Source organism: Bos indicus, chromosome 15 (assembly GCF_029378745.1).
Source record: "Bos indicus isolate NIAB-ARS_2022 breed Sahiwal x Tharparkar chromosome 15, NIAB-ARS_B.indTharparkar_mat_pri_1.0, whole genome shotgun sequence".
NCBI lineage: Eukaryota > Metazoa > Chordata > Mammalia > Artiodactyla > Bovidae > Bos > Bos indicus.
Genome location: NC_091774.1, coordinates 54,512,676 through 54,762,691, shown reverse-complemented (window position 1 = coordinate 54,762,691; position 250,016 = coordinate 54,512,676). Strand labels below are relative to the sequence as shown.

The 250,016-nt window shown below is 42.2% G+C and overlaps 4 protein-coding genes, 1 long non-coding RNA gene, 2 other non-coding genes and 1 pseudogene across 16 annotated transcripts; 3 read left to right on the top strand and 5 right to left on the bottom strand.

Annotated features, from left to right (window-relative positions):
• Positions 1–23,526: 23,526 nt before the first annotated feature.
• NEU3 (neuraminidase 3) lies at positions 23,527–41,037 on the bottom strand. Of its 4 annotated transcripts, none has more exons than XM_070803898.1 (4): positions 40,598–41,037; positions 37,075–37,211; positions 35,936–36,147; positions 23,527–28,856 (listed from the first exon to the last, which is right to left on the bottom strand). In XM_070803898.1, the coding sequence occupies exons 1-4, from the start codon at positions 40,990–40,992 to the stop codon at positions 27,777–27,779; spliced, it is 1,824 nt and encodes a 607-aa protein (XP_070659999.1). In that variant the 5' UTR covers positions 40,993–41,037; the 3' UTR covers positions 23,527–27,776. The 4 variants fall into 4 exon arrangements, with proteins under 4 accessions (XP_070659999.1, XP_070660000.1, XP_019830850.1 ...); XM_070803899.1 differs by lacking the exon at positions 40,598–41,037 and adding an exon at positions 39,039–40,573; XM_019975291.2 differs by lacking the exon at positions 37,075–37,211 and having other exon boundaries at positions 40,598–40,765.
• Positions 41,038–47,196: 6,159 nt separating this feature from the next.
• Positions 47,197–71,048, bottom strand: SPCS2 (signal peptidase complex subunit 2). Of its 2 annotated transcripts, none has more exons than XM_070803901.1 (5): positions 70,830–71,048; positions 56,534–56,617; positions 55,774–55,933; positions 53,549–53,684; positions 47,197–47,980 (listed from the first exon to the last, which is right to left on the bottom strand). In XM_070803901.1, exons 1-5 carry the CDS (start codon positions 71,031–71,033, stop codon positions 47,794–47,796), a joined length of 771 nt encoding a protein of 256 aa, XP_070660002.1. In that variant the 5' UTR covers positions 71,034–71,048; the 3' UTR covers positions 47,197–47,793. The 2 variants fall into 2 exon arrangements, with proteins under 2 accessions (XP_070660002.1, XP_070660003.1); XM_070803902.1 differs by lacking the exon at positions 47,197–47,980 and adding an exon at positions 47,987–52,791.
• Positions 71,049–71,149: 101 nt separating this feature from the next.
• On the top strand, positions 71,150–138,828 carry XRRA1 (X-ray radiation resistance associated 1). 6 transcript variants are annotated; one of them, XM_019975732.2, is made up of 19 exons: positions 71,150–71,305; positions 78,227–78,294; positions 80,514–80,611; positions 87,258–87,439; positions 90,464–90,535; positions 91,809–91,881; positions 95,325–95,422; positions 101,302–101,435; positions 111,524–111,652; positions 112,432–112,649; positions 120,228–120,268; positions 123,258–123,383; positions 132,047–132,140; positions 132,916–133,031; positions 135,732–136,073; positions 136,625–136,823; positions 137,546–137,661; positions 137,860–137,965; positions 138,357–138,828. In XM_019975732.2, the coding sequence occupies exons 3-19, from the start codon at positions 80,518–80,520 to the stop codon at positions 138,608–138,610; spliced, it is 2,394 nt and encodes a 797-aa protein (XP_019831291.2). In that variant the 5' UTR covers positions 71,150–71,305; positions 78,227–78,294; positions 80,514–80,517; the 3' UTR covers positions 138,611–138,828. The 6 variants fall into 6 exon arrangements, with proteins under 6 accessions (XP_019831291.2, XP_019831290.2, XP_019831292.1 ...); XM_019975731.2 differs by having other exon boundaries at positions 87,255–87,439; XM_019975733.2 differs by lacking the exon at positions 80,514–80,611 and having other exon boundaries at positions 71,153–71,305; positions 87,255–87,439.
• Positions 138,829–143,048: 4,220 nt separating this feature from the next.
• Positions 143,049–230,610, bottom strand: RNF169 (ring finger protein 169). The gene is made up of 6 exons (XM_070803897.1): positions 230,075–230,610; positions 196,981–197,054; positions 171,250–171,396; positions 165,542–165,660; positions 148,245–148,344; positions 143,049–147,792 (listed from the first exon to the last, which is right to left on the bottom strand). The coding sequence occupies exons 1-6, from the start codon at positions 230,574–230,576 to the stop codon at positions 146,608–146,610; spliced, it is 2,127 nt and encodes a 708-aa protein (XP_070659998.1). The 5' UTR covers positions 230,577–230,610; the 3' UTR covers positions 143,049–146,607.
• On the top strand, positions 147,264–181,920 carry LOC139187341 (uncharacterized). The gene is made up of 2 exons (XR_011570893.1): positions 147,264–147,344; positions 181,724–181,920. It is a non-coding gene; the product is annotated as an uncharacterized lncRNA (long non-coding RNA).
• LOC139176210 (small nucleolar RNA SNORA57) lies at positions 180,778–180,914 on the bottom strand. The gene has a single exon (XR_011560663.1). It is a non-coding gene; the product is annotated as a small nucleolar RNA SNORA57 (small nucleolar RNA).
• LOC109569026 (glyoxalase domain-containing protein 4 pseudogene) lies at positions 188,347–192,541 on the bottom strand (annotated as a pseudogene).
• On the top strand, positions 226,430–226,536 carry LOC139176185 (U6 spliceosomal RNA). The gene has a single exon (XR_011560641.1). It is a non-coding gene; the product is annotated as a U6 spliceosomal RNA (small nuclear RNA).
• Positions 230,611–250,016: the final 19,406 nt, after the last annotated feature.

Sequence of the window (250,016 nt, the reverse complement as noted above, 5' to 3'; positions counted from 1 at the left end):
AACTTTTGTTTGTTCAATTAGCATTTATGAAGAAAACACTATAAGCTAGGCATAGGAAACAGAGAGACGAGCGACGAACTAGACAGAATTCTAATCCTCATGCAGCCTGTATTCAGGTGAGAACACAGACAACAAGAAACAAATACTTATAGTTTACATAGAGTTATTAATGAAATAAACAATCCCCCAAATACATAAATAAATAAAACATCAGATACAGGAGTGGCAGACCCAGCTACTAAGGGTGACTTTAAGTAAGTCACTTTCCCATTATGGGCCTCATTTCTTTCTCTAGAAGAATAACAACCCTGGGCTGGGGGAAGGGAAGAGCACAGGGGGATTTTCTTGCTGCACTGACTGCTCTGAGAGTGAGAGAACTTGAGTCACAGGAGGGCACCACACCCATGATCCAGGTGAGAAGAGCAGACTCGCCCTTGGGTCACAGGGGGAAGGGGGGAATGGATGGGGGAAGGGAGGAGGGACAGGAGCGAGAACCCTCAGTCAGTATCACCAAGCACTTGCTCTGGGCTCTGCACTGTGTCAGGGGATTTAGGTCTTGTTTCTAAGTCTCACAACAAAGCAGCTATGCGGGCATCTCTGTCCCCATTTTATAAAAGAGAAAAGTTTTGAGAGAGATATGACTTTATACAGTAGCAGAAAGAGGATTCAAGTTCAGTTTTCTCTGACTCCAAGTCTGATACTGATTCAGGTATTAGAAAGATTTTAATGGGATACAAAGAAATATAATCTTGAGCCGTATAATAGTGAGCCTTTGCATTCTTTGGAAATGGAAGGGAAGAGATATGTGAGGGCTGAGAGGTGAGGAGAATCTTCCTGGAGCTGGTGGGTTGTCAGCTAGGCCTTTTAATTGTAAGTAGGTTTGAGGCAAAGAAGAAGAGAGAAACAGAGAACATGGGGCACTGGACTGAGACCTACTCACTGGCTCAAGGGAGGGGCACCTAAGTTAGGTGGCTGGGGAGTGATGAGGCTGGAAATGGGGACTAGCCCAATAGAGAGTCCGGGTGCCTCACTGTGGATTATGGTCTTGGTTTCTGGGCATTCAGGAGCTGTAGGACGTGTGGAAGGGACACAGCACAGGAGTATAGAATTGAAGTCATGGGACCTAAGTGGTCATGGTTGCGGCACTTACTAGTCATGTGACTCTGGACAGTTTACTTCATTTCTCTGAAGCTCCAACACCTTGTCTATCACATACCTGACTTAAGAGTTGTGTTGTTCATTGTATCCTCAAGCACTTGGTCCAGGATCCATCAAGTAGTGAGTGTCCAATAGTTGTTCACTAAGATTAAAAACTGCCTATCCCAAAGACCTAAATGTAAGAGCTAAAAGTATAAAACTCTTAGAACAAAACATAAAGGAAAACTCCACGACACTGGATTTGGCAATGATTGTTTGAATACGGCAACAGAAGAAAAAATTGGGCTATATCAAAATGAAAATCTTTTCTTCATCAGAGGGTACTATCCAAAGAAGTAAAAAGACAACCCCCCAAATAAGAGAAAAATATTTGCAAAGCTCAACTGTAACAACAACAATAAAAACTTCAAACAATCCAATTTAAAAATGGATTTTTTCTAATTAAAAAAATTTAAAATCCAATTTAAATTAAAAAAATTTTTTAATTTAAAAATTTTTGAAAATTTAAAAAAGACTTGACAGACATTGCTCCAAAGAAGATATACAATTGGCCTAAAGCCCATGAAACAATGCTCAATGTCACTAATTATTGTGTGTGTGTGCACATGTGTGCGCACACTCAGGGAAATACAAATTAAAGAAATACTAGTTCACCCATCAGAAAGCTATTATCAAAACAAACAAACAAAAACAAGTGTTGGCAAAGGTCTGGGAAAACTGGAACCCTTGTGCATTGCTGGTAGATCATGAATGAACCTAGGCTAGCCCAGGGCCTGGCCCCTAACGAGTGCTCGGTAGAGGACAATGGTATGGAGATGGGGGAAATACTATACTTCATATAGTACAACACTGAAGTTCTATTCTTAGATGATGAAAACAGTTCTGTGATGATCTTCACACTTGCACTTTTCTTGTAAGTGAACAGGGTACCTCTGAGGTCTACTCTGCCCTCAGATCTTAGGACACAGGATGGATGGGCCTGCCTCAAGCATACACTCCTACCTCCCTTCTCCCTACCTCCCAAGCTTCCAGATGCCCTAATTGGCCTCCAGAGGGGAACCGAATCTCATAGAAGGGCACTAATTAATTCCTAGAAATCCAGGTCCCCACATCCTCCTCTCACTCCACCCTAACTCCCCTGTTACTTGTTCCAGACAGGAAAGGAACTCTGCAGACTCCCCGAGGAAGGAGAGGCCTTGGGAGGGCGTCATGTGTGTGCTCTGTGCTGACTGTTGTAATGAGGCCCCAGGAGACCCGCTGCACCAAGGCAGACCTGGAACTTGGAAAATGACTGCTGAGTACCTTCCCTGCACCTGTTCTGGCTGACACCCATCCCCATCTTTGCCCACATCATAGGCACTTGTGTTCTCACCTGGCTTCCCCGTGGGCAGTTAATTTTGGTGTCTCTGCTCAAATTGCTCTAGCTGTCCCATGGTTCCAGGGTTCTGGAGGCATGGTCTGTGCCACTACACTGCCGAAGTCTTGCCCTCACAGAGGCATTTCCATCACACACTTCTGCTCATCTTCTAAGCCCTGGGGCAAACAGTCCTCTGTAAATCTTAGCCAAATGTCAGACAGGCCACCTCACCCTCCCTGGGACACCCATGGTTTGTGGCTCCTGGCAGAGCTCTTAGGACTGTGGGCCTGGAAGCAGAGCTGGTCACTTGCATCTCACTCCTCCTGGCCAGACGCCAGGTCCACAGACAAGTAGAAGCTGAGGCAAGGAGGCCTCTGTCTCAGTTCTGCTCTGCCAACTCCTTTACTCCAAAGTGATGCTCTGCATTCCATTCATAGAAGTTTTTTTTTAACAGATTCTATAGTGAAATAACGGAAAAGGCAATAGCACCCCACTCCAGTACTCCTGCTTGGAAAATGCCATGGACGGAGGAGCCTGTTAGGCTGCAATCCATGGGGTCGCTAAGAGTCGGACACGACTGAGCGACTTCACTTTCACTTTTCACTTTCATGCATTGGAGAAGGAAATGGCAGCCCACTCCAGTGTTCTTGCCTGGAGAATCCCAGGGATGGGGGAGCCTGGTGGGCTGCCATCTATGGGGTCGCACAGAGTCGGACACGACTGCAGTGACTTAGCATAGCATAGCATAGTGAAATAGAAAATAATACATAAAAATTTCCTGACCTCAGGACTCCTCTGAGCCTCCACTGTGTTCATGACCTTTGTGAATTTCTAAGATTACAATTCACATGTACCCAGTCCAATTGGGGGAAAGATCATTTTAGAGCTTTATCTTATACCATATGCCCAAATAAACCCTAAGGGAGTTAAAGAAGGAAATGTGAAAACTATAAAAACTAAAGGGAAATTAGTTCCAGACCATGGATTCCCCAAACCTGGGACTGAGACTAATTAATTCACAGTGTTCTGTCATTAAATAATGAATAGAATGAACACAGGGTTTATGATATCACTGACAAGCTATGCACGTACCTTGATTCTGCATCTTGAGTAGGCTGCTTCAGCTGTTAGATTGACACGCTTCCATTTTGACCATGTTCCTCCTATGAAATTACATCCAGGAAACTAGTAACCTGACACTTGGAAAAGCTCCCTAATAGTGCCATCTAATTTGACATCACTTTCAGCCTGCATAAAATAGCCTTTTGTCCAAAGCAGTGACTTACCTGTGGTCCTTTTTCTGGACTCTGTGCTCCTGCAGGGCAGGCTATGTCCATCCCTCTTCACTGAGTACAAGCCCTACTCAGCAGACGCTCCTCTCTGTCTCTGCAAAACTTCTGTGCAAGTCCCCGGCTCATCACCTCATGTCACAGCGTGGAATGTGGTATGCTGGGCGGGCTCCTGGATGGGGACCTGGGGCCTTGAATTCCTAACATTCTGGGGCAACTGGGCAAATCCTACCCCACCCTGTACCTCAGTCAGGTAAAGTTCAGAGAACTGCAAACCCTGACAGAACCAAACCAGCCATGAGGGTGTAAGCTCAACCAGTAGAAGCATCTGCCTCTCCGAGTCCATCCTGCTAGGCTCTCTTACCCTGAGAGGTGGGATAAGCTGGTTGCCCCTCCTGCCTATGCCTCTGGAGTGTCTTGTCCCTTCCACAGTCTGACTCTAGCCCATGCCCTCACCCCGGACAGCAGGTGCAGGAGGAGCCCCAACCCTGGCTCTGCACTGACTTGCTAGGCAGACACCGTCCCCTCTGGACTTCGGTTTCTCCAACTGTAAAATGAGGGATTATAGGAGATCACCTCTGGGCCCCCGTGGCTCAGACATTCTCTGGTTATCAGCAGCAAGAGAAAGAACAGGCAGCATCATTCCCACCTGAGACTGTGGGGGCTCCACAGAGCAGGCACCCCAGGCAGTTTGGATCTCCAGAAGCTTCTAGAAGGGCTGGAGAAGGGGCCTGGGCACAACACTGACCCCACCCAGTGCTGCCTTCAGGGCCCAGGGTCTCTGGACGGCCAGTTTAGGAAGGTCCAGGCCTGGTGTTAGAGTTAATGAGAGGGTAGGGGGAAGGCCTTGGAGAGCAGCTTGAGTAAAGGCATGGAAAAGGGGAGTGAGGCGTGCAGCTTGGGAGGGCAGACCGCTAGGGAACAGGAGGACAAGGCAGGGCCCGCTCACACCGGGTCTTCTGTGCCAAGCCGAGGAGCTCAAATGAGCACAGCCAGGAACGGAGGGAGGGTTCACCACAGGGAGGGGCAGACGTGGCCAGACATATGCTTTAGGATGGTCACTCTGACTGGAGTGTGGGGAGGGGGTAGCAGAGGCTGGGAAACCAGTGAAGAAGCCACTGCACTGGTCTTGGAGGAAAAGACGGGCATCAGGATGAAAGCAGTGGCCCTAATGGAGTGGGGGATGGATGGATGTGGGGCACACTTAGAAGGGGGGCTGATGAAATGGCTCTGACTGGCTCTGGGCTTGGGGCCCCAAAGGCCACCCAAAGCATGAACAGAAATCTTCCAGGTGGGGAATCTGAAACCTGAAGACGTCAAAGCACTGGCCCAGGTCAGGAGGAGCAGGAGGGTGGGGACACCGGTCAGAACCCAGGTGCCTGGCAGCCAGCCCCAGCCCCTCTCCCACAGCGACACAAATTACAGAGGTGAAACTAGACTCTGCAGTCTCCTCGGGCCTCAGACACCAAGCCAGGCCCAGGCATGTGGAGCATCAGGGGCCAGAGCAGCTTCTTCATATTTGGCAGCATTTCAGCAGTTTTTTTTTTTTTTTTTTTTTGCCTTCCTACAACAGGGAGTCTTCCAGTGCTAATACTTAAAGGCTGCCTATAGTCCAACTCAACCCCCTCAGTCTTTTACAAGGAGAAAGCACATAGCTCAGAGGCAAAGAGAACCACCTAAAGCCACACAGTAAGGTAGTAGCCCAGATCTTCCCAAATCCCAGAATACCTCTCGCATACCCTGGTAATAAAACCCAGAAGCCTGAAACCCTGGGCCTGGAGAAGAAAGAATCTGACCCAAGATCATCAGAAGTGGATGGCAGAAGCAAGACCTTGGGCCTGGGTCAGACCCCTGGGGCCAGGGCAGCAGCCAACTAGCTGCTTCCCCTGCTGTGTGCCGCCTCCATGGCTGCAGACCTGTGAGGAAGTCTGTGCCCTGACTCCATCCCCAGCCGTCACGGTGCCCCCATCTGTCTTGCCGGGGGCCGGAGTGGGGACGTCTCCAGGCTGCCTTCAATTATGAGGCAATAAATATGAGACGTGCTTGGCGAGGAGGGGCTGCTGGGGCTGCCAGTCCCGCCCCCGCCGCTCTCTCGCCAGCCTCTGCACCGAGGAAGATTGGATTTTGTGTCGCTCATTTTTTATCTCCAGTCATGTCGGATGGGGAGATAGAGGGCGTGGGCAGTGGATAATTTTATCCTTCCCCCACAGTCGGGTGCAGCACTGAGATGGGTGTGTGGTGGCCTTGGATATCCTGCTGTCCTCCCAGGGGGAGATCCCCCATCCCAAGCCGTCAGCCCTGGGCTATTCTCTTTGCTGAGGCAAAATGACGTGCCTAGAAGAAAGAGCCCTGGGTAGGAAGACAAGGGGCCTAGGTTTAAGCCTTGGCCTTGCTGCTGAACCATTCTGGGACCTTGGGCAAGTCTCTGCAGATATTCTGTTTGTTCCTTCTCTACACCAAGCCCTGTGCTGGCAGACAGGGGCCACAAAGAAACATCAGAGCTGCTCCCTACCCTCAAGGAGCTTGTAGTTGAACTCCAAATAAACAGACATCCATGGAGGGGTGGCAGACACTGGCAATGGTGTGAAGGGTGAGGATCTTCCAGAAAGGAGTGAGGGGAGGGGGAGAAAGAAAATGTTCAGGCAGAGGCAGAGGTACCTGCTTGAATGAAACCCAGCAGAACACAGTGATGCTTAGAGACCCGTGAGAGTGGGTGAAGCAAAAGGTAGGTGGGACAGGGGAGAGAAGAGTTTTAAGTAGGCAAGATCAGATTTGCATTTTAGAAAAATCTCCCCAACAACTGTGAAAAGCAGATTTCAGGGGGTGGTGATGGAGAATGAAGGCAGAGAGTTCAGTGAGGAGACTGATGCAATGGTCCAGGAGAGAGAAGATGATGTCCTAGATTAGAGCAATAACAGAGAAGCTCAAAATAATAATTATCATCGTTATGATGAATACTGCCATTCATTGTTACCATGGGACAAGCACAGTGCTAGGTATCTACATCATTGTTTCTAATCCTCACAACTCTCCAAAGTAGGCTATTATTCCCATTTTGTAGATAAGGAAATTAAACCTTGGGTAAATTAAGAGAGAGTTGCCTGAAGTCACATAGCCAATAAGTAACAAAGACAGGATTTTGACCCAGGTCCGCCCAACCCTAAAGGCCATGCTCTTTCCACTGTGTTCTACTTCCTATAAAGGAAGGCACAGCTTCCAGAGAGGCTAACAGGGCATAGAATCCATTTGACTTTTTGATTGTTTAGATGTGGGAAACTAAGGACAGAGAGATTTGAGAAAGATGTGCAGGTTTCTGGCCAAGGAAGCTAGGTGGATAGAGGGAGCATGAGAGGAGCTGGTTTGGGCACAGTGGATGGGGTTTCAGTTCAGTTCAGTTCAGTTCAGTTGCTCAGTCGTGTCCGACTCTTTGTGACCCCATGGACTGCAGCACACCAGGCCTCCCTGTCTATCACCAACCCCTGGAGTTTACCCAAACTCATGTCCATTGAGTCAGTGATGCCATTCAACCATCTCATTCTCTGTAATCCCCTTCTCCTCCTGCCTTCAATCTTTCCCAGCATCAGGGTCTTTTCCAGTGAGTCAGTTCTTCACATCAGGTGGCCAAAGTACTAGAGTTTCAGCTTCAGCATCAGTCCTTCCAATGAATATTCAGGACTGATTTCCTTTAGGACTGACTGGTTTGATATCCTTTCAGTGCAAGGGACTCTCAAGAGTCTTCTCCAACACTGCAGTTCAAAAGCATCAGTTCTTTGCTATTCAGCTTTCTTCATAGTCCAACTCTCACATCCATACATGACTACTGGAAAAACCATAGCCTTGACTAGATGGACCTTTGTTGGTCAAGTAATGTCTCTGCTTTTTAATATGCTGTCTAGGTTGGTCATAACTTTTCTTCCAAGGAGTAAGCGTCTTTTAATTTCATGGCTGCAGTCACCATCTGCAGTGATTTTGGAGCCCAGAAATATTAAGTCAGCCACTGTTTCCCTGTCTTTTTACCATGAAGTGATGGGACCGGATGCCATGATGTTAGTTTTCTGAATATTGAGCTTTAAGCTAACTTTTTCACTTTCCTCTTTCACTTTCATCAAGAGGCTCTTTAGTTCTGCTTCTTTTTCTGCCATAAGGGATGGGGTTTGGTGGTTGGATTAGAGGTCAGTTGGATATCTGGATGTGGAGTCAAGTTTTACCCAGGGGACAGAGATTTGGGAATTGTTGACAAACAGATGGTCAGTTGTTTGAGTAGGCTAGGTCATTATAGGGAATTGTATAGCAAATGGAAGATTGAGACAGGAACTTTGGAGAATTCCAACCCCTAGAGGATGAGCAGCAGGAGGACATATAGGGAATCAAAGTGGTGCAATATGAGGTCAGCCCAGGAGCAACAGAATTACTTCAGGAAGGCAAAGAGTAAGTGACTCCTGATGTTGCCAGCTAGTTAGTCAGGTGAAAGCTAAAACTGGGTTTAGGGAGCCACAGAGAGCAGACATTTTGAACCTTGCAAAGTAGTCCTCATGGGCACAGTGTTACCAAATGATAGGAGGGGCCTGTGCACACCCTACCGTTGGCCCTGAGAGCATTTCGTGACCCCTGGTACACTAGTGCATCCTAACCAACCTCCCCCAGAAATCCTGAGTCAGATGAGGAAAGGAGCATTGTTAGGAAGGGAGATATGTGAACAGAAGAAAAAAGGAGATTGAAGGAGCGAGAGAGAAAGGTTGAGAAATGCATGAAAACTGTTAGAGAAGTATGATGAGAACCCACCAAGAAGAAAAGGAGACTCTTGATCCCACTTTCTAATAAAATTGTAGTTATCAAGGAAGAAGCCATAGCCCACCATAGCTGAATGTTAAATGAGTAAAGAAGAGAACTATGTGTAGCAAGGAAACTAGAATCGTACAAGTGTTAGTTGTTGCCGTTAAAGACATTTGGGCTGTTGCTTTACACTTGAGTGACATGTTGACTGGGTATAATGTTATAGTGCATGTGGACAGAAAAGCAAAACTCCAGCTGGATAGAAAAGATTTTGACTCAAGGGTCATCATCAACTGGGTTGTACCAAAGTATTCAGCATTTGCCTTTGCTCTTCTAATTTTGATGAAACATTTGTTGGAGAACTATTACAACTGTAACATGTTTTGCCATTTATGTAGCTGATTTCATGTTTGACTGATAGGGTTTTTCAAGCTGTTGATGGGGATAGTTTTTTTTTTTTTTCCTCTGGAAAGGTAGGGGTAAAATCTCCATATGCTTAGGGCAGTTTGATGGAGTGGGAGAGGTGGAAGCTAGTGTGAAGAGGGATGAGGAAGTATAGACAGACAGCAAGTGGAGAACTCTTTCAAGAAAATGGGTTGTGCCACTGTAATGAAGAAAGAAATAGGAGTAGCTACAGAGTAACATGGAATGGAGGATATTTTTGAGACAGGAAAGTCACAAACATATTGAGTGCTATGGAGTCAGGGGAGGAGTGATTTATGGAATCAGTTCTTAGAGGAAGTGGACAGAAAATGGGCTCCAGGATCTTGAACCAGAGGACGGACAGCTCTGTGGTTATACAGCACAGTGGTTAAACTCGGGGTCTACAGGGAGATGGTCTGGTTTTGAAGCATGCATCATCAGGATGGCTTGACTTTTTTCAAGTTATTTAACTGAAGGCAGAAGTGTCAGTTCCTTGTTTCTAAAATGGGGATACTAACAATTCCTGTCTGATAAAGTTACTATGAAGATCAAATGAGTTGCGACATGCCAAGTGCTTAGAACAATGCCTGGTGCATATTAAGAGCTTCATAAAAGATAGCTGTTAGTGGTCAACACAAATAGCTATTAGCTAACTCATCTTGTAAGATAGAAGTGGGGAGAGATGGGTGTGGCCTGTGGAAACTCCGCTTGGAAGGAAGCAAAGATGACAGAGCTCACAGCAGCAGCTCTGCTCTTGGGCTAAGGATCTGGAGTTAGACAGACTGGGTGTACCTCATCATACCAGCCAAACCTTGGTGTTTTCAGCTGGATAGGGCTCCATCTCAAGAGGGATTGTGATGAATTCATAAGCACAGGGCCAGGCACTTGGAGGTGTCCAGAGAATGGTAACAACTTATATTGATCACCTTCCACCTTCCCAGGGCATAGACCTGGACAGGAGGTCTGCTGAGAGGGAGATCAGAGTTGGGGTTGGAGCTTTATGTGCGAGGTTTGCTGGGGTGCAGGATGATGAGTGCTGGGTGCTGCAGAGGGTCTGGATCGAACAATCACCCCATCTCAGGTCCAGCCTGACCAGGAGAGAAAGAGAGGCCAAGAAGAGCTTCAGGGGCCAGGGGGTCTGAGGCTAGAGGTCTACAGGAAAGTGAAAGCAAAAGGAAGGGGCCAGGAGAAAGGTCTGTGGTGTGACAGGAGGATTTCTGAGTGTCATTCAGTCAAACTTCTGAGCACTTTCAGTACACCAGGTGCAAGGTGCAATACTTTACACACCTGAGTGCATCAGACCCCCAGTCCTCATCCATTGGAAGCCTGTCGGCCCAGGCACCCATCCCTCCTGCAGATCTAGGAGGGCCACATGACCTCAGATCACGTGCAGACCATGAACAGTTCTGCAGTCATTGGCAAGGTTGGACAGGACAGACGAGCAGGGACAGTCAGATCCCCTCTGTCATGCACATGAATTGCGAAGGGTAGGGAGAATCCAGTGCTAAGTAAAGATAGCAATGGAGCCCAGCGGGAGGGAACATGGAGTTTACTTGTAGCCTTGAGAGGTCACGTGGAAACAAAGGTCATGGGAGAGCAGGGCCTCTGAGGAAGGAGAAGCTGTGGGCAGAGAGGAGAGGCGTGGACTTAGCCTTAGGAGTAGTGGAGGTAGCAGATAGCAGCAGAGACCCATGGGAAGGGAGGTGGGAGAGGCACGGTCCCCTAGTAGCTCTGTCCCTCTCAAGGTCTGGGTCTGATTCCAGGCCCCAGGGCTTCCTTCTTCTCCAACTCCCCTTTTTCTGAATAAGTTCAAGCATTTTTCTGTTCTTTGCAGCTAAAGAAATCCAAACAAAGTATCAATATATCCCCATTTTCCAGATGGGAAGACTAAAGTTGAGGTGGGAAATGACTTTTGAAAGTCCATTATTGGTTGGCTAGGTGGCAGAGCTGGAATTAGGATCCAGGCAACTTCCTTCTCCAGAGCCCACTCCTCCTCCTTTCTTAGCCCCTAGGAAGCCGGGACCCATTCTTTTCATCCCTAGCTCTTATCCTCAGACCCTGTTGCTCCTTAAAGTCCAGAGTCCTGCTGAGCAGAGTCCGATGCCAGCAAGAGGCCTTCCTGGCTGAGAGGGACGGTTGCACTCAGGACTGATTGGCTTCCCAGTCTGCCTTCCCCTCAGGGCCTCTTCTTAGGCTCCCTCAACTCTTGAGGCCTCCCCATCCCACTGGGGACCTTGGTATTCATGCAGAGACCACCTGCAGTGACTGGGCATCAAACTTTAGGGCTTGCAGCATACAGGTGGGGGGATAAGGGCCAGATCTGAGCAGTGGGATGAGAATAAGTTCCCCCAGAGTGGGTGCCAAGTCTATATAGGGCCCAGGAATCTCCTTAGAGCTTCACAATTTCCTAGCAAAGTCAACACCATTGTCCCCCTTTTACAGCTAGAGAAACTGAGGCTCAGAGATACGAAGTCCTTCTCAAGACTACATAACCAGCAAGAGACCAAGCTGGGATTTGCTCTCTGGCCTCCTGAGTCCAGGTCCAGGCACCTCCTGCATAGCTGCCTGTTTTCCCCAGAAATCAGCTTCACCCAGAAAAGAGCTCTCCCCTTGCTCTGCTCTGGAACGGCTATGGCTCTGGGTCTCAGTTGAATGGGGAGGGGGCCACTGGATTTCTGAGGTCCTCCCCGCCTGCTCTTTCAGTGGGCTACAGGCTCCACAGCCAGGCATCATCCAGGCCACTCCCCCTCCTCCCTAATAATTAATCTCCAGCCAACAGTCCCAGCTGCAGTGCTTTCATCATCCAATTACCGGAGTTGCTGGCACAATAAATCTTGGTCACACAAATGCAGGCAAATCTGCAGCTATTTTCATGGCCATTACTGTGCATAGGACATTGGGACTCAGGTCATTTGCCTTTCTGACGCAGAGAGCTGCTCCCCACCCCCCCGCCATCTTTCCTGTCAGCTTTCATTTCTCATTGGTGGCTGCCCCTCCTCCTCCCCATCCCCTTCTAACCATCATTCCCCTAAGCATGCAGCCTTCCTTCCCCTCTCCTATCCACAGTCAGTGGGGCCAAGATTAGAAGACTGAGGGCATCCATCCTAGCTGGCAGTGATGAAAGGAACACAGAGCTGAATTCCAGGAAGGACTCAAAGGACTCCCTCCCAGTTCTTCTTGGCCACAGACAGGCATGTAAGGAGACCACAATTCCCAGGCTCCACACAAAGAACACACAGGTTACAACAGGGGAGGGGGATCCATGGACTGTTCAGATGACCTCAGATCACATAAGGGTGACACCATCCATAGAAGAGGTCACGCGTGGGGCCTCTGACAGAGTCAAAGGCAAACTCAACCATCATCTATGAATGATGTTTATATGTTGTCTTAGCAACAGAGGGGGCAGAGGGGAAAGAACGCTGTTCCAAGAAAACCATGCCCATCATCTCTCAACTGATGACAGTTGTGCAGGCCCACCAGTCTCAAACAGGAGTGAAGCAGATCTTTTGCTCATGTACACCCAAAACTCCCTCCTCTGGAAAGCCACCGCCCTTCTCAGGGCATCTGTTTTTCCTTGGGGAAACAGAGTTAAAGAGTGATGCCCCAGGACAGGTTTGAGACTGGCCGAGACTGCTGCTGGGTCACCACCACCAGGCAGTGCTGTTTAAGATTCCAGGTTGTCTGTGCTCAGTGGGGAGTTGGGGGAGATTGCCACCTGCTGGTCGGTGTTGGCAATGCCATGGAGCAACAGTCAAAATTCTGGTCTGGGAGTCCCAGGAGTAGATCCAGGCTTGACTTTAACTGTATGACCTTGGGCAAGTCACTGCTACCCTTTGACTCTCACTTGTTCTCATCTAAAATGTGGCATAATGATGCCAGCCTTGCAAGGCCATGGTGAGCATCAAACTAAACTGCGCTAATGTACCTCTTGGGCAGGCCACTCAGTAAAGGTTTGATATACCAGGATCTTGTCCTAACCAGACTCAGAGCAAGGGTCAGCCCCAGGAGACAGAATAGGAATTGAGTGCCCCATATTCAGATGCAAGGCAAGTGTATCCCAGGCCCAGGTCAACCCTTCTCAGGCATGGCAAGGAGGAGAGCCAGCTCTTGGCCCCAACATCCACCAGAGGAGCCAGGCATGGATTCCCCAGCCCAGAGCTCTCAGGCAGCCATGCTCAGGCCAGTCTCAGACACCCAAACCCAGGATTTCCCAGGACCACCTGTACTAATTAGAAACAGTTGCACCTTCTGAGCAGTGGCAGCCTGACAGGTCCACGGACCGGATTGCAGGCCCCATTTGCTTCTCAGAGAGGCACTTTTGTATGATACACCAAAAGCAGCAAGGCTGCCCAGAGACAGCATTTACCTGGGCTCCTGACCCTAAAACCCATCTGCCCCTAGCTGACAGGACCAGCCTCAGCTTCCCAGCAGGTATTGTAAGTATGTCTGCAGCTGCAGACCCTTTGTCAGGCCCCATCTGGCTCAGAGAGGTCTGACGAGGCTTCTGCCCTCCATCTCCAACTCCTGAAGCACTGCGCTACTCACTGGCCTGGGAAGCAAATACGGAACCCTACTCCAAGCCCTATCGTACCCTCCTGAGAGTTTGTCTTGCCGCTCACACTGTTCACTGAACCCAGGGTAGGTAAGGCGCGACCAGGGAAGCTGGAAAAAGACTCGAGGAGCTGTGGGGACTACAGACATCTTTATTCTCTCTGGGCAGCAGCAGAAGCTGCAGGGAGTCTTCAAAAACTACTGATATACTCAGACAGACAAGAGTGGTCCATGGCCAAGTGGGTGTGCAGGCCCAGTGCTACCAAGGTCAGCAATATCGTTGTTTACAGACAAAAGGTATGAGGCCGTGAGAGAGTGGGGCAAGAGAGCCTGACTGACGCTGTGTTGTCAGTTAATTTCCCCACAATCCACCCCCCTCAGGGTCTTCTGTCCCACTGTTCACAAAGGCTCAGCCCTCTGCGGCTTTTTTCTGGCACACATCGCCGCCGCTTGCATCCACATTCCACAACAGTGGAGGCTACAACAACAAACCACTAGAGCGCAGGCTACACACCCAGTACAGAGCAAAACCCAGTGCCAGGTACTGGACAGGCTGGCCCACCACTCCTGCAGCTAGTCTCCAGTAAGGCATGCATGTCATAGACTTCTCACATCCTGTGGTTCCACACAGAGCAGAACGGGAACTCATGAAGGACCACAGGGAGTGTACAAATGCACCTTTCAACACTGAAGCAGCTCCCTGTGGTCCTGGCCAGGTGACATGCACACGAGGGGACTATGTGCTTGTTACCCAGGGTACAACCTGAAAGTCCTGTTGCAGCCCCTGCCCCCATGGGGCTAGGAGAATTACCCACCGCATGTGGGGTGCCTTTATCTTCCATAGCCAAGTCCAGTACACCATCTGTCCTTGTGCAATCTCCGTTGGGACTGACAACAGGATATTACCATGGGTTCCATAGCCAGGCTTTAGAAGAATATCTGTTGTTGCCACCTCCAGTTGTATCGGCGCAGCAGCACGATGCAGAAGAGCCTCCACAGGGGCGACTCCACCCTTGCATGATTTTTCATTGAGAACCCGTAAACGCCCCCCATAGGCGTCAGGCCCACTCCTTCTAGGAGTTGGGATCAATAGAGGGCTGTAAGCCTTGTTTTAACAAACCATTATATCATTCAGTCATACCCGCTGCCTCTGGGTGATCATCAGTCAGTCAGTTCAGTTCAATCACTCAGTCGTGTCTGACTCTTTGCGACCCCATGGACTGCAGCACGCCAGGTTTCCCTGTCCATCACCAACTCCTGGAGCTTGCTCAAACTCATGTCCATCAAGTTGGTGATGCTATCCAACCATTTCATCCTCTGTCATCCCTTTCTCTTCCTGCTTTCAATCTTTCCCAGCATCAGTTCTTTTCCAGTGAGTCAGTTCTTCATATCAGGTGGCCAAAGTATTGCAGCTTTAGCTTCAGCATCAGTCCTTCCAATGAATATTCAGGACTGATTTCCCTTAGGATTGACTGGTTTGATCTCCTTTCAGTGCAAGGAACTCTCAAGAGTCTTCTCCAACACAGCAGCTCAAAAACATCAATTCTTCAGTCCTTAGCTTTCTTTATAGTCCAAATCTCACATCCGTACAGGACTACTGGGAAAACCATAGCTTTGACTAGATGGACCTCTGCCTGTGGGTGATACGGGACATGAAATGCCCATTGAATTCCCAGTCTCTGTACCCAGTCCCGGACTTCCCTTCTGGTGAAATGGGTGCCCTGGCCGCTCTCTATAATCAGAGGATGGCCATACATGGCTCTCAGGCAGTCACGCGCCTTAAGTGTACCGTGTTGGTGCCTGTACAGCAGCCTTGCATGGCCAAACAGAAAGCCTGTAGCTGTATCTGCAGCTGTTAAAGTGGAGCTGGCATTCTCTGATAATGGCAGAGGCCCTACAAAGTCCACTTGCCATTGAGTCAAAGGAACTTTCCCCCTCACCACCTGTCCAATCGTGGCTGCCAGCCTGTGGGGGTGAAGAGCTTCCCGGGCACATATGGGACAATCATGGCAGGCACCTGCTATTTCTTTCCAAGAAATAGGAAGATCCTACCCTTTGGCAATTGCTCACATGGTTTTTGTCCCTGCATGATGTAGGCATCAGTGTAGCCAAGCCGTCACCTCATTAGGTTACACTTTTTAAAATCTGAGGATACAACCTTTACAGTACACTGTCTACATCACAGGACACAGCCTTTATAGTATACTGTCTATATAATAGGACACAGCTTTTTACATCTACAAAAGAATCAGAGATTATTAGCACATCATCAATATAATGAAACAGTTTCACTGATGCAGGGCAGTTCCATGCTTCTAAATCTCTTGCAACCAGCCCATGAGATTGTTGGGCTATGCAGATATCCTTGGGGAAGGACCTGGAATGTCCACTGACACCCTTCCCAAGTAAACGCAAACTGGTCTTGACACTCAGCAGCTATAGCTATTGGAGAAAAAAGCATTAGCTAAGTCCACCACATAGTGATAAGTGCCCAGTGCTGTAGTTAACTGGTCCATCAAGTCGTGGATCGATGGCACAGTGGTATGCATAGGCGGTACCACTTTATTCAGTTCCCTGTAGTCCACAGTCATCCACCAAGAGCCATCAGGCTTCCCTACAAGCCACACAGGGAGTTGAATGGGCTCTGTGCAGGACGTATAACGTCCACTTTTGCCAGCTCAGCAACGGTGGCACCTATTTCTTTGTGGCCACCTGATAGACATTACTGTCTCACAGCCACTGCCCTCCAGGGTTTCAGCAACACCTATGGGGGATGCTTTGCATATCCCCTCATGACTGCCTTCACAACACGCACTTGGAGATGGAATTCTCCCACAGATATTCGCAACACAAGACCTTTCAAGACATCTATCCCCAAAATATATTCCGGAACTGGGGACATGTACACAGTGTACACTTGCACAGGAAGTCACCCAATTTCCAACGGCAAGGACACAGCCTTTACTTCAATGTTTTGGCCACCATAGCCCTCAACATATGCACTGTGGCCATTAAACTATTCTGGTTTGCCATGTACCAGGCTGCATTCAGCACCAATGTCAACCATTACTCTTTGTACACTGGTCAGTGACCAGTGAATTGCAAGTTCCACATGGGGTCTTTGGTCCCCACTTGGGCTCTCTGGGTGGGTACCTTGGCTTGAGCCCTATTCAGAACAGAACAGGGCATCAGTAGAGACATCTCCAGTTGGCATAAAGTCCTCTATCTGAACCGCCCGTACCTCATGCTGTGGGCGCTTTTCACATTTAGTAAACTGCTGCTCCAGTCTCAATTGCTTCCACAGCTCTAGGAGTACACCATTAGGTTGCTTATCAATTCTATTTCTGTCAAGTCCTGCTGCTAGTGAATCAGCCCATATTTGCACCCGTGTCACCCAGGTGGGGCCTTTGCCAGCTCGGCTGCCCTTCGGGGTTTTCACAATCCTAACCCCGTTAGCCTGCCACCGCCCCTTTGTGTTTCTCAAGCTAGCCAGATGGGTCACCCCACATAGGGTGTAAGTATAGCAGGCAGGGACCCAAAAGAGGTGGGCGAAGCATTGGTTAAACCAGCGTCTCACATACAGCTGGCAAAATGCTCATCATCTGGGCTCTGGGCATTTAGGCTAAACATTGCCTGTCTCATGCCCCATTCTCTCACCGCTTGGGTTAACTAGGCATAAGTATGCTATTTACTCACGATATCCAGGAACTCTCCCGCTTTCATCCACACTGTGTAGATGGCAGCACTGATCCATTTCATCAGACTGTGTGTTAGATGAGGTACACCCTGCATGAGTTGCCTGACATTCTGTAATCTCATAGTCTGAGACATCATAGTCCCCAAGGTCATGCAGCTCTTGTTCTAGCACCAGTACCTGTTGCTCTAGTTCCTCTGCATATCTCTGCAGTTTGCACACTCGTGCAGCATCACAGAGTGCCAAACACAGCCAATAAAATCCACTCCATAGTGTCAGCGGTACTGTGCACTGCTTTATCCAGCAAGCAAAACTTTTCGCTTGTAACGCCTTTACAATGCTCTGTGCACTCGCGCAGCGTCACAGAAAGCATTCTCCATGTTCACCTTCAAGGCAGTCAACAAAATCCACCCCATGGTGTCAGTGGCCATGCATGCTGCTTTATCCTGCAAGCGAGAGCTTGCCACTTGTAAGGCTTTTTCAATACTCTTTGTGCACTCACACAGCATCAGGAAGAGCATTCTCCATGTTCGCCTTCAAAGCAGTCAATAAAATCCACCTCACAATGTTAGCAGCAGTACACATATGCTGGTTTACCTGGCAAGGGAGAGCTCACCGCCTAAATGTCTTTTCAATATTATCTGGTGACCCATTCACCGCCTCCCAGTCTTCCATCGGGGCCCATGCTGAGAGGACCATGGCCACCAGGTACCACAATGCTCTGTGGTGGCCACTGGCTTCCTCCTTCCATTGGAGCCTCAGGCTCCCCTACTTGCTGGGTGAAGATATCTTTATTCTCTCCAGGCAGCAGCAGCAGCTGCAGGGAGTCTTCAAAAACTACTGATATACTAAGACAGACAAGAGTGGTCCATGGCCAAGTGGGTGTGCAGGCCCAGTGCTGCCAAGGTCAGCAATATCGTTGTTTACAGAACATAAGGTATGAGGCCGTGAGAGAGTGGGGCAAGAGAGCCTGACTGACGCTGTGTTGTCAGTTAATTTCTCCACAGAGTTGTAAGAAAGTATTACTCTTCTGCATAAGAGAATCTTCACATAAGGGATGGAAAGCGATTGAAACCCAAGATTCAGCTTCCCTTTTAAGTCTTCTCACTGATTCCTGCTGCCACCACTCTGCTGGCCTTTGGAAGACTGGCTTTCCACTTTCAAGGCTTCAGGTCAAATGTCTTAAACCAACAATTCTTCAGTGTCAACAACCCAGTGAAGGTGAGGATGCACTGTTAGATCAGGCTTTAGGGAAATAACAGCACAGAACATGGCATGAACCTGGCTTGCTGGAATGGCAAAGAAGGTGTTCCTCAGCTATAGCCCGAGAGCCACTTAATGGCACCTCCCTGAATCCAGGGTTCACTTTAATTTGAGCTACCAGGGATCATCCTCTGGATCACTTGGATGCCATGAAATCTCAACCAGAGGCATGAGGTCAGGAAAGGCATGAGTGTCTTATCCTGCCTAAGCTCCCTCTTTGAGTTCCCAATTTTGGAGAATCTCTATTTCTCTAAGTAATTGAAACTGGAATGGTCATTAATTCACTCATTCAATGAGTATTTATTGAGTACCTACTATGCTGGGGATAGAATCATATAAGGAACAAATGAGCATGGTACCTTCCACTCAAAGTTCATATCTGTCCATAGGACTCGGCCTTTACATGAAGTCAATGGCCTAGAACCACCACTCAGCTTCAGTAATAGGAATGTGAGCTTTTAAGCCAGGCACATACAGTAGCAGATGGGTGCTGCTGCTTCCTGACCATTTTCTGTCTTGACCCCAAAGAAATCTGGATCTGAGGCCCCTGAGGAAAGGGAGTTACAGAGAGTGGTAACAGGAAACACTAAGGAGGATCTTTGCCTTATGGCCAAAATCAGTGGGACCAGCAAGGGCAGAACATGACAGTTCAGACCAATAGAGTTGGACTGCTGTCTGACTGATGGGTATTACATGAACAGTAGCACTCAGTTCAGTTCAGTCCAGTGAAGTCACTCACTTGTGTCCAACTCTTTGCGACCCCATGGACTGCAGCACACCAGGCTTCCCTATCACCAACACCCAGAGCTTGTTCAAACTCATGTCCATTGAGTTGGTGATGCCATCCAACCATCTCATCCTCTGTCCTCCCCTTCTCCTCCTGCGTTCAATCTTTCCTAGCATCAGGATCTTTTCCAATGAATCAGATCTTTGCATCAAGTGGCCAAAGTATTGGAGTTTCAGCTTCAGCATCAGTCCTTCCAATGAATATTCAGGACTGATTTCCTTTAGGATTGACTGGTTGGATCTCCTTGCAGTCCAAGGAAATCTCAAGAGTCTTCTCCAACACCACAGTTCAAAAACACCAATTCTTCAACACTCAATTTTCTTTATAGTCCAAATCTCAAATCCATACATGACTACTGGAAAAACCATAGCTTTGACTAGATGGACCTTTGTTGGCAAAGTAATGTCTCTGCTTTTTAATATGCTGTCTAGGTTGGACATAGCTTTTCTTCTAAAGAGCAAGCGTCTTTTATCTCATGGCTACAGTCACCATCTGTGGTGATTTTGGAGCCCCCAAAATTAGTCTGTCACTGTTTCCATTGTTTCCCCATCTATTTACCATGAAGTGATAGGACTGGATGCCATGATCTTCGTTTTCTGGATGTTGAGTTTTATGCCAACTTTTTCACTCTTCTCTTTCACTTTCATCAAGAGGCTCTTCAGTTCTTTGCTTTCTGCCATAAGGGTGGTGTCATCTGCGTATCTGAGGTTATTGATACATCTCCTGGCAATCTTGATTCCAGTTTGTGCTTCACCCAGACTGGCATTTTGCATGATATACTCTGCATATAAGTTAAATAAGCAGGGTGACAATATATAGCCTTGACATACTCCTTTCCCAATTTGGAACCAGTCTGTTATTCCATGTCCAGTTCTAACTGTTGCTTCTTGACCTGCATACAGATTTCTCAGGAGGCAGGTCAGGTGGCCTGGTATTCCCATCTCTTGAACTTTCCACAGTTTGTTGTGGTCCACGCAGTCAAAGGCTTTGGTGTAATCAATAAAGCAGATGTTTTTCTGGAACTCTCTTGCTTTTTCTATGATCCAACAGATGTTGGCAATCTGATCTCTGGTTCCTCTGCCTTTTCTAAATCCAGCTTGAACATATGGAAGTTCATGGTTCACGTACTGTTGAAGCCTGGCTTGGAGAATTTTGAGCATTACTTTGCTAGCGTGTGAGATGAGTGCAATCGTGCAGTGACACTGACAGTCTCAGTTCCCCTCACCCATGGAGCTGGTGAGAGTATGAGTATGAGATAGATTATAGATGAAGAGGTAAGTACTATAACGCAGTGCTACTCAGGTTAAGAAATTATACTTACGCTAACTGCCCAGGTTATTCAATGTTTACAAGGCTCCGTTTCCCTGCCTGTGGGTAGGAGACAATGTCTTGCCTCCCTGGTTGTTGTGAGGATGAGAGACCATGTATGGAGGTCCAACCACATTGTGCAATGAGCTCACACCTGGCACTGTACAGCCCCAGGGACTGGCCCACAGCAGGGAAAGGCAGAGGCAGTATTGCTATCTCCAACCTGTGGCTCAATCAGAGACCTGCCCATAGGCCCCTGACCTCACTTGGCACTAAGTCAGCTTCACCTGCTATCAAGTTCTATGTTTAGTCATCAAGGGAACATATGCTCTCATTTCTGATTCTATTCCTAGTTGATGACAACAAAATCTATGTTTAGGATGACTCTGGGTCTTGGAAGGCAGCTGCTGTGAAAGTTGAGTGTACTGGAAAGTAATTTCCAGCTAGACCCAGGCTCCCAAGGAGAGAAACAAATGCACTTCTCCTGGTTGAAACAGAAGACCTTTGGTTTGAGAGGCCACTCTAGACATCTTGTTACTACAGGGATCACCACCACCAGGCTCTCACTAGCTGCTTAATGCTTACCATGTTCCAGGGACTTAAGAGGCACCATCTCTGCCTCACATTAACCTACAAGGTTAGCATCACCCACTGTTCTGCCTCTTATTTGCCATATGACAGCAATATAGGCTTAGAATCAGGTCTGACTTCATCACTTACAGGCGTGAGACACTGGACTGTATCATGTAATTGTTGAATTAAATGAAAATGTATGTGTAACTAAAAACACATAGTAGGTACTTTGTGTTACTCCCCTCACATCTTTCCTCTACTGTGCTATGCCTAATCCTAGGGTGGGCACAGAGACCAGCAATGACTCAGACCAAGTCCCTTCCTACTTGAGGTTGAGATTTCCCTCTTCTCTATACAGACTGGGACATTCTTAAGTAAGGGAGAAAAAGTCTAAGGCAGTCAGAAGGTTGGGCAAAATTACGAGGCCTGTGGTTTGCGAAGCATGTGATGGTGATGAAGCAAGTTGGCCATCCAGCCTTAGAGTCCCTCCTCAGTGGGCCCTGACTTCCTCCCCTCCCTTCCATCCATCACCCTCATTTTCAGCATTCTACTGTCCAGTGTTGCCAATGAAGAACAATGGAAAAAGGATTTTCTTTTATTTACAGGAAATGGCACCATTTCCCAAACCCTTCTGAGGATTCACTACCTCATCAGATTCGCACAACTCTCAAGTGAGTGGCAGGGCTGGGAGGATGTTCCTGTTGTAGCTGAATAAAAGTGTCCCAGAGAGGGCCTGTGGCCGACACCAAAACACCCATCAAGTCAGTGTCAACTCAAAGACCCTGAACTCCAGACTCCTCCTAGTCCAGTCTTTTCTCCACTTATTCCAAAGTCTGAGTAAGGTACCCTTTCAGTAATACTGTTGATCAAACTTTGGCAGACTATATTGAAAGTTAATTTCTCATGGCTTATAGTTCTGCTCCAGGGAGTGACTAACAGATTGTGGTACTAATTAATCAAATTTTCTGTGAGTATGGGTAGGCAGTCTTTAGGTTGCAAGCTGTATACATCTAACCCTAACTAGCTTAAAAAATAAAATAAAAATCAAACAACTTTTGGGGGTTATAGGTTCCTGTAACAGGAAGGACCCTAGTGGATATCATCAGGACTATTGCTGTCTGGCTCCGATTCTTTTAGTCTTCTGCCACACTGTCCACTGGCCAAGAAGGGGAAGGTGGCTGTCTATTTCCAAGCCTCCAACCTCCCAGTTCAGTGCTTCCAGTAGAAAGAGCTTATCCGAAATGGTATTTGTTTTCCTTTGGATCTGCTATTTATTACTAAATCCCTAGGCAGGTAGGGAGAAAAAAATCTTATAGTTACTAAAATCTAGAGAGGTTTGAAAGTTAGAATTCCCAAAAGGCGAAGTAACAATATGGAACAAAATTAAAACCATGGCATCAGCTCTCTTGTGCTGTTTTGGTGTAAGGATATGTTTTATACTGTTTGGATTTATGCTTTATCTACTATTTGAAATATCCAAAAAGGATCAGCTATACTAAATTTGTAACTGGCATTTATGTTTAAGCCAGTTTAATCAAATTTGCCATTGTTTAAATATTCAAGAGGTTTTCAATGTTTTACTGAATAAGAGTTTAATAAATTGAGCACTAAAGTTTATACAGTAGTGCTCTCTCAAGCCCAGAGGTCCTTCAGACATTAAGCAATCTAACAGAACACACAAAAATAAAACAGATCACCAGATTTTTCAAATGATTATATAAACAATTTTTGTAATTCAGTTTTAAGAAGTAAATTAGAAGTTCTCTGAACTTCATTTATTCTTTCATCTTTATATGACTATATGATGAAAGGCCCATTTAAAAGTTTTCCAACCACCAATTTAAGAAAGCAGATTGACATACAGAAATATCTGGTGAAATTCAGCCAGTGCAATGACCATTTCAATGGAACAGTCAAGTAAAAATCATAAGTTAAAGCTGTCACCCCACTTCACTAAATATTTGTGGCCTCTCCAGCAGCAATTTGAGAATAACCTCAAGGTTACTTTCAAAATAGAAAAAGATGTGTAATTACAGCAATGGCGCTGGTGTCAGACAGGGCTGATTTGGTACACCCCAGTTTCTACACTTAATAGCTGGCATGTAATACACAACCAAACAGTTATATTAATCTCTGCCCTGCTTTCCTCAGTAGGTAACTATATTCAAAGGACAATGTGTTAAAGTGCAAAGGATTATTATTAGTAAGGATTTCTGAAAGTAAAAGTTCTTACAGAATGCAAGAAAGTGCCTCAAAACCCAGTTTTTGAGAGAAGTTGGCTACAAACTAGATAGATGTATTAGGATGATAATCACCTTAATACAACAAAAGTCAAAAACAGTAGCCCTCAGAATTAAGCTCTTTATTCGTCTTTCTTGTTTCAAAGAGTCACGGCAGTTCTTAAACAGTAGAGAGAGCATTCCTGGCACGTGGTAACACAGAGCAAGGCACACTGGAAAACACTGAGCCCCAGCATCTCCCTGGAGGAGTGGGAGTTAGAGAAAATCCAATTAGGGACAAAGGGGAAATGCCAGTGAAATACGAACCCCAAGTCAAGGCTTGGCTTTAGACTTGGGCTGGGATGCTGTGACATCCAGGTAGGAACATGCTCAAGCCAGAGAGCAGCTCATTCCAAGGAAGGGCTGTGACTGGCCTGGGTGTAGCCCCAACAGAGATTCATTTAGGGTACGTGTTCAGCAGGCTGAGCACATCAGCCACAGAGGGACACAACATGCTCCTCCTGTGGGGAAACGTGCCCTGGCCTCTCAATTGGCTCCAGAAGTCCAAGAGTCTTTGACTCCTTTGTTCACTCAGCACAACTTTACTGCTGCCTATTCTGTGCCAGGCCCTGTGCTGGGTGCAGAGGACAAAGCGAGGAATCAGACACAGTCCTTACCATCAGGGAATTCAGAATATGCTAGCAATATATCACAAAAATAAGTCATGATTCAAGGTAAAAAGGATGCAGAAAGGAAGCAGACAAACTTGGTCCTCAAGGCGTTCACAGCCTGGCGGAGGCCTATGGGCAGCCTGTGCCAAGGACCAAAGAGAGGCCCATGCCGTGTGCTCCGGCAGCACAGGAAGGATGACATGATAGCTGCTGGATGATACAGTGGGGAAAACTCACAGCTTCTTAGAGAAGACTGAACAGCCTCAGTTGGCCAACATGGAAGGAATGGATCCTACTGCCTTGGGCGGGGGGCTGTGCAGCTGTGGGCCGACTTCCATGCATCCCTCGGGCTACCCAACAGGGAGGGGGTAAGGCTGTTTATCTGTGGATGTGGCTGCATGACAACCTGTGGATATATGAGGGGAGACTGGTGACCAGGAGAAACAGGTCCAAATAACAAGGGCCTAAGGTAAAGGTTAGGGCTTCCCTTGTAGCTGAGACAGTCAACAATCTGCTTGCAAGGCAGGAGACCTGGGTTAGATCCCTGGGTTGGAAAGATCCCCTGGAGAAGGGAATGGCAACCCACTCCAGTATTCCTGCCTGGAGAATTCCACAGACAGAGGAGTCTTGTAGGTTATAGTCTCTGGGGTCACAAAGAGTCGAATGTGACCGAGCGACTAACACACACACACAGAAGGTAAAGGTTAGGAGCCTAGACTGAATAAAGCAGGAGGCAGGGAGCGTGAGCAGGACCGGCAGGCCGAGCAAGTGGGAGGCTAGTCTGGGTGTACACCAGCAGACAGAGGGGCCTACTGCGCCTTCCTGCAGTTCCGGTGGTGGGTCATCTGTGCTCGATGGGTCAATCCCGAGGGGCCAAGGATGGGGGAGAGCCTCTCAGGCCAAAGATCACAGCCTAGCCAGTCCTCTCTTCATGGCACCTAGTCTGCTTTTCTCTTTTCTTCACAGCTGCCTTCACCTGCTCTATCTTTCCCATTCTCCCAACCCAACTGTGGCTGAAATCGGTTCAGTTAGGAGACAGTATCATGGTATAGGTCCCAGGGCCCTCAAGACCTTGGGTAACTGACACTACAGCTGTTTTGGATGCTCACCTGGCACAGAGACAAGCTTCAAGTTACAGGGTTGGGTTAAAACTTGTCTGCAGCTCCACCTGTGCAGGCTTCTTTCCCTCCCACACATTTTGTGGAACAGCTCTGGCCTGTTGTCATTTCTTCTTCACAGCAGCCACCACCTACACCATCTCTCCAGCCTGGGCTTCCTGTGTGTACCCCTTTCTCCCCCTTCCTAAAGGTGTCAGTACTCCTCCCTGCTGTGCTTTTCCTTCACAACTGCCATCACCCCTCTGTTCTGTTCTCTAATCCTCATTGTGGATTACCCCTGTGCCCAACCCTCTTTTCCTGATATTACTGAAATATGCTCAGACCTCCTTCACCTATTGAAGAATTTCATTGCTAGTCACCGAGGAGATGCAAACCTGAAGCCAAGGGGAAGGAGAAAGGGGAGGGCACTTTAAAGATGGATGAGACTTCCCAAGAGGACTGGGCATCTGGGGTCCACCCTGGCATGTGGCTGAGCTCCGTTCCTTGACTCCCTTCTTGGATGGTCCCAAAGAACCTTGTATTCTCATTTTCTCCATCCTTTAACTCTGGTTTTAGAACCTAGCCATCTTCTCTACTCCTGTCAATTTGGGGTATGGTGCTCAGGAAAGCTTTGCTGAACAAGGAGTTTCTACAGTCAGGAGGGGCTGCCCTTTCAATCCTCCCCTCCCCAGTTCCTCCCTGTACCACCGACGCTGCCCACTCTGAAATCGCAGCCCCTGCCACTTGCCAAAGTGACCGAGGTCTTCTCTGACAGCAGCTTCATATAGAGAAGAAGAGAGGAGTGTTCATTATTTCAACCAACAACTGAAGGTCCTACATGCCAGGCTAAATGTAAACACCCTTTAGTAGGCAATGAGGAGCCACAAGCAATTTTCAAGCAGGGATTGGCAATTAGAAAGTACCTCACATTATGCACAGGTACTCAATTATGGAAACATTTAGATAAATGTATAAATGAGTGAGTGAATGATCATAACTGTGTATTAACTTCAGCAAATGTATGAGAGGTTAAGGGGATTTTTAAAAGCCCCTCTAAGCCCTGGGCTTAACCCATATGCTAAAGTAGGTGAAGTTAATCTCTACTTTCATCCTATAGGACTCTTTGTCATCTGACTGGTACAACTGCATCCCCCAACTTTCTAGGCTGTGTTCCACGACAACGACTTACTCTCCAGGGTCATTACTCAGCACCAAACATATTTACCTGCTGCCTGTTTAAGGCATTATCCTCCAAAAATAGGGACAAAAAAGGTAGCTCTCACAATAAGAGTATCTGTCACAGTAAAAGGCTTATGGAGGAAATGATCTAAAATAAGAGCAACCATCTGCTATCATCTGAGAACCAGCAATGTCAAAGTTTATCCCAAATCTATTAGATAAAGAAGCATCTCTACACTTCACTAATAGTAGAGATGGTCCAAATTTCAGTAGGTCTGAACAAATATGCTTGATTCAGAGGTTTTTGAGTCCAGAGACCTTCTGAATGGTGACGACTGTCTCCATTAAAGAAGGCTGAGTGAAGACAACATTCTGAGAAAAACAAACAGCAGCTTGGACAAGTTCTGGGGCAGATGACTCCAGGCACAATTAAGATACAATTAAAATAATACCATCAGCGGCTACTATCACTCCCACTTAGAGCCCAATATCTATAAACTATCCCCCAGCTACATTTATTTTCTTCAATTTTATCCCTCTTCTAGCCCCCTAAACTGTGAACTCCTTGAGAGCAGCAATAGCAGAAAGTTTTGTCCGATGCTTTGAAGTCCTAACCCATGTTCATTTCTCATCAATAACTATCCTAATAAATGAACTTCAAGTTCATCTCTCATAGGAGTCATGCCAGCAGAAACATTAAGTACCATTATTGAAGATCACTGACATTGAGCATCTCATTTTCTCCTTCAGAGGTAATGCTTTCTGGACAAGGAAGGAAAGGTGGAGCAGAGCTGTAAAGCTGGAGAAGGTAAGTGACCTATAATTCTGCTGCTTGGCCCGATTCCTCTAGAACAGTGAGTCTGTAGAGCTTCGTGCATAATCAGAAGGATGTAAGTGCTTTTGTTATTAAAAACAAAACAGGCCACCTACATCTTCCTTTGTGCTATGACACCTGCTTGTAACCTTATACTTGGATGAGTGGCAAGTCATTTGAAAAGCGGAGCCTGCCTTTGAGATAAGAGTCCTACATACAGCCAGGACTTGCTGATCAGGGAGCATGCAGGCACACTGCCTTTCCTAGGGATGGGAAGAAGAGAAATCAGAGATCCGACCCTCTCCTTTTACAGATGGAGACCTGAGGCCCAGAGAGTACAGGTGACATGTCCAAGGTCCCAAAGCAAGCCAGTGGAAGAGCCAAGATGACATCATAGTCTCTCAGCTCACCGTTCAGTGCTCTTTTGAATGCAGTAGCTATGGCAAGATGTTCATTTTGTTCTCTGGAGAATGAGAAGTGAAAACAGGTAGGGAGCAGAATATTAGGTGTTTTGTTTCTCTGCAGACTTCAGTAACCTCTGTTATCCTGGCCTCCACTGTCCTGGCTGTGACTGCCTTCTACGGTAGCCTTCTATGCAAAGTTGGGTCCTAAGCGAATTACTTTTTACTTGGCTCAGAGTTCATACCAGGGGTGGAGCAGTCCCCTTGCACATGGCTCAGGATCTCTCGGTCTGTAAACAGGCGGAAGGCAATCTGCTCACACTCCTGCTTGGTCCCACATTCAAACAAACACCCAAACAAGCCCTCATTCTCCAGAGCAGCCAAATCAGAGTACCCACAGGGCCCGCAGTGCAAGATCCAGGGGCGGGACCAGCAGGCAGCCTCCAAGGGGCTCTGGTTGAGGTAGATGCCTAGGTCGACCCTCCGTTTCTTATTGGTTGGGTGTGAGTACAAGAGCCATGATTCTGACAGGGTTCCAGCTTCCGGCTCTGGTCTCACTGAGCTGCACAGCAGAGGACTCTGCTGAATGGCAGGTGCATCTTCGCCAGCAAGATTCTGGCATCCACCTGGGATCTCCAGGGGACAGAAACTCACCACACTGCCTTGACAGCCATGAGGGGGCTCACAGAGCTGATGGCTCAGGACTGGTTTCTGAAAGCATTCACCATGGTCAATGCTGAGGGCCTCTGCCCGGTGCCTGTTTGGTGTCCGGGCACTGCAATACAGCACAGGGTGGCCGGCCTTCCCGATCACCTCTGCCACTTCACATTCCACTGTCACCATGGGCTTGATAAGCCTGCCATGGTGCCATGTGGCTCCTAGGTCATCGCTATAGATCATCAGGGAATGAGGCCTAGCTCTATATGGCAGCCGAAAGCAAAAGAACCAGAACGGGATGTAGTAGGCATATGCAGGGATGATGAGCCTCCCCGACTGCAGCTGGATGCCATGACCTGGCCCCACAGCAAAAGTGGCCCAGTGTGTCACCTCTGGGCCAATGACCTCCTCAGTCAGGTCCCTCACATCACTCCATGAATGGCCAGCATCCTGGCTGCATATGAAGCAGAGGCGTGCAGCGTTCCTGCCTGACATAATCTGTTGACGCTCGGTGACATGGCCTTGCACACAGATGAAGAACAGGTACACGTAGCCACTCTTCCGCTCCCACACAGGACAGGGGTTCATGGTCCGGTGTCCAGGTAACGTGGCTTTCATCAGGGACTTCAGGGGTTCCCACTAGATGAGGGGAAGGGAGAAAGCAGGAGTGAAAGACTCATAGGGAGACATGAGGCTCATTAAAAGCATGAGTACTTCTCAGTTCAGTTCAAAAGCATTAGTACTTCTCAGTTCAGTTCAAAAGCATTAGTACTTCTCAGTTCAGTTCAAAAGCATTAGTACTTCTCAGTTCAGTTCAAAAGCATTAGTACTTCTCAGTTTAGTTCAAAAGCATTAGTACTTCTCAGTTCAGTTCAGTTCAGTCACTCAGTCGTATCCAACTCTTTGCAATCCCACGGACTGTAGCATGCCAGGCTTCCCTGTCCATTACCAACTCACAGACCTTGCTCAAACTCGTCTATCGAGTCAGTGATGCCATCCAACCATCTCATCCTCTGTTGCCCCCTCCTCTTATCTTCCATCTTTTCCAGCATCAGGGTCTTTTCCAGTGAGTCAGATCTTCATATCAGGTGGCCAAAGTATTGAGTTTCAGCTTCAACATCAGTCCTTCCAATGAATATTCAGGACTGATTTCCTTTAGAATTGACTAGTTTGATCTCCTCGCAGTCCAAGAGACTCTCAAGAGTCTTCTCCAACACCACAGTTCAAAAGCATCAATTCTTCACTGCTCAGCCTTCTTTATGGTCCAGCTCTCACATCCATACAGTAACTACTAGAAAAACCATACGTCAGCAAAGTAATGTCTCTGCTTTTTAATAGGCTGTCTTGGTTTGTCATAGCTTTTCTTCTAAGCTCCTCTATGCACGGAGCAAACACCTCTTAATTTCAATGCTTCAGTCACCATCTGTAGTGATTCCAAGAAAATAAAGTCTGTCACTGTTTCCATTGTTTCCCATCTATTTGCCATGAAGTGATGGGAGGACCAGATGCCATGATCTTAGTTTTTTGAATGCTGAGCTTGAAGCCAGCTTTTTCACTCTCCTCTCTCATTTTCATCAAGAGGCTCTTTAGTTCCTCTTCACTTTCTGCCATAAGGGTGGTATCATCTGTGTATCTGAAACTGATATTTCTCCCGGCAATCCTGATTCCAACTTGTGCTTCATCCAGCCTGACACTTCGCATGATGTACTCTGCATATAAGTTAAATAAGCAGGGTGACAATATACAGCCGTGACGTACTCCTTTCTCAATCTGAAACCAGTCTGTACTTCCATGTCTGGTTCTAACTGTTGCTTCCTGACCCATAGGAGGCAGGTAAGGTGGTCTGTATTCCCATCTCTTGAAGAATTTTCCACAGCTTGTTGTGATGTACACAAAGGCTTTGGCGTAATCAATAAAGCAGAAGTGGATGTTTTTCTGGCATTCTCTTGATTTTCTGATGATCCAACGGATGTTGGCAATTTGATCTCTGGTTCCTCTGCCCTTTCTAGATCCAGCTTAAACATCTGGAAGTTCATGGTTCACATACTATTGATGCCTGGCTTGGAGAATTTTGAGCAGTACTTTGCTAGTGTGTGAGATGAGTGCAATTTGCGGTAGTTTGAACATTCCTTAGCATTGCCTTTCTTTCGGATTGGAATGAAAACTGACCATTTCCAGTCCTGTGGCCACTGCTGAGTTTTCCAAATTTGCTGGCATATTGAGTGCAGCACTCTCACAGCATCCTCTTTTAGGATTTGAAATACCTTAGCTGGAATTCCATCACCCCCACCAGCTTTGTAGTGATGCTTCGTAAGGCCCACTTGATTTCACATTCCAAGTTGTCTAGCTCTAGGTGAGTTATCACACCATTGTGGTTATCTGGGTCATGAAGATCTTTTTTGTATAGTTCTTCTGTGTATTCTTGCCACCTCTTCTTAACATCTTCTGCTTCTGTTAGGTCCATACCATTTCTGTCCTTTACTGTGCCCATCTTTGCATGAAATGTTCCCTTGGTATCTCGAATTTTCTTGAAGAGATCTGTAGTCTTTCCCATTCTATTGTTTTCCTCTATTTCTTTGCACTGATCGCTGAGGAAGGCTTTCTTATCTTTCCTTGCTATTCTTTGGACCTCTGCATTCAGATGGGTATATCTTTCCTCTTCTCCTTTGCCTTTCGCTTCTCCTTTCTCAGCTATTTGTAAGGCCTCCTCAGACAACCATTTGCCTTTTTGCATTTCTTTTTCTTGGGGATGGTGGTGATCACTGCCTCCTGTATGATGTCACAAACTCCATCCATAGTTCTTCAGGCACTTTATCAGATCTAATCCCTTGAATCTATTTGTCACTTCCACTGTATAATCATAAGGGATTTGATTTAGGTCATACCTGAATGATATAGTGACTTTCCCTACTTTCCTTAAGTCTAAATTTGGCAATAAGGAGTTCATGATCTATGCCACAGTCAGTCCTATTCTTGTTTTTGCTGACTGTATAGAGCTTCTCCATCTTTGGCTGCAAAGAATATAATCAATCTGATTTCAGCATTGACCATCTGGTGATGTCCATGTGTAGAGTCATCTCTTATGTTGTTGGCAGAGGGTGTTTGTTATGACCAGTGTGTTCTCTTGGCAAAACTCTGTTAGTCTTTGCCCTGCTTCATCTTGTACTCCAAGGCCAAACTTGCCTGTTACTCCAGATATCTCTTGATTGTATCTTTACTTTTGCATTCCAGTCCCCTATGATGGAAAGGACATCTTTTTTGGGTGTTAGTTCTAGAAAGTCTTGTAGGTCTTCATAGAACCATTCAACTTCAGCTTCTTCGGCATTAGTGGTGAGGGCAAAGACTTGGATTATTGTGATACTGAATGGTTTGCCTTGGAAACAAACAGAGATCATTCTGTCATTTTTGAGACTGCACCCAAGTAATGCATTTTGGACTCTTTTGTGACTCTGAGGGCTACTCCATTTCCTCGAAGGGATTCTTGCCCACACTGGTAGATATAATGGTCATCTGAATTAAATTTGCCCATTCCAGTCCATTTTAGTTCACTGATTCCTAAAATGTCGACACTCATTCTTGCTACCTCCTGTTTGACCACTTCCAATTTACCTTGATTCATGGACCTAACATTCCAGGTTCCTATGCAATACTGTTCTTTACAGCATCAGACTTTATTTCCATCACCAGTCATGTCCACAACTGGGCATTGCTTTTGCTTCGGCTCAGCCTCTTCATTCTTTCTGGAGTTATTTCTCTACTCTTCTCCAATAGCATATTGGGCAGCTACTGACCTGGGGAGTTCGTCTTTCAGTGTCATATCTTTTTGCCTTTTCATATTGTTCATAGGGTTCTCAAGGCAAGAATACTGAAGTGGTTTGCCATTTCCTTCTCCAGTGGACCACGTTTTGTCAGAACTCTCCACCGTGACCCATCCGTCTTGGGTGGCCCTACATGGCATGGCTCATAGTTTCATTGAGTTAGACAAGGCTGTGGTCCATGTGATCAGTTTGATTAGTTTTCTGTGACTGTGGTTTTCATTCTGTCTGCCCTCTGATGGATACGGATTGTCTGTTTAGTCAAAGCTATGGTTTTTCCAATAGTTATATATGGATGTCAGAGTTGGACCATAAAGAAGGCTGAGCACTGAGGAATTGATGCTTTTGAACTGTGGTGCTGGATAAAACACTTGAGAGTCCCTTGGGTAGCAAGGAGATCAAACCAGTCAATCCTAAAGGAAATCAATCCTAAATATTCATTGGAAGGACTGATGCTGAAGCTCCAATACTTTGCCCACCTGATGCGAACAGCCAACTCACTGGAAAAGACCCTGATGCTGAGAAAGACTGAAGGCTGGAGGAGAAGGGGGTGACAGAGGATGAGATGAATGGATGGCATCATCAACTCAATGGACATGAGTTTGAGCAAACTCTAGGAGATAGTGAAGGACAGGGAAGCCTGGCATGCAGCAGTCCATGGGTCACAAAGAGTTGTACACGACTGAGTGACTGAACAACAACAACCACATAACTCAGCAATTCAACTTCTAGGTCTGTACAAAAACTAATAGAAAAAACAGTCTTGAAGAGACATTTACATGCACCTCCTTATTCCACAGCAGCATTATTCACAATAACCAAAAGGTGGGAGCAACTCAAGTGTCCACTAGCCGATGAGTGGACAAAAGGGGTGAATGGCTAAACAAACTGGATAAATGAAATAATAAATTAACATACAATAGATTATTATTCAGCCTTTAAAAAGAAATCCTGACATATTCTACAATATGGATGAACCTTGAGGATATTATCCTGTGAAATAAGCCAATCACAGAAAGACAAAATATTGCTTGATTCCACTTACATGAAATGTCTAAAGTAAACAAACTCACAAAGTACAGTATTAATCTCTAGGGGATTGGGGAGGGGGGAAATTAGTTGTTGTTCAGTGAGTATACAGTTACAATTATGCACTAATGAATAAATTCTAGAGACAAATAATGTAATACAGTTAACAACACCGCAATGTATACTTAAAATGGTTATGACAGAGGGATTTCCCTGGTGGTCCAGTGGCCAAGACTCCTAGCTCCCAAAGCAGGGGTCCTGGGTTTGATCCCTGGTCAGGGAACTAGATCCCATATACCACAACTAGTAGTTCGCATGTTGCAACTAAAGATGCCAGCTGCCACAACTAAGACCCTGTACAGCCAAATGAAAAATGATTATGATGGAAAGTATTACGTTAGGTGCATATTACCATAATTTAAAATGTTTTTAAAAGAACAAAAAAATCCGAAAAGTTTTTGAAGGGTTTAGCTGACCATCTATTTAACATTTAAGCAGCTATCAAAAAATAAATGCTACTTTTTTTACTGTAGGCTGCATTAAAAGGATACCAGATGGGATAGCCACTTCACTGCTGAGCTGGTCAATCTATCCTTGGGGTCATAAGTTCAGTTATGAGTACCATACTTTGCAAAAATACACTGATCTTCCACACCAGGTCCCAAGGACTGTAATCAGTTTTCAAAGGACAAAAAATCAAATCAAGACTGTGGCCTAAGGAGCTGCTAAAAGATAGAAGACCTGGAGGGTGTGGATACTGCTTTCAGATACATCAAAGAGCACTTCTCCACAAAAAGGGACTTTATAATGTACAGATGGACTTCCCCATAAGGCATAACAACAACAGGCAATTACAGACAAGTACAGAGGATCTCATTTCAAAAAATAAGTTAACAGTTGCCACATGATTAAGTTTCTAATTTGAGGAGTTGTGTAAGTAGATCCTTAATAGAAGATGACTAATGTTGAGTTCCTACTATGGAACTGGTATTATTAATTATATTTCACAGACAATGAAACAGAAGAGTCAAGTATTCACGATCACAGTCAATAAATGATAGGTCTTGCCTGACTCCAAAGCCATGCTCTTAACCACTAAGCTATTAGTAGCAACCAATGGAATACAGAAGATTTCTATATTGGGAAAGAAGCTGGGCTGATAATTCTTCCTATTTTAAGATTCTACAATTAAGTAAATGAGAGAATGAATGTGAATAAAATAAAGTGAAGAGAGAATGAGTTACAGTGGACACGTTTGTGACTGGATGTGACTACTGGATAGTGAGGTTATGTAACAGGTATGGTCTGATAAAAAAAACGTAACTGCCCAACTGTCTGTGGCAAAAAGCAGAGCAACAGAAACCACAGGTACTGCCTGTCCTGGAGGAAACAAAAGAGCTAGAACTTCAAGTTGGGCTGAAAGGCACCAGTGATATAAGCAGAGGTTCAACCCTGGGAGGCCATAAGAAAGACACATGATAAGGTATAAGAGCAGGGGATGGAAAGTCCCTCAAGTAAAAAACTTCCCCAAGAGGAAATGTGAGTAAGGCATTAAAAGCAGCCAGGGCTTGCTTGTAAGGTCCACCTTCAGCAGAACAGCATTTGCACTATAACAGCAAAGCAAAGCATCCCTAACGACATGAAGTTTTAAAGGTGAGACTTCTGAGAGCAGAAAAAGCAGTGCAGGTTAAGCAGATTAAAATAACTCATAAAAAATGTATGTATGTATGATTATGTGTGTATTTTTCAAATTCACTGTCTCACTTGATCCTCACTTCAGCCATCTCTGAGAGATAAAAGTCAACAATAACAAAATTGGGTTCTAAACTAACCCTGTAGTTCACAGCCCCAAGGGCAGTAACTATTCTCTCCCCCATTAAAAACACAGTAAAAATGTGCTACCTACGGACAAGGGCACTGACCCCAGTTCTCCATTTATTAAGTATGTGCCTAAGGCAAGTCACTTTCCTTCTTATAAAATGGGGATAATAATATGTACCTCACATAAAGCACAGAGAAGGCAATGGCACCCCACTCCAGTACTCTTGCCTGGAAAATCCCATGGATGGAGGAGCCTGGCGGGCTACAGTCCATGGGGTTGCTAAGAGTCAGACACGACTGAGCAACTTCACTTTCACTTTTCACTTTCATGCATTGGAGAAGGAAATGGCAACCCACTCCAGTGTTCTTGCCTGGAGAATCCCAGGGACGGAGGAGCCTGGTGGGCTGCTGTCTATGGGGTCGCACAGTCAGACACGACTGAAGCGACTTAGCAGCAGCAGCAGCAGCAGCACATAAAGCATGAAGGAAGACAAGCAAAGGGAAGAGGGGGGAGAATACAGATGTTGTTTTCCTCCCCCGTGTCTTTCGCTAGCTGTGGTCCTGAACAAGCTACCTACCTGTTGGAGCACCAGGATGCCTCATCAGCAAAACTGGACTAACAATGCTTACTGCTTTCAGTGACTTATGAGAATAAAAGAGAATGTGAATGAAAAGCACACCACATGTTGGTTGAACTGAATACACAAATCATGGAGGCCTCTATTCAGAGACTGGGTTTGAAGCTTGTTTTTACTGCTTTTTTATAGCTGTTTGACCCTGAGCAAATAGCAATCACTCTGAGCCTCAGTATCCTCATCTGTAAAATGTGACTGACAACAGTTCCTATGTCACAGAGTGGCTGTGAATTTCAATGTGCCTCTGGCAAACAGTAAGTATTCAATAAGGGAAAGCATTGCTTTTACTGCTTTTTTTCCCCCCTCCTCAGCTGAGACACAAGGCTTTTCCTGCACTGATGAAAAGGGCACACACTGTGACATGCTGTGAGCAATGCAGAAAATGAGACCCAGGCTCAGATCTGGGATAAGGAGTCACCTGTACTGATTGCCCAGTCCTTAATCCTCGCCTCAGCACCAGGTGGAGAGCATCCTCATCCTTGCTCGAGGAGCGCTTCTCTGCAAAGGCCAGGAAGGTGTGGGCAGGGGGCACGTAGATCAGGGCTGGGATCCGGTAGGTGACCCCTCTCTTGTCCTCCTGCTGGAACAGAGGGCTGCTGAAGGAGCATGATGTCACTTCTTCCATGACCTCTGCAAGGATAGGAGGGAGCTCAGTGTGTGTCCACATCCAAAGGCTCGCTGGGACACAAGTTCTGCTCTATCATTTCACTTCTGGAGGTCACTGGGAGGCAAAGATGTACCCAAACATTTATTTTTTATATACAAAAGTAACATCATGATCTCAATAGCACAAAGCAAGCAATATGCATTCTCATATAACAAGTCTATATTCCAGGCTCTGTGGGAATCCTGTGTAGCCTGTGTCAAGTGTCTCTCCAGAGAGATTCTGTATGTGCTTCTGCCAAGCATTCAGAGGTATTACCAGCCCGGATGGTTCCTAATAGTCAATTTCCTGGCTTGGAGTTTTTAGGCAATTCAGGCAATATAAATATAAACCCAAATCCATACGAGAGAATGCCTCTGGTTCAGAATTCTCCGGGCAAACTTTTCCCTTCTCTTGGAGCCTAGAATAAGAAGCAATCTTCTTTGTCATCTCTGTCAGTAGTAAGATTTCTTTTTCCTACTCCACTCAATCAGAGGATATAGATTTTCAAGGTATCTGGCTTCATGCAGGGATCTCAGTTCCAACCAGAGTCTAACACAGGTGGGCCTATGGTTTCATTCACTGCAATAGCAGGTATATTAAAGCCCAAGCTTTGAGGTAAAAGAGACCAGCAAACATCTAGGGCAGCTGAGGTCACGTAAAGGGGCTAACTTCTCCAGTTTTCAGTTTACTCTTGGTTTTTAGGCCCCTGGGGATTTCTCTTACTTTCTTGGAAATTCAACTATAAAAGGCTTTGTTATACTTATCCATCATTTACTTTACAGGTTAGCTGGCTTGCTATAATGCTTAAAATGGAAATCTCTAGGTACATTTCTCAGGTATTCAACTTCTCAGAGGCCCACAAAGGGAAGCCAGACAGATAGAATCAAGCTTAGAATGATTTTTCCTCTCACCATTTGTTGTCCAAGCCTTGTCTTCCAAATCATTTGTAAAAATAATCAGGCTGTAAGAATGAGACCCACAAGGCCTTCTTCGTTTATTTAATAAATATTTCTGAGTGCCCACTGGAATTAAAGCCATCAGGTAGGTGCTGAGGAGACAGAAAGGGATCAGAGGTCCCTGCCCACATCCAGGTGAGGGGACAGACATATATACATTGACAATTACAATATCATGTAGTAATTTCTACTTTAAGAGGTCAACACGAGAGCGTGCAGGAAAACAGAAAAAAGGCAACTGTCCAGATCAAGGCAGCAGTGGAGTTTTGAAAAGCTAATAAGTCAAGTGATCCCCTGTTTCATATCCTTATGCTCTGGGCCTGAGGCATTCAGATACCTTACTTCCTCACCTTCTTCAGCTCTATTCAGACATCGTCCAATCAGTGAGGCCTTCCCTGACAACTCCCTTGTCCCTCTCTATCCCCCTTCCCTGCTCTGTTCTCCATGCCACCTACCATCACCCATATGTTATACTTATTTAATATGCCCTACAGAATAGAAGTTCCATAAAGGGCATGTACATGTCTGTTTTATTCACTGCTATACCTCTAAACCTAAAACCCTGCCTGGTAATTCACAGGCTTGACAAATGTTCGTTGAATGTTTGAATGAATGGGTGAGTTGGATCTTAAAGGCTGAACAGTGGGTTAACCAACTGAAGGGTAAAAAGGAGAAGAGGAGAGGGAATGGATATGAAAAGCCTAAAGATCGCAGAAGCACACTATGAGCTGTGGGGATTCAGAGTAATCCAGTATGACTACAGTGAAGCGCAAAAGCTGTGAACGAAGATGGCACTGAAGGGGTCGGGCGAGGGCAAATCCTGGGAGGCTTCGATACCTTATTAAGCTGTTTATCCCATGGGTAGGGAGCCACTCAACAGGTTTTGGCAGATGAATGCCAAGATCAAGTACATATTTCAGACCACTCTTTCAGGTAGCCTTCTGGACAATGAACTGAAGGGGAAAGTTGCACTGCTTTGGGCTACAGGTTCCTAGTGTCAGTCAAGACAAGTTTGTCTTTCACAGCATATGAGTGATTTATTTAGCATGTGAATTCACTCAGCATGTGAATAATTCATTTCACTGGTTTCTAACCTCAAGTGAGAAGAATCACAGCTCACTATCCAAAAGGATGGGGAGGTGGCCTCCTAAGTCCAGAAGAAAAACTTCCCCTCACTCCAATTCTGGGTTCTCAACTGTCTTCCTCACACCATACTTGAGCACACCTCTCTCTTAATTCAGGCTCTCCTGCCAGACAGACAGGCTGTGTAATGGTTTAGAAAATAAGGTTTGGGCCAAGCCAGGACTACATGAACTTGGGCATGTAATTTAACTGCTGGACCCTAGTTTATAAAATTCAGTAGAATGGCTGAAAGAATTGAGGTAAAAAGTGTAAATGGCTGTTACAGGGCCCATGACACAGTAATGAGCTCAATATATGACAGCTGTTATTTTTGGACTGTCAATCACTACATATTCTAGTGTTACTCCTCAAAACCTGTGGAGGAGGAGGATGAAGACAACCACCATAATTACAACTACCCTTCTTTAAAGTATTTAAACCCCTCTGCCCCTCTGGGAGAGGTCATATTTTAAATTCTTGTAAGGATATGAGTTAATATCAACACTATTAATCATCAGCCTGAGATAATATCAACACTATTAATCATCAGCCAACACAAGACTATTGGTCAACATCAAAACAGAATGTGTCTGGGTGACAAGAATAAAGCACAGAAAAAGCATAGGAATGGGCAGGGAGGACCAGGAAAAAACGAAAGGGACAGGGAGTGGGTAGGGACAGGGAGTGGACAGAACTCGTAAGGAGAAGCACAAGTTCTTACTATGTGACCTTGCACTAGTCACTTAACCCAGGTCTTGGATTCCTTGCTTATAAAATGTGGATGAAATAATACTTACCTAAGATGACTGAAGAACCACTCAAAAGTGCTTCATAAACTTTAAGGCACTATGTAAGTAAAAGTATAAATTCAGAAGTCTTCACAATTTATGGTTTTGCTATCACTGTAACAATTAGAGTCCCTATCACTGCTTACTAACTATGCTGATCATGTTGATGGCAATGGTAACACACGTGGTGGCTGTGGCATCAATACCCAAACTATTTCACACAAACCATGTGCCAGGAGCTAGGGACAGAGAAAAATCAGATACAGTTCTTTTGCTTTTCAACTGTGCTTTGAACTGTGTGTTGGAGAAGACTCTTGAGAGTCCCTTGGACTGCAAGGAGATCTAACCAGTCAATCCTAAAGGAAATCAGTCCTGAATATTCATTGGAAGGACTAATGCTGAAGCGGAAATTCCAATACTTTGGCCACCTGATGCGAAGAACTGACTCATTGGAAAAGACCCTGATGCTGGAAAAGATTGAAAGCGGGAGGAGAAGGGGACGACACAGGATGAGATGGTTGGATGGCGCCACCGACTTGATGGACATGAGTTTGACCAAACTCCGGGGGTTGGTGATGGACAGGAAAGCCTTGCCTGCAGTCCATGGGGTCGCAAAGAGTGGGACACGACTGAACGACTGAACTGACTGGAGTTGTTCATTTCAGCAGAAAACTCAACATTATTAACTACTGCTCCACATAATCACCTTTCAATCAAGATTTCCCTGCTCTCTTATTGAGAAGTATAGTGTAACATGGACTTTAAGACTGACTCGGCTTTGACACTTACTAGCAAATCCAGTTTACCACTGAGCCTCAGTTTCTTCCTGCAAGGGAGATAATGCCACCTATTTCTCAAGCCTGAAGAATAACATAATTCCACAGACTCCAATTAATCTAGTGCAGCAAGCAGCCTCCAGTGAGCCCCAAGGGAGACTTCCCCATTTTATTCACGCCTAACAACTAATACTTAAGGAGCACTCATCATATGTTAGGTCTTTGAAGATCCCATGGTCCAAACTCCTCTCATGGTACACAATAGGATTCTCAGATCCACAGAGGGGAATAAACTCCTCTAAGGCCACTCAATGAGTCAGTAACAAAACCTGGACCAAGGCCCAGGACTCATATAAGTTTTAGTTCTGGGCTCTATGAAGCCTGTAGACCCTCTCCAGTAAGAAGTGTTTTCCCAGTCTCAGTTCCCTTCCATCGCAAAACAAGTTAGGCTTCAGTCGAAGGAAAACAAAAACAGAGCTAGCCAAGAATACCTTCTGGCTGTGTCTGAGAGATTAGCCCACTGGGGTGTCTCTGACCCAATAGACTGGATTTCCTAAATCCAAAGAGTGCTGCCGAACCTGTCAGCACAGTCACTTCGCCTCACGTTTTGGGAGGCCCTTTTCACTTTCATGCATTGGAGGAGGAAATGGCAACCCACTCCAGTGTTCTTGCCTGGAGAATCCCAGCGACGGCGGGGCCTGGTGGGCTGCCGTCTATGGGGTCGCACAGAGTCGGACACGACTGAAGCGACTTAGCAGCAGCAGCAGCAGCCAGTCTTCCAGCCACACTCACCTGCAGGGAACCCCGGCTCCTCCATCTCTCTCGGGCTGATCTGGGCGCTGGGTCAAGCACTCACGTCTCCGACACTGAAGCCCTGGAGAATGATCAAGCCCGGGAGACGAGGGCAGGAGAGAAACTGCGGACGGGGACACAAACCACGAAAAGTGAAGAAACACGGCGACAGAGACCTCGAGAGGCTGGCGGCGGGGCTGACAGATTGGGGAAGCCGAAAACAGCCGGTAGGAAAGGAAGTCCAGGAAGCTCAGAAGACGCAACCCGCCGGCGGTTGGGACCCGCAGTTGGCTGCGGCCTGGAGTCAGCCCCGCCCCCTCGGGGGGGGGCGGTGCAGCCGAGGCCCCGCCCCCTTCTTCCCCCGCCCAGTCCCTTAGCGGTCCAATCTGGTTCATTCCTCCTCTTTCAGGCCCCCAGTTCCGGCCCAGCGGTGGCTTGGAACTTGCCCCTCCCTCTCTTAGCACCCGACCCCACCCGCTCCAACTCAGGCCGAAGTTCAGTCTCCAACTGCCACACAGCTCCCTGGCTGCGACCCTCACCCTTCCACTCCGCCCACCTCCGTCTTCAGTCCGTTTTCCCCACGCCCTCCCCTATTGGTTGCCGGTCTGTTGATAGGCATCACCCTAAAACTTCCCTAGACAACTTGAGAGTCGAGCGAGAAAGTTCCGGATCTCAAAGGGGACGCCACTAAAATGTCCAGCGGTCCAGAGCATTGGGCAACCGACCCTTAGGAAAATAAAAATTTATATGTGTTATATACATGTGTGTGTGTGTGTGTGTGTGTGTGTGTGTGTGCGTGTACATATATTTTCAGTAACTGATAGTAGATTACAACCGCTGAACAAGTTAAAAGCCCACGTGTCCTTGTAGATGTGCACAATTGAATAAATAGGGAAGAAAGGACAGCTCTTCCTTTAGTTAAGAGTCTAATTAATGTAGACCATGCACAAACTGTTTGAACGCAGTATGGTTTATGCTGAATACCTGCTTACTTTCTGAGAGTCTGGAATTTTCAAACATGCCAGGCAGAGTGCCCAGGTAATCTGACCCCAATAAAAACTGTGGGTTCCAAGTTTCTAATGGGTAGGTTCTCTAGACAGAGACTAGGCTCGCATGCTGCTTTTGTGATGCTGGGTAAAGTGTGCTTAGTGTGATCCTTCATGAGAGGGAGTGGGCATAAGAAAGCCTATGCAAGGATTTTTTCAGACTCAGCCTGCAGTCTTATGATCCTGTGTGTGTCCTTACTACATTGCTGAAATCAGTGTTAGCCCTGAGTACACCTCTATGCCTGGTCCTCTGAGTACTTCTGATGCTGAGCAGGCCCCTATATGGCTTCTAGGCATGAAAGTCTTTTTGACCCCCATTTCTTATAAATAAGACTCCAGCCTCCATGGCCTGAGTTCCAAACAGCAGAACTATTATTAATTAAAGGTGGAACAGCCAGGAAACCACCTGAAGCAAGAATAAAGGGACCAAAGAAACTCATCAAGATTAGGAGATTGGACCGCTTAAGACCCTGATAAAGAAAGCTGAGCACAGAAGAATTGGTGCTTTTGAACTGTGGTGTTGGAGAAGACTCTTGAGAGTCCCTTGGACTGCAAGGAGATCCAACCAGTCCATCCTAAAGAAATCAGTCCTGGGTGTTCACTCGAAGGACTGATGTTGAAGCTGAAACTCCAATACTTTGGCCACCTGATGCGAAGAGCTGCCTCACTGGAAAACACCCTGATGCTGTGAAAAGATTGAGGGCAGGAGGAGAAGGGGACGACAGAGGATGAGATGGTTGGATGGCATCACTGACTCAATGGAAATGGGTTTGGGTGGACTCCAGTTGGTGATGAACAGGGAGGCCTGGCGTGCTGTGGTTCATGGGGTCGCAGAGTCGGACACGACTGAGCTGAAATGAACTGAAGACCCTGAAAGTGAAAAAGTGCAGTCCCTGGTTTGGTTTTTTGCCCTCCCCGCCCACTGCACATCACTGTGGATTTCTGCCAGTTTCTCGGCACTTGACCATTCTGCACCCAGGGCTCCCTGTCCCCATGGGGTGAAGTAGGATGGTGACTTAGATGTTTATATTCAACAGAGCTATAAAAAGGTAATCCTTCTCCTCCTCAAAGATCCCCCAGCATACACAAAGTCTTTCCTTAAAGCAGGAGAGGGAGTGAGAGGGAATGGATCATGAATTTATTTTTGCTTCAGTGGTTATCTGCCTGGACTCAACAAACTCCTAATACTGAATATTTTGGGTCCACTTGCTGCTGCTGCTGCTAGTCACTTCAGTCATGTCTGACTCTGTGTAACCCCACAGACAGCAGCCCACCAGGCTCTCCCGTCCCTGGGATTCTCCAGGCAAGAACACTGGAGTGGGTTTCCATTTCCTTCTCCAATGCATGAGTGAAAAGTGAAAGTAAAGTCTCTCAGTCGTGTCCGACCCTCAGCAACCCCATGGACCGCAGCCTTCCAGGCTCCTCCATCCACGGGATTCTCCAGGCAGGAGTACCGGAGTGGGGTGCCATTGCCTTCTCCATTGGGTCCACTTAAAAAGCTTTATATCCTTATTTCTGACACCACTTATTTCAGCTTTGGGGAAACCATTACTCATCAGTCAGCCATACTGCCTTCAACTGGGGCCACAGACTTGCTTGCCTCATTGTCAAAACATCCTTTCATTCTCCTGCTCTGAGAATTGAGCTACAACCAGTCAGACAGTGTGTTTCAATCTCACCTCTTGTTGCTTAGCCTCAAAACATTCATTAACATGTAGGACAACTAGAGGCCCTTACTCCCCTCCTCACATGGCAGCAGTTGCTACCAGGCCCCCAGTTATCCTCTCATATCACCTGGCCCTTGACCTTCCTCTTCTGGAAAGACTTGTCTGTCAGGATCCCATCCTTGTTACCAAACTATCAAGAGTAGCCCATGAAGGGTTTCAAATTTTATCCTCCTTGCAAACAAGTTAACCTACTTTTTTCATGAAGACTGGCAGATGACATGAGACTTCTGGATCAAAGAACTTTATTACTTATGATGCAGCAAACAGCAATGGACAGGTTTGTGCTAGTTCCCCATTCCCCTTCCCCAACAAAACTGACACAGGTAGGCCTAGATGGGTGCCCACATGCGCAGTAGGTTGTGTCATAAGAAAAGAACCCTGAGCTTGGGGGGAGTCCACACTTTTAGTGAACAGTAAGCAAACCGGCTCCAGGAAAGAGATATTACTTCCTCTCCCTAGGCTGCTCACTACCAAGAGAATACTGAGATTTGGCCCAGAAGAAGTGGCCAGGGTCTTTGCATTTACATGAAGAACTTGCAGGGATGGGCTCACGGCTTGTGGCAGATTGCCTCTCCCAACACTCATTCCCCAGTGGGTCACCTTTGACAGCATTATACACAAAATCCAGGGCACTAAGCCTGGATACTGAGTACTATTCGATATTAATCAACTGTTTCCCAGAGCAGTTTGTCAGTCACAAGGACATCTCCCTCAAAGAGCCAAAGCTCCCTTACAGCAGCCAAGATCCACTGCAAAAAATTTGGAGAGTTTTACTGTTGTCTCCGAATGGATCTAAGGGTGGCATGATAAGCAGCAGGAGGGAGCTGGCTGCAAGACAATCCAACACCTGCCATCCCTCCTCACCCAAGCAAACCAAGGTTTCTAACAATTCACCTGGTTTTTGTTCACAGAAATAGGGAATTTCCCTCCTTTCACTCTTGTGTAGATGTGTGTCTCTGTAACTGCTGTCTGAAAAGAAGAGAAATCTGCTGCCCACCGGGGAAGAATGTTAGTGTTCATGGTTACAATGGGGCAAATCTGAAGCTGATTGCCAGATTAGTCAGAAATCCTCCTGCTCAGAGAAAAGTGAGCACCAACACACACCTTCTGAGCAACTGTCTTTAAACCTACTTCCCAGTACTAGGAGCCTACAACCACCTCCCCAATCTTCATTAGCAGGCAATAGTATATTCAAAACATTCTGAGAAGGGGGTCACAGAGAACACCAGACTGTCATAAAAGTTCTATGGTATATAACAAAAGGCTAATTCTTCAAGTATCTGTGGATAGCAGAGGAGTCACCTGAGCAAATGTGCTTTCAGGCTGGATTGTTAAGTAATAACATTAGAGGCTGTCTGTGGGGACAGGGCACATTTTATAAAAAAATATTGTGATATTATTAACAGAGCTTCCCTGGTAGCTCAGCTGGCAAAGCCACCTGCAATGCAGGAGACCCAGGTTCAATTCCTGGGTCAGGAAGATCTGCTGGAAACGGGATAGGCTACCCACTCCAGTATTCCTGGGCTTCCCTGGTGGCTTAGCTGGTAAAGAATTCACCTGCAATGTGGGAGACCTGGGTTTGTTCCCTGGGTTGGGAAGATTCCCTGGAAAAGGGAACTGCTACCCACTCCAGTATTCTGGCCTGGAAAATTCCATGGACTGTATAGTCTATGGGGTAGCGAAGAGTCGGACAAGACTGAGTGACTTTCACTTTTCATTATTAGTAGAAGCTTCCCCAGATATTATAACTTTCATCAGGGAAATAAGGTTTGGGTCAAGGGTAGCCAGGGGTGGTGATAAGAGAGTTGGTGTTAGAAAGCTCTAAATTGAGTAGGAACTTGGACCCAGAGAAAAATACAACTGTGGGTAGTCCAAGGAACTTTCACATTTTCTTTCATTTCCTAAGGCTGTTCTGAAGCAAAAAGACTGTTCCTAATAATATATGAAACACCAATTGTCAAATACATGTTAGCAGGTCAAATTTGCAAATAATGAAAAACACAGCTCTCTCCCCACTCTTCTTAGCAGTCTCATCCTAGAATACCACAACTGGATAGATGAGGGGAAGGGGTGCATGCAGGATGCATGGCTAGGCTGCTAACTCATTTCTTTATTTATTAAACCAATACTGTCTCAACTGGTTACGGAGTCAGGGGAACACCTTAAGACATCCACACAGCCTAAGAAATCTCAAAGCAGGGTTTAAGGGCAGATTTAAAGGATAACAGCATTCACATTCTTTGAAATAAAAAAAATGTTTTATATATAGGCATCTCTAGGCAATAAGGAACCTTCATAATCTCAAAGGATACACTGTCTGAAAGCTCTTTTGAAGGGTTCTTTTAGTCCTAGAGAAGAAATGAGATTTTCCCAAGGTCATAAATTAAAATACAGCTGAAAACCCAGGTCTCTTGCCTATCACTCAAGGATATCTCTTTTTCTCCTCTTCTCCCAAACTGACTTCCCCCTTGGGATAGTGAAAAACCAGAAGAAAACAAACATACCAATAAAGAAACATCACAGTTAAAACCATTTCTACCATGGAATATTATGCAACTATTAAAAATGCATTTGACCTATGTATACTGACAAGGAAAGTACCTAAGAAATATCAAGTTTAAAAAAACACAATGTAATTCAATTCTCGTTAAAAAAAAAAAAAGAAAATACATGTTCATATATGTAAAGAAAATGGTACAGCTGTATGAAAGAATTCCAAGGAATCATCATGGAGAGGGTTATTCCCTAACAGTAACTCCTTCATTATAAAAATATGATTATCTGATTACACTTTTGAAAGCTTCAAGTGGCTGACAGAACAGAATTACCATTTGGGCGGTGGGGAGAAGAAACTAGGAGAGAATTACAAGGCCTACCCAAGGTTCATGGAAATACAGAATCCAAGGCTTCAACTTCCTATCTAGTGATACCCACAATCTTCTACTGAAGTGAAGTGAAGTCGCTCAGTCGTGTCCGACTCTTTGTGACCCCATGGACTATAGCCTACTGGGCTCCTCTGTCCATGGGATTTTCCAGGCAAGAGTACTGGAGTGGGTGCCATTTAACTTCTCCAGAGGATGTTCCCGACCCAGGAATCGAAGCAGGGTCTCCCACAATGTAGGCAGACGCTTTACCTTCTGAGCCACAATCTTCTACTGTGTGAGCTAAATAGGGCAACATTCCCAAGTCAAAGAGGAAGATGTGATAACTGGGGTTTCTTACAAACTGATTATAGTATTAGGTATTAGGCTCAGCTGGAACTGTACTTACAAGGTGAGAAGTACAATATTCCTATAGGTCACAGGATCTGGGCAACTCCCAGTTCTTCTCTGACCCTAGTGGGAAAATACTACAAACGATGCTGCTCACAACTCTGGAGCCAGACACAACAGTTTAAATCCCAGATCTACTGTTAGCTGTGTGGACACAAATTAACCAATTTTTGTGTCTCAGTTTCCTCTCCTATAAAATGGGGATAATAAAAATACCTACTTTCTTAGGGCAGCTGGGCACACTAGTGAGTTAATACACATATAGAACTTGGAATACTACCTGGCACAAAGTAAGTACTGAGTGGCATTACTGTCATCACTGGAAAGTGAGCAGTTCCTCACCTCCAGGTTCTCAGGGGCCTCTGACTGAACAGAAACAAAGGAAACCTATGTAGTACCACTGTCAACAGGTACTGCTCTGTTCCTTCCATCAAGACCATGACTCCATTTTTCAGATCTTCTTTCCTTTTATTGAAAAAAATTTTAGAAAATGGCAGTTAATAAAGGGCACAAACAAATCAACAGGGATATACTAGTGGAAAACATAGACAACATAAAACTAAAAATGCCACTGGCTTCTTTAATTGGTTAAAAGCACAAAATGTAACAGGCAGAAAGTCTCTCTTAAACAAATTAAAAAGCTATGTTTTTCCCCCCAATTCTCCCCAAGTCAGATATATACACACCCACAAAAATGGTGTGTGAAGGGAAACTGTCATACACAAGAAGTTGTATTCTGAATTAAGGGAAACAGCTGTTGAAACAGGAATTAACATAAAAAGGTCAGCAACAGGTTAACAATTTTAAAAACTGAGTCTTCAAATGCTGCATGGCACAAAGCTATACTATATAAAGTACTGCTAGGTATGAAGGAGGAAGTCTGTACGGCTTTTAGCAAAAATGCTTTTCCAGAAAAGCAAATCAAAACAATGCAATCAGCAGACCAAAGAGGCTATAGCTAGATATCAGAGCTACAACTTCTCATATCTGAGCTAGAAGTTTCTATTTATCCAGAATGGGCTAAAATTTCAAGACAAAACAGGGACATTTTTAACATTTCTTACTTTATCCATATTAAGTTCTCTGTTTCTTTCTCCCTCACCCCTTAATTCGGCAAGATCCAGCCAAAAGATGGCTGCTTTTAGAAGCAGCTACTTTATTTTTCTTTCTGTGGCAAGACTGTCGTGGAGTCTAGATATCTCAGGCTCATATGCGTCCATGACCAGAGTCCCGCTGTGGTCAAAAAACTTAGCAATGGACTTGGTGAACTCAGCTTCCCGTTGCTGCTTCGTTCTTCCACTGATGAAGGTCAGTTTCAGAGTGTATTTATCATCGAACCTAAGCAAAGATGACAAACCAAAAACCAAACACAGACATTCAGCCAGTAACAACAGAGCACCAAGAGTTTTTGAAGAATAGCACTGAGCAGGCTACTGGTGATGTAGGGAACATACAGCATTATCCTTTCCAAAAAAAAAAAATTAGGGGACGTTCAGGATAAAAAATCTGATTTGTAGGTGCTGCTATGTCCCCCCTGATTTAAGGACTATGTGCCTTCTTTACCTTGTCATAGACTGCTAAATCACATGGACTATCTTCTCTCACTTCTGCCCTTTACTTTGCTGTTATGGTAGAAGGGTATTGTCAGCAGACACTACTCTCCAGTCTTACCTGATTAGGTCCCATTTCTTAATACTATACTTGGGCATAAACTTTTCTGGGAAAACCTTCCCAAATTGAGTTAGATGTCTTGCCTTTGTCATACATACACTATCCATCAGTCAACCCAAATACTGAGTGCCCATCATCTGCTAGGTCTGACAGGCTCCTGTGCTGTCAATGAAATTATCTATTGAAATGATAATCACGTATGTGTGTTCTTTTCTAGTTTCAGGGATTTTTGAGGGGAAAGATTTTGTCTTGTTTTCTATTCTTAGCTTGGCACTTGCTAGGTAATCAAATCATGATGAATAAAGAAGAACCCTTGCTTTCACAGATGTTCCCCAATTCCAGGCTGCTGGGTCCTTGCTTCCTGTAATCAACCTAGCTTCAGGTTCTGCCTTGATCCCAGGCCAGCAGTATCTTTTACTCCATGAATTCCAGAGATCCCTTTTAGCTACTCCTTAAAGTATCTTGAAGGCCTTTACTATCTCCATTCATTCAAGAGGGTTTATGACATCAACCCCTGGCAGGCCAATGTTCCTCCCCCGCCATCCCTACCTGTTTCTGTCTCCATTTAATTAGGGCATATTCAGTGGATTGTCAGGTTGATATCACCTTTAGAGGAAGCAGATGCTTGAGCCTCAGATTTCTTCGTGCATATTTAAAAGAGGGAAAGTCCCGCCCACTTTATAGGATCACTGTTTTAACAGTGCCTATCATTAACCAGTGCTCAAAAAAAAAAAAATTATAGCTCGATAAATTGTCTAGCCAGTTACTTTCAACCTGGATAGATAGGAGAAAAGGTCCTTGAATACTTTCAACACCTCAAAAAATTTTTTCAAGCTCTGCTCAACTGCTTCTAACTGATATCACAGTAATTTTTGGACTTTTGAGCCCAGTTCCATGGCTCTGATGGCAGGACACAATCTAATTTATTTTAAAAAATAGTTCCTCATTAATTCAACAAATATTTATTCAGGACCAACCAGTATTCAGGTTGATATCACAGTAATTTTTGGACTTTTGAGCCCAGTTCCATGGCTCTGATGGCAGGACACAATCTAATTTATTTTAAAAAATAGTTCCTCATTAATTCAACAAATATTTATTCAGGACCAACCAGTATTCAGGACTAGGCAGTATTAGATACTAAGGATATACATCAATGAATACAACAGACAAATCCCTGTCTTTTGAGACTTTTAGTGTGTGTGAGGGAACAAACAATAAAATAAAAATTATAATGTTCTTTTAAATATGGAAAGTCGTCACTAGGCAGATGTTTGAGCATAGCCTAAAAGAAGGTGAGAGAACAAGCTATCTGGAAAAAGTATATTCCAGGCAGAATACAGTAAATGCAAAGGCCCTGAGGCAAGCACATGCCCAGAATGTCTGAACGACAGAAAGGAGGCCAACACAAACAAAACAGAGAGGGAGACGATGACAGCCACAGGCTATGGTGTGTCTGCAAATGTGTGGAGGGTGCAGCTATGTAAGTATGGACTTCTAAGCTATGCTTAGGATTTCAGCTTTTCTCTGTGTGAGAGGATTTTGAGCTGAGGATTGAGTTGATCTGCCTTATGTTTTAAAAAGATCATTCTGCCCACTATATTGGAAATAGACTATGGGCAGGGAGAACAGCTGCAGAGGTCCATTAGGACATAATTACAGTAACCTAATTGAGAGATGATGGCCAAGGTGGAGATATTAAGTGGTCAGAATGAATATAATTAGAAAGTAGAGCTGACAGAATTCGCTGACAACCTATTCAAAGGACCGAGAGACAGAGGAGACAAAATGATTTCAGAGTCCTGACCTGAGTAACTAGAAGGATGGAGTTGCCCTTTACTGAGATGAGGAAAAGCAGGTTTAGATGAGGCATAGCAAGCAGAGTTAGGTTTTGGATATGTTCATTCTGAGATACTTATTAGGATCCAATGTCAAATAGAAAGCTGGGACATAACTGGAGTTTGGAGAAGAGGTCTAGGATGAAAACACAGATTTAGAAATCTTCATTATTACAAATGGTATTTCAAGTCCTGGAAGTCTGGCTAGGATTACACCTAGTGAGTGAATACAGACAGAAAAGAGATACTAGGAATAGGCACTAGTGGCATTTCACATTTAGAGAAAGGGGATAAGAAATCACAGAGGACACTGAAGAACAGACACAAAAAGATAAGAATTATAAGATTATGGTATCCTAGAAGTCTAGTTTTTTAAAAAAGTGTAACAAGGAGAGAATTATTCGCTGTGTCAAATGTGACAGGTCATATAGGATGAGGAAAGAGAACTGAAAAAAAGCAAATCCAAGAGATAATGGGAGAAGACAACAAAAGGAATAGAGAAATGAGAAGACCATGTGAGGAGGATAAGGGAGAAGAAAAACAACTTTTTCAGTTGGGACAAATTACAACTTATTTGTATGCCAGGAAAAAATGACCCAGCAGAGAGGGAAACACCAAGTAATCAAGAAGGGATAGAATCAAGTGGATGAATGGAGAGGAGGCTTCAGATAGGAACTGAGGAAGAAGGCAGAGTGTAATGAGCGCTGCAAGTGGATAAAGATGGGAGACTCCCGGCTGCTGCTCTCTCCCCAGAAACAAAGGAAGCTGAGAGTGAAGTCGGGGAGGAGAGCAAGAGGTTTGAGAACAGAGAAGGCAGGAAAGACCCTCAAGGACAGTGAGAGAGTAACTGGAATATAGAAATGCCACGGAAGCTAAAAGCTAGGTAAGGAGCAAGTGAGACAATGGAGAGAAGAAGGCCAGGGAAAAGATGGTGGGCTCCAAGGATTATGGATGCCACTGGGGCTGAAGAACTGTTGGGGCAAGAGAACAAGGAGGAGACAAACTAGAAAAATATAAAGCAGTGGTTAGAGAGTGAGATATTTAAAAAATGAAATTAGTTATCAATAATACCAAGATCTAGCGTATGTCTCAAAGGAAGTAAGTATTTAAGACACTGCAGAAAACAAGATACTCAGAGGAGAGAAAGTAAAACTAAGAGGCCAGCATCCTGGAACAATCATTTACGGGGATACTGAAATCACTGATTAAACCTTCTGAAAGGAGCTATGTTAAACAGAGTGCCAATGAACCAGGAGCCATCTTCAAGCAAAGAGAAGTGAGTCTGTATTTAACTACAAGGAGAATGAACAAGGTGGCATATTTCCTCTCCAAAGGCACCAACAATGTGGCAGTTGGTAAAAGTCAGCAGTGAATGTGAAAAAAAAAATCAGAACCCTCATATACTGCTAGCAGGACTATAAAATGGTGCAGCTGTTTTGGAAAAGAGTCCGGCAGTTCCTCGAGCAAAGAGTTACCATACGACACAGCACTTCTTCTCGTAGGTATATGAGAAATTAAAATGTTTGTCCACACAAAAACTTATACATAAATGTCTACAGCACCATTATTCTTAACAGCCATAAGGTGGAAACAACTCAAATGGCCCTCAACTAGTAAGTGGATTAAGGAAAATGTAGTATATCCGTGCAATGGAATATTATTTGGCACAAAAAGGAATAAAATATTGATAACATGTTTGAACCTTGAAAATATTATGCTAAGTGAAAGAAGCCAGTTACAAAAGATAACATATTGTGTGATTCCATCTGTATGAAATATCCAAAAGAGGGACATATACAGAGACAGAGAGCAGATTAGTGGTTACTTAAGGTTTAGGAGAATGAGGGGACAGGGAAAGGACTGTTATATATAGGGTACAGAGTTTCTTTTGGCAAGAATAAAAATGTTTTAAAGTTGACTGTGGTGATGATTGCAAACATTTTTAAAAACATAAGAAACCACTGAACTACTTTATGGTGTGGAAACTGTATTTCAATAAGGCTGTTAAAAAAATATTTAAGTCAGAATGTATATAATGAAATTAGGATGTTGCTTGGGTCTAGAATTCTGCAATTCTGCTTTAGTGCTCTGATACAGAGTATAGATTTATGACAGCTGAGACCAAAATGGCAGCTATGAGTCCTGCCAGGAGATAAGAACTCTGGTGCAACATTAGAATGAAGCCCAGCTCCTCCTCACAGGCACCTCCACAGGCTGGTAATGAGAGACTGTATGGCACTGATGCTACACTTACCTTCATATATGTAAGTAACTGGAGAGCCTACTACGTGCTAGGAACACTACCATGTGTTTTCAGGATGGTGACTGAGAGCATGAGTTCAGGCATGGGCTAAATTCACTTTTGGGCTCTATAACCATGGAAAAATTAATTAAACCCTTTGAGCCTGTGTTCTTATCTTTAAAATGGGTTATTCTAAGGTTTAAATGAGACAATGCGGTTGGCACAATACTCAGTACGTAGTAAATGCTCAATAGATACTTGCTTTCATAATGTTTGGTGTACAGCTGAACCATAAGGGGGCAGTGTTAAGGTTGCTGACCCTCTGCAGTTGAAAATCCACATATAACTTACAGTTACTCCTCTATATAGATGGTTCCTCTGTATCCACAGTTACAAATCTGTGGATTCAACCAATAATAGATCATGCAGTACTTCAGTATTCACTACTGAAAGGAAAAAACTCCATATATAAGTGGACCCATGCAGTTCAAATTCCTGTTGTTCAAAAGTCAACTATGTATACCAGTTGGCAACCTCACAACAACTCTACGAGTCATTTTTACCCTACTAAGGCTCAACTAGCTTACCCAATATACCAAAAGTCACACAGCTAGAGGTGAGCTGGAATTTGAACCCAGTTCTGGATACTCAGAAGACCTGAGGTGTCAGCTGCACAAAGTTACACCTATCATTAGTCAGAAACAGACTGAATTGTGCTTCTCTGAGTTGCTCAGTGCATTGCTTCAGAGATTTCTGATTGCACAGACTGCAGTCAGGATCACAGAAGACATAGAAGCTAAGGTGGTTCTTCAAAAACAACTGACTTCACACCTCTGGCCTTTATAGTTTTATATATAGTTTACAGTTCTGCTCTCTAATTGGCTCCATTTATTGGCCACAAGGAAACAGAATTGTTCTTCATTCTTCCACCAAAGTTACTTTCTCTCACAATTTATCCTCAGAGCACTTCTGTGATAATACAATCTCAGAAGTGCAACCGGAAAAATCTTCTAGTTCATTCATAATCCTTTCTTCACTTTATATGACTAGCACTCTGATCTCCAAAGAGTAGACATATAATAGTCTGTTGATAATGACTAAACACCCAGACAAAACCCAACCTCAGGATTTAGGAATCTGTGAGGATAGTCATACCTTTTGAGACTGGACGAGAGTTGCCAGATATCATCAGGATCCATGCCTGTAGGATCTTTCCTGTGGGCCACGAGAAAAATGCTCTTCTCCTTATACGAAGTATATATGGTCAGGATCCCCATCATCACAAAATAGGTGCAGATAAAGTTAAGGGGAAAATACACAACATACACACAAAAGAGAAATAACACAAACTGACAAGCAAGGGCTACAAAAACTTCCATAATAGTTCTAAAGAACACAGTTTTGTCTTGCTGTAAAAACACTGAAATTTTAATTACTTCGTATTCATCATTATGTTTACTGCAAGAGAAGCAAGGATCTCTCTGGTTAGTTCTGCAAAGAACATTTCAGGAAGAAAGGAAAAAGGTAGAGGGCATAAACCAGCTCTCTCTCTCCTGTTCAAGGACAACATATCTAAGAAGATCCTCTATTACCCGGTTTGTCAAGACTTGTGTTCATTTCTCCATACAATAAAAAACAAATAACCAAAGCGGACTTGACCACATAACCAATTTCAAGGGTGATTAAAAGAAAGAGAAACTAACTTTAAAGTGGTTTACTAAAGAGTCTCATGCTCTACTAAGTAAGCTAGCTGGGCAATCACAACAGTTTAGCTTACTGTAAGAACAATTACTTCGTACATACATTAGGCTTATTATTAAACTCAAGTTTTTGACAGTACTAGCTACCATATTTGGGTTCCTGTGTGCCAGAAACTGGCATAAGAACTCTGTGTACATATGTCATTTAAACAGTGCAAAATGAATGAGCTTTGGAGTAAAGGAGTCCTAAATTTGAATTCTAGTTTTTAACCAACGTAACCTCGACAAATTACTCCTTACTCCAAGGCTTAACACTGTTGCCCCTAAAATGGCAATTAAACAGACTTTTTAGAATTGTCATTAGATTTAGTGATGCTATATATACATTTTGGAGTCACTGCAGATGGTGACTGCAGCCATGAAATTAAAAGACGTTTACTCCTTGGAAGGAAAGTTATGACCAACCTAGATAGCATATTCAAAAGCAGAGACATTACTTTGCCAACAAAGGTTCATCTAGTCAAGGCTATGGTTTTTCCTGTGGTCATGTATGGATGTGAGAGTTGGACTGTGAAGAAGGCTGAGCGCCGAAGAATTGATGCTTTTGAACTGTGGTGTTCGAGAAGACTCTTGAGAGTCCCCTGACTGCAAGGAGATTCAACCAGTCCATTCTGAAGGAGATCAGCCCTGGGATTTCTTTGGAAGGAACGAAGCTGAAACTCCAGTACTTTGGCCACCTCATGTGAAGAGTTGACTCATTGGAAAAGACTCTGATGCTGGGAGGGATTGGGGGCAAGAGGAGAAGGGGACGACAGAGGATAAGATGGCTGGATGGCATCACTGACTCGATGGACATGAGTCTGAGTGAACTCCAGGAGTTGGTAATGGACAGGGAGGTCTGGCATGCTGCGATTCATGGGGTCGCAAAGAGTCGGACACGACTGAGAGACTGATCTGATCTGATATATACATTTTAGAGTATAGCACACAGAAGACATTTATAATGGTACTCATTACTATTATGTATAAAAATGGTATGATTATAAAAATGGCAAGATCCTGTTTTGTTTTAAACAAGTATAACCAAACAAAAGAAATTCCATCAAGGCAGTTTCTTGGGAGGCCATATAATTATAATAAGGTTGCTGTCATTGTTCAAACCTCTTTGGAACTCCTTTGGGAACTGTCTCTAGAACCCATGGCATATTCTTTTGAACTGCCTTAATTGTGAAAAAGTTCATAATAGGTTGGTTTGTGTGATGCTGAAAAGAGTCAAGGTGCAAATTCTGGGACTATGATTTGAGACCAGTTTGTACAAAGAGGATGAGATGGCTGGATGGCATCACCAACTCAAGTGACATTAGTCTGAACAAACTCCAGGAGATAGTGAAGGTCAGGGAAGCCTGGCTGTGTATTTTGCTACTAGGTGCTCACACTTAGATTATAACCTCTACATTAGTAACTGACAGAATTAAAAATAAATAACCATATTGCATCTAAAATATCAATAATTATAACAAATTTAGAGATGCTCACATTTCATAATGTTAAATCCTAACATCAGCAGGCCCCAAAGTGAAAGTCCGTTTTTTTTTTTTTGTAGGAAGCAGAGAAGAATATCAGTAGAGACTTAAAAAAAAAAACTGTCAGTAGAAAACAAACCTGAGCTTAAAGGATATGATATAACACACAAGGCCAGAACAGGTTTGGACTCTGGGAAGGGATGCATATAATCCCAAATCAAAGCCACGATGGCGAAGAAACAGGAGATGGTACAGATGATGAGGCGACCATCAATTAGACCAAAATTCTCCACATACTTGTACTTTTCCAGAAGTACCTAGTGAGAAGAACAAGGAACCAAGCTAGTAGGATTACTTCCCTCCTTGTACCTGCTTTTCTTCTTAATTTCCATGATGAAAGTTATGATAATCATTTAAATAACCAAGTAGTTCTCTGCAATCAGGATTTTGCCACTCAGAGCAAAAAAAAAAAAAAAGACTAAATGTGTTTACAAAAATCACAGAGAAAAAGCTCATCAACTTGACACATTTTTTTAAATCCTTATCTTCTTCTTTAGACTGAAGCTAAAATTTTCTTTTCCCTTTTAAAAGAGAGATAATCAATCATGCATGCCTGTCGTATATTCCCTCAACCCTCTTGCCTCTAGGCAATTAATCTCAAAAACAACAGATTACTAGTTTTCTGGAATTCAAAAATTAAAGAACTTGAAGAGAAATCTGAGGTAAGTAATAATTATATTTTAACACATGCTCCCCTATACATACAGCAAAGTTCAGAAAATGCTTTCTGTCTCAATTCCTAATACTGAAAACTAGTCATTCCAACGCACAGAAAGAAAAAATCCTGCAAGAGATGTGCCATCAGTTGTACATGAACTAAAAGACACTCCCCCTCACCTCTGCCCCCAAGAAAGTACCTTTTTGGCAGAATCATCCAAAGAATTTTTCACAGCTGATCCATCCCATTTGTCAATTTTTACAGGCTTATCGTCAATCTTCCACTGTAAAACAAATTGACAAGTTGTGCGTTAAAAGACATGGCATCTTACTAAAAGTAAAGTGAACTACTTCCTTAAGAGCATCCTCAACTATACATAACATTTATTCTCTCTCCTGATGTTGGACAGCTAAACAACAAAACACTTGAAAATGAATCTGAAGGAAACTAGGTCACTAGAATCAGCTGGTAATCATATGATGTTTCCAGTCTCCACGCTGAAAAGTCAAATCTACAAGGGTAGAACACTGACACGGGTTGTAGAGACTGTAGTGGGAACTCAAATATCCCATCCCCATTTTACCCAAATATGGGAATAGAAAGGAATTGCATTTGTTCATCCTACCACTCTGCGACTACAAAACTCAGACAATATCCATCCAGACACTAACAAAAGAATGGTCTTCTTTAATACATTTTTGTCTCCCGACATTTTACATTTTACCTGCACGTCTTAAGTAAGAAAAGAGCAGATTCAGTGTAGTCTTTTGGAAAGAACATTTTGAATTAAAAACTGAGTCCTATCACCAGTGAGGTATGTGACTTTGGACAAAGCCTGCTTCAATTTCCCTCATCTGTATAGGTTTATGCTGCTGCTGCTGCTGCTGCTAAGTCGCTTCAGCCGTGTCCAACTCTGTGCGACCCCACAGACGGCAGCCCACCAGGCTCCTCTGTCCCTGGGATTCTCCAGGCAAGAACACTGGAGTGGGTTGCCATTTCCTTCTCCAATGCATGAAAGTGAAAGTGAAGTCGCTCAGTCGTGTCCGACTCTCAGCGACCCCATGGACTGCAGCCTATTAGGCTCCTCCGTACATGGGATTTTCCAGGCAAGAGTACTGGACTGGGGTGCCATTGCCTTCTCCGGTATAGGTTTATAAAGGTTCCCAAATACTGTGCTAATTAAAGGCAAATGATTCTCTCACACACACTGCTGGTAGAAGTTCAAAAAGGTGTAACACCTACAGAAGATAACTTAGCATCTTGGATTCAACTTCCCACTTGTGGGAATTTTTCCTTATATGCATAGACATTAAATAATATACAAGGTTATTCACTGCAGCACATTTGCAACTGTAAAAATATAACTCAAATGCTCACTTACACCGGACTGGTTAAACAAACTATGGTACACCCAGATATCCCGAAAAGGCTAAGGGACGTGGGTGGGAATGAGACTTTTCAATGTGTACCTCTTTCACTGTTAATCATGTGAAGAGATTCTGTAAATTTTTTTTTTTTCTCAAATGCAAGTGATTATGTGAATGTAGGTTAAGTGAAACAGGGTACAGAAATGATCTGATAAACCTGCCTTTTTTATAGATTATATGCCCAACTCAATTTTTTCAGATCAAGTGAACAAATATATGTAATAAAAATTACAAACCAGCAGACAATCCAAAATTCATTTGGCTTTAGTATAGATTTTACTGAAGGTCAGAGAAGAAACCTTAATATTATTTAACTCTCTGATTGAGCACAAGTTCAGAGATACTGCGGACAAGAAATAAAGAGATGGAATAAATATCTGTAAAACGTGAGATTTTAAAGGAACACAGAAATATAATTCATCAAACTTAATTTTGTAATTCTACATGCTATTTCACAGAAAAGAAAAACTACTGTGAAGTCTGTTGGGAGAAAATGCATGAGCTAAAAAAACAGTCATACTTCAAGTGATTAAAACTCAAATCAAGGCTTCTCCCCTTTGTGTCTCATAAAAACAAGAATTTTCTTTGAGAAATTACTACCGGCAGCATGCTGTAATAAGATTCTAACAGCCTGCCAGCCTACAAATCAAACATGACACCTAATTTTAAAAACACAAATCGAACCAAGAAGAAATTAACAGGCTATCTAGCTAAATAGCTTGCTTATACTTACTTTAGTAAATCCCATTTTGGTAACAGCAAGCAAAAGAAGGAAACCTGTACAGCCAGAATCCATGACAGAATTTGAATTATTTATGAATGAAAGTCATTAAATCTTTTTCGGCTCATTCCAAAAAAATGATATTCTCATAGAAACTCAGCCACACGTCACTACTTGCAATGCATTACAGAGAAGAAACTTGCCTCTACAATTCAGAGGATAATTTCTTGGCAATTTGGGGGGATAAAATGCATTAGAAGCCATCACAATCTGTTCTAATATAGCCTCAGTTCTAATTCCACTGGTACCTAGAAGGATCTTCAGTAAGTGGAACAAGAACATTTCCAGTCAATTACATGACCAAGAAAATTTATAACTGATTTTTGAAGAGATGGGAGCATCATTTATTCGGTGTACATGAAAAACCTTAGACTATGTCAAAGCAAACAGCATCTCTGCTGTAGCACAGAGACACATCTGGAAAAGAGGCAGGAGGGTGGACATTTTCCATCATTCTCAAAAACTGTCCATCAACTAAAATGTATGATATTCGTCATGTACTCTTCACCGCTATTCAAGGTATTTTAGAAACCATTTTCTTTCCCTCACTTCTCTTCCTCAACCCTAAGAATGAATTATCTTCCTTTGTAGTTAATAAATAATACAAAGCAAAGGTTGGCTTCTTTTATGTTGAACCTCCCAGGATGAATCACAAGAAAATTCTGTGTAGAAAAGAAACATAGATCTTAGATTGCCATCCTTAGAAAAACCTGTGTAAAAGGATGGTTCTTGGCTGGCATGTGGGAGGTTGGCTGGTAAATGGATTCCTACACTGATATTAAAACTTTCCCCAAGTGATAAAGAGTAGCTCACTATGCCTAAACTGCTTGTATAAACAACATGGTTTATGCTAAATACCTGTTTTTCTTCTAGGAGTCTGGAATTTTGGCACAGACCAGGGAGAGGGTGCCTATTTAATTAGCCCTTAATAAAAAACTTGGGCACTGAGTCTCTAGTGAGATCCCCTGGCAGACAACACTTCACACACATCATATCACATTGTTGCTAAAGGAATTAAGCAAAACCCATGGAAATTTAGTGGGAGAGGACTCTCGACTCCTGCACTTGATTTCCTCTGGACTTCCTCCTACTCACCTCTGCCCTTTGCTGGTTTTGCTTTGTATTCATTTGCTGTGATAAATCTTACCCAAAAGTATGGCCCTGCGGGTACTTCTAGTGAATAACAGAGCAGGGCGATCCCAGGGAGCTCTGATACACAGGCAGTATTGCCAACTGAGATATAGCAGATGTGGTAACCTGGCACACAATTCCTCTTCCCCTCATTCCCTATGTATTAGAGATACATGCATATTGGGCACAATCAACAATCAGTGTTGACTAAGCTAATATTTGTACCAAGGTCATATACGCACATGGTTTAAAGAGTTCTGTAAGTTATTAAAATTAAAAAAAAGAAAAAGAATTAGTAGTCCTGCTTTCCCTCCCTTGAGACACTCGTGACATTGTCCACTTCCTATTCCCCAGACACTAATTTCAATTCCTTAGGCTGATTTTTGGGGTACCCAGCTCCATATCTTAGGGAAAAGTTTATATTATTATTTTCAGTGTTCAGCATTAAGTCTTCTGACTTTTTCACCCACCATGAAAGATGAGATTTAACCAATTCATCCCCTACCACTTTCACATTTACTTTTCCTGCTCCTCCTCACCATCTCTTGAATACAGTTATAGTAGACCAATATTGATTTGTTATTACTTAATACCTTAATTTTTTGCTAGATCATTATTTGGAGTTTACAATATGATCATAAATGCTGTTCACAGATTAAGTCATGTAACAGATTAGGATTCCTTTTCTGCATAGCTTTTTGCTTTCCTTGGAGCTACTACTGTTATCATGGCTGTTTTTAATCAGACAGTGTATTTCTTACCAATATATTCTCAAATTCTTCCCCAGTTCTTAAATCTCCTCTCAATATTTGCAGTCATATTGAGCATTTTGTGAATTTCATCTTCCTAGAATCTGGAAGCCTTCTGACCTGCTTCAATCTAGGTGGATTTCTTTCTAGGCCCACTGTGTAACTGTCATCCTGGAGTCTCCCTTTACCACCTCTCTGAGGGTTCCCTTAACCTCCTCTTGGGCTGATCCCCCTTTTCTTAGATACCATGTGTTACTCTTTGCTTGGTTTGCTATTCCAGCCTCCGTCCATTATCCCCATCCCTCTCCTGCTATCCAAATTGATATACTGAAATCCTAAACCAGAATGTGATGGTTTTAGGAGGTGGTACCTTTGAGAAGTAATTAGGTCATGAGGGGCTTCACGAAAGGGATTAATGCCTCGAGAAAAAGACCTGAGAGTTTGCTTCTATTGTTTTCCACTATGTGAGGATACAAGAAGGTTGTCTGCAAGTAGTTAAGAAGGCTGTCACCAGATGCAACCATGCTGGCACTGGATCTCAGACTTCCCAGCCTCAAACTGTGAGAAATAAATTTATGGTATTTTTATTAGAGCAGCCCAAACTGACTAGCATCCTCTTTTTACAGATAACATTAACGGTCTAAGAAATTTGCCCAAGGTGAAAGCCAGAAAGTAGTAAAGCTGGGACCTAATCAAGTTCTCATGATTTCAAAACCTGTACTCTTTCACTACTTTACACTGCTTCCCACAAAATACAAGGAATTATTAGCCATGAAAACCAAAAGGAAACAGATCTCTGAAGTGACAGCCACATAAAGTATCTTGATTTTTATCTAATAAATTATAGTTAATAAACTAAAAAAAAGCTTAAAAAGATTTTAATCTTAATATGCCAACAAAACCTATAGGATACAAAATATTTGGAATTTTCCATTTTCCTCCATTGGAAACCAACTGCTATTTGGCTGAAAATATGGTTCAAAAAGCCCTATCTTAAAGAAATCACTTCCCTGCCACTATCAACACAAAACACTTTATCAAGCCAGCATATCTGATACCAAACCTTGATGATGAACCAAACACAAAATTTAGGCATTTGATGGCTTTTAGAGAACATCACAAAGATTCAACTTCAGTTATGATTCTCAATTGCAAATTTGAATTAAAAAATTTTAGTACAGTGAAAACAGAAGTAAAGTTATGCAGTGATAAAGATCTCAGTGGGTTTCTTCATAAAGTTCCTCAGCCTGACAACTGGGCAGTAAGACTCAAAGGATTCCTCAATTCACACTGAAGAGATGAGGATACCAGAGGTAAATTGTGTCAACAGAAGGGGCCTGCTCTGATTTTAAAGGAACTCGAAGAAATAGTATTAACTTCTTATTAATATTGGATTGAAGAAATATTAATAAACCTTTTTTCTCCCTTCTTTGGCCTCTCTCAGATTAGATGGTGGCTGCAGGCTGCAAAGACGGTAGTAGTAGGAGATGTGGCGCATGACAGAGGCAGCACATCCTAGATGACCTTATTCACTAGGTTAAGGGACTTGATTCTGAAACAAGCAATGGAGAATATTTTAAGCAGGTGAACAAGACACCAATTTGTGTTTTTTAAAAAAGTCATTTTTAGAGGCAACTTAGCAAAAGGTCTGGAGGGGAGTAACACTGGAGATAGACTCATCAGACGGGGCCTGATTTAGATGCAGGGCTTGAATTAGATCAGCAGCAGGGGGATGAAAAGGGAATATTTATGAGGTACAACTGTCAGGACTTACTATCAGACTAGGTACAAAAAATGTGAAAGAGAAAAGACAGAGGTGACCACTCGACTAGAATTTGGGCTTAGATAACTAAGCGGTCATGTTGTTTTCCAAGAGAAGGAACTGAGCAGGAAAGATGAGAAACACCCATTTGCACATGCTGAGTTTGAGATGTTTAAGCTCTACAGTTAATAGTGATTTCAGAATTTTCTAAACCAAAATAAGATTATGAAAACTTATGGCAGACTCAGAAGCTGAGATATTATTTGAGTTGAAAACAACACACCCCTACCTCCCACATGTACACATTTGCAAAATGATCACAAAGCAGTAAGCTCAAAATATGAAAAAAAAAGTTCAATTTGGGCAGCAAATGATGTTTGTCTTGAGGAAGCTTCAGTTCAGTTCAGTCGCTCAGTCATGTCCGACTCTTTGAAACCCCATGAATTACATCACGCCAGGCCTCCCTGTCCATCAGCAACTCCCGGAGTTCACTTAAACTCATGTCCATTGAGTCGGTGATGCCATCGAGCCATCTCATCCTCTGTCATCCCCTTCTCCTCCTGCCCCCAATCCCTCCCAGCATCAGGGTCTTTTCCAATGAGTCAAATCTTCACATGAGGTGGACAAAGTAATGGAGTTTCAGCTTCAGCATCATTCCTTCCAAAGAAATCCCAGGGCTGATCTCCTTTAGGATGGACTGGTTGGTTCTCCTTGCAGTCCAAGGGACTCTCAAGAGTCTTCTCCAACACCACAGTTCAAAAGCATCAATTCTTCGGTGCTCAGCCTTCTTCACAGTCCAACGCTCACATCCATACATGACCACTGGAAAAACCATAGCCTTAACTAGATGGACCTTTGTGGGCAAAGTAATGTCTCTGCTTTTCAGTATGCTGTCTAGGTTGGTCATAACTTTTCTTCCAAGGAATAAGCGTCTTTTACTTTCATGGCTGCAATCACCATCTGCAGTGATTTTGGAGCCCAGAAAAATAAAGTCTGACACTGTTTCCGCATCTATTTGCCATGAAGTGATGGGACCAGATGCCATGATCTTCGTTTTCTGAATGTTGAGCTTTAAGCCAACTTTTTCACTCTCCAATTTCATTTTCAAGAGGCTTTTTAGTTCCTCTTTACTTTCTGCCATAAGGGGGGTGTCATCTGCATATCTAAGATTATTGATATTTCTCCTGGCAATCTTGATTCCAGCTTGTGCTTCTTCCAGCCCAGCGTTTCTCATGATGTACTCTGCATAGAAGTTAAATAAACAGGGTGACAATATACAGCCTTGATGTACTCCTTTTCCTATCTGGAACCAGTCTGTTGTTCCATGTCCAGTTCTAACTGTTGCTTCCTGACCTGCATATAGGTTTCTCAAGAGGCAGGTCAGGTGGTCTGGTATGCCCATCTCTTTCAGAATTTCCCACACTTTATTGTGATCCACACAATCAAAGGCTTTGGCATAGTCAATAAAGATGTTTTTCTGGAACTCTCTTGTTTTTTCGATGATCCAGCGGATGTTAGCAATTTGATCTCTGGTTCCTCTGCCTTTTCTAGATCCAGCTTGAACACCTGGAAGTTCACACGTACTGCTGAAGCCTCTTGCTGCTGCTGCTGCTGCTGCTAAGTTGCTTCAGTCGTGTCCGACTCTTTGCGACCCCATAGACGGCAGCCCATCAGGCTCCCCCATCCCTGGGATTCTCCAGGCAAGAACACTGGAGTGGGTTGCCATTTCCTTCTCCAATGCATGAAAGTGAAAAGTGAAAGTGAAGTCACTCAGTCGTGTCTGACTCTTAGTGACTCCATGGACTGTAGCCTACCAGGCTCCTCCATCCTTGGGATTTCCCAGGCAAGACTGCTGGAGTAGGGTGCCATTGCCTTCTCCAGCTGAAGCCCCTTACTATCATCTAATTTAGAGTACAATTCAGAAATACCAAGATATCTCAAAAACATATATTATAGCTCCTGGTAACATAATCTTCAATTTCCATCTCTCTTTTTTTTCTTTTTTAATAAAAATGGCCAAGAAATACTCCAAAGAAAATTACTTCTTAATAGTGGCTTATTACTATCTATCGTTATCACTGGAGTTAAGTTGCAGGTTAGAAATTACCACGTTAATTACGAGCATGAACATTACTGGCAACACCAGAGTAAGTGGAAGTAAGTAAGTGGAGCTAAGTAAGCAGAGGTAAGTAGACTGGCTCCAGCTATGGCAAGCAGGCACTGAGACATATAAATCTGGGGCTCAGAGCAGAGGTCTATATTGAAAACATAAATGTGGAAGTTATTAACTTACAGACAGTATTTAAGCCAGGACACTGTGTATCTCCCTGGGATGTGTACACAGACAGGGCCAGGGGCTTGCCAGTACTTACAGGTCAGGAAGAAAAAACTAACAACAATAAAGACAGATAAGTGGAGGAGGAAAACCAGGGCAAGTGGCATTCTAAAAGCCACACAAAGAAAATATTTCAAGAAAGAAGTGATCAATGAGTCATATACTCAAGATCAGGTAATAAGAAAAACCACTATTGAGATCTGACAAGATGGAAGTCAGAATAGAGAAACGGTGCAGGCAACAGCTAAAACAGGGAGCTGGGCTGTCAGAGGTTATTAACATCTATGATACCACTGTGTTATACAGTGATGAGTAAGTAGTTAAAAAAAAATAACTTGATGCTTTAAAGATCACTCCATAAACGCTGTAAAATGAATGAGTTTTAAAAACAGATCTAATTCATGTATCAGAAAACTCATCATATAAAAATGTGCAATGGTTTTCATTCTATTCACGACATTATGCAACCATCAACATCTAATTCCAAAACACTGTCATCATCCCCAAAAGAAACCCCATACCCATAAACAGTTATTCCAATTACCATGACCCCACTCCCAGCCTTGGCAACCACTACTTTCTGCTTGCATGAATCTGCCTATTCCAGACATTTATCATCTACGGAATCATATAATATGTGGCCTTTTGTGATTAGCTTTTCTCACTTAGTATATTTTCAAGGTTCATCTGTATTGTGTCCTGTGTCAGTGTCTCATTCCTTTTTATGGCCAGGTAATACTTCACGGCATGGATATACCACACTTTTATGGCTTGCTTCCACCTTCTAGCTATTGTGAATAATGCTGCTATGATCAAGTTTTTGTGTAGACACATTTTCAATTCTCTTGAGTTCATAACTATAGTGGGACATGCTGAGCTATAACTTTTTCATCATTTTACATTTCCATCAGAAATGCAGGAGGCTCCCAATCTCTCCATATCCTCACCAAAAATGGTTATTTTTCTTTTTTTATTATAGCCATCCTAGTGGCTTCTCATTGCAGTTTTGATTTGCATTCTTTAGTAACTAATGGTGTTGAGATCTTTTCATGTGCTTACTATTTGTATTAATGTATCTTCTTTGAAGAAACATCAATTCACATCCTTTATTCTTTTCAAAATTGGTTTGTCTTTTTTATCATCAAGTTATAAGACACTTTATATAGTCTAGATCCTAGACCCTTATCAGATATACGACTTGCAAACATCTTCTCTCATGCTGTGGACTGTCTTTCCACTTTCTTGATAATGTCCTTTGATATGAAAAACTTTTTTAATGAATCAAAAATAATGAGTTTTGACATGTTTTTAAAGTTTGGTTTGCAAAATGCAATTAAAAGTCAGCATCTTATTTCTTTAAACACAAACACAGGCATCACAGTAGTGCCATAAAACTGTTCACTGTCAGAGCTTGGTTAGGGTACAGGCATACTACCCTGTTCAAGTTTGGCAAGCAAAGATCCCACTGAAGAGAGCAGAAGAGTATATATGACCTAAGGATGCATGGCTGGTGGGTGACAAAGCCATGGTTTCAGCCTAGGTCTTCCAACTTCAAATCAGATGCTCTTTCCACTACTACATTAGCTAGAACATGGTCTGCTCCAGTACGAAAGGCAATGTGCTAAGTAAGGTAAGAGTACTGGATTAAGAGCTGGACAGCCAGATTCTGGAACTGTAACTGATTGTGTGGTCTTGGATAAAGTGCTTCATCTTTCCCTCTCCAACTGTATCAATGTCTGTATCTATGTCTCTAAAATGAGGAGGTTGGAAGAGATGAACTTCAAGGTCTCTTCAATACAAACACGTTAGAGAAATCACTACTGATTAAGCAGAATAGTTGAAAACCAAACAAGAAAAAAAAAATCTTAAGATGTCTGAATCAGTAGGGATTTAAAAAGTCATCTAAGACAGACGTTCTCAACCTGGATGTAACTGTTAAAATGTAAAAGAAAAAAATAAATGAATAGCTATGTGTGAAACCATGCAGCTGTCCAGGCCCCACCCCCAGAGAACCTGATTCGGTTCTGGGATGAGGTCCAGAAGTTTGTATTTTTAACTAAAACCCAAGAGGGTCTGACTAAAACCCCAAGAGGGTCTGATGCAAATAGTATTCATAACACGTTACAAAAAATATTATCTAAGAAGTGAAGTCCAGAGAAACTAGCTAGTTAGTGGCAGCTATTTGTTTCGTTCAATGTTTACTATGTACCAGAAACCACTTTTTAAGGTAAAAACTATTAGTATCCCCACTTTACAGATGAGAAAACTGAGATACAAAGAGATTTATTATTTTGCCCAAGAACACACTTCTGATAAGTGGCAGAGCAAGAATTCAAAGCCAGCCAGCCAGCCTGGCACCAGAACCTATATTCTCAACTACAAAGGTATAAAAACTCTGCTCTAAGATCAGGTTGACAGTTCAGCCAGGAGACAGAGATCCACACACGAAGTTAAAAGGGCTGGGTACAGCTTCTAAAAAGCATATTTTAATACCACACATCAATTTTAATAGCCAAAAAATCCAGCAAGGAGACAGAAATCTGGCTATGAGATTAAAATTTGGATACAGTTCTGAAAAGAATGCTTTAATAGTATAGTAGTGTCAGTCACTCAGTCAAGTCCAACTCTTTGTGACCCTGTGGACTGCAGCCCGCCAGGCTCCTCTGTGCATGGGATTTTCCAGTCAATACTGGAGTGTGTTGCCATTTCCTCCTCCAGGGGATCTTCCTGACCCAGGGATCAAACCCGGGTCTCCCACAGTGCAGCCAGATTCTTTACTGTCTGAGCTACCATGGAAGCCCTGGTGCTTTAATACCACATGTCAATTTTAACAGCCAAAGCAGATTAAGTACACAAAATTTTTTTTTATAGCCTGCTACATAGACCAAAATACTTGGATGCATTTTGGGGAAATAAGTTATCATAATAATCTAAGTTATTCTGTGATGGAAGCTGGAAGGTTATATTTGCATATCTATTTTTAAGATCAGGAAGCTAGAATTGCTTTGTTCTCCAAGTCAGTTTCAAAGGAGCAGAAACTCACATCTGTTTAGGGAAAACCAGAAGCACATTTGCATCTCTTTATTACATTTCTCTGGCAAATAAAACCACAGCTGCAAGAAAATAAAAACCCTCCAAAAAAAAAAAATCGAATTAAAGAAATGTAAAGTAACAGCCCCTCATTTTCTCCATGTTCTCTTCCACAGTACCTGCTTTTCAGACAGTTAGAAGCACCATTCTCTAAAGCCGTTTCTGAAGACTGGGGTGGCAGATATGAAGTTTTCTCTTTGCTAAATTCAATGCTTCAAGTACTTACTCTATGCTGATCACCACAAAGAACCTCTCATAGGAAACTGACATACTAATTGGGGGCAGGATACAAAACAATATGTCATAGTAAGTGACAGCTAAATTCCCATGTGCAATAAACGCCAAAGACTTCAGAGGAAGAACAACTCAATGTAAGGCTGAAATCAAGTTTTCCAAGTAAAAACACCTGAACAGCTCCTGATTTATTTTCTCTCTCCTCGGCCCCTCACTTCTTGCTTAATTCTGCCAACGTTCTCTTTTGTGAAGCCTTTCATCTATCTCTGCTAGCAAGTTAGGGTTCTCCTCACCTTGTCATTCTGTTTTTATAACCCTTCACAAAGACCATATACCAATTTATTATATGACAATATTCACAGTAAGCCACAATTACATATGGGCATCCACATTGTTTATATAAGGAAATTTAAGTTCAGTAATACCACATAACTTATCCAACACCATATAGTTTTCAACATGCTGCACTAGAATTCAAACATGTCTTTCTTTTTGTATTAAACCCCATACAGCAGTATGGTATGAGGCCTATAGGAAGACTTTTAAATTCTACCACTCCCAACTATCTGAATGATTCTTCTAAAACCACTTAATATATTAGATTCAAAAACCTTCAGCAGGCTCCCTACTCCTACTTCAGGCAATCCATGCCCTTCTCTATCTGATTCCAGTCGGTCAACAGAGTACCTGAGAAACAACAGCCGCCAACCACACACCTTTGTTCAAGGACATTTTTACCTGGTATGCCATCTGTCTCTCAAAGTAAGGTCCCAGCTCCACCAGGGCTCCCACCCCTTTTCAAATGGATCTCAGGGATCATTCTTTAACTTCGTAAGAAGTGCACAAGTGAATGCCAAATTCTTTTATGTTCAGTATTTTGGACTTATACTCTGCTATACAGAGTATTTTTTGACAGCAGGATTTTTTATTTTTTTCCTCTGCCATTATATGCCTGAATTAGATACTCTTAAGTTACAGAGGTCATTCATGCGTATCATCTCATTTGATTCTCCCCCAAACTCTAATATTTCAGGTGAAGAAAGGAAAACAGTGTCATTAAATGACTTGCTAATCTTCATATGTTACTTTTCGGTAATCACTGCCTTAGCAGACTGTCCATGCTTAATATCTGCTTGAGGTGGAGAAAAAAGCAAGAGCACTCAGTGGAACAGAATGAACACAGGCCATGAGGTGCTCACCCAACAAGAAAACAAAATTACCAGTGACTATCAATCCCCAATACTTTCATATAGCTTTTCATATTTCCCATCCCAACTGCTGGACAGAACAGGACAGAACATGTTCCTATCTCTTAAAGGCTGAGAGTGTGTGTATGTATGTGTGCTCAGTCACGTCTGACTCTTCATGACCCCATGGATTGTAACCTGCCAATGGGATTTAGCAGGAAACCCCATCCAGCTATGGGATTTCCCAGGCAAAGAATACTGGAATAGTATTTCCTACTCCAGGGGACCTTCCCAACCCAGGAACCTGAGCCTCTTGTGTCTCCCTGCACTGGCAAGAGGATTCTTTACCACTGTGCCACCTGGGAAGCCCTAAAAGGGTGCTATACTTAGTCGCTAACTCGTGTCCAACTTTCGCGACCCCATGGACTGTAGCCCGCCAGGCTCCTCTGTCCATGCGATTCTCCAGGCAAGAATACTGGAGGGGGTTGCCATGCCCTCCTCCAGGGGATCCTCCCAACCCAGGGATCAAACCCAGGTCTCCCGCATTGCAGACAGGTTCTTTAGCATTGCAGGCAGATTCTTTACCGTCTGAGCCACCCAGGGAAGCCCATGTAATTCAAAACCAATGACACCCAAAAAGAGAAGCAAAAAGATTTGGATAGGAACCCCTCAATATGATCACCTCCTCATTTCTTAAGCACTCAGCAGGTGTTAAACACACAGAAGTCTGAAAGCTGTTTTCAATTAAAAGTTAACAATCCTATGTTAAAAACCCCAAGTTTATCATTTCTCATCAAACTGACCCAGGACCCTACAATGAGAGAACTGGAAGAAACCTTAGGATACATTCATTTTACAGATAAGGAAATAAGACACAGGGAGAACAAGCACATTTCAAGGTCACACAACTAGAGGCAGAAGCAGTACTAGGACCCAGATCTCCACGCAATTGTTTCTTTCAAAATGCTATGTAAAGGGCAAGAAAGCCCAACTCAGGAGAATTTTCCTTTTTAAGTCCCTGTTCCTAGGTCCGCATTTTAAAAAGGAAAAAAAAAAAAAAAAAACAAAAAACTGGATGGAGAGAGGGGAAAAGAGGTCAGCGTGAACAGGTAGCAAGCTTATGCATCCTACTCATCCAGGACACATTCACCTGGCCTGGTAGCAGACGAGGAGGGGGAGGAGGTGCGGGGGGTGGGGGTGGGGGAGCGGTGTAGAAAGAGAAAGGAAAAAAAAAAAAAAAGATAAATCTTAAAGACTTCCAGTTAGGCCGTAGGAGAAGTCGGTACTCGAAGTTCAGTATTCGGGTATCGGGATAAAAAGCCTAGAAACTTCAGGAAACAAAAACCCAAGAGCACTCTGGAATCGGTAACAGCATGCAAGTGTGGCGGTCGTGGCGGGTAGTTTGGAGACTACTAACTTCGAAGAGTTGCTTTCATTCAGTCGAGATTCAATCTTCCCTGTCCGTGAAATAAACAGATTAAACAGTGGCCCCCCAGCACCACCGAGGAAAAGCGATGGCCGCTCTGAAACGTGGGAATAATCAAACTATCTTAAGAAGCTGTAGTGCCCAGAATTTAGGAGGAACACCTCCCAGAAAGAAAAAGTCCTCAAGAGGAGAGAGCCCAGGTTTGAGGTATGTAGGGAGCTGGCTACAAGCGCAAGTTAAGCTTCCCACGGTGGACCAACGAAAACTCCCTCTGAGAAGCCGCAGAAGAAAAGGGGGGCGAGATAGGAAGAAGGATTCGCCGCCTCCCTGGCGCTCCCCAGGCTTCGACTGTCCCCAAGAGTCGACTTCTCACCTTGTCCAGTAAACCGCTACGGCTACTGCCTGTCCCACAGCCGGAGCCACCGCCAGCCCCACTACTGCCTCCGCCACCACCGGCTCTCCCGCCCTGAGAAGCTGCCGCCGCCATCTTGCTTGTCTCTGCGTTTCCCTCCCCTCTTAAACTTGTCCGAAGCCGATTGGCTGAAACTGACGGCGTGACGTACTGCGCGGAGTCCATCGGGATCCGTAGTTGGGGCTGGCTGACGGGAGGTTGCTAGCGGAAGTGGCCGCGAGGCTTGCCGGGACTTGTAGTAATTAGAAGCTCCATCCATCGGTTGCCGCCTTCTCGGCCGGCCGCCGCGTCGCGGTTACTAAGGGGTGGAGAAGGTAGTGGCAGGCCCCACGGTGGAGCGGCTCCGAGATTCCCGGGAGGCTCGGAGGCGCGCATCCCGCCCGACCGGGGCGTCGCCCCCGCGGACATCTCGGAGGCGGAAGCGACGCCGGAGGCAGGTGCGGCTGGAAACTTAGTTTGCGTTGAGGGGTTAGAGTCTCCGCCGCTCCACATGTAGTGTTTCTCAAGGATGGGGTAGTAGCTCGTCCTTATCCTTTTTTAGCCTTGTTACTGCACTTGTTTTCTGGTGACTGTCATCTTATTTTCGTGATACAGAGAACTCACAGTCACTGAGTGCCTGTTGCCTACCAGGCGCTGTCTTCAGTCTTAAGTGCCTATATATCCATCCTCATTTAGTCCCCTGACGGAACAGATAGATGAGGAAACTAAGGAAATTAACCAAAGCCAGATAGCATGTATCAGAACCTAGTTTAGCAGCCAGGTGTTTGCGTCATCAAACCCGTGCCATGCTCCCTTTGTTACCACCTGGGGTCCTTGAACTCTTTAATCAATAGAAATTGATAAGAGGCCAGGCAAGGAATTCGGGCAAGATTTTATTAGGACTCCACTTGCAGCAGGCTTCCCTGATAGCTCAGTGGGTAAAGAATCCGCCTGCGTTGCAGGAGACCCCTGTTCGATTCCTGGGTCGGGAATATCCCCTGGAGAAGGGAAAGGCTACCCGCTCCAGTATTCTGGCCTGGAGAATTCCACGGACTGTGTAGTCCATGGGGTCGCAAAGAGTCAGACAGGACTGAGCGACTTTCACTTTCCTCTTGCAGCAGCAGAGAGCAAAGCAAGAAACAGTGTGGGGGGTAGGGTGGGGGTGGTGAGTGAGCTGGTCCCTTAAATGGGGTGAGGGTAGGGAGCCAAATGGGTGAGGTGGGGGAGTGGCTTACTGTGGTCTGCCCACACCCTTTGTGGTGCTGTGTGCAGGGATCATGCACAGTATCCTACTCTTGATCCTGGCACCTCAGAAGAGACAGTTGGATTTTGGCCTTTTTATGTGTTATTGTTCATAATTTGCCCCACCTGTGCATGCATGCAGTTATTTTTAGTCCCTTCTAGTTTATTTGTGTTAATATTTTGCTGTACAAACAGGTGTTTGTCCAGGTACTAGCACTCTAGTAAAGGGTCCCAGGTCCCAGCCTATATCACCTTTGCCTCTCTGCCTTTACAGTTTTAGGATGTAATAATAGTCTATATTTTTATTAAATTTTTTACACAATATTTATTGAGCACCAACCTTACTTGCAGCTGTACTAAGAGATACTAGGGGATCAGAAAAGACATGTTCCCTGAGTTACCATGTAACAGAACCCAATACACTATGAGCTACTACATTGTATCATTTTTTATTTTTTTTAATCCCTAAAAATTCCTGGTGGTTGTTTGGTTGCTAAGTCGTGATCGACTCTTGCGACCCCATGGACTGTAGCCTGCCAGGCTCCTCTGTCCATGGAATTCTCCAGGCAAGAATACTGGAGTAGGTTGCCATTTCCTTCTCAAGGGGATCTTCCTAACCTAAGGATTGAACCCAGGACTCCTGCTTTTTAGGCAGATTCTTACCAACTGAGCTCTAGGGAAGCCCTTGAAATTCCTCATGTAAATGTCCAAATCATTGAACAAATTAAGTACTTACTATGGAAACATTCCCACTCCAGTACTTTTGCCTGGAAAATCCCATGGATGGAGGAGCCTGGTGGGCTGCAGTCCATGGGGTCGCTAGAGTCGGACACGACTGAGCGACTTCACTTTCACTTTTCACTTTATGCATTGGAGAAGGAAATGGCAACCCACTCCAGTGTTCTTGCCTGGAGAATCCCAGGGACGGTCTATGGGGTCGCACAGAGTTGGACACGACTGAAGCGACTTAGCAGCAGTAGCAGCAGCATGGAAACATTACATGCAGTTTCTTCATCTTTGTGAAGCAATCCAGTCAGATGCCTCTGTAGCTTCATGTTTATCTTTTAATAACTTGTGTTTCAAGACCCAGCTCTAATGTCAACCTGCTCTGTGAAACCTTTCCTGATCCTCCTCCTTTCTTTGCAGACAGAATGGAGAACTCCATAGCATTGTGTTCATGGTTCTGTTTGGTTCAGTAAGCACTCAGTTGAGCCTCTTCAGTGGTCCAGACCTTGTATGAGGTGTGGGTGATAAAGATGTGGTTAGGACCCAGGCCTGGCTGTGAGAGGCTCCCAGTCTGAGGCTGGGGTGTGAGGAGTGGGAAACAGATAGGTAAGCAGGCCATTGTAATACAGTGTGGCACAGTGCCTCCATTAAGAGGTGGGGTAAGATGGTAGCACAGATAAAGGTCAACCAAAGGAGGAGGGTATACAGGGAAGCTTTTTGTATGAGTCAGGCAAAGAAGAGGGGCAAAAGTGTGATAGCCCAGAGGGATGGAAAAAAGCAAATGTATGCAGATGAAAGTGAAAGAGGAGAGTGAAAAAGTTGGCTTAACACTCAACATTCAGAAAATGAAGATCATGGCATCTGGTCCCATCACTTCATGGCAAATAGATGGGGAAACAGTGGAAACAGTGGCTGATTTTATTTTTTGGGGCTCCAAAATCACTGCAGATGGTGACTGCAACCATGAAATTAAAAGACACTTACTCCTTGAAGAAAAGTTATGACCAACCTAGATAGCATATTCAAAAGCAGAGACATTACTTTGCCAACAAAGGTCCATCTAGTCAAGGCTATGGTTTTTTCCTGTGGTCATGTATGGATGTGAGCGTTGGACTGTGAAGAAGGCTGAGCACCGAAGAATTGATGCTTTTGAACTGTGGTGTTGGAGAAGACTCTTGAGAGTCCCTTGGACTGCAAGGAGATCCAACCAGTCTATTCTGAAGGCGATCAGCCCTGGGTGTTCTTTGGAAGGAATGATGCTAAAGCTGAAACTCCAGTACTTTGGCCACCTCATGCAAAGATTTGACTCATTGAAAAAGACTCTGATGCTGGGAGGGATTGAGGGTAGGAGGAGAAGGGGATGACAGAGGATGAGATGGCTGGATGGCATCACTGACTCGATGGACATGAGTCTGAGTGAACTCCGGGAGTTGGTGATGGACAGGGAGGCCTGGCGTGCTGCGATTCATGGGGTCGCAAAGAGACATGACTGAGTGACTGAACTGAACTGAACTGAATGTAGATGAGAAGCATTTGTCTGTGTGTGTGTGTGTATTTTGGAGTTGAGAGACACTACCATCAGATTGAGATTAGCTGCTTCACATTTGAGACAGAGACCAGAGGTGGCTGAAACTAGGTCGGCAGCCTCTAAGTCTGGAACTTGGTCTTTGTTTTTTCCATCACACAGGTAAATGCCGTACTTTTCTTAGGGATTACTTCCTAGACAGTGTAACCTGGGGGTTATGTGCTCTTCCTAACATGTTAGTCATAAATCTACACCTTCTCACCTGGTATTCCTCATAGGAAACTGTAGTTTCCAGGATACTTAGTGAATATCTTTTCCCAGATTGTGTCTTTAAGTTTTGTCTTTGCTGCTTTTGTCATGCATAAGTTTATTTTGTGTAAATGGTGGTATAAATGATCCTTTCCTTTCTGATTTGTGATTTTCACTTCCTATTTAAGCTCTCTACCCCCAGGGAAAACAAACCAATCTGATCACATGGACCACAGCTTTGTGTAACTCAATTAAACTATGAGCCATGCCTTGTAGGGCCACCAAGACGGACAGGTCATGGTGGAGAGTTCTGACAAAACGTGATCCACTGGAGAAGGGAATGGCAAACCACTTCAGTATTATTGCTTTGAGAATCCCATGAACAGTGTGAAAAGGCAAAAAGATATAGCACTGAAAGATGAACTCCACAGGTAGGTAGGTGCCCAATATGTTACTGGAGATCAATGGAGAAATAACTCCACAAAGGATAAAGAGATGGAGTCAAAGCGAAAATAACACCCAGTTGTGGATGTGACTGGCAATGGAATTAAAGTCCGATGCTGTAAAGAACAATATTGCCTCGGAACCTGGAATGTTAGGTCCATGAATCAAGGCAAATTGGAAGTGGTCAAACAGGAGATGGCAAGAGTGAGCATTGACATTTTAGGAATCAGCGAACTAAAATGGACTGGAATGGGTGAATTTAACTCAGATGACCATTATATCTACTACTGTGGGCAAGAATCCTTTACAAGAAATGTAGTAGCCATCATAGTCAACAAAAGAGTCCGACATGTGGTACTTGGATACCATCTCAAAAATGACAGAATGATCTCTGTTCGTTTCCAAGGCAAACCATTCAGTATCACAGTGTTCCAAGCCTATGCCCTGACGAGTAATGCTGAAGAAGCTGAAGTTAAATGGTTCTTATGAAGACCTACAAGACCTAGAACTAACACCCCCAAAAGATGTCCTTTTCACTATAGGGGACTGGAATGCAAAAGTAGGAAGTCAAGAAATATCTGGAGTAACAGGCAGATTTGGCCTTGGAGTACAGAATGAAGCAGGGCGAAGGCTAACAGAGTTTTGCCAAGAGAATGCACTCATCATAGCAAACACCCTCTTCCAACAACACAAGAGATGACTCTACACATGAACATCACCAGATGGTCAATACTGAAATTAGATTGATTATATTCTTTGCAACCAAAGATGGAGATGCTCTATACAGTCAGCAAAAACAAGACTGGAAGCTGCTGTGGCTCAGATCATGAACTCCTTATTGCCAAATTCAGACTTAAATTGAAGAAAGGAGGGAAAACCACTAGACCATTCCGGTATGACCTAAATCAAATCCCTTATGATTATACAGTGGAAATGACAAATAGATTCAAGGGATTAGATCTGATAGAGTGCCTGAAGAATTATGGATTTGATCTGATAGAGTGCCTGAAGAATTATGGACAGAAGTTCGTGACATTGTACAGAAGGCAATGATCAAGACCATCTCCAAGAAAAAGAAATGCAAAAAGGCAAAATGGTTGTCTGAGGAGGCCTTACAAATAGCTGAGAAAGGAGAAGTGAAAGGTGAAGGAGAAAAGGAAAGATATACCCATCTGAATGCAGAGTTCCAAGAATAGCAAGAAGAGATAAGAAAGCCTTCCTCAGCGATCAATGCAAAGAAATAGAGGAATATAATAGAATGCGAAACGCTACAGATCTCTTCAAGGAAATTAGAGATACCAAGGAATATTTCATGGAAAGACGGGCACAATAAAGGACAGAAATGGTATGGACCTAACAGAAGCAGAAGATATTAAGAAGAGGTGGCAAGAATACACAGAAGAACTGTACAAAAAAGATGTTTCATGACCCAGGTAACCACGATGGTGTCCTCACTCACCTAGAACCAGAAATCCTGGAATGCAAAGTCAAGTGGGTCTTAGGAAGCATCACTACGAACAAAGTTAGTGGAGGTGATGGAATTCCAGCTGAGGTATTTCAAATCCTAAAAGATGATGCTGTGAAAGTGCTGCACTCAATATGCCAGCAAACTTGGAAAACTGAGCAGTACCACAGGACTAGAAGAGCTCAGGTTTCATTCCAATCCCAAAGAAAGGCAATGCCAAAGAATGCTCAAACTACCACACAATTGCACTCATCTCACACGCTAGTAAAGTAATGCTAAAAATTCTCCAAGCCAGGCTTCAACAGTACGTGAACCATGAACTTCCATATGTTCAAGCTGGATCTAGAAAAGGCAGAGGAACCAGAGATCAAATTGCCAAAATCCATTGGATCATCAAAAAAGCAAGAGTTCCCATAAAACATCTACTTCTGCTTTATTGACTATGCCAAAGTCTTTGACTGTGTGGATCACAACAAATTGTGGAAAATTCTTCAAGAGATGGGAATACCAGACCACCTTACCTGCCTCCTGAGAAATGTGTATGCAAGTCAGGAAGCAACAATTAGAACTGGACATGGAACAACAGACTGGTTCCAAATAGGAAAAGGAGTACGTCAAAGCTGTATATTGTCACTGCTTATTTAACTTATATGCAGAGTACATCATGAGAAATGCTGGACTGGATGAAGCATGAGCTGGAATCAAGATTGCTGGGAGAAATATCAATAATAACCTCAGATATGCAGATGACATCACCTGTATTTATGGCAGAAAGTGAAGAAGAACTAAAGAGCCTCTTGATGAAAGTGAAAGAGGAATTGGCTTAAAACAACATTCAGAAAACGAAGATCATGGCATCTAGTCCCATCACTTCATGGCAAATAGATGGAGAAACAATGGAAACAGTGAGAGATTTTATTTTGGGGGGCTCCAAAATCACTGCAAATGGTGACTGCAGCCATGAAATTAAAAGATACTTGCTCCTTGGAAGAAACGTTATGACCAACCTAGACAGCATATTAAAAAACAGAGACATCACTTTGCCAACAAAGGTCTGTCTAGTCAAAGCTATGGTTTTTCCAGTAGTCATGTATGGATGTGAGAGTTGGACTATAAAGAAAGCTGAGCACTGAAGAATTGATGCTTTTGAACTGTGGTGTTGGAGCAGACTCTTGAGAGTCCCTTGGACTGCAAGGAGATCCAACCAGTCCATTCTGAAGATCAGCCCTGGGATTTCTTTGGAAGGACTGATGTTGAAGCTGAAACTCGAATACTTTGGCCACATGATGTGAAGAACTGACTCATTTATAAAGACCCTGATGCTGGGAAAGACTGAAGGCAGGAGGGGTAGGGGACGACAGGATGAGATGGTTGCTTGGCATCACCAACTCAATGGACATAAGTTGGAGTAAGCTCCGGGGGTTGGTAACGGACAGGGAAGTGTGGCGTGCTGCCATCCGTGGGATTGCAAAGAGTCGGACATGACTGAGCAACCAAACTGAACTGAGCCCCACCTCATTGTCATAAAATTATTTTCTTCTTACACCTTCCTGTCTATGTCTCTGTTTTCTTTTCTGTCTATTTCTGGAATCTTGAGTCCTGTGGCATTTTTCTAGGCCCCAGGTGAGACACATTTTGGAACAAAGTGTCACAGAAGGATATAATTAATGAGAAAGTTAAAGAGATCTAAATGACAGACTAAAAAGAAGTGCAATGTCTATTTTATAGGTGAAGAAACCGGAGAAGAAACAGAATAAAAAAGAAGTCAAGAGGTCTCTTCCAAGATCAAAGATCAAGTAAGTACTATGCAGAACCAAAGTCATCATATTCTGTAAGTTATTGAAATTTTCTCCAACAGTCATCTCTGACCTTTCCCAGGTAACTGTGTACTCATTCACTCATTCATTTACCCATCTAGCAGATTGTGGTTAGTCCCAAGAGGGATTTCCTGAAAGACAGATTGAATCCATGACTGTGTTTCCCCATCCAGTCATCCATTCATCCCTTCATCTTCCTGACACATTTTTAATGAGTCTAGGCTCTATGCTAGGCTCTGGGATAATATAGGTAAATAGGTATTATAGGCCCCATAGCAGGTAGAAAGTTGGTAAGGGGATAAAAATTATAACAAAGTGATAAATATTATACCAGGAGAAGTAGGGGGTATCGCAGAAATACATGGAAAGGATCTCCAACCTTTTTCAGGGTGGCAGGGGTCAGGAAATTCACAGTGCCCTGTGTTGAACCAGAGGAGATAACAAGATCACTCATTCATTCCATGCTGCTGCTGCTGCTGAGTCACTTCAGTCGTGTCCAACTCTGTGCGACCCCAGAGACGGCAGCCCACCAGGCTCCCCGTCCCTGGGATTCTCCAGGCAAGAACACTGGAGTGGGTTGCCATTTGCTTCTTCGATGCATGGAAGTGAAAAGTGAAAGTGAAGTTGCTCAGTCATGTCCGACTCCTAGCGACCCTATGGACTGCAGCCTACCAGTCTCCTCCGTCCATGGGATTTTCCAGGCAAGAGTACTAGAGTGGGTTGCCATTGCCTTCTCCCATTCATTCTATAGGCGGAGTCTATTATGTGCCAGGTGTTAGATGCTGGGAGTGAAGAGATGAGCATCATAGATGCTGTCCTTCCTCAGAGCCTAATTAGGGAGATTACAAATATGTATTAAAAAAACTCTGGGCCTTGGGAGGACCACTGTATCCTTCATTTGACTCACACTTGTTTACTGAGTGTTTCCTGTGAGCTTTCCAAAAGTAGAAGAGAGACAGTGAATTGGACCTGTTTTGAGACTTTCAGGTTCAGAGACCATTGAAAGAGTCCCTTTATGACTGTTAGTAATCTCACGAGGTAGAAGGGGTTCCAACCACAAAAGATGTACAGAAGAAACACGCCAGAGTTTAGCTAAAGCAGCAGTTATTTACCTTTGGAAGTTTCAGTGAAGGTTTTATGGAAGGGATGGCATCTGGATTGAGTCTAGAAAGAAGCTTTTTTTTTTTCTCTATTACCTCATTTAATTCTTAGAACAGTTCTCTGAGGCACAGGTTTAATCCTCATTTGTATTTGAGAAATCTGAGGCACAAAGAGGTAAAGTGATTTGCCCAGGGTCACTCCGCTCAGTGGTAGAAACTAGCCTCAAACTTAAGTCCCTGTCTGTAAAATTGTTGCCTCTTCCTGTTTCACCCATCTCCTTGTCATATGTTTCTCTTCTGGGAAACATTTTCTGAGGACACCTGATCCCAGCTCTCTACTCTGCTCCTCCCATGGACTGAATCTTCCCAGACCCTCCATCTTAGGGTCCTACCTTCTTGCCAGGGTCTCCTTTCCCCTGGCCAGGGGCTTAAAGGTTCCTAAACCTCTGCTACCCCAAATTGTCTAAAGCTATCCCAAAGCAGGTTTAGGAATTACTGCTGCTACTGCTGCTAAGTCGCTTCAGTCGTGTCTGACTCTGTGTGACCCCATAGATGGCAGGCCCCCAGGCTCCGCCATCCCTGGGATTCTCCAGGCAAGAATACTGGAGTGGGTTGCCATTTCCTTCTCCAGTGCATTAAAGTGAAAAGTGAAAGTGAAGTCGCTCAGTCATGTCCGACTCTTAGCGACCCCACGGACTGCACCCTACCAGGCTCCTGCGTCCATGGGATTCTCCAGGCAAGAGTACTGGAGTGGGTTGCCATTGCCTTCTTCTAGGAATTACTGGATCCCTTTAATGAAAAATCTCAGTCTCTAAGAGCTCAGGGTTTAAAGAATTTAGATGTTCGATTAGAAGTTTCTTTTCCTAAAGGAAGTGGCATTGGAGCCTAATCTTAAAGCATGAGATCAGCGAGATGAACAAGATGGAAGAGCTGTTTTGGGCCAAAGGAACACTAAGAACAAAGGCATGGACCTGTAGGGCCTCAGAGAAAGGGTGTGTGTTGGGGGTGGTCCTGGTGTGCTCATAGGCTGTGCTGGGGTGAGAGCAGCCCTGCCCCTCCTCACTCCTTACTTCCTTGTTTTCCGTGCTTGGCTCTCAGGGTCATGGCCTCTGCAGAACTCTATAAGCTGGATGATGGGAAGCCTCACCTGAGCAACTGCTTTCCAGCTAAAAACCTGCTTCGGACACCAGAGGAAGGTCAGGTGACTTCTCAAATCAGAACCTTTGCCTCACACTCAGCACCTGCTTCAGAATGTCTCTAACACCCATGTCTTCCTCTTCAACCCATTCACTAATGTTTCCTGCCCCATCCTATCACTTCCCTTCTAATCCATCTTCCCCCCAGCAGCCTCAGGGAGTCTAATTTTTTTTATCCTATTTATGTGTGTATTTGGGCTTACCAGGTAGCTCAAATGGTAAAGAATCTGCCTGCAATGCGGGAGACCTGGCTTTGATCCCTGGGTTGGGAAGATCCCCTGGAGAAGGGCATGGTAACCCACTCCAGTATTCTTGCCTGGAGAATTCCATGGACAGAGGAGCCTGGCGGGCTACAGTCCATGGGCTTGCAAAGAGTCTGACATGACTGAGTAACTAACACTTTCACTTTTGTGTATCTGTTTAAAATGTCTTATTTTTATACAATTTTTCAAGATTACTTTTCGTTTACAGTTATTACAAGATGTTGGCTATATTCCCCATGTACAGTACATCCTTGAGCCTAACTTATGCCCAGGAGTTTGTACCTCCCACCCCTACATGGCCCCTCCATCCCTCTTCTGCGCTTGGAACCACTAGTTTGTTCTCTGTGTCTGTGAGTCTGCTTCTTCAATTTTTTTATTCACTAGTTTGTTGTATTCTTTAGATTCTACCTATAAGCAATATCTTATATGGGCAGTTTTTCTCTTTCTCTGTCTGACGTATTTCAGTTAGTATAATGCCCTCAAGGTCCATCCATGTTGTTGCAAATGGCAAAATTTCTTTTTAATGGTTAAGTAGTACCCCATTGTATATACGTCCCACAGATTTTATCTGTTCATCTGTTGATGGACGCTTAGGTCGTTTCCTTGTCTTGGCTGCTGCAAATAATGCTGCTTTGAACACTGGGGTATGTTTTTGAATTAGTAACTTTGGTTTTTAAAAATTATTTGTTTATTTTTGGCTGTGCAGGGTCTTTGCTGCTGCTCGGACTTTTCTCTAGTTGCAGGGCGTAGCGGCTGCTCTTTGTTGTAGTGTGTGAGCTTCTCATTGCAGCAGCTTCTCCTGTTATGGAGCGTGAGTTCTAGGGCATGTGGGCTTCAGTAGCTGCAGTGCATGGGCTCAGTAGCTGTGGTTCCCAGGCTCTAGAACACAGACTCAGTAGTTACTGTGCACGGGCTTAGGTGCTCCATGGTGTGTGTGATCCTCCCAGACCAGGGATCGAACTGGTGTCTCCTGCACTAGGAGGTAGATTCTTTACCACTGAGCTACTAAGGACGCCCAGCGACTTTGTCTTTTTTGGATATATACCCAGGAGAGGAATTTCTGGATCATATGGTCATGCTATTTTTAATTTTTTGAGGAACCTCCATAATGTTTTCCGCTGTGGCTGCACCAATTTCCATGCCCACTAACAGTGTACAAAGGTTCTCAGGGAACCTTCTCATGTACACCACAGTGTTCTCATCTGTTCAGTGAATTCTCACTGCTGTTCCTTTACCTTTCTACTCTACCCCAGGCCTTGATTTATGCCCTGTTTCATAGTGTTCTATTTTGACATAGCTTTAAAAAAAATTGTTAATTTTTTTAATTGAAGGATAATTGCTTTACAGAATTTTGTTGTTTTCTGTCAAACCTCAACGTGAATCAGCCATAGGTATACATATCCCCTCCCTTTTGAACCTCCCTCCCATTTCCCTCCCCATCCCACCCCTCTAGGTTGGTACAGAGTCCTTGTTTGAGTTTCCTGAGACATACAGCAAATTCTCCTTGGCTATCTATTTTACATATGGTCATGTAAGTTTCCGTGTTACTCTCTCCATACATCTCACCCTCTCCTCCCCTCTCCCCATGTCCATGAGTCTATTCTCTATTCACATAGTTTTTTACCATTTGCCTGGAATGTTCCAGCCCTTATTCCAGTTGTCCAGACTCCTCGCATCCCACAGGCTCAGCTTGTCTCCCACACCTTCCAGTAAGCCGTGTCCAGCTACTCCAGCCGTCAGTGCCCATCCTCTCTTGTGAGCCATCTTCCTTTTTGTGTTTCTTGTTTGATGTATAGTCATATTCTGCCTAGCTCCTAAATAAAGTGGCTTAAACTTGACTCTGCTAAATAGTTTTTCAAGCATTTATCTAATTAAAGACTCCCCTGGGGCAGGGACCCCTCCTAATGCTGAGCAGAGTCCGGCACATGGAACACTGCTGAGAAGTGTGGTTTCACTGGATTGGATTTATTGCTCTGAAAGTGTAGAGCAAGGGAAAAGTACCCCTAGCTTACCCTGGATCAGTGGCTTGCTGGTCACTCTGTACATGGAATAGTGGAAGAACCTACTCCTTCAGCTTGTCCTCCCCACTTCTCTTGAGTGATTTTACTTTTCACATAGGACCTTCTGTGGCCACCTAGTTGTTTAAAACCCTCCTGTGGAGCTGTCAGTAAGAACTCATGATTTCATGCCCACACTCCCTCGCACACACATAGATGGACAGAGAAATAAATACAGCTGTATATATCTTCATGTGTTAGTATACATATGTATATTTCCTGGCCCACGGAGGGCAATAATAACTCAGTTGCAAAGGGATGCTTGGCACCTCAGTGTTGGTTTCTAAATACCATTCTCGAATACAAGAAGCCAGGGCTTCTCAGGCAAAAAGTTGTTTCTAGGGCTGAGTCAGGAAAAAATACACTTTGAGCCAGAAAATAAAGCAGTGCTCAGAAAAATGATGCGGGCAATTTGAAAGGACATAGGTGTCAACCTGAGGGAATGCCCAGAGGGGAAAGCTGGAACAGTATGAGCAGCAAAATAAATAAAGGTAATATTGGGTTGTAATCTGTAGAATAAGTTTTAATATATAGTCATGATCTCATACAATATAATTAAACTCTGATTACATAAATAAGTGGGGGAGAAGAGCAGCTCTTCCTTACAATAGAATTCTGGTTAATAAATGTAGAGGAATGAAGGAAACAGAAAATCACTATCAAAACATCACAATAATAATTTTTACAGGCAAGAAGCTCTACAGTGTTCTTTAGAGAAATAGAACCAGTAGAATATGTGTGTGTATGTCTCTCTGTATGTATATCCTGCATGTTTTGTTTTCATATACATACATGTGTGTATATATGTGGACTAACACACACAGATAAATTATATATTTCAAGGAATTGGTTTATGAAATGTGGAGGCTGGCAAGTCTGAAATCTGTAGGACAGGCAGGCTGAAAACTCAGGTTTTCATGCTCATGCTGCAGTCTTAAGGCAAAATTTCTTCTTCCTTTGGGAAGCCTGTTTTTTGGCTTTTAAGGTCTCTTAAGTGAATGGGTGAGGCCCACACATTATCCATGGATTGTTTCAGGTACTTAAAGTCAACTGGTTGTCAGAAACACCTAGATTAGTATTTGATTAACCAACTGCTTACCATAGCCCAGCCAAGTTGACACATGAAATTAACCATCATAGATGCTAGAATTCATGGGTTAAAGTATGATGAAAAACAGGTTATTTATATAGTCTTGAGCTGTCTTTACTAATTTCAAAGAGACTTCTTAGTAGAGTAACTAAGCTGACACCACCTTGGCTGAGTGATCAAAATTAACATCACCAGTAATAAGACATAATTGGCATCATGTATGCTCTGATATGTTGTGCTGAGGAGGGCACAGCACCACTTCTTGCCAAACTGCAAGGCCTTTAGTCTATATTATGGGGGGGGGGGAATCAAACAAACTCAAATTGAGACACATCTTATAAAGCAATTGACTATTGATTAGTGCTCTTCAAAAGTGTCAGGATCACACAAGAAAAATAGACTGCAGAACTGTCACGGATTAGGGGAGACGAAGGTGATGTGACAGCTAAATGAAATGTGAGATCTTGGATAGGACCCTGGAACAGAAAGAGAACATTAGTGAGAAAACTGATGAAAGTCAAATAAAGGCTGTAGATTAATTACTAATATTATGCCATTGTTAATTTCTTGGCTTCAGCCATTGTATTATGATTATATACGATGTTAACATTAGGGAAACTGGGTGAAGGCTGTACAGGAACTCTGTGTTATTTTTACAGCTTTTCTGGAAGTCTAAAATTATCTCAAAATAAAAATTTACAGGTGGGTGGAAACCTTCCTATGGACAGATACTCTTCCTACTAAAAGCCTACCGCATTAAAACCTAAACTCCTTATTCTGGTCCTCCAGACCTTTCAGATCTGACTCTGCTGACCTCTTCAGCCTCATCTCTTTTCCTTCATGTCCATCTCCCGACACATTCCTTCCTGGGTGTGCTGGCAGTTTTGGCACCAGCTCAGGCTGGAGTGTTCAAGAGTTTGGACTGCTGGGATAGGACAAAGGTGCATGTGCTAGATGAGGGCAGCCCTGGGAAATGAGTGCCCGGGCTGTCGGGCCCCGGGTGGAAATAGGAACTGGCTCACATCAGGCATAGGGCAGAAGCAGCATCCAAGAGCCAGGATTAGCAGCAGTACTCAGGTGAGCCAAGGCAAGCACCTGAGGCTGGGGAGTGGGCTATGTGGCAGGGAAATGGTGGTTAAAGGCACCAAGCTGGTCCCCACAGCTCTGTGCTGTTCTTTGCAATCCCAATCTTTCATGCCTCTGAGTACTTTTTGTGCCCTTTTCTCTGCCCAGGCTACTTGGTTTTTCCCTCTTCACCTGGTCAGCTTTCAACATACAAGACCCAGCTCATCCCCTAGGCTGGTAGCTCCCCACTCTGGGCCTCACAGCACTCTTTATATTTATTGAGCACCTTTGAATCCTCAGTCATATTCTTCTCCATAGCCCCAACTCCTGCCACAAAGTCAGTGCTCAGAAAATGTCTGAATGGATGATTGTGGGTGGGGGCTGTGGCTCAGGGTTCATTCAGCCACACTCAGTGCGGTAAGCTCTGTGTAGGCCTTGGGAACATTGAGATGAATGAATCAGATCCTGTATTCTCATGGAGCTTCCATTCTAGAGGGCAAGACAGGCAATAAACAAGTGAACAATGATAGATATTGAACAATGAAGAGTGAACAATGACCAGTAACTGCCCATAGGAAGGTTTCCCCCCACCTGTAAATTTTCATTTGGGGATTATTTTAGACTTCCAGAAAAGCTGTAAAAATAAAACAGAGTTCCTGTACAGCTTTCATGCAGTTTTCCTAATATTAAATGAATAAATTACTGATGAAGGAGAGAACAGAGTCTAGAATGTTGTCACGATTTTTATTGGATAGGCTTAGTAGTGAACCTCATATTCTCTTTCAGTTCAGTTCAGTTCAGTCACTCAGTCGTGTCCAACTCTTTGCAACCCCATGAATCACAGCACGCCAGGCCTCCCTGTCCATCACCAACTCCCGGAGTTCACTCAGACTCACGTCCATCGAGTCAGTGATGCCATCCAGCCATCTCATCCTCTGTCATCCCCTTCTCCTCCTGCCCCCAATCCCTCCCAGCATCAGAGTCTTTTCCAATGAGTCAACTCTTCACATGAGGTGGCCAAAGGACTGGAGTTTCAGCTTTAGCATCATTCCTTCCAAAGAAACCCCAGGGCTGATCTCCTTCAGAATGGACTGGTTGGATCTCCTTGCAGTCCAAGGGACTCTCAAGAGTCTTCTCCAACACCACAGTTCAAAAGCATCAATTCTTTGGCGCTCAGCCTTCTTCACAGTCCAACGCTCACATCCATACATGACCACAGGAAAAACCATAGCCTTGACTAGATGGACCTTTGTTGGCAAAGTAATGTCTCTGCTTTTGAATATGCTATCTAGGTTGGTCATAACTTTTCTTCCAAGGAGTAAGTGTCTTTTAATTTCATGGCTTCAGTCACCATCTGCAGTGATTTTGGAGCCCAAAAAAATAAAGTCTGCCACTGTTTCCACTGTTTCCCCATCTATTTGCCATGAAGTGATGGGACCAGATGCCATGATCTTCGTTTTCTGAATGTTGAGTGTTAAGCCAACTTTTTCACTCTCCTCTTTCACCTTCATCAAGAGGCTTTTTAGTTCCTCTTCACTTTATTTGTGTACAATTTCTAGTTCTTTCTACAGTGGACATGTATTATTGAGTCTTTTAAAAATGGCAGCTGTCCTTTGATTTTTTTTTATCCTGAGCTCCTAACAAGACCTTTGCCTTGTAACGATAGAATTCAGGGTAAGGTCCAGGAAGATGGAACCCATTGAGCTGGTGTCACACAATGGACTCTACCCAAGAGATAACAAATGGTACAGTAACCAGCTGGCCCAGGAAAAAAGGATCTGCTTAACTCAGGATAGTCAGGGAAGGCTTCACAGAATAGGAAATATTTTATCTGCAATCATGAAGGAACCATTAAGAGTTCAAAGGCAAAAATGTGGAGGAAAGAACTGGGCAAGTCATTCTACACTTTTGAGTCTTTGCCTTTTTGTCTGTAAAACGGGGGCAGTAGCATGTTTCATTGGGTTTGGAGGCCAATTAAATAAGACAGGTATATAGATGTTCCCCTGCCCCCCACAACCCCAGTTGTAGCACAGTATCTGGTGCATATTAGGTAATGAGGAGCTAATTTTCATTTTTGCATTAAAGATAAACATTCTGGAAGGGCACTAGTTTTGGCTTTTAAGGAGTTCACTCCTGTTCTCATCTTTTCACTGTTCTCATCTTTTCAGCAGGCCGAGGACACTGGCTAGTGGCTCGGAAAGGTGGCCTCAAGAAGAAGCCCAAGAATGTGGCTGAGACAACAGCTGAAGGTCAGGAAGGCCAGAAGATTTCCTTTGAGGTTGGAGGGAAGAAAGGGTCTCGACAGGAAAACCAAGCGGACACTCCTGGACACATGCTGGACCTGGCTTTTCTGGTGAGAGTGAATGCATTCTGGAAGGGCTGGCAGCACCAGCTGACGACTGTCTTGGTGAGGGGGTGGCAAGGACTTGCCCTGCTTCCCTCTGGTACATTTACCTCCCATCCATCCCAAACTATTCGAATGGGCTTGGCAAATGGAGTGCCCCCAAGATGCTGAAGGGACCCAGAGCTTTCTTTATATGTAAAGCTTTCTTTACATCCACTTTGTGAGATAGGTGTTATCATCCCCATTATATTGTTGCCCTTGTACAAATGAGAAAACTGAGGCCCCAAGAATTAATGTGCCTTGGCCGAAGTTCCTCAGCTAGTAATTAGGACTCTAGTTTACCCTGGATTAGAACTACTCAGAATTAAAACTCTGGTCTATTGACTGTAAAGCCTATACCTTTACAAATATTTTATCAGGTAAAAAGTCTTCATTGAGCCAGGGAGACAAAGCAGTAAGTCAGGGTAAACAGTAAATTTAAAAATCCTATTCCAGCACCCTGCTGGCTCAGTTGGTAAAGAAGCTGCCTGCAATACAGTAGACCTGGGTTCGATCCCTGAGTCAGGAAGATCTCCTGGAGAAAGAAATGGCAACCCACTCCAGTATTCTTGCCTGGGAAATCCCATGGACAGAGGAGCCTGGTGGGCTACAGTCCATAGGGTCACAAGAGTTGGATGCAACTTAGCAACTAAACCACCATCACTATTCCAGCACATAGTAGGGTGTAAAGCCTTCTACTCTGCTCTGGGGAGACTCTAGGAGCAGGGGAACTAGGGAGCCTCACACACCACTGCCTTTGTCCTTGGGGTTTAGTGTCTGGCTGAAAGCCAAGGATGCCAACTAGATATACCTAGTGTCTGGGTCAGGCTTTACAAAGAGGACTGGGATGGTAGTTTTTATTTACTCTGTGCAATGCCTCAGTGGCTTTACACAGAAAGACCTACTTTGTAAACCAGTATTAATGTGCGGTCCAATGCTCATAGCTTCCCAAGAAGAACTCCCTGGCAGCTTACTTAGTTCCCAGACTCTGCTTATGGTTCCTGCACAGATCAAATGTTGAAAGAGAACTTAAAGGAGGCATCTCACCTCAAGGTGGGTAGCATAGGCTTTTTGCAGAATACTGTGGAGTTTCTTTGATTATTAGGTCCACTTCTCATTAGGGATGAGGAAGATTGAAGCAGCAGTACTGAGAAGGGGCAGAACCACTTCCCATAGTGCTCTTCTTTTCCCCTTTATTTTCAGCATTTCAACATATCCACACTGAGATCACTTGTTACAATTCTGAGATGACTGCTGAAACTCTGGTCATCACATTTATTTATTTTTTTATTTTTTTGGTCATCACATTTAAAGCATAACATCCAGAGGTAGAAAAGGGAACGTCACTGTCTTATATTGATTTTTAAATATAAGCAGCTTCCCAGAACTGACCTCCTACCCCAGCAGCCTGCGTCTCATTGGCCAAAAATACATCACAAGTCCCAGCAGTCACTGGTTAGGGGACCATGACCACCATGCTTGGATTAGACAAAGTCAAGACTTAGCCTGTAGAGCTGGGGTTGAAGGATACATCTAGTTAGAGAAATGTGAATGATACTGGGTTCTTTCACAGTGAGAAGTAGAGAATGGCTCTAGAGAAATGAGCTAACAATGTCTGGTATAGTGGTTTCTTTCCACCCTTTTCTGTCTTCTCATCCTCTGTGTGTGTCAGATACAGCAGTTTTTGTAAAATTGCCATCAGCCCTCTGCCAAAAACCTCTTGACAGCTTTCCATTGACTGTGGGCTAAAATCCACAATCCTTTGCAGAGCCACCATGAATCCGCATGATCTAATAAGCACGTCCATAACCTTACCTACCTGTTTTTCATCCTCTCAGAAACACCTTGCTTTCATTTGCCTGAATGGCATTCACAAACCCTGCCACCCACTTTCATGGGACCAGCTCGTACTTAGCACTTAAGGTATCGGCTGAAATATTCCTCAAATAGGTACTTCCTCACTTCTACACTAAGATAAGGATCTCCCATTACTGTCTCCCATGGCTTCTTGAATTTCTCCTTTAAAATACTTACTGTATTTGTAAATACTTGCTTGCTCATTGGCTTCCATGCAGTTTTAAGCTTTATGAAGGCATGAAATACTTCTGCTTTTCTTTGTTGTCTTAAGTTCCCAGTTCCATGCCTAACCATAAAAGGCACCATAACTAAATGATTAACTGAAAGAAGGAATGAGGTTTGGTTAAATAGAAATAGCAACTTCAAAGTTGAGACTTTTTGTCTACCTTTTAATTGTCAAGGACAATATATGGTAGTCCTAAGAGCACAGTGTTTAGTGATTACAGATTTGGGTTCAAATCATAGATCCATCACTTATTGGCTGTGGAACCTTAGGGAAGTCATTTCCTCTCTCTCAGCCTTATTTTTCTCATTTATGAAGAGATATATTCCCTTATGTCGAAGAGTTTAGTTAAGATTAGGAGAAAGTAATTTTTTTTTTTTTTGGCCACACTGAGTGGCCTATAGGCTCTTTAGTTCCACAGCCAGGGATCAAACCCGCACCCTTTGCATTGGAAATACAGAGTCTTAATCACTGGACCACAAGGGAAGTCCCCGGAGAAAGTTCCTTGATATATTTAGCATGACACATGGCCCAAAGTAGTATATAAATATTTGGCGAATAAATGAATAGATGAGCAAACATAAAAGTTATGACAAGTGTTTTGGTAGTGCCCCAGAAATAAAGATTTTATTCTAAGAATCAGTTAGAGGAAGTGGAGCTCTAAAAAGACAGAGAAGGAATAGAGAGGAATGCAGCCTCCTAAGAGCCCCATAAAGTCCATGTTTCCACCCCCATCTTACATATGAGAAACAGAGGTGGGAGAGCCGACGTGGCAGCTTGATTCTGAGCAGCTCCAAAGCCTGTTCTTCCACTGTACCAGGCTGCCCTCCTCACCAGGGAGTCATTTGTTGTCTTGGCCAATTATATGAGCTTTGCTGGGGCCCTGAGTGCTGATTCTTTGCATTGTGTTGCAGCTGAAGCACCACTGTGTGAAGGATCCATCAGACCTCTGCAGCATTAACGTGAGCGGCCTGAAGTTCTCCAAGGTACGACTAGCCACCAGAGATGTGATTGTGGTGAGCTACACCTGAGGTGGCTCCTGTCTGATTGACCATCATAACTTCCAGAGTCTCTGGGAACTGGGAATCTGGGCATAGGAAGGAGGAGAGTCACACAGGGACTCACTGGGTGGAAACAACATTCACAGACACTGTCTTTTGCTATAGATTTGGTATTGCCATTATCCCATGTGAGGTGAGTTAAAGGAAATAAATAACCTTATGGAAGCGGTTTGAATGTGCATAGAATCTTATTGGGGTATGATTCATTGTGTGCAGAGAGTTCCCATCAGAAGAGCCTACAGGAGAAATTTCTCTCAGGTTTCAGTGCCAGGAATGGTATTGGTTCTCCCAAGATACTGATGACTGTTTTTTTTTTTTTTTTTTTTGACCATGGCATGCTGGATCTTTCCTGAGCACCTATCGAACCCGTGCCCCCTGCATTGGGAGGGTGGATTTTAATTACTTGACCTCCAGGGAAGTCTTGGTTTGTTCTTAGCTCACAGACTCTGTGACTTATATAATGAGTCATGTTTCTTTCCTTGCACTGGCTAATGGGTAGCTTGGAGCTAGATTTGTGGCCTGCCATCCCCAGTATATATATTATAGCACGTATTTTTGATCTGTAGGCCTTCCATATCATATAAAGAGAGATTGCTTGTAGAATGCCACACAGAAGTTAAAATGTATGAATGTAAGTAAATCTCAAAAGATCTGTGTATCTCAACACAAGTGAATCTCAAACATGTGGTGTTGAGTGAAGAAGGCAGATTGCAGAATGGTATCTACAGTATGATGGTACTTAATATAAAATTTTAAAACATATAAATAAAAACTATATATGGCTTGTGGATACACATTCATGTAATGCAAGTATTAAAGAGATGTGGGATAATCACCAATTCAGGATAGCTGTTTTTTATGAGAGGGAGGGTAGGGATATGTTGCAGGGATATCAATTCTCTATAGTGTTTTATTTCTTTAAAGAAATTTGAAGCAGAGACAGCATAATATTCAGATTTATTAAAGCTGAATAGTGGTTACACGGGCCTTCAGAGTAACACTTACAATACTTTGCTGACTAGAATTATTTCATGATAGGAAAATAAAAGAAGCAGAAAAGCCCTTCCTGTCTTTAGCAAGTAAATGCTCTTGTTCTTAACCCTTGAAGTCTTTGCTCCTTCTGACAGCAGCCCTGGAGCTTCAGCAAGGCCTCCAGGCAGGGAACTAATCTTATGTTCTTTGAAATGCCCTTTCACAGGCTAAGGAAAAGGATTTCAAGCATTTTAATTCAGTGATTTACATCAATGCCTCAGAAAACCTGCTTCCTCTAGGTAAGTTTTCTTCCTGAAAACCACCTCCTGCTTCCTGGCTGCCAGTCTTTCATGTTAGAAGTTGCCTGTCTGTTCACCTGTAACGCCATACATCTTGTTTTTGGAGTGCAATGAGCTGAGTGTGGGAGAACACATAGACCTGGATTCCAGCCCAGAGCCAGCACTACCTACGCAGAACACTTCTCTGTGAGCTGCCGCTTCTCTCTCTAAATGGAGATGATCCCCTTCCTTTCTTCCTCCCTAAGGCAGGATACTTTGTAGACTCAGACAGGATCAGTACAGTCAGCCCTCCATGTCTATATTTCCACATCCATGGATTCAACAAAACAGGGATATAAAAAATTTAGAAAAAATTCCAGAAAGTTACAAAAAGTAAAATTTGAGTTTGCCATGCACTGGCAGATATTTAAGTAGCATTTGTATTATATTTACAACCACTTACAAAATATGTTTCCTTGGAGGTTCAGTTGGTAAAGAATCTGCCTGCAATGCAGGAGACCTGGGTTCAATCCATGGATTGAGAAGATGCCCTGGAGGAGGGCATGGCAACCCACTCCAGTATTCTTGCCTGGAGAACCCCCATGGACAGAGGAGCCTGGCGGGCTGTGGTCCATATGGAATCACAGAGTCGGACACGACTGAGTGACACAGCACAGCACAGAGCATTTATATTATGTTCGGTATCAGAAATCTAGAGATGACTTAACGTGTACAGGAGGCTGTGTGCAGGTTATATGCAAATACTACATCATTTTATACAAGGCCCTTGAGCTTCCACAGATTTCAGTGTCCTTGGTGGTGATGCAAGATGGAGGTGGAGGTTGGGGACTGGGGTAGGGGGTGTGTATGGGGGTGTGTATGTAGAGGTGGGTGGTCCTGGAACCCATCTCCTACCCATACCAAGGGACTGTATGTAAAAAGTTTTAAGTCCCTGAGAACTCCTGCTCCTACTGCTAAGTCACTTCAGTCGTGTCCGACTCTGTGCAACCGCATAGACGGCAGCGCACCAGGCTCCCCCATCCCTGGGATTCTCCAGGCAAGAACACTGGAGTGGGTTGCCATTTCCTTCTCCGGCTGAGAACTCCTATAGGAGCGTAAAGCCTTCTTGTTTATTCAGCAAATCCACAGCGACCCCTGCTGGGTGTCAGGACAGTATGACTATTTGGCTTTTAGAAATCAGTGTGTCCAGTTTTCTGTTCTTCTGAGCTCAGTTATAGCAGGATACGGTAAGTGCAACGATAGAGGGAATCAGAAAATCAACTGGACCTCGAGTGTCAGAAGATACTTGTGAGAAAAGGAGTATGTAAGCTGAGATTTAAAACACAAATAGGAGTGACTCAGAAATTAGAAGGTGAGAAGGCATTTCAGGCCAACAGAACAACAGATGGGGGGCAGCAGTGCCTGACCAGGGACCCTGAAGAAGCTTTGTATGTGTGCAAGAGGTATAAGCAGAGGAGAATGGAGACTAGGAAGGTGGGCAAGGGGCCGCATATTATCAGGGGCACTGAGTGACATGGGCTTAAATCTGCAGGCAAAAGAGAACCTTGGAAGGCTTTGAAATAGAGACTCAGTAGTGGCTGTGAGGAGCATGGATTGTAAGATGGGAGCCAGGAAACCTGAGAGATGGTTGAATTTTTCCAGGAGAGGGGAGGTGAGGCCTCAACTGGGGCTGTGGCCACAAGGGTAGAGGGGACTGAGAGAGACAGAGTGAGAGAGGAGGTAGAAATAAACCAGACGTGGTAACTAAGGGGCATGTAAAGAAAGAGAAGAACCAAGGGGATTTACTGAGACAGACAGCAGTATAAGAAAGGCAGGTTTAGGGAGAAATAGGATGAATTCAGTTTTGAATGCATGGAGTTTGAAGGGTGTTTTTAAAGAAGTGTGTGACAAAGTCCCTGTCCTTGAGGAAACAGTGTGGTATCTTAGGAGCCTGAGTTTGAAAACAAAGGCCAGCAGGCATATGGAAAGATGCTCAACCTCATAAGAACTATTTTATGCCTATCAAATATTGACAGAAATGAGAAGGACTGATGACTTGCCAGCATTGGTAGGGAAATGGGTACTCTCGTATTCAAGTGAAATAAATTGGTGCAACATCTTTAGAAGGTAGTTTGGCAATGTCTCTTAACATAGTTGAGTAGTTCCACTCCCCAAAATTTATTCTACAGAAACACACTTGAACAAGGATGTTCATTGGAAATACCCTGAAAGCACATGTTTCTATTTGACTTTCTAGAACATTCCAACTCACAAAACCAACATAGGCCACACTTGACACCAGGTTCACTTAGAAGGCTCTGGGTAATTCCCCACGTATGCCAGCAGCACAGCCTCAGCACTTCATGTTCAGTGGAATCCTCTTGCCAGTTCCTGAGCAGTTCATGTAGCTGTTGAGGTAGCCATCCGTGAGCCACTCTTTGGCCACTCTCAATGGGTTGATGCCAGCACTCTGGCTTAGAAGCCTTATTCACCACAGGAGGAAATAGCTGTTGTTACACTCCATAGACAAGGCGCCCAGAGTTCCTGAAAAGGACATGGCCAATCACAGGAGTGCCCGCACCCAGAGAAGCCCAAAGTTATGGCGCCCCCTTCAGACAGGTATAGTTCATTCTTAGTTTCTCCTAGTCCAGATGTGACTTACCAACCTGGGGTCATTTTTACCACTGCAGTTTTGCTTAATCACACAGTGACTGTACCATTTTTTTTCAGGTTACCAATGGAAGAGGGCTAGAAAGTTAACTCAAGGTCCAGTTCTCAAGCAGAAGGGGAAGTGTTCTTAAGCTTTTATTCAGATAATCTAGCCACTATCCCTAGGGGTATGGTTAAATAAAATAGGGTATGTCTATACTGTAGAACATAATTCAAACATTATGCAGATCTGTATGTTTTGACTTAGAACATCTTTAAATCATATTGTTAAGGGGGAAAAAAAAGCAAGTCACAGTACAGTGTGTGCAGTATGAGTCCCTTTTTGTAGAAAGAAGTGTGTGTGTGTCTGTGTGTTTCAGTATGCACATAAAAAGTCTAGAGTACTATATGTGAAACTTTGAATAGTTACCTCTAGGTACTGAGATTAAAAGGAACTTTGATTTTTCTTATTTTTCTAAAAAACTTTTGTGGAAATGTTTACTTTTATAATCAGAAATAATAAGGATCATTTTTTAAAATGGGCTTTGGAATTAGATTCAGTTCTTGATCTTTCCATTTAGCAATTCTATTTCTAGCAAATCACTTAGCCTGGTTGAGCCTTGGGTTCTTCAGCAGTGGAATGGAAGTAGTAATCACTCTTTTTCAGAGTTGTTAGAGATTAAGAGTCCATGTAAGTAAAGCACTTTACGCAATGCTGGGCCTAACCCAGTGGGAACCCAGTAAATGACCACTATTTTATCTTTCTCTTATGTCTTTTACAAGTTACAGTTTCCCTCTTTCTCCTCCCTCTTTAGAGGCATTTCACACGTTTCCAGTCTTAAAGGAACTGGAGCTCGCATTTAACGGCATCAAAACAGTCTATGTGAAATACGGAGACTTTAAGTCCTTGGAAGTAAGTTGGAGGTAGGGAGTTTTTGGTGCCCACCTGTTTCCCTGTAAGGAATGGGTGTAAGGAGTCTACTGGTCATAATTTTTGGGAAGGAGCTCTCTGGGCCTTTATAGCTACCTTGCTTCAGGTGGTCCTCTGGGGAGGGTGGCGGAGTTGGTGGTGATGATAAAGGAGTGGGTTGGTGGAGGTGATGGCAGTTGGATGAGAATACACTATACCCATGGCCATGGTACATGGTCTTGGAAAATAAATGCCTAAGTAGTCTGTGTAGGAGAGTAAGTTTATTTTTTTTAATATAAATTTATTTAATTGGAGGCTAATTACTTTACAATATTGTATTGGTTTTGCCATACAGGAGAGTGAGTTTAAATAGAGTATTTTAGGACAAAGAATTTGAGAGGACATCTGGATCCAGTGGGGGTTGAGGCATGGGGGTTAAGTGCTAGGCACAGCAGACTAGCCCAGCTGAATGGGAGGTGTTGTGAACTTATTCCTGAGACCCACCCTGGTATGAATCAGCCAGATTGGTTCCAATGAGCTTGGATAAGGTTATGGGCCATAGACTCAGGGATGAGTATGAATAAAACGGAGCCTCTCTAAGTTCTATAGCAGACTCTTGACATCTGTATATCCACAGCTGTTTTGTATTTGAAAATATTTTTAAAAATTGCGCTCTTCTTGGAAATCTTTCTCCTATATTTCCCATAGTCATGCATCTTCTATACATGTTCTCATACTTCAAGTTAATCACCTATCAGCATCTATGAAAACTTTAGGGTAATTTTGTTTCACAAAAAAGCAAAGCTTTTGTCACCACCTGAGAATCTGCGTGCACAAAGAGTAGAGAACAGCAGAGCTGGATTGAGGTGTGGGGCAGGCATCTGGCCAGGCTCACTCACTAAGTAACGGGCTCTTCCTTACATGTTGGCCTTCTAGAAAAGCTTCAGAGTCACACCTCACCAAAATGTCTGCATGTCATGATCCTTGGGGTTTGCCTCAAAGAACTGGTAACTTAAATTATTTAATGTACAAACATCAAGAGACAGCCATTCTTCATAAAAACCTCATTTAACCCGGTCTGACCAGAGAGAAACCTTCCATAAGAGTGCACTTTTAAGAGTTACATGCCAAAGTTTTAAGGTGTTTTAACCACTTGGGATGGTGATCTTCCTGAAGTGGATTATACGTCCTTGTATTTTTAAAGCATGCTAAACTGAATGTAATGGTACCTTTTCTCCATGGTTTCCAGTCATATTGAGGCTCACAGTGCTTTACTATGATTTCTGACAGGAGTGGTTCTCATACTTATCCAGGAAGTGAAGTTCTTGAAAGTCCTTGAAAGGAGAGAAAGAGAGAAAATTTACAACAACTCATGCAGCTTTGTGCTAGGTTAAAAAACATGTTATACCAGAGTTTATTATAAACAGAGGGAAACAGGTTCCAGAAGCTCTAGAGATATAGGGGGCCACTTCTTTACCTACAGGCCTGGGAGCTTCTTACAGGTTTCCATTAATTTGTTATTTTGCTTTTTAAAAAGTAGTTATTGAGCTCCTGTATGTTGTACATTGTTCAGAGACTCCTACCTTCCTTACCCCAACCATTTCAACCTCCTACTTCAAGTGCCTGTGGGCCCACAGGGAGGGGACGTGACTACAGGCACTGACCCTACAGCTGACTTACTGGTTGATCATTAATTGACTTTTTGGAGGCCCTGCCTCATAGTGTGATTGCAACTGATGAATATTATTTATCCAGCAGACCAATCCTATCCAAGGGAATTTGTTTATATAAGAGAACAAAGTCAAGATTCAGAATGTAAATGAGAAGAGGAAATCTCCTGGTCAGTCATTTATTCCCCCTCTCTCTATGGTTTGCGAGGGCTCTCTAAGAAAAAGGATAAACCTATCAGATATCCTGAATTTGCAGCCAATAGCAGTGAATAATGTGTAATGAAACTTGATGTGACTCAGCAGATGCAACATCCAAGTTAGGAATCTTCTCTCCTTGTTTGCCAGAAAGGCTGTCACCCAGAGTAGAACTCTTCAGGAGTCAGTTTAGAAAAACAGCTTTGTCATGATTTTATTCTCTGATCACAAGTCTGAAAAAGAGTCAGCTGGAGAACTGCCTTAAAGTCAGGACACCTTGTTTGTAGTCTTGGTCCACCCCTGCTTTCCCCTAACCTCCTTGGCCAAATAACTTACCCTCTCAGTGGAACTTACGTCTCCCCCTCTGTAAATTCTGGGCCAGCTGTGAACTTCTTTGCCGTGCAAGTTCTAAGACTATTCATTTCTTTGAACTGTCCTTACTTCCGTAGAAAGCAGATTTGGACCCAACATTAAATAGCAAAACAGCCAGAGCAAGGGTCGGCAAACTTTTTCTGTAAGAGGCCAGACAGTGACTGTTTTAGGCTCTGCAGCCCCTAGGCTTGTAACTAGTCATAACTGTCATAACTAGTCCACTCTGCTGTTGTAGAAGGAAAGCAGCTGTAGACAATATGTAAGCAAATGGGCAGGGCTATGTTCTCATAAAACTTTCTGATGCTGAAATTTGAATTTTATTTAATTCTCATACAATGTTATATCATTGTGTTTTTTTCCCCCAACCATTTAAAAACATACAAAGCATTCTTAGCTCACAGGCCATACGAAACAGACAGCAGGCTGGATATGGCTTACAGGCCTTCGTTTGCCAATTTCTGAGCTAGAACACTGATGGAACAGCTCAGTATGGTTGGAATGCAGTGAGACACAGTAGAATATGGTGATAGATGAGCCCAAGAGGAAACAGAAGAGACTGTAGAGAGCCTTGGAAGAAGAGGATTCAGTTCAGTCGCTCAGTTGTGTCTGACTCTTTGCAACCCTGTGGACTGCAGCATCCCAGGCCTACCTGTCCATCACCAACTCCTGGAGCTTGCTCAAACTCATGTCCATCGAGTTGGTGATGCCATGCCACCATCTCATCCTCTGTTGTCCCCTTCTCCTCCTACCTTCAATCTTTCCCAGCATCAGGGTCTTTTCCAGTGAGTCAGTTCTTTGCATCAGGTTAATACAGTCAATACTTCACAAAGTATTGGAGTTTCAGCTTCAACATCAGTCCTTCCAATGAATATTCAGGACTGATTTCCCTTAGGATTGACTGGTTTGATCTCCTTTCAGTTCAAGGGATTCTCAAGAGTCTTCTCCAACACCACAGTTCAAAAGCATCAGTTCTTTGGCACTCAACTTTCTTTTTAGTCCAAGTCTCACATCGATACATGACTACTGGAAGAACCATAGCTTTGACTAGACAGACCTTTGTTGGCAAAGTAATGTCTCTGCTTTTTAATATGCTGTCTAGGTTGGTCATAACTTTTCTTCCAAGGAGCAAGCATCTTTTAATTTCATGGCTGCGGTCACCATCTGCAGTGATTTTGGAGCCCAAAAAACCAAAGTCTGTCACTGTTTCCATTGTGTTCCCATCTATTTGCTATTAGTGATGGGGCTGGATGCCATGACCTTAGTTTTTTGAATGTTGAGCTTTAAGCCAACTTTTTCACTCTCCTCTTTCACTTTCATCAAGAGGCTCTTGAGTTCTTCTTCGCTTTCTGCCATAAGGGTGGTGTCATCTGCATATCTGAGGTTATTGATATTTCTCCCAGCAGTCTTGATTCCAGCTTGTGCTTCAGCCAGCCTGGCAACTTGCATGATGTACTCTGCATATAAGTTAAATAAGCAGAGTGACAATATACAGCTTTGATGTACTCCTTTCCTGATTTGGAACCAGTCCATTGTTCCATGTCCAGTTCTAACTGTTGCTTCTTGATCTGCATACAGATTTTTCAGGAGGCAGGTCAGGTGGTCTGGTATTCCCATCTCTTTCAGAATTTTCCACAGTTTATCGTGATCCACACAGTCAAAGGCTTTGACGTAGTCAATAAAGCAGAAGTAGATGTTTTTCTTTAACTCTCTTGCTTTTTTGATGATTCAACAATTTGATGAATACCAGCTGGTCTCTGAGGACAGCTTAAGTGTTACCTGCTGTGTGAAGCCCATCTGAAGCCCCTAGTAGAGGTCAAACATCTATGCTGGTAGCATTGCTACTTAACAGACACACATTATGTATCTAGCTGCCTGACTAGGCTGTGAGCTCACACAGGGCATGGACTGGTTCACAGTAAGCCTTCAGTATACAGGCCTTGAATGAAGGGATGGTGATGACCATGACAGGCATCATTAAGCATTTACTGTGTTCCAGGCTCTATGCTAAAGGCTTTACCTACACAATTTCTCATAAAAATCCATTATTATTTCTACTTTATACATAAGGAAGCTCAGTTTAAGTAATTTGTCCAATATCACAGTTAGTCAGGACTTAAAGCCAGGTCTACGGGGGGTATCAGTTAATTGCTGCAGTGGAATCAAACCAAACCCAGCCTCCTCCGACAGTGACCTAGAGTCAGTTGTGTTTATGTGTGATTGACTGTGTTTTACTGAAGCGGTAGACTAGAGACCTTGCCCCCTGCACCAGCTGTGTAAGATGCTGAAACTGGCCCCATTCAGTAAGGGTCAGTGGTGTGTGTGGGTGGATGTGCTACCAAGTACTGCTCGCCACACAACAGGCCAGTAAATCAAGAGACAAGTTGTTGGGGCACTGAATAGTGAATTTATTCAGAAAGCCAGCAAACCAAGAAGATGGTGAACTAATGTCCCAAAGAGCCATCTTGCCTGAGTTAGAATTCAGGCTTCTTTTCTACTAAAAGAGGAAGGAATAAAGTCAAACATTTCCTGGATTAGTCAGCCTCCTGAGGGGAAGTGTTAATTTCTTCCTTCCTGCAGTCATTCAGAGGTGGGCCTGCTCAGGAGTTTTCCTGTGAGCTAAACAGAGAATTTTAGCTTACGGCTCATTACCTGGGAGGCAGGATTCCCAGAGATGGGCCATTACGTATAATTTAATTTTATAGGCAACATCCCTTTAGTGATTACCAGGTAATAAAATAAAAAAGGTTCATCCCTATTACAGAGAGGGAGGGAAGGGAGCAAAGAGCTAAAGTAGGTGTCCAGAGAGTCTCTTCTGGAAAGAAAACAAAGACTGGAGTGATACCATTTATCATAATTGCCTTTGTGTTTGCAGAGAGAAACTCAGTTTCCTGGCTGGCCCCCTAACCCAAGTCGACTGTATCATGAATCTCGGTGGCTAGTTAGAATGTGCTTTATGATGAGGTGACAGTTTGGGTCATTGTCCTCATAAGCCAGTTCATTTCAGCTGCTTATTTTATGTGCACCTACTGTGCCAGGGCCTGTGCTAGATTACAGTGGCAAGGCACTTCACCTCGGAGTTTATAGCCTAGCCTACCGCTGTGCACCAGGACCTGCTCGCTTGGCACATCCATGCACCAAAATCTCTAGTCCTCAGCCTTATATCCCGTTATCACAGTTACCTGGCTGACTATGAGAAATACCCTGGAAGCAGTCTAGATAAAGCACTCAAAGTCAGAGGAGGGAGAGAGTCCATCTGGCTGGGAATGAAAAAAGCTTTCAGAAGGAGGGAGCTTTTGAGCTGGCCTTTTAGGGCTTGGATTTTGATACATAGAAAGAGGGCATTCCTGAGTGAAAAGCTCAAGCAAAGATCTCTGGATGGGATGGGGCAAGGAATAGGGAGGAGTCACTTTGGCTAGCACCGCAAGATAAGCAAAAGCTTGCAATATGGGAGCAAAGGCTGGAATTGGTTGGGAAGTAACTCTTGTAGACCTTGAATGTTAATTCAGAGAGTCAGGAGGGTTTTAGTCTGGTTGATGGGCCCCCTGGAAAGTTAAAAAAAAGAAGTAGTCATCTCCCACCTCATGTAGGAGCATGATTGTCACGAGGAGTGCTTCTGTTTCTCTGTCTTCTATCTTTGCACCATAGTTCCTGGACCTTTCCTTCAACAGCCTGACGGCGGAGGCCATCTGTGACCTGGGGATTCTGCCACACCTCCGTGTCCTGCTCCTCACAGGCAATGGCCTCACCTCTCTGCCACCGAGTTTGGCTGTTGCAGAGCAGTAAGTCCCAGAGTACAAGTATCCAAACAAATAGTCCAAAGCAGTTCTAAAGGGCTGTAAGGAAAGACTGTAAGTGTTCGAAGCCGGGAGAATGCCACCTACTAAAGCTCCCAGTAAAGGTACCGGTAGATGCAAAGCCCCAAAAGTTGGGGAGGCCTCAGCTAGGGAGTCCACACCCCTCCCCAATAGGGAGTGACACGGGTGTCTGCATGTCACTGTCCTTTCCTCTGATTGCTCATTCGTAAGTTGTGGCTATTGCTCTTGCCAGACTATTCCCCTTCATGAACCCTCTAAATAAGCTTTGCATATTTCCATTCTGCACATTTGCTGAGGCTGTGCCTTCTGGCCAGAATGTACTGGCCCTTTCTCTCTTAATAATAGTAATACATGTGTAATGCTTACTATGTGTCAGATACTATTCTGACACTCTTAATATATACTAACTCGTTTAATCCTCACAACCCTATGAGGTAAGTGTCCTATTATCATCACCCTCATTTTATAGATGAGGAAATTGAGGCAGGTAAATTAACAGGTAAATTAACTCAACCAGAGTTACAAAGCCAAATCGCAGAAGCAGAATTTGAACCAAGTCCATCTGACTCCAGAGAGCAGGCTTATGACCATTACTTTCTCTTCTTATGTTGCTTCTGTACATATTCCAAGGGCTACCTCAGACTGTCCTCTTTCCCTCTCAGAAGCCTTTCTTTCTTAACCATTTTAAGTGTACCATTCAGCAACATTAAGTACATTCACACTGTTGGGCAACTGTCACAATCATCCCACTCCAGAACTCTGTTCATCTTGCAGAAATTCCATCAACTTTGACTAATAGACATGATGCTTTTAAGAGGAATACCAGATAATTCTTTGGATTCCGAAGATATTCCTTTTTGCCCTCAAGGTAGAGCAGCAATCATACTTTTTCTGATAATTGGTATCAGTCACCCAGCCAATATAATAAACCCCTCTTTCCCTGCCTGTTGGTTCAGTGGAATAAAGAACCCAAGAGGCCAGTAGTAAACTTAACTTCCGGTTAAGTCAAACTATTTTTGTGTTCCCTGTAAAAGTATTCCTCCCAAGGAAACTCAGAGCTCTAACTTAAGAACTCAGAGCTGCAGGAATTAGAAACAAATTGTAAGATGAGCGGCTTTCATTTTCATTCATTCATTCCTAGGCCCTTATGATCCGATGTGAGAAAAACAGAATCAGTTTTAGTTGCTAGTTTATGTGACACTCCATCCTGTAAGTCAGCATCCAACCTCACAGTGGGTAGCCTCCTAGCTAGTGGAATAAATAAGTTGTCAGAAGACTGTTTTACAATTCTGTTAGGTCAGCTACTTCTGTGTGATGGAGTACATGGCAAAAAATTAAACTCCATGTCCTTGAGTCCATTATTGTACTTCTTTGCAATGAAATGTGTTCCACGGTTAAAAGCAATGTTATGTGTACTATTTAAATAATGAATAAGACATTCTGTAAATCCACAGATTGTGATGCTTGGCAGAACACTCTGGTTAGGCAGGGAAAATCCATGTCTCAAATACATACATATTTCAGTAAGAAAAAAAAAATCACTGCTCCTTTTATGAAAGTAAATGTCCACTCTAGTCATCCTTCTACTGGATGGTTGGCTAATCCTCCTAGAAATGGTGCCTGTTAGCAACTCAGCATTAGCCTCTGTTATTGGCAGATTGGGTGTTCAACAGGACTGGTAGCCAAATGAACTTTGTGGAGGGGAAGTATGTAGACTTCTTCCCTGCTGCCAAGGCCATTTTGCAAGTAGCAGGGTATCTAACCGACATTCATGGAATGGGTCATCTTGTTCACCTGATCATTGAGAGTCTTATCTGAAGTGGATAGTCTTTGCAAGAATTCATGCGAGATACAAATAATTCTCATCCTATTCATTCTGAGAGGTCCATTCACATAATTCTCCCTCAGTCCTCCCTGTCAGCAGTTCTACATTATGGTTTCCAAGCTTTGACTCATCAGCTAAACCACTGCCCATGAATCAGCATAGACCTGCACTTTTGGCTGTCTCACCAACCAAGGAAAATGAACAGTCAGATCTATTGTTCTGGGTTTTATCTCTTGGGAGGATTTCTCCTCCCCTGTCTTTTCAGAGCCACCTTTGTATGGAGTTATAATCCTGCAACGGTCTGGTTTTGGTTAGTATCAGCATATCATGCAAAATCATTTGTAAATCCAGTTGCATATTGTTCTCCTACACCCAGTGGTCATGGAACATTAGTTATGGGTTGACGGAGAAGAAACAGTTCAGCAGGAGTAGGCATCATAGAAATCTAAGCAATGTTAATTCATTCAACTTTCCAGATTTGCTTGAGCTGATCTCCAATGTTATTTTCATGTGCTGAGGGAGTTCTGAGCATTCAGGTCATGATGCACAGCTCAGGAAGTGTGGTCACCTTAGTGTCTCGTGGTCAGGTGTTCAGTCTCTACCAACATGCAGGAGTAAGCTAGAAGCTGTCTTTCAAAAGGAAAATAGTTACATGAAGAACAGAGCATAACTTTGTTCAAATTATGATTCTGTAATTGATGCCTTGAAAAGGCTCTGTTCGTAGAGTGAGTGACCATTCACTCTATTTATCATCCAAACCAGGAACATCATTGAGAGGGAAAAGCATCACTATTAATTATTTGGCGATAACAGGTGAAAATTCAAACTGTCCTTGAAAACCAGGATATATGGTAACCCTATCTATACAGCCTTAGACAGAACACAGTTGGACCTGCTGAGTCATAACACCCAATACCCTTGGTAAATGACATAATGCCCAGAGAACAATTTGCGTGGCAATTGGACCTGTTGCAGAGCCTTGCCTTGCTCTTCCCACACAAAACTAGCAGCCTCATTAAATGGATCAGAACAGCACAAATGTTTTATGTGTGGCTGCCCAAATAAAAAAAACGCCAACAAAGCTTTGTAACTTTTTCTTAGTAGAAGGCAGTGAAAGATGTCTTTCACATTGGAGGTATATTCCAACATGCTCCAGATACCTGGACATCAAGAACATTCATCACGGTGTCAGTTTCTTGAATTTTTATAAGATCTACCTCCATCCTGTGGCACAGTCCATACTGATGCATCTAAAGTATTTGCATTTCCTGCCCATTAGCTCTAATCAACATAGTGTTCTGTGGAATACCAAAATAATCAAGATTTCCATGGATTAGGTTATGATAGAGCTAAAGAGTTGATGTAGCCCCCAGGGAAGAGAACAAAGGTATACTGCTGTCCCTGACAGGTGAAAGCAGACTGCTTCTGGTAGTTCTTGTTCATTAATAAAGAGAAAGTAACATCTGGAAGATCCTTAGCTGTATCACAAGCGCTAGGGGCTGTGTTGATGTGCTACAGTAAGAAGAGTTCACAAAGGGAACAGTGGCTGAAATTGGAATCACCATATAATTGAGTAATTTACAGTCATTCTTTGAGACCTGTCTTCTGCACAAGTCAAATAAACAAGATAAACAGGGATGTTACAGGACTCATCATCCTTCTACCTTTCCAGTCTTTACTTCCAGTTTGCAGTAATCTCTGCAGTTACCTCAGAGATGTGGAATTATCTTTGATTTACTGTTTTGGAAGCAAAATTCCTAGGGCTTCAGTTTGGCGCTTCCTATTATAATAGCCCTCATGTTATTGGTCAGTAAAAAAAGTGTGGTTATTTTGTCAGTGGCTTAGTGCATCTTTTCTAATGATGTGAGAACTGGGGAGATAACCACAAAGTAGGTTTGTGAGTTTACCAGGTCCCTTCACAGGCTAAATTTCCATTCTTCCTTTGAATCATCACACTCGCCCACTTTCTGGTATGGACCACCGTGCCTTTCATACCCCAGACTTAGCACCAATTTGCAGATATTTTCTAGTTATGTTTGAAAGCATTCATTAGCATTCTCTATATTGTTGGAAATGTTCTATATCCACATTGTCCAATATGGTAGCCACTAGTTGTATTGAGCACTTGAAATGTGGTTAGTGTGACTGAGGAGCTGAATATTTCATTTTATTAAAGTTTGATTCCCATGGACAGAGGAGCCTGGTAGGCTGCAGTCCATGGGGTTGCTAAGAGTCGGACACGACTGAGCGACTTCACTTTCACTTTTCACTTTCATGCATTGGAGACGGAAATGGCAACCCACTCCAGTGTTCTTGCCTGGAGAATCCCAGGGACAGTGGGGCCTGGTGGGCTGCCGTCTATGGGGTCGCACAGAGTCAGACACGACGGAAGTGACTTAGCAGCAGCAGCAGCAGCAGTTTTAAGTGTAGATAGTCAGGAACTGAATGAGAAACCATGACTCCCCCTGTGGGCAACTCAAATCACTTTTTTTCCTCACCAGATCTAGAGTTCTTTTGGCTATATAGGTCACCAATAACTCCAAATCAGCTTAATTCATTTACAGAAATTGAAGTTGTTTGAATAGTCTTCAGTCCCTGCCAGGATCACAGTTTTCTAGTTCACACTTCCTCTTTGGATTTAGTCCTGCACTGCCCTAACTTAAAACAGGGGCAGTTGATTGGGGCTCCCTTTCTGTGACATACTCTGGACTCCAGTTTTTGGCCTCCTGGACTAGCAAGGTTGTCAGAATCTCTGCTTAGCTTCTCAGCCACTTCTGGAGTCAGCAGAGAGCCCTAGGCGAAAAGTGGCCCCAAATGTTACATGAATCCCTTCAAGTTTTCTCCTTCTTCCAAATCTTGGTGCCCTAACTTTTCACAGCTTATTAGTTCCCAGATGCCCTAAAGAAGATTGTCTTTTATATATATATATATGTATGTATGTATATATAGTCTGGATTTTATAGTTTATACTTGGGAGAGAGTTGGCTCATGGTATTTAGTCTGCAGGACCATGAGCCTTTCCATTTATTTTGGCCAGGTGCCTAGGTGCCTGGTATGGAATCATTTTAAACTAAATAAACTAGCTGGCTATTTTATGAACCACTCCAATGATACAAATATCAGCTGGAGTTTTTCAGGAAGACCAGCTTGCCCTCCACCTTCCCCTTCTCTGTTCACTCCAAGGTAGTTTTCCCGTGATTTGGGGATGAGAGGAATGGGCTTAGTTCTGATTCTGAGGGTACCTTTTTTTAGGATCCCAGATTCAAGTGAGGACCTCCAATTATATGCCCCACCTTCTCTTTCAATAACATCAGCAAATATCCTTATGGCAAAAGTAGCTTTTTATGCCCGGTTTCTATCTCTGGAGTTTTATTTTTATTTTTTTTAAGATTTTTTTTTTAACGTGGACCATTTAAAAAATCTTTATTGAACTTGTTACAGTATTGCTTCTGTTGTTTGTTTTGGCTTTCTGGCTGCAAGGCCTATGAGATCTTAGCTCCCTAACCAGAGATGAAACCCGCACCCCCTGCATTGCAAGGTGAAATCTTAACACTGGACCTCCAGGGAAATTCCTGTCTCTGGAGTTTTAGATTTTGGCACAGTACTTTACTGTCTTTGCATCTCTTACATCTTTTTATTTGTTTTTTTTTTTTTTTTTTAATTGATTGGAAATAGTTGATTTATGTTGTGTTCATTTCAGGTGTACAGAAAAGTTAATTGCTTATACATATACATATATCTACTCTTTCTTAGATTCTCTTCCCATATAGGTCATTACAGGGTATTGAGTAGAGAGTTCCCTGTGCTATACTGTAGGTCCTTATTAGTTAATCTGTTTTATATATAATAGTGTGTATGTCAGTCCCAATCTCCCAATTTATCCCTCCCTCCTCCTTTCCTCCCTGGTAACCATAAGTTTGTTTTCTCCATCTGTGACTCTTATTTCTGATTCATAAATAAGTTCATCTGTACCACTTTGTAGATTCCACATATAAGCAATATCACATAATGTTTGTCTTTCTCTGACTTACTTCACTCATTATGACAATCTTTAGGTCCATCTATGTTGCTGCAAATGGCACTATTTCATTCTTTTTTATGGCTGAGTAATACTCTATTGTGGAGAAGGCAATGGCAACCCACTCCAGTACTCTTGCCTGGAAAACCCCATGGACGGAGGAGCCTGGTAGGCTACAGTCTATGGGGTCGTGAAGAGTCAGACATGACTGAGCAACTTCACTTTCACTTTTCACTTTCATGCATTGGAGAAGGAAATGGCAACCCACTCCAGTACTCTTGCCTGGAGAATCCCAGGGACGGGGAGCCTGGTGGGCTGCCGTCTATGGGGTCGCACAGAGTCGGACACGACTGATGCGACTTAGCAGCAGCAGCAGCAGCAGCAGTACTCTATTGTGTGTATATATATGTACCCCATCTTCTTTATCAATTCCTCTTTGATGGGCATTTAGGTTGCTTCCATGTCCTGGCTATTGTAAATAGCGCTGCAGTGAACACTGGGGTGTGTGTATCTTTTCAAAGTATGGTCCTCTCTAGATATATGCCCAGGAGTGGGATTGCTGGATCATGCAGTAGGTGTAAATGATAGGTCTTTAAAAAAAAAAAAAAATATATATATATATATATATATACTTTATTCATTGTTCTAGTTGTTTCCAGTGGAAAGTCTTATTACATGAAGTAAGACAAGTCTTCACTACCCTGTACTTCCTATTTCTTTACATATAAGAAAGAGAGAATAAATATACTCCTGTTTACATCAGAGTATCAACTGAAATATTTATGCTTTGAAAGCAATGCGGCTTCAGACAAGTATTATTGTCATTTTCTTCCTACACATATGTCCACACTCAGTATGCTCTGTCGATTCCCCTTTTCTGCTAATCTCTTAAATTTTGGTCCCCCATCGTCCACTCTGAACCCACTGTTTTTCTTGATCTTTAGTCTTTCTTAGTGTTCTCATCCCTTCCCAAGTCTTACGTTATTTCTCTACTTCACTTTTGTCATCTGAACTATACACCCATGTATCCTACTTATCGTATCAAACTCATCAGACACATGCCCATGCCAGCATCTCCTCCTCTGGCCTCATTGATGGGCACTGCTCTTCATCTGCTGTGCAGTTGTCCAGGCTAGAAACATGGTCATCAGCCTGAATTCTTTTCTTCCTCACCTCTCACAACCAACTAGGCCCAGAGATACTTGAATCTAGAAACCAAACAACAAGCAAAGCAGCAGTGACAGCAGAACCAGAGCCCAGGGCTCCTGATCCCCACTCCCATGCTTTTTCCAATATGGTACTCGAATTCCCATTCCTGAATGGGAACCCAGCCACCAGGGCAGACTCTTACCTTCTAAACAATTCCGTTAAAGCTACCAGATTTTAAATGGTATCACTTCCCTTTGCCAAGAGAAGCTATAATAAAAATAGCACTACAGCTGGAAATCTCGGTTTCTTCATTACTGACGGACTCCTGCCACTTCAAAGAACTCTTCTCCCAAAACTGCTGTGGGAAGGGCTCAGCGGGAGAGTCTGATGCTTTCCTATGAAGCTTTGCATCTTGTCTTCCTCACCTACATATTGATGGCCCCCCTATTTCAAGGCATGTGTTTAGAGACAAAATGAAACTCCTCTATGTTATAATTGGAGCTGAACTTTGAAAAGGCAAAGTAGTGTGACTTTTCACAAGAGACAGGTCAGAGCTAGCTTTTTTATTATGGAGCTTAAGAGGAATTTTTTGAAGTCTTACTTCTTAGCTGTTTCATATTTCACTGGAGTAAAATAAAGATTGGCCAATTAACTATAGATCAACAGAGCTTCTGTGCACCATCCTATAATTCAGGTAGATTAAAAATTCACTGTGTGAATCAGGAAGAGGAAGAGAGTGATCTGTGACCCTGAAAAATACCAGGAGCTAAAGGCTTCCTTCATGCTCTGTTGAGTGTCTCTGGTCTTTGGATTTCAAGCCTCTTGCCCCTCACCTTGCCAGGGCTCTTTTGGAAACAGTATCTGACCCCTTCCTCCTTTTAGTCAGAATTATCATGGTTATAATCTACAGAAATCCATCACTATTAGAGTAACAAAAAAGGAAGAATTTACTGTAAAAACAACGAGGCATCTAACACTCAGGCCTGGGGCCATGCGGAGTATCAGTCCTGAGCATTGTGGAGCACCCCGGAAGTTCTGTCTGTCAGCTCTCAGGCCTGCTCCTCTCAGTGACTCACCCCGTTTGTCCACAGGTGCGTGCCTGTGTTTCTCTGAGCCCCATGTTGAGGCACATGACCAGCCAGAGCTCCTAAAAATACTACAGCTGCAGCCACAAAACAATGATTTGTCTTCCTGTTCCTCTCCTTAGCTCACAGTTCTTAAGAAAATAGCAAATTCTCTCTCCTTTTTTTCCTTTGGCCACACCTCATGGCTTGTGGGATTTTAGTTCCCCAACTAGGGATTGAACCCGGGCCCTCAGCAGTGAAAGCCAGCAGTCCTAACCACTGGACCAGCAGGGAGTTCTCTCCCTCTCCGTCTTCATGGTCTAGCTTAAGCATTGCCTTCCCTGGGCTCCCCCCGCCTGAGTGGGTGACTCCCATCAAGTTTTGTGCCTGCCTCTGCTCTAGTATTGGTCTCACTGTGTGCTGAGCATCTGTCTCCTCCACGAGACTATAAGAGCTTTGAGAGGAGAATGTGCTCTTTTTCTCCTTGTATTCCCTGTACCTGGCTCCACAAATATGTGTAAAAAATTCTTGAGTGTGAATGAATGAATGAGTGCACAACTGGCTGTATGCTGTCTTTAAATTCACCTTTGAAATATTCCTGCCTTTAGGTGAACTGGTAACAGTCCTTTTGGGCTTGAACTCACTGTCTACCTTTCTCAGCCTCTCTTTCACCCAGCCAGCAGCTACCCTTCCACTTCCCCACCCTTTAATTCACATAGGGCTTGAACATGTGATGTGCGAGGTGGGCGCTGTAGTGGAGAGGGCCTGGAGTTTGGAATTGAATTGGAGCTCTAGCACTTGCTGACTATGAGATTCTGGGCAAGTGACTCTTAAGTTCGAATTTCTTCATCTGAAAAACAGATAGATCACACCTGTCCTTCCCAGTGCTCCTCTGAGATGACAGATGTAAAACAACACAGTGTCAGGAATGCAGTAGGCTCAGAAGAAAGGCTACTTTCCAGTCCTCTTATTGTAGGCCTGTGATTCACATTTGTGTATGTGTGACCAGGTATCCCTATGTGTTTGTTTTTGTGTATAGAGAGGATGGGGTTGGAGGGAGGCATGAAAACACAGTGTGAGTCATCTATCTCTCATGTGCTTAGAAATAATTACCTAAGCCTCATCCACATGGTGACACAAATGAGGTCATGTTGATGGTGGTACCTAAATACCACCACTTCCCACCCCACGTGTGTGATTCAGGACCTCAGCCTGTTAAATCCCACTCTCAAGTGTTTCTGAAAATCCTCAGAATTTGAATTTAAGAAAAGGCTTCTCAGTTCCATACTGATGTGTGCACTCTACAAAGGCATTTAGAGGAGAGCCTCAGTGCAGCCAGGAGTGGTGCCCTTCATCTGTCTTACCTTACCCGACTTGGCCTCTGCCAGGGTCACTATCTCCAAGTGCTTCTGTGGTTACCAGTTCTTGGGGTGACACAACATACTTGGGAGTCTTCCCTGACCCCAGATTGTGCAGTGTTCTTCCTGTAGAATGTTTCCCCTAATTTTGCCACCCTGGTATCGTCCATGAACATTACTAATACCTCTCCATCCTGCCCCAACTTGGGCTCGCTGAGTCCATCAGTGGATATGTGCAACCTTTCTCCAAATGAAAGACTGGATGTGTGAGTGGGGTTTGGGGAAGGGGGTCATTGGAGATGGGATTACACTTTCTGGTACCTCTGTCTGCAGAAACCATTCTTGGGCACTAGAGAAATTTCCAAGGTGGTTAGGCTTCTTTTTTTTTGGTGGGAGGGGGCTACGCCACAGTTTCAGACTTGGTTTCAAATCCTGAAACCAAGTTTCAAATCTTGGTTTCAGACCAGGGATTGAACCCATGTCCCCTTGCTTCAGAAGGCTGGAGTCTTAACCACTAGACCATGAGAGAAATCCCCTGGTTAGGCCTCTTGATTGATTCCCTATCCTCTGTTTCTTCCTGGGAATGATGGAGCTTGTCCCGTGTGCTTGATCATGACTGCAGGTCTTTGTGCACACAGGGAGGCGTCTGTCACATCGCTGACCACCAAGAGGTACATCCTGAGGTTCCCAGCGCTGGAGACACTGATGCTGGATGACAACAAACTCTCCAACCCCAACTGTTTTGTCAGCCTGGCCGGGCTCAAGAGGTAAAGCTAAAAGCCTGTCTCTGCAGGGCCCTCTGTAACCCCCATCCTTGCTCACACCTTGAGTACTGCTCTAGAAGCCAAAAGGCCTGGCTTTAAATCCCAGTTCCTCCACTTATCTCAGCTGTGTGGGCATGGGTAAGTCATCTCCCCTCTGAGCTTTAGCTTGAGCCAAAAAAGCAGGGCATTGGTAAAGATATTTCTGATCACATGATTGGTTTAGAAGCAGCAAAGAGGAGATTAGGATGAGATATTATCAGAAACGGGATCCTAACCCTAAGAGAGGAGATGGAATAAAAGAAAAAAGAGTGAGAATCAGATAAGTTAAACTCTGAGCTCCATCTATAGATGGCCCTCTATACATCCAGAGATTCAACCAACATAGAACTCATAATTGTGGAGGCCTGACTATATTTGGTTAAAGCAATGAAATGCTGGCCTTTAAATGATTAAATTTTAGATCTCTGGAAATTTTACTTGGGGTTCAAATGCCATTTACTGAACACTACTTTGTATTCAGTACACAGAGTAGTACACAAAGTTCACTACATTATTTACATATTTTGTCAATCCTCACAAGAACCTCAAAAGGTTAATAAATGCTACCCCCATTTTAGAGGTAGGGATATTGAGACCCAGAGAGGGTAAGTCATTGGCTCAAGGTCACAGAGGAGGAGTAAGTGTCCAAGACTGATTCCATGTTCGTTCCCTAAAGTTGCTTGGTAAATGTCCCTGAGGTATCATTACTGCTGTGATTCTGTATTCACTTTCCTTAATTGAAGACTGAAGAAGTTAAGCCTGGACCAAAACAGGATTTTCCGGATCCCGTACCTACAGCAGGTTCAGCTCCGAGATGGGTCTGGAGATTGGGTTGGAGGCAGGGGGAGTCCCCGGAAACAGCCCCAATCCATGCTGCAGTCCAAGTCGTGGATATATGAGGCCTCAGATGACCAGCCGGATTATACTATACTGCCCATGAAAAAGGACGTTGACCGGACAGGTTAGTGATACCCCTTGTTAAAGAGACTCTTGACCCATGGTGTGAATAAGCTTCTAAGAATTGATTCTGAAAGTCTATGGCTCCCTGGGGAGCTCCTGCTTCTCAACTGCTGGGTCTGGGGAGATTGCGGTCTCACATAAAATATTTCAGTAACTTCCTACCTGTTCTGTCAGTCAAGATGTTTTTACAACCCAGCTATAAGTGTATTTTTTAAAATTTTTTATCTCAAATAGTAAGAGGCTAGAAGTAAGCCTTTCCAGTGATGGTTAATTCTGGGGTGCATTGGCATTCTCAAGGGACTCAGGCTTCTTCCATCCTCTCTTCTCCATCCTGGGCCTGCTTGCTTGTCCTTCCTTGCTTGTCCATTTGCATGTCTTCTTTGGAAAGATATCTATTGATATCCTCTTTGATTATTTTTTTGCTATTGAGTTTTGAGTTTAAAAAAAATTACTTTTTGGATAGGAGTCCCTTGTCCAGATACAGTAATTAAAAATATTTTCTCCCCTTCATTCGGTTGTACTTTCATTTTGTTCATGGTTCCCTTTGCTGTGCAGAAGCTTTTTAGTTTGAGGTGTACAGCTGAGTGATTCAGTTATACATTTATATGTATATGTTTATATTTTTTTGATTCTTTTCCACTGTCATTTATTACAAGATTTTGAAAATAGTTCCCTGTACTATACAGTAAATCCTTGTTGTTTATCTATTTTATATATAGTGGTATGCATCTGTTGATGCCATACTCCTAATTATGCTTCCTCTTTCTTCCCCTTTGGTAACCATAAGTTTGTTTTCTGTGTGAGTTTTTCTGTTTCATAAATAAGTTCATTTGTACTATTTTTTAAGTTCTCCATATAAATGATATCATATGATATCTGTCTTTCTCTGTATGACTTCACTTAGTGTGATAATCTCTTGGTCCATGCATGTTGCTGCAAATGGTATTATTTCACTCTTTTATATGGCTGAGTAATATTCCATTGTGTGTATATCACATCTTCTTTATCCATTCATCTATTGATTGACACTTAGGTTGCTTCTGTGTAGTGGCTGTCATATATAGTGCTGCTCTGAACATGGTGGAGTTACATGTTTTCTTTGAAATTAGTGTTTTCATCTTTTCTGGGTATATGCCCAGGAATGGGGTTGCTGAATCATATGGTAACTCTATTTTTAGTTTTTTAAACAACCTCCATACTGTTTTCCATAGCAGCTTCATCAATTTACATTGCCACTAGCAGTGTACAAGGGTTCCCTTTTCTCCACACCTGCTCCTACATTTATTATTTGTAGACTTTTAGTTGATGGTCCTTCTGATCTGTGTGAGATGATACTTCATTGTAGTTTTGATTTGCATTTGTCCAATGATTAGCAATGTTGAGCATCTTTTCATGTGCCTGTTGGCCATTTGTATGTCTTCTTTGGAGAAATAAAGGAATGTTCTAGTTCTGTAAAAAATGTCACGGGTAAATTGATTGCATTAAACTGTAGATTACTTTGGATAGTGTAGCCATTTTAATAATATTAATTCTTCTGATCAATCTATGGTATATCTTACTATTTCTTTAAATCATTTTCATGTCCTTTATCAGTGTTTTACAGTTCTCAATATATAAGTCTTTCACCTCCTTGGTCAGGTTTATTCCTAAGTATTTTATTCTTTTTGATTTCAATTTTAAAAGGAATTTTTTTTACTTTCTCTATTTCTCTGTTAGTGTAAAGAACTACAAGTGGTTTCTGTATATTAATTGTTTTTTAAAGTTTATTTATTTATGGCTGTGCTAGGTCTTCATTGCTGTGTGAGCTTTTCTCTAGTTTTGGCAAGCAGGGGCCATTCTCTGGTTGTGGTGCACAGGCTGTCATTGCAGTGACTTCTCTTGTTGCAGAACATGGGCTCTAGGGTGCTCAGGCTTCAGTAGTTGCGGCACCCGGGCTCAATAGTTGAGGCTCCCAGACTCTAGAGCACAGGCTCAATAGCTGTGGTGAATGGGCTTAGTTGCTCTGTGGCATATGGGAGCTTCCCAGATCAAGATCAAACCTGTGTCTCCTGCATTGGCAGGTGGAATTTTTACCATTGAGCCACCAGGGAAGTCTGCTATATGTTAATCTTGTGTCCTACCACCCTGCTGAACTCATTTATCAACTCTAGTAGTTTTGTGTGGAGTCTTTAGGGTTTTATATATATATAGTATAATGTTATCTGCATATATGACAATTTTACCTCTTCCCTTTCAGTTTAGATACCTTGTATTTCTTTTTCTTGTCTGATTGCTGTGGCTAGGACTTCCAATACTATGTTGAATAGAAGTGGTAAGAGTGGGAGTCCTTGTCTTGTTCTAGATTTTAGCTGAAAAGCTTTCAGCTTTTCAAAGTTGAGTATGATGTTGGCTGTAGTTTGTCATAAATAGCTTTAATTATGTTGAGATATGTTCTCTCTGTACCCACTTTGGCAAGAGTTATTTTTTTTATCATGAATGAATGTTGAATTTTATCAAATGCTTTTTCTGCATCTATTGAGCTGATCTTGTGGTTATTGTCATTTCTTCATGTATCACATTGATTTGAGTCAACACATCTATTCTGTATGTCTGCATCTCTATTCCTGCCCTGCAAATAGATTCATCAGTAATGTTTTTCTATATTTTCTATATATGTGTGTGTGTTAATATGTGATGTTGTTTTTCTCTTTCTGACTTACTTTATTCTGTGTAACAGGCTCTGTGTTCATCCACCTCTCACTAGAACTGACTCAAATTTGTTCCTTTTTATGGCTGAGTAATATTCCATTGTATATATGTACTACAACTGTTTTATCCATTCATCTGTTGATGGACCTGTAGGTTGCTTCTATGTCCTGGCTATTGTAAATAGTGCAGTGTGTATGTTTGTTTTAGTCGCTAAGTCTTATCTGACTCTTTGCAACCCCATGGACTGTAGCTTGTCAGGCTTCTTTGTCCATAGAATTTCCCAGGCAAAGCATACAGGAGTGGGTTGACATTTCCTTCTTCTGGGGATCTTCCAACCCAGGGATCGAACCTGCATCTCCTTTGGTTCAATTCTTTAACCACTAGTAGACAGATTCTTTACCACTGAGCCAACTGGAAAACCCGAACATTGGGATATATGTGTCTTTTTCAATTATGGTTTTCTCAGGGTACATGCCCAGTAGTGGGATTGGGTCTTCATGGCTACATATGGGCTCTTCTTTAGTTGTGGTATGTGGGCTTCTTATTGTGGTAGCTTCTCGTGTTGCAGAGTGCGGGCTCAATAGTTGTGGCACACAGGCTTAGTTGCTCCAGGCATGTGGGATCCTCCCAGACCAGGGATTGAACTGGTGTCCCCTGTGTTGCAAGGTGGATTCTTAACCACTGGACCACCAGAGAAGCCCAGCACTTTAATCATTAATCTTTATAAAGTTTCCCTTGCCCTATTTTTTCTCCTTCATTCTTAATTCCTCCTACCATTTCCCATTTTCATCTGTTTTTGTGCTGAATATATTTTCCTGGATATATGGATATATCTTCATAAAATATATTAGTTTGTGTGTAATGTGTTTTGAGTTTACATAATGGTAATATGCTTTTGAGCCCATTCTTTTAATTTTTTTTCCACTCAGCACTCTTTTTAAGGTTTTCCTTATTGCTATATGCCCATCCAGTTCTTCCTTTTATCTAATGCATAATATTCCACAGTGTGCTCTAACCACACTTGATTCATCTATTCCCTTGCTAATGGACACCTACATCACCTAACCTTGTGTATGTTTCTTGCATATACCCCTGGCCAGAGTTTTTCTGGAATATTTACCTAGGAGTGAGTTTGTTGGATCACAGAATATATGCATACATAGTTTAAATAAGTGCCACCTGATTGTTCTTCAGAATGCTGGCCCTGGTATATACACTCATACTTGAAGAACATCAGAGCTCCTGTTTCCTTACAACCTTGCCTGCACTTGATATTTCCAAGCTTTTTAATTGTTCTAAATTTTGTTATTTTGGTGGGTATAAAGTGATATTTCATTGTTTTAATTTCTATTTTATAAATATTGGTGATGTTAAGTATTTCTTCATTTACTTAGTTTTCAACTTTTATGAATTGCTATTTCATATCCCTTGATAGTTTTAATATTTTCAGTTTCTTCTTTTATTTTGTAATCACTTGACTGTTTATTTCATCTGCGATGGTAGAGATGACATTTTGAAGAGAAATTCTTAAGTTTGATTTACCCAAGTATATTAGTTTGCTAAGACTGCCCGAATACCATACACTGTTTGGCTTAAACCGCGGATATTTATTTTCTCATGGTTCTGGAGGCTAGAAGTCCAAGATCAAGGTGTTGGCAGATTTAGTTTCTTTTTCAGCCTCTCTTTGCTTATAGAAGACTGCCTTCTTGCTGTATCCTCATTTGGTCATCTCTCTGTCTGAATTGTCTATGTCCTAATCTTCTCTTCGTACAAGGAGAACGTTCATATTGAATTAGGGTCTATCCTAATGAGCTTATTAACCTCAGTTACTTTTTTAAAGATGCTGTTTCCAAATACAGTCTCATTCTGAGGTACTAGGGGGTTAGGAGTTCAGCATATGAATTAGGGAGGTGATGGGGGACGACACAATTCAGTCCATCACACCACACCGGTACAATTTTATCATATGGCTTATGCCTTTGGGTTCTTGTTTAAGTATCTCCCTTTCTCATGGTCACAGAGATAGTTTCCTATGCGGTATTGCTTTTCATTTTGCTGTTGAGTTGATATCTTTCAAAGAGGGTTTGCATATAATAGATTTTTCTCAGCCCATAAAATATCCCAAATTACATTTGTTTTGTCATTATACTTGAATGCTAGCTCACTGAATAGAGAACTGTAGCCTTAAAATAATTTTTCCTGAGAACTTTGAAGATATTACTTGATTGCCTTCTAAATCCATTGTTGCCATGAGAAGTCTGATACCAGTCTGATTCCCATCCCTTTATAGGAAACCTATTTTTACTTCCTGGAATAATATTTCTCTTTTTTCCTTTGGAAATTTGAGTAAGGTGCTTCTGGGTATGCGGTTCTTTTTGTTATTTTGTTAGGTACTTTGTTCTTTCCAAGATAGTTTCCTTAATCTTGGAAAGTTTTTATTATCCTTCATTCCATTCTCTGTTTTATGAATTAGCTCCTCAGATGGACCTTTTCTTCTATACAAGACATTTATTGAATCTTTTATTTGATTATGATACTTTAAAATTACAAAATTAGTAACAGTTTCTCTTCCATAATGACCTAATTTTGTCTTAAAATGAAATAGTCTTTTGAATTCCTTCAGTTCAGTTCAGTTCAGTTCAGTTGCTCAGTCGTGTCCCACTCTTTGCAACCCCATGAATCGCAGCACGCCAGGCCTCCCTGTCCATCACCAACTCCCGGAGTTCACTCAGACTCACGTCCATCGAGTCAGTGATGCCATCCAGCCATCTCATCCTCTGTCGTCCCCTTCTCCTCTTGCCCCCAATCCCTCCCAGCATCAGGGTCTTTTCCAGTGAGTCAACTCTTCACACAAGGTAGCCAAAGTACTGGAGTTTCAGCCTTAGCATCATTCCTTCCAAAGAAATCCCAGGGCTGATCTCCTTCAAAATGGACTGGTTGGATCTCCTTGCAGTCCAAAGGACTCTCAAGAGTCAAAAGCATCAATTCTTCGGCACTCAGCTATCTTCACAGTCCAACTCTCACATCCATACGTGACCACTGGAAAAACCATAGCCTTGAGTAGACGGACCTTTGTTGGCAAAGTAATGTCTCTGCTTTTGAATATGCTATGGCCATAGTTTTTCCTGTGGTCATGTATGGATGTGAGAGTTGGACTGTGAAGAAGGCTGAGCACTGAAGAATTGATGCTTTTGAACTGTGGTGTTGGAGAAGACTCTTGAGAGTCCCTTGGACTGCAAGGAGATCCAACCAGTCCATTCTAAAGGAGATCAGCCCTGGGATTTCTTTGGAAGGAATGATGCTAAAGCTGAAACTCCAGTACTTTGGCCACCTGATGCGAAGAGTTGACTCATTGGAAAAGACTCTGATGCTGGGAGGGATTGGGGGCAAGAGGAGAAGGGGATGACAGAGGATGAGATGGCTGGATGGCATTACTGACTCAATGGACATGAGTCTGAGTGAACTCCGGGAGTTGGTGATGGACAGGGAGGCCTGGCGTGCTGTGATTCATGGGGTCGCAAAGAGTTGGACACGACTGAGCGACTGATCTGATCTGATCTAGGTTGGTTATAACTTTTCTTCCAAGGAGTAAGCGTCTTTTAATTTCATGGCTGCAGTCACCATCTGCAGTGATTTTGGAGCCCCCAAAAATAAAGTCTGACACTGTTTCCACTGTTTCCCCATCTATTTCCCATGAAGTGATGGGACCAGATGCCATGAATTCCTTAGAAGGCATTAATTATTCTATTTAAAGTTTTTATTCTTTTGGTTAAATGACCTCTCTTTTTTTCAGATGCTGGTTCTTCTTTTATATTTAATAACTTTCTTTCATGGTGCTAATTTTTCTCAAATATTAGGAAGTGCCTGACTGTACATCTCTTGAATGGTTCCCAGTCTGAACCTTAGAATCCAGGTTCTGGTTTCTGGAGTTCTTTCTTATAACTGTGGGAAGGGCCAAGGCCTGAGTTCAGATAGAGTGTACCTCAGTTCATCTTCCTAGATGTGGGGGCTCTCTGTCTCTCCCCAGAAGATCACTGCTTAGCACCCACACTTATGACCATGGCTCATCCTTTAGCTAACTCCTACTTTTTTCCTTGCACAAACCTTTAACAGATTCCTTTCAGACCCTTGTCATCAGAGTTGTTCTTGCCACATGGTGTTCCACCCATATTATTGCTTATTTCATTTTAATGTAACCTTCTCAATATAATATCATTAACATGTGGAAGGGGTCCCATTAGTCAGGGCAAAGGTGAGTGGTCCCTGCATAGGATCCAGACCCAGCAGATGCTTTGCTTTATTAGGTTGAACTCAGCTGTTTATTGGCTCCTCTTTGATGATTTCAAGAATGAAATCACTCTGCAGCCTCCTTCTCACTTGTCTCTCCTGAATTCACTGTCTTAACGCATTCTATTTCTACTAGTATAACAAATAGTATTTTTAAATCCTCCGACAGAATATCTTTTATATACATTTTTCTTTTCTAAAACAGTTGGTTTGCCTTCTGACCAATACTGACTGCCCTGTAGTTCTGAGGCTTACAAGAGCTTGCATAGTACAAAGTCAGGAAGAAGATCAGTGTGGCTGATATATAGTGAGTGAGGGCCAGGGTAGCATGAGATAAGACTGGAGAAGTAGGCAGAGGCGAGATCAGGCAGGACCTCCAAAGCCTGGCCAAGGAGTTTGAATTTTGTTCCAAGCACAAAGGGCGTATTACCCGATGCGTGTCACAGCTGGTTCCTCTTCCTAGTTAGCACTGAAGCTTAGGACCAAGGAGCACCCGCTGCGGGAGATACTCTGCTGCACACAGTGGGTGGCAGACGCAGACCCTGGCCTCCTAGGTGTCAGTTAGCGCTCTCACCAATCTCCATTCTTTTCTCTTATATTTCAGAGGTCGTGTTCTCATCTTATCCTGGATTTTCAACCTCAGAGGTAGGAAATGCCTACTTTATATATTTGTCCTTGCATTAGAACATTAGTTTTAGTAAACAAAAATAAGTTGACAGAGCCATGAGAGGCATTTGCATATATAACACTGAGGAAGCCCATTCACTGAATGCGGATTTCCTGAGTCCCGACCACGTGCCAGGCGCTATGCTGGCCTATGGAGATGTAGCAGGGGATTCAACTGACAGGTCCCAGGCCTCACACAAGCCACAGACCAGCTTCCTTCTTCTTCAATGGGGATGATTCCTGCCTCAAGTGATCAAGCTGGCATTGAACTGAGGCTGCCACTAAGATGAAGCCCAGTGGTTCCTTAACAAGAGCCCCCACCCCAAAGCTAGAGCGATCCTGGCCAAACACACCACCATCTGGGATCTGATCCTGGTGTCACAGGCTTAGACACTTGATTTTTGTCAGCACAGAAAACTGTCTTTTTTCTCAGGGTAGATGCTCACTAAGCAAGTTCAAGAAGACTGACACACTAATATTTATCTATTTATTCACTTACTTATTTATAGTAAGAAGTACCATTATTCAGTTAGGCAACCTGCATCCTTGGGTCACAACTCAGTATACCCTCTCCCCACAGATACAACTGGGTGAGAAATTATATCAATTGCTATATTATTGCCACTTAACAAGCCAACACAGTTGTTGACTTCAAACAATGACAATTTATTATTTCTAACAATTATTTGGGTTGATTAGGTGGTTCTACTGGTGTTTAGCTAGGGCACATTCCTGCAGCTGGCAGGTTATCTAGGAGCTGGACTCATAGACAGCTGGCAGGACTTGTCATCTTTATGTTACCTTTTCATCCTGGACTTCTTTGCAGCAAGGTGGCATTAGACTTCCAAGAGCAAGGTTCTGAAATTCAGGCAACGGCATTTTCTGTTGATCAAAGCAAGTCATAGGCCAATATAATACTGCAGTGCAGTTCTGATGCTAGCCACTTGGAATTAGCCTGAGCCCACAAGAGCAGAGTCCCCAACAAGACTGCCCTCACTTTAGGCAGTACTTGCGAGTGGGGGGTTCCCGGGCTATTTTAATGGCAGTAAATTCTACAGCTGCCACGATCCCCTCAGGTTCAGTAATTTGCTAGAATGACTCAGAACTCAGGAGACCATTATACTTCTGATTACAAATTGACTATAAAGGGTGCAAATCAGGACCAACCAAATGAAAAGATGCACAATGAGGGCTGGGAGGGTTCGAAACTTAGAGCCTCTTTGCCCTCTCACTGTGGAATGAATGTGTGACATGCTCCCAGCACAGCTGATGGGTTCACCAGCCAGGTAGCTCACCAGAGCCTCAGTGGCCAGGACTTGCACTGGAGTTTCATTGCATAGCCATGATTGATCGAACCGTTAGCTACATGATTGAACTTGATCTCTAGCCCCTCTCGCTTCCCCAGAGGTCAGGCTGGCTCAAACCCCAATCCTCTGATCACATGGTTGTCTTTATAATATGGCCAGCCCCCATCCTAAGTCATCTCATTAGTGTGAACTCAGGTATGATCCAAGGGGTTATGAATAACAAAGACATTCCTATCACTCTAGAGATTCCAAGGGTTTTAGAAGCTCAGTGCCAGAAACCCAGGACAAAGACCAGACAAATTCTTTATTGTGCAGCAGCCAGTCTGGTTTCAAAGGATTAGAGATACAGACTCCAGGTCTGAATGGCAGGAGCAGCCAGGTCACTCTGCATAAAGTTATGCCTAACAGATAGAAGGGCTTGTGGCCATAGAAGCCAGAGATTATTGGCAGGTTGCTTAGTGCTCAGGTCCCAATTGTGTGCCATCTGAGAATGTAGAGTGATTGGAATGGATGGAACTTTTAGTGGCCCCTCTATCAACATCAAATACATCCCCCCCAAGACAGGGCCCTCTGTGACCCCAGCAGAGCCAGTCACGCCCTCAGGTCAGGACCTTCCTGGCCCTGGAGAGGGCTAGATAACTCCCAAGCCTGTCTGGTTTTTTCTTCTCTGTGCTTCAGTCTGACTTACCTTCTTTGGCTCACATGGCCTCCCTCCAGATCGGGAATGGCACAGTTGAGGAGATGCCTTAACAGACTGCCACCACCTTCCCCTCCAGCCTCTGGGAGATTGCATTCCGATTTCCCTGAGAGGAGAGTTCCCAAGCACCATCACTGGTTTTTGTTTTACTCTCACCCATGACTCATCCATTTGTGGCTGTACAACGTGGAGCCCAGGAAGAAACAAAATACTTGGCCCAAAGTAGGTGCTCCACAAACGGTTATTGAATGAGCTGGTGAAAATAAGTGACTTGCTCAAGATTACACAGCAGTTAATGGCACCTAGATGAATCAAGTTCATCTGAAGCCAGTCATCTGAGCCTGTGACTTCCTTTGGCTCCATCTAACTCAAGGAATCAGTGAGTAAACTGAGTTTGGCATAGTTAATCCAGCAACTTCCATTTTTCAACTTGATCGTCATCTAGGACTTAGCTACTGTTTCATCCTGGAATGAAGAACCCTCCACTGTAGGATTGGATGAGTGCATCAGAGCAGTAGTTCAAGGCTCAGCTCACTCCTGCTCTGTCTCCTCACCAGGAAGAGTCCCCTTAATGATGTGAGCATGTACCTGCCCTTTTGCTTTCTGGAGAAATCTTAACCCAACTGTATAGAAGGGCAAGTTCAGGATAAGCCACTATAGGGCAGAAAGTGGGAGGTGAGCAGGGAGCTTCTGCTGTCTGCCCTGCTGCTGTGCCATCCTTTGGCTTCAGAGAACTTGAGACTGGAACTTCGGGTATAAGAGAACGAACTAACTATGTGACATCAGAGAACTTGGAGCCAGAACTCTAGGCCCTTGGTGACATGCCCCCCTTATGACCCCAGAAGCCTCCTTTGGGCCAGCCCCTCTGGAATGGTCATTCTTTCCACCACCCTCCCTAGGAAGGGTCTGTTGGTCCACTTCTTTATCACCACAGCGCTTTGACTTTGACTCTTTTCCTTCTAAGACGACCAAGGTATGTGCACTTCCGCCCATATTCGAGATTCTTCCTGTGAAGTCACTGAAGGCAAGGAACCAGACGCTGGCCCCACCCTTCCCAGAGCTGAGATACCTTAGCCTGGCCTACAACAAGGTGACTCTTGGCTTCTCTACCTCTTTCCCCAGGAGCAGATGGGAGGGTGGGGTGTGAATTGCTCTGGCCTGAAAGCCAACCCTCCCATTCCCTGCATCAGCAGAACGCAGGTTCAGGAATTCTCAGGGTGGGGGTTCTCAGGGGGAAACAGAAGGCAAGCAGGCAGAGAAAGGAGTCATTCGATTCAGTCACAGGTATTGATTTACCACTCACAATGTTCCAGGCTCTGTGCTGGGCACTGGGGATACAATTGCACGAAGAGATTTGACCTCTGCCCTTACAGAGCTTGTCACCTACAGGGAAGACAGAGCGAACAAATGATCACAGTATAAACATGCCCAGTGTTGCGAAGACATTCACAGTGCTATGAACTATGTGAAGGTTAGGTCTCACCTCATATTTGGGACCAAGGAAGGTACTCTTTGAGAGTGGTGTTTAAGCTGAGATGGAAATCAGGGAGCTTAGTGAGGTGAAGATTGAGGGTTGAGTGACTTGAGACATGTTTAAACCAAAGAGAACCGCAGATGTAAAGTCCATGGAATAGATTTAATATGTGTTTCATTTACAAGTTTTATGTTAACATATTTTTCCATGTCTTATAAAACTTCCTGTAAGCCCCACTAATTGAGCCCTACTCAGGTGTGAAATGCCAGCAACTTTTAAGAAACCCGGCTTACATTGCTCCTGAGGCAAGCAGTTAGTACAGCCAAACTCCCCAGGTGGTTTTCCTCTAAGAGTTATAATTTTAGTCATAACATTTAGGTCTTTGATCCATTTTGAGCTAATCTTTATATATGGTGTGAGGTAGGGGTCCAGCTTCATTCTTTTGTATGTAGATATGCAGTTTTCTCAACACCTTTTATTGAAAAGACTGTTCTTCTGCCACTGAATGGTCTGCTCACCCTTGTCAAAAATCAGTGGACCGTAGATGTATCAATATTATGGATTATCCTATTGTTCTTGAAACTGGTAATTTTCGTCTTTTCTATTTATTGATCCAAAATAGAAATTACCCTTTTATTGACTTAGAAAAATAACTAGCTACTGCTTTCTTTGGATCTCTCTGTTGTCTGTTTACTATTTCATTGATTTTTGCTCATAATTTTATTTCTCTCCTACTCACAATGAGTTTAATTGACTCTTCTTTTTCCTAGATTCCTAAGTAGTATAATTTTAGATCGTTGATGTAGACCTTTCTTCTTGTTAATATAAGCAACTATAAATATCTTCTTTAAACACTGTTGGAGCTGCATTCAATAAATTTTGTGTTTTGATTTTCATTCAATTAAAACATTTTTAATTTTTTGTGATTTTTTCTTTGACCTATGGTTTGTTTAGAAGTGAGTGGTTTAACTTCCAAATATATGGGGGCTGTTCCAGATAACTTATACTTATTGAGTTCTAATTTAATAATGTTGTAGTCAGATAACATAATCTGTAAGATTTCATCCTTCTGAAATGTATTTAAACTTATTTTATGGTCCACCCTATATTCTAGGTTGGTGAATGTTCTGTGTGCACTTAGGAAAAAAAAATGTATATTCTGCATTTTGAGGGGATAGTGTTCTATAAAAAGTTATTGTGGTCGCTACAATAGTGAAGCTGAGTAGTTGCAATGGAGGTTGAATGGCCTGCAGAGCCTAAAACATTTATTATCTGGCCTTTGACAGAAAAAGTTTTCTGACCTCTGGTCTAGATGATCAAATGTCAGAGTCCTTCAAGGCCTACTCTGAATCTCTTTCTCCTCTTCCTCTGTATTTTCTCCTGAGACTGGCTTCACATATCCATTGCCTATGACCAGTGCCTCATAAACCTTTAACTCCTTATTGTACCCCAGACCTACGTGAATTTCTACTTGGAAGTCTAAAAGGCACCTCCAAAGTAGACATATACAAAGTGAATTAATGATCTTACCAGTTCAAATTTGAATGTTCTTCCACTGTTCTGTATCTTAGTCAATAGCTGAGTTACTTGGGCTGTTGACTCCTTCAGCTACTTGAGTCAAACCCTGGTTGTCATCTTTGATACTTCTCTCTCCTGAAAATCCCTCCTCCCCACACACAAATAATCCATTTCCCAGTCTTGTCAAATTTAGGTCTTCATATTTTTTTATGGAAGTATAGTTGACTTACAATATTGTGTTAATTTTAGATGTACAGCATAGTGATTCAGTATTTTTGCAGATCATATTCCATTATAGGTTATTACAAGATAATGAGTATAATTCCCTGTGCTACGTAGTATATCCTTGTTGCTTATCTATTTTGTATATAATAGTTTATATCTCTTAGTCCCATAACCCTAATTTTGTTTGTTTTCTGTATCTGTGAGACTTTCTGTTTTGCATATACATTCACTTTTGTTATTATTTTTTAGATTCCAATATAAATGATATTATATAGTATTTGTCTTCCTCTGACTTACTTCACTAAGCATATTTCCTAGGTCCATCCATGTAGCTGCAAATGGCATTATTTCATTTTCTTTATGGCCAATACCACCAATTTACATTCCCTCCAACAGTGTACAAGGTTTCCCTTTCTCCACATCTTCTCCAACATTTGTTATTAGTAGACTTTCTGATGATAGCCATTCTGACAATGTGAGGTGATATTTCATTGTGGTTTTGGTTTGCATTTCTCTAATACTTAGTGGTGTTGAGCATATTTCATGTGACCTTTGGCCTTTTGTATATCTTTGGGAAAATGTCTATTAAAATCTTCTGCCCAAGTACTATTTACAACAGCTAGAACATGGAAGCAACCTAGATGTCCTTCAACAGCTTAGTGGATAAAGAAACTGTGGTACATATGTTCAATGGAATACTACTCAGCCATAAAAAGGAACACGTGTGAGTCAGTTCTAATGAGGTGGATGAACCTAGAGCCTGTTATGCAGAGTGAAGTAAGTCAGAAAGAGAAATATAAATATCATATACTGATGCATATATATGGAGTCTAGAAAGATGGTACTGATGAATTTATTTTCAGGGCAGCAATGGAGAAACAGACATAGAGAACAGACCTATGGACATGGCCGGGGGAGAGGAGGGAGAGGGTGAGATGTATGGAGAGAGTAAAATGGAAATTTACAATACCATATTAAAATAGATAGCCAGTGGGAATTTGCTGTATGACTCAGGGAACTCAAAACAGGGGCTCTGTGATAAAGTAGAAGGGTGGGATGGGGAGGGAGGTTCTGGAGGGAGGGGACATGGGTGTACCTATGGCTGATTCTTGTATGACAGAAAACCACAAAATTCTGTAAAGTAATTATCCTTCAATTAAAAAAATAAAGTGGTAGAAAGCAAAACAAAAATCTTCTGCGCACTTTTCAACTGGATTATTTGGTTTTATTTTTGATAATGAGTTGTATGAGGTGTTTGTTTTAGATATTAACCCCTTGTCAGTTGCATCATTTGCAAATATTTTCTTCCATTCCACAGATTGCCTTTTTGTTTTATCAGTGGTTTCCTTTGCTGTGAAGCTTTAAGTTTAATTAGACTTCTTCATCTGTTTATTTTTGCTCTTTCTTTGGCCTTAGAAAATGCAAAAAAATATTGCTGTAATTTACGTCAAAGTGTTCTACCTGTGTTCTTCTAGGACTTTAATGATTTCAGGCCTTAAATTTAGGGGATGAAACTGTTTTGAGTTTTATTTTTGTATATGTTGTAAGAGAATGTTCTTTTTATTTTTGGGGCTATGGCATGTAGTTTGTGGGATCATAATTCCCCAACCAGCGTCTAAGTAACCTGGGCCCTTGGCAGTAAAAGCATGGAGTCCTAAACACTGCACAGCCAGGGAATTCCCAAGAGAATGTTCTAATTTTTTTTTTTTTTACACGAAGCTGTCCAGTTTTCCCAGCATTGCTTATTGAGGAGACTGTCTTTTTTCCATTGTATATGCTTGCCTCCTTTGTCATGGATTGATTGTAGGTGTGTGGCTTTATTTCACAGCTCTTTATTCTATTCCATTGATGTATGTATTTTTGTGTCAGCACCACATGGTTTTTATGACCATAGCTTTATAGTATAGTCTGTAGTATGAGAGGATTATACCTCCAGCTTTGTTCTTTTTCCTCAGGATTGCTTTGGCAATTCTGGGTCTTTTTTGATTCCATAAAAATTTTAGAATTATTTTTTCTATTCTTCAGAAAAAAGTAATGGGCATTTTGATAGGGATTGCATTAAATTTGTAGATTGTTTTCGGTAGTATGTCCATTTTAATAATAATAAGATATCAAGGGATATCTTTTCATTTCACTGAATCATCTTTAAATTCCGTCATCAAAGTTTTATAGTTTTCCAAATACAAGTCTTTCATACCCTTGTTTAAGTTTATTCCTAGGTATATTTTGGGTGTGATTTAAAAAAATTTTTTAAATTGAAGAATGCTTGCTGTACAATGTTATGTAAGTTCAGTTCAGTTGCTCAGTTGTGTCTGACTCTTTGCGACCCCATGAATCGCAGCACGCCAGGCCTCCCTGTCCATCACCAACTCCCGGAGTTCACTCAGACTCATGTCCATCGAGTCGGTGATGCCATCCAGCCATCTCATCCTTTGTCATCCCCTTCTCTTCCTGCCCCCAATCCCTCCCAGCATCAGGGTCTTTTCCAATGAGTCAGCTCTTCGCATGAGGTGGCCAAAGTATTGGAGTTTCAGCTTTAGCATCAGTCCTTCCAATGAAACACCCAGGACTGATCTCCTTTAGAATGGACTGGTTGGATCTCCTTGCAGTCCAAGGGACTCTCAAGAGTCTTCTCCAACACCACAGTTCAAAAGCATCAATTCTCCGGTGCTCAGCTTTCTTCACAGTCCAACTCTCACATCCATACATGACCACTGGAAAAACCATAGCCTTGACTAGACAAACCTTTGTTGGCAAAGTAATGTCTCTGCTTTTGAATATGCAATCTAGCTTGGGCATAACTTTCCTTCCAAGGAGTAAGCGTCTTTTAATTTCATGGCTGCAGTCACCATCTGCAGTGATTTTGGAGCCCCAGAAAATAAAGTCAGCCACTGTTTCCCCATCTATTTGCCATGAAGTGATGGGACCAGATGCCATGATCTTTGTTTTCTAAATGTTGAGCTTTAAGCCAACTTTTTCACTCTCCACTTTCACTTTCATCAAGAGGCTCTTTAGTTCCTCTTCACTTTCTGCCATAAAGGTGGTGTCATCTGTATATCTGAGGTTATTGATATTTCTCCCGGCAATCTTGATTCCAGCTTGTGCTTTTTCCAGCCCATTATATGTTACAGGTGTACAATATAGTGATTTATAGTTTTTAAAGGTTGTACTTCATTTGAATTACTATAAAATAATGCCTGTATTCCCTGTGTTGTACAGTATATCCTTGTAACTTATTTCATATTTAAGGGTTTATACATCTTTCTTCTCTACACCTATATTTCTCCCTTCCCGCTCCCTATTGGTCACTGCTAGTTTGTTCTCTGTATCTATAAGTGTGCTTCTTTCTTATTCACTCATTTCCTGTATTTTTTAGATTGCACATATAAAAGATATCATACAATATTTTCTTTCTGCATCGCACTTATCTCACTTAGAATAATACTCTCCAAATCCATCTGTGTTGCTGCAAATGGCAAGATTTTCTTTTTATGGATGAGTATTAGTGAATTGTGTATATCTATGTATCACGTCTTCTTTATCCATTCATCTGTTGATAGCCACTTAGGTTGCTTCCCTATCTTGGCTGTGGTAAATAATACTGCTGTGAACATTGGGATGAATGTACCTTTTCAAATTACTGTTTTTTTTTCCCAGATATTTATCCAGGAGTAGAATTGCTGGGTTAATGGTAGTAAATGGTTCCTTCTAGTGTATTTTTCATTTCAGTTACTGCATTCTTCATCTTTGGTTGTTCTTTATATTTTCTAATTCTTTGTTTAAAAACTTCCAGCTTTTCCTCTGTGGATGCATTCTTTGTCTGAGTTCTTTGGTCATCCTTATGATCATTACCCTGAACTCTCAGGTAGATGGCCTATATCCACTTAGTTTTTCTTCTGAGGTTTTACCTTGTTCTTTCATCTGGAACATGTTCCTGTTTCACCTCATTTTGCCTAAATTGCTGTTTCTGTTTTAATGGATTTGGCAGGCTGGTTCTGTATCTTTTCTGGTAGGTTCTGGTGCTTGTCATCAATGGTCATTCTGTAAATAGTTGTGATTTTATGTGCCTGTGAGAAGAGGTGAGCTCAGGGTCTTTCTACTCCACCATCTTGGCCAATCCCTGGTCTGGAACGGTTGTTTTTTATGTGGGAGTACCATATGTTGGCTGGGTGTCCCCAGTGTCTTTGAGGTGAGAGCTGGATCTGAGGTGGACAGCAGCCCAGTCTTTCCTCAGGGGTGCTGGCCTCTATGATAGAGGGTGGGGCTGGTGTGGGTCAGCTGGCACTCCAGCAGAGAGTGAGGCTACCAGCAGAGGCAGAGGCTACTCTGTCAAGGGGCAGGGTCTGCTGCCTAGCTGCGGGGGTGGAAACCTGGAGGGTCTGATTCGGGCTGAGTCTGTTCCCTTTAAGTGTGTGTGGTTTTCCTTCTCCCACACTGGGGCCTTTGCCCTGAAGGAGGGGAGCGCACAAGTAAGGGGCTCCTGTGCTTTACAGAGGTCCAGCGCTGTGCCTGTGTAGGCGTCTGCAGTTCTACTTAGCTGCAGTCCAAGTTGCATCTTTCCCCCGTTATGGTCGGCCCAGATCTAGTGCACAATTAATTGTAGCACAGAATGGGCAGGGCTGGAGCCTTCACTAGGCTGGGACTGGGAATCCTGGCGTTGTGCTTGTGGGAACTGAAGCGCTGCTCAAGCTGTAGGAAGTTGGGCTGCTTCTGTGTAAGTGCCAGCAGTGGCCACCATTGCCCACCAGGCCCCCCGCACCACCTCTGCATCCCTAAATGGATTCTTTTCCTAGAACCTGACTGCCCTAGATCCACTGCTGGCCTGGGGTGTTCACTCAGCTCAGATTGAGAGTGTGGCATGGCCGCAGCTGCTAGGGTAGACCACCCCCTGCCCTGTCTGTGGGTGAGCCAGCACCCACACCCTCCTCACCAGTGCAGTCTAGGCTTCAGCCTTTCTCCAGCCTGTCCCAGCATTTCTCCAAACAGCCACAGGGTTTGCCCTTTCTGTGTAGGACCCCAGGACTGGACACCCTGTCTGTGTCCTGACCCCCTCACTCCCTGGGATAGTATCCACCACGCCGTCTCCCTCTTCCTCTTAGTCCCCTCCCAGGGACACAGATCCTGACCAAGTGCCTTTCTTCTCATCCTGCCTGATTATGTGGGAGTCTCTCTTGTAGCCTTGGTGGTTTAGGAGCTCTTCTGCCAGATGCCATAACGTTTTCCATGAAAATTGTTCCATGTGTAGATATAGTTTTGATGTGTTTGGAGGGGGGGTGAGCTCCATATCCTCTTTACTCTGTCATCTGGATCCCCCTCCTGAAGCAATAGCCTAGGTCTTCATATTTCTAAAAATTCATCTAATAGGTTCTCTATGGACCAACATCTTTAATAAACTTTGGTCCGGCCCATACTTGCATCTCCAGTCTCATTTTGCACCAACCACCTTTTCTCTCTGCTTTTAGTCACACTAGTCTATGGGGTCACACAGAGTCGGACACTGAAGTGTCACACTGAAGTGACTTAGCAGCAGCAGCCTTCTTTAAATCCATCCAACAGGGTTTCTCCTCTTTGCTGTGGTATCTTTCACACATTCTTCTTTGTATGGAATGTTTCCTCTCTGCATTAGAGGAAGTAATACTACCTGCTGTGACAAACTAAAAATGTCAATGAACGCAAAAGTGTATTTCTTGCTTTTACAAAACCCATTGTGGATATTCCTGGCTGGTAGGTGGCCTTTCATATGATTCTTCAGAGACCTAGATCTCTTCTGGCCATAGCTCTGTCATCCCATAGGACCTTAAGAGAACTTACTGAATCCTATGCAACTGGTCAGGTGGCTCAGTGGTAAAGAATCCACCTGCTGATGCAGGAGACATAGGTTCAATCCCTGGGTCAGGAAGATCCCCTGGAGCAGGAAATGGCAACCCACTCCAGTACTCTCGCCTGGAAAATCCCATGGACAGAGGAGCCTGGGCGGCTACAGTCCATGGGGTTGCAAAGAGTCAGACACGACTTAGCGACTGAGCATGCATGCACACAACTGGTGGAAAGATGGATGAGTGAGGAGAGGATCCTGCAGGAGGTTTTGAATGGGCTGCACCTGGAAATGGCATAGCCCATTTATCACTTCCACGCAGGTGGCATTGGCTAGAACTGAGTCATAGGCCCACGTCTAGCTGCCTAGGAGGCAAGAAGAAACAGTCTAGCTGTATGCCCAGAAACTAGAGGGAATGTTTCGATTAATACAGAGATTTCTTTGACACGTACTGCATCCCCCACTGCATTCACTCATCGCCTCCTGCCATCCTTTGGATCTCAGGGATGCCCTCTCTTAGCTCTGTGACTAGGTCAGACTAGGTGAAATTGCAGAGATAAGACAGTCCCAGCAGTAAGTCCTGTCCCCAGCAGCCTCACTCCCCCAGCCCCACTCCCACCCCAGACCTTGCAGGCATGCAGCCCTGCATTGTAGGGCCTAGAAGCAGTTGGGCAGAGGTGCGGGGTGGTGTCAATCTGATGCTCTCCTGCATTCCTTACAGATTGCAAAGGAAGATGCCATCCTGCCGGTAGCTCTCTTCCCATCTCTCTGTGAGCTCATCTTTCACAACAACCCTCTGGTGGCCCATACACGAGGTATGGTACCCGCAAACCTGCCCCCTGAGCCCAGTCCCCAAGAAGCAGTGTGGAGAACCTCATCCCTGCCTCAGTGCCAAGCCCTGCTCTGCTCTGTGTCACGGGTGGACAAGCTTCATAGTGCACTGCGGCTGTAGAAAACAGCAGAGGCTGCTGAGCACATGCTCGCACTGACTCATCCCAGCAGCAGCCCTGAGAAGCAGGCATTATCGTCCTTATGCACAGAAGACGAAACTGACGATCAGAGAGAATCACAGGCTACCCAAAGTCACACAGCAAAAAAAAAAAAAGGCAGCACTGGAAATGCAACACAGAATTATCTAGATCCTGTGTGAGCTCCATAATGACACTCTGCTCTGTGGGATAAGTTGCTGCGACCTCACTCCCCACTTCCCAGCTGGGGAGGAGCGTGAAGCCGAACTGCAGAGCCCTCCCCCTCCCAGAACACCTGAACGCAGTAGCTGCCGCGTCACTAGTGGAGCCCACTGTCCAAGATGCAGCAGCTGGAGGCGTTTAGAATTCTGGGTCTCTGGAGTGACAGTAGGGTATTCTGATCTCTGCTCTACACTGTCTTCATTGCCTCGGGCAAATTCCTTAACCTCTCTGTGACTCCGTTTCCTCATCTGTCAAATAGGCATGATATAGGTTTCTACCTCCTAGGGCTGGTGTGAGAATTAAGTAAGGTTATACATGTACATGAACAGTGCCTGGCACATAGAAGCCCCCAGTAAATGTTAGCTAACAAAATAATCTTATTTTCCCATCATGGCTCCAGGGGTCCCACCACTGCTAAAAAGCTTCCTCCAGGAGCGGCTGGGAATCCACTTAATTCGAAGGAAGATAGTAAAGGCTAAGCATCATATTTTGATGCCTCGGAAGGACTCTCGGAAGGTAAGGCTTCAAAGGCAGGACCCCCAAGCCCAGAGGGAGTGGAGCCTATTTTAATGCTGCAGATCAGCCTGGCAGCAGAGCCACTCCCACCCACAACGCCTGGGAGCCTTCTGTTAGGTTTGTAGCAGCAGTGCTGTCTTCTCCTTCCCTCACTGTATGACATACAGATATATCCAGGAGAGGTAAGACAGTCAGACACCCAAAAATTAGAGTAGGGAGGAGTATGGAGGGCATTGAGTCTGATCCCCTAATTTTCCAGAGGAACCGAGGTCCAAGAAAGACACTGTGGAGAAGCGGGGGGAAATCAGTCAGAAGACCCACATGTCAGTCTGGTGCCATCATTTCTCATAACTGCCTAAACTTGGGCAAAATTTCCACTCTCTGAGCATCAGCTTCTCAACTCTAAAACCTCTGAGCTGCTGAGAGGACTGGATGAAATTGATACATTATTAACTTCCCAAACCCCCTACCAGGGCAAGTTACATCACCCCTGGTATCATGAAGGGCTGTGCCAGCCCTAGAATACGCATCTCCTGCCTGACTCTTGGGAAGCATTTCCTGGTGTGGAGAGCGGTCCGCCCCCTCGGTGCCTCCCCTCAGCTAGTAGTCCAGACTTAACTTCTGGGATGCCATAAAGTAAGATCCCTCTTTCATCCAAAGGATTTCAGAAATTTCTGTGAAATGCTTCTCCCTCCTGAACTTTGTCTTCCTACAGCCAAAAGCTGGACTGGGCATTGCTGACCCCAGAAGTTAAATAAAGATATTCCCTAGGCCCCTCCCCCTAGAGTCTGCCTGTGTACAGCCAAGCTCTTGTCTTGAGCCCTCAGGGGACCAGAGCAGCATTTAAAACCAGCAATAGAAATCCAGAGGGTTTCCATAATCTTTGCCCCCCGTCTGCTGCCTCCTCTAAGGGTCCTACTACTTCCCTTCCCGTCAGGCAGCTGGGGAGGGGTGGAATCGGGGTGAGCCAGATGCTCAGTACGTAATCCTGTCTCCTGTGTACAGAGCACCCATGCTGAGAACTTGCACACGCACTCCCCCGTAATCCTCACCACAGAGAAGGAAGCAGGCTCAGAGAGGTGAAATAACTTACTTGTTAAAAGGGAGTGTTGGGGTCCAGGGGCACCACCATCGTTGCAACTAATGGAGGATAAACACACACACCAGTGGCCACATGAGAAACGAATCAGCGCTCTGTAAATGCTGTCTGACCTCCAGCACGGGCTACGCGGAGAGTATGGTGTGGGCTGCAGGCAGGCTGGAGATGCCTGCATGTCCCCAAGGTGCTCCCAGAGATGGGGTGGATGTACAGCCTTTTACTCAGTTACGTAGACCAAGGCTGCTGGCACTCCTTCCTACGAGACTTGGACAGGACAGGGAGAAAATGGAGAACCTGCCAGAGCAGGCCTGGACCTACCCAACGTGGAACCAGAAAACGGTGTGAGGCTTCTGTGTGAGAACACAGATGGAAGATAACACGGCCTGCTCAGCAGTCCAGCATACAGGACCCAGTGACTCTCAACCTCTGGCCAGTCAGATTACCCAGTCTTTGCTCAGGAGAGTGGTGGTGGGATAGAGGAAGAGCATCCCCAGCACTCCTCCAGCACAAACCTGAGAGAGGGAGGAGTCAATGTGGCCCCTTCCCCATCAGCTGGCAAATAATGGCACTTGTTTTGGCCACTGTGAGGCATGGCTTCTGAAAAAACACTGGGTCCCTCAGGCTTCAAATCTAAACACTGAGATTTTATGTATTTCAAAAAGGATATACTTAAAAAGAACCTTATTGTATAAAATAGTCATCCTTCCCACTCCCTAGCTCACCAGGCACATTTGAGCACACCATTGAGATCTCACTTGGGAAAACTCTGCAAGATAGGCAGGCAGGGACTGTTTTCCCCTTGTGTGAGCTCAAAAGGTAGAGTGTGCTTGAGACCTTTCCACTGCACTGCATGGCCTGTCAAAGTACAGATGTAAGTAGACTAGAGACTTCTGACAGAGAATAAGCAATCCACCGGGTAACTAGGGAGGGGAAGCAGGACTAAGCCCAGCTGAGAGAAGCTGGGCGCATGGCTCTCTCCTGGCAGATGAGCAGGGGCATGGAGGGGAGGTGACAGGCTTTTGCTAACTAAGAAAGCTGAGCAGTGCAGTGGGAAAGTATTATTTCCTTGGGCCTAAACCCTGAGAGAGATTTGCCTTTTAGGTCTTTGTATAAGGTGCAGGGACTGGCACCCTGATAGAGGCCTGGTGCTGCCACCTTCCAGAAAATGTGGGGCCATCTCCCCCAGGCCCTCCTTGGAGTCCCTGAGGAAAGTCATGGCACTGCAGGACACCTCGATCAGAGGAATGAGGCTACTGAGGGGCAGAGTGATACAGTCAGGGATCCAGAATGAGGCCCAGAGCCTCTGCCACTGAATAACTCTGTGGCCTTGGACAAGTCATTTTACCTCTCTGAGCCCCCGTTTTCTTGTTTATAAAATGAGGACATTTATTCACTGGGTAGTTTGAGGTGTAAATAAAACGTAACATGTCATGTACGAGGCACATCGTAGATGCCCACTAAGTGTGATTTTTGTCCCTTCCCTCCCCATGAGACCTACCCCAGTGCTTTGACTGCTGTACTGGTTGGCCTTAGGCTGCTTATGTCCAGGAACAGAGATTCTGACTAGGAAGCAGACCAATTCAGCCCTTCTCCCGTGACAGGTGAAAACTCAAGTTCCCAAGGTGCCAAAGCAGCCTATGATTCTCCCTCACCCATCCGTGATGATCAAATCTCCCTCAAAGGAGATGCTGGAGTCAGAGGCAGAGCTGACTACGGAGCCGCCTCCCACCAAAACCATTTCTGTGGAGCGAGAGATGCCCATCGAGGGCCTGGGGGGCCCTCCCATGCCCCACCGGACCTTCGTGCCACTGCCTCCCATTTGCTCCGACTCCACTGTGCACAGTGAGGAGACGTCCCCCCGGAGCGATGCTGCCGGCCGCCTCAGCGCAGACCAGCTGTCAGATGAGGACACCAAGAGCACAGAGTCCATCTTCTTGACCCAGGTGCCTGCGCCCCACCTGCTCCCGCCCACTGTTCCCAGCTCCCATGGGTTCCTGTCCAGCCCTTAGGCAGCCCTTCTAGGCAGCTAGAACTAAGCACAGGGCAGATCTGGAAACCAGAGAGCGGCACCCTTGGCAGGGCCTGCAAGCCCCTTCTGGGAGTTCGCAGCCCCCACTGATCCAAGGTTACTGGTAGGGACACCCATGGGGACAAATCACAGTCCTCCTTTCTCATCACTGGCAGACCATTCCCCAACCCCAGCCTGGGAAGGGCTCTCCTGGTTCTTCAAGACTTAGCTCAGGCTAAGGTAACAATCCCTCCAGGACGCTTCCTGGCCTCCTGGGCTATTTTAGAGCTTTCTGTGGGCTCACCCAGCACCCTTGTGCTCCCGTCTATTACAGCATTTATCTCAGTGTATGGTCAGTGTCTGTTTTCATGTCTGCCTCCTCTCACCCCAGGCTTGCTTCTTGCCCTAAACAGGATCCAGCATGGGGGCCCACACACACCTCAGAGGTGTTAACGGAATGCATTTTCTTTTCCTTCTTGGGCACAGGTCAGTGGGTTGTCTTCCTCCATCTTCCAGAGGGATGATTCAGAGATAAAGGAGAAAGAACAAAGACCACCATCCACAGCACCCAGAGAGGCAAAGAGGACTCAGAAGAAGCCCCCATCTGCCTCTTTCCCCAGGAAGTACCATGGCTATGAGGAGCTGCTGACAGCCAAGCCTGACCCCACCTTCGTTGAGCCAAAAGGTATGTGAGGAGAATGTCTCTAGGGCAGGGAGCCCTCTCCATGACTCAGAGCAAGTGAGGGCAAAGCCAAGGCTGGTGCCAACACTCTTTTCCAGGCCAGGGTGCTGTTTTCCATCTGCCCCTCGGAGTGTCCTGGTTTAGAGCCCTACTTGTCAGGAGCCCTGGCCTGGACCTTCATTGGTTTTGAGGGAATCACAGCTGTTCAGAGATTCCAGCCATTCTGGACCTACCTGCTTTGGTTGGAAGTCTCTCCAGGAAGGGTTTAATGAATAAACACCCAGACTAGTCAGATTCCCCAGGTCCTCCCCCAGCCCAGGTAATCCCTAAACCGAACATCCAGAATCCTCCCTGTTTGGTTGGAGACAAGGGAGGCAGCATCTTCTCACACCCCTTATTTTGGACTGATGTGTTTTGCACTGGTGCCCAGCTGTGCTCTTGTGGGTGTCAGTCTCTGCAGTGTGACCCTCCAAGGTTAATGGGTTACCTTTCCCCACTCTTGTGCTGTTTTTCCATTAGGACCTGTTCACTGAATGATGGTACCTCTGGCACCACAACAGATCAGGCCAGGATATGGGAACAGTGTCTTCTTGGCTAGAAAGGGTCTTCTTGGCGCCCCCCATCTTTTTACCCAGGGCTGCTATGAAATGGGGAATGAAGAAGTCAGGGGAGGCATCCAGGAGGAGGGGGATGTGCCTTGACTTGACCTTGTCCTTTTGACCTAGGAATCCAGAAGAATGCACAGGCCTTGCAGCACATGTTGAAACACCCACTCGTGTACCGCTCCAGCAAGCCCAGGCTGGATACTCTGCAGAAGCACTATGTTCCCAAGGAGAAGCGGGTAAGCCTCCACCTCACTGTGCATGTGAACTGCCCCTGGGGACCCTAAGGAACAGAAATGGCTGTCACTTGGGACCTCCAAGAGCCATGCTTTTCCCTAGTGCCCCTAGTTCTCCCCTGCCTGTCGTTGTGACTGAATGAGGTGAGGCCACGAAAGTCTGAGCCTGTGCTAACACTCTGCTCTCTCACCTCCTGTCAGACCCGGAGGATCCCTGTTCCACCCCGACGGAAGACTCGAGCCCAGCTGCTGGATGACATCCTCATTCGCATGCGGGACACCCAGAACATTACAGAGGCACCACTAGGTATGGCTCAGGCCCCCCGTCCTCATCAGCCAGGCTCTGAGGTCTAGACATTTGCTCCCCTTCTGGGATAAGGCAGAGGGCTTGTGTCGGAGCAGGAAGAGCCCTTTAGAGCATCTGCCCGACCTTCCTGTGTACAGATGGAGGAAGTGAGCCGAGTGCAGCAGAGAGCTGCCTGAAGTCACACAGCATGTTTCCAACGGCTTGAGACAGACTCAGAAGGCCATCCCTCTGGCCTTCTAGTGCCTGAGCTGGAGAGGCCATTTTCAGGCCCTCACCATCCTCTTCCCACTCCATCCCACTTTATGGGGGACTCTGGACCCAGTCCCTACTGCTCTGGGATAGGTGGGACCCCAGGTGATCTGGGTGTCCCTCCTGGCTTTTCTCCCTACAGGAGCCGTCCTGCGCCAGCGGACAGAGCAGCGGCTGGTGAACCAGAAGCAGTTCCTGGAGGCCAAAAAGCTGCTGAAGGAGTTCCGTGCGCGCTACCGGCGGCTGGTGCGCTGCTCGCTGCGGTCAGTGTTTGGGACCACAGCGCCACCCCAGGCCCGCCCAGCACTGAGCGGGAGCCAGCCTAAGTTGGGCCGCTTCCTCGAATTCATGGATGAATTCTACCAGGAGCCCACAGCCAGTGACTTGAAAGGCTAGGGCTGTGCATGGGGCCATGGGTGCCAACTAGCCTGTGCCCTGCACCCTTCGCAAGGGTGCCACACCCTTGACCACCCCTTGGGACAGGTTCGGGTCTCCGAGCTCTGCTCAGCCTTGCTTGCTGGCCACAGAGAGGGGGAGCTGGTCAGGACCTCCCCTTCCTGGGCCAGGCAGGAATCAGCACTTTGTCCAACAGCAATAAAGAGTGAGTGCATAGAGCAAGGTAGCCCTCAGTCCTTTTTGGAGCCTGGGCCGGGTGGTTCCATTGTGGGGGAAAAAAACCCCAGCTGATACACATCCTGAAGAGTCCCATGGGAAACCTGCCTGAGTCACACAGGTGATAACACGGTAATCCCACAGAGCTGGGGTAAGCACTAAGACACAAAATGGTCGATGCAGCAGAGAAGCAGCACAGAATCTAAGGCTCAGAGAGGTTAACTTGCCCACAGCCGTGTGTGTGTGTGCCAGCCAAGTGTGTGTGTGTGTGGGAGGTGGGGGACAGGTCCAATAGTGTGTGTGTGTGTTGGGAGCAGGGCTCAGGTGCAAAGCTGAGGCCTCTAGGCCCTTGGAATCCTTGAGGCTGTCTCTGTTGGGTAGCCTTTTCCACTGTGACGGCAAATGGAAGGGAGAAGAGGACTGGGGATTTCCTTGTTTAGATGGACATCACCACAAAGTTGGGACAAGTTGAGGGAAGGGCTTACATGGAGTTTCCCAAGGTCTTCCAATCCAGGATGTAAACCAAAGTCCCATGTGAAAGTACAGTGGGATGTGACTAAAACTGGATTGTGGACTGTGCAGGGTCAGCGTGGACGCAGGGTAAGCAAGCTAGTTCTGGTCAAGGCAACCTAAAGGGTTGCTCCATTCTTGTGCGTGCAGTCCTCCGTGCCTGCTGCAGAGGAGAAGGCCACTGGGGCTGAATTCTGGAGACGGCTGAATTTGGGACGGACACTGGGTGTGACCTAGTCACCTGGCCAATGATTGCTCCTTAGACTGCTCTCCTAGAGGTGCCTACAAGTCAGACCTGGGGCAGGCCTATAGTTCCCAGGGTCCAGGAAGCAGTGGCATAGAAATGAAGGATCCATGGCAAGGCACAAAGTCTCACATCTAAGGTGTAATTAAGGCAATTACAGAAGTAGTCTGGTCGCCACAGGTCTGTGGTGCAGTGTCTGCTGTATCTTGAGTGTGAGACTGTTAGGACACAAGTGTTCGCATGTCATCACACTCAACCACAGCCACAAACGGGGCCAGATACATATTTACACCAAGCTGTATCATACCAGACATACACATTCAAGTTCAGACAGTCTCATGCACAATCACACACATTCTCATAGACATACCAAGTTCCAAAGTCAGTTCCATCTCACTCACACAGGCACCGGGACCGATTCAGGTAACACCTACAGTGCTACCCTCCACGGCACTCCTGTGCTGGGGCCTGTTGCTGAATTGCCACGTTGGATCACCTAGGCCCAAAAGCACCCTTCTGCTAACGTTAGGAAAGAGAATCCACCCCAACACTCACGCTGTAAACCTCACTAGGTTCGAATTCAGGAGATCTGGGATGCTCCCTTCAGCCAGAAACACCTATCAAACCATAAGCTCACAGGCCTGAAAGGCTCCTGAGAACACGCTCGCCCAGCTTCAAGGCAGGAAGTCTCTTGCCGTCTCCCCAGCAGATCACTCAGTTTGTGCTTGCACATCTAGTGACAGGGAGCTCATTCCCTCCGAAGGCTGTCCCTTCCTTTGTTGGGAAAACTATTGGATGGCTCAAGTCATCGGGCTAAGCATCTGCCCAAGTCCCTCAGTAATCCTGACTCTGCTTTTTGGCCCAGAGCATATCTGCTCTCTCTGCCCAGTCAGCCCAGTCCTTTACTTGTATGAGACTATCCTGAAGAGGCTATACTTATCTACAGCAGATGCTCTTGCTGCTGCTGCTAAGTCACCTCAGTTGTGTCCAACTCTGTACGACCCCATATACGGCAGCCCACCAGGCTCCCCCGTCCCTAGGATTCTCTAGGCAAGAACACTGGAGTGGGTTGCCATTTCCTTCTCCAATGCATGAAAGTGAAAAGTCAAAATGAAGTCGCTCAGTCATGTCCGACTCTTAGCGACCTCATGGACTGCAGCCATCAGATGCTCTTACCTTTGTTATTCCACATGGATACCATCTGAATAAACTGATTTTCCTATCATTTTGAATGCTGAAGCAAGACATTCCAATATGGGGCATCTTCTAGAGCAAAAATGGCACCAGAACTCATATACAGTCTACACTTAGCTCAGATTTGCCTGAGATTGCTCTCCAGAGATAAGACTTTGACTAGAAACAGTTCATGAGTTTGCTTTACTGTATTCTCAACTTGGGCCTCTCCTCAGCCTGGCAAACCTACATTGAGGAATGCACTTCAGTACTGTTCAAATAACACATCATCCCATTTGGTCCTGTGTGGGCAGAAGCATTCCTGATAGGCATGCCCTGTTCTGAGTCCTCTTTGTCAAAACGCTGTTTTTGAAGAGTTGGAGAGGAGGCATCTAGCAGTGGCACTGCCAAGGATCCAGGCCCCTTCTGTACTCTACTGAAGACAGCAGATTGAATAAAACCAAAATCCAAACTATGTTCTTTCTGGGTGGAAGGGGATAAGGCCTTAAGGATAACTGTATGAAGAATTAAGAGTAAATAAATAGTACATCAGTCACACACAGACAAGAAAATCCATTAGCTGGCACTTGAGACAATCACATTTCCCTTACATAATTATCCATTCTCACTGGGACTTTTAAGGTTCTGTTGGAGGTTAAGGGTTGAACCACTGAGCAAAAGCCCCTGCCCCTGGTGGCACAGCATAGGGAGAGGGCAGGGCCAATAAGGGAGAATATGCCACCATCTGGAGCCAGGGCCCAAAAGCTGCTCTTGAGCTCTCATGGCTCAATCTTTGAGGAGTACACTCCCTATTTTTACCCTTTATTAAATGAGAGGAAAGGAAGAACAAGCCTGGCTTTGCCTTGGCTTTGTCCAACTAGTTCTTAAGACCCCAGAAAAGGTAGAAAGGGAGGCACCCCAGTTTGAGGTTGCCTCCTACAACTACTGAGACAAGGCATTGAGGAAGCATTTACTCACAAAGCAAAGTGTGTAAATATTTTTCTTAGAAAAAAATACTGATAATACATAGAACAACGTGCACATTCAGTCTTGGCACGTTTCCTTCATCCAATATAACCAGTTTCTAAACTGAAGGCTTCTGTGTATGTATCTTAGCTGTGGATGACATGTGTCAAGATGCATTTCTGGATCATCTTTGGAGGAAAGCCTATTCAAGCAGCCTCTTTTCCTAGTATCCCACCCCTCAAAAAATAAAAAGCAGACCTGCTTCCTCATTGACACAAGAATAAGTCGTTCTCATTGAGTCACAACATAAGTAGCTATATTTACTTCTAAAAGCCAAGCCAAATGACCAATCTGTGGGTTGATGAGAAATGGCTGGCCGAGAAAAATTAAGTCTCTATGGAGTTTTTGATTTTCAAAGAAAAATGAAGGGCTGACTGGGTTCTAATCCCTGGTAGTTAAAAATGACAGGCTGTTCAATCAAAATATATCACTTCCCAAGATTTCACATTCACATTACTCTCACTATGGGGGTGGGGGTGGGGGCGGGCGGTTCCCTACCTGGGTGTGTATTCAAGGGATCTGGGTACATTTTAATTCTATCTGAAAAAAAGCAGGAAGAAAAAGCTGTTAAAATAATCATTTGGATATCTCCTTCATGAGCAAATTGTGTGTGTGTGCAGCTTAGAGGACTTAGAGGACTATTCATTCAGACCCTAGATAACTGTAGTACAAAGTATGACACAGGGCACTGAACCCCAAGTTCCTTGTTTCTTAAAGAGAAGGAGGGCATCAGGTGGGATAGTGTGACTTGGGTAATTCCCATGCCCATTCCAGCTATATAACATTTTGTGATTATGATCCAGCCTTCATTTTTCTTCCCCTCACCACCAGCTGGCCTTCTATCTCAATGGAAAGCTGTGCAAGAAAAAGGCAAAGAATCCCAAGTTGCTGCCAGATTTGGTGAGAGGTCTGGTTCGTGGAGAGGTTGGTAGGTTGCTAAGTTGAGATCTGAACCTCCTCTGGCCATGTCAGTGATCCACAGTCTTCCTCATTTCTCAGGGCTTTATGCTAAAAGCAGCTCCTGGAGAACTATACTTGTCCTATAATCGTGGGAGGAGAAAGATCATTCTCCTCTGGTAAAAGTACTTCAGAAACAGAAAGCAATATTGCAGTCAGGTTCACAGAACTGAGGGGGGTATCTAAAATGTCCAAGGGTGCTAGATGGTACCTTGAATGGGCCACCCAAGATCATCACTATGGCCCTCTACGAAACCATTAACGAACTCTCCAGCCACACATACATTCAAATACATTCCAGGAGACGCTGAGTTCAAGAGCACGGATTGTCCTTTCCTTCTTTATATCCATGACCCAGCACAGGGCTGGCAAAAGTTCGAAACTCAGGAAATATCTGTCAAATGGAACAGAAAGGATGAGCAGCACAGCCTTCGGTCATCAGCATCACCAGTCAAGCCAGTGGCAGCTTTCTTTCCATCTTAGTCAGTTTGTAATCACATAGCAATTAATCAAGCAGCTTTAATCTCTTAAGGGCATTTTTAAGAGAAAATGAACAACAACCAAAAAAACACAGAAGGCATTCATCACTAGTGCTTCCTCCAGGCAAAAATTTAAGGATTCCATTTAAAAAAATAAATGAAGCCATTTACAAAAGGTTTTCCTGGGAAGTTTCAGCCAAAAAGAATCAACCTTCTAAAAAGAGGCAATTATATGAAAGGGGCCAGGGGCTGGATACATAATCCCCAAACTTGACATCAACCCAACAGGCCCAGATAACTTCTTCCAGCAGATACAATCAATGGATCATGAACATGTTCCCAAAGTATCTTTCCCACTTGTTAAAAAAAAGGGCTTCGAGCCCCGTTCTCAGGAACCATGTTTCTTGGATTTCCCATTAGAATGACCTCCATCCTCCAACTTCTCATAACTTCCCCTTTAATAAGAAAAAACACAATGCATATACACAAGGAACAGAGTAAACAGAACATGGGAAATTTCTATGGTGAAGCAGATTCCAATGATTTGTGAGAAATGTTTGTTTTGGGAGATGGCGTATCTTTCATTCTAGCTCACAAACCCTCCCCATCATTCTGTTTTCCTTCCGTGTCTTTTTCTCTAAAGAATTCATGTCAACAACTCCATTTGTGACCAACTTCACAATTAAGCAACAGGGGAGGGGAATTCTTTCAGAAAGAAGTGTTCAGGTTTTAGTAGTTAAGTATGGGAAGCATGTTAAAATAGAGATAATATCTTAGTGGTTTTACCCTCCTCCAAAGCCAGGAAGAGGAAAGATTAAGCCTCCTCCTTCCTTAGCTTACTTTGCCTGTGTTTGAAGGACTGCTGCTCAGCTGGAAGTCTGGAAACAACTGTCAGTACCATTCAAGGCTCCACAGTAGGGGGTCACTAAACTGGATTCAGCTTTTGGAATATTCACGTAACAAATTTTCATTCTGTAACCTGACACTAAAACTTGTTGTCACTACTAAGCAATTTCTTAAAATGAAAGTATTAGTTTGGGGAAATATTTAAAATATATATATTTTCTATTAAAAATATTCATCTTTTTTTCCAAAAACTAAAATTAGCTCCAACTGAAAAGTTTTTCAAATTATTGGAGATACAGAAAAAGGTGACAAGTGGAAAAATAAGTGTCTTTGCTACTACCAATGAGACTAGCCTTCCAATAACATTTACTAAGATCGAAAAGGAACACCATGAAATGGCAGTAACTGACATCTTCTTTGAGGGCATTTAGTAAGTCACCCTCCCTGCCCTCTACAGACCACTGCCAGCTTTTCTATCCTGGGCACCAATATGCCCTCCAGCGGCTTTTGGAGGGCCTGTGTTGCTGGGAGGACCTAAAACTGAAGTGGTATGAAAATGAAGTAATGAGATGAGTGTATATTTTCTAAACACACATCTGCATGTGTGCACGCACAGACACACAGAACACATACATTCAGGTGAGTGACACTCCCCACCAAAGTAGTCACTGAGGAGGCCCCACATCTCTCAGTGATTACCCAGGTACTTCAGACATCTCTGGAACTCCTCTGGGAATTGTGTATGAGTTGCCCAAGAAAACGGCTCTGACTGCTTTACAGCTGCACCTCGTTTCTGACTCCAACCCTCTTGATAACCTACTTTCTGTTCCAAAGGTTTCCAATAGGTTCTGACTAGTTTCAAATTAAAATTATCTTTCCTATAACCCAAAGATTAAAGAGAAGAAGGGAGGCAAATCTTCTGAGAAGAATCAAAAGTAGGTGATACAGTAAATCCTTTGTGATCTGGATAAGTGAGTCATTGTTCTGGACCTTAGCTTCTGCCTTAGTAAGAAGAAGAAGCTGGAATAGACAACTATTAACGTCCTTTCCAGTTTGACTATTAGATGTCTAGATGTCTCCAGACTTTGAGGACAGTTCCAGAAATGTTTTCACCAAAGACAACATCATTGGAAAAACCGTGCAGCCTCCAGCTGAGGCCACCTGAGGGGGACAATGTACACTGGGATATGTAAGATCTGAAAGGCTTGTTAAAATGCCAGTCACATGACTTTATAGTAACAGCTCATACATGCACAGGGAATGCCAGTCCACCAGAGATTCCCTAAAATTCTATCCTAATCCCTACTCTCAATGAGCCCAGATGGGCAGAAGCACCAAGCACCACCAGAGATGCAAAAGACACACGGTGTCACCTGCTAAGGAAAATAAACCCCAAAGGTCCATGGGACTGAATTGACCAGCTGCATCCAGCTAGACACCGTGTTTCCACAGTAGGGAGTCTCAGTACTGTTCTTGCCTGACTTCTGGGCAAATTTTTTGGATTTTAGAACAACACTGCAGATAACTCTTGTCCAAAAGGAGAGTAATAATGAGGTCCAATCAGTTTATCTAACAGAGTGGAACCCCAGGAAAACAGAAGGCTGTAAACTGGAGGAATGTGGATAACTGTACAGTATATGTTTGCACTTCCAGTCAATCTCAATTATCTGCATGTGGATTTTGTACAATAATATTCAAAGCCCAGCCAGCTTTCTCTAGGCTCCCCTGGTATGTCCTTGGATCGCTGTCCATTATGGCAACCTCTTAAGTGTGGAAAAAATCCATGGGATTTGTTGTTGGGAGACCCAGCAATCAGTCTGGGCTATGTATGCCCTTAGTAGTTGAGAGAACCTGAACATCTGCAATGCAGTTTCATCATCAGAAACTGGGGCTAATACCACTTACATGTGAGGTCTCCTGAAAAGACCAAATTAAACAATGACTATGAATGTGGTCTGCCAACTATATAGTATTAATCAAATGTTATTTTTTTAAACAAGGAATGTAAATTAACTTTTATAGAAGCATAAAAACTGATTTCATTAGGTATACTTGAAGCAAAGGTAAGAAGGGGGAACACAATCTTTTTGGATCTGCCAAAGAACTACACTGTTGCACTTCTTTGGAAAAAACAAAAAAAAAAAGATGGAACTAATTTTTATCTGCAAGGCTGATTTAAAACACCACCTGCTGAAAGAAGTCAGGAGGTCTATCAATGTAAGAAGGCATCCCCTTTCTCCTCTACCATCTAACCCTAGCCACTCTGCTCCTGAATCTCATGCCAAGCAGGTGCTGCCAGATTTGGCCCGGATACCCTAAGGGGTGGGCCACCCTAGGGAGTGAGGAGTGCTTCTGGCCTGGGTCACAGGGAGGCAGAGACAGAGTTCCCTTGGATATAGTCTACAAAGGCCCCCAAACCTCTCAGAATCATACTTGACAGTGTTTTGCCATTAAAAGAAACCCAAAGTGAGAACACTCATTTCTTCATGATAAATGATCAAGCTCAAAGACCTCTGAGAAAAACAGGTAACGCTGTTCATCAGGTGCTACTTGGCCCCCGCCATGCTACTGGACCGCAGGAGATACTGATCCACGCTTCCTTTTCGCCGACTCACAGTCCGCCTTTCGTTGTCAAACATGCGCTGCAACTGCAGAGCCAGCTGCCGGTCCTCTTCCTCTTGCTGCAATTTCTGCTCCATCTCTCGCAGCACTGGGTCTGTGGGGGCCAGACCCACCTCACCACTGCTTTGTCGCAGTTTCTTAAGGGAGCCATTTTGTTCCAAGTGCTTGGTCTTACAGCGTCTTTTCCTGCCCCGACGCAAGGAAGGAAGTGGCTCATCACCTAGGTTGTCTGCCAGAACACCATTAGGCAGATCAAAATGATTCACTGTCTTCAGCTGTTTCTTTGTTTTGAGGACCCCACCCAAAACACTGTTTTTAGGTAGCACTGAGTTAACTGCTGAGATTTTCATACTTGCTGTTATACGGGTTTTATCTAACTTGGCATCTGGGGATGACCCTGACCTTTCCGACTGCTCTCTCTCCAAAGAAGTCCCACTGGCCCCCACTGGGAGTTCTGAAGAGCAGCAGGTTTCCAATGGGATCTCAGTGTTCTTTTTACGGTCACTGCCCTGTTCTGCTTTTGTCTGACTAACAGAGGAAAAATAATCAAGGTCAGGGGCGGTAGGTCCCGTACATTCAGAGAGAACTTGCCCACTGGACAGTCTTGTATTTAAAGCCAGAAGAGGCTTCTCCTTGTTGGACTGCGTAACTTCAGAGACCAGTAAGTCGTCCCCTGTTTCTGGAGCCAGGGAGGTGAGGGTGGCTTTTGAAAGGGTCTTTTTGATCTGCCGCTCCTGAAAGATCTGCTCCCACTTCTTGAGGATCCGTGGACTAGCCTCATAAGAAGTCTGCTTCTGCAGGCTTCTGTTTAGGTTGCGGGGTGTCGATTTGATGATGAGGGGACTCAACACGCGGCCATCAGGGAGCCTCTTAGGCGGAGTACATGGTGAGCAGACAATGGGCTTGAAATGGTTTAGCTCTTCTGAGATGCTGTCGTTACTCTCAGGGCTGATAGAGCGCTCTGGCTTATGTAAGGAAGCCAAGGCTGACAGGGAGCTGAAGGGCAGGCGCTTCTCAACGGTTAGGTCGGGAGCCGAGAGGCAGCGGTGGTTCCGGGTGGACAGCAGGACACCGATGATGGGGTTGGAGGTGGGGGTCATGGCTGTGGCCTGAAAGAGATTAGAAGACTATGTATACATACATATATAACCTTTTTCTTCATCATTCCTTCTTGATGGTAGAGGGGTAGAGGAGAGAAGGGTAAGAAAAAAGATAACGGGTGATACAAGTCTAAGTAATGTAGAAAATCCCTCATTTAGAGTGCACCCACCATTTAGAGAAATTCCTACACATGAAACAAATAATGAGATTGAAACTTTTATGAAAAAAACCTCATCTAGAATTTTTAAGAAGGTTTTTCTAGGAGCCCTCATTCTACTTATCTTCCTACTAATTCAAACTCTCTTCCCTTCACATCTGTTTTGTAAAATTCTCCAACATAATGAGTTTGCCTAGGATCCATTGTGCCTCTTCTCATCTGAAATGGTTCTTTTGTGGCCGTGTGCAGGAGGTTATGGGACGGGACGAGACAGCCCAAGAAGAAGCTGTGTCTGAGGTCTACCTTGGCTTTGCTGGTTGGGGCTGCTCTGAGTCTGCTCTTCGCTCTGTCCTGACCAGTGTCACTGCAGCTCTGACTCCTTTCCATCTTGGAATTTAGGTTCCTAAAAGAGAATAAAGACAAACTGTCAACCGTAGCCTATGATTGCTAAGGGAAAAAAGATGACAATCTCGTCTGTGCTTTCAAAGCTATGCAGCTATAACAGAAAATGTATTAATTAACAAAATAATTTTAAGAACAAATCCTGTCCAAAGAGAGTTCTCCAGAGAGGACATTTGGTTTAAGTCTTTGTTTCCAAACTTAGATCCTGCCTAAATAACACAAGACCAATGGCTATTTCACTCATGCTTAGAGAAATATAGGGACACCTCACCTTCCTTAATAGAATGGATACAGGGACTTCCCTGGTGGTCCAGTAGACAAGAATCTGCCTTCCAATGCAGGGGATGCAGGTTTGATCCCCCTTCAGGGAACTAAGATCTCACATGCCTCAGGGCAACTAAGCATGTACTGCAGCAAGGAGTCCATGCCCCACAAGAGAAGCCCCTGCGTGCCGCAACTAGACAAAGACCACGCACTGCAGGAAGAGCCAGTGCAGCCAAAAAGTAACTTTTAAAATAATAATTTTAAAAATAGGATAGATACAATATCAAATCAACTTTAGAAACTTTTTTTTTCCTTTGCTTAGGCCCAGACCTCTTCTCAAGCAATCTAAATCATCCATGAAACAAATATTTAAGTACTTATAAAACACCTAGCAAATCGCTAGATTCCCATGTAGGTAGTAAAAATTAAATACACTCTCTCCCTTAATCTACTACATTTAAGCTTCCAAAGGCCTACATCCTGGTGATTAAGAGATTCAAGATCAGAAGATTTGTCTTGTGCATTATATTATGATTTTACAATGCAAACCAAAAACCAAAGTAGCTGTATTATAACACTGATCTTACTGGGTAACAGCTCTACTCAACAAGCATTTAACATACAGTTACTATATGCCAGTCACCTATGAGCATTATCTGGGCACTGGAAATACAGAAAAGAATGAGGTACAGTCTAGGTCTTCAAGGAATCAGAGTCCAGTGGAGCAGACAAATAATTCGATATAACACAGTTAAATGGTACAATGAAAACTTATGCCTAATAATTTTGCCTAATAATGGCATAAGAGAGTTATTAATTAATTACCTGGGACGGAGTGAGAACAGGGTTGGAAAAGCCTTCAGTGGCATATGTATTTTGAAGGATAAATAAGAATTTACCAGAAGACAAGGTGGACACCTAGCTATGCAGATGATCCCAAAGAGAAATTATTTCCTTGAGTGATTTTACTTAACTCTGGAATGGAATAGTCAATATCTACTCTTTTGAGCAAAAGATTTAAAATTTTATGATAGTAGATTAGTTAAGAGAAAACTTATAAAGGAGGTAATGAGGTACATGTCCTCTCCCAATTTGGGACCAGTCTGTTCCATGTTTAGTTCTAATGGTTGCTTCTTAGCTGCATACAGATTTCTCAGGAGGCAGGTCAGGTGGTCTGATTCCATGTCTTGAAGAATTTTCCACGGTTTGTTATGATCCACACAGTCAAAGGCTTTGGCATAGTCAATAAAGCAGAAATAGATGTTTTTCTAGAACTCTCTTGCTTTTTCGATGATCCAATGGATGTTAGCAATTTGATCTCTGATTCCTCTGCCTTTTCTAAATCCAGCTTGAACATCCGAGGTTCTTGGTTCATGTACTGTTAAAGCCTGGCTTGGAGAATTTTGAACATTCCTTTACTAGCGTGTGAGATGAGTGCAATTGTGCGGTAGTTTGAGCATTCTTTGGCATTGCCTTTCTTTGGGATTGGAATGAAAACTGACCTTTTCCAGTCCTGTGGCCACTGCAGAGTTTTCCAAATTTTCTGGTGTATTGAATGCAGCACTTTCACAGCATCATCTTTCAGGATTTGAAATAGCTCAACTGGAATTCCATCACCTCCACTAGCTTTGTTCGTAGTGATGCTTCCTAAGGCCCACTTGACTTTGCATTCCAGAATGTCTGGCTCTAGGTGGGTGATCACACCATCGAGGCTGTCTGGGTCATGATCTTTTTTGTATAGTTCTTCTCTGTATTTTTGCCACCTCTTCTTAATATCTTCTGCTTCTGTAAGGACCATACCATTTCTGTCCTTTATCATGCCCATCTTTGCATGAAATGTTCCCTTGGTAGCTCTAATTTTCTTGAAGAGATCTCTAGTCTTTCCCATTCTATTGTTTTCCTCTATTTCTTTGCATTGATCACTTAGGAAGCCTTTCTTATCTCTCCTTACTATTCTTTGGAACTCTGCATTCAGAGGTATGTATCTTTCCTTTTCTCCTTTGACTTTTGCTTCTTTTCTCAGCTATTTGCAAGGCCTCCTCAGACAACCATTTTGCCTTTTTGCATTTCTTTTTCTTGGGGATGGTCTTGATCACTGCCTCCTGTACAATGTCACAAACCTCTGTCCATAGTTCTTCAGGCACTCTGTCTATCAGATCTAATTCCTTGAATCTATTTGTCACTCCCACTTTATAACTGTAAGGGATTTGATTTAGGTTATACCTGAATGGTCTAGTAGTTTTCCCTACTTTTTTCAATTTAAGCCTGAATTTTGCAATAAGGAGTTCATGATCTGAGCCACAGTCAGCTCCCAGGCTTGTTTTTGCTGATTGTATAGAGCTTCTCCATCTTCGGCTGCAAAGAATAGAATCAATCTGATTTCGGTATTGATCATCTGGTGATGTCCATGTGTAGAGTCTTCTCTTGTGTTGTTGGAAGAGGGTGTTTGCTATGACCAGTGCGTTCTCTTTGCAAAACTCTGTTAAGCCTTTGCCCTGCTTCATTTTGTACTCCAAGGCCAAACTTGCCTATTACTCCAGGTATCTCTTGACTTCCTACTTTTGCATTCCAGTCCCCTATGATGAAAAGGACATCTTCAGGGAGGCCTGGCGTGCTGCAGTCCATGGGGTTGCAAAGAGTCGAACATGACTGAGCAATTGAACTGAACTGAACTAGAAGGTCTTGTAGGTCTTCATAGAACCGTTCAACTTCAGCTTCTTTGGCATTAGTGGTGGGGGCATAGACTTGGATTACTTTGATATTGAAGGGTTTGCCTTGGAAATAAAGAGAGATCATTCTGTCATTTTTGAGACTGCACCCAAGTACTGCATTTCAGACTCTTCTGTTGACTATGAGGACTACTCCATTTCTTCTAAGGGATTCTTGCCCACAGTAGTAGATATAATGGTTACCTGAATTAAATTCACCCATTCTGGTCCATTTAGCGCACTGATTCCTAAAATGCCAATGTTCACTCTTGCCATCTCCTGTTTGACCACTTCCAATTTACCTTGTTTCATGGACCTAACATTTTGGGTTCCTATCCAATATTGTTCTTTACAGCATTGGACTTTACTTCCATCACCAGTCACATCCACAGTTGGCTGTTGTTTTTGCTTTGGCTCAGCATCTTCATTCTTTCTGGAGCTATTTATTGGGCACCTACTGACCTGTGGAGTTCATCTTTCAGTGTCATATCTTTTTGCCTTTTCATACTGGGGTTCTCAAGGCAAGAATACTGAGGTGGTTTGCCATTCCCTTCTCCTGGTTAAATTTACTCATAACTATTCTGGGTTTTTCTGTGTGTGTGTGTGTGTGCTACTGCAAATACAATTGCTCTCCTAATTATATTTTCACAGTGTTCACTGCTAATATAAAAAATGCAACTGATTTTTGTGTGGTGATCTTGCATCCTGAAACTTTCCTAAATTTGTTTATTAGCTCTAATAGTTTTTTCATGAATTCCTTAGGATTTTTTATGAATAATACCATATCATCTGTGAACAAAAATGTGAAAGGAAGAATACTTGCTCCTTTGCAATCAGGATGCTTTTCTTTTCTTTCACAGTTTTACTGAGCTATGTTTGACATATATTGTATAAGTTTAAGGTGTACAAAGTGTTGGCATTTGATACACACGTATTGTGAAAGGATTCCATGGCGAGGTTAGTTAACACCTCCATCACCTTACATAATTACCATTTATTTTGAGGGGTGAAGAACATTTAAGACCCGCTCTCTTAGCAGCTTTCAAACACATAAATACGGTATTGTTAAGTATAATCACAATGCTGTACATTAGATGCCTAGGACCTATTCACCGTAGAATTGGAAATTTATACCCTGTGACCAACATTTCCCCATTTCCTCCGCCTTCTGCCAACCACCATTATACTCTGTTTTTATGAGTTTGGCTTTTAAAGATTCCATATGTAACTGACATACAAAATTGTCTTTCTCTCTGACTTAACTTTGCTTAGTGCAATGCCCTCAAGGTCCATCCACACTGTTGAAAATGGCAGAATTTTCTTATTTCTCATGTCTGAGTAATATTATATATACATATATGTATCTCACATTTTCTTTATCCATTCATCCATGGACAGACACTTAAAGATTGTTTCCATGTCTTGGCTATTAAGAATAATGATACAATGAATGCGGGAGTGCAGATAGCTCTTGGAGATTCTGATTTCATTTCTTTGTGTATATACCCAGAAGTGGAATTGCTGGATCATATGGTAGTTGCAATGTTTGCTTTTGAATTATATACGTACCTTAGATATTTTGGATATTAATCCCTTATCAAATATATGATTTGCAAATACTTTCTCCCATTCTGTAGATCGCCTTTTCATTTTGTTGACTGTTTCTTTTGCTGTGCAGAAGCTTTTTAGTTTGATGCAGTCCCACTGACATCTGCTTTTGTTGCTTAGTGTCATCTCCAAAAAATGATAGCCAGACAATGTCAAGGAGCTTTCTATGCTTTCTTTTAGGAGTTTTACACATTCAGGTCTTATTGGTTAAAGTTAATTTTTATGAATGATATAAAATAGGGGCCCAATTTCATTTTTTTGCCTGCAATTTTCCAGTTTTCCCCAGCACCATTTATTGAAGAGACCATCCTTTCTCCACTGAGTTTTTTTAGGCTCTCTTGTCTCATATTAGTTGACTGTATTTGCATGGGCTTATTACTGAACTCATTGGTTAGCTCTAATAAGTTTTTTGGTGGAATCTTTAGGATTTTCTTTTCTTTAGGATGATATAAGATGATATTATCATAAACAAGAACAATTTTACTTCTTCCTTTCCAATTTGGATGCCTTTTATTTGTTTTTCTTCCTTGACTGCTACAGTTGGGACTATACTGAATAGGAGTGGTGAGAGTGGGCACCCTTGTTTTGCTCCTGATCATAGAGGAAAATCTTTCAACCTTTCATTCATGAGTATGTTAGCTGTGGGCTTGTCATATACGGCCTGTATTAGTATGTTCCTTCTATATCCAATTTGTTGAGAGTTTTTATCATGAAAGGATTTTGTATTTTGTTGAACACTTTTTCTACATTAAGATTTACAATTTTCATCTTTCATTCTATCAGTGTGGCATATCACATTCATTGATTTACCTGTGTTGAACTACCCTTGTGACCCAAGGGTAAAACCAGTTGATCATGGTGTGTGATTCTTCCAAGGTGTTGCTGACTTCAGTTTGCTAATAGTTTGTTTGGAATATTTAATCAGGGATATTGACCTCTAGTTTTCTTTTCTTATAGTATCTTTATTTGGCTTTGGTATCAGGGTAATACTGGGTTCATAAAATGAGTTAGGGAGTGTTCCCTCCCCTATGGTTTTTTGGAAAAGTTAGAGAGGGGTCAGCATATTAATTCTTCTTTAAATGTTTGGTAGAACTCACCAGGGAAACCATCTGGTCCTGAGTTTTTCTTTGTTGGGAGGTATTTCACTACTGATTCAATTTCATTACTCATTATTTGTGTATTCAGATTTTCGATTTCTTCATAATTCAATCTTGGTAGGTTGCATGTTTTTAAGAATTCATCCATTTCTTCTAGGTAATCTAATTTGTTGGCATATAATTGTTCACAGTAGTTTTTTGGGATCCTTTGTACTTCTATGGTATCGAGTGTGATGTCTCCTCTCACATTTCTGATTTTTTTTTTTTTTTTTTAGTCTTTTTTCCCTTACTTAGCCTAACTAAAAGTTTAGTAATTTTTTTCTCTTCAAAATATCAGCTCTCAGTTTCACTGGTCTTTTCCATTGTTTTCCTGGTCTCCATTTATTTCTGCTCTGGTCTTTGTTATTTCCTTCCTTCTGCAATCTTAGGCTTAATTTGCTCTTCTTTTTCTAGTTCCTAGAGGTATAAAGTTAGATTGTTTATTTGAGCTCTTTCTTTTTCTTAATAGGTCTTCCCTGGTGACTCCATTGGTAAAGAGTCAGCCTGCAAGGTGGGAGACTGGGGTTTAGTGTCTGGTTTGGGAAGATCCCCTAGAGAAGGAAATGGCAGTCCACCCCAGTATTCTTGCCTGGAGAATTCCATGGACAGAAGAGCCTGGTGGGTTCCAGTCCACGGACTCACAAAGAGTTGGACACAACTGAGTGACTAATGCTTTCAATTTCACTTTTTTCTTAATATATGTGTTTATCACTATATACTTCCCTCTTAGAACTGCTTTTGGTGCATCCCATGCATTTTGATATGCTGTGTTTCCACTTTTGCTTCTTTCAAGGTATTGTTTATTTCTCTTTTAGTTTCTTCTTTGGCTAACAGGTTTTTCAGGAGCATGAAGTTTATTTCCCTTTATTTGTGAATTTTCCAGTTTTCCTCCTCTTATTCATTTTGAGTTTCATACCATTCTGGTCAGAAAAGATACTACGTATGATTTCAACCATCTTAAATTTGCTGACCTGCTTTGTGACTTGTATGATCTATCCTACAGAATGTTCCATATGCAGTTGAGAAGAATGTGTATTCTATTGTTGGGTGGAATGTTCTATATATGTCTGTTTGGCTCATTTGGTCTAAAATATAGTTCAGTTCCAACATTTCCTTATTGATTTTCTGTCTGGGTGATCTATCCATTGTTGAAAGTAGAGTGCTGGAGTCCTCTACTAATATTGGTATTGTTGTCTATTTCTCCCTTTGGATCTGTTAGTATTTGCTTAAAATATTTAGGTGCTCCAATTGTGGGTGCATATGTTATATATTTATGATTATTTTATCTTCTTGATGAATTGACCCCTTTTTCATTATGTAATGCCTTTTTGTCTGCTGTTACCATTTTGGGCTTAAAGTCCATTCTCTTTTCCCACTTCGGTTTTCATTTGTATAGAGTATCTTTTCCCATCCTTTTCGCTTACAGCCGACCTGTATCAGCAGAGCTGAAATAAACCTCTTGTAGGCAGTATATAGTTGAGTCTTGTTTCTTTATTCAATTTGCCACTATATGTCTTGTGATTGGAGAATATAATTCATTTACAGTTAGAGTAATTATTGAAAGGTAAAGATTTACTAATGCCATCTTAGTCAGTTCCTAGTAGTTCTGTACATCTCTTTTTCCTTTAGCCTTCTTTTGTGGCCTGCCTTTGTGAACTGATAATTTTCTATAAAAGTATGCTTTGACATCTTTGTATTTTTTGTGAATTTACTGTAGGTTTTTGCTTTGTGGTTATCATAAGGCCTACATAAAACATAGATATGAGAGTCTATTTTATGCTTGATAACAACTTATCTTCAATGACATACAAAACTTTATGCTTTTACTCTCTTCCATTTTATTTCTGATGTCACAACACACTTCATGTCTTTTTATATTGTGTATTCATCAACAAATTAGTTTAGCCATAGTTATTTTTCAACACTCTTGTCCTTTTAACATTTATACCAGAGTTAAATGGTTAACTGAGAAATTCCCAGGTGGCTCAGTGGTAAGTGATTAATGAGGACAGCCTGCCTGCCAACACAGGAGATGCAGGTTTGATCCCTGGGTCAGGAAGATCCCCTGGAGAAGGAGATGACAACCCACTCCAGTATTCTTGCCTGGAGAATCCCATGGACAGAGGAGCCTGGCGAGCTCAGTCCACGGGGTCTCAAAGAGTCAGACACAACTAATGACTAAATAATAACAATAAGTGTTAACACATCACCATGCTACCTTATTATTCTTAACCCTAACGCCTCCCAGCTAGTGACTGTTCTAATGTGTAGATCAGAACATCTCTACAGTGATAGTTTTATCAAAGGGGCAGTGAGGGGTGTTTCCTTGGTAACTAATGAGCCAACCTGATATCAGTTTTCTTTATAATTAGTAACCTCCCTCTCTCTCTGGTTGTGAAGATCACTGCCGTGTCCTGCCCGCTGTCTGCTGCACACAGTGTAATGTCACTCAAGTACCTTGCTTCAGACATGGAAGATCCCTCGTTAATCCTACTAAACTACTGATGTCTATGTTGCTGCCTCTGGGCTCTTTCTTTAGTCTTGAGGTAGGGCAAATACAGGCTTGCAGACCTACCGGGTACAGCTCAACAGACACTGGGAGCATGCACAGGGAGCTGGCCACAGGGTGAGAGCATTTGTGAATGAGGCATGTGGAACGATGGGAATGCCCATTGGCCAAAGGGGAGGATGCACAGGAGAGGTATCCCAGTGGCTTGGGGGTGATGTCTGTAATGTAATTAGTAAGAGCTTCATCTCTTTGAACCCTCTGGAGTCCTATCTACTGCTTTCCTAACCTCTTCCTTCTGTCCAGTCATAGAGCTCATGATTCAGTACCCGGGTTGAGGCAGGAGAGAAATAGGCTTCATCTACAGTTGGAGCCTTTTAATAAGAGAGTTTATTTACATTTAATGTAATTACCAGTAAGGAAGGACTTCTGCCACTTTTCTATTTGTTTTCTACATGTCTTACACCATTTTTACTCCATAATGCCTCCAATAATGCCTTCTTTTGCGTTAGATATCTCCTACTATAACCATTTTGATTTTCTTATTTCTTTAACCATATCTGTTATTTTCTTAGTGGTTGCCCCAGGGATTACAATTAACATCCTATTTGAAAACAATATTTCAAATTAATGCCAACTCAATTTCAGTAGTATATATAAGCTTTTTTCCTATATAACTCTACTCCCCCAATGTTGTTATTATCACATGAAGGTCACAAAAATCATGAGTGTGAAAATATTGTGGAAACTATCAACATAATATATAGATATTATTATTGCAGTATTTGGTCAGGTTAAGGGGCTTCAATGCTGGCTGAGAACAGTCAGCAATAAACTTGATAATGTTCCTGAGATTTAAGAGCTCAAACAATACCTTTGCTAAAAAAACAGGAGAAGTAATTACACCTCCCACCTTTCCCACATCCATTTCTATATTCCCAAGCCCTAAAAAGTACCTGAAACACAGTGGATATATTTAATAAATTTCTTATAAGTGAATAAAAATATGTACAGAAATACCTATGACCTGCTTAAGAAAGGAGAGAAAACCTCAATATTTATTAGGAATCTATTACCTCTCAGGTATTGTGTGTTTTAAATATATTATATCTCATTTAAACCATACAGAAACCCTGTAAATCAGCATCCCCAAATTTATAGACAAGGAACTGAAGGAAGTGATTTTTTTTCCAGGTCGCACACGAATCTCCAAAATTCTAAGGCATGTGCTCCTTCTCCCTCAGCACACTGATCTTACAGCCTGCTCTATTCCGCCACAGAACAGACCCAGCACACCTAGGGAAGTTCTCTTTTCCAAACACATAGTGAAGTCATAAACAAGAGAAAGCGGCATTGTCTGAAAGGTTACTAGCTTAAAATTTCCACTGCCAAGGGACCAGATGGTTTCTGGGATGTCTCGTTAAGCTAAAAATACCCACAACCACAATGAGTCTGACTTACAAACAAAGAAAAGGAGGAGCAGCCAGTGTCAACATGCAGCGGGAAAGCTAGAAGATTTAATGCTTAGGAAACACTGCTTAAAGGGCTTTCAAATGGTAATACACGGTATAAAACATGAGATAGCTCATGTTATTAATTGCTTATTCATCACTCTCTCTCACATACCCATTCCACATTAGTGTCTTTTTTCCCCCCACATTATTTTCTTAATCAAAACTCTCAGGCCTGGCAGAGTCCCACCAAGAAGCTGAAGGCAAGAGAGGATCCTCCTCCCAGCCCCTAACTTGGATATGTGAGGCCCCTCACCCCAACACATACATACTTGAGTAAAGCAGAAGCAGCTTCCTAGGGCCCAACTGTAGCTGCCATGAACCCAGAAATGGGTAAGATTTTGTTACAAGCCTTCCCTTGAATATTTATTATTGGGTTATCTGCCTTGTGTACACTAGCATTCTTTTTTTTAAAGTGTACAATTTAATGGTTTAAGTGTATTCACAGAGTTATTTAACTATTACCACAATTTTAGAACATTTCCATCACCTCATAAAGAAACCTCATACCCTTTAGCTACCACTCCTAAACCCCCGTTTCTCCTCCGCACTAAGCAACCACTGATCCACTTTCTGTCTATATGTATTTGCCTACTAGGGACATGCACTAGTATTTTTTTGCTGATGGATGGAACCATTGTTTCCACAGCTATATTTCAAAAGTCATGCAAAAGGCTTTGAATTCCCTCAAACAACAGGATAACTGGGCAGCTTCTTACCCAGCTCTATACAACTTTGTGGTTTTTTAGAACAAGACAACGTATAAATTATTTAAACAAACAGAAAGAAGGAAGCTCTCTGTTACAAAGGTAGATCATTTCAAGACAAAGATCTAAGTGCAGAGTCTTTTGTCATAGGATTCTGACAGTGGTTTGCTAGAAAGAGCACAGGTTTGTGGAGTCAAGAGAGACCTGAGTTCCAATTTCATCTCTGTCACTTTATTGAGGTGAGAAGTTCTAGAGTGAACTGCTTAATCTCTTTGAACTGCATTTACCTTAGCTGAAAAATAAGAATGTTAGAAATCTTACAGGATTAATGTAGAAGCTTAAGGAAATGAGGTATGTAAAGTACTAAATACAGTAGGAAGACCTGGGAGAAAGCTAGTTCCCTGATGCTACTTGTCACCATCCTGCCATATCCCTCTGAAAACCACCAGTATATTCCTATTGTAGTATGACAGAGAGATTCAGTTCAGTTCAGTTCAGTCTTTGCTACCCCTTGAACTGCAGCACGCCAGGCTTCCCTGTCCATCACCAACTCCTGGTGCTTACTCAAACTCATGTCTATTGAGCTGGTGATGCCATCCAACCATCTCATCTTCTGTTTTCCCCTTCTCCCACCTTCAATCTTTCCCACCATCAGGGTCTTTTCAAATGAGTCAGTTCTTTGCATCAGGTGGCCAAAGTATTGGAGTTTCAGCTTCAGCATCAGTCCTTCCAATGAATATTCAGGACTGATTTCCTTTAGGATGGACTGGTTGGATCTCCTTGAAGTCCAAGGGACTCTCAAGAGTCTTCTCCAAAACCATAGTTCAAAAGCATCAATTCTTCGGCATTCAATTTTCTTTATAGTCCAATTCTTACATCCATATATGACTACTGGAAAAATGATAGCTTTGACTAGATGGACCTTTGTTGGCAAAGTAATGTCTCTGCTTTTTAATATGCTGTCTAGGTTGATCATAACTCTTCTTCTAAGGAGTAAGTGTCTTTTATTCATGGCTGCAGTCACCATCTGCAGTGATTTTGAAGCCCCCCAAAATGAAGTCTGTCACTATTTCCACCGTTTCCCCATCTATTTGCCATGAAGTGATGGCACTGGATGCCATGATCTTAGTTTTCTGAATGTTGAGCTTTAAGCCAACTTTTTCACTCTCCTCTTTCACTTTCATCAAGAGGCTCTTTCGTTCTTCTTTGCTTTCTGCCATAAGTGTGGTATCATCTGCATATCTGAGGTTGATATTTCTTCTGGACAGAGAGATGACTGACACCTCTAAAAGCTACTACTTAAGTTCCACATCACTTCTCCTTAGGCTATCTTTCTTTTCCAACTGTAGCTGCCATGCCTATATGAAATTCATACTTTTAGCAAGATTTGTCCTCTTAACTAGTTCATCTACTGGATTTCTGTTCTTTTATCCCTCTCCCAACACACACACACACACACACACACACACACACACACACACATGATCTGCCCTAGACCATCATTAAGCCTTGTGGTTTCTTTTAAATCACTACCTCAGTTTTCTCTCATAGTCTCCTTTCCCTGACAGTTATTGTTTGGACTATTCCCCACATATAACTTGCTAAATCCTATCCTGAGATTTTTTACAGAACCCACCAACTGCCCTTACCCCTTCCATTTCATGCCCTGGCCACATTTCTTCCACCCTTTAAAACCCTACTTTAAGCCACTTCTAGATACTTCAATCTTAGAGGTGAAAAGAATCTTAAATCATTCAGTGAAATCCCCTGCCCAGCAAGCAAAAAGTAGGGCATAACAACCTGTATTTTACATAAATTAAATAGAATGAGGTCAACTGATTTTACTCAAGCTCACACTACTGTTTCCCTAAAACCTCCCAAGACTGGCTTCTCCATCCTCACACCTCTCTGGCTTGTCTCTTTTCATCAGTTCTAAAGTTAGTCCTCCAGTATCACAGCATTTATGTGTCTGGTATCTGTCAGCTGAAAGAGTTCATATTTTCATGTGTTTGTTTTAAAAATGAGGAACAAGTCAGGACAGTTTAATTCATCCCAACACTAGCTGGGCATGCAGTTATTATGACTGAGTCAGGAGTCAGTCTCTGTCTCTCTCTCTTCATACACACACACCTTACAGGAAGCACAGACACTACAAGGCTCTTTTGCTGAGCCCCACTCTGAACCACAATCTCAGGCTTAAAGTATCGGAACATTAGCAAACAAAATAATGTAGTTAATTTCTACTTAATTAAGGTTTAATTATGACTTGGTGCAATACAGACTTTTCTCTTACAGAATCTATAAAAGGATCCCCTTTTATAGATCCCCCATAATCTACTGCTAATGCATTAAAGGGAGAAGCTAACTTTATAGTATAAAAGCTTTATCAGTGTGGTCACTAGATCCCCCCCACCCAAATCCCATATTAATCTTATAGAATCTACTCTAAACAACAGCCACCAGCCATTCTGTTTCCTCTACAACTCCCAGAGTCCTCTTTCCTAGAGACCCTGCAAGTTTGACAATTCTGACAAAAAGCCTCCTTTAACCTACCCACGGGCACAAAGACCTATATCATTAAACATTTCACAAGTATTTACTGAGCCTCTCCTGTGTGTCAGGTACTGTACTAAGTATTTTGAATATAATGGCAAACAAGATTTTTGTCACTGCTTGCAAAGGATTTAAAGTCTAGTGGGAAAGTGACTTTTAGAAGGGATTTTATAAAAATCAGGATCTATAAGAAGGTGATGGGGGGACAAAAGAATACAGTGGGAACAGCCAAGAAATCTAAGTTCTAACTCATCGTCCTTCTAGTCCAGCAGTCTAAGATTTGACAAGCCATGTTTTCTTGCTGGCCTTTAGGCTTTTCACTCTGAAACAAAGGAATTAGATAAGACAATATTTATGATCCGTTTCAGCTCTGGGTTCTAAAATAAAATACAAAATAGTGGCCGCAATACTCACTGAAGACTTAACATATGCCAGAAATCTCACTAGGCACCGTTTGCTTAACCTACAGTTTTGTACAGCAGTACTGGCAATACTGCCTCACTTTCCTTTTTTCATTTTTTAAACTGGAAGGAGGATAGATGGTTTGACTATATTTTTTTAATGGTTATACCCTATTTCCCAAGTAGAAGTTTAAGTGATTTACAGTAAAAATACGAAAAATTGAGCCTTAATAAAGACCACATTAAGTAATAGATATGAGAAGAGTATATCAAATGTTATTTTTAAAAATTATATGCCATGTTGTTGATTACAGTAAAAATATGTAAAAAATGAGCCTTAATAAAGACCACATTAAGTAATAAATATGAGAAGAGTATACCAAATGTTAGTTTTAAAAATTATATGCCATGTTGTTGATTACAGTAAAAATACGTAAAAAATGAGCCTTAATAAAGACCACATTAAGTAATAAATATGAGAAGAGTATACCAAATGTTAGTTTTAAAAATTATATGCCATGTTGTAAGGCCATGACGACCAAACTAAAAACTCTGCCATAATCCTAAACTTCTTAACAGCCAAAGCCCAGAGGAAAATGGAACTGGACATGTAGCTCTTACAAAAGACACTGGCTGAACAGAGAAAGTTTTTCCAGATTGAACTTTTAGGTAAAGAGGGTATGAGGAATGAAGGGAAATAAATTTAAATGAACAACAAACCAGTTTTTCAGATATCTAAAATAAGACCTTAACTTTATAATTTATATCTTATGGTTGAAGTTATTAAATCTTTTCAATTCACATATATTTGATGATTAACTTAGAGATGACCTTGAGTTAACTATTACTCTATCTGACTATTTGAAAGAAGCTTCATTTTCAAAGAGCTTTAACTATTACTCTATCTGACTATTTGAAAGAAGCTTCATTTTCAAAGAGCTATAGGACTTTATTAATAGCGTAGCAAAACATTCTTTGTTTTGAACGTTTCAAATGCAAATAGTCTGAGCTGCTCTCACAAGATTCAGCCAGAATCTACTGATGGACTTCTTCCGAAATAACCATCCTACCAGGCCTACTTGCTCTTACCTCCATGCTTCTGGGCTTAAGAAAGAAAAGTTTATAGAGTAGGTAAGTAAAATAAATGCAGATTAATTTGATTTAAATACAGATGTTTAAAAAAACTTTAAAAACTTTTACAAATGAATTCTCGTTAGGAAACAAACTTGCAGAGAAAACCTATTCTTTAACTGTGGCTTACCAGATAGAAAAAAATGTATTTGAAATATTCCCAAACTATTACCAATGCTAATTCCTTTTTACTTGTGCCAAAACATATAACATAAAAGTTACCACTGTATCCATTTTAAGTTCAGAGGCACACTGTGATGCAACCGTCACCATGCTAATTCTCTTTTAATATATCCATAAACCTCATCTCAGTGTCAGCACTAACAATGCCACACTATTTTCCTAAATATCATTTAAAATTGAAACAATATTTTCTTAACTAAGAAATAAAACATGTTGACTAAATAAGAGATGCAGTTCACTGTATTACCATAATAGATTTTCCAACCTAAAGTTTCTATGACATCAACAAATTATTTCCTAAAAAGATAACTGTACCAACCCAAATCCAATTAATTTTCTTTTCAATTGTCCTAGTAATTGAACTCAGCCCACAACCTTGTATATTTGGAGGAAAATGCTGAAATTCATAAATGTATAATATGACTGTAAACATCTCATAACAATAAAATGTTAAGTGAATATTTTCCTATAAATTAAGCCCATTGTGACTCAGTGTTACAAACTATGAGAAAAGATGAGCCAAGGAGCAGGAAAAGAAGATGTAGTACAGATATTCCAGAGCCACACATAATCAGAAGCACTCCCCTTGGTATATAGACTAGATTTTGCCCTTCAGAGAAGAATTTTCAAAGTTCCTTGCTAGGCATTTCTAAGTAACAACATATTAACCTTCTAACCACTTTAAAAGAATGAATTACATGGGCAGAGATCAGAATTGGTAATAAGTAGTTCACCTATACAATGTCTACTCCAATTAATTGGGGCAATTTGGCCTTGACATCGTATTTGGGTTTTAATAGAATTTCCTTTTTTTCCAAGTAATTTCAAATGAAGAGATATTAATTGACTAATTGCAGACTGCCAAGAGCAACATTATTTTGTTTCAGGGGATATTTATTGTAACTTGATCGGAATTAATGATATGATCTTTTTTTTCTCTTTTTCAGTAGATCCCTCTAAAAATCATTAAGATATATCTGCTATAATGGGGAAAAGTTCTATATATACATTCTGCAGATGACAATTCTTAGTCAAGCAATCTTGAATTTTTTAACTTTACAGAGCATTTATATTTCAAGCACATATGCACAAAGCAAGAGTATCATCATCACCATAAATGGTTAAGTACACTGGCTTACACATTATATACTGGGTCCTTATTACATCAGTCAAACTTCAGTGGCAGTAATACAGTGGCCGTTCAACAAATTTCAAATGAATGAATAAATAGTTTAGCAAACAGCCTTCCTGGAAGGAGTTACCATCACCCAGAGAAAGGAAGGCATTTAAGGGAAGGACAAGTTTAGTGAATTTTACTCACAGAAATATTCAACATTCTATAATAATCTATATGGGAAAAGAATCTGAAAAAGAATGAATATATGTATAACTGAATCACTTTGCTATATACTTGAAATGAACACAACATTAAGTCAACTATACTCCAATAAATTTTTTTAAAAAAGAACAGGAAAATCAGAACACATACAAAAAGGATTCAGATATAAAAACATCAGGGATCACAACAATGTGAACTTTACGACATTCTTAAACTTAGTAGATTTTTTTGGTTTTATTTATTAGTGATTAACAATAAAGAGCATTCAGATAAAAAGGATCCAGGTGTATGTCCACAAGTAAACAAGAGAAGGCCACTTCATAATGCTGTGTTAAGGAAGAGAAGAACCCTAGAAGTAAGAGTGAGCAACGCCAGCTTTAAACCAAAACAGACAACAAAGTGGGGTAAAGATTGTGTCTTTTCATATTAAAACAGAGTATGGCATGTAGTAGCTGTCCCCAAAATGTCCGTTGAATAAATGATTTGAATAAATGATTCCTTCCAGCCTTCCTCCCTTCTTTCATTTTTCCTTCCCTTCCTTTCCCTCCTATCCATCTATCCATCCTTCCTTCCTTCCACTGAGGCCTTCATTATTCTTCCATCACCCAACATCCATCCAATTCCTCCTTCCTTTCCTCCCCAGGGCCTGCAAAGTCCAAAGTATCAAGAGATTTCTTGACAAGGGTCTTAAAAACTTTTCAGTTTGCCCTCTTGAAACCTATCAAGATATATTTTACTTCCAGGCACTGAAAAAAAGTCAACTTTGGCCTCAAGTTCCTACTAAGAGAAAAAAGTTCACAAAGAAAATCCATGGCTACTGTCTTCAGTATCAATGGATACTGAATAAGGCTTTATTGTTTCCTCCCAGAATAGAAAGTTCAACTCTTCTGTTCAGCAGAGCAATTAGTACAATCCTATCCTGAGGATACCAGAAAAGGATAATGTTTACTTTTCTTTAAAAAATTCAGTTCAGTCCCTTATTTCTTTCTAATCCATATTTGAAAACCAGTTTCCCCCTTCCCCAACTCCCACCTCCCCGAAAGTAACTACAATAAATCCTTTTGCTCCCCCGCCCCACCCCCAACCCCATCCCTTTTGCCTCATACCCCAAAATGAAAGAACCCTGACTGAGTTCATTATCAGTCTCTTACCCTGCCAGGAAAGCTAAGGAGTAGGAGCTGCTCTTGGAAACAAATGCCGAGCGGTGTGTCTGTATCATCTTGCCTCGGGAAGGTTCTTCATTCTCTGAATCTGAGAGGCGTGCAGGACACTGGCAGGAGACAAGGGAGACAACACCGTCTATTTGGGGTTCCCATGGACTCTCCCACAGCTGTTGTTCAAGTCTCTCTATTATATGCCCCTTCTCTCTCAGTCCAATCGATGTTGCCAACTGCCTCCTGGGATCCCAATCTGGATAGCCCAAATACAGCTCAAACTTAATATATCCAAAATCAAACTCACTATTTCTCTTCTCTAAGTCCCACTATGAACCCAGTTAGAAGCCTCAATGTCATCCATGACTCCTTCCCTTTTTTCAAAGTCATAATAACATTGCATAGAGCTCTTGAGTACCCCAACACACCCAAATATTTTATTTCATTTACTCTTTAACCAGTTCCACTAAGAAAGGCCTATTATCTTTTACAGATGGCAAACTGAGGCTCAGAGTAGTTAATTTGCCTAGGATTTTAGAGTTAACAGGTAGCTAAGGCTGGTACTTCGATCCAGAGCATCTGTTTTCAAACTGCCTCCACGTTATTCCTACTTTGCTCCTTTGTACTCCTCACATGTCTCTCAGATCTAATACTCCACTGTCTCTCATACTCTACTTGTGTATACTCATCATCACTGCCTTTCCTTAGATTCTCATCATCTCCTGCCTTGACTACTGCAATAATCTACTTACAGGTCTTGCTCTTTCCAGCCTTTCTTCCCTCTGATCCTCTCCATCCTATTAAGCACACAGATCCCATCACTCCCCTGCTTAACTGTTGGTGACTTTAGGATCAAGTCTAAATACCTCAGCAGGATCCAATAACCTTCAAAATCTAGATCCAACCTTCTATAAAGTTTTTTTCCCAGCAGTTCCAACACAGGTAACTCCTTGAGCTCTACAGCAATCAAACTACTCTCAACTCTCCACATGTACCATCATAGTCTTTCAAAACTTCTATTCTTTTGGACATGCTATTAGTCCCTTTCCCTAAGATTCTCCTTCCACATTTTTTGCCTATAAAATATTCACTGACCTTTCAGAGGCATCTTAAATACTATTTCTCTTGAAAGGTTTTTCCATCAGCTTTTTCCATCTTGCTGACACTATTTCATTTATCTTCACTTTATTTTCGAGTTTCTTCTTGAGTTTTTAAATTTATAATGTTTCTTTTACATGTGCCTTTTACATACAACATATGAGAATTTGCTCATGATTTAATATGAGTTTCTTCTTTATAGTGTGTACGTGTGGGCTAAATCACTTCAGTCATGTCTGACTCTGGCAACCCTACAGACTGTACCCTGCCATGCTCCTCTGTCCCTGGGATTCTCCAGGCAAGAATACTGGATGGGTTGCCATTTCCTTCTCCAGGAGATCTCTCCAACCCAGGGACTGAACCCGTGTCTCCTGCGCCTCCTGCATTGGCAGGCAGGGGGAGCAACTATCACACTGAACTGTAGCTTCTTATTTAGGAGTCTGACTTCTGTTTTAGACAACTGACTCGGACAGCAAATGATTATCTTTTCTCTAAAACTTCTGATACTGTTATACAGTAGGTAAACAAAAAAAATGTCTAATCATCTAATGATTAACCAGTTTTCTAATGATTAAGTTAATATCAAAGTCAGAGTTATGGACAGAGGCATGCAAGGCATCTTACGGCTCAGAGTACATTGTATTCCTTAAATGTTTTGCTATTCTCTAGGCTGATAGGCACATTCATACAATAGGCTAGGTTTCCAACAGCCTGCAAGAAAGAGTTGAAGGATTATAGTTTACAGAGAAGCTCTTCAGTTTTGTAGGGTATCTATCACTCCTTAAAACCCTGTTGTACAAACTATTCACTGGAGAGACGTTAATAGCACTAACTAACTCATTACCAAATATTGTGGGAAGCAAGAAAAACCTTTGACATCAATAGACTCAACAAGGGGGTAAATAATGGCAATTCTTTTTTATTTAGGCTTTTCTACACAATCAATTCAGTACCGAATAAAAGAATATTCAAATTCCAGCTCTACTATTAGCTACCACTGTCACTAGAGGTTAGTTGCTTTACCTTTCTGAGTCTCAGTTTCTCATCTATAAAATTAAGAATTCTCTCTCTACTATTAATACACCTATTGTGATAAACCATAAAAACACACGGTGCATTAGCTCACAAGTAGTAAATGGTCAACAAAAGATAAGATTGTTTACATCAACATAAGTATTATAAGAAAACACTTTAGTGTTATAATACAAATATGCCAGGTTTCTTTTAATTGTTGAAAATAAATTTACATTATTATAAATAATTACATAAAGAGAAAGTACTCTAAACCCCAACTCCTCTCTATTTCTACCCCCACAAAAACCTAAAACAATAAGATAGGAAAATATTCACCTCTCATCTTTAACACTGCATAAAAATAAACCTATAGCACAGATCCCCTGGAACAGAATATGGCAAACCACTCCAGTATTCTTGCCTGGACAATGTCATGAACAGAGGAGCCTGGTGGGCTAGAGTCCATGGGGTCTCAAAGAGTTGGACATGACTGAGAGACGAAGCATGCACACAGGCAATGAGACACATGGGTATCATCACAGTGGTGGTTTCAGACAGCAAAATATCAACAGGAGATTAATTACGTAAATCCTACAGTAAAGAATAACTAGCAGGCCACTAAATAATGATGTGGGATTCTTTATTTACATGGCAAGACATCCATGATTTATAATTTATTAAAATAGATTATAAAATAGTATGTATACTAGGTTGCATTTTCTGAAAAGAGAAACAAAATATGTTATACACACACACACACACATTTAGAAATCTGGAAGGATATTCACCAAAATGTTTATAGCAGTTATCTCTAGGTTATGGGATGACAAGCAATTTTCCACTTTCAGCTTTATAATCTTTGGTATGGCTATAATTGTTACACCAAATTGTTTCCTAACAATTTGAACTATTATTGGTATTAACTATCATAACAGATCATAATAAACACTGTGCTATTTTATTTCCATTCTAAACAAATAATAGATAACTGCTTCCAGAATTAGCCCTTGCCTTCCTCTATTTGAATTCAACTTGATAAACATGTGTCAAACTCTTGTGATGTGCAAGGTACTATGAGAGATTTTTTAAAATGGTTAAGACACATTTCCTATAATCAACAAACTTACAAATCAAGTAGAGAAACACAAACACACAAATAACCATAACATAAGGAAGAATTAAATAACTCATATAAAAGTTACAAACTGAGGACAGGAAAGTTGAGGGGGAAGAGAATGGATAATAGAAGTGGAAAAACAAGAAATTCCTACCAGTTCCAGGAAGGCAACAGCTTTTGAACTGGACATATAGAGAGATTAATAGCTTTTCATCAGGTAAGGTTAATGGTGTATCAATGAGATGAAATGCAAGAGCAAGGATCCTCAGAAGAGAAAGCATGGGTTATACGTTTGGGAGAAAGCAAACAGCTCAGTTCCCTAGAGTTCTGGGATATAAGCAAGGATAGAAAGATAAGCTAGACTAATACTAAAGACTTAAATGTGAAGAGTTCTCATTTAGTTCCACAGGAAATGGGGAGCCACTGAGCTTTTTGATTCAGGAGGGTAAAATGATCAGTCCAGCTCTAATCATATTACTCTCTATTAAAAACAATCCTTTAGCTGACTTTCCACTGAGACCACTTGAACTTCTCTTCAGTCCCAACGAATGTATCACTGGCTAAACTAAATGAAATTACTTGTCCTACACCAAAATTTCTTAAGAAATATTTGATTGTAAAAGTCTCAAAAATATGAAATATAAATGCAGACAGAAAAAAGGTAAAATCACAAAATCTAAAACTTGAAGTGTTCATAGATCCAATTTTATTCAATGTATAGGCAATTTTGCAAAACTGGCCACGACCCATCAGAATTGGTATTAATACTTCCTGATTCCTTTTAAGATTAAATTTTAGGTTGATGTAATTAATTTCTATTTCAAAGATTGAAGTGGCAAAAGAAAAAATAATTAGAGCAAATTTCCATCTTTGTTATGAGTGGATATTTGAGATCATTTCCTCAGGGAAACCTGGGTCTGGCAAGGTCAACAACAGATTCTTTCTATCAAAGGGCCATACTAAAGAGTAAGCTCTCTGCCAAAATCGGTTTGTTCTGAAAAGAAATCTCTTTCTGGGCAGTTTTCGATGAGAACAATAATGGATAGTCCTGTTGGGGTGAAGAGGCAGAGTGTGCAGTTTTCAGAGACCACAGACAACTATGAGTTCGGGGCCATTAGTCAGAAGAACTACTATATGCACACCACCACCACGTGTTTTATTCTCGCCTTCCTAGATGAACTATATTCTCTCCAAAAGCAGTCTTTTTCCTTTTGTAGCTCCTGATGAAGAGTTTTAAGAGTACATAAGCGTTTCATATTTTTTAAACTGAATCTTTCAGAAGGTTGGAAAGCAAATAGTTGTTTTTAACAATCAAATAATAACAATTATTGTAACTGGGATCAAAAAGCCCCACATACACGCTGACAGTCAGCAAATACTATCAATTCAAGAAAGCTTATGTAATCTCAGTTTCTAAAGTTCAGGAAAAACGCCTTTGCAAAAAGTAAACCAAAAGCACTGAGAAATTATGTAACATGGCCAAAGTTGTATAATCTGTTATAATGCTGGGACCTGTTAAACAGGCAGACTTCTGGTATAGAGCTTTTTTCCCCTCTATTCTGTTATGCTGTCTGTCTTTATATATAATAAAACTTTATTAATCCACCTAATTAAAAATATAACCTGAAATATGAACAAGACAGAATCATAAAGCATTTTAACAGGTATGACTCTAAAGGTATGCTAAGTACATATAGCAAGTAATAGAAGATGTCTGATCCAATATAAATTGCTAAAGGAAAAGAAAACCAATTGTAATCATACATTTGAGCCATAATCAGTGGATCCTCCAAAGGGCTTTCCTGTATTAGTTAAATATACCATTTACAACCTTTTCCAGTAATTTGCTTGGTAAATAAGTAATGAAAAGAATTCAGGCAAGATTTAGCCCAATTAGAAGTTTAATTAAGTTTAAACAAAGTATCTCATCTAATATTGAGGACTGACCCTCTAAGCCTGGGGGGCTACAGTTCATGGGGTCGCAAAAAGTTGGACATAACTGAGCACACACAGAAACAAACACACACACACACACACACACACACCTTGTAACTAGAGAACTATGCTGTTTGGGTTATTATAAAGAGTAAAGGGAAATAAAATACAACCTTTAAGGAAAGTTCATCCTCCTAGTTGAGGATATAACACATACAGAACTCCATCAAATAACAACACCTAAGTCAAAATGACAATATATGTATAAAGCTTACCCAAAGTAGCATATACCACACTAGGTTCTTCTTCTCACTCACCATTTTTCCCCACTGCTCCCCCTTAATCTTTTCACGCAAGTCTGATTGTCCTGTTCACAAATCATTTTCTCCAGCTCTCCATCTGGATGCTAAGTTCTTCAATACTCCTAAGTTGCACAGTCAGTGACTGTTACTGATCACCAAGACAGGTTTTTCAGATCCACGTCACCTGGGCTAACGGCTGATTTTGAGACAGGTGTCCATCAAAAAAGTGATCTACTTACATGCTCTAGATTTGTCTTCAGTACTACTGGCTCATCTCTTTTTTTCTGTTCATCCATTTTCCTTTTTCCTATTTCTGTGTCCTCTGGTAACAACTTGTGGATTTGATCTTCAGAGGTTTTCTCCTCTTGTAACTTTTCTTCTCGCAGCTAAAAATACAAATCACATCGAGACAGTAGTTTTAGGCAACAAAAGACTTAAAAATATCATTTATTCAGTAGTCTATTAGAACAAACAGGAAAGTTCTGAGACTATTTTCTTATTGGATATAAAGCCCTCTTATTTTTTAAGTAAGTCAACTTCTACTTGACTCTTGCCAAACATCCACTTCATGGCTTAAGATTTAACTTCTCTGCATTCTTGAGCAATATGAAATCACAAAAGCTAAGATAATACACATAATCAAGAACTAAGGTTTATTCACTTAGCCAAAAAACGCTGAATCTAAAAACTTTCTTTATTTCCATAATCCAGATATAACTGCAGTAGGCCAGGAGAATAGCAAAGATGTATGCCACAGAAGGTCAGGGAAGTTGGACTAAGCAAGAGAGGGCTTTGGGCCTATTGGCAACAGAAAAAATGGCTTATAACAGTCCCAATGTCTTACAATTTATGCTGTTTTCTTGTTACCTACAGGACAGGTCAAGTACATGGTCTACAAAGAAAGTGAAGGCAGACTAATATGCTCCTCATTTCAGGAAGGTAGCATGGCATTATGAAAATAAGATAGCTTTTGGAATTAATTAGTATCTTGCTATATACTTACGGTATATCAAGAGTTCCTTTCCTAACCTCCCTTTATTCTCTTCTCATTCCCTGGGACTTTAATAAAATTTCAATGGTACAATGTATATGAAAGCAATTTTAGGCTACTAATATTTTTAATCACACTTATAAAAAATAAAACTAGAGAACAAATTTTTTCATTGGCTGTCAACTCAGAGTTATAAAACAACAATAACAATAAACAACAATATTCAGTTTTTAAAATTAATATTTCTTTTTTATTTTTTTAAGTTATGAAAGTATAGCTCATTTACAGAAGACTTGGAAAACCCAGAACAAAGTAACATATAGTCCCACTTACATTACAATTATTTTTTAAGTAGGCAAATTAAAAATTTTAGTTGGAGTTTCAATATCAAACTGAAAAGTTAATAGAATGAATAGACAGAAAAGTAGAACACAGTAGACTCGAGGGCTTCCCAGGTGGCGCTAGTGGTAAAGAACCTGCCTGCCAATGCAGGCTCTCTTGGTCAGGAAGATCTCCTGGAGGAGGACATGGCAACCCACTCCAGTATTCTTACCTAGAGAATCCCATGGACAGGAGCCTGCCAGGCTACAGTCCATAGGGTTGCACAGAGTCAGACATGACTGAAGTGACTTAGCACACACGCACTCACACACATGAACCAATTGGTACCATGAACCAATTCCAGATAAATTAAGATTTATACAATTTTATAACTATAAACTATAAACTTCTATAAACTAGAAGACACTGGAACATTTCCAGGGACATAAAACAAGGTGCAAAAATTTCACGGTCTAAAGGTATTAAAATCATACAGAGCCTGTTCTCTTATCATTGTGGAATTATGTTAGAAATCAATATCAAGAGATATATGAAAATAACCCACATATTTTTAAGTGCAATGTGACATCTACCAAGAGAGTTCATTGACTTAGTCATTTAAAGCCTCAATAAAGTTAGACTGAAAAAAACACAGACGGTGATTGCAGAGAAGAAAGCATTTAAATGAGAAATTAATATCCAAGACACTTTAAAAACCCCATGCATCTGGAAATTAAATGTCTACTTTAAAATGATGGGTGTATCTAAGAAGCCATAACAAGGAAAATAAGAAAATTTTTGTAACAGAATAAAAACGAAAAGAGAATTTATCAGAATTTGTTGCATGCAGCTGAAACTGCTCAGTGTAACTTAAATACAATGTGGAATCTTGGAAAAGGTATGAAAACAAATAATGGACACTGGCATAAAATTTTATGAAATTTGAACAAAATCTGTACTTTAGTTAATAAAACCATATCACATGTTAATTTACTGTTTTTGATAAAGATTTAGCCTTATATTTCCAACTTCCATAGGTATGATTCCAATAAGCCTGAACTAGTCTTAACATGCTGAGTCTAACTAAAGAGGTTATGAATATGCAAAGAACACCAAATACAATGTTATGTAAGGAGGAGATTCAAATGAAATAATGTATTCCCAATTTCTCAAGTCAAACAAGAACACAAGAGGATGAAAGCTGATCCATAGCTAGAGAGAAAGCAAACCTGAAGTCTATGCTAACTGCCTACATGAAAGATCAAAGCCTTTTAACAATCTTAGATGAGAAATTCTTATTCAACATGACCACAGGCTTCACTAAGGGGCATTTCACTTGAGAACAGAAAGGCAGAGTGGCAAAAAGAAAACAAGTTTCAGCATCACCTTATCATTTACTGAACTGGTGTGTCAGATGTGGCACTAAAAAAAAAAAAAACACTAAGATTTACGATTTAGGTTCAGTTCAGTTCAGTCGCTCAGTCATGTACGACTCTCTGTGACCCCATGGACCCCAGGGTTCCCTGTGCATCACCAACTCCCAGGGCTTGCTCAAACTCATGTCCATTGAGTCGGTGATGCCATCCAACCATCTCATCCTCTGTCGTCCCCTTTTCCTCCTGCCTCAATCTTTTCCAGCATCAGGGTCTTTTCCAATGAATCGATTCTTCACATCTGGACACCAGAGTATTGCAGCTTTAGCTTCAGCATCAGTCCTTCCTATGAATATTCAGGATTGATTTTCTTTAAGAGGGACTGCTTGGATCTCCTTGCTATTCAAGAGACTCTCAAGAGTCTTCTCCAATCAGTTCAGTTCAGTCACTCGGTCGTGTCCCACTCTTTACAACTCCATGAGCTGCAGCACTCCAGGCCTCCCTGTCCCAACACCAACTCCCAGAGCCTACCCAAACTCATGTCCATTGAATCGGTGATGCCATCCAACCATCTCATCCTCTGTCATCCCCTTCTCCTCCTGCCCTCAATCTTTCCCAGCAACAGGGTCTTTTAAAATGAGTCAGCTCTTCACATCAGGTGGCCAAAGTATTGGAGTTTCAGCTTTAACATCAGTCCTTCCAATGAACACCCAGGACTGATCTCCTTTAGGATGGACTGGTTGGATCTCTGCAGTCCAAGGGACTCTCAAGAGTGTTCTTCAACACCACAGTTCAAAAGCATCACTTCTTCAGCACTCAGCTTTCTTTATAGTCCAACTCTCACATCCATACATGACTACTGGAAAAACCATAGCTTTGACAAGATGGACCTTTGCTGGCAAAGTAACGTCTCTGCTTTTTAATATGCTGTCTAGGTTGGTAATAACTCTTCTTCCAAGGAGTAAGCATCTTTTAATTTCATGGCTGCAATCACCATCTGCAGTGATTTTGGAGCCCAGAAAAGTAAAGGCTGCCACTGTTTCCACTGTATCCCCATCTATTTGCCATGAAGTGATAGGACCAGATGCCATGATCTTAGTTTTCTGAATGTTGAGCTTTAAGCCAACTTTTTCACTCTTCTCTTTCACTTTCATCAAGAAGCTCTTTAGTTCTTCTTCGCTTTCTGCCATAAATAAGGGTGGTGTCATCTGCATATCTGAGGTTACTGATATTTCTCCCAGCAATCTTGATTCCAGCTTGTGCTTCTTCCAGCCCAGCGTTTCTCATGATTTACTCTGCATACAAGTTAAATAAGCAGAGTGACAATATATAGCCTTGACATACTCCTTTTTCTATTTGGAATCAGTCTGTTTTTCCATGTCCAGTTCTAACTGTTGCTTCTTGACCTGCATACAGATTTCTCAAGAGGCAGGTCAGGTGGTCTGGTATTCCCATCTCTTTCAGAATTTTCCACAGTTTGTGATGATCTACACAGTCAAAGGCTTTGGCATAGTCAATAAAGTAGAAACAGATGTTTTTCTGGAACTCTCTTCCAATACCACGGTTCAAAAGCATCAATTCTTTGGCACTCAGCTTTCTTTATGGTCCAACTCTCATATCCATACATAACTACTGGAAAAACCATAGCTTTGACTAGATGGGACTTTTGTTGGCAAAGCAATGTCTCTACTTTTTAATATGCTGTCTAGGTTGGTCATAGCTTTTCTTCCATGGAGCAAGTGTCTTTTAATTTCATGGCTGCAGTCACCATCTGATGTGATTTTGGAGACCAAAAATATAAAGTCTCTCACTATTTCCATTGTTTCCCCATCTTTTTGCCATGAAGTGATCGGACCGGATGCCATGATCTTAGTTTTGAATACTGAGTTTTAAGCCAACTTTTTCACTCTCCTCTTTCACTTTCATCAAGAGGCTCTTTAGTTCTTCACTTTCTGCCATAAGGGTGGTATCATCTGCGTACCTGAGGTTATTGATATTTCTCCCGGCAATCTTGATTCCAGCTTGAGCTTCATCCAGTCCATCATTTCGCATGAAGTACTCTGCATTTAAGTTAAATAAGCAGAGTGACAATATACAGCCTTGTCGTACTCCTTTCCCGATTTGGAACCAGTTGGCTGTTTCATGTCCAGTTCTAACGGCTGCTTCTTGACCTGCATACAGATTTCTCAGGAGGCAGGTCAGATGGTCTGGTATGCCTATCTCTCGAAGAATTTTCCAGTTTGTTGTGATCTACACAGTCAAAAGCTTTATAGTAGTCAGTAAAGCAGAAGTAGATGTTTTTCTGGAACTCTCTTGCTTTTACAATAATCCAACAGATGTTGGCAATTTGATCTCTGGTTCCACTGCCTTTTCTAAAACCAGCTGCACATGCGGAAGTTCATGGTTCACATACTGTTGAAGCCTGGCTTGGAGAATTTTTAGCATTACTTTACTAGCGTGTGAGATGAGTTTAATTGTGCGGCAGTTTGAGCATTCTTTGGCATTGCCTTTCTTTGGGATTGGTGAAAACTGACCTTTTCCAGTCCTGTGGCCACTGCTGTTTTCCAAATTTTCTGGCATACTGAGTGCAACACTTTCACAGCATCATCTTTTAGAATTTGAAATAGCTCAACTGGAATTCCATCACCTCCACTTGCTTTGTTCGTAGTGATGCTTCCTATGGCCCACCTGACTTCACACTCCACGATGTCTGGCTCTAGGTGAGTGATCACACCATCGTGGTTATCTGGGTCATGAAGATCTTTTTTGTACAGTTCTTCTGTGTATTCTTGCTACCTCTTCTTAATATCTTCTGCTTCTGTTAGGTCCATACCATCTCTGTCCTTTATTGTGTTCATCTTTGCATGAAATGTTCCTTTAGTATCTCAAATTTTCTTGAAGAGATCTCTAGTCTTTCCCATTCTTTATTTTTCTTTTTTTAAATTTCCCATTCTTTATTATTTTCCTTTATTTCTTTGCATTGATCACTAAGGAAGGCTTTCTTATCTTTCCTTGCTATTTGGAACTCTGCATTCAAATGGGTTTATCTTTCCTTTTCTCCTTTGCCTTTCGCTTCTCTCTCAGCTATTTGTAAGGCTTCCTCAGACAACCATTTTGCCTTTTTGCATTTCTTTTTCTTGGGGATAGTCTTGATCACTGCCTCCTGTACAATGTCACGAACCTCCATCCATAGTTCTTCAGGCACTCTATCAGATCTAATCCCTTGAATCTATTTGTCACTTCCACTGTATAAGCATAAGGGATTTGATTTAGGTCATACCTGAATGGTCTAGTAGTTTTCCCTACTTTCTTCAATTTAAGTCTGAATTTGGCAATAAGGGATTCATGATCTGAGCCGCAGTAAGCTCCCAGTCTTGTTTTTGCTGATTGTATAGAGCTTCTCCATCTTCAGCTGCAAAAAACAGAATCAATCTGATTTCAGTATTGACCATCTCGTGAGAGTCCATGTGTAGAGTCTTCTCTTGTGTTGTTGGAAAAGGGTGTTTGTTATGACTAGTGCTTTCTCTTGGCTAAACTCTGTTAGCCTTTGCCCTGTTTCATTTAGTACTCCAAGGCCAAACTTGCCTGTTACTCCAGGTATCTCTTGACTTCCTACTTTTGCATTCCAGTCCCCTATAGTGAAAAGGACATCTTTTTTGGGTGTTAGTTCTAGAAGGTCTTGTAGGTCTTCACAGAACCATTCAACTTCAGCTTCTTCAGCATTACTGGTTGGAGCATAGGCTTGGATTACAGTGATACTGAATGGTTTGCCTTGGAAAAGAGCAGAGATCATTCTGTCATTTTTGAGACTGCACCCAAGAAGTGCATTTTGGACTCTTTTTTTTGACTATGAGGGCTACTCCATTTCTTCTAAGGGATTCTTGCCCACAGTGGTAGATATAATGATTATCTGAGTTAAATTCGCCCATTCCAGAGTTAGGTAATGTGTTCAAATTCAGAGCCATAACCTTTGAAAGTGAAGTCGCTCAGTTGTGTCCGACTCTTTGTGACCCCATGGGCTGTAGCCTACCAGGCTCCTCTGTCCATGGGATTTTCCAGGCAACAGTCCTGGAGTGGATTGCCATTTCCTTCTCCAGGGGATCTTCCAAACCCAAGGATAGAACCCGGGTCTCCCTCATTGTAGACAGATGCTTTACCATCTGAGCCACCAGGGAAGGCAATCTACATTTACCTTGGTGGTTCTCAGCCAAGGATGATTTTACAGCTGGCAGTGTCTAGAGCTACTGCTAGCTGTCACAGCTGAGGGGATAGATGTATGTTGCTACTGGCATCTAGTGGGTAGAGGCCAGGAACTGCTACTAAACATTCTAAATGCATAAGATAGCCCCCAATAATATATACATACACAGATGTTGCCATTTTAAAAATTTCCTGTTTTATGTATTTTAGCGTTACTTTGTTCAGTGCTTAATTGTGTTTACATACTATGTTCTCTGGCTTTTTAAGTGTTTCAGAATGCATCCTTTGCTTCCTAATAATGCTTATTGCTGCTCTCAAAGTTTTTGACAGTGAATTTGTGCTATTGGCAAAACAACTTTTTCATTGCAATGTTGAGTCTCTGTGAACACAGCATCAAATTGAAGTTAAAAATTTACAAAACTGAAAACCCCATATATCTGTTTAAATCTTCATATGAATCATGTTGGTATTTTCTCTATACTGGATTCTGTAGATGCTAGTTTTTGGTCCCTTTTGATGGTTATTTATAAGGACTTGAGAACTTGGTCTCTAGGAAAGAGTTTTTATACTCAGGGAAAATGGCTCAGATAGTGTCAGACAATAGCACATAAACCTGAATAAGAAGAATTGATAGCTGCTGTTCATTGAACTCTTCCATGTTTCAGATATGAAGTTTATAGAGCTTACCTTATTTAATCCTCAAGGGCTTTGTTTGTACCTATCATTACCATTTTATAGACACAAAAATTAACACTCAGTGGTTATTTCCTAAAGTCTGTGTTTGAACACTGATGAGCTTAGATTTTAAAGCAAACCACTGGCTTCAAATACTAGCGTTTCCCAACCTCAGTACTATTGACATTTTGGGCCAGATAGTTCTTTGTTAAGGTGAGCAGGTCAGAGTCTGAGTAGAAGGCTTTTTCATGAATACTTTGCTGGGGAGCAAGAGTTAAGGATGGAATGGTACAACAAGAAACAGCAAGCCAATAAAAGTGGTTGGGCTAATAGTTGTCCTACAGAGGACAATGTGAGAAACTGTATGAAATCCAGCTCAAGACTCAATCTGATGTGAGAAACGAGGAAGCAAATATTATATACATATATATGTATGTGTGTGTGCGCGTGCGTGCATACATAGACTCCCACCTCCTGCTGACCAAGGTTTGCTCCACTGGATGTTAAATACCCCTCACACTGGCTTGTACAACTCCAGTAAGTTCCCATGGAAAGCACCGTACAGCAACCACAGAGGAGCCCTAGACCTAAAAGCAAGAAGCAAGCAGTGTGAGCCAAAACAAGAGATCTCAGACTGTACCAAGTGAAGTTGCCCACCTCTGTAAAGTGGGATGCTTTTTACTGCCTCCATTTTTTAAAATGTTTACTTATTTATTGGCCATGCTGGGCACTCACGGGATCTTAGCTCCCTGACCAAGGATGAAACCTGTGCCCCCTGCAGTGGAAGGGGTGAGTCCTAATCACTGGACCACGAGGGAATTCCCTGCCTCCATTTTTAGATACTATTAGTGACAACTATTGACTTCCATATAGTAATCTCATTCTCAGCCACACTACCAAGAATACCATGTAATTTTTTTCCTCAAAGTATCTTTACTTTGTCATTATTAATTTTTTAAAGTAAACTTCTTTTAGGCTGTGCTTTGCACGTGGGATCTTAGTTCCCCGATCAGGGATCAAACCCATGCAGCCTACAGTTGAAGCACGGGGTCTTGACCACTGGACCATCAGGGAAGTCCCCAAAATAAACTTTTAAAAACCAAGTCACTATACACACAGTGTACAAATGGTAAGTGTAAAACATGAAAAATTCTACAAAATAAGCACATCCATGTGACCACCACCCAAATCAAGAACCCCTTGTGCCTACTCCTCACCCCAAAATATCCATGATCCCAGTTTACAACACCAAAAACATACTTTCACTTATTTTTGAATTTTATATAAATGGAATTTTATGTACGTACTGAATCTCTCTTCCTTCAGTCAACACTTCATTTGTGATCCAAGAGGGAGGGATATATGTACACACATAGCTGATCACTTTTTGTATAGCAGAAACTAACACAACATTGTAAAGCAACTACCCCCAATTTAAAACTGAACATTCCATTTGTGAGATTCATCCATGTAGGTGTATTTAGTAGTTTGTTCTTTCTCATTGTTTTATACTACTCCATTGTTTGACTACAAAATAATTCAATAATTTTATTATTATAGATATTTGTGTAACTATTAATTTTTTTATTCACAAATAAACTACTATGACCATTCTTGAAAATGTATCCTGACACATATACTGTTCTGTGGGATATATTCTAGAAGAGAAGCTGTTTAGTCATAAAGTAGGGGTACACTGCCATAGCTTCCCCAAATTAATTGTACAAATTATACTCCCACCCCAATCTGCAATGGAGCAGGAATGACAGCTGCTCTCAACCTTGTTAACACTCAGAACTGTCTATTTTAGCCATTTCAGTGCATGCATATTGATACTGCATTATGACTTCAATTTGTATTTCTCTGATGACTAAAGATCTAGAGCAGTTTCTCACATGCTTATTGACTATTTGGAAATTCTCTTTTATGACATGCCTGTTTACATTGTTGCCCTTTCTCCTTTCAAATATTTGGAATTTCCCCTAATAATATATAGGAGTTATATACTTTTTGGATATGAGGCAATTTTCAAGAAAAAATACATACATACAAGAAACACACACACACTTTCCCCCTCTCATACTAGCTTGCCTTTTTTATTCTCTTGGTAGTGCCTTTTGAAGACAAGAAGCTCCAGGTTTTAATGCAGTTTAACATTAGTGATTTTTTAAAAAGAAATTGTCTCATAGTATCTTTTTTTTTTTTACTCTGTTCCCAGCACTTGAAGATAGAACCAGCGGACCGGAAGCTGCTGGTACTGAAGATATGACGCCAGGAGGCCAAAGCCCATTCCTTCTACCTCCGTACATTACATGGATCGGGAATCCCTGCCAAGAAAAGGAGGGTCCACAGGCACCACCCTCCTCCCCAAGATCCCCAGCACAAACCCCATGTCTACAAAGTCACACTCACTCAGTCACCTCCCTCATAGTATATTTAAGGAATTATTATTTGACGTTTCACACACAGATCTACAATCCACCTTGAGCTGTTGTTTTATTCTTTTTTTAATCAACTATGTTAAGGAATAACCTACATATGATAAAATGATCACACATGGAATGCACAGCTCAACGAACTTCAACAAATGTATATATCCATGCAACCATATCCCTAATCAAGATACAGAGCATTTTTACCACCAAGAAAGTCACCTCAAACCCACTAGTGGGAATTCCCTGTACAGTGCTTAGACTCTATACTTTTACTGCCAAGGGCCAGTTTGATCCCTGGTCAGGGAACTAAGTTTCCACAAATCATGCAGCATGGCCAAAACCAAAAACAATAAAAAAAACCCACTAGTAATCAATCTCCCACCCTACTCAGCCCAAACCAACACTTAATTTTATAACTGTGATTACAGATTAGTTTTGCCTACTATAAAATCATACAGCATATATTCCTTTTTGTCAAGATTCATTCACAGCACATTTTTTATATTCATCCATGCTACTAAGTTCATTATAATACTATATTCCTTATATTCCTTTTATGTATAAGTTATATTCTATTGCATGAATATACCACAGTATGTTTATCCATTCAAGTATTATACATGTGGGTTGTATTTAGTTTGGAGCATTATGAATAAAGTTGCTATGAACATTCATGTCTTTTTCTGAACAGATGTTTTTATTTTGCTTGTCTAAACAGCTACAAGTAGAATTGCTCCGTCAAGTAGTTGCTGCTGCTGCTGCTGCTGCTAAGTCACATCAATCATGTCCGACTCCATGTGACGCCATAGATGACAGCCCACCAGGCTCCTCCGTCCCTGGGATCCTCCAGGCAAGAACACTGGAGTGGGTTGCCATTTCCTTCTCCAATGCATTAAAGTGAAAAGTGAAAGTGAAGTTGCTCAGTTGTGTCTGACTCTTAGCAACCCCATGGACTGCAGCCTACCAGGCTCCTCCGTCCATGGGATTTTCCAGACAAGAGTCCTGGAGTGGGTCGCCAGTGCCTTTTCCATCAAGTAGATAAGTTATGTTTAAATGTATAAACTGCCAAAATGTTTCCTATGGAGATATACCATTTTATACAATCAGTCCCCCATATCCATGGGTTCCACATCAATAAATTTAACCAACCACAGATCAAAAATCAAAAATCAATCTGCCAGAATTCCCTGGTAGTGCAGTGGATAAGAATCCTCCTGCCAATGCAGAGGACATGGATTCAATCCCTGGTCTAGGAAGATTCCATGTGCTGCAGAGCAACTAAGTACGTGCACCACAACTTCTGAGCTCGCACTCTTAAGCCTGTGAGCCTCAATTAATGAGTGCCTGGGCCGCAACTACCGGGCCCATGTGCTGCAGCTACTGAAGCCTGTGCATCCACAGCCTGTGCTGCGAAACAAGAGGAGCCACTGCAGTGAGGAGCCCACGCACTGCAATGAGGAGCAGCCCCAGCTCTCTGCAACTAGAGAAAGCCTGCATGCAGCAATGAAAAGCTGGTGCAACGAAAAATAAAATAAATAAGCGTTTTAAAAATATCAATCTGCCTTTGCTGGAACCTGTGTACACTGAACCTGCAGATGCCAAAGGCCAACTGTACTCTGTTTTTCATAAGGGACTTGAACATCCATGGATTTTGGTATCCACATGGTTTCTGGAACCATTACTCCGTAGATATGGAGGGAGGATTATAATCCCACTAACAATTCATGAGAAACCCAGCTTATTCTCATACTCATTTGGACACATGGAATTCTTAGCCTTTTAATTTTAGCTATTCCAGAGAAAGTAGGGGATATCCCATACGTGATTTTAGTGAGTATCTCCCTGCTGTTTAACTATGTTGAGCACCTTTTCACATTTTCGGTAGCATGTCTTCTTTTGTGAGGTGACTGTTTTCAATCAAGTGGCAGATGCATGTTGATGTATGGCAAAACCAATACAATATTGTAAAGTAAAAAAAAAATTAATTAATTAAAGAAAAAAGAATGGGAAAATAAAAGTTCAAATGAAAAAAAAAATTCTAAATAAAAGTCAGCTGTTAGATATTTTGAGAATATCTTCTCCCAGTATTTGCTTTGTTTATTTTCCAAATGTATAGAAGATTTTAACTTTAATAAAATTCAATATATCATTTTTTTCTTCTGTGATTAGGATTTTTGGGGTTCTTGTCTAGTAAATCTTTGCCTACCCTAAGGGCAATATTTTTTTCTTCTAGGTCTTCTTCTGCATAATTTTAGCTTTTATGTTTAGTCTACGATCCATGGTATACAGATCAAGACTGACTTATTGACAGGATAAGTCTGTTCCAACATCACTGTTGAAAAGACTGTTCTTTTGCCACTGAATTATTTCTGTGTCCTTAGGAATATCAATTGACTATTTATGAGGGGGTCTATTCCAGGACTATATTCTATCCATTGATCTATGTCTTTTCCCTATGCCAATACCATACTCTCTTGATGACTATCATTTTAAAATCAGGTAGTAAAAGTCCTCCAATAAAAAGTCATTATTCATAGACATGATCCTCCATGTAGAAAATTCACTAGAATCTACAAAAAAAGCTACTAAAACTACTAAATGAGTTTAGCACAGTTGTAGGATAAAGTATCAAAATGTAAAAACCAATGGTATTTTTATATACTTGCAAGAATTATAATACCACTTACGGTAATATCCAAAAATGTGAAATCTTTAAGATACACCTGATAAAAGATATGGAAAGTGAAAACCACAAACCACTGCTGACAGAAACTAACGAAGAACTAAATAAATAGAAGGATATCATGTTTATGGGTCTGAAGACAATTACTGAGATATCAATTCTCCCCAAATTGATCTATAGATTCTGGACACTCCGAATCAGAATGCCACCAAGTGTTTTTGTAGAAATTGGCAAGCCAATACTAAAATTCAGATGGATATACAGTGAACCAAGAAGCCAAAATAACTTCTTACTATGCTGCTGCTACTGCTGCTAAGTCCCGTCAGTCGTGTCCGACTCTGTGTGACCCCATAGACGGAAGCCCACCAGGCTCCATCCCTGGGATTCTCCAGGCAAGAACACTGGAGTGGGTTGCCATTTCCTTCTCCAATGCATGAAAGTGAAAAGTGAAGTGAAGTCGCTCAGTCGGGTCTGACTCTTCTTACTATAAATCTACAATAATCAAAACAGCATGACACTGGTGTAATAAACAAACAGATTAATAATACAGATACAATATAGAGTTTAGAAACAAATCCACAATATGCGGTTAACTAATATTTGACAAAGGTGCAAAAAGCAATCCAATGAAGAAAGGATAGTCTCTTCAGCAAATGTGCCAGAATAACTGGGACATCCATATGTACAACATATATAAAAATTAACTCAAAATGGATCACAGACCTAAATGTAAAGCCTAAAACTATAAAACTTCCAGAAGAAAACACAGGAGAAAATCTTTGTTAACTTTGGGAAAAGAATTCTTGGATATAACACCAAAAGCAAATCTACAAAAGGAAAAAAAAATGTACACAGTTCATTTTTTGAAAGTTAAAAACTTCTACCATTCAAAGGGCTCTAAGAAAATGAAAAGACTGATACAGGGAGAAAAATATTTACAAATCATATACCTGATAAGACTTGTATTCAAAAACATTTCAAAATTCAACAGTAAGAAAATACAAATAAACACATGAAAAGATGCTCAACATTATTAGTCATTAGTTTAGTTCAGTTCAGTCGCTCAGTCATGTCCGACTTTTTGCGACCTCATGAACCACAGCACGCCAGGCCTCCCTGTCCATCACCAACTCCCGGAGTTCAACCAAACCCATGTCCATCGAATCGGTGATGCCATCCAGCCATCTCATCCTGTCGTCCCCTTCTCCTCCTGCCCTCAATCTTTCCCAGCATCAGGGTCTTTTCCAATGAGGCAGCTCTTCACATCAGGTGGCCAAAGTATTGGAGTTTCAGCTTCAACCTCAGTCCTTCCAATGAACACCCAGGACTGATCTCCTTTAGGATGGACTGGTTGGATCTCCTTGCAGTCCAAGGGACTCTCAAGAGTTTTCCCAACACCACAGTTCAAAAGCATCAATTCTTCAGCCCTCAGCTTTCTTCACAGTCCAACTCTCACATCCATACATGACTACTGGAAAAACCATAACTTTGATTAGACGGACCTTTGTTGGCAAAGTAATGTCTCTGCTTTTTAATATGCTATCTAGGTTGGTCACAACTTTCCTTCCAAGGAGTAAGCGTCTTTTAATTTCATGGCTGCAATCACCATCTGCTGTGATTTTGGAGCCCCCCAAAAATAAAGTCTGACACTGTTTCCACTGTTTCCCCATCTATTTGCCATGAAGTGATGGGACCGGATGCCATGATCTTCATTTTCTGAATGTTGAGCATTAAGCCAACTTTTTCACTCTCCTCTTTCACTTTTATCAAGAGGCTCTTTAGTTCTTCACTTTCTGCCATAAGGGTGGTGTCATCTGCATATCTGAGGTTATTGATATTTCTCCCAGCAATCTTGATTCCAGCTTGTATCTCTTCCAGTCCAGCGTTTCTCATGATGTACTCTGCATATAAGTTAAATAAGCAGGGTGACAATATACAGCCTTGACGTACTCCTTTTCCTATTTGGAACCAGTCTGTTGTTCCATGTCCAGTTCTAACTGTTGCTTCTTGACCTGCATACAAGTTTCTCAAGAGGCAGGTCAGGTGGTCTGGTATTCCCATGTTTTTCAGAATTTTCCACAGCTTATCGTGATCCACACAGTCAAAGGCTTTGGCAAAGTCAATACAGCAGAAATAAATGTTTTTCTGGAACTCTCTTGCTTTTTCGATGATCCAGTGGATGTTGGCAATTTGATCTCTGGTTCCTCTGCCTTTTCTAAAACCAGCTTGAACATCTGGAAGTTCACGGTTCATGTATTGCTGAAACCTGGCTTGGAGAATTTTAAGCATTACTTTACTAGTGAGATGAGCACAATTGTGCGGTAGTTTGAGCATTCTTTGGCATTGCCTTTCTTAGGGAAATACAAATTAAAACCACAATGAGATACCATTACATAACAACTAGAATTGTGAAAATTAAAAAGACTAACCCTACCAGATGTTGGCAAAGACTGAGAGAAACCAGAACATTCATACACTACTGGTAAGAATTAAAATGGCAAAACCACTTTGGAAAAGTTTGGCAGTTTCTTTGAAAAGGAAGCACACATACCATATGATCCAGCAATTTCAAGTTAAGTATTTACTTAAGAGAAAAAAAAAATTATTTTGTACAAAGACTTGCAAGTGAATGGTCACAGTAGCTTTATTTGTAATAGCCAAGAACTGGAAACAACCCAAATGTCTATTAAGAGGCAAAGAGATCAACAAACTGGGATATGTACAATGAAATACTACTCTGCAGTAAGAAAGAATAAATTATTGATACATGTAACTAGCTGAATGAACCTCAGAATTACTATGCTGAGTGAAAAAGTGAAACAGAAAAGCATTAAGCAATTTAGACCAAAAAGAAAAAGCATTACTTGGACTTCATCATAACTAAAAACTTTTGTGCAAACTAACAAAAAAATGAAAAAACAACCTACACAGTGAGAGAAAATATTTACAAATCATGTATCTGATAAGGATTTAATATTCAGAATACATTTAAAATAAAACTTACAACTCAACAACAAAAACCCAACTCAAAATTGAGCAGAAAGATCTGAACAGACATTTCTCCAAAGAAGAAACACAAAGTTATCAATAAGGACATGAAAAAAGGCTCAACATCATTCATTAGGGAAATGCAAATCAAAACCTAATGAGATACCCACTAGAATGGTTATTTTTTAAAAAATCAGAAAATAACAAGTGCTAACAAGAATGTAAGTAATTGGGGCCCTCACACATTGTTGGTAGGAATGTAAAATTGTACTGCTGCTGTAGAAAACAGTTTAATGATTCCCTTGACCTGGCAATTCCACTTCTAATTATATACCCAAAATAAAAGAGGGAGGCAAACGGACACTTGTATTCCAATGTTTATGCAGCATTATTCACAACAGCCAAAAAGTGAGAACTCAAGAGTCCATCAGGAGATGAAAGGATTAACAAAAATGAAATGGTGTTGTTGTTCAGTTGCCCAGTCATGTCCGACACTCTGGAACCCCATGGACTGCAGAACGCCAGGCCTCCCTGTCCCTCACCATCTCCCAAAGTTTGCCCAAGTTCATGTCCATTGCATCGGTGATACCATCCAGCCATCTCATCCTCTGATGCCCTCTTCTCCTTCTGCCCTCAATCCTTCCCAGCATCAGGGACTTTTCCAATGAGTCATCTGTACATATCAGATGAACAAAACACTGGAGCTTCAGCTTCAAAATCAGTCCTTCCAATGAGTATTCAGGGTTGATTTCCCTTAAGATTGACTGGTTTGATCTCCATGCTGTCCAAGAGTTTCAGGAGTCTTCTCTAGCACCACATTTCAAAGGTACCAATTCTTTGGCGCTCTACCTTCTTTACAATCCAGCTCTCAGAACTATACGGGACCACTGGGAAGACCATAGCCTTGACAAAACGGAATATCCAGCCATAAAAAGGAATGAACTACTAAAACATGCTACAATGTGAATAAACCTTGAAAACATGCTGCATGAAATAAGCTAGGTCACAAAAGGACAAATATGATATGACTCCACTTACATATCTAGAATAGGCAAATTTGTAAAAAAAGAAAGTAGGTTAGAGGTTAACGGGGGTTGGGGGGTATGATGGAATGGGGCGATATCGATTAATGGGTACAGAGTTTCTGTTTGGAGTGATAAAAATATTTTGGAGAAAGAGAACAGCGATGATTGCACAATACTATGAATGTATACTTAAGGCCAATGAATTGTATACTTAAATTGGTTAAAATGACAAATTTTATGTCATATCTATCTCACAGCACTTAAAAGGTTTTTTGTGTGTCATATAACTTACTATATAAGTATCATTAAGTTCCAGCTAGCGTTCTATCCTTTTAGATACTAAATAAATAACCTGTATGACAGGTTCACTCAAGGCAATCATCTAGCAGGAGGTTCAACTAATCTTCTGGTTAGAATCAAATAACTGAATTGTCTGACAGCTAAACACAAAAGCAAACAGAATTCCTAGCCATAGGGCAAGCCTCCACTGAAGGAACAGGCTGTGGAGCTCACTAGATTATTCAATCCTGTTGATTCGAGAGAGAGATCCCTACAGAATATTTGTAGCTGATCATGTCATGAATAATACCCATTTACCATGAAAAATTACTTATCTTCATAACTGCAAAATATGAGTGATGGGTATACAGGTGTTCATTTTATTGACCTTTTTATATTTGTTTAAACATTACAAAAATTAAAAATTTAGAAAACATTTATAATATTCATTATGCTAGTCAACAAACCGCAGGCACTGGATGATTGCAGAAATAACTGAAGGGTTTATAGGAGCCTCTGTAGAGAAAGTTCCGATTACTGTCTTTCAAATGCTAAGTAACTACCCAAGAGTATGTATTCCCTATTATTAATAGTACTTCAAATGTTAACTAGCCATACTTAAGAGTTTAGAATAAAACACATATGAACTTCTTTCAATTTGGAACCAAGTCCTATTCATCTTTGATGTCTCCTCTCCCACTTTAGTACTAGACATAGGGCCTATATGCAGTAAGTTTAATTCCATGAACATTTACAGCACACGAGAATCTGAGTTAGGAACTGCTTTTAGAGCTAAGGATATAGCCCTGACCAAAAATGACAAAGTTTTTGTATGAGGCTTATACTCTGTAAGAATGTGATTGAAATGAAAGACGTGATTGGACTAATCAATTTTTAAGAGGTCTTCCAACAAATATTCCCTGCAATACAAACTATACCTATTTTGGTGACCGCAGCAGTCCCCACGTTTTGGGGGAGCTTCTCTCAATTCCACAGTAAAAGATAACCAATGCAGTGCTGTCATGAACACAGGGCTGGTGGGAAGAGTGCTGTTCAATGGCACTTTAAAAAAAATCTGGATATAACTGCTCTCATTAAAGTTACATGCTTATCAAAATTCCCCCAACCAAAGGTAATGTTCCATACATCTGTCTCAGGCTAGAGAAGAATTTATTACTAATGTAATACAGTCACACATAGAGTGTGCCCTTCCAGTGATGGCAAGGATGATTGAGAGAGTTCTGCTCTAAATGGACTAATAATGATAGGATTTTTCTAAAATATTTCAGACCTTTCAAAGATTAAAATACACAGATCTTTACCACCCCAGCCTCTCTAGCTGTGCAGGAAACAACCAAGTTATGAGAGCATTTATCACATAATGTAATGCATGCACTAGGCCTCACAAGTGTTGAAACAGGAAACACTAATGCTTGTTACACATGAAGTCTTCAGTTAACCTGAAGCCTTGTTTTATTTTGTGAAGCAAACCATTCATCACTTTCATCTTCTGCCACTGCATCATCCAATAATTTGCTTCTCTCTGGATCCATCTTCTAGAGTTTTCAAAATGCTTCATCTCCCACAAAGCAAATTTCATGTCCATCAGGGTTAGGCAGAATGATCACTTGCACTGTTGCTTTCCCTAGAGTGTCCAGACTCAAATGGGAGTCAGAATCCCCCGGTTCTCCCATTTTATCAAGTCTTCTGACTACTCTTTCTAGGGGCAAGAAAAGGCAATTTGTCCAAAAGCTGCTGCAAGATCACTGCCTCCAAGATGTCCTATAGCTCCAGCTTACACTGGTTATCAGCACAGCCCAGCAAACTACTCTGCTTCTTTTCATCTTTTTCACAAACTTTCATTCCTACTACATTATACCAGTAGCCAAAGGACTTCTCAAGATCAGACTCTGGTAGAGTTACTTTTAATATAGGATCTGTCTGTGGTGGACTGCGGTTCTGCAAACAGAATTTATATCCTCCAGGGGCTTTGGTTTCAAAAACAGCTCCTGCAACCTCATTGAGTGGCCACTCCAGCTTCCTGGCATTGCTGATGGCCTGGCTAGAAGAGTGAAAAAGTTGGCTTAAAACTCAACATTCAGAAAACTAAGATCATGGCATCCACATGGCAAATAGATGGGGAAACAATGGAAACAGTGACAGACTATTTTCTTAGGCTCCAAAATCACTGCAGATGGTGACTGCAGCCATTAAATTAAAAGACGCTTGCTCCTTGGAAGGAAAGTTATGACCAACCTAGACAGCATATTAAAAAGCAGAGACATTACTTTGCCAACAAAGGTCCATACAGTCAAAGCTATGGTTTTTCCAGTAGTCATGTATGGATGTGAGAGTTGGACTATGAAGAAAGCTGAGCACCGAAGAACTGATGCTTTAGAACTGTGGTGTTGGAGAAGATTCTTGAGAGTCCCTTGGATTGCAAGGAGATCCAACCAGTCCATCCTAAAGGACATCAGTTGTGAATAGTCATTGGAAGGACTGATGCTGAAGCTGAAACTCCAATACTTTGGCCACCTGATGTGAAGAACTGACTCATCAGGAAAGACCCTGAGGTGGGAAAGATTGAAGGCAGGAGGAGAAGGGGACAACAGAGGATGAGATGGTTGGATGGCATCACCAACTCAATGGATATGAGTTTGAGTAAACTCCAGGAGTTGGTGATGGACAGGGAGGCCTGGGATGCTGCAGTCCATGGGGTCGCAAAGAGTCGTACACAGCTGAGTGACTGAACTGAACTGGCTAGAAGTGATTGTGATAATCACAAAGTCATTGCCAAGTTTTTAGTCTCCGATGCCCCAACTGTAAGTCAGTTCTGCAACAAAATGATCAGCCTCAGGTCCAAATCCATCCATCATTTTACTTCATTTCCCATCATTAAGGCCTTCATGCCCAGGACATCATGATAGAAATGCCGTTAGGAAATGGTTTTCCACTTTGAACATGAAGTGCAGAACCCTGCAAGTCACCATGGCCTCCTACAGTACCCACCCCTCACACATACAGTGCCACACCACCCACAGATGATGCCAGCACAGTAGTCCCAGTGGCACTTTAAAATTTAGAGGCTTGTGCATCTGTAATTGTCTCATTTTCTTATCTAAATTGGTAAAATGGTCTACCACCCAATGATAATAGACTACAGAAATAATTTGTGAGAGTTGGAGGAGCTTCTGGCCTCTTGGTGCTTCCTTAATCTTTCCCCTGTGCTCATTCACTTCAGTAGGATCATACTCTTTGCAATCCGATGGAACTGTAGCCTGCCAGGCTCCTCTGTCCATGGATTCTCCATGCAAGAATACTGAAGTGGGTTGCCATGCCCTCCTCCAGGGGAAGCTCCCAACACAGGGTTAACAAAATTCTTTCGCCAATCAATGCAACAAGATGGAGGGCTGAGCACATTCTAATATTCTCCTTCTGCTTAAAACAACATGAAATGTCAGGAAACTTCTCTTTAATGGAACATATCTATAAAAGTACAGAAAAAAATAGCATGCCATTAGCAAACAAGATCACAAATATGCAGAAGATGGAACTAGTTTTCGCACTTAAAGGTGTGAAATTGCTAAATAAGCAATTCACACACACACAAAAAGAAATGGGTAGTAAGCACAAGATGCTCCTCCTCTCTAGTAATCCAGGAAATGTAAATGAAAACAATGAGATATTTTATTCAGGAGATAGCAAAATATTAAAAATAATGAAAAGGGACTCTCTTTTACTGCTGATGAGAAAGTCAGGTTGAAAAAGTCTTCTTAACCCACCAAAACACAAAGTGTACATACCACTTGACCCGCACTTTCACTTCTAGGAATCTCACTTAACATTTGCTCAGATATATTCATACATGTTTAGTGCAACATCTCTTCAAAATTGGGGAAAATGGGAAACAATTTAAATGATCAGTGGTTAAATGAATTATGTACGCCTCATCCACATCATGAAATATCATTCGGTATGAAAAAAGGACCTACATGAAAGCACTTGCTTCCCATCCACACATACAAAAAAAACATACTGTCAGAAAAAAAAAAAAAAGAAACTGGCTACAGAGTAGATCATATTTTTCCTCAAAACTCCTAGGTTCTTTGACGTCTTTACCAGTAGACCGTAATACTCACAACCCTTCTCTGTGGTCGTCCCCTACTTTGCCTGTCAACTCCCTTTATTAACAGAAAACCTCAGCACCAAAGTTTCTGCCCAGCTACTCCAGTGATCATTCCTGAAGATTTCAATAGCAGTATTTTCTCTCAGGTTCTTCACTGCCTTCTAGATAAATCTTTTCTTCCATCCTATTTCAGTTACGCCCTCCCACAATCATATCCCAAACTGTCATGCTCAATAACTAAAACTACCTCTCAGCATCACATTTAAGCCTCTCACACTTCTAGGTTTCCAACTTTACTAATATGCTAGTCACCCTACTTTCCTAATTCTTTATCCCCATCAAAACTTCCAGTCCACCAACTCTACCACTCTCCCTGTCCACCACGCCCCTCATGTTCTCAATTCCTTCCTCAAACAAGCTTCTTAAAGCAACCATAGTTCAAAATTACAACTTCCTTGTATACACCTTCAGGTCTACTGCATCATTCCCTCTGTCATACTTCTTAGCGCACTTTCTAATCCTGGTTAAACCCAACCCATTGCTTACTCCATGTTCTAATTGGTCTTATTTCCATTTTTGCCCCATGAGGCAGAGATAGCTAGCTGCCTACCCAGTATTCATTTTTTCATTTCTTACTAAAAGAATCCTAATTTTACTGAGGAAACTAATGTACCCAACTAAAACACTGTTTCCCAGCTTTCCTGACAGCCACAGGGAGTCTGTGACACTAAACTACAAAATATAGGAGAAAAAGACCAAATTCAGCTGACATATGCCCTTCTGCCTTACCTTCTGTCTAGATGGAATTCTAGAGAAGAATTAACCATCTCACACCACAAGGAGACAGGCATGCTAAAAGATGTCTAAACAGAAAAACAAAAGGACCCTGAACCTCTGATGTCCTAGGGCTGCTGAATCCGTCCTGGACAGTTTACCTCCAGCTCTTTTGTTACTCGAAAAAATAAAACTCCTAATTTATTTGAGTCACTATGTCGGGGTCTCTACTGCTCTGCTTAGTTGCTCAGTCATGTTTTACTCTTTGTGACCCCATGGATTGCAGCCTGCCAGGCCTCTCCATCCATGGGATTCTCCAGGCAAGAATACTGGAGTGGGTTGCCATTTCCTCCTCCAGGGAATCTTCCCAACCCAGGGATCGAACCCAGGTCTCCTGCACTGCAGGTGAATTCTTTACCATCTGAGCCACCAGGAAAGCCCAAGAATACTGTTGTCTCTACTACTGATAGTAAATACAATTCCTAATTCCTACGCCTATTACAGTTTATTCCCCACAAGGCAAATAGAGACCTTTTAAAAGTATGAAAGTGAAAGTCACTCAGTCATGTCCGACTCTTTGTGACCCCATGGACTGGTCCATGGGATTCTCCAGGCCAGAATACTGGAATGGGTAGCCTTTCCCTTCTCCAGGGTATCTTTCCAACTGAGGGATAGAACCCAGCTCTCCACCATTGCAGGGCACAGCTGAGCCCTGCAGCCCTTTACCAGCTGAGCCACAAGGGAAGCCCAAGAATACTGGAGTGGGTAGCCTATCCTTTCTCCAGTGATCTGTCTGACCCAGGAATCGAACTGGGGTCTCCTGCATTGCAGGCAGATATAAGTCAGATCATATTACTGGCTTTCCAACACACTTAAAATAAACTTAGGGTCCTTACCAGGCAACTAGGCCTTCTCTGCGGAGAAGGCAATGGCACCCCACTTCAGTACTCTTGCCTGGAAAATCCCATGGGCGGAGGAGCCTGGTAGGCTGCAGTCCATGGGGTCGCTAGGAGTCAGACATGACTGAGTGACTTCACTTTCACTTTTCACTTTCATGCATTGGAGAAGGAAATGGCAACCCACTCCAGTGTTCTTGCTGGAGAATCCCAGGGATGGGGGAGCCTGGTGGGCTGCCGTCTCTGGGGTCGCACAGAGTCGGACACGACTGAAGCGACTTAGCAGCAGCAGCAGCAGCAGGCCTTCTCTGATATGGCCCTCCTCTCTCTCACAACTCACATCATACCAAATCCCCATACTGCACTTCCATCCACAACTTGTACACTCAGTTCCAGCCAAGGTGTTCCTTTAACAAGGAAAACCTGTTTCCATCTCAGGGCCTGTGTGTTTGCTGTTTCCTTTGCCGGGAATGCTCTCTCCTCACAACTTTACTTGGCTTGCTCCCTCACCTCTTCCAGGTAGCATCTCAAATGTTGCCTTCTCTGACATTTTCCCTGATCCCTGTATTAAAAACAGTCGTTTTGTGTCTCAAGTTTCCCTTCCACTCCCCTGTAACTCTTCCTACCTTGCTTTATTAATATATATTAAATACTTTTTTGCTTATTTACTGTTCATCTTTCCCACTAGAATGGAATCTCCCTGACAGCAAGAACCTTGGGTGTCTCTTTCAGCATCATATCCCTAGTACCTGGCACACAGTGAGGACATAATAAATATTTGTTGAATAAATGAATATACACCATGATCTCATTTATACTGAAAAAGCGTATGTGAGTGTGTGTGTGTGAGTACATTAAAAATCTAGGATATACACTAAACTGTCGATGCTAGTTATCTCTGGGGAAGAGAGTGGAAAATAAAAAAAAGAAGAACTTTCACAGTTTGCTCTGCATATTTTTGCATAAAAAAGACAAAATTAGCTATAACACATGGCAGGAAGAAAATTTTAAACATATTTAGAAATATAAACCTATTTATAGAATCATAAAATTTAGACACTCATAGTAACCTCAGTAAGCATAACACTACACCATGGGTAGAAGGATCTATGATTAGCAAGAAAACATCTTTTAAAAGACTTAGAATCAGGGGAATAAAACTTCCTGATTACTTTTTATAGCCTTTATAAAGGTTTTTACTGTCATTTAAATAAAATAATAAAGTATACTAAGCAAAGTGTATTGTACATCAAATTAGTCATGAGTTGTGTAGAATTAATTTCCATCACTTGCTCAGTAAAAACTTTTAAATATCTCCCTTCCCTAGGGATTCATCTAGATAATTATATATTTGCTTTGTTTCAGAAAATATGCATTCTAAAAGACATCTTTTTTAAGTTTTTTAAGAACTTTTTCAAGTTCTCCATCCAAATGTCTAGTATCTTAATTTTTTTACTTTCTGGAGGCATATTTTTACATGTTATATAATTCATCCATTTCAAAAAATTCAATGATTTTTAGTAAATTTACCAAGTGGTGGAACATACCATAAATCAGTTTTAGAAACCTTTATCGCTGCAATAAAATCATTCATGCCCATTTACTGTTAACCCCATTCCCACCTCTACTCAATCAACCATTAATCTACTGTCTCTATACTTTTGTCTATTCTAGACATTTGCTATAAATAGAAACATACAATATGTGGCTTCTTTCACCTGATTTCTTTCACTTAGCATCTTTTCGAGGTTCATCTATCTGGTAGCACGTCAGTATTCCATTCCTTTTTGTTGCTGAATAATATTCCACTGTATGGATATAATTTGGTTCTATGACTTGGATTTCCATTTTCCAGATAATACAATGGTTCAAGGATAACTTGGGTACTTGGGGAAGGGAGGCAGGGAGACTCTATGGTTAAATTTATTCAACACAATGACATAGGTGAGTGTTTTTCAATTCCAATCCAGTTTATACAGAATGAGATTGTCATGGCTTCACTCAACATTATGCTATCAGTCACTTTTCAAACTATAGTTTTAAAACTATTTTTTCTGTCCCTCCCTCCTAACAGGAACAAAAGGATAGTTCCCCAAGGTTTATGTCTCTCTACTAAGGTTTATTAAAAAATCTCTATACTTACTATGCCTTCTGCTTTACTTCTTTTTTCTACCTCTGAGTCCTTATTTTCTCATTATATTCAAGCTGATAGCTTTAAAATGTCCATATTCTCCAAATCTATAAAAAGTTACATTAAAACTAAATATCTGCATATTCTGGAATTTTATTTAAGAGAAATCTGTGGTTCTCTTCATGTAGCCCCTGAGAACAATTTCTTTCTATGTAGAAAAAAGCTTTGTAACTGATTTAAAATGAAAAACAAAAAACTCACAACTCTAAGATAAAAGGAGCAAGTGGACCCATGTCAACATTTGACACTCGTTTAAAAGAAAAGATCAAATATATAGTAATTAAGCACAGTCCTTTTTCTCTTCTCTTTCTCTTTAATATGACCTTTCATTCAGTCTAAAATGCCATAGTAATGTTATTGTCTTGTCTCTGCTTTATGATGATGTCCGATTCAGATTAAGTGGATTATTTGTCTTTATAAAATATTAAACATTTACATGTAGAGTGATTATCTAATCATTATGATCTTAGGTAAGGGATGGTGGTTCAGGGAGAGGGCTGGGGAAGGATAATACAAATCTTACACTTCTTATAACCAGACTTTTTGAAGTCTTAATTTTCCAAATGATTCCCAGACTATTAGCTTGAAAACATCAAAAATAAGATGATGTGGACACAGCTAAAAGCTTTCCCGATGGTAAATGTTCTCTAACGAGAAAATTATCCCACTATCCCTTTATCAGTCTAAGTTACAGTTCTTAGAGAACACATGTAATTAGAGTAACCTTATAAGATAATGAAAAATAATACAAGCTATTATTATTAAAGGTTAAATGTTAGCTTTTAACTAACATTTAAATGCCAAGAACACCTCTCCTGGTGGCCAGTTACTGTGGCAGGTGTATGATAGGCCCTGTGAGCTACATTTTCATCTGTTTGCTATAATGCAGACAGGTTCTACTTTATCAACTTTAAAATTCCCTATTAAATCTAAGCTTCCACTAAGTACTCTTTAATGTCATTATTCCAATTTACTTTAAGAAAATGAATGGCATAATAATATGTATACTATACCTTTCTCAGGCTTTCATATTCCTCACGAAATTCCCCAGGCTTGCTTAATTTGATTGGCGCTCTGAATATAAACTCTGGAGAAATGAGAAAAGAAAACACTAAATTTTTAACAGAACTTTCTAGGAAGGAACCAAGATCTTGTCCTACATCATAAAGCACATAAAAATTGTGGTCATCTTCCCACAATTTGAAAATTCATTCATTCAGTCAACCAATACTTATTAAAGGGTATAAACCAGGCACAGTCCTGAGCACTGGGGAGAAGCACTGAACAAATAAAGTCCTTGCTATCATGGAGCTTATAAAACTGTGGAGGGAAACAGACAATAAACACCCAAGTGTGTGTGTATAATACCGCTAATGGTACTAAGGGCTATGAAGGAAAATAAACATAAGATGGAAGGAAAAAATAGTACACAGAGTGGTCTGAAGGGTCTCACTGATAAAAGTAACATGGTAAAAGACCTCAAGGAAAAGTATATTTAAAGCTCTTAGTTCAGGACTTTCCTGTCAGTCCGGTGAGTAAGACTCCGTGCTTCCACTGAAGGAGGCGCAGGTTTGACTCCTGACCCGGAAACTAAGATCCCGCACACTGTGCCACTGACACGGCCAAAAATTATTTACTTAGTTTTTTTTTTTTTTAAAGTTCTCAGTTAAATATTACCAAGCGACATTTTAAATAAGCTAAGGTTTTACTCATACTGTTTCTTTCTACTTCTTTTTCAACCCTGCCAACAGATTACAACCTATAAATATTTTCAGTATATACCCTGATTTTTTTTTTATCCTCAAAGCCTTCATTGGTTTTGATCAGCCTATAGAATAAAGTCAAAACTCTTCAATGTCACTGAAGGTCTTCCAGAGACTGGTCACAACTTCATCTTTCTAAAGCACTGTCTCTCTCAACTCTTGACTACCTAATTACAGTATACATGCCACATATTTCTAAACCTTTTATGTTGCTTTCTCAGCTGAAATTCTGTGTTCTTCTCTTCTCTATATATAGTTTTAAATCCGAGAGTCCGGGCCCACAAGAGGCACACAATACACATTGGTTATATAAAAAATAAAAATCCAACTTAGGAACAAATTAAAGATGAGTCCTAAATGCTATAAAAAGGAAGGAGAAAACACACACTTCAGCCTTCTTACATGTACATGACACTTCTATACACCCCCATGTATATATTTAGTGACTTAAACATGGTATTTAAGACTTACTAATAACTCTACATCCATTCAGGTTGATAATATCTGTTGTAGAAAAGTGGGCTCCTCAAAAAGGTGACTTTCATCCTTTTTCAGTTGTCTCAACTACTTTAGAAAGACTCATTTACACCAGAGAAATGTGGAAGATTCTTAGACAGAAACACTGGACCTAATGCAGATGCAGAAAACAGGAACTTAAAGCTGTACCAAACAGGAGAGAATTATTAGACCCAGGGCTTGGGAGGAAAACATTCCATCACCTTCATCCACTTAAAAAATAAACTCCTGATGACTATTTTAATCATATCTCTTAAGAACACTTCTAATTATAGGCAAATAGTGTTCAAAAGCAGATGCTCTAAAAGAGCAGTGGAAAGGGAAGAGAAAAGCAAACCCCTTAAGACAAAAAAAGGAAAATATTTTTAATCCATTTATGAAGAACTTATTCCTGAACAATATTTCATATACATTTTCTCAGTGAATCTTCACAGAAACTTTGCAAAGCAGGTATCATAACCATTTTACAATAAGGAAAATGAGGGGTTAATGACTTCCCCAAGACCACAGAACTAGTACATGGCAAAATTAAGAGAAAAAGAATTAAGGTATAAAGACGGAAACTATATAATGATGAAAAAGTGAATTCATCAAGAAGATACAATAATTATGAATTTGTATGAACCTACCACAGAACAAAACAATAAGACTATAAAAGAAACTAATAAATCCAAAATTATAGTAAAAAATTTTAACATATCCCAATTAAAAACAGATTAGGCAGAGCAAAGGTAATAAAAATACAGAAAAATTGAACAATAAAATTAACAATCTTGATTATGTATTTATGAATTCAATGAACAGAATATATATTCCTTAAAGCAACAAGGAACAATTAAAAACACACTAGGTCTCGAAGTTATAAAAACTGTCAAAGACTTCATATTATATAGACTTTGCTCTTGGATCTTAACTGCCATTTTCCAAGCCAAGTTCTGTAGCTACCTGGCTGATAACTTTAGCTTACCCAATATTCTTTCTCAATAAATTCCTTTTCTGCCAGAGTAGATTTCTACTGATAACAACCAGTGGGAGTGGAGTTTGGGAGAGAATGGATTCATGTATATGTAGGACTGTCCACCTGAAACTACCACAATATTGTTAATTAGCTCCAATATACAGTGGTTTAGTCGCTATGTCATGTCCAACTCTTGCGACCCCATGGACTGTAAGCCCACCAGGCTCCTCCATTCATGGGATTTTTTCCAGGCAAGAATGCTGGAGTGAGTTGCCATTTCTTTCTCTAAGGGATCTTCCCGACTCAGGAATCAAACTCTAGTCTCCTGCACTGCAGGCAGATTCTTTACCGACTGAGCTACCAGGGAAGCCAATATAAAATAAAAAGTTAAAAAAAAAAAAAAAAAAACTAACAACTACTGGCTGACTCTATTTTTCACATGGTACTATGAGATGATTCAGAAGCAAAACTCAAAACTGGTTAAGGAAAAAAAAGAGAGAGAAGACAAATTACTCCTAAGAATAAAAATGAGGACCAAATTAGAGGTATGAAGTGAGTTTAAATCTCCAGTAACTATTAAAACAACGTTACAATGAGTGATCTTGCATCTGAATTGTTTTGCATATCTACAAGTATATCCATAGATTAAGTTGCTGGAATCAGAACTGCTAAGTTAAAGAATATGTGTTTTAATTCTGGCAGACAACACCAAATCCCCCTTCATAAAACCTGTACACACTTACAGTCCCACCAGTGATGCATGAGACTGCAATTTCCTCACACCTTTGCCAGCACAATGAGTGCTGAAATTGTTTAGCTTTACCAATCTAATTGGTGAAATTCTGTACCTTATGTGCTTAATGAATGAAACTGAGTACTTTTCATATATTTGAGTAATTTACATTTCATTTTATATGAAAAGTATATACATTTCCTTTACTCTTGTTGGAGTTAACTTCTTCTTCCAGATTTGTTAAAGCTCTATGTTAGAAAAATTACCCTTGTGTCACATGAATAGCAATACTTTTCTTAGTTTATCATCTGTCTTGACTTTGCTTACAGTGGTGATTTTTGTGTAGTTATATTAATCAAACTTCTCCTTTATGACTTCTGCATTTTGCATCATATTTGGAAAGACCTTCCTCAGGCCAAAATATAGTAACAAATTCTATCACAGTTTCTTCTGGTACAAAGTGTAAGACTTTTCTCATATCTACTTTTAAAAATTCTAAATCTATATTTTTATTTGGAAGCAACATAAGGAGCGTAATCTTATTCAGGCTTTTAATAAGTCTACTATCTAACACAAGGGACCAAAAATACTTTAGTGACAGACTAATAAAAATGATTATAATTTTTACTTACTGTTAGAGAATTTGTTTTCTTTAAAATAATTCTTGATGGCATTTAAAAGAAAATGTCCAAAGAGCCTAACATCTTTATTATATAGTGTAAATAATACAAAATTAAAAGCCTGATCCCAAACTTAGAAGCTTCCAAAGTCTCAAATAAGTCAGTCTTAACTTCCTCTTCTAAAAATCAGAAAAATACCTACTATGACAGCCAAGTATGAGGATCAAATGAATATAATGAAAGTGAAAACAGTGTAAACTATTTTCAGACAGTTGAGTGGCATGCAGTAGAACCTAATAACTATAAAACTGCCTCTGGTATTGACAAGATTAAGAAACGGTAGTTTGGTCTGGTTTATTTGCAAGTACAACTTAAGAGAAATGAAGATAATTACCCAACTGCTTTGATACATTTATTATATGAAAAGTTAAATTCACTTTGGGATACTTACTAAGAAATCTCAAAGTTCATATATAAGGCCAAGTAAGAACTCGGCATGCTGACTGAAATATTACTATGCCTTGACGCGTTTGAGGGTAAAAGGTAACGACAAGGGCAGGATTAATTTCTACTCACCAAGACTAGTACTGATATAGATTAGCTTACTGTTGGATTAAGATTAATGTATCTTGATGCTTTAAAGATTAAAAAATGATAAACAGTCACTTTTTGCAACTTCTCCCAACGGGACTGTGCTGCATTAACTGGCATCATGCCCTAAAGTTCAAAAAATTACACAGTCAACAAAGTAATTCTTGAATACAAAAACAGTTAAGCATAAAAGGTCATGAACTGGTCCGATGTGACATTAACTTAAATATTTAAGCCTTTTCCTATTTTAATAATGCCCTCTAGAAATGTCAACAAGGCAAAAATAATTTTTTTCTTCCCTACTGGCTTGCAAAAAGAACATATTAGGTTCTGACACCTGCTCTGTCAATTAAGTGAGAGTATCTAGATATATCAAAGATTCTCTTTGCCTTGGTCTCATCTATCAAATGGAAATTAAAATACTGCTTCACAGGAATGCAGAAGACCACATTTAGTAGTAGCAGTAATCAATGAAGAATCCCTATAATAAAAGCAGCTAACATTTAATAAGAGCATCACATGCTAAATGCTACACACATATACACACACACAATGCAGAAAAGACAACAATAGCAGGCCTAACTGCCTATCCTAAGGCTTGAGTACAGGGTTAGCCCTTAACAGGTGCCTAGGAAGATTTTGGGAGAGTTCTCAGGCACCCTGATTAGGCACAGGCTCACTGTTACCTAAACAGTCTGTATAAACTATGTAGTTATTCTGAATACTTTTTTTCCTGATGGGATTCTGGAATTCTGAAACATGTTAGGCAGACAGTCCCTATATGATCAGCCCCTAATAAAAAACTTTGGGCAATAGGCCTCTAAGAAGCTTCCCTGGTTTGCACCGTTTAACACATGTAGTCACAACTTGTTGCTGGGGGAACTAAGCATGTCCTGTGAGAATCAACTGAGAGAGAACTCTAGAAGCTTATGCCTGGTTTCCCCTGGACTCTGTCCAATATTCCTTTTCCCTTTGCTGATTTTAATCTGTATCCTTTCACTGCAATGAATTATAGCCACGACTAGGACTGTATGCTGAGTCCTGGGGGCACTGCTAGTGAATCATCAAACCTGTAGGGGGTGAGGGGGGCGGTGTCTTGGAGCCCTCCTGAGACACATATACACAAGGCATGGTTTAAAATCTCTTCAGATCTCAGTTTATCCTGGAGAAATGAGATTAACTTCTACAGGCTTATCTAGCTTCATTGTTCTTCACTTTCTTACACTTGATAGGTATCATGGTTTTTACAAATTGAAGGTTTATGACAACCTTGTTATTGTCAGATGATGATCAGTATTTTTAAATTAAGGTATGTACATTGTTTTTTTAAACCATGATGCTACTGCCCACTTAACAGATTACAGTGTGGTATAAAATGAACTTTTGTGTGCATTGGAAAACCAAAAACTTTGGTTTTATTGCTTTATTGCAGTATTCACTTTATTATGATGGTCTGGAACCAAATTCTCAGTATCTCCAAGGTATGCCTGTAATAATATTCTTATCTCATTTTCATTTACTACTCAACAGGTTTCTCTAAATTCTGAAACACTCTATTATATAATGGGTAAAAATGCTATTAGGATTTAAGCTTACGTAAGTGTAGCTATAATATCAAAATAATTTCTTAGAAGCCTTATGAAATATGGTTTCAATCCACCTAGACTATTATGAGAAATGAAGCAGGAAAAAAGGTCAGAGAAATGAAAATCTCCCCTTTTAAATCAAAGTCATTTACAATGCCTCTTAAAGCTTACTGGAGAACATGTATACACTTAACATTTTAATTATACTAAGATATTTATCAGTCATGATTAACCTTTCAGGTTCCCTGAATTTTAGTACAGAAAGAACATTAATTTAACAACAGAAAAAAAAATAGTTCCTGTCTGCTGATGTGGGACTTAACTTTTCTTAATTTTCTCTTTACTTCCCTCTACCTTTCTAGAGTCATATCAACTCCCTCCACTCCCAAAGCTGAAACTGTGGTTGCAATGCCTGCAATACTATCAAAAAAGGAGAGCAACAGGAGAAAATCTACATGATTTGGTAAGGTGATGCCTTTTTAGATAAAATATCAAAGACATGATTCATAAAATAAGTAATTCATAAGACGGAATTCATTAAAATTAAAAATTTCTGCTCCGCAAAAGACAATGTCAAAAGAGTGAGAAGAAAAGCCACAGACTTGAAGAAAACATTTGCAACAGATGTATTTGATATAAGACTGTTATCCAAAATAAACAAAGAACATCAAAACTTAATCAGAAAACAACCTGATTTTTTTTAATGGGCAAAGATCTTAACAGACATCTCATCAAAGAAGATTTAATGTGAAGAAGACGTAGCAAACAAGCAAATGAAAAAAAAAAAAAAAGGGCCAACATGGTATGTCATTAGGGAATTACAAATTAAAACAAGATGCTGCTACACAATGCTATGCCTCAGCAGCTAAAGAATCCGCCTGCAATGTAGGAGACACAGGAGATGCAGGTTCAGTCCCTGGGTCAGGACAATTCCCTGGTCAGGAAGATCTCCTGGAGGAGGGCACGGCAACCCACTCCAGTATTCTTGCCTGCAGAATCCCATGGATTGAGGAGCCTGACAGACACAGTCCAAAGGGTCACAAAGAGTCTAAGCGTGCACACACACACACACACACACACACACACACACTACATCCCTAATTAGAAGCGCAAAATCCAAATCTCTGACAATACCAAATGCGAGTGAGGATGTGCAGCAACAAGAATTCTCATTCATTGCTGGTAGGAATGCAAAATGATAGAGCCACTTTGGAAGGTAATCTGGCAATTTCTTACAAAACTAAACATACTTTTACCGTGTGTGTGTGTTTATGTGTGTGGGTAGGTTACTTCAGTCGTGTCCGATTCTTTGTGACCCTATGGACTTATAGCCCATCTGGCTCCTCCGTCCATACTGGAGTGGGTTGCAATACAATCCAGCAATTGCAGTCCTTGATATTTACCTAAATGAGTTAAAAACTTACATCTACACAAAAACCTGTGAATAACTGTTGATGGTACTTTTGGTCATAATTGCCAAACCTTGGAAGCAACCAAAATATCCTTCAGTAGGTAAATGGATAAATAAACTGAGGTACATACTGTGAAATTACTAATAATCAAAGAAAACTCAGCTAAAATTAGAGTAGGGACAGGCCTGTAGGGGGAGTGCTCATGCCTCTCTGTATCTGTCAGTTACTCCAAATAGGAAGGGCTATACACCTCTATCTGTGACAGAAAGGTGTTGCTTACTTTACTATCTAGCAAGAAGAAAACTTTCCACCCAAATCAACTCTACCAATCAGACATGCAGCAGCTCAACTGATGAGAAGCCTCCATACTTTGTACTCCCAGCTTCCTCCATGGACTCTGGCTATTACAGCCCTTCCCAACATCCTTCTTTTCCCTGTAAAAGCAAATTCCCCTTCCTTGTTCTCTGGATTTGCCTCCAGTCTGCCACAGTTTGCATATCTTGAATTTCAATTTTTCTGGCTATTCCCAAATAAACTCACTTTCACTGGTAAAATAACTGTCTATTATATTTGAAAGCTGATAATCCAGACAATGGAATATTATTCAGTGCTAAAAAAAAAAAAAAAAAAAGAACTTTAGACACTCATGAAAGAAATTAGAGATGACCCTAACAGATGGAAGGATAGACCAGGTTTTTGGATTGGAAGAATCAATATTCTCAAAATGAATATACTACCAAAGGCAATTTACAGATTCAGTGCAATCCCTATCAAATTACCAATGGCATTTTTTCACAGAATTAGAACAAAAAATTCTAAGATTTATATGGAAACACAAAAGACCTCAAATAATCCAAGCAATCCTGAGAAATAAAAACGGAGCTGGAGGAATCTGACTCCCTGACCTCAGACTATACTACAAAGCTACAGTAATCAAAACGGTCTGGTACAGGTGCAAAAACAGAAATACAGATCAACAGAACAGGACAGAAAGCCCAGAAACAAACTCACACACCCAACTAATCTATGACAAAGAAGGTAAGACTATACAATGGAGAAAAGAGTCCCTTCAGTAAGTAGTGCTGGGAAAACTGGAAAGCTATGTGTTTAAAAAAAAAATGAAATTAGAACGCTAACACCATATAAAAAATAAACTTGAAATGTACTAAAGACCTAAATATAAGGCTGGACACTATAAAACTCAGAGGAAAATACAGACAGAAAGCTCTTTGACATAAATCACAGCAGTATCTTTTTTGATCCACTTCCTTGAGTAAGTTAAACTAAGGAATTTGAGTGATTTATAAGGTGTTACTGTACATCCATCCTTGGTAACAAAGCTACCATCCTGGTGAGCGACAGTGATAATGGGGGTAGCTATGTATGTGTGCGGGCAGGGATCCTATGGAATATCTCTGTACGTTCCTCTCACTTTTGCTGTAAAACTAAAACTGCTCTAAGAAATAAATTTGAGGGCAGGGGAAGCACAGCAACAAGATGTCAAAAGAACCAGAAAAGGCAACATCACCCTCCTTAATCCAGAGAAATTAGTCCCAACGCCCACCAATCCCTCCACCAGAACCTACTGGGATTTTCCAAGTGTTTCAGTAGCACAGAAACAACCATTCACCTTCCTTCATCTCACAGAAAAGAAATACTAGAAACTATTTCAGGTGTCACTGAATGTTGAGTACCTTAGTATTTATAAATGAATCCAGTGGTGGAAATACTTTCTTAATGCCTGTCCTCTGACAACTACAGTTGACCCTGGAACAACACACGCTTGAACTGCACAGGTCCACTTATACGCACATTTTTTTTTTCAATAAATACCTACTACAGAATCATATGATGTGAGGTTGAATCCAAGGCTGGCTGAATCCACTTATCCATCATAAAGCTACATATAGATTTTCAACTGTGCAAAGGGGTTGGTGCCTCTAATCCTCGCATAGTTCAAGGGTCAACTGCACCATGCATAAAAGGAAGAGAAACTCTGTAAGGCTATAATACCCTAAGAACGACAAGCACCCATGGTCAATGACCAAAGCTGAGTACTGACTGCATTCAGTCTAATGTGAACTGTAGGAGCAGCTGTACTTCCCTGATGGTCCTTCCTGAAAAGGATCTTCTCTAGGGTGGTGTGACTGGTTATTAATAAAGGCAAACAAACTATAAGACTGGTATCTTGCTAATTGTACCAAACCCTCAGGAATAAAGTGTCATTGTCAAAGCATCCACACTCAATACAAAATCAGAAAAAGAACCTCTCTGAACTATACTCAGAAGATACTACCCCAATAACTCTCAAATCCAAAGATACCTATGCTTAAGTTTTCATCCCTGTAGGTTCAATTTCTTATCAATGCAGCAAAATGAAAAAGAATAAAAAGAACTCTAGACTCAAAGAGTCCCAAAATCTAGAACCTAATCTGGACACTCCCACTTACTAATTTGTCCTTGGGCAAATAAAAAAATCTCTTTGCTAATTTCCATCTCTATCTCCACCACCAGCATCATTCTGATGACTGGCAGTTATGTAGTATTTTCACTATGCGAGGTCCATTTCTAAGCACTCTATGTATTTTTAACTCATCTAATCTTCATAATGACCCAATGGGGAGATGCTATTATCCCCATTCTACAGATAAGAGAAACTGAAGCACAGAGCATATAATTTGCCCAAAGCCTCACTGCTGTAAGTGAAAGAGCTATGATTTAAACTCAGGCAATCTAGCTCCAGAATCAGTGCTTTTTATTCATTATTTTTCATTACCTCTTTAATAAAAAAAAAAAAAAAAATGGGGAAAAAAAGCTGAACAATCCTATATAACAATGGGCAAAAGAACATGTACAGGTGGTAGATGTTTTTTTATAGAAAAAAATAAATTCAGATGACATATTAAAACATGCTCAATTTCATTCATCCTAAGATATTAAAAACTTTTAATTTTTACTTATTTTATTATGCATTTTTGGCTGCACTGGGTCTTGGTTGCTGCATGTGGGGCTACTCTCCAGTTGCTATGTGTGGACTTCTCATTCTGGTAGCTTCTCCTGTTGCAGAGCACTGGCTCTAAGGGACTCGAGCTTCAGTAGTTGCAGCGCACCAGCTCAGTAGCTGCAGCACGTGGGCTCTAGAGTGTGTGGGCTTCAGTAGTTGCGGTGCATAGGTTTAGCTGCCCCAGGGCACGGGGGATCTTCCTAGACCAGGAATCAAACCCAAGACCCCTGCATTGGCAGGTGGATTCTTAACCACTGGACCACCAGGGAAGTCCTATTAAAAACTTCTGAAACAAAAGACTTTTATGTATTAGATTCACAAATATAAAAAAGAATTTGACAACGACCAGAGTTAGCATGGGTATTCATTATCTTAATGATAATACATATGTACAAAGATACAGAACAAGAATATTCCCTGCAGATCAATCACAATACTACAGAGTGGAGACAACCTAAATGTCCTTCAATTTCAGACTAACTGAATAAGTTATCAGTGCCTGGCATACAATGGATCCTTTTCTGTACTGTCTGGTTTTATTCCCGGGCTGGTCTCTTGGTTTACATGGTAATTTTTTTTAGAATCCCATCTACTGTGCAATGAAAAACTATAAAGGCTGTGGATGATATTACACTCCTATAAAAGATTCACCATGTTCTGTGACTGGCAGTCAGACTCAGAGTAGATCACTTCACAATCCAATCAGGACACGAGCTGATTCAAGGTTGGCTGCAGGCTTTGTAAAGCTTGAAAACATCTATCCTAGTTGGTAGCCCTCCCAGTCTAGGGTATTTACCAAGCCTGCCTTCCTTGGAGGGTCCTGAACTCTTTTCTCCTCAACGGTGAAGAAATGCTGAGACCGCTTTGCTTTTCATTAGCCTTCTGTGGAGCTTTTTAGCCTTTTACCCTGCACCAAGACTTTGCCCCAACAGAAAAAAAGCAGGTGGAGAGGCTGTGGAGGTGGGGAGATGCACCCTGCTTCTCTCTGGGATCTTGGCCTCTCAAGTTCTGGTTAACTTGGCAGCCCTGAACTATAATTTTTGTATCGCTAGCCTCATGAAGAAAGCGCTGCTGGATTTTTTGCTTCTTAATAGCAATACTCTCTCTTTGCCAAGAATCCACAAAAGTCTGAAGTCCTGGCTGCCTTGGCAACTTACCAATGCCTTCATATAGATCTTTTTTTTTTTTTAAGTCAGGCTTTTCTAGTTATTCTCAGCAGGAGTTTTGGTCTACTGACAGTCTGCTCCATCATAGCCAGAAGCAAAATCGACATTCTTCATAAGCAGTGGAGAAGACAGGGTATTCATCATGAAACCACAAACCATTACTAAAGAGGGAATAAGCAATGAGGGAGAAGACAAAAGGAGAGAATATTCTTTCGAGAAAGTCAAGAAAGGAATCCAAAAAAGGTAGGAATACATGTGGGCCAAGTCCTAGAGAAACTTAAAATCTTACAAGGGAACAAAAAAACATATGTGAGTGAAACTACTACAGAATGTTCAAGAGTTATAAAACTGAACAGCTAAGTGCTGCATGAGGCAGAGGTGCACAAGAGCAAAAAAAGGCAATGCATCAAAATTCACCTTCTACAACAAAGTCTACGCAACTGCAGAGGTGCACAGGAAACAAGAGGCCATTATCCATATTAATCTCAAGGTTACCTGCTTATACTACCCACCAAACTTCTGAATTACCCTCAGTAAGGAGAAACTTTAATGTTAAATTAAGCATTCCATTTAGAAGTAGGAAGGTGGAAACAAGGGGAGTGAACCACAAACATGTTCTAAAATGAAAGTGCTTTCCATTTTACCTGTATTTTCAGTTTACCCCTTCTAACTCTCCAAGAGTGCAGATGACAGTCAAGTGGCAACTGTCTTAAACTAACACAACTGCTTATTCCCAAGACAGTAACAATTTACAGTAGGCAATATGAAGAGTGTTTACCTGGAAAGAAGAGGAAGTACAGAGAGAAAGAATTAAAAGCTAATAAAATGTTCATGCCAGATTTTAAGGCTGCTTACCTAATACCATAATTAACACTACAGATTACTATTCTAATAACTTAAAGCCATGTTTTAAAACTATCCTTGACAAAGAATTAATAAAATAAAAGTTTATTGCTCACATACCAAGAAGTTAAAAGATGTTTATAATTTTTGACCTAATAATTTCATTTTGTCAACAAAGGTCCATCTAGTCAAGGCAATGGCACCCCACTCCAGTACTCTTGCCTGGAAAATCCCATGGACGGAGGAGCCTGGTAGGCTCCAGTCCATGGGGTTGCTAAGAGTCGGGAACGACTAAGCAACTTCACTTTGACTTTTCACTTTCATGCATTGGAGAAGGAAATGGCAACCCGCTCCAGTGTTCTTGCCTGGAGAATCCCAGGGACGGTGGAGCCTGATGGGCTGCCATCTATGGGGTTGCACAGAGTTGGACACGACTGAAGCGACTTAGCAGCAGCAGCAGCAGCAGTCAAAGCTATGGTTTTTCCAGTAGTCATGTATGGATGTGAGAGTTGGACTATAAGGAAAGCTGAGCGCAGAAGAATTGATGCTTTTGAACTGTGGTGTTGGAGAAGACTCTTGAGAGTCCCTTGGACTGCAAGGAGATCCAACCAGTCCATCCTAAAGGCGACCAGTCCTGGGTGTTCATTGGAAGGACTGATGCTGAAGCTGAAACTCCAGTACTTTGGCCACCTGATGCGAAGAGCTGCCTCATTGGAAAAGACCTTGATGCTGGGAAAAGATTCAGGGCAGGAGGAGAAGGGGACAACAGAGGATGAGATGGCTGGATGGCATCACAGACTCAATGGACTTGGGTTTGGGTAGACTCCAGGAGTTGGTGATGGACAGGGAGGCCTGGCATGCTGCGGTTCATGGGGTCGCAAAGAGTCGGACATGACTGAGCAACTGAACTGAACCGAATAATTTCTAGGAATCTAAGAAAATAATCTAAAGTATAGAAAAACTTTACATAAGAAGATTTTCATTGTAACATTGTTCACAATTGCAAAACAAAGACTGATTATAACCTAAATATCGAATACTAAGGGACTGACTAGGCTAATTATGCAAGTCGCTAGGCTGAGTATGCCTTATAATTTCAAACAAGAACATTAAATATGGAAACAGCAATAACAAATGGAAAAGAAATAGCAATATAATTATAGAAGTCACAAAGGGAGAAGAAACTGTTAGTGATAACATATCAAGTTATCATACGTAAGTGTGTAAGAATAATGGAAACCATAATCAGAGATCAGGAAGTTAAAAACGGAAGTGAGCAATGAGGAAGAGGGAGGTGCCATAGGAAGAGAAAATACACCAAAAAAAGGCACGAGACTCTTCCCCCAAAGCACTTATTAATAGAGCTTATTAGCTAAGACAAAGTCATACAAAGTTGTAAGAGATTTAAATAATTATAGAGACAATGACAGGTGCAAAGTCACAAAATGGAACAACTGCCAAACACATCTTACAAGCAAACGCTGCAACAGACATCAGTAGGAGCAAGAGAACAAAGCCTGGGAAGGAGAGGCAAGGCTTTGGGAAGGTGGAATGCAGCTGAGTCTAACTGGTAAAACTTAGATAAGTTAGAAGATGGAGGAAGAGCAATTCATGACCAAGAGCAAGCATGACCAAGATTTGTAATAACACTACTGAACTGCACACTTAAAAGGTAAAGATGGTAAGTTTCAAGTTATGTGTTTATTGACACAATTTTAATTTTTTTTAAGCATGAAAGCTGGATAGTAAATAAATATGTTCTACTCGAGCAGAAAGTTTATGTAGGAGAGTGGTATAGGCCAGAAAGGGTAGGTTGAGGCCAAATTAGGTTAAGAAATCTAAACTCATCCTGTCAACAACAAGAACCATACTACCATATTTACTACTATTAATATAGTAAAACTATTAATAAACAATAAAACCTCAGTTATCCAGCATGCTTGGGGAACACAATGTTCCTTAAGTTTATGGGGTAACAATGCCAATTGTAACAATTTGGGCAGTTACAATACACAGTTACAGCACTTTACCATCCACACATGTCTGCCTGGTAACTTCCATAAGTAGAAAGATCCCAGGCTGTGGAGACCAACCAGACTCCACACTTATCAATGTGCACTCAGCACAATACAACTTGTCTAGCCCTCAGTTTTCCCAGTCCTCAAATAAATTGTTATAAATGATTAAATGACATGATTTAAAGTAATGCTTTGTACAATGTTGGATATATAACTGATAATTATTAAATGTTAAATACTTCCTTAAAAGGAAAAATTCTACTTAATCTTTTCAGGGATAGCAATTTCTCAGAATTGTAGGAAAGCAGACCAAAACAGCTGCTCAATTCTGCCATTGCAGCATGAAAGCAGTCATAGGCAATATAAACAAGTATGGCTGTATTACAATAAAACTTACAAAATAAGCAAGAGGCTGGATCTGGCCTGCTGCATGTAATTTCCTAACCCTGGTGCTACAGATTCAATGTTGTATCCCCCCCAAAATTCACACATTGAAACCAAATCCCCAACATGATGGTGTTCGTTGATAAGGTCTTGGAAAAGTGAATAGGTCATGAGGGCCAAAAGCTCTCATGAAAGGTTAGGGTGCTTGTAAAAGAGACCCTAGCGAGCTCTTCTGCCCCTTCCACCAAGTGAGGACACAGCAAGAAGACAGGAGGCAGGCCCTCATGAGACACTGAGTCTACCAGTCTTGATTTTTGACTTGCCGTACTCTAGGACTAAGAAATAAATTTTTGTTGTTTATAAGCCACCTAGTCCATGGTATTCTGTTGTCACAACCCACACAGGTTAACACATCTGGATTACAGAAAGACAAAGAGAGTAGAATTTGCAAAAGCAGGTATTAAGTAACAGTAGAGTCCAAGTGTGAAGAGCAGAGTCAAAGTGTAAAATTCCTTTTTCAATCCAGCAATGGCCCAAACAATAATGCAGAACAAGGCAGCCCACACTGGATCAGCACAGTCAAAGCATGAGGCCCACAATAAAAGAGATCACAGAAGCAAATGTAGGTATAGGAATGCTGCAGAGACGAAGGTCCGGCAGACCAAGGCAGGACAAGACCATGCGGCTGTCGCCATCACTATATCCACAACCACCCTGATAAAAATGCCTTTGGGCTTAATTTCCACTCTTAGAGTGTAGAATGTGGAACCATATCAACCTGCATTCAAATCTACTACCCACTGGATTTGTATCTACCAGTATTTATCCTTGTGAAGCCTGTTTCTTCATCCATAAAATGGGAGTAATACCTACCTAACAGTAATACCTACCTTATCATCTAATCTTCCAGTACTTTCTTGTTATGTTAAATGGTAGCCTAACTGACCTGTCTCTAAGACTCTTTTTTCTATCTCCAATACTGCTTTCCTAGTTCTTTACAGAGATCTGACCCTATCATCCTCCTACTTAATAACTTTCATTGGCTTCCCTCTGCCTCCAAGATTTATAAACAAGACCAAGACTATCACTCCAATCACATTTCCACAACACCTCAATACTTTCCCCTTCCCAGTCTTCACACAATCACTGTTCCCAGATATGCCAGACCCAATCTCTCTCTGACTGTACATATGACACTTTCTCTTCCCTCTTTTTCACTATAATTAGGTCAAAGCCCTGTTTATTGATCTCTCTTCTGCAGGCCCTCGCAACATTCTGCACTTAACTCAGTATTGGCGGGATTTATTATCTGTGTTATAATTACTGTGTTATAATTACTAATTCCTCAAACTAGGAGATTTTCTTGAACCCATGGGGATGATCTCTAGGTATAGTACATACAAAACAGCGACTTAAAATTTTTGTTGTTGAATGAACCAGTGATAAAGTGCTTTAATACCAGGACCACTTTGTACGAAGTTCTTTTAAAGAATTTGTTGTCTGAAAGAAGATCAATTTGTAAAGTTTTTCTTTATAATGAAAGCAAATATAAACTTTTGAACCTGCATCTCGTATGTCTCCTGCTTTGGCAGGTGGATTCTTTACCACTAGTGTGACCTGGGAAGCCCAGGTAAACTTCAGTAAAGTCAAATTCAACTTCAAATTAACAGAGTCCAGTCTTTTGAGGTTTTACCATAATAGTTTTACAGAAACAAACACTAGAGGAAACACAAAAGAAATGGCAAAACATCAGTAAAGGGAAAATAGTTCCACTGCTATTTAGAAAAATAAAAACCAAAACTGGATAAAAGTTCTCTTCAGGCTGAAAAATTTAATTGTACACACCTCTGATGAGGAAGGCTGGCTTAATAGCAGTTCGTGAAAAAAAAAAAAAAAAGTTGTTCTATTGCCTACAATCTCAGGATAAACAAGGCCAATGCAACTTTTGGCAGTATTAATAAGAATTTAGCATCCTGGAGCTTTCCTGGTGGCTCAGTGGTAAAGATTTTGTCTGCCAAGGCAGGAGACACGGGTTTGATCCTTGGTCTGTGAAGATCCCACATGGTGCAGAGTAACTAAGCCCGCACGCCACAACTACTGAACCTGTGCTCTAGAGCTCAGGCACCGCGACTACTGAGCCCATGTGCCACAACTACTGAAGCCCTCAAGCCTAGAGCCCGTGTTCCACAAGAGAAGCCACGGCAATGAGAAGCCCGGGCACCACAACTAGAGAGCAGTCGCCACTTGCCCCAACTAGAGAAAAGCTCATGCAGCAACGAAGACCAAAAACAGCCAAAAATATAATAAGTAAAATTATTTTTAAAATAAAAAATAGAACCAGTTGTTATATGCTTTTTTTAAAAAAAGAATTTAGCGTCCAGATGGAGAAACAGTAAACCCCACTGCATTTTTTCTTTTGCACTGGTCAGGCATTATTTAAAGCATGAGGGTCAATTCTGAGTGGCATATTTAAAGATGAGCAGAAGGATAAAGGAATCATGACATATAATCAAAAATATTTTTAAAGGATTTTTTAAGGACTTTTTAATGTATTAAACGTTTACTGAGTATCTAACACAGTCTAGGTACCATGTTAAGTGCCGAATACACAAAGACATAGTCCCTGACCTCAAAGAGTTCAGTGTAATCCCAGAGACAGACACACAAACAAGGAACTGAAATCCAGTGACATGACCAATACACATATTTCCATGGTGGCACAAAGGAAGGTAATCAACTCCTCTATGAGAAAGAATTCAGAGTACTTGTTTCACCGGAGTATAACCTGACAGAAGGATAAGAGGGAAGAATACTCAAGGCAGACAAAAGGTCAAAAAGGTTTCAAAAACCATTCTATATTACAAGAACTCTAAGTAGTGAAAGTGAAGTCGCTCAGTCGTGTCAGACTCTTTGCGACCCCATGGACTGTACCCCACCAGGCTCCTCTGTCCATGGGATTCTCCAGGCAAGAATATTGGAGTGGGTTTCCATTTCCTTCTCCAGGGGATCTTTCCCAACCCAGGGATCAAACCCCAGTCTCCCACATTGCAGGCAGACACTTTAACCTCTGAGCCACCAGGGAAGACAAGTAATGTAGTACGACCAGAAATTTGGGAAAGGAAGATAGAAGACCAGAGAGATGAATTTGAGAAATTTAACCTAAAATTTTAGATGGAAACAATCCTGGTCTTTAAATATCTGAATACTGAAACTAAAGAAGAATCTCTTGATTCACTGGAAACTTAACTTTCAAACACTGGAGAGTAATGAGTACAAAGTCACTAGTTTGGGAGAAATATCACTATACATGTATAAGGTCTATCTTCCCCTGGTATTCTAGATCTCATCCCTAATTACTAATGATAGCGAACATCATTCCAGATGTTTTATTGGTCTTTCAGTTTCCCTTTTTTGTGAAATGTCTATTCAAATTCCCTCACCATTTTTCTAATGAGGTGTCTGTCATAATGATTTGTAATTCTTCATATATTTTGGACATAATCTTTGGTTACCGATTACACTGGAAATATCTTCTCCCATGCTGTGGTTCATCTCCCTACTTTATATTTTATCATATGAAGTTTTGATTTTAATATGACCAAATTATTAATCTTTTCCTTTATTCTGCATTTCTTATTTGTATAAAGAATTTTTCCTATCCCATTATAGATACTCTTAGTATTTTCTAAGTTTTATAGCTTGACCTTTTGCTATCCATTTGCTATTAACTTCTTGTGTATGGTGTGAAGTAAAGATTTTTTCTTTACTTTTTCTTTACTTTTCTTTTTTTTCTATAAGCTAACCATCCACAACTGGAAATATCTTTGCCCTACTGATTTGTAATGCCACCTGTCATATATCACATTCAAATATTTGAGGGCATATTACTGGACTCTTCAATTACTTTTTTGGACCTGTTAACTATTTAACCATAGTTCAGTGTTCTTGGCCACTAATCATTTGTATTGACAAATTCCACTAAAAAAATTAAAATAAAAAAAATCCCACCTATTCCAAGTGTTCTAGCTTTTACAATTAATAAATGAACAATAAATACTATCAAATGCTCTACTAAGCATCTACTGAAATGATCATATGGTTTTACTCTTAATCAATATGGTAAATTACATTAGAGTCTTAATACTAAGCTGAACTCTCATTCCCAGAATACTACTACTTGATTGTGATTGTGATTGATACAAAAAAATTAGACTACTAGACTAGTGCAGATTTCACTTGGACTGGCCTCTATTATTCCTTTCTATATTGTCTTTGTGTGATTTTGATATCACACTGTAAAAGCCCCCTGAAATGAGTCTAGAAACATTTTTTATTCTCTGGAATGGTCTGTACAAGGATTATCCATCTGTCTATATCTGAATAACCTGTAAAACCATCTGTGCCTTGTTTTCCTTTAATAGAATCTTTTCCTGCTTTTTACTATAAAAATGTCTCAAATATTAGAGAGACCAGTACAATGAGCCCCAACATATTTATCACCCAGCTTCAACAGCCAATCCACTGTCAATCTTATTTCATCTATTTCCCTAATCGTGCTTGTCCTCTCTCCCCTTGAATGAATTATTTTGAAGAAATCCCAGACACCATATCATCTAACTTCTAAACTTAGCATGTCTTAAAAATAATGACTCTTTAAAATATGTAACCAGAAAACTGTCACATTAAAAATCGGGTAACTTTTAATACCAACATCCAGTCAGTATTCGAAATCCAACAAATATTTTTATAGTTTTTCAAATAAGAATCCAAATTAGTCCATACACTTAAATTGGTGGCATCTTTTAATCTGCAGGTTTTCCTTTTTTTATTTTTGGCTGCACTGGGTTTTCGTTGGTGCACTTGATCTTTCTCTAGTTGCGATGAGCAGGAGCTACTCTGTTGCTGCAGTGTGTAGGTTTTTCATTGTGGTGGCTTCTGTTGCAAAACATGGGTTTTTTAAAATCCTGATATTCACAATCATATTTTCTGCTTCATTTCTAATATTATTTATGCTTTCTTGTTTTCCTTCATCAATCTTGCCTGAGATTTGCCTATAATTCAGAACCTATATTAATATTTTCAGTGAATTAGATTTGGGGTTTATTAATCCTCTTCAGCAGTACGTGAACCGTGAACTTCCAGATGTTCAAGCTGGTTTTAGAAAAGGCAGAGGAACCAGAGATCAAATTGCCAACATCCGCTGGATCATCAAAAAAGCAAGAGAGTTCCAGAAAAACATCTATTTCTGCTTTATTGACTATGCCAAAGCCTTTGTGTGGATCACAATAAACTGTGGGAAATTCTGAAAGAGATGGGAATACCAGACCATCTGACCTGCCTCTTGAGAAACCTATATGCAGGTCAGGAAGCAACAGTTAGAACTGGACGTGGAACAACAGACTGGTTCCAAATAGGAAAAGGAGTACGTCAAGGCTGTATATTATCACCCTGCTTATTTAACTTATATGCAGAGTACATCATGAGAAACGCCGGGCTGGAAGAAGCACAAGCTAGAATCAAGATTGCCGGAAGAAATATCAATAACCTCAGATATGCAGAGGACACCACCCTTATAGCAGAAAGTGAAGAGGAACTCAAAAGCCTCTTGATGAAAGTGCAAGAGGAGAGTGAAAAAGTTGGCTTAAAGCTCAACATTCAAAAAACGAAGATCATGGCATCTGGTCCCATCACTTCATGGGAGATAGATGGGGAAACAGTGGAAACAGTGTCAGACTTTATTTTTTTGGGCTCCAAAATCACTGCAGATGATGACTGCAGCCATGAAATTAAAAGACGCTTACTCCTTGGAAGGAAAGTTATGACCAACCTAGAAAACATATTCAAAAGCAGACACATTACTTTGCAAACAAAGGTCTGTCTAGTCAAGGCTATGGTTTTTCCAGTAGTCATGTATGGATGTGAGAGTTGGACTGTGAAGAAAGCTGAGCGCCGAAGAATTGATGCTTTTGAACTGTGGTGTTGGAGAAGACTCTTGAGAGTCCCTTGGACTCCAAGGAGATCCAACCAGTCCATTCTGAAGGAGATCAGCCCTGGGGTTTCTTTGGAAGGACTTATGCTAAAGCTGAAACTCCAGTACTTTGGTCACCTCATACGAAGAGTTGACTCATTGGAAAAGACTCTGATGCTGGGAGGGATTGGGGGCAGGAGGAGAAGGGGACGACAGAGGATGAGATGGCTGGATGGCATCACCGACTCAATGGATGTGAGTTTGAGTGAACTCCGGGAGTTGGTGATGGACAGGGAGGCCTGGCGTGCTGCGATTCATGGGGTTGCAAAGAGTCAGATACAACTGAGTGACTAAACTGAACTGAACTGAATCCTCTTCAAAAAAGCAAGAGATTCCAAAAAAAAATCTACTTCTGCTTTATTGACTATGCCAAAGCCTCTGACTATGTGGATTACAACAAACTGTGCAAAATTCTTCAAGAGATGGGAATACCAGACCACCCAACCTGCCTCCTGAGAGATCTGTATGTAGGTCAAGAAGCAACAGTTAGAACTGGACATGGAAAAACAGACTGGTTCCAAATCAGGAAAGGAGTATGTCAAGGCTGTATACTGTCACCCTGCTCATTTAACTTATATGCAGAGTATATCATGAGAAATGCTGGATTGGATGAAGCACAAGCTGGAATCAAGATGGCCGGGAAAAATATCAGTAACCTCAGATATGCAGATGACACCACCGTTATGGCAGAAAGCGAAGAAGAACCAAAGAGCCTCTTGATGAAAGTGAAAGAGGAGAGTGAAAAGTTGGCTTAAAACTCAACATTCAAAAAACTAAGATCATGGCATCTGGTCCCATCACTTCATGGCAAATAGATGGGAAAACAATGGAAACAGTGACAGACTATTTGAGGGGCTCCAAAATCACTGTAGATGGTGACTGCAGCCATGAAATTAAAAGATGCTTGCTACTTGGAAGAAAAGTTATGACCAACCTAGACAGCATATTCGGAGAAGGCAATGGCAAGCCACTCCAGTACTCTTGCCTAGAAAATTCCATGGATGCAGGAGCCTGGTAGGCTGCAGTCCATGGGGTCGCTACAAGTTGGAAGTGACTGAGCGACTTCACTTTACTTTTCACTTTCACACAATGGAGAAGGCAATGGCATCCCACTCCAGTGTTCTTGCCTGGAGAATCCCAGGAACGGTAGAGCCTGGTGGGCTGCCGTCTATGGGGTCGCACAGAGTCAGACACGACTGAAGCGACTTAGCAGCAGTAGCAGCAGACAGCATATTAAAAAGCAGAGACATTACTTTGCCAACAAAGGTCTGTCTAGTCAAAGCTATGAATTTACCAGTCGTCATGTATGGATGTGAGAGCTGGACTATAAAGAAAGCTGAGCGCCGAAGAATTTATGCTTTTGAACTGTGATGTTGGAGAAGGCTCTTCAGAGTCCCTTGGACTGCAAGGAGATCCAACCAGTCCATCCTAAAGGAAATCAGTTGTGAATATTCATTGGAAGGTCTGATGTTGAAGCTGAAACTCCAATACTTCGGCCACCTGATGCGAAGAGCTGACTCATTGGAAAAGACCCTGATGGTGGGAGGGATTGGGGGCAGGAGGAGAAGGGGACGACAGAGGATGAGATGGTTGGATGGCATCAGTGACTCAATGGACATGAGTTTGAGTCAACTCCGGGAATTGGTGATGGACAGGGAGGCCTGGGATGCTGCAGTCCATGGGGTTGCAAAGAGTCAGACACAACTGAGTGACTGAACTGAATCCTCTTCACTGTTTTCTACTCTATTAATTTCTATTCTTATCTTTATTCTTTCCTATCTTCTACTTCCTTTGGGTTTAATCTGTTACTTTTCTAGCTTCTTCAGTTGGCCACTTAACTAATTTTCAGCTTTTCTTCTATTCAAAAACCTTTCAGATTCTAGGACATCAATTTTTTCGTATTAATATTGCTGAAATTGGGATATTTCTTACATTTAGCCTTACAATCACTGTCAGGAAACAATGATGGTGCCACTGTCACTGCTTATATATGTACTAACATAAAGAATAAGCTTACAAAAGTACTAGTTATTTGGTAGTTACCTCTGGTTGCATGACTAGGCTGGTAATTTCTCAATGTTAGTCAACAAACCTTTACAGACCATGTGAGAAAGAACTATGAGTCTCACCTGAAAACCTTCTCTTGATACCTTCTGGCCAGTTCAAGAAAACATCAGAATCAAGACTGGATGGGTGTCAGCAGTTTGAAGAAAATGCTGGGGATCGCTTAAGAAATGTTCTTCACCAATGCTCTTTCAATGACATAATGAGCAATACTATATAGGAAAACACAAACCTCTATGACTCTACCCAAGAGTGATAGAAAAATCAGACTGTGAATGTGAAGTCACAGGAATATTCTAATTTATTACTTCACTTCCTTTTATAAATATGTGTATGAGTGATATGCTAAATCTATTTCTAAGTAAACCTAAGAGTTCTTTCAGTAAGTATAAAGTTTAAAAGTCTAAGTGATAGAAAAGCACTGTACTTGGAAAGCAACAGTCTATCTCATGATGATGACATCTTAAGATTTAATGAAATATGATATAGGCACTTAAATTTTATCCCAGACCAGGGATAGAACCCATGTTACCCTGCATTCTCAGGCAGATTCTTATCCACTCTACCATCAGGAAAGTCCAATCCATACATTTTCAGTTTATTTTTGCTTTTTTTAAACAAGTTAAGAGGTGAGGGGAATCAGTCATATCAATATTTGTCATTAGTTTCTAATTTTATTGTATTGGAGTCAGAAAACATGGATTATGTATCAAGCTATGGTATTTGATGAAATTTTTTGTGCCTAGTTACATAAATATTTTACATTTGATTAAAGAGAATGTAGTCTCTAATTTGGGAAGTGTATGGTTCTATATGTGTATAGTAGATCGTTATACATTGTATTTCTTTTAGTGGTTATGCTTAAATTTTTAATATGCATTTGACTGAAAGCCTAAAGTTAATCAATATCTCTATCCTCCTCCTGAACTATATATAACTCTTTAATGCTGACCACTTTCCCTCCCAGCTTATACTTTATCATCTGGTATTTTAGCTCCACTTTAGTTTTAGTTCCCACAAATCAACCATAATTATTTTTGTTTTACAGTCAGTGCTTAGTTTACCTAACCAATTTCTTTGTTCATCATGATGTCTTGTATCCTGTTCTTTCCTCTAAGTTACATTTCTTTCTTCCAGAAGCGCGTACTTTCACATACAAGTTGTTTCAGAAACAGTACGGTAAATTCTCCGGATTTTTGTTCATCTGAAAATACTTTTATTTTGATTTCACTCTTGAATGGTAACTCAGCTGAGTATGAAATTCAGATCTCTCTCAGTACTTGGAAGATATTAGTCAGTCTTCTGGTTTCTCTTATAAAGAGACATCTGCTCTCAGTCTGATTCTTGGTCCTCTGTCTTTCCTTTTTTGGTTGCTTTTTAAAGAGTCTCTGGTGTTCTGCAGTTTCATTGCAATGTATTTAGTTGTGGGGTTTGTTTTGGTTTGCTTGTTTAATCCTTGCGAGGCTCTCATGAATGAGATGGTTGGATGGTATCACCAACTCAATGGACATGGGTTTGGGTGAACTCCAGGAGTTGGTGATGGACAGGGAGGCCTGGCATGCTGCGGTTCATGAGGTTGCAAAGAGTCGAACACGACTAAGCGACTGAACTGAACTGAGGTTCTCATGAACCTTAAACTTAAAAATTCACTTTTATTAATTCCAAAAAAATTTCATCTAATTCCACGTCTCCCTCATTTTATTTTTCTCCTTCTGAAATTGCTACTAGATGTTAGGTCTTCTTGTTCAGTTTTTCATTTCTCTACCTCTTTCATATTTTCCTTCATCTTACTATTCTGCATTCTCAGGATTTCCTCATACCCAACTCCCAGCTTGGAGAAGGCAATGGCACCCCACTCCAGTACTCTTGCCTGGAAAATCCCATGGGCAGAGGAGCCTGGTGGGCTGAAGTCCATGGGGTCAAGACGAGTCACACACAACTGAGAGACTTCACTTTCACTTTTCACTTTCATGCGTTGGAGGAAATGGCAATCCACTCCAGTGTTCTATCCCTGGAATCCCAGGGATGGGGGAGCCTGGTGGGCTGCCGTCTATGGGGTCACTTAGCAGCAGCAGCAGCAACACCCAGCTTACTATTTTCTCTTCATCTGTGTAAACTATTGTTTATTTGTTGTTGTTCAGTCGCTAAGTCATGTCTGATTCCTTGCAACCTGTGGACTCCAGCACACCAGGTTTTCCTGTCCTTCACTATCTCCCAGAGTTTGCTCAGATTCATGTCCATTGAGTTGGTGATGCTATCTGTACATCTTATCCTCTGCCATACTCTTCTCCTTTTGTCTTCAATCTCTCCCAGCATCAGGGTCTTTCTGAATGAGTCAGCTCTTTGCATCAGGTAGCCAAAGTATTGGAGCTTCAGCATCAATCCTTCCAATGAATATTCAGGGTTGACTTTTTTAACCTCTCTGATTGTATTTTTTTATTGTGTTTAATTCTTTTCAAAGATATGTTTCATGTCTTATTTATTTATTGGGTTGTCAATTAATTTTTAATGTCTTTCGTCACTTAAAATAGGCTAATTTAAATTACCTTTCCAACTGCTATTCTACTATTCCAGTTCTTAGAGCTATAATCCTGCTTGTTTTATCTACTGATTCTCATTTGTGGTAGAAAATGGTTTTCTTGTGTGTCACTTTTAATTATAAATTTATCTTCTGCTGGGTTTATTTCTTCTGTGAGAATTCCTTGTGGCCCAGGATATGGGAGTACCCCTTCAAGTCTTTCCTTTCTCCAGATGATCCAGGGGTTATCACTAGCTTGAAGTTAGCTTTTATATTAATTTCTCAGCATGGAGATACCTGAACCGTATAATATAAACTCAGGTCCCAAATATGAACAAGGCACAGGTCTTGTACTTCAATTCCTCAGAGAAGCTTTTTTTCCATTTTCTCTTTATATAGAGTCCAGGCAAACCAAGACAAGATTTCTTATTAACAATATTTGTGTCAGTGGGAAGATTTTTCTTTATCTCACCTTTCACCTAGGATGCAGCACATCAAGAATCCCAGCTTGATGAAAAAGTCTTGGTTTTGGTTCCTTTTTCCACACAGTTAAAACTCAATTACTAGGAATGGCAAAACCAATAGAATATTGTAAAGTAAAAAAAAAAAAAAAAAAGGCAGAAATAACCCTTCACTCCATTGCTTCATCTTTGTCCAGGGCAACACAGCATGAGCTCAAGGGCTTAATGAAGTTCTGGGTTTTAGTTCCTTTTTTTTTTTAACGTAGATATCTTTTTGTCTTTTCTGCAAACTCAAAATACATTTAATTTAAAAGAACTGTTGCTTATCACCCAGCTTTTCTGGATACCTGTAGCAACAGAGTCTTTAGCTAATCTCAGTGACTCATCCTGCTAAAAGAAATTTGGGATCTCCAATCCATTTGCTACATTATTCCCTATAGGAGTGATCTCTCTAAACTGCAAAGATGCGCTCCTCTTTCAAACTCTTCCTAGCATGGCATTCAGAGTCCACTATTATCCAGTAACTGCTTATTTCTGCAATTCTGCCTCCCTCCACTCTCCCACACATACTCTATGCTCAAAAACTATCCATATTTGCAATCCCTACAACTCTCCTTTTGTTTCATACTATGCTTTTTTTTATTAGGGCTTCCCTAGTGGCTCAGAGAGAAGGCAATGGCAACCCACTCCAGTACTCTTGCCTGGAAAATCCCATGGGCGGAGGAGCCTGGTAGGCTGCAGTTCATGGGGTCCCTAAGAGTCGGACACAACTGAGCAACTTCACTTTCACTTTTCACTTTCACGCATTGGAGAAGGAAATGGCAACCCACTCCAGTATTCTTGCCTGGAGAATTCCAGGGACAGGGGAGACTGGTGGGCTGCCATCTATGGGGTCACACAGAGTTGGACACAACTGAAGCGACTTAGCAGCAGCAGCAGGGCTCAGAGGTAAAGTGTCTGCCTGCAATGTGGGAGACCTGGGTTCGATCCCTGGGTTGAGAAGATCCCCTGGAGACGGAAAAGGCAAGCCATTCCAGTACTCTTGGCTGGAAAATCCCATGGAAGGAGGAGCCTGGTAGGCTACAGTCCACGTGGTCACAAACAGTAGGGGGACTTCAATGCTTTTAAATGTACTGATTTCCCTCACTTTTATCCTGCCTTCATCCACCTACTGAATACTCATGGTCAAGTGTCTGCCTTTCACTGAAGCCACTGCTGACCCATCCAAGCTAGGTTCTTTTTTGTGAAAAGAGCTAACATTTGTTGAGCTCTTTATATGTTAATAACTCACTGAAATAACTCAGTCTTAACAACAACCTTACGATTTTGTTACCATTACTATCTCCATTTTCAAAATGAGGAAACCAAGGTACAGAGAAGTTAAGCAAGTGCCCAAAGACAAACAGCTATAAATGGCAGACCTGGAATTTGAACACAGTGTCTCCAGATCCTGCTCCATTAACTTGCCCTATTAACATATACTATACTGCCTTCTACAGTTATATCTTGCATTACAGTTACTGCATTTATTACCCCACATTCTAGTTGCATGCTTATATATCAATCTTAACTACACTGACCTTAAGAGGCAGAATTATGTTTTATTTCTATTTGCAGCCTCAGTGCCTAGTACACAGAAGGCCCTCACCTGAAATCGTTACAAAATTAGTGAATAACTGAAGGAAACATCTCCAGAGTCACTTCTTTAGTCTAGCCCTTATTCATCTGTCTGAACTACTAAAATAGTCCCCTAACTCCCTTCCTCCAATTTCTATTCACATTTCCTCCACACTCCAACCAACACTGTCTTTCTAAAGCATGTTATAACAATGTCATGCCATTACTTAAATATTTTCAAGGGCTCCACACTGTCTATAGGATAAAGTCCCAAATTCCTTCAGCATGACACACCATGACCTTCATGAACCAACTTCTGTAGTTTCTTCTCTCCTCCTTCCGCACTGCAGCCCCACATTCCATCTATATTTAACTTCTTGTCATCTCTGAATACGCCAAGTGCCTTCATGCCTTTGCACATGCAGGTTCTTCTGCCAGGAATGGACATCCTCTCCTCCTTCACCTGGTCAATTCCTACACTTTTCCAATACACAGCACAAGTGCCTTCCTCAAGTTTCCTCAAAAGATTGTCAGTTACCCCACTGCTCTACTCTCCCTGGCATTATGCATTTATTATTATCAAATAATAATACCACTTGGTATTGGGTGTGCTGCCCCAACCAGACTCTAGTCTTAAAGGACATGAACCATGTCTTATTCATCTTTTTTATTGTATTGTCTTACACAAGTGTGTGTTCTAAATGCTCACTAAATTAGTGAAATGAAATTTGGCAATTTTTTCCTACACCCTACACTAAAGCAAACTCAAATACCAATGAATTCAATGCAGTCAAGTCTTCTAAGATTAAATGGAAGTTAGAAAGTGGAAATATGAATGAAAAACAAATACCACGTAAATTCCTGCTCCTCAATCTTGAAGCCTATAGCATGGAGCTATTCTGTCAATGGTGATTAAGGCTTAGTTTACAAGGCAATCTCATCCTGAGTTTTAAAAAACACAAAGAATATATTTCCATATTAGTAAGACACATAAGGACACTCATATTCTGGAGTATGTGTTAGTATGGATAAAAAGTTGAGTCATTTTATATATTTTAAGACAAATCCCTTCAGACAAGGGAAATTCCTGTCCTTTTACACTACAGTCACATGATTTCATTATTCACTAGTCCTAAATGCAATTTAGGTTGCACACATAGCAAACACTGTCTGCCAACTGAGTAATAAACCATAACTACTTGCTTTTCACAGAAGGAGGAAATTTTTTAAATGTATAAATGTTAACCCTAAGTGAACAGGGAGGTTGGATGGGATAAAGGGAAGGAATAAATGGGGCACTATTCAATTTTTTTTATTTATTCGATTTACGAAATGCATTTTAACACTATAAAGAGAAAAAAAATTAAACTGTCAATCTGAAAGATTCATCAGCCTTTGTCTACATTTTCTCTTCAATTACTACCCATGGCAAAAAGAAAAAGAGCTGTCCTAAAAGATCTTGGTTTCAAGTACAAAGGCAGCATAATTTAGAATGATCATCCTTGATCTCAAATCAAAAGACTAAATAAATTCTCAAAATTATTATCAACAAGGTGTAAATGTTCTTATAGTTGCAAATCTACCTAGGTACCATGTGGTAAATTTTCTTTTTAAAAAACATCAATGGCTCAGGGACCCCAGCTGGTGGTCTAGAGGTTAAGAATCTACCTTGCAATGCAGGGGACACAGGTTTGATCCCTGGTTGGGCAACTAAGATCCCACATGCCACAGAGCAGCTTAGCCCAAGTACCAGCACTCCTGAGTCCAAGTGATCCAGAGCCCACATGCCACAACTCAGATCCAATGCAGCCAAATACATAAACAAACATTAAAAACAAAATCAATGGAGCAGGACTGTTTCTATATTTAGAATACAAGTTCTAAGAGGAAAGGATTTCTGAATATTTCCTTCACTGATGTCACCCAAGGCTCTAGAACAGTGTCTGGCACAGAGCAGACACTCATTACATATTTGCTGACTACTGCTCAAGATGGTCCAAATACTTTATATGTCAAGACAAACAATGAGCTGCAGATCCTCAAAGAACACAAAGGTGAAGTCTAGGTTCATCTTGAAATGATCATTGACTTAGCCCTCAATACACAGGGCTGCACAAATCAACTGATATGGCATCCAAAAGCAAATTGACAATGCATGTAAGAATAAAGTAAAATATTTTGTGCTCGCTTCGGCAGCACATATACTAAAATTGGAACGATACAGAGAAGATTAGCATGGCCCCTGCGCAAGGATGACACGCAAATTCATGAAGCATTCCATATAAAAAAATAAATAAATAAATAAAATATTTTATACAGAAGTTCTTAAGGTTCTGAACTGTAAAGACTGTCAAAAAGCTGACAAAACAAATATATCACCAGCACAACCAAAATTTTCAACACACACAAATTCTTGCACTTTTTTTCAGAAAAAAATTCAATTTGATTCAATTCCAAAAGAGCCACAGGGCTTCAATAAATTAAAAAAAAAAGAAATACACCTAAGAATTTCACTTAAATGCCAGTGACTTTACTACATAATTTCATTTCCAGTTTTACAAAGCAGGACTGCCCTTCCTTTTATCAACAGACCTAATTATGCCAAAAGAATACTGCTAAGCAATATACTTCAGAATATACTGAAGTATAACAAGATTGCTAATTCTGTTGTTTCCCACTCAAAAAAGTGTAATGTAAATATTTATGAAGCTGGTGTTTTTTACTTTTGTAATTAAAAGCTATCATGAGATGTCCCTAGTAGTACAGTGGATAAGAATCCGCCCAACAATGCAGGGGACACAGGTTCTACCCCTGGCCCAGGAATATTCCACATGCCACAGGGCAACTAAATCCCTGTGCCACAACTACTGAGCCTGAGCGCCACAATTACTGAAGTCTCAGTGCCTAGACCCTGTGCTCTGCAACAAGAGAAGCCACCACAATGAGAATCCCCCGCACCAAACCAAGAGTGGTCCCTGCTTGATGCAGTAAGAGAAAGCCCACTCACAACAACAAAGATCCAAGGCAACTAAAATAAATAAATAAAATAAAAGCCATCATGAATATTTAACTGTGAGTTAGGTTATGTTTTAGCCCTTATGTAAAATTTAGCCTTTCAGCCCTTGTTATCTGCTGCTGCTGCTGCTGCTAAGTCTCTTCAGTTGTGTCTGACGCTGTGCGACCCCATAGACGGCAGCCCACCAGGCTCCCCCATCCCTGGGATTCTCCAGGCAAGAATACTGGAGTGGGTTGCCATTTTCTTCTCCAATGCATGAAAGTGAAAAGTGAAAGTGAAGTCGCTCAGTCGTGTCTGACTCTTCACGACCCCATGGACGGCAGCCTACCAGGCTCCTCCATCTACGGGATTTTCCAGGCAAGAGTTCTGGAGTGGGTTGCCATTGCCTTTTCTACTAACCTACAATGACCTGGTCACTCTGTTCTGGGCTTCAGTTCTCTCTTCTGTAGAATGAGGGACCTGGGTTAAAACAACAATTCTTAATCTTTTTCTCTGCAACCCTTTGAGAATCTGATGAAAGCTACAGGTGAACTCTTCATAAAACTGTACACAAACATTGTATAACAATTTTATAAACAACAATTTATAATGGCAAAACATTGGAAACAGTCTAAATATCCCCCAGTGGATGATTAAGTAAATTATGTTACATCCACTCAATGAAAGTCTTTGTAACTATAAGTAGCAAGAAAAAAACCTTTCATGTACTGATATGAAAAGATATCCATCATGTATTGTTATATGAAAAAAAAAAGCAAGTTACAGAACAATAGTTATAATACATAACCTTTTGTGTAAAAAGATCAAAAAAATTAAATATATTTGAATTTCCATGTATAAGCATAAAGAAATTGGAAGAATAAACATGAATCTCTGGTGAAAATGGAAAATGAAGAAAGGGATAAGAGGAACCTTTTCATTGTATACTTTCTTTTATTTTTGTTTGAATTATGTGAATTGTCTATTAAAGTCTTAAATTTTAAAATATTGCATGTAAACTCAAGAGATCTAGACAACCTGCTAAAGCTAGATTATTATTCCCAAACTCTGTTCAGCAATATTCTTCTATGTTTTGATTTAACAAGTATATAATGATATACACTCAATGATCCAACAATAAGAACATTTAAGGAAAAGTATTTTTCATGATGGTCCTCATACAAACATACAAAGTAACTGGTGGACACTCAGTGGCTCAAAAGAGCCTAATTTGGGATCTCATTTTCTATCATTTTTCTTAATCACTGATACACAAATTTCTTCAAGGAAAAAGTTCGCACCAATTATCAAGTCATATGTTCGCTTATGGTTCAAATCTCAGACCTGTTATTTCATAAGGAAGCCCAGGTTTTGGAAACAAATTTCTTTTTTACTTGACCATATAAATCTATAGTACGAGTAGGAAGACCAGAGAAATATTCCCTTATTTTTTTTACCATAATCTCAGAATTTGAGGCAAATTAAACAGCATACGAGATCATCACACGCATTCACAAATTGGACAATGTTTGGGAAGTCCTTCATCTTATTTGAGCAGCAATCAGATGAACTGGGTTTTCATCCTTGGGCAAGTTACTCAACCTCTCTTGGCCTCAGTTCCAGGTGTAAAATGGCAATAAAAGTACCTCATAAGGATGCTATTAAGCTTAAAAGGAATAGGAAGGTACACAGAAAGTAAGACATAGAAAATAAAAGGTATCCTAGGACAGTGGCAGGTGTCTGCTTGAATCAAAACAGACTGCATTCTGGAACCTGTAGTTTTTAGGGACTGCACTTTCATACACAAGCAATGCCTCTTTTTCCCTACTGAAAATAACACATGGCAGAATTCCCGACCCAAAAGATGCACATTATCTGGCTTTTCCTAATTATGTTTCTTGAAAAATCTCTTCCTAGGTAAGCTTTTATCAAAGAACTCTAGCTGTTGTGTTGACTGGATATGTCTGAGTCCTAAGTTATAACATAATTTTGTTTTGTGTTTTCAATAGGGCACTTTCTATGTCAAGCTCAGCACCAGACTGGCAGGCTGCTGGGGGGTGGGGAGGGGAGGCAAAGCCGTCGAAGGCAACAACAGTCCTTCAACAGACGGGTAACTGGCAGGAAAATAGTAGGAAACTTACACTGCCATGGAGACAGAAGCAGCCGCCGCCAATCAATCTCGACTTTCAAAACTTTTAAACCCCATCCGTCTTTTTTGCAGAGCACTACTGGAGCTTATTATTAGTATTATTATAAATATAAATAGCAGTTACTTATTACTTCTCTACATGCCAAGCTCTTGCTAAGCATATGTTTTTCAAGATTCTGTGAAAATTGCATATATGAGCTCATACTCTCAACCCACTCTACCCTCAAGTCTGAAAAGCTCCCTTCACATCCTCAAAATCAATCTGCCCCCTAAACTTCGTATACTCCACATCTCTTACAGACCCACTCAGGCCCAGGAGTCACATCTTCACAAGACCACGCTCTTCACCCAACATTAAACGAAGCACTTCTCGGAACCTCCACAGCCCCTGCGAAGTTTGGTACCCTCCTCCACTCACCAATTCCAATCTGGCCCTAACTTGTTCCAAGAAATGTTATGACTCCCTCCAAACTTCTGACTCCAAACCCATCGTGCCTGTACTTCATTCCGAAGTTCAAAATTCAGAAACACAAACTGACTCTGGGCAGAGCCCGGTTCCAACCCCACGAGAACTCTTTACACCCGCTCGATCAGGGCCTGGGACCCTCCACCCTCTAAGTAGGCCAGGCCGGGGCGCGGCGGCCTCGCTCCGGACCCCAACGGGAGGAGGGAAAGCTCCACCTGGCTCCGCGGGCGCGGCGCGCGACTCCTGCTCCGGCCTGGGCCCCGCGGCGGCCGCGCCCCCGTCCCGACGCGGGCGGCAGCGCTCCGGTGGGCCGCGGCGGGCGCGCTCGCCCAGCACCTCCGCGTCGGCCTGCCAGTCGTCGCGGGCCCGACGGCGGGCCCAGCCAGCTCCGCGGGCGCGGCAGCGCGGGCAACACGGGCCCGCCGCGTCGGCAGCGCGTTGGGCGCAGCCTCGGCACAGCGAGTGGCCGCACGGCAGGGCCGCCGCCTCCCCTGGGGTCTCTAGGCACCCGGCGCAGTCCGACTCCTCCGGCCGCGGCGGTGACGGCGGCTGCAGCAACGGTGGCGGCAACACCAGCAGCGCGGGGCCAGCGGCCGGGCCCGGGGTGCCCGTTTTGGCTGCCGCTATCTCGTCACAGCGGCCCCGCCGACCCCGCCGACTCAGAGCTGCCGCCGCCGCCGCGGAAGAAGCCCGAGTACTCGGACCTGCAGCCGCCATCTTGTTTCCCGTTTGTAGGGAGAGTCCGTTGCGAGGGAGAAGAGTAGAGGGCGGGGCAGTGGGCGGTGGGCAGCGCTGTATACATATTCATGAGGGGCGGGGCCCCGGACTTGTTCTCCCCGGGTCGGGTTGGCGGGAGGGGAAACCTTATTAATATTTATTAGTTACCCTGTATATATCTTGTCCTCGGCCTTGCTTTTTCAGTCTTTGCCACTTCCTCTTAGATGAGCGAAATCACGTTGAGAACTGAGAGGATTTATTTGGAAACTCTGAGCGATATTAAACTATGAAGTTATTACACTTAGTTATCCTGCAGTTATCCTGATAACTGAGGCTAAGGAGAGTGAGGAGTATGTGAATTGTCCAGAACCCTGCCTCAGTGCTTCATTTATTGTGAGGTTAGCTGTTGCGACATGAGAGTAATCCTACTAGCAGCTTCTTGTCAGTTCACATCTCAGTATACACTCTCTTCAGATTCCTTCCTGAAACTTCCCTCCCTTGGCTGGGAAAAAACAGTTTCCTTGATTTTTTTTTTTTTTTTCCCCTGCCCTCAGCTCTTTTTCGGACTCTTTATTGAGTCCTCCCGCTTGTTTTAGGGGCTTAAATGGGGTTATTACTCGAGGCTCAGACCTCAGTCCTCTTCCCACTCCTTTCCGTGTATTGGCCCCCCAGCCCCTACCCTATGTCACATTTTCTTCCCGCTGAAACTCCCGAATTGAAACTTGCAGTCCAGACCTCCTCAGTCCAGCCCTGCATAGTCAAATGTCTGATGGAAACATAGTTTTGGATGTCTGCATCCCTCATGTACCAAACTAAAGTCACTGTCTTCCACCCTCCTTTCAACAGCTTTTCTGATTTGCCTCATTCTAGTTCAGTTCAGCTCAGTCGCTCAGTCGTGTTGACTCTTTGCGACCCCATGAATCCCAGCACGCCAGGCCTCCCTGTCCATCACCAACTCCTGGAGTCCACCCAAACCCATGTCCATCGAGTCGGTGATGCCATCCAGCCATCTCATCCTCTGTTGTCCCCTTCTCCTCCTGCCCTCAATCTTCCCCAGTATCAGGGTCTTTTCCAATGAGGCAGCTCTTCACATCAGGTGGCCAAAGGATTGGACTTTCAGCTTTAACATCAATCCTTCCAATGAACACCCAGGACTGATCTCCTTTAGGATGGACTGGTTGGATCTCCTTGCAGTCTAAGGGACTCTCAAGAGTCTTCTCCAACACCACAGTTCAAAAGCATCAATTCTTCGGCGCTCAGCTTTCTTTATGGTCCAACTCCCACATCCATACATGACTACTGGAAACACCATAGCTTTGACTAGATGGACTTTTGTTGGCAAAGTAATGTCTCTGCTTTTTAATATGCTTTCTAGGTTGGTCATAACTCTCCTTTAAGCATCTTTTAATTTCATGGCTGCAATCACCATCTGCAGTGATTTTGGAGCCCAAAAAAATAAAGTCTGCCACTGTTCCCACAGCTATTGGCCATGAAGTGACGGGACCGGATATCTCTAGTAAAGGTGCTATTCTTCCAGTCCCTCAAGCTCCAAACCTGGTAATCTTTACTTCTCCCTCACACCCCGCATCTGTCAGTTTCTTAGTCCTGTCAATTCTTCCACCAAAATGAACGTTTTCCTACCTATCCTCTCTTCTTCATCCCATTCCCACTGCCCAATTCAGTCTCATCATTCTCTCACCTAAGTTATTGCAATAGCTTCTATTAATTGTCTCCCTACCCACAGACACTCTTCCTCCAATCCATCCTCCATAGCTCTAGGCTTACTTCCTGAAGAACAGCTCTGACCACGCCATTCCTTCTTGGCTTAGTCACTGAATGAGGTGCTCAGACTTTGATGCCAAGGCCCTTTCTGGATGCAGAAGGTGTGGGAGAAACAATGGCTTCCCTCTGACAGAGAGATGGTCCTGCTACAGCAATTCTCCTACCCTTTGCTTTTTTGGTTTTTTTTTTTTTTTCACTTTAAGTAGATTTGGAGCAGGAAGGCATTAAGCAAATGGCATTTCCTGTTGGGAATCTTTATAGGAAAGCACAAGTTTCGTAAGGAGAGCAAAATAAAAAAAGTACATAATGTAATGGAAGGGATCAGAGGCCCTGGGTTTTCATGAGATTGCCTGGAAACAGCGTCTGAGCTGATAGTAAACCAGTCCAAGGCAGAGTGATTGGTGGAAGTCAGACAGCAGAGAAAAGAAAGACGTGGATTCCCAAAATGAGAACCAGATGGCTACAGGACAGTGAAGAATTGAAGAAGGGTCAATGAGTAATTGAAACAAGGGCTTGTATGCACGGAGGCCCAGACAGTCAGAATCCTGCCAAACACAGAAGTATGGGCTTAGCCAGGCTGTCCTTCATCCAGAGGTCCTCTTTGTTACACTTCCCACTCTAGGTTCTTGAGGACGCTTTGGCCAGATTGCGACAAAGGGTGGGTGGGGGGCTGTGGTCCAGAGATCAAGCCAATTGCCGTTAGAGATGCAGCCCTTGGTGTGGGTTGTTCACTCTTGACGGTTTGGGGCTCTTAATCTGAAGTCTGTTTACTATTGAAGAAGCTGAACCAAAGTAGTATAGCATGCCTTCTTAGATATGAATAAAGACGGGAAATTTCTTTTTGCAGTGGGAAAAAGCAAGAGTTCAGAGTAGTACTAGATCAAAAGCTAGGAGATCTAGAATTTGTCATGACCACTTTCTCCCTTTCATTGGGCTTCCCTGGTAGCTCAAATGGTAAAGAATCTGCCCGTAATGCAGGAGACCTGGGTTCAATCCCTGGGTAGGGAAGATCCCCTGGAAAAGAAAATGGCAACCCACTCCAGTATTCTTGCCTGGAGAGTTCCATGGAGAGAGGAGCCTGGTGAGCTATGGTCCATGGAGTCACAAAGAGTCAAAACATAACTTATTTATTTTTGGCTGTACTGGGGTCTTTGCTGCTTCAAGGGCTTTCTCTTGTTGGGGAGAGTTGTGGGGCATGGGGGCTTCTCACTGCAGTGGCTTCTCTTGTGGAGCACAGGCTCTAGGATGTGTGAGTTTCCATGGTTGTGGCACACGGGCTTACCTGTTGTGGTGCATGGGCTTAGCTGCTCCGTGGCATGTGGGATCTTTCCAGATCAGGGATTGTACGTGTGTCTCCTGCATTGGTGGGAGGATTCTTTACCACTGAGCCACCAGGGAAGCCCCTAACTTGTATAATTTCTAACAGATAAACTCTCTATGGACCTTAGTCACCTCATCTTTAAAACAAGAATGCTCAAGTTCATCAGTTCTCAACCTGGGGGGCATTTCAGAAAGACACACACACACACATGCCAAAGTCCCTTCTCAGATCTACTGAACCCAAAATACTGAGGATGGGATGCCAGCATGTAAATTTTTTATAATGCCACAGGAATTCTAATGAATACTCCTAGATCAGGCCACTACAATAGAGTGGTCTATTCAAAGACCAATTCAAATGTCCCTTCTAGCTCTAACAGTCTAGAAGTTTCTGTTTGGGGGAACGCCCCATTTTATGCAGTTTCGCTGAGACTGGGGAAGCTGAACCACAGAGGTAGTCTTCTCCCTGCCCCAGGGCAGCCAGAACATGACATATGACCTAGGCTCAGCCACGTGGCCACTCCTCTCTGAACTTTGAATCTTCAGGGGATGACACAAAAACATATTGACACATTTAGAATCATTCACAGGAATGGATGGGCTTCCCAGGTGGTACAGTGGTAAAGACCACGCCTGCCAATGCAGGAGACGAAAGAGACACAGGTTTGATCCCTGGGCCAGGAAGATCCCCAAGAGTAACAGTTACTGGACAGAGGAGCTGGTGGGCTACAATCCATGGGGTCGCAGAGTCAGACACAACTCAGCACACAACAGGAGTGGGCACAGTAGGTGTGCAACCACAGTGGGTCCCTCGGGGGTTGCGATAGAGGGGGGAGTGTCCCTACCATGGTGACGGTGGTCATGCCAGAGTGCTCCTGAGGCATGAACTTGGCTGTAGTGCCTGCTGCCTGGCCTTCCTAGGTTAAACCTATTTTTCCACATGCAGGTTACCAGCCTTCCTGTCAACTCTATACCCTTTGAGTAAATTCCTTTTTTCCCCATTAAATTGCTCACAACGTCTGTTGTTTGTAACAAAGTACTCCAACTTAGAAACAGGTTTGTTGTTTCTAAAGCGACACCTGATCATAGTTGTCAGGGCTGCTTCCTACGTTATGAAACCATCTGAAAAGCTGAGCCCAACAGCCTGGAGCAGAAGAAGCCGGGGTGCAGGTGATGCTTTCCCCCTAAGCTCCCACCTGTGACACAGTCACGTTAGTGCACTCATCGAGGATGCCAGCCGGAACAGGTTGTGGCGCAGCCACACCTACCAGGGCTTCCTCTCCAGCTACTTTTGCTCTGCCACTCATGCCACACTTTGTGAGGACTGCATCACTGCCAAAGCTCCCTGCCATCCTTCTCATAGTGGTCCATACCACTGCTCTGGCTTTAGCCCTCCTCATCCTCATCACAGCAAACCTTCCCTCTTCCGGCCAGCTGGAGGCTCCAGCTACTTCCTGCTAGACTGAGGGCTATTGGTTTGGTTCCAGGTGGAGACAGGCTGTTCTTCCCTGCAGCCCCCAAACCCCTTCTTGCCAGCCTAGGCACTGAGTCCCTCCTGCAGGCCTCACACACCCAGGAAGGCTCAGGCCCTCAGACCCTTCCAGCCCCACCCCTCCCTCACCTTCCTCCTCTCTCCTGGTGGCCTTCTCTTCTCTTCCTCCCTCAAACCAGATTTCCCCTTGTGATTTGCCCCCTTCCCTTTTGCTTTAAAGATTTTTTGCTGCATTCCTAACTATCACTCATCTTCAGGGCCTTCCCTTTTGTTTTAGGGGAAAAGCAGTTTTTGCAAAACTAATCCTTCTGCCTGTCTTCTTTCCAGCCTCCTCCAGATTCTTGCCAAATAGTCTACAAACACAGAAAAGACTTGGTCCCTGCCCCACTCAAGGTCACAGCCTAAACAGACAAAATTATACATAAATAATTATCACAGGGAGGTAAAAAAGACTATTATAACAGAACTACAAACTCTAAAGCTGAGACACATACAAGGTGCTTTGGAAGCAGAAGGCAAAGTTGGGGTGGGGAGGGAGGGAAGGTTTCACAGAGGAGGAGACCTGTGAACTCTGATTGGAGGATGAGGAAGAGTTCACTAGGTAGACACAGGGAAGGCATTCCAGGCAGAGGGAAAACAGGAGCAGAGGTGCAAATGTATGAAAGTTCACAATCTGTGTGGGACTGACAAAGAATCTGATGTGGCTAGAACAGTGGGTGGACATGAGGCTTAGGACACTTGAGAAGCAAAGGAACTAGAACTTATTAAGTAACTACCTACCACATACTAAGCACATGCTCAGCAGTAATCCGTCTATCTCATTTAAACCTAAAGTAACCAGATAATCATGATGGAGTGATCACTCACCTAGAGCCAGACATCCTGGAACGTGAAGTCAAGTGGGCCTTAGGAAGCATCACCATGAACAAAGCTAGTGGAGGTGATTGAATTCCAGTTGAGCTATTTCAAATCCTGAAAGATGATGCTGTGAAAGTGCTGCACTCAATATGCCAGCAAATTTGGAAAACTCAGCAGTGGCCACAGGACTGGAAAAGGTCAGTTTTCATTCCAATCCCAAAGAAAGGCATTGCCAAAGAATGCTCAAACTACTGCACAATTGCACTCATCTCACACTCCAGTAAAGTAATGCTCAAAATTCTCCAAGCCAGGCTTCAGCAATACGTGAACCATGAACTTCCTGATGTTCAAGCTGGATTTAGAAAAGGCAGAGGAACCAGAGATCAAATTGCCAACATCCACTGGATCATGGAAAAAGCAAGAGAGTTCCAGGAAAACATCTATTTCTGCTTTATTGACTATGCCAAAGCCTTTGACTGTGTGGATCACAATAAACTGTGGAAAATTCTTCAAGAGATGGGAATACCAGACCATCTGACCTGCCTCTTGAGAAACCTGTATGCAGGTCAGGAAGCAACAGTTAGAACTGGACATGGAAAAACAGACTGGTTCCAAATAGGAAAAGGAATACATCAAGGCTATATATTGTCACCCTGCTTATTTAACTTAGATGCAGAGTACATCAGGAAAAACGCTGGGCTGGATGAAGCACAAGCTGGAATCAAGATTGCCGGGAGAAATATCAATAACCTCAGATACGCTGATAACACCACCCTTATGGCAGAAAGTGAAGAGGAACTAAAGAGCCTCTTGATGAAAGTGAAAGAGGAGAGTGAAAAAGTTGGCTTAAAGCTCAACATTCAGAAAACGAAAATCATGGCATCTGGTCCCATCACTTCATGGCAAATAGATGGGGAAACAGTGGAAACAGTGTCAGACTTTATTTTTTGGGGCTCCAAAATCACTGCAGATGGTGACTGCAGCCATGAAATTAAAAGATGCTTACTCCTTGGAAGGAAAGTTGTGACCAACCTAGATAGCATATTGAAAAGCAGAGACATTACTTTGCCAGCAAAGGTCCATCTAATCAAGGCTATGGTTTTTCCAGTAGTCATGTATGGATGTGAGAGTTGGACTGTGAAGAAAGCTGAGCGCCGAAGAATTGATGCTTTTGAACTGTGGTGTTGGAGAAGACTCTTGAGAGTCCCTTGGACTGCAAGAAGAACCAACCAGTCCATTCTAAAGGAGATCAGTCCTGGGTGTTCTTTGGAAGGACTGATGCTAAAGCTGAAACTCCAGTACTTTGGCCACCTCATGGAAAGAGTTGACTCATTGGAAAAGACTCTGATGCTGGGAGGGATTGGGGCAGGAGGAGAAGGGGACGACAGAGGATGAGATGGCTGGATGGCATCACCGACTCAATGGATGTGAGTTTGAGTGAACTCTGGGAGTTGGTGATGGACAGGGAGGCCTGGCGTGCTGCAATTCATGGGGTTGCAAAGAGTTGGACATGACTGAGCAACTGAACTGAACTGAACTGAACCGAATACAAGTACGGAGAATTCATCAGTGGACAAGACAGGAAGGTGTGGATGCTGACCAAGCTTTGGTGGGACCAGCTTTAGTTACAGTATCTGGCACATTCCAGATGTTATGGAATGAATGCATGTTCCCTCCTTTAGTTATGTCTATAGTGTTTAGCAAGATTTAAAGTTCAGAGCATGCCAAAAAAGAAAAAAATTCTGTTTAACACATAAGCACATTGGTGGAGAAAAAGAACCCTTTAATTTCTTTAAATATCTCCCTCTAGATGCCTAAAACTCCACCTTGAGTCTGCAACTTGTTTCAATTTCTCTCTCTGCTGCTCCTTCCCATCCCCTTGGTCTTGCCTTCTCCTTTCCCTACCCTCAAGCTCTGGTCCAAGATACCAAGCAAAGAATTCCCTCTTTTATTTGGTTGTTCTTTGAAGGGAATAAAGGTGGCTCTAAAGGCAATGGCACCCCACTCCAGTACTCTTGCCTGGAAAATCCCATGGACGGAGGAGCCTGGTAGGCTGCAGTCCATGGGGTCCCTAGGAGTTGGACATGACTGAGCGACTTCATTTTCCCTTTTCACTTTCATGCATTGGAGAAGGAAATGGTGACCCACTCCATTATTCTTGCCTGGAGAATCCCAGGGATGAGGGAGCCTGGTGGGCTGCTGTCTATGGGGTCACACAGAGTCGAACACGACTGAAGCGACTTAGCAGCAGCAGCAAGAAGCAATCTCAGATATGCAGATGACGCCACTCTTATGGCAGAAAGTGAAGAAGAACTAAAGAGTCTCTTGATGAAAGTGAAAGAGGAGAGTGAAAAGTTGGCTTAAAACTCAACATTCAAAATACTAAGATCATGGCATCCGGTCCCATCACTTCATGGCAAATAGATGGGGAAACAGTGGCAGGCTTTTTGGGGGGGGGGCTCTAAAATCACTGCAGATGGTGACTGCAGCCATGAAATTAAAAGACACTTACTCCTTGGAAGGAAAGTTATGACCTACCTAGACAGCATATTGAAAAGCAGAGACATTACTTTGCCAACAAAGGTCCATCTAGTCAAAGCTATGGTATTTCCAGTGGTCATGTATGGATGTGAGAGTTGGACTATAAAGAAAGCTGAGTGCTGAAGAAGTGATGCTTTTGAACTGTGGTGTCGGAGAAGATTCTTGAGGGTCCCTTGGACTGCAAGGAGATCCAACCAGTCCATCCTAAAGGAGATCAGTCCTGAGTGTTCATCGGAAGGACAGATGTTGAAGCTGAAACTCCAATACTTTGGCCACCTGATGTGAAGAGCTGACTCATTTGAAAAGACCCTGATTCTGGGAAAAACTAAAGGCGGGAGAAGGGGACGACAGAGGATGAGATGGTTGGATGGCATCACCGGCTCAATGGACATGAATTTGGGTAAATTCTGGGAGTTGGTGATGGACAGGGAAGCCTGGCATGCTGCAGTCCATGGGGTTGCAAAGAGTCGGACTGAGCGACTGAACTGAACTGAAACTAAAGAAGCCCTTTAGGTCCAACAGATAGCAATTAAGGAAATAAAATGGGAAAACACCCCGCCTTAACTCTACTTCAGAGTGAGACACGTAAAAGGCAAAACTTTTAGGGCCACTGGGAGTCCACACAGGTCAAATTTCTGGGAACCTATCTGGCCGGGCAAACAAAAAGTATCCAGCACACTTTCCATCTCATCCTGCTTTCTTCTGTTTTCCAACTCACAGTCTGAATGGTCTCTCTGAAGCATGAATCTGGGGAATGGGGAGGGGAGGGGATTAGATGAAGAGGATCAAAAAGTACAAACTTCCAGTTATATACGATAACAAGTACTGGGGATATAATATACTACTTGATCAATATAATTAACACTGTTGTATGTTATATATGAAAGTTGTTAATGAGAGTAAATCCTGAGTTTTCACCACATGGAAAAGGAATTTTTCTTTTTTTAAAAAAAAATTTATATGAGGTGAGGAATATTCCCTGACTTTATTGTGGTAATCATTTCATGATTTCTTGTTTATTTAGTCACTCAGTCTTGTCTGACTCTTTTGCGACCCCACAGACTGTAGCCTGCCAAACTCCTCTGTCCATGGGATTTCCCAGGCAAGAAGACTGGAGTGGGTTGTCATTTCCTTTTCCAGGGGATCTTCCCAACCCAGGGATCAAACACGCATCTCCTGCATTTGCAGGCCGACTCTCTACCAGGGAAGCCTCTTTCATGATGGATTTAAGTCAAATCACTATGCCATACACCTGAAATTTATAGTGTTGTATGTCAATTATATCTCAATAAAACTGGAAGAAAAAATACAGCATGATCTAAAATAAAATAATAAAAGACAAACTTTCTCTGCTAGTATTGATCACCTTTTACAATATAAATAGCATGTCTTATTCTAGTCTGTTTTTCTCAACTCATCAAAAAATCCTTCTGCAATTATTGTTGCTGAGAGGAAGGGACAGTTAGGGAATTTGGGATGAACATGTACACACTTTCATTCCCTGGTGGCTCAGATGGTAAAGAATCTGCCTGCAATGAGGGAAACACAGTTCAATCCCTGGGTGCAGAAGATACCCTGGAGAAGAGCATGGCTACCCACTCCAGTATTCTTGCCTGGAGAATTGCATGGAGAGAAGAGTCTCATAGGCTTCAGTCCAAGGGGTTGCAAAGAGTCAGACATGACTGAGCAGCTAACACACACACATACACACTGCTGTATTTAAATGGATAACCAACAAGGACCTACTCTATAGCACATGGAACTCTGCTCAATGTTATATGGCAGCCTGGATGGGAGTGGGGTTTGGGGGAGAATGGATACATGTATATGTATGGCTGAGTCCCTTCACTGTTCACCCGAAACTATCACAACATTATTAATCAGCTATACCCCAATACAAAATAAAAAGTAAAAAAAAAAACAAAACCCTTCTGCTACTTTTACTTTTTTTGGACCAAGTACCCCAGAAGGAGGGACTCATGGCCCTTCTCCAGGAAGAATGGGAAGGAGTAAAACCCTCATTTTGTCATAAAAAATGGATGGACAGTCAGTTCAGTTCAGTTGCTCAGTTGTGTCCGACTCTTTGTGACCCCATGGACTGCAACACACGAGGCCTCCCTGTCCATCACCAACTCCTGGAGTTTACCCAAATTCATATCCATTGAGTTGGTGATGCCATCCAACCATCTCATCCTCTGTCGCCCCCTTCTTCTCCCGACTTCTTTCCCAGCATCAGGGTCTTTTCAAATGAGTCAGCTCTTCACATCAGGTGGCCAAAGTATTGGAGTTTCAGCTTCAACATCTGTCCTTCCAATGAACACTCAGGACTGATCTCCTTTAGGATGGACTGATTGGATCTCCTTGCAGTCCAAGGGACTCTTGAGAGTCTTCTCCAACACCACAGTTCAAAAGCATCACTTCTTCAACGCTCAGCTTTCTTTATAGTCCAACTCTCACATCCATACATAATGACTGGAAAAGCCATAGCCTTGACTAGACGGACCTTTGTTGGCAGAGTAATGTCTCTGCTTTTTAACATGCTATCTAGGTTGGTCACAACTTTCCTTCCAAAGAGTAAGCGTCTTTTACTTTCATGGCTACAATCACTATCTGCAGTGATTTTGGAGCCCCAAAAAAAAAGTCTGCCACTGTTTCCCCATCTACTTGCCATGAAGTGATGGGACCAGATGCCATGATCTTCGTTTTCTGAATGTTGAGTTTTAAGCCAACTTTTTCACTCTCCTCTTTCACTTTCATCAAGAGGCTCTTTAGTTCTTCTTCACTTTCTGCCATAAGGGTGTTGTCATCAGCATATCTGAGGTTATTGATATTTCTCCTGGCAATCTTGATTCCAGCTTGTGCTTCATCCAGCCCAGTGTTTCTCATGATGTACTCTGCATCTAAGTTAAATAAGCAGGGTGACAGTATACAGCCTTGACGTACTCCTTTTCCTATTTGGTACCAGTCTGTTTTTCCATGTCCAGTTCTAACTGTTGCTTCCTGACCTGCATACAGTTTTCTCAAGAGGCAGGTCAGGTGGTCTGGTCTGAATGGACAGTAACACTGACCAAACTGAAAAATTTACCCCAGCTATGTTCTGGATGTTCAATTGCTCTCCTATAAAATATGTATTGGGTTTCCCTGGCTGTTCAGTGGTAAAAAAAAAATCCACCTGCCAATGTAGGAGATGCAGGTTTAATCCCTGGGTTGGGAAGATCCACTGGAGAAGGAAATGGCAATCCACTCAAGTATTTTTGCCTGGGAAATCCCATGGACAGAGAGCCTGGTGGGCTACAATCCATGGGGTCGCAAAAGAGTCAGGCACGACTGAGTAACTGAACAACACCAACAAAATATGTATCAGAAAGCCTGAGAGGGAGGGTGAGAGTTGGAGGCCACTGGATTCAGGACTGGAACTTCAAATTAACCTATCTTTAGATTCGAATTTGGCCAAGAGGGACAATGGATTTTGTACTACTATCACTGTCTAGTTCTTCTGAACCCAAACTAGCTGGCGACAAGAGGTGGTGCACTGAGGATCAGTGTCTTTTTATGTGAAAACAGGAAAAAAACCCAACTTGCCTTAGAAGAGAGTACTGTGATGGGAGCAGAAGAAAAAGTCGGGGAATACAGAAGAGCCTCATAAAGACTGACTTCCGCTGGTTGGGACAGAAACAGATACGACATGGGTTTAGTTCCTTTGTCTTAAAGGAGGATGGGATTCTATACCAATCCACCAGTGACTGACTGATTTGTTCTCTAGAATGGTCATTGTTCCACAGTTCTTTGTTTTCTAGACTCTGGGTTCTGCTACCTCCATCCCTGAGAAAAGCCTACAGCCAAGTCTCCTGGGACTGTGATGTTGCTGAGTGACCACCAGGGGGCAAAGCAAGACTACGAAGCTCTCCCCACCATCCCTTCCAGTTTCCATGGAGTCAAATTCAGCCGGAATCCGCTTTAAAAATCATCCAAGGCTTTTTTGATCAAACATCTTTGCTTACAGGCAAAAAAGCCAAGGTCTAAAAAAGAGAAATCATTTTTCAAGGCCACGTAGTGAATTAATGGTGACGTTGGAACCAGAAACCAAGTGTACTGGCTATTCCAATGTTATACAGGTTCTACCACATCAAGCTTTCTTCTGTCTCATATTTTATTCTAGAATACACTGGTTTTTAATAATGTATTTTCCATAAAAACGACTTGTCTCTCTAGTTAGATTGTAAGTCCTTGGGGCCAGGGACCATGGTTTGCCCAGCACTGTATATCTTCTCCTTCAGAACCTAGCATATAGCTCTGCAGACAGCCTATGCCCAACACCAGGTGCAGGATTTCAACAGACATTGTGAAACTGCTGTCTGGTGGGCACAGCCATGGTTCCTGAGAACACAGAGATGGAAACAAATGACTATAATTCAGGAGGTGAGGTTTTTTTGGTTGTTGTTTTTTTTGGGGGCCACACTGAGTCATGTGGGATCTTAGTTCCCTCACCAGGGATTGAACTTATGCTCCCTGAATTGGGAGCACACAGTCTTAACTACTGGACCACCAGGGAAGTCCCAGGAGGTGAGTTTTTAACAGCGGTGTAGACAGAGTGCTGTGGAAGAACAAGAAGAGGAAGTGACTACCCGGTTGGGATACAAAATTGAGTTCTAAAGGAAGAATGAGAACTCATCAAAGACAGGAGATGGGAATTCTGAATAGAAGAAACGGTAGAATAAGCCAACATATAGAGACATAATAAGCTACCCACTCAAGTATTTCTGGGCTTCCCTTGTGGCTCAGCTGGTAAAGAATCTACCCGCAATGTGGGAGACCTGGGTTCGATCCCTGGGTTGGGAAGATCCCCTGGAGAAGGGAAAGGCTACTCACTTCAGTATTCTGGCCTGGAGAATTCCATGGGCTGTATAGTCCACGGGGTCACAAAGAGTCGGACACGACTGAGCGACTTTCACTTTCACTTTCATGGAGGGATGAGGGCATGGTGTGTCAGGTGAAAATGAGTGGTTCTAAGTAGCTGCAGGGCAGTAAACAAGCTTGAGGTCAGTTGCAAAGCTGGTGTCTACTCGTTCACTTTTCATCGTAGAGACAGTAAGTACCCTGCAAGTGCCGGGCAGCACTGTTGTACATAACGATGGTTGTGAGATGATAATAAAAGTGAGGTCAGTAATAATAATAATGATGAAAATACAAGTGTGGTTTAATTCCAAGGATTTGGTGTCTTGAATTTAGGGTTCATTCCTCACGGGAATCAGATAATCCAGATAAATATTCTATCCTTCTTTTATTAAAAAAATAGTCAGTAAGCCCTTTGTATGCGCTCAGCACCGTTCTATGAACTAGGAATATAACAGTGACCAAGGATTGAGGTCCAGGCTATTATAGAGCTGTCATTGCTCATGGGCGAGGCAGATAATAAACAAATGAAGACATGCCTTTCAGATAATGATGTGACACAAGGGAAGTAAAAGAAGGCAACATGACAGGAAATAACTGAAGGGGGATATCATTAGATAGGTGGCACAAAGGACCCCGTACTGAGGAAGTGACATTTGAGCTGAATGAACTGTCAGCTGCAGGGAAAGCCGAGGGAAGAATATCCCAAGCAGGAGAAATCTCCAGGGCAAAGACCCTGTGGGGTGTACAGGCAGCCTGGTGTGCCCAGGGACAGGAAAAACTACTAGAGCCTAGCAGCCACCGGGAGGATGGTCTATAGTCAGAGGGCAGGCAGAGGCCAGGTCATGGAAGGGTGTTCAAAATGTGGCAAAGGGTTTAGATTTTACTCTAAATGCAATGGAGACTTTTGAAGCAAGATAGTGATGTTGAATGATTTACACTTTTAAAAGCTAGCTCTGGTGGCTCCTCACTCTACCTTTGGGTGGATACAGTGCCTGCCACTGTCTGGCTGTGGAATCCAGTCATGTAGCACTGTTTACTGGTGCTCTAGCTTCATCTTTACAGACCTATGGAAGGAAGTCTCTGAGGACAAACTGCTTTTTGAAAGTCCCCCTGAGCTTGGGGGAGGCAGGAACAGAAGGTCCATTCTCCTTGGTGCTTGGTGAGTGATGATGCTGGCAGTGAAGGAGGCCTCTGGTCAGTTGCTAAGCTTAGGACCTGGATGAAGGATGCTCCCACTCCACGCCTTCCATTAAAGACACTTTGTCCCCACTCAGCGTCCCTCCTGAGGGCTCTGTGAAATTAAGAGCTGTGTGTTCCTTCGTCTTGCTTTCTTCACACCTCCCTCAGAATCACTGTGTGCAGGCTGTCCCAGGAAGAGACATGAGGGGGAAAAAGGACTTAGGAGTATTCACATAGCCACATAAGTACCCATACAAATAAATATGGATGGGGCCAGGGACCATGTTTTGCCCAGCGCAGTATATCTTTTTTCATTCTAAAAGCAATTTATTTAGGCTAACTATATGCACAGAGGATGAGATGGCTGGATGGCATCACCGACTCGATGGACGTGATTCTGAGTGAACTCCTGGAGATGGTGATGGACAGGGAGGCCTGGAGTGCTGGGATTCATGGGATCGCAAAGAGTTGAACACAACTGAGCGACTGAACTGATATGCACAACATCTGGAGATCCAAATGAATATGTCCTAAAATAACTGTAGTTTTTTTTTTTTGCATCAAAGCTATTTATTTATTATTTTTATGGTTGTATTGCCTGGCATGCAGGATCTTAGTTCCCCAACCAGGGACTAAATCTGCACCTCCTGCAGTGGAAGTGTGGAGTCTTAACCACTGGACTGCCAGGGAAGTCCCAACAGTAGGTCTTAAATGATTTTTACATGGATGAATAACTGACCTGACTGAAGGGTGGAAATGGAATGGTGATTGTTCACTTTACAATAACATCAACTTTAACAGCTCTTTTAAATAAGACTCTCCTCTTTAATGTATCTAAATTGGATACAACTTTCAAGAGTCAATTCATTCATCCTTTCCAGGACATCAAGTAAAGACAGTGTACTGGAACTGGTTTATAAGGGCTCTGGAGAAAGTGAAAGTTGCTCAGTTGTGTCCAACTCTTTGAAACCCCATGGAATATAGGGTGGGCTTCCCTTGTGGCTCAACTGGTAAAAAATCCGCTTGCAATGAGGGAGACCTGGGTTTGATCCCTGGGTTGGGAAGATCCCCTGGAGAAGGGAAGGGCTACCCACTCCAATATTCTGGCCTGGAGAATTCCATGGACTGTATAGTCCATGGGGTCACAAAGAACTGGACACTACTGAGCGACTTTCAGATACCCAGGACTATAGAGCTGATGGAACTCTCCAGGCCAGAATATTGGAGTGCGTAGCCGTTCCCTTCTCCAGGGGATCTTCCCAAGCCAGAAATCGAACCCAGGTCTTCCTCATTTCAAGCGGATTCTTTACCAGTTGAGCCACAAGGGAAGCCCAAGAATACTGGAATAGGTAGCCTATCCCTTCTCCAGAGGATCCTCCTGACCCAGGAATCAAACCGGGGTCTCCTGCATTGCAGGTGGATTCTTTACCAACTGAGCTATCAGGGAAGCTGGAGAGCCCAGTGGTAAATTTTCAGCAATTTTCCAAGCAGATTGTTAAAACTGATCATTACTAAACATTAATAAATTTACAATTAAATGTTATACTTGAAATATTCAAATTCTTGCCTCCTAATTAGTTTAATGCATTTTACTATCAGTGTTCTTGAAGTTATTTATATGTACCTGTAAGATGGAAATACTGCATAATGGTGGCCTACTGTATGTCACAACCCCATATTCAGTGATGTCCATCTGTAGCCTGAAATTGACCCTGATGGGAATATTTACACCATGAAAATTGGCAAATGCTCTAAACCAGGGCTTTTTTCCCCCGGAGAACTATCAGCATACCTCAGGTGTAGTATGTATTATGTAGTCATCTTATATTAATTCTCATATGGTGAATCTGCTTTTAGAATCTTACTTACAGAACTAAATGGACTGAGAAAACTTGCCTTGACACTGAAGTCTATGATCCTTATTGCTATATTAATTTTACATAAGCAAGCAGCCTGCAGTCCAGGATGCCTGTTGGTCACAAATAACAAGTCACAAGAGGACTATTTGAAAGAATTAGAATCTTGTTCAACAAACCTTTCTTTAGCAGTTACTATGTACAAAGATGTATGCTGAAGGCTAGGGAAGATATTAGATAAATAACAGTGCATGTTCTCCTTTTAGAGGAGATGACAAAAAACCTTTGGTGATACAATGTGGTAAGTGCTATAATGGAGATACAGAAGCGGGGGGAAAGAAGGTCATCAGAGAGACTTCAGTGAGAACCTGGACTATCAGCATCAGTGTCTCTCTTGTTCTCCACTGTGTTCCTAGCACCTTGCACAGTGCCTGGCTGGCACAGGGTTGGTTATCAATAACTATTGGATGAATGAAGGAGTTTACCTCGATCCTGGAAAAATAAGACAAACAGATAAGAGTGGGTAGAGGCAGGGTGTTTGAAAAACACACGGACTTCCCTGGTGGTCCAGTGACTGAGACTCCGCATTCCCAATGCTGGGGACCTAGGTTCAATCCCTGGTCAGGGAACTAGATCCCACAGGCTGCAGCTAAGGCTCAGAGGCTGCACCTACAGATCCCCTGTGCCGCAACTAAGACCCGGCACAGCCAAAAAACAAATAATTTAAAAAAAGAAAAAACATAACGTATAGAGACCTGGGTAGGGGAGGTAAGGGGAAGAGCTCAGCATATTTCAAGAGAGAGAATGTTTAAATTTAATGTGGCATGAGGGGTCCAGGGGCTAGAACTGATAAGGATGAGAGTACAGAAGAGGAGTTCTCTGCCTCAAATCTCTGTAGAGCTCTAAAAAGACCAAAGGAGTTGGCTTGTTGTGCAGCCCCAAGGTCAGAGTTAGGAGCAATGTGGGGAATCTCAGAGAAATCAGATTTAGTTAGAGAACTTTCTAACAGATCTGTCCAACAGTGCGATGGGCAGACTAGGAAGGCTGTGAGCAAGTTCTCTAAGAGGGTAGCAGACAGGTGGCAGACAAACTTAGTGAGACAGATTGCTATGGGTAGATAGATTTTTTTTCCTGACTAGATTTTGGAAGAATTTATCAAATCTCCTTTTTAAGAGTATTAGATAATATATGGGCTTCCTAGGTGGCACAGTGGTAAAGAATCTGCCTGCCAAGGCAGACCACACAGGAGACATGAGTTTAGTCTTTGGGTGGGGAAGATCCTCTGGAGAAGGAAATAGCAACCCACTCCAGAGTGGGTTTCCAGGCAATTTTCTTGCCTGGAAAATTCCATGGACAGAGAAGCTTGGCTGACTATAGTCCATGGGGTTGCAAAGAGTCAGACACAACTGAGCAACTGAGCACAGATAATATATGGAAAATCATCATGAACAGCATTTCTACAGAAGACATAGAAACTTTCCTCAAGGGTTTGTTTCTTTTTTTTTTTCTTTTTGCTGTTTTTATTTATTTATTTTTTGGCTGTACTGAGAGGCATGTGGGATCTTGGTTCCCCAAGCAAGGATCGAACCTGTATCTCCTGCGCTGGAAGTGCAGAGTCTTAACTGCTGGACCACCGGAATTTCCAAAGGCTTGTTTCTTATGTCAGTCACTGAGAGCAATAGGGGTGCTGAAGGGTCTCCCGTGAGAAAGTAAATATCTTTTCAAGTCATTGAGGTCTTCACTCCATCATGAAGCAGTTATCTATCCAGTATCTTTGTGTATCAGGGACTTTGCTAAATTCTGGAAATATAGATACAAAAGAAAAAAAACAAACCCTGCCCTCAGAGTGCAGGGTGGAAAGGCAAATATTTATACTTCAATAGTTAAAATACCATTTGCTACCAAAAATTTGCTTTGCTTGGGGGACTCAGGGAAGCCCTGAAAGAGAAATGACTCGGAGCTGACTTTTGAAAAGTAAAACAGAATTCACTACATGAAGGAAGAGAAAGATAGTCCAGACAGAAAGGAAACATAGACTAAGCCATGGAAATTAGACAATGCATGGGCAGGTGGGGAGGTGAGTGGCTGGTGAAAGTACAGGGTAGGTGGCAGTAAGAGCCAAAATGCACGCGGCCTTGAATCCAGAGCTGCCTCACTGGAAAAGACCCTGCTGCTGGGAGAGATTGAGGGCAGGAGAAGGGGACGACAGAGGATGAGATGGCTGGATGGCATCACCGACTCGATGGACATGAGTTTGGGTGGACTCCAGGAGTTGGTGATGGATAGGGAGGCCTGGCGTACTGCGGTTCATGGGGTTGCAAGGAGTCGGACACGACTGAGCGACTGAACTGAACTGAACTGAATCTGTCAACAATTGGAAGTCGATAATGTTTTATCCTATTATTTATTTAATAAATTTTTTATTTTGAAAGAATTTTAGACTGACAGAAAAGTTGCAAAGGTACTACAGAGTTTTTTCTAAGAACCATGGATCTTTCATCCAGTTTGGCCCAGTGTTATCACCTTACATAGCCACGGCACCTTTGTCAAGACTAAGAAACCAATGTTCGTACATGACTATAAATTAATAGACTTTATTTACCAGTTTTTCCACTCATGTCCTTTCACTATCCCAGAATCCAAGCCAGGATATCACATTGCACTTAATGTTTTAATGTTTTTCTTTTTACTTCCAATAATGGGTCTTAAGTGGGAAGATGATGTGATCAGGTTTGTCAGTAGGAATAATCTACGTAATTTTTATGGCAAATGTGAAGAAAATAGATTGGAGGTGCCCACACTAGGGGTGGAAGACTTGCTAAAAGGCTACTAGAGAAGTCCAGTAAGAGATGATGATGGCCTGAACTCTGAGGACATTAAGGATGAACAGGTGTGTTGACACCTTTTTGATCTTATGGTAGAGACCTTTCCTGAAGTAGAATGGATAGGATATAGGGGAGGGCAATGTCAATCCATCTCCTTTATCTGAGATGAATCTATGTATATAGCAGACTTTAAACAAAGATGGAGAAAGGAAAAGATCTCTGTCCCAGATCCTTGGGATGAGATTATGTCTTCAATTAAACACTAAACTTAACTCCGAGTGCCCTGAAAGCCTAAGCAAAAAGGGAAGCATGAGGACATTTCCTTCTCCAGGGAATCTTCCCCACCCAAGGATCTCATCATCTGTTAAAACGAAGCATACTCAAGGGAGAGGAAGTGGCCAGGTTGGAGAAGAAGAAATTAAGCCTGGAGGGCACCAGCAGCAGATCCTGTTTGTCTCTGATTCAGAGGGCTCTGGGGAGGCTCTGTTTCTTTTCTTTTTTTTTTTTTAAGATTTCATTGCTGCGGACCATGTTTAAAGTCTTTATTGAATTTGTTGTAATATTGCTTCTGTTTTAGGTTTTGATTTTTTGGCTACAAGGCATGTGGGATCTTAGCTTCCAAACCAGCTATTGAACCTGCACCCTTCCCACTCCCACCCCTACACACACTGGAAGGCAAAGTCCTAACCAC

What these genes read in the sequence shown, in the direction of transcription:
- NEU3 (XM_070803898.1), bottom strand. Translation starts at nt 40,992, where the DNA reads ATGAACCAGATTGGACCGCTAAGGGACTGGGCGGGGGAAGAAGGGGGC. An exon ending in CAAGGCTTGGACAACAAATG is followed by an intron (nt 36,148 to 37,074) that starts GTGAGAGGAAAA and finishes CTATCCTTGCAG; the next exon opens with AGGTCATGGAAGAAGTGACA. An exon ending in GGACTGGGCAATCAGTACAG is followed by an intron (nt 28,857 to 35,935) that starts GTGACTCCTTAT and finishes CCCCTCATCTAG; the next exon opens with TGGGAACCCCTGAAGTCCCT.
- SPCS2 (XM_070803901.1), bottom strand. Translation starts at nt 71,033, where the DNA reads ATGGACTCCGCGCAGTACGTCACGCCGTCAGTTTCAGCCAATCGGCTT. An exon ending in GTAGCGGTTTACTGGACAAG is followed by an intron (nt 56,618 to 70,829) that starts GTGAGAAGTCGA and finishes TTTGTTTTACAG; the next exon opens with TGGAAGATTGACGATAAGCC. An exon ending in CTCTCGTCCAGTCTCAAAAG is followed by an intron (nt 47,981 to 53,548) that starts GTATGACTATCC and finishes ATCTTTGCTTAG; the next exon opens with GTTCGATGATAAATACACTC.
- XRRA1 (XM_019975731.2), top strand. Translation starts at nt 80,518, where the DNA reads ATGGCCTCTGCAGAACTCTATAAGCTGGATGATGGGAAGCCTCACCTG. An exon ending in GCGGCCTGAAGTTCTCCAAG is followed by an intron (nt 90,536 to 91,808) that starts GTACGACTAGCC and finishes GCCCTTTCACAG; the next exon opens with GCTAAGGAAAAGGATTTCAA. An exon ending in AGCCTGGCCGGGCTCAAGAG is followed by an intron (nt 111,653 to 112,431) that starts GTAAAGCTAAAA and finishes CCTTAATTGAAG; the next exon opens with ACTGAAGAAGTTAAGCCTGG.
- RNF169 (XM_070803897.1), bottom strand. Translation starts at nt 230,576, where the DNA reads ATGGCGGCTGCAGGTCCGAGTACTCGGGCTTCTTCCGCGGCGGCGGCG. An exon ending in TGAAGACAAATCTAGAGCAT is followed by an intron (nt 165,661 to 171,249) that starts GTAAGTAGATCA and finishes GTCTCCTGCCAG; the next exon opens with TGTCCTGCACGCCTCTCAGA. An exon ending in CCCCAACCAGCAAAGCCAAG is followed by an intron (nt 147,793 to 148,244) that starts GTAGACCTCAGA and finishes AATCTCTTTCAG; the next exon opens with GCCACAGCCATGACCCCCAC.